The 245,000-nt window shown below is 37.2% G+C and overlaps 3 protein-coding genes across 6 annotated transcripts in view; 1 reads left to right on the top strand and 2 right to left on the bottom strand.

Annotated features, from left to right (window-relative positions):
* Window positions 1–81,795, bottom strand: part of xpo4 (exportin 4) — an 84,523-nt gene extending 2,728 nt beyond the window's left edge. Inside the window, exons 1-22 of the mRNA XM_055015423.1 lie at window positions 81,641–81,795; window positions 75,594–75,699; window positions 73,911–74,052; window positions 72,688–72,826; window positions 69,684–69,800; window positions 68,617–68,769; window positions 53,716–53,829; window positions 37,453–37,610; window positions 22,959–23,133; window positions 21,127–21,303; window positions 20,865–21,007; window positions 18,848–18,993; window positions 17,341–17,518; window positions 10,429–10,588; window positions 10,160–10,329; window positions 8,793–8,967; window positions 4,191–4,397; window positions 4,017–4,103; window positions 2,263–2,443; window positions 2,059–2,180; window positions 1,813–1,943; window positions 844–958 (exon numbers count right to left, since the gene is read on the bottom strand). Coding sequence (XP_054871398.1) covers window positions 844–958; window positions 1,813–1,943; window positions 2,059–2,180; window positions 2,263–2,443; window positions 4,017–4,103; window positions 4,191–4,397; window positions 8,793–8,967; window positions 10,160–10,329; window positions 10,429–10,588; window positions 17,341–17,518; window positions 18,848–18,993; window positions 20,865–21,007; window positions 21,127–21,303; window positions 22,959–23,133; window positions 37,453–37,610; window positions 53,716–53,829; window positions 68,617–68,769; window positions 69,684–69,800; window positions 72,688–72,826; window positions 73,911–74,052; window positions 75,594–75,699; window positions 81,641–81,730 — 3,186 coding nt within the window. The 5' untranslated portion in view covers window positions 81,731–81,795. The remainder of the gene's footprint in view (window positions 1–843; window positions 959–1,812; window positions 1,944–2,058; window positions 2,181–2,262; window positions 2,444–4,016; window positions 4,104–4,190; window positions 4,398–8,792; window positions 8,968–10,159; window positions 10,330–10,428; window positions 10,589–17,340; window positions 17,519–18,847; window positions 18,994–20,864; window positions 21,008–21,126; window positions 21,304–22,958; window positions 23,134–37,452; window positions 37,611–53,715; window positions 53,830–68,616; window positions 68,770–69,683; window positions 69,801–72,687; window positions 72,827–73,910; window positions 74,053–75,593; window positions 75,700–81,640) is intronic.
* Window positions 81,796–97,125: 15,330 nt separating this feature from the next.
* Window positions 97,126–219,260, top strand: plcl1 (phospholipase C like 1). Its single transcript, XM_055015182.1, has 12 exons — window positions 97,126–97,976; window positions 172,296–172,370; window positions 172,494–172,781; window positions 172,876–173,166; window positions 176,193–176,584; window positions 180,694–181,819; window positions 183,274–183,450; window positions 200,641–201,003; window positions 206,156–206,359; window positions 208,788–208,863; window positions 209,693–209,802; window positions 211,223–219,260. Exons 1-12 carry the CDS (start codon window positions 97,794–97,796, stop codon window positions 211,424–211,426), a joined length of 3,489 nt encoding a protein of 1,162 aa, XP_054871157.1. The 5' UTR covers window positions 97,126–97,793; the 3' UTR covers window positions 211,427–219,260.
* A 1,207-nt stretch (window positions 219,261–220,467) lies between these two features.
* LOC111563964 (interleukin-1 receptor type 1-like) lies at window positions 220,468–241,290 on the bottom strand. Of its 4 annotated transcripts, XM_035944936.2 has the most exons (13): window positions 241,139–241,289; window positions 238,229–240,742; window positions 236,564–236,639; window positions 231,311–231,515; window positions 229,780–229,948; window positions 227,420–227,594; window positions 225,619–225,684; window positions 223,934–224,060; window positions 223,463–223,602; window positions 223,232–223,366; window positions 222,906–223,070; window positions 222,279–222,467; window positions 220,468–221,619 (listed from the first exon to the last, which is right to left on the bottom strand). In XM_035944936.2, the coding sequence occupies exons 3-13, from the start codon at window positions 236,628–236,630 to the stop codon at window positions 221,426–221,428; spliced, it is 1,632 nt and encodes a 543-aa protein (XP_035800829.2). In that variant the 5' UTR covers window positions 236,631–236,639; window positions 238,229–240,742; window positions 241,139–241,289; the 3' UTR covers window positions 220,468–221,425. The 4 variants fall into 4 exon arrangements, with proteins under 4 accessions (XP_035800829.2, XP_023119018.2, XP_035800830.2 ...); XM_023263250.3 differs by having other exon boundaries at window positions 236,564–240,742; XM_055014893.1 differs by having other exon boundaries at window positions 221,479–221,619; window positions 222,279–222,388; window positions 236,564–240,742; window positions 241,139–241,290.
* Window positions 241,291–245,000: the final 3,710 nt, after the last annotated feature.

Raw genomic sequence — 245,000 nt, 5'->3', positions numbered from 1 at the left:
TTAAAATGGTAAAGCAGTTCTGCAGCATCTAACTTTACAGCCGTTGTTTCCATTCCAGCTTTCTAAAAACACATTCATAACAGGAGAAGTATGACATTTTTGACACAAAACTGGTCATTTGTTTTCTTACAAAGAGCTTGAAGAGACACCTCTCATGTCAAAGCTACAACAATAACCATTCAACAATTTAAAAAAAAAGAAAGATTGTACTCAACATTACAAAAGTGACTTTGCGCAAAAAATTCAATGTAAAAATGCACCTTAAAAGAGCATTTCCTATTTCAGTGACAGAAGTGTTGTACAATTATTGACCAAACTGTCAAAAATGAATACTGTTTAAGGACGTTGTTGTTCTCATTGTGATTTCAATGGGAACCCAGATTCTTCCTCATCTGACCCACAGAAAGCCTACCCAGGAATTACCCTGATTCTTAAACCCTGTGAGCATTTACAACCCCATCTTCATTCCAGATCTGGACCACATACAGCAGCACCAACCTTGTTCTCAACCTGCAGTGATTAAAGTCTATGGATTAACTTACTATGCAAGAACACCAAATCAGCCAACTGCACACAGTTTCTTCTAACTCAGTAGTTATTTATCTCCTTTTTCTAAGCCTAATCTGTATAGAAACCACAGTAGAGAACTGACACTATGCTGAAGTATTTCCTGGTCAGATGCAACAGTGGAAGAACAATAAATGTGTTTAATAAAATGTCAGAATGTAAGAATTCATTTCTTATTAAAGTTCCCTCCCCTTGCATGTATTTATTCATTTATACTGCTCTATTATTAATACTGCTCAGTTTATTCCGGTATAGTGTTTTGTTTGTGTGTTGTACCTTCAGGAAGTGACGAGTGGCGATGAATAAAGGTGAGTCCTTCTGGTTTTTAGCACACTGTTCAGCCAGAGGAGACAAAGCTTCCAAACACAGCTGACTGATTTCTGAACTCATCCTGAAAACAGGCGTTAAAGAGCAAAAACTACACAACAATTACCTTTTTTTTCTGTCGACAACCTCCTTTACAGCTGCAGCAGGAAAATAATGGATGGTGATGGATAAATGATGACTCTACATACTATAGAGATTTTCCTACTTAAGTTTGTAATTTCTTGCCACAATCATCTCCCCTCTGCTGTGTGTAAACACTGCCTGCAGTGCAGCCTGAGAGTAACTGAATTTTTGTCATGCACATGCTAGTGCACAGCTGAGTCACTTAGAGCTTCTCGGTTGCATCAAATAGGGCAAATTTTTTCATTTTTACAGAATCTGATTTTCAGCTTAGATTTGGTGACCTTTTCCGACCTCAGTTTGCATCACAAGTTATTAGTTTAATAACTGTCAGAAAAGTAAAAATTTGACATTTTTGCCTGTTTTTTCACAATTTGTTGTACTATTTTTTTTTTTTTAAAGATAATGTGCCTTTGAAATGTTTGGTGTGTTTTGGGGTTCAGAGGGTTCAAAGCTGCACAACAAAAATCAACAGCAGGGAAAAAAAATCTCTGTTGCAGCCTCATTTTGAGCTTTGAGCTAGTAGACACCAAAACATTTTGAGCATCTGTCTGTGGGGAATATTAGCATCTATTGTTTAACATAAGAAACCTAATATTACATTTCGATCAAGCAAGGTGCAATTAACCATGTTTTTCTGAATACAATTGTGGTTTAAATCTGAAAATGTCTGATCAGAGACAAGAAAACATTTGATGCCAACTTTCAGTGTTCTCACTACTAAGGCTAAATAAACAGTCAAAGCAGCTCATAGCTGAGAATATATATATGAAATCTGCTCTCATAAATCAAGGATACGAGGTCATTCCCAGCTCCAGAGAGAACATGAGGCTCTTGAAAAGGTCTTCAGGCAGCTGTGGGATTTTTTCTGGAAAGATCTCGCAGATGAAGGTGATGAGTTTGTAGTACTGATTACACAGAGACGGGAACTGGAAAACAAATAAAACACGATCAGCATGAGGTTAAATACACGTCACTGTCATGAATGTAGACTAATAAACCTTATTTACGGATGAAACACTAAAAAATCCTGTGTTGCTTTACTTTGAGCAGGTCCTGAGACATGAGTGGAAGAACGATGTTGACACCGTAGAGAACAACATCTGCGGCTGAAACTGTCCGACTGGACGCCGGCGTTCCCTGGTCCTGATTCCGAAACACCTCGTCTGGAAGAAACAGCAGTTCAGTCAAGATCAGCTTCAAGTATTTCTGTAGATTATAAAGACAGAAACCCTCCGGACGGCTCACCGGTGTCGCTGAAGTCGATGAATTCCTTGGAGAGCAGGTTTGTGAGCAGCTCCATGATGAGCAGCAGGTCCTGGTACTGGTCCTCCTCCGCCGTGGCGTCGCTCCGCTTCCGGCTCTGGTTGTTTTTGGAGTAAACCTGCAGCAGCGTCAAACACGCCTCGTACAGTTTCATGGACTTTGTCTGAATGAGGAGAACAGCGGTGAGATTATTTTTGTGCATAAACAACGTAAACATGTAAGAGATTTTCAGTTTGTTGAACTAGAATGAGACAAAATTAACAACACAGCTGACAACATCGATGCAGCAGAAGAAAAGAAATCCAGAATTTTAACCAATAGTCACTGGATCCTACATTACCCATAATGAACCTTGGTATAAACTTTACATTAGAGCCTTGCTGCCTGATAAAAGCCCTTGTAAATCAAACTTCACGTCCACGGGGTACTTAAATAACATAATTATTCTTGCTTGAGCAAAAAATGTTGCCACGGAAAGCCTACAACTGACGGCCAAACAGATGTTGATGAAGAGAATCAACTAACTCAGTAAATACATGAAACAGCTGCTGGTGTATCCTGTAAAGTGGCACATAAATGTTTATTCTCTTTTAGGAGTCTTTTATCTTAGTGTTTTGTCACTTTTACACACAATTTTAGAGCGATTCCACAAAGGATGTAGCAGGTTTTGCACTACAAACCTGACGTCTTGTAAAATTTGTCTCAGATTTTCGTTTCCCTTCAATAAATCATTTTTTTGCCTATAAATAATAAACCCCTCGTGGAAAATTGCGTCTTTTTCTTCAGCAAAAATTTATCGTGATCTTCGATTAATGCTGGCTCCTTATCTTTAAATCAAGACGAAGCAAAAATGCAACCAGAAAAAAGACAGAGGCACAATTTAAGCATCTAAATAAATGATTTTCAACACATCACAGTTCTTTTGTTTATCTTAAGCCCTATAATATGACCTTCAGCCCTCTAATAATTCATGATGGAGGTCAGATCTGTAATTTATAAAGTAAAATTCCACCATAACTGACCTCAATACAATTTCTGCCAAACACAGAGGTCCTGTGATATTATTAGTCCCATGGTGTTTATTTTTTAAAAGTTTTTTTTGTTTCCTCTTCACCTTCTTTCTGCATCTTTTCTGCTCAGGAATTATAGAGGCTGCAGTGAAAATTACAAATGATATTTTGGACAGTATTTTGGGTGATAGCATTGAGAACGATTCACCAAAATCAGAAAAGCAAAATCCAGAAGGATGATTCGATGCACAGCAGCATGCAGTAAGGACATTTTGCTGTCTTTCAAAATGCTCAACTGTTATTATGTGGCAGCTCGTTAATATATCCAGAGATTATGTCAAATAAATTCCAGTAAAATGCAGATTTAGCTTTTCTCGTGCAAATAATCTGCACAAAACAGTTGTGGGGGGATGGCTTCTAAATCACAAGGTTCTCAGGTAAAACTCCCATGCAAGTATTTATTCACACATTTTAAAGAATACAATTGAATTCTTTTACAGAGAAAAACTGAAAAATTGTTACCTATGTAGAGGGTATGTATGTAAATTAACTGCTATTGATATAAAAACCAGAGCTGAAAAAACCCACACAGAAACACAAAGTGTGCAGAAAAACGTGGTTGAAAATAGTTTTAACACACTGGCAGCTTGTCTGCACCTTGAATGTGCAGTTACAGTAAGTTTATAGAAGCAGAATCTAAAATCTAATATATTTCTAGACATTTACCTCTCCCAGGTAACAGATCTGCTTGTGAGCAACTTCCACAAAAACCTCAATGATGAGGTTGATTGTCTCGGGCGTGTTGCTGTAAACCTGAGCGACAAAAACACAAATCTTTCATCAGATTCAATTTTAATTTAAACTCGTTTAAGCTTTACAGACCTCCTTGAGGTCTCTTACCTCCATGAGGCCGATGCAGCTGGACAGGAAGTCCATGAGGAAGGAGAAGAGCGAAGCCACGTTGTCGATCTGCGTCGCTTCTGCGATGCCGCACAGCGCCTCCAATGTGGCGACAATTTCCTGTTTGACGGCTTCTTCCTGGCTGATCTGAGCGAAGTTCTCCTGATTGATGAGGTTCAGGAAACGCTGCTGGAGAGGATGAAGAACCTGGACGGAGAGAAACTGAGTTAGAGATGCAAAGCCAAGCAGCAAAGTCAGGATATTCTAAAGCCTTGCTTTGACTATGTAAACCAGTATATTTACTATATGTGACGCTTCCATAAGTCCTCTTTCAAAGAGGAGATACAGTTTTACATCCCATTAGAAGCTATAGGGAGTCCCAGTCAAATTAAACTTATTTATAAAGCACATTTAAAACCACAGGAGTTGAACCAAAGTGCTGTAAAACTACAAATAGTCACCCATAGAACGTCAAAGTTTTTAAAGGCAAACTCAAGACATACCTTGAAAGTCAGGCTTTCGACTGATTTGATAGATTTTATTTATTTACTCTTTGTAGAACTAACTACTTACTGACTTCTCTATTTATTCACTAATTTACATATTTTAATCTAACATACAGTTTATTATTTCATTTTTAGCAATTCTTATTCTTTTTTTAATAATTTCTTTGGACTTTTTAAAAATTGTATTTATCTATCTTATTTTATTCCATTTCCTCTCATCTGGTGTTTCCTCACTGCCTGTGTTATACAGGATGGCATTTCCTCAGTTCCTATATCCCCATGTTTTGGAGTCTTGTACTGATAACATCAATAAAGAATGTTATACCATTTAATTGCATTTTTATTTCTGTTATCTATAAAGCACTTTGTATTGTATCTCAGTGGTATGAAAGGTTCTATTTAAATAAAGTCTGATTGAGTGGTTGATTGATAAAAACAATGACTAAAAGACAAATCTGAATAAAAACACAATAAATTAAATTAAAATACAATACAAAAAACACGTCGTATTTGTACTAGTATGTTACTAAGTTGTGTTTTTTCCTTTTCATTCAGTTTTTTTTATTCTTATTATATTACTTGTTCTACATTTGTGTATGTATTTATCTCTATTTGTTCTATTCATTTTATTGTCCAATAATTTTATGTTAGCTATCTTTAATTTCTTTGTTTTCTACTCAATTTCTTATGCTATTGTTGCACTGCCTGCTCTATGTGACTTTTTAATTGCTCCTTGGGGACAAATGAAGTTTTCTGAATCTGATTTCAGAATGACACCTAGTGTAACTATTCCATTTTTAAAAATCAGCAGCAGCCTGCAATGAAAAATGACGTAAGCACTTGTAATTTTAATAAATACTATGCAGTCAAAGCATTGACTGTATAGCATACAGTCTAACCCTAACATTGATTTAATCCTTTTAACACTCTAAAAGCCAAGAAAGTTTCACTCCTGTCATGTTTTTACTCGCTGTGGGCTAATTTTCACTGCAATGTAAAGTCCTGTACCACTACGGAAACTCCACAGAGAACTCCAACAAGTCTTTTAGACAAGTTATAGTATCATAAATAATAACAACTACATAAATTCAAGTTGAATTTCTTTAATTATTTGTTATCTTATATTATTATCTGTGCTATATGACACAGTTAGAATGCAATAAATCATAAACAAAACAGAAGAAAGTTGAATTTCTTTAATTATTTCATTTACAAAAATTGAAAGGATATGGAATCAACGTGTAATATATTTGTGCTAACAAGTGCTATCAATGCTGGGAAAAAAATGCAACTCTACATACTTTAGATATTTAACTACACTCATGTTTAAATAGTTTCCATGCTTGTCTCCCGTCTGCTCTGTGTCAACACTGCCTGCAGTTCAGCTGAAAAGTCCCTGAATTTTTGCTACGTGACTGTTGCTCGTAGCTGAGTGGCTTCTTAGTTAGATTGAGAATCTCATAATTTTTTGTTCTGTACAGAAGTAAATGGTTTATTTTGGGTGATTTTTTAAAACAAGACATGTAGAAACATGGTGATTTGGAAGATCAAAGTTAAGTTTCAAGAGCAATGACCATCAGGAAGTTCAAAATCCAACAAATGCTTCTGTTTTTAAAGCTTCTGGCTCTGATGAATTGATTCATTTGGGTGATTTTGCAAAGACAACGAGCCTTTCAAACCCGCCGGCAGGTTTTTGGGGGTTCAGAAGGTTAACTGGGCCATTAGGAGTAAAGTATCAGACGAAATGTGAGTTAGGAGAGTAAACGGGATCAAAGCGATTTCTCGGTGCATGTCAGTGAGGAGCAGCGACGCAGAGATGAAACAAAGGAGTGTTTGATCAGTTGTCTTCCTTCTCACACGGCGGCGTCCAAGTTCAGATGGAACAGCTGTACAGACCGACAGCTGCCGTCTCACCCATCCTCCCTCCATAATTACTCTTGAGTCATTGTGGCTTTGCACCCCCGTTTACTACTGTCAGCCTATTAGGACTCAGACCTCCAGGATCAGGACGAGGATCAGGTTATACACCCGGGAGAAACACTCAACGGGGGACGTTTATCGAACGCATCCATCACTCCTAATCCTCGTATCTGACTGGAGACGGTGGAGATTTGTTTCTCAGAGTCCGGACTAACTGGTTTTTGAGTGTTTTTTTGTGCAAAGACGAGGCTCAAGAATCACAGTTAAATACAGTTTGGGTTTAGTTTTCACAGCTTTGGTCGTCATCTCCGTCTGTTATAACAACGCTGCACTTGTAATAGTCAAGACGTTGGAAAACAGCGATGCTACTACAAAAAAGTGTAAAACAAGAAGCAGTGAAATGATAAGACACAAAAATATACTTTGCAATAACTGCTTCTCTGCGCAACATCTCCATTATTATTTATTACATTTACATTTATAGTATTTTATATTTATAATTTTCCCAGTACAATGTGAAATTTTACATTTTCTGCTTATACTTTTCTACTTATGTTGACATCTATAGGACATTTTACTCATGCTATCTTTTTTCTACTGCTTGAGTAGTTTTGTTTTTGTCTACTGTCTGAAAAGTTTGAATGCGAGAAACTGTAATCAATTAGGGATCAGTAAAGTATTTCTGACTCAGATTTATGTGGAGGAACAACTAAGTGACTGCACCTTAATTGTTGGCAATAATCTCAGGGAAACTGTGCACATAAATACTTATACTATGACCAGTGCAGTAGTTTAAAGTGGAGTCATGAGGTCAGTCTGTAAATTTTGACTATAAGTATATTTTATTTTCCAGATAAGTCTGACAGAATTTAAGATATTATTTTAGCAAAGCTGCTACCTTCTCAGGGCTTCATTTTGTTGGGTATTAACCGAGCAAATCATTCAAAATGACAAAAGTAAGTCCCAAAATGTGTCAGAAAAATCATTTAAACACAACTACAGAAGAAAGCCTGGATGTTTTACTTGTTTCTGTATTTTATTTTATTTTTTGCTTTGTTTGCTTGGAAAAGGATTCAGATTTGCCAAAAATGTTCAGCTTTTTGTCTCACTGACAATGCAAAACCCAAATATATTAAACTTCTGCTTTTTCTTCCTAAATAGTCTGATAAACCTGGAGATTTGTCTACAGTCTGTCTGATTTCATTTGATTAAAGCGGCTGCCGTCCCAGGTCTATATTTTGCTGAGTAGTGACAGAACAGAACATCAAAATTACAAAAGGAAGTCCCAAAATGTGTCACAATAATTATTTAAATACAACTACAGAAGAAAGCCGGGACAATTTACTTGTTTTGTAATTCTCCTGCCATGTTTGTATAGACGAGGCTTGATGTTTGCCAAAATCTTTCAACTATTTGTCTCACTGACAATGCCAAACCCAAACATAGTCCTACTTTATTTTTTTCTTCCAAATAAGTCTGACTAAGCTGCAGATTCGTTTACAACACATCTGATCTGCTGGGTGTGTTTCTCAACTGGTCTGATTTAATTTCATCAAAAGGGCAGCCTTCCCACTTTATTTTACCCTTTAAATGTATTGGATTACATTTAGAGTATATTAAACTGTTCTGTATATCTGGGAATGAAGCAAAAGTGCTCGTAGTTGAACTGTGCGAAAAGGGAGATCAAGCATTTTTGAGGATTGTCTCATAGTACGCAATAAAGTTGAGAAACCTCAGTCTCTGAATTAAATGTTAAGCGTACGAAGCGTCAGAAAATGGTTTAAAATAGTACAATGCATTGTACATGTCTTGCGACACGTACAATGCATTGACAAAGGAACCCAGACAAGATTCAAGAGAAAATTAATGAAAAACTACAATAAGTCCCAAATTATATCAGAATGATTGTTTATACACAACTACAGAAAACAACCTGAACGCTTTACTTGTTTTTAATAATTCTTTTGCTCTGTTTGTTCAAAAGAGGCCTCAATGTTTCAGCTCTTTTTCTCATGAACAATGTGAAAACCAAAATATATTAGCCTCAAAAACACAATACAAGCTCAGAAATCTGAATAGTCAGAATTAGAGTGTTTGACATTTTTTTCTTGGTAAATGAATTTAGCAAATCATTTCAGCTCTTGTTTATTATCGTAACCTTCTATGTTCACATTACCTCGGCCCAGTACTGCTGTTTGGTATCAGAGTCCATGTGTGCGAAGCCTCCCAGCACCAGAGCTTTCATCAGAGATCTCTGCACCGAGCTGGACAGCAGGTGAAGAGGAGGACTTCGGCTGGCAAACTGCTTCGCCAGGTTCCACCAGCTCTCACACTGGACCACGATGTTCGCCCTGATCGGACAGAGTTTCTGTTACAGTCTATACTGTGGTAACAGCTCATAAGACCCCCATAAATCTGCAAAAACATCTGTAGTCATATACGTTTAACCCACAAAAATAAAGGTTATTCCATTTCAAACCATCAAGAGGCTTCTGCTCGACCATCTTTGATTTGCCTGAAATGCTTTTAACATTAACTCTGGATATTTATGAAATTTTAGCTTGATATATTAAATACTTTGTAAGATAAATAAAAAAAAAAAAAAGCTGCGCGGTGACTCACTTTCAGCATCTTTTGTCGCACATTGAATTTTCAGGCTTTATTTCAATGACAATATCTCAGGAACTATGAAAGACAAATTAATTGTTTTCATATTTCAACTCCTCATAATCAAACTATATAATGCACTTTTCCAGTGTGGCAGGTTGTGAATCAATGGTGTGAGAAATAACTGAGAAAATGTCAAGCTTTTATCTTTCATAATTTCTGCAATATTGTCGTTCAAACTGTCAAAAAAATAAAATGCTCAAAGTGGGTCAATGAGCAATTTTAATTTTAATTTTTTTTTTAGCTCGGATTGTATTTAATCAATACACTAAGCTACATTTTCTGAATGTCTTTAAAAACATCTATATTTCATTCAATAGAAATTTAAGGCAAATCAGAGACTGTAGAGCAGATTCTTTTCTAAAAAAAAGAAAGATGATTTGACATGAAATGAACACTGCATCAAAAATCTTTTTAGAAATCTTCAGCAAAATTCTAAAAACATGTCTTGATTATGCTGTTGTGAAACTCGGCTACATCTAGCTAACTGGGCTGATTCAGTGTCTTTATGGAAGCACTGACAACAAAAATCCATAATTTATTGATGTACATTTAAAGTCTGTAAAACTATTTAGTATATTTAAGAATCAAGTGAAAATGCTACTGGTAAAACTTTGGGAAAAGCCAGATTTTTGAAGATTTTCCCCTACTATGTAATAACAGTAAATAAATCTCAGTCTCTGAAGTAAATGTTAAGCATAAAAAATATTTGAAAAATGTTTTTCAAAAAGAAAGTACATTGCATCTTATATGTCTTCTAACCCAAATATGTTCAGTTTCGTTTTATAGAAGACTAAAGAAACCCGAAAAGATTCATATTTGAGGAGCTGGAACAAGAGCAAATTAATAAAAATGAAAACATGTTGCTGTCCTCACCTCTCCCTCTTCTCCACCAGCGTCACCAGCAGCTCCACGGTGTCATTGGCCAGTTCAGCCTCTGAGCTCCACACAGACAAGTTGTTGATCACCTTCTCCAGGAGATATCCCACAATCCACTGGGCTCCCTCGGTGTCGGCACCAAACGCTGTGCTCAGGGGCATGCTGATCTGAGGAGAGGTAAAGAAAAACATGAGGAAAATATCTACGACAAAGAAAACACTCAGTAATGATCATTTATGTGTATGACGCAGCTGAAAGCCTCGTACCTGCTCGTACAGCTTCTCGTCCACCAGCAGGTACGTCTTGGCCCATCGTCTGAGGAACCACACGATGTCTTTACCCATCTGTGGACTCAGCAGCTCCGTCAAACTCGCTCTGGTCGCTCTGGACTCGACCTCCGACGTCCTCAACACGGCCGACAGCAGTCTGAAACAGAAGAGACGAGAGGACGCAGATTTAGTGATGACATACAGTGCTATTTCATCATCCAATTCTGGGAGAGAGTGGATGAACGAATGGGGTTTCCTTTGTTACGGTACAGTGTCAGTCCTCAACTCACTCCTTGAGTATTGTACTTAAATGTACAAAGCTGAAACTTTCAGAGCTCTAATGTGCAGCTGTCACATCAGAAATAAGCGGTTACTAAAACGCATATCCAATTTATAATAATAACTTTATTTATATAGCACCTTCAAGGACCACCTTCACAAGGTGCTTTGACAGTCAAAACATGCAAACATAGAAACAATCAAGCAAGACATAAAGAGACAAGGCAGTCAATTAAAGTAAACAGTAAAAATGATAAGTTAAATGAATAAATAGCTAGATCAGCACACATATCAAAAAAATTGAGATGACATCACACCAAAGAACTACACAGCTAAAAATAAAACAAAACAAGAGAGAACATATAAAATAAACAGGACATAATACAGAATAGAACATTAAAACTAAATAAAGTTAAAAGTAAACTTCACATAACAGCAAGTCTATCAAAGTGGGTTTTAAGAAGTGCTTTAAAAGAAGTTACTGACTCTGGAATCCCTATCTCCTCAGCCAGGTCGTTCCAAAGTCGAGGAGTCCTGATGGAGAAAGCTCGGTCCCCCTTAGGTTTAAGCCTTGACTTTGGAACAACCAGAAAGGATCCACCTGAGAATCTACCGCTGCGAGGAGGCTAATAAAGGGTCAACAGATCATAAATGTAGCTTGGGGCAAGACCCTGGTGAACTTTAAAAGTGATCAGTAAAATCTTATAATCAATTCTAAAACGAACAGGAAGCCAGTGGAGGGAAGCCAGGTTAGGTGTGATGTGATGTTGTCTGTTAAAAGAGGTAAGAAGCCTAGCTGTTGTGTTTTGGACAAGTTGGAGGTGACGGAGGAGCTGTACAGGAATGTCAGAAAGGAGGGAGTTACAATAATCGAGATGGGAGAAGATGAGTTTTTCCAGGTCCGGGTATGAGAGCATCAGCTTAATCTAGGAGATCGTTCTGATTTGGAAGAAGCAAGACTGGATCATTTTTTTGATATGGGGAGCAAAACTGAAGTCTGGGTCAAATAAAACGTCTACGTTTCTTTTTTTAAAATTTATTTTTAAGAAAGGGACAATGTACATTAATCAACATTTTAACAAATGTAAATGCACCCGAGTTAGCAGAAAAGCTAGTTTACATCGGTAGTCCCTCCACCTGTTATTAATTGGCATCCTAAAATAAATAGCAACGAGTTTTACGTTGGTGGATAATGGATCGAGGTTATTGGTGGTGAGGCTGTTGTGTAGGTTTGGAGGGCTAAAAAGTAATACTTCAGATTTGTATTTGTTTAGTTGAAGAAGGTTTTGAGCCATCCAACGGTTAATGTCATTGAGACAGTTAAAAACAGCAGCTAGGCATCCTGGATCAGCAGGTCTCAGTGGAAGGTATATCTGTGCGTCATCTGCATAAAAATGAACAGATACATCGTGGCGTTGGATTAAATACAAGCTTCACAATTTTCTACCAGCATTCCTCTTTTGAATTGCCTGCAGTAACAATGCATTACACTGTAATAACGGTTTATATTCCTCTTAGCTCTTCATTATCTGGGACACATTGGTACATTTTGTGCAGAAAAAGTCACATAACGAGTGAAATTACCCTTTTACTTTTTGTCTTGAAGTAGAAAACTTGGTTAACTAATTAATTTGTGATATCAATTGTCTCTACGTGTCGTTTAAGGTTCTATTGCGCTGGCTTATGCAAAAAAAAAAAAAAAAGAAGTCCTGCTTTGTCAAACTTGATTCGTGTTGCAGCCCACAGACGTCTTTGTAGACTAGTACTGTCAAAAATAGCATTTTTTCAAAACATTATCGATCGATTGCTACAGGACTCATTGCAGTGTCGATACAAGCTCCTGACTCAAAGACATGATGAGAAATGGCAAAATAGCTACATTTCAGGCTTTTATCGTTAATAGTTCCTGAGACGTTGTTTAAACAGCCTCAATTTTCAATGCATGAAAAAAACTTGGTCAACAGGCAATTAAAAAAAAAAAATCTTTTAAAGTCTTAGCTAAAATTTCATACATATCTTTATAAACACCCGTATTTTACACAATAAAAATTTTCAAGCAAATCAGAGATGGTCTAAAAATAAGAAGGACGACTTGAGAAGGAATGATCTGTCAGGATAGTGCATCAAAATCCTAAAAATCATTAAAAATAAAAATAACTTGTGCTGTTGTAAAAACTTGGCTGGTTCATTGTTTCTGTGGTAGGACTGAGCAACAAATCCAGTATTTAACGGAGTACATTTAGAGTGTATAAAACTGCTCAGTATATTTAAACATCAAGCAAAAATGCTACTTGCCAAATTGTAGAAAAAGCAGGATTAAATGTTTTATCATGATCTGACACAAGCTGTAATGTCTAGTCCTTATTGATTGTGTGGACACTAAAATATCCACTCTGACGACGACACTTGTGTGTGCAGGTGTATTAAATACTGATATTATTGTGTTTACTGTTACGAAGGAAATACAGCTCAAAGCCTACGAGAAAACCATCAGATCTTAGCTTACAGTCATCATGCCTGTGTGGGTGAAAGTGAGCTTCACAATGTCAAGTCCGCCGACACACACACACAGCGAATAAAAGGACAAAGAGACAGAGGGCTTAAAGCAGCTTATGCGTCCGTCCCCCTCCGTCGAGGACAGCGCACAGTTTCACATTGTTTGCAGAAAACAAAACCACGCTGACATTTACGGGGCCGGGGTCGGCCGCCCGCTATTAGGAAACCCGATGCCATCAGCCGCTCGTCTCCGCAATCCTCTGTCGTGGCTGTCATCCCTCTGACACACACAAACACACACACATCTACATAATGAACAATCTAGAAAACACTGGAGCACAATGACCTTCAACAGACAATATCACCGGCTGCTGTGGCTTCCTATTGTCGTCACTGTGATTATCCACTCACACAAACACGACTGCCTTCACACAGACGAGCATCCAGCCCACAGCTAACTGTTGTTAAAAAATAAATCCTCTCAGGTGATCGCAACCAGAGACGCACTTTACATGCTTTGGCATATTTAATTATCTGCCGGTGTATTTTAAGCGATGCAGTTTTGCACTAATGTTCACCAATCGCACAATCGATGGCAGCGCAGTGCAGATATTTCCGCTCTTACAGAAGTTAATAAAGTGAGAAATGTCAGCTTCCCTGTCGTTTCTATTGATCAGCAACTCCTTCAGCTGCCCTGCAGATACAGTTAAGTCACTCTGAGCTGTGGCGCAGCAGCTGTGGTGATTATTGGTGATCAAGAAGGATAACCGATATTTAGAACAAATATACATTAAATGTAATGTTTTAACATCATGTGATAGCAGACAATCTGTCATTCATAACTAGGCTTCTTCATTAATAAGGGTGAATACAACTGAATATGCAAAATAGAAATAGGAGTGACTACGTTAGGACACTATTTGATTAATCAGTTTGTCTCTTGCTGTTAGATCTGTTGTTCTTCCCTATTTTTTATTATCAATTTTTCACTGTTCTATCAGTTTTATTGCCCACTAAGTTCCAGATTTTGCGTAAAGCATTAATAATTACTGTTTTCTAGACTGTTTCAGGTTAATCTGTGGCTGCCTTCTAACTTAGCCGCTAGCCAGTAGCATAGTCTTAGCCACCGTGAGAGAAGCTAATTTCTTGGTTTGTGTTTCTTGTTCAGTTTTTACTGCTTGAGAGACATTTCTGAGACCACAGAGTGACAACAGACAGAGAGAGGAGGTTGCATCAGACCTGAAGTAGAGCATTTAATTAATCAATAATGAGTCAATAAAAAAACAACACTGACAATCAGAAAAATGACAAATATCAGCTATTCTAATCAGTCTATCCATAGTTTACAGATGCCACTTAACACTCTAAAGAATTGTACCAGGTGTTTTTCTGACACCTGACACACTATATAAATGATCAAATCTTGCAAAACTGATAAACATACTGATAAAAAAACATGTAAATAATCGGCGTTTGCTTTCCTGGCTGGAAATGTCTGCTCATGAGAAGAGCCCAAATTCAGTTGTGTTAAACTGTCTAAATAGGTAATAACGTTGAGGAGCGTGAGATTGCTGCCTCCATGTCTCATCTTTAAACAGCTTATGTGTGTAATAGCAGTGACAGTTTTACGCCGCCGTCTTTTATCATATGTGTACATGAGCGATGGAGCTCAGCAGTTTGTCATCTTGACTCTAACGCATTTCAAGCTGCACTATTTAAACCAAGTGTTACTCTGTTTTACTAGCTGCACATTAAGAAGGTGTTCCCGTGTGAATGCGAAGGGACTAACCCACCTTCGGATTTATGAGACAATAACAGTGACAACACTTGGACGTCCACCTCGCTCCGGATAGCGAGGGAATCTATTCTGGGAGTGTTTTTATGGAGGCTGCTGGCCGGTTAAGTGAGACCAAGTGTCACAACAAAGGACTGCTGGACACAAAGCAGTGCCATCTCTTCCATTACGACAATCTATATGCCCGCAGCTTGATGGCTTCCTGACTTATTGGTATTATGAAGTGTCGAAAATACATTTCAAACCTGTGCGGCATTATCTTTAGAACAGATGGTCGCCTAAACGGTCCTTCCGTTACATAAATTCAAACCGGAGGACCTTCACAGTTCAATGACTGTCTTGTGTTGTTGATGGGGAAGCAGCTACTGTATGCGGCCAGCGAGGCTCGGACTCTTTCACCTTCCAAACACATACTTTCATAATTAGTTTGGGGACTCAAGCAGTCCACCTTCCAATTCTCAACACTCAGTGCCAGGAAGATTCAGGCCTGACTACATTTGAGTTGTGTAGCTTCAGTCCATTCAAATACATCAATTAAACACAATACTAACAGCTCACAACCTCTTGCAATCAGAAAAATATAATATAATGTCCAGAGAAGAAGCAGCGAGTGCATTTTTTTTTTTTTATTGCAAATGAAAATTTCTATCATTTGAGGCCTGGTCTTCTTACGTCAATTGCGCTCCTCGTAAACGCTTACATATACCTTGAGGCTTCAAATGTATTCTACAGAAACAGCAAACAGTTAGCTTTCTGAACTCCAAGCATTTTTATGTGGAAACAGCACAACCAGGATACAAGGAGAGAGAACTAAAAACTGCATTTTGTGCAGTTATGATGTAACACAGTTATAATGTCAGAAATCGCACAAAAACTAAATGGAATTCCTCTGAATATTCGTTTTACAAAACTGAGAAATCCTAGAATCAACATCTAAAACATTTTTCCAAGTGTCCACAGCAGTTACTAATACTGGGGGAAAAAGTTGTGACTCTTCATACTACAGATATTTTACTAGTTACATTTTAATTTTATTTTCTATGCTTGTCTCCTTTCTGCTTTGTGTAAATACAGCCTGCAGTTCAACCCAGTTCAACCAAAAAGTTGTTGAATTTTTTGCCACATGACTGTTGGTCACAGAGGAGTTATTCATAGTTGCACATTTTTGTTCAGGAGCATAAAATGTTTTTGTATTTTACAGAAACATGTTGGTGTGAAAGGTTTATTTTAGCTAAATTTCTAAGCGAAATACGTAGAATAATCTTTATTCTGGGTTGCATATGAAATCACAATGGGAGGGATACCCTCCTTAAACAGTATTCATTTTTGACAGTTTGGCCAATACGTGTGCAATACTACTGTCACTGTAATACAAAATTCTCTTTTAAAATGTATTTTTACATTGATTTTCTTGCACAAAGCTACTTTTGTAATGCTGAATACAATCCTTTGTTTATTAAATGTCAATTTTGATTCCCAAACTTTTTGCTGTGGTTGTTGTCTAGAATAAAAATCAATATTTTAAGCAACTAAATACACGTCACAGAAGAGTAATTTATGTATCATTGGACACCTGAATATCCAACAAGGCTTTCTATTTTACATTTTCCTTCTATAACAAATGGAATAGTTTATGTATTTAGAATCAGAACAGTTTTATTGCCAAGTAAATTTCCACATACAAGTGTTGGCAGTCAGTAAGTAGTAAGTCTTATTAGACAAATATGAAGGAGTGTCAAATTAGCAGCAAGTGTAATCAAGGGATTCACAAAAAGTAATAGAAATAATTTCAGCATGCAGGAATGTGCAAATTAATTGTCTGAGAATATGCAAGGCTACATCGTACAGTATGTAAAAAACTGTAATGTGCCAGAGGAAAATAATAATAATCCTATTTGAAAGCTGTGCGTTAATGTACCGTATAGAATCAGTGTCCCGCTGCTGGTTTTTGGGTTTCAGGTGCTTAAACGGCTCCACTTAAGTTGAGTTTTAAGATTCACTCTTTTGAGTTAACATGACAATTTACCAACAGGTTTAGGTGCCTATAAAAATATCTACAACTCTGTGACAACTGTGTGACTCCATCTGCCAAGGATGACACGACTGAAATCTCTAAACCAGCTGCTGAATGTACTTTTAGATGAGACTGTTCTATCAACTAGAGCCAAAGTGTTCAGACTGTCAGAAGACAAAAGAGCAGCATTTCACAGCAACATCTGACAGATTAACTGAACCACTGGACTCCTACGTGCACATCCTTGTTTTTTTTTTATCTGTCAAGGTCATGAAAGCTGTAACCACAAACATGATATCAAGCTGAGAGAGGACAGAAACGCTACCTGATGACGGAGTCTGTGCGGTTGCAGCCTGGTATGGACGAGGCCTTTTCCCCTGGCGAGCCGAGGATCTGCAGCGTCGTGTTAATGTCCACTTCTGTCGAGTGTTTTATGGAGAACTCCATCACCTCTGAGGGGATCAGCGGCGTTTCACCCTGAGGATCGTCTGCTAGTAGATAACCTGCAGAGTGCACATATAGATAGAGATGGTATGTTGCAGTATGCTGACTATTTACAACTTTAAACAAGAGAAATAGAGCCGAAAATCAATACAGAGGTTCTTAAGCAGAGATGAAGTCAGTTAACGATAAAATAATCTGCAAAAATCTGACTTAATCATCATTTTCTAAGCAAAAGCGCCCAAAATTTACTATTTCTAATTATTAAATTTTTTAATATCTATGATATACAGTGAGGGAAGTAAGTATTTTGGCCACATATAGGAAAAATGACAATTATAATATTAATAGTAGATTTATTCTAACTGTATAAGACAGAATATCAACAAAAAAAAATCCAGAAGAAGCACATTATCTAATGGTTACACATTAATTTCCAGTACTTCTGAATGTTTTTCGTTGATATTCTGTCTCTTACAGTTAAAATAAACCTACTATTAAATGTACAGACTGGTCGTTTTTTTTTTTTTTGTATGGGGACAAAATCACAAAATATGCATGGGATCAAATACTTCCATCACAGTATATGATAGTACATTTTATTTCTTTTAGGTTTTAGACTGCTGGTCAGTCAAATTTAAGCAATTTTGCTTTGAAACGATGCAAAGGACATTTATTACTACATATTTTCAAACATATAAGAGGATTAATTAAAAAAACACAATCAAGATAAATCAATAGTGAAGACACTAACTTGTTGCAGCTCTAAAATCCATGTTTCTATCAGAATAAAATATGAAAAATCTGGTACCTTTGTCAAAAACAGGTGCAACTCGACAACCAAACAACGCTTCTGAGCAGTAGCGTGCTAATGACTTTAACACCCAGCAGTTTTTTTTTTAATGTTTTATTGTTTTCCACCACAGAACCCAAACTTTTAAACAAATAAATAAAATAAAACTAAGTTTAGAAGAGCGGCCTAAATGGTGAGTTTATGGTGAGAAATCCACAAAGCTCCTTTGCACGTCTTTAATGACGCCGACTGAGACGATATTTCATCTTCTCAAACCCACAGCCTTGGGTGGAGTTTTGTTCCATGTAATATCAGTAAAGTGGAGTATTCTGCACTGGAAAAGTCATTTGTGAGCAAATAAAAGAGCCACTTTCTATTGTATTAGAACATCATCGGGCTTCTCGTAAACTTCGCCTTTGTCGTTAAACCCTGTGAAGCATTTGTGGAAACTGAAACTTTAGAATCTTTGCAGGGAAACTAGTCACAATGAGGTAATGCAGCAATTTTCATTAAATCTAAGAGGTCAAACAGGAGACGCTCTTTTGTTTATTGTCTTTTTTAAAAAGTCAAAGACATGTTTTTCTGCCGCACTGCTCACCGGAGACCAGTATGAGCCAGTGGATGTCCTCGTAGAGGTCGTCCAGGACTTTGCGGTCTACTGATCCGAGGTCAGACGAGGCCATGAGGTGCTGCTGGGTCCTCTGGAGTTGGCCGTGAAGTCGCGTCACTCGATCTTCGAGCAGGCTGCAGCAGGAGGTCAAAGGAGAAAAGTCAACACGGGAAACAGAATCCTCGCAGAATCACAAATCAAATCCAACCTACAAATCCAAAATGTTGACAAAACTTAAACCTACTGAGATGGAACTGATGAGCTGTTAGGGACAGACCTATTATCCTAATATCCGATCATAATAGCGGATATTTGGCATTTGATTATCTGTGTCATTATTTTTATTGCCCAATTATTGATAAATAAATGTTCTACTCGAGGTCAGATGCAGCCTCCTCTCTCTGTCTGTCACCACTCTGTGCTATCAGAAATATCTCTCAAGCAGCAAAAATTGAACAAGAAACACAAGTTGGAGCTAAAAACCAGGAAACTAGCTTCTCTCACAGTGGCTAAGGCTATGCTAACAGCTAAGCCAGAAAGCAGCCACAGATTAAGTTGAAACAGAGTAAGGAAAAAAATAATTAGAAATGCTTTGAGACCTGGACCTTAGTGGGCAATAAAAGTGATAGAACAGTGAAAGATTAAGAAAATAGAAGCACAGCAGACGTAACTGCAGGAGACAAACTGACCATCTTCCTAATTTAACCACTCCCATTTTTATTGAACATATTCAGTTACAGTTAACCTTCATAATGAAGAAGCCTAGTTATGAATGACAGATTCTCTGTCAAAACATTACATCTAATGTATATTGGTTCACAAATATTGGTGATCGGTCTTTCTTGATTGCCAACAATCGGTATTGGCCCTAAAATACCCATATTGGTCGAGCACTATTAGCTGTACTTATTGATTGCGACTTTGCGGTATGCATCAGTTACAGTTCAACCATGTCTATTAATAGGTTAAATACTTTTTTATGTCTGAAATTTGCCTTGAGTATGTTGGAATTTTTTTTACTTTTCAACTAAGCTAAATGAGCTACTTTGGTAATTATGCATTTACATTTACAGTTATAACATTAACTGAACAGTCTGTAAACTCATTATTTTTATGATAATAGTAAACTTCATTCATGTAGCAGTTTTCAAAACATGTCACAAAGTGCTTTATATCGTCAGCAAATGCATAGTTGAGGTTAAAGGCAGGGAAAAAACTGATTTCTATATTTATTTCTACATATACACACTATAGGTCAAAAGTTTGGAAGCAAGATCAAATTTGTACAAAAAAAGATAATAGTTTAGATTATTATATACATAAATTATTATATAAAGAGTCGCCCATCAAAATAAATTTTTACTAAAATTAATTATTAAAATAAATTATCAGGTATTTGTATCTGTACTCGTTTCTTTACTCAGCTGTTTATTTCTAGCTGTTTCTGTGGTAGGTATAGAGATATGGACACAGCTGAGATGTATTGGGATTTTAGTATGCAAACTCTCACAGCCAAAGAGCTCAAGAGAAAAATGCAAACTGTGATTTGTTTTTGACTTTTGCACTGAAGTTGTGACTCTAGTAAATCTTCTCAACTCTAAAGCTAAGCCCTTTGTTTCTTTTGTTAACATTTATTCAGCGATTGTCTGGTAACATCAATGTATACCTAAAGGTAAATTGAGGATAATGGTGCATATCAAAGAAAACAAAGTCTGATCATGCGGTAAATACATCCCAGAATCCATAGAATTCATACTGGTTTTGAAGAAGGCATTGTCAACAGAAATTTGAAGTTGCTTCCATATAAAAAAAACTTTTCCAACTTCCTGGCACACACTCCTTATTTCATCGCTAAAGTTTATATTTTTCAATGTATTCGAGGAGTTTCACAGACAGAGTTGAGATCCCGGTGGCTCCAAAAGAAATGAATGGAGTTACGGTTGATTCGTGCACAGAGGTTTGTGGAAACAAGGTTTAAGGATCTGGTTAGATGTGATGTGTTTACCTTGTGAGCAGGGGGATACAGTGGTCAGCGGCCACCCGTCCCAACATGCCGATGCTGGACAGCTGATCTGAGAACAGCTCTCTGTCGTCTTCCTGTAGCTCGTTGATCTCTTCCTCATCGTGAGACGAGATGCCGTTCACTGACTGAGAGGTCAAAGGAGAGCAAAGATTCAGGGATTTATGAAATGGAGGATAAAGGATTTAGTCGAGGGGAGAGGCTGGAGGATCCATACTGATGAGGATTTATGCTTCAAGAGTCTCACCAGGTTGCGGGTTCCGTCCGGAGCAGCCAGGTGACACTGGATGTACGAGTTGAAGACCTGGATTGCCGGCTGGACAAAGCAGCCGCGAGGAAAATGCTCCTCGTCCTGAACGAGCGTCAACCACGACTCCAGCAGTTTGTCGTAGGCATCCATGTAAACCATGTCGTCTTTATCCAGCTGAGACAATAAACAGATGTTAGGTCAGTGACTTTCATTATTACACAAAACACAGCTTTATGTGTTGGTGCTTTAAAGACAACAAAAACTGAAAAAGAAATTCAGTTGGACATGCAAACATTTCTCAGAATTTTCCCAGATTTTGGTCTGCAACTAACAATTATGTCTATAAAAGACAAGAAAACTGTGAAAAATGCTTATGATAATTCTCCACAGCCACGATGACACCTTCAGATATCTCACTTTAGCCAACCAAAACTACACAGACATTTAATTTAGTATAAAATGCAGCCTGAGACCCTCATGTAGACAGTGACTGACTATACTATCTCACACTTAGAGACTAAAGTGGACTGAGCTGCTGTTAGGGTTAAAGTCATTTTGTAACATCGTCTTTTAAACTGTTCTTGAAGATTTATGTATGTCAGAAAGATACATTGTATTTAAATTTTTCATCACTTTTGCCACTGAATGTTGTTTTTGACATTGCATTTGAGTCTTGCAGGGCTTTATATTAGATTTAAATTCACCCTTTGTTTTTTCTGTTATACCTGTTTTATTATCATCCATAGTTTTTAATTTGTATTCCTTTTCTTCCATTATTGTATTTTACTGTGTGCATGTTTGTTGTATAGCACTTAATAATGCTGTTTTTAATAAGAGCTATGCAAAAAACTTGTTCTATCTAATGAACTCCATTTTTATTGAATTGTGACAGAGAAAAGCATCGGATGCTCTCACATGAGAACCTAGAACCAGGAAATGTTCTTTTTTTTTTTAAACTGTCTAATGCCATTCATTAATTGATGCTCTGTCCACCAACTAATCGATTCAGCTACAGAAACATACATAATTCAGTATCAATTTGTCCCAGACATATTTAATATGAACTTAAAAGAATAACATTTTTAGGTCACATTGCTCTACTCTGGTCTTTTCATTGACTTAAACTCACACACCAGCTATTTTTATGTTACAATATCATGTGAAAAATAATTAGCAAGTTGAAAAATAATATGAGGGGTCACAAGATGATTAACTGGACAGACAAACAGAAAAAATATTTTTTTATCCACAATGTTTTGTGTATTTTTTCAGATGTAACTGATGCTTTTGAGTTAGCAACTTCACTTCTTCAAGACTCAGATATTTTTAAAAAATTAAGAAAAAATGTAATCTTTTTAAAATTCTATTTTCTTTGTAACCACAAAGTGTTTTAACATCTTGCAAGTCTTTGTCAGAATATAAACGTGTGATCACAGTTGGACCTGCAGATCTGCAAAACAGTGGAAATAAAGTCCGTAAAAGTGAGCTGACACTGCAGAATGTTTTGTTTACTCTTAAATCTCCATTTATGATGTAACACAGCTAGTTATAAGACTTTAGAACTGCATACAGTGCAGTCGAATGCTGACATTACTTCCATGTAACTGGTTTATAACTGGATTTAGAAATTTGAGATTTATTTTGTGATCTGAAAGCAAACCTGGTGAGTTACTTTAACGTTACGACTAAACATTTACAGCAACTTGTTTGGCTTGTAAAGATCTAATTAGACAGACTTGAAGTTAAAAACCTCTGGGTTCTGTAAACGTGACTGTATTCAGAGAAGCAGATGTGAGTTATAAGAGGTGTTTGAAGGCGTCATTACTCACCACCTCCTCCAGGGCGGCGCTGCGTCCAAACGAGCAGGTGAGCAGAGTGAGGCAGTTGATGAAGGAGGTGAAGAGTTCGCTGGGCAGCGCTGTCAAAACACTCCGCGGGAACATGGTGATCAGATTGGAGATGATGTTGGAGATGCCAACCGCCTCCGAGTCTTCGATCTCAATCCTGAGCAAACAGAAGAAAAATGTTACCGAAAAATCCGATTTTACAGATTCCTGATGTACGTAAACAGGGCTACAAAAATTCAATACAGTAAAAAACATTACTCAGTATGCAGTAAGTTCTGCAGCTTAGTGGTAAAAACTGATGTCTTATGAATTTTAGACTCCATTTTCCAGTGGTATTATGTCCAGCGGTAAAAATCAATATCTTTCTCTTGACAGAAAAAGGTTAACAAAGTTCAATCTGCCTCTTTTCCATTTTCAGTCCAAACCCCTGCTTTGGCCTGAGGAGGGACAGTTTCCACTCTCCAGGGTGAGGCTGAGACTGAACCAGGGTCACTTTCCAGTTTACCCGCCGGTGACGGAGGGTTGGAAACAGGCTAGAAAATTGATCCTAAACCAAAACTCGTGGGCAACTTGACCCCTGAGCAGTTTTCCACAGCTGCATCTGAGGTTATTTTTATGGTGTTTCTGCCTCATAGTGCAGCAGGCAGAGACGGAAAAAGAGATAATTCAGTTTCTTGTTCTGAAAGGGAGCTTTATCAATCTGATCAGACCGTGAAACTGCGAGTGACAAGTGTGGACACACTACATTTTAAAGCCAGATATAAAAATGGAATCTGAGTTTTGGACAAATTGGACAAGTTGGACAAATCTAGCTACACTACAATGATTGTACAGAAAATTACAGGAGATCGTAGTCTGTAAAAAAAAACACATACACTGCATTAAAATGTAATTTATAACAAGACTCATGACATTTGAAATTTGGTTGCACTATTAACAAGCATAAAAAACTCTGGTGATTATGAAGTGCTTTGAGAGGATCGTCCTAAAGCACATCAAGGACATCATCCCTGCTGGTCTGGATAAATTTCAGTTCGCCTACAGGGAGAACAGATCAATAGAGGATGCTGTCTCCATGGAACTTCACACAGCCTCGACCCACCTGCAGCTTCCTAACACCTATGTGAGGATGCTGTTTGTGGACTTCAGTTCAGCTTTCAATACGTTGTGCCCGAACAAATTGACACTGAAGCTCCATAACCTGTGACTGTCCACATCGCTGTGTCACTGGATCAGGGACTTCCTCACCAACAGGCCTCAGAGGGTGAGAATGGGAGACAGGACATCCTCCACACTGGTCCTGAGCACAGGAACACCACAGGGCTCCGTGCTCAGCCCAGCCCTCTTCACACTATTCACCAGCGGCTGTACTGCCATCCACTCCACAAACACGGTCGTGAACTTTGCCGACGACACCACCATAGTGGGTCTCATATCGGACAATGATGAGACCCGCTACAAAGAGGAGATCCAGCACCTTATTCAGTGGTGTTCAGATAACAACCTTGTTCTGAACACCAACAAGACCAAGGAGGTCATTGTGGGCTACAGGAGGTCCAGGAGGACAGAGCATGCTCCTCTCCTCATCAAAGGGGAAGCAGTGGAGCATGTTCACAATATCAAGTCCCTGGGCATCCGCATTACATCTGATCTGACCTGGTCTCTGAACACAGCTCACCTAGTGAAGAAGGCTTAACAACGACTCTTCTTCCTTAGGAAGCTGAAACGTGTTGGTCTCTCCCCTCAGCTTCTGGCAAATTTCTACAGGGCCACAATAGAAAGCATCCTCTGTCTTGGTGCAACAGTGTGGTATGGCAGCTGCACAGCTCAGGACAGAAAGAACTTATCCTGGGTGGTGAAAACAGCACAGGGGATTGTGGGAAGTCCTCTTCCAGACCTGGACTCAATATACGAGGGCCGGGTCCAGAGGAAGGCCCGACGTATCGCCGCCGACCCCAGCCACCCGGGAAATGGACCGTTTGTTCCGTTTCCCTCGGGGGAAACGGTACAGAAACGTAAGAACTCTGACCTCCAGACTCAAAAACAGTCTTTATCCAAGAGCTGTCCAGTCCATTTCCCCCCTACACACACAACAGACTCACTACGTGCAATAAAGAACTGAGTCTTGCACTGGACTGCACTTTACACTCATCCTACTGCTCATGTGCACTAACACTGTTTACATATTTATATCTTTTAAGTATTTTTTTTTATTTTATTCGTACATAGTGTGCCTTTTTCTATTTTTTATATATAGCTTGGAGTCACCAATTGTAATTTCGCTGTGTGGAAACACAATGACAATAAAGATTCTTGATTCTTGAAAATCCCAGTTTTTCCCAGCTCAGTTTGAACAATTTCTCAGTATTTGAAACAACAGGACTGTGTTGTAGACGACATGATGAACCTGCGTGCAGGCAGAAATGAAAAAAATAAAAACAAACCCAAAAATTCAAAGACTGAGAGAGATGGACAGGGAACAAATTGGGGGTAAAAAGCTCTGGATGAACAACAAAATCGACAACAGACAAGCCAGAATCAAAGAAACCAGACTGGAAATTTCTTGGATTTTCACCAAAAATGTGTGTGGAACTTTCCAAAACAGACTTTCAAAGCAATGAGTGAGTCTTGAATACGCTACAGAATCACCACAAAATGCATTGACTACACAATAACTACAAGACAGCTGCATCAAAACACCATCAAAGTCACAGGCAAAATGACATTACAGCGGTGATAGGGTTATTAGTGAAAAGACTTTTCTTCAAAGTTACAGAAAATCCTGATGTCGATTGTTGATTTAATGTTTAATTTTACAGCCTTGTCTGAAATCTGATATTTCAGAGTTTAAAAGAAACCTCAGTAATGTTAATTTTTCCACAAATACACAACATAAACCTTTTAATGGATGCCTAAAATTTGGACCAAAACGTGGACTGAGCAGAACATTTCACAGGAAAGTCAAATAAACTATGCTGCTTGGATTTTCACCAAAAATATGTGTGGAACTTTCCAAAACATACTTTACAAATTAATGTGTCTCTACTTCACAAGACCATCACAAAATATATTAAATACACAAAAACTACAATAAATTGCTCTTCCACACATCACCATCACAAAGACACAGTCAAAATAACAATACAGAAACAGTGTCAATTATGAAAAAAATGTTTTCTGATATTTCAGAGCTTAAAAAAATTGCCCAATACAGTAATGCATTTTTCCCCACAAATACACAATATAAAAAAAATTGTGACCGAAACACAGGCTGAGTAGAACATTTTAATGAAAATTTAAATAAACTGTGCTGCTTGGATTTTAATCAAAACACACTTTACAAAGCAATGTGTCTCTACTTTACTATGAGATCACCACAAAATTCACGAATTGCACAACTGCTGCAAGAAAATTGCTCTTCCCAAACATCTACAAATATAATACTAATTTTTACACAAAAACACAACAAACACTTATTTATGGATGTCTAAAATTTGGAAAGTCGTGACCAAAACATGAGCCGAGCACATCTATATAATATAATTATAAACTATGCTGCTTCCAACTTTCCAAAATATATTTTTCATTGTAAAAACTGTCTCTACTTCACAAGATCACCACAAGCACATTAACTGCTCAATAACTACAAACAAACTGCTTTTCCCAAACACCTACAAATGTAAGTGCATCATGATGTCACAAGCAAAACAACTTTACAAAAGCTATTATCACAGAAAATCCTGATGTCAGTTGTTGATCTAACGTGTATTTCAGTAGCCTTGTTTAAAAGAATATCAAATAATACTAATTTTTACACAAAACACAACAAATATTTGTGTAAGGATAGCTAAAATTTCAAAAGCGATATCTTTACTACAAATTTTGGAGTAACGATATTGTTTTTTAGTTTTCTTTATATATATTTATTTGTAGTACAAAATCTAAGCAAAATACATCAACTAAACAACTACAAGAAAATTGCTCTTCCATTGTGTTTTTAATGAAAAGACTCTTTTTAAAAATGTTATCACAGAGAATCCTGATGTTGATTGTTAATTTAATGTTTAATCCAGCAGCCTTGTTTCAATTCTGATATTTCAAAGTTAAAAAACTACTCAATAATCCTCCTTTTTACAGAAATACACAAACATTTTCTTATGTATGCCTAAAATCTGGGAGGTCAAGACCAAAACATGGACTGAGTAGAACATTTCAGAGGAAACTCAAATAAACTGTGCTGCTGGATTTTCACCAAACATGTGTGTGGAACTTTCCAAAAACTTTAGTAGAAAATCACGGCAACACACTAACTACACAATAACTACAAGAAAATCGCTCTTCCTAAACATCTGTAAGTGCATCACAACAACATTACAGAGGCGATTACCACACAAAATCCTGATTTAACATGTCATTCTGCAGTCTTGTTTGGAAAAAAAACACCTAACAATCCTTCTTTTTCCACAAATACGCAACATAAACATTTTTTATGAATTCCAAAAACTTGGAAATTAACAAGTTGCGACCAAAACAAACAGTAACAAATTTTTAAGATAACCATAAAACATTAACACACTCACTTCAAAATGAAATGACTGAATTTGCTAGACGAGAAATGTTGATATATTTGTGCTAAGCTAAAAAATAACCCATAGAATTATCAGTTTGCTCCATTTTTTTTGCTACGTTACAGGTCCTCCAAAGCTCTCTAAATGTTTCCAATTAGATAAATATGTGAGTATGTGAAAAGTTTTCAGTGCATTTCCACGTTTTTCATGTCGCCTTTGTGTTTGAACCGTCACGCCCATCTACAGCCGGAGAGGAACGCTGTTTGAGAGGCCTCGCTAACCCCTATCAGATGGAGTTAAATTGCGAGCAGAACTGTTCAATCACTGCGGATCGGCCGTCCCTCTCTGCATGGTTTTCCGATGAGGCAACTGGAAAAAAGCTCCAAGAATAGGTGATTACAGACGGAGCGGGAGAGAGGAGGGAGAGAAAAAAAAAGACAGAGACCCCTTCTAACTCAGTCACATGGTTTAACACAAGCTTGTGTGCACATTGTGTGTCTGTTATTTATACATGTGAGTTAGTGTGGCCCTTTAATTCAAATCAGAACCACGCTGATGGCAGTCGCACCCAGAAATGGACAGAAAGTACCCCTGCTGCACTTATTGGCTGTCGATAATCATCTCCCTGCTTCTCACATTCACACACTAATCCCATAAACACCATTACTTTTGTTTCTGCACCACTTTAAATGATGTTTACTGCTAAGATAAAGACCACAGCACGACTAAATAACTATATACAAGTATTAGTATTCAACCTCAGTGTTTATTTGGTACAAATGAGTCTGAAGCACCAACTATTGTGGCTTCTTAGATCAGGAAATCAAAGTTTTATACCTGCTGATTTAGGGAAAGTTCACATACAAGGAGCGCTGCATGGTTCTGAATATGCAACAGGTACTAGCAGTAACTCTTATTATTCATTGAGACCTGTTTTACATTTGTTTTTATGTAAATACTTACAACTTGTCATGTGCAAAATTTCATATTTTCATTTCCCAGGTGTAATATTTCAATTCCATGTGTAATATTTCAGTTTCATGTGCAGCGTACATTTCATTTTCATTTTATTTTTCAGGAAGGATATAATATTTCATTTCATTTTCTTCATTATTATGCGTGATATTACTTATTATCCTCGTATAACTGTTTAATTACTTTATACTGTTCTACTCTAGCCTTATTTTAGTTCACTAATGTACCATACTAATATAAACACTGCATTTCTTCTGTCACTTGTTTGTTCACAACGGTTTCTTTTGGGATTATCAAAGTTTTATCTTATTTGCAGGTATATGTTAGCAGTTTCACTGTGGACCAACAGCACCATGTCGATGGATTTCTGTCAAGAGGCCCATGATGATCAAACCTTCAAGTCGAGGATCATCGGTGCTGATGAGAGTTGGGCCTACAGTCGCAACCAAACATCAGCATTTCACATGGGAGTCCGAGCCCTCAGAGAACAGTGAAGTTCAAACTGAATTTGTTGAAGCCCAGTTCTACAGTAACATCTTGAGATTTCTTGAACTGTTGTGCAACGATAATTGGCCACACCAACCAAAATCGTCACTCTCCACCTACCCTACTCTCCAGATTTACCTCCTTGCGATTTTCTCCTCTTTCCCAAAATGAAATTAAAGTTGAAAAATCATTATTTTGACACAGTTGAAGAAATTAACGCAAGTTGGTGGTTGATGCGTCTATAGAATGTGGCTTCCAGGGAGTGTTCAAAGTGTGGCAGGAGCACTGGGAGCAGTGTATCGCTGCACAAGGTGACTAAGTTTGAATCAGGTGTAGTTTTTACTTTTTATAATCGCAGTCTCTGAAATTGTCTAATGTAGCTGCTTTTGTTTTGATAACATTTAACAGAAGAGAAATGTGGTTTCTTTTGCTAAACCTTCAATAACTTATTTTTTAGTCACCTGAGAGCAAAAGCAACAAGTTTGGCTTTGACATCCAGGTTGTTATCAAGCAACAATTGAAGCTGTCTTTCTGGCCACCTAATTCAATCTCTTTTAGCTCTATGTGGATCTCTATCAGTTTCAAAGGGAAGTAAATATACTAGTAAATAAGATAAGTGAGTACATAGTTGGCAGGTAGTGTGTGGTGCGTTTTCAGGGCTTTTTTCAGTGCTAAAAAAGCAAAACCTGCCTGTTATGGCAAAGAAAACACCCATTATGAGAGCTGTGAGGGTTAATTAAAGCAGAACCGTTCTGAATTGGACGGTTAAACAGCGAGCTGAAACTCACTAAGGTTTGTAAATCTGCAGATTAGGATGATAATTCTCTGTAGGTACATCACCTCTTTTCACATTGTTTTCACATCTCATACAGTCTTATAAAAATATCAATATAGATGCTTCAAAAAAAAAAAATTCTCAATTTAGGATTTCAAAGTATTTAATATTCGACTGGCTTTTTCGTTATGGGAAAGCCAAATAATACAGTTCAAGGAAAGTATTTAACCTGATAAACAGCAACATAACAGTTGTTTTGCTATTTGTACAGAGACAGGGATATCATAGCAGGACTTATATACAAGGTTTTATATTAAAACCTTGCCCCAAATTAAAAGAATTCCTAATATACACAATAAATTCAGCGCAGTGCATGCACCAAAGAAAAGACAGCAGTTTTAAGCCGGATGAAGGTTGCACTTGCTGGCAAATTAGGTCAAAAACAGAGGTTGAAGTCAACCCATGTCAGGCTTTATGCCCAAACAATAAAATCCTAAATTGTGTTTTCTAAGAGCAACTGGAAGCTAATGGAAAACAGGACTTTATGATTCTCTTCTCTTATTGTTAAAAGCACTGCATCCATATTTTCAACCTTCCTGTTTTTGTAAAACTGCACATGAAAGAATAAGACTAAAGCCAAAAGTAAATTGATGGCAAAAGATGAAACCCTGCCTTCACTTTTTTAAGGTTAAAATTTGGATCTTAAATTATTCCTGACAGAGGACTTAGTTTTGTTTTTCAAGAATTTTGTTTTTTAAAGATTTTATAAAAATCCTCCATGTAAGTTTTCCCTTTTTATTGGTTTTTCACACCGAGTCATGATCGATTTAATTTGGCATTTTTAACAAGAATTGTCCAAAAACAAACCTAAAAAAATCCTTCATGTCAAAGTGAAAACAGATTTCTAATAAATAATGTAAATTAATTAAAAACATAAAATGTAAAATATGTTTCTGGCACTTAAAATGATCATGCGCTCAACATTTAATTATCTCAAGCTGCTGGTACCTTGAATCAGACAGGAAGATAGAGTTCTATAGTATCATCAGCCTAAAAATGAAAACATTTGCAGACCTATAAACGTGATTTTTAGAGATTTATGTAGACCATTTTCAAAGGCATGATGTGTATAAAAGTTTGTCAAGTTATTAACGAGAGGCTAGTAAATCTTGCCAACACTCTTTCATACCCTGTTTGATATTCCAATCTGGAAAATCTCAAATTAACCAGAAGACATCTCCTCATAACCACATTTAAGAGCATAACAAACATTTATGTGATCATGAGAATTCTGTTTGAAATTAATTTTGTCCAGCTGTACAGCAGCTGATTTGACTGCACTTAACAGCTTTTCCTTTTACTCTGACAAGAGCAGTAATTGTTGTTTAATAGTCTTTAATGATCTGTTTGGAGGAGTCCGATAATTAATCATCTTCAGTCTTGTTTACAAGAACAGAAGTGAGGCTTGATAGAAAACATGAAAATTATCTCTGCAGCTCTCAGACAAAGTTCTCGGTAAAAAGGATGGATGTAAACCGTGAGCAAAGACACACCAGAAATTGATTTGACTGCAGCTATGATTAGATACAGAGGAATCATTGTTGGCCACTGTTGCTGTTGCTGAGAGGATGATGGCATTTCAACATTTGTGAGAAACAAAACAACTGTGTGGATGAAACAGTCATATAAGGTTGAATTTTTTAAAAATTACTATTAACTGTCCCAAAACATTTTAAAGGAATGGTAAAGAATGAAGTGTAATGCACAAGATTGAAATGCAGCTTTATTGCTCTCAGTAGTGTCTGAGAGTGATATTTAAAAAATCACGCAGGTTCCTCTGTAGTAGAGACAACTGTAAAATGTTATAGATGTTTTAAGGTTTTTTTTGTTTGTTTGTTTGTCTTCAACTTATAATAATATAACAATATAACTATCATTCTGCACAGAAGACAATTCTGGGGTTTTTTCTTCTTCTAGTCACGGTTGTGTTGTTTCCATAGAGGTGCAAAACTTTATACTGAAGTGAAAAATGAGCCAACAGTGAGGAAAAATGTGACATGAAACTCTCCAGAACTACTTCAGGTTAAACAAGACTTAAGTTAAATTGCATTTCACAGTTTTCCAAGATTTTATTAAACATAAAACAGCTTGTTTAACAGAACATACTGTAAGGATGTTATTCTGAGCAGAAATTGGATTTTATATATAGTACAGCTTGATATTGCAGTAACAACTCAGTCCAGGGTGAGTAAAATCCCAGAAACTGCTTGACGTTTAGAGGGTTTAGGTGCAATTTCAGTCAACCAAGATTTTGTTTGGGAGACCACAACCCTGAATAAATCACCTGGAAACACTTTCAATAATTATTTAGGCTGGTGTAGGACTCAAACTCTTCCAGTCTAAACCATATCTTCTTCTTATTGTTTCACTCTGCTGCTAAAAAAGACAGCAGCAATCTTCTTAATGCATCTTCTTCTAAACCAGAACACACTCGCTGGTTCACTGCAACAGTCAAAAGCCTCCAAACAGCCACCTGTGAGTCAAACCACAACTCATATCGCTGCTCGGCACAAGATCACAAGCTCTATTTCTTCACATGACCTCTGCTAACAAGATGGCAATACAGAAATCAGTTTAAAAAAAAGGACCTCTGGCTCAGTTTCCACACACCTGCCCACACCAGTTCAAATCTACAGCAGTAAAACAATGTCAGCCATGAAGACAGTGTAAGCTGTAACATACAGTGAAGCTACAGAGGCTCTTATGGTGTCTGATCTGATCTGAGGGTTAAAATATCAGCTGTAGGTTACTCTGGTAACGTTTCCTTGAGGCAAGATTGTCAGATTATTCCCGCTGGATGAAGGCTCAAGAGCAGAGCTGCATTACTTCTGATCGGGAGCTCTGATTACAGAGTCATGACTCAAACAAAATTACACCTCTGCAGGATGTGGCAGGGAACTGCTGCAGCAAAAAAAAAAAAATAAAAAATTCAGAAAAATTGTCAAGTATTGAGTAAATGCGGCTTCACAGATGAAACATCTATCTATCTATCTATCTATCTATCTATCTATCTATCTATCTATCTATCTATATATCTATATATCTATATATATATATATATATATATATATATATATATATATATATATATATATATAAAAAAACCTGCACTTATTTTTTTTGCTGAGAAAACCCAGATTTAAACTGGAGTAAATACGGTTTGTTCTAGTGGAGACTTAGAGGCGTTTTGATGCATCAGCTGCTTTATGAGTAATGACAGCAAGAGTCAAAAATAAATCGATCAGTCAGAGATCAGATCACTGACTGAGGCCGACCACAAAGCTTTTAGCAGAAGTTCTAATGCGAGTTCTCTTAGGTTTCGTTGTTTTTTGGGGGGTTTTGTAAGATTTGGTGCTCTCCTCCTTTATTTTAGATTACCAGGTGAATAAAAATGTGTTCTTTCACAAAAAATAAAAAAGGGGAAAAAAGCATTTTTCATAGCTATATGTTTAAATAATTACAGATTCTCAAATTTTGCATGTAATTACAGCTTTGTATTTTTGTGTCTGCATGTTTTGCTGTTTTTGTCTTTTATTGTTTAGTTTTCTTATTGACATTTATGTGTATAATCTATTTTCTTTATGTATTTTTCATTTGTATTTTAATCATCTGTTCATATTTTGAAGATAAAGTACTCTGGTTGACAATTTCTTTTTAAAAATGCTCTTTAAATAAACCATTTTGCTCTGATACCAAATACTGAGAGTGCAATATGGATTCAATATTTAATAACAATACATCAAAAAACTTAATTATCTGAAAAGTAAATTAGGAAATTACTAACAGATAACGAACATTAATCACAAGGATGCAAAAATTGCGCAAAAAATCCAGCATCACCATGAAACAGTTCATTGGATTTATTTGTTTTGCTACGATCCCAACAATGTTAAAAGGGATTTTCTGGATTTCTTACAACATGATGTCAATGCTCCAAGTGAAGGAAATGCAAGTTTATAGAAGATAATAATAATAAATTATGGAGCAAAACAGAAAATTCCAATTTTTATTATTTTTTCACATCTGCAATGAATATTAAACACCCCAACTATAGCCACAATAATAACTATAAAGCATAATTAGCATTTTTTTTGACAACCTCAACAAAAATGAAATATTCAACAGCTTTGTAAAAGTAGAATCTATAAGAGGGCTGTTCTATCAGACTGAATGGAATTTCATATGTGTACCTAATAAACTGGTTGATGAGTGAAGGCAGCACAGAGAAGGAAAATCTTTAAATATACATACTATAGATTCCTACAAAATAAAATCCATCAACGTCATATTAACAGTCTGCGAAAAGTTTGACAAATTTGCAATTTTCAAAAATATACGACATCTTAGATTTTTTTAAACATATTTTCCCATGAAGAAAAGTTTCAGTGCAGTTTGGAACATAATATACAGTTAAAATACCTTGCAAAGTGTTTTGTTAAGATTCCAAGATATTTAGCAGATTTTTATGCCGCATCAAAAAAATGTAAATAAGACACAGAATCAGATTTGGAAGCAAGAAAGTGAAAACTAGTGAAAATATTCATTTATGAACATTGAAGAGTCTTCTGTTATTTATTTGATAACTGTAAAACATTTAGCAGAAGCAGTTTAGACACAAATTATCCTTGCAGTTTGTGGATGTTTAACTTTAACCCATTCAAGTGAAAATTAAATTATAATGAGGCTCAGCAGGAATTGCGAAAATGAGGAAAGTTTGCTTCAGAGGCCAAATTTCAAAAATTGATACGTAAAAAAAAAAAGTGTCTGGAGTCAAGATTTAGGATTCTGCAAGATCCTTGACTTAATAGAAGTTTTAAGTTTTAAGAAACTAAATATGAATGACCCGGTTGTAAAATCTCACAGCAGAGAAATCTTAATATGCAACTGTGTTTCTCTCAACTCGTCCTAATAGTTTTGAAACAGCAATGGTGCTGTTGATGCTTCCTTGTAACTAATAAGAAGAACTCAAGGAGTATCCAGAGGGCAGGCTACTAAAATAAAAATAAAAGGATTAAATTTGTTGTGAAAGTTGATTTAAGTCAGAGCTTTTAGCTTGAATTGGGAAACGATCTTAACCAGTTTTATTACAGGGTCAAGCAGCTCTGCATTAGATTAGAGGACAACTGTAGGATTCATGCAAAAAAACACACCCATACTCAGTGTTTACCAGTGTTTGAATGGTCGCTAGTGTTGGTTTTTTGCCCTCTCTGCTTGAAAACAGTGTCTCTGTGAGAAGAAAAATGGGATAATTATAATAAATTTAGTTTTGGAGAAATATGGGAAACATAATTTACTGGTTACGTCTATTTGTAACTGAAGAGTGGAAGACAGCTTCCCGTAGAGTGTGCAGATACTAGAATCAGGGCCATTAAAACAGAGACTCAACAAGCAATTTCTTCCTGTAAATAAAGCAGAAATGGCACAGTATGAGTCACGCTGCTGCTGACATCGGCCTCCATCACTTGTTGAGTCTTTGAATTGAAGAAATCCTTGAGATACTGGAGATAGACAGTTACTGAGACTACAGCCAAGGGTAATGCAATATTAACTGTGCTTGCTGCTCTTTTTTTAATGTTCAAAACAATTTGCGCGAATGAAAAAAAAAAACAGCCGGAGTTTCAAAAAAGCGAAAAAAATTAAATTCAATGTGCAAAACTCATGAATGCAGCTTTTATTACACAATGCATTTCTCAGCTGTCTTGAAGACAAAAGGTATTATTTGACTAATCTGATCTACAACTCCATCACCTTCTGTGTATTTGATGTAGGTTTAAATAAAGAAATCCATAAAAGAAAATGTTGGGTTTTTTTAACCTCAAAATCACACCTCGTTACGACAGCAAGAGCCACAAATACTGTTTTTGAGTTCAGCCTCTTGGCATTCATTTCATTTTTATGCCCAGAATGTCTTTATAGTTCTAAAAATATCTGTGTGCAATAAGAATCTGTTAGTTAATTTAGTGCAGCTCATGTTGGGCGTGTAGCAGCCGCTGATCTGTGGAGGAGCTGCTTCCCATCGGCAGGTCTGACTTAGTCTCATCAGTTTGTTCCTAAAGCCTCAGCAGTCAGCGGAGTGAAAATAGTTTTATGGTATTACAGATCAAACATAAGTCTTGTTGAATTATCAAAGGAAAGCATGAAGCGATCAATGTGGCTGATTAAAACAGCTGAGTTACTGCTAGTATCAACTGGAAAAAAAAGTAATGCTTTTACACAGTATAATATCCTCTAGTGATCCCTGCTGGGACATTTTTGTTCCCTAATCTGTTTGATTTTGCAGTTGTTGATTGTGGGTTCTGTGTCACTGGGAGAGAATCTCTTCATGGGCAGAATGGACCAGAGGAAGGATTATAGTACTGTAATAAGACGAATGGTGTCACAAAACTTCACATTTGATTGTTAAATACTCTGTCTGACACTGTACTAGTCCGATCCTTAGAATTCAATGCAGAAAAAGACACAATGTTGGGGTTGGTGTTTACCATTCTGCAACGTCTCTGTTTAATCAGCAGGCAAGAACACATTATTGAGCTGGATGTCAGATTTCTTCGTACTTTGCTACTAAGTCCATTGGATTTGTGACGGTCAACTGTTTTGGCGCTGCAAGTGTGCATCAAGATTTACAGTATTATTCCTTGCTGAGGAATAATAGTCTTAGGTTAGCATGCTGTTCTAACATTCTCCAATTAGCAGTAAACACAAAGCAGATGAGGTTGACGGTGCAACTAGGAAAGTCAATCAATCACCAAAGTAGAAATATTTCATCCTGAGAGGGTCATGAATATGTCTAATATACTGTATAACTGATTTTGAACCTGCGTTCTTTCTAAGGACCAGCAGGGGGTGGCTCCTCTGGTCACAAAAAGAAGCCTGATTGTCTCCAAGTCTATGAGATAATGACCCAACATCTCACTTGATTTGCTAACTAAGTTAACATTTTCCGGACATGTTGATGGTGTCAATAGTTAGTTTCAAGTCTCCTTCAATACAGCATGATGGTTATTTTGCAAATTGTCATCGCACTTACATAAAAATAGATGACAAAGCAGGGTCCAGTTTCAAAAAAATCAACATGACAAGGGCCAAAATTGCAAATTTAAAGCTTCAAAACAGTAGTCCACAAATTAAAGGATGGTGGTGAAGTCAATCTTTTATGCACAGTATATGACGTGTGCAAAATTTCACAGCTATCCTTCCGATAACTGTACTCAAAACCACAAACGTCAACCAAATGTCCGGACCCAAGCTGTGAACTGATTGACATTGCCATCTCACAAGAAAAGCATCCAACCACTATCATGACGTCACAAAAAACAGAATTCCACATTGAATTTTGTTGAAGTACAACACTGAGAAACACTCAACCAGGGTGTCAAGAGGAAAATCCATCTACAGTCTATAAAGGAAAACGTTATTCTAATCTTGGCCAACTATTTTCACCCACTATATACTGCATGATTGATGGTGTATGAATAATACTTCCACAACTACATCCATTGTATCTCAACTACCACAAAGCAAGCACACAAGCTTCTACTACTAATACTGCAACTAGCATAAGTACTGTGATGAGAGTGAATGCAGGATTTTTCCAGCACAGTGACACACTCACCCGTTGATCATACTGAGCAGACCCTCCACCAGGTGGGCCAGGTAGGAGATTTGGGCGCTCTCGTCTGGGAAGATGGGCCCGTGCATGGAGGCCAGCTGAGCCAGGCACTGGAGGGAGTCCTGGGCCATGTCCGAGTCCTCCCGAATCTTCCTGTGTACCTGCAAGACAGAAGAAAACCTCAATCTCAGTCTGTCTTAAAGACACAAAATAGGAGTCCTACCATGTACAGGACAGAACTCGTGCAGAAAAACTCCTGTTGAAAAGCACAGATTGTCTCAGTTGTCTTTTCTGCCACACTAAAGAAAAATGGAGCTTTTGATTTTCACAATTTGTCTCTGAGGAAGTAATAGGGTGAGTCACTGCCTTGAAAACTCCCTGTCATGAGCACCTACATGACTGCAAGACATCATGCTGACATCCTCACACAAAAAGACTAAGATAAAAGACAACAGTAGAAGCTTAAAGCGCCTGTCAAACCACAGAAAGCTGAATAGAGATTCTGTTAGAAATACAGAATGCTAAGTACAAACATCAAGCAAGGTGACTTTTCTTTGCCACAGGGAGTGACAGTTGAAAATTAACGAGCAATTAACATACATTCACAGTGATGCTGATTAATATGAAACATAAAAACTGCAGAAATCTGAAAGCTCTACAGGTGGTCTGAGGAAAGGATTACCTGCAGGGCGCCAATCAGTTCTGCAACACTTGAACACACTTGACAATTAGGTCATTTAAACCTCTTAAAGCTTCTGAACTGTGCTACTTTCACCATTTTTCATTTTCAAAGATCTAAATCATTGTTGAATCACTTGTGGTTTGTTATGCTATCTGGGTCTACTAATTTTTTGTGATATGAATTTAAATTCTATGATCTCTATTTAATATGCGTTAACTTGATGTTTTAGATTTGCATACAATTTTCTGAATTTAATAATTTTTAATTTGAATTAATTAAGAAATGAAACACCTACTTTGTATAATCATAAGACCTCACTTTCCATTCAAATAGAGCAGTTTTATTGCCTGATTTCCTGGTAGCGTTCAAGCACACAGGCTAATCCCAAGTGTTTACAGTTTGTTACAGTATGTGCACACTTAGGTTTGGCAAATTAATGTACATTAAGTCAAAACAGCTTTCCTACGTAAATTAAAAATAATATAGATCGTGGAAATCATTCTTTATCATTTAACTCATAGGAGATCATACTTAGCCCTACACCAGTTAAAACAAAAGATCAATTATTTAATTTTATCCAACAACAACAACAACAACTGCAGATCAAAGTAATTCTGTGGTTTAAATCACTTTTATGACTTTTTAACACCATACGACATGCATTTAAATACAATTTAGTGCTTCTGCTGATCATTTCCTTTCCAATTCACTATAGCAGTAACTGCAAATAATATCAGAAATTTGCTTACAGGACTTGGACCTGAATAAGTTCTAGAAAACAGACGAATTAACCAAGTAACAAAACTGTTTTTGCTAAAACTGACACTTTTTTCTTCTGAATCAATGAGCTTTCTAGCTGCAGTAGCTAGTTGCTGTTGGTCTGTAAATGTTTAATGACAAAATGTCTACAAAAAAACTATTTAATAGTCTCTGGATACTTCTCATTTGCAGTTACAAAAAGAAAAAGTGTATTTAAATGATTTTTGGATTTCTACAGGTATCATTTATCTCCTTTATTTTATTTTTTCCAAAGCAGACACACTCATCCAGGTCACATCCCCTAAATACAGCATGCCAAGGTAATTTAATCTTCAAATGCTGAGTTTTCCCCAGTGCTCTGGTGACATTTTTATACTTTTTGTCAATGACACTTAAACTGCACTGTAAAGAATAGCACCTAGAAATAGAAAAGTCTTAGGTCAAGAATGAAAAGGTGAACCTGCCTCATCTTGCTGTCACCACTTTGAAAAAACAAAAAAAACTAAAAACGGCATCAGCTGATACCTTGCAGGATTAATACTCACTGGTGTAACCCACAACCCAGCAAACTGAAGTGTCAGGGGAAACGGTGAAATTGATTTTGATTGGTCTTCAGACACTGTGACCCCGGTCTTAAAACAAACAATCCCTGAGCTCGTCTGAGCCCCCAGACAGCCTCAATCAAACCCTGAGCGGAAACAATCCAACTCCTGATGGGAAAGAGCTGCTCCGCTCAGTCTCATCTCCGTTCTGAGCTGACGTTCAGTTGTGTGATGTTGGGGCTGATCCTTGCTGAGTTGTCACACTCCAAGACGAGAAGAATCATTGTCGGTTTCAACTGTGCACACAAACAGAGAGGTAGTAGCAGTAAAAGCACCGCGAGTCATCACAGCCTCCCAGCAACATGTGTTTTCACTGATGGCAATGTGCCGACGTCTTGAGCTCAAATGCTTTGTGGCCAGTCTGAGCTCTTTTTCTCATTCTTCTTCTTGAACTGTCATCCTCTTAAATCCAGAGTGAGTGCTTCTTTGCCGGCTCCAACGCATGGCCCCATCGCTGAAGCAATCAAACTTTCAACCTCCCTCTCCTCGTCGCTTCTTCTTCCTCCTCCTCCTCTGAATTCTTTCTCGCTGCCTCCTGCCCTCTCTTCTTCTCTCTGCTCTACAGCTGGTTAGTCGTCAGCCCACGCTGCTGGGAAGAGACCTCAGATGCTAACGTAGCATAGCCGCCACAGTCTTCTCTGCTGCTTGCTGCCCTCTTCCAGAGCGTGAAGTCATCCTCTGGAAGAGCTCGGCGAGAGGACGGGTGGAGGAGGAGGAGGAGGCGAGAGGGGCAACTGGTGAGTGAGCGAGGAAGGAAGAAAAGAGCGAGGGAGGGGTGGGAGAGGCAGCGCAAGGCCAAAGGACTGAACACTGTGAGCTCTGAAAAAAGCAGCTGCACCAGCGAATGAGCCATGCGATGCCAGTAATGTCAGTCGCCTTGAGTCTGACTATAGTTGGAGATACTCAATGAGTGTGTGTCTGTGTCAGTATGTGGGGAGTGGGATGGATGGAAGGAGGGAGAACACGATACAACAATACGAAACATTTTGGGCATGCAGGTCAGATGACGGCAGATTGTGTGCACTGATTAATCAATGGATTTGGTATCAGCAAAGCATTAGCTGCTGGTCTTTATGGCATCGTCATAGCTGCTAATTCAATACTTCGACTGGACTTCATACCAATAAAGATTGATTAAGGGGAAACAGATTCTGGCACCGAAATAACTTTTTTTTTTTTACTTTTAGGAATCAAAAAATACACTCAGCTGCCAGTTTATTAGGTACACCTGCCATGTTAAACTAGTCCAACGCTATAGTAATAATAGATAAATGTTCAGTTTTTCATGAAACAGCTTGGATTAGGGGTCAACAGTTAGCAGCCCGGCCAATTATTGTATTATCGGATTGGATATGCAGCTTTTTTTGCCATGATGTGTATCATAATGTCTTTGTTAATGAGTTCATTTATCAAGAATTTGTAAAGAAATACGATTTTTTAAAATAGTTTTTTTGCTCTGATGCAGCCACATCACAAAAAACAAAGAAACTAAATAAACACATTTTGACGATGCTTTGTGTTGGAGTTTGAATTGTTCAAAATGTTGACACCCTTATTGTTACTCTCACTGCAAATATATGCATACATAGGCTCTAAATATAGGTTATTGTTCTCCTCTACTACTATTAATCGGTATCTACAGGGGGAAAAAAAGCAAAAAACCACCCCATATCAGTCAGCCTCTAGATTAGAGAGGTGTTGTTTGAACAATGCGATCATTACAGAAGTATAGACTTAGCAGTGTGTAGTGCTGGTGAATTGTATAGTGTTAAACTAGCAGGTTTTCTTCCCTTTTGTCCACATGTACATGATGGGTGATCAAAAAGTTTCAGAACTGTTTTGGTACAAGTGCACAAAATGCAAATACTCAGGCAACTGCAACAACTCAGGCATGGCATCATCAACAGAAAAAGTGGTGTTCCGCATGTTTTTGTGACCACTGGAAGATGTGTATTTGCATTTTTGTCCATAAAGCATATAGCAAACATCCTATTCTGTATCAGTCAGCAGCTGGAGGATCCATCATTCACATCACAAATCATCACCGGAGATGCGAGGTGGGTCTGCGGCTACCATTAAGAAGAGAAACAACAGTTTTTAGAGTGAAAGAAGTTGCCAAGATCGGACAAGATGCACCAGGATCGTGCTCAGTGTTTTCTCCAGCATTCATATGTTTCTGCTCCGAGACTCAACCTTCCAGGGTCGAAATGTCAAGGCAGAGTTCTAATGTAACGTTCTGAGATGTCTGAGGAAGAATAATTAGCTCAAATAACCTGAGCTGTGGCACAATGTCATGTAGGAGCTCCAATGCACTGACAAGCCAATCATAGTTCACTTATTACACAGAATTTTTGGCTACAAAACAATCTCCATTTTCATTGCTAGATTTGTCTCCTTGTGACTTCTTCCTCTTTTAAAAAATGAAATTCAAATTGAAAGGACACACTTTGGGGGATTCAGTGCCCATTGCAGATAATGTTTTACATAATGCGACTACAAGGGAGCTTCACGAGTGTTGCAGAAGCACTACTTCAACAAATTTAAATCAAGAGCAATTTTGATTTTCATCGGCACCCTTGACACACCCCATGTATATACAAGAGTAAATTAAATAATAGAAACTTGCATTTATGACGAACTACAGTTCAAATACACCACAAACCACATCCTTCTGTACTCGACAGTTTATTTCAATACTGTTTCTTCTTTCAGTGCTAAATACTTGGTTCGAGTTCCAGTAGCCATGTCCTTATTTTCTGGCTGGCAAAATATGCAGAATCACTGAGCTCCAAGGTTAAAAGAATCTGTTATTGAATCTTTTATCTCTCCTCGCTCCTCACAGTCTTTGTTGGCAATAAGCAATGTACCAAACATATAAGAAGGAGGCTTGTAATTTTTTTCAGCCCACATTCGTCGGTTAAACAAACAGCTGGAAATTATATTCGCTATAGCTTTAACTTCACTTTGATTCTGTAAATGAACTCTCTGGAAAGTGGTAACTGTACTCGGCCAAAGATTGTTTGTTAGATTAGCAAACGCCACTCTGTAATACTGCTCTGTAATTGCAAGCAGACTATGTTTCTGCAGTTCAGTGAGACCAACAGAGTGCAGACTCTTCTCTGGTGAAGCAATCCGACTCACATCACTTGTCATTGCCATTTTCAATTTAAATTTTCTGCCTATCAGATAAATAATTTAAGCCTATCAACTTACTGCCTGTCAGATTTGAAAATTGAGTATTTAGCCAGTGAAAAAAGATTCCAGAGAAAACTATTCCTGTTATTTCCAGGTTTAATATTTGATCTCTTATGTGCTCGATTCGTTTTTTGTATGCTAGTGAATCAAATGAAAGCTGTAGTGTTTCTGTCTTCTTAGCAATGTCAAGCTGATTATAGGTTTTTAGTTTCATTCAATGAAAACTTTAATGTTTACAAATGTTGATCTCTAAATTTAATTGTATTACATAGGAGGATTGTAATTTAAAAGCCTGATTCAACTCAACAACCTGCACTATCACGGACAAATAACATAACTGGGGTGAGAGGAAAAGGTAGATAAATAAAAAAGGAGAGAACCAGCAAAAAGAAGAGAGAAAATGAAGGCGAAAGGCAAGTAGACAATGAGGTAAAAGAATGAGGATACAGAAGTGAAGCGTGAGGACGGAGAGAGAAAAGGGAGAATCAGAAAGGCGGCGAGAATGAGGAATGATATTTATAGAAGGAGACAAAGCCTGGTGTCTGTTGCCTTGAGGGGCTCGGAGGCTCATCTTTCTGTTTTTTCGAATCAACACTGATGCTTCCAACTTATTGTCTTTCGCTCACCCTTTTCCACCGCCAGCGCCCTCTCTCTCTCTCTCTCTCTCTCACAGATTGGGTTACTGTCTGCCTGCAGGCCTCTGCTGCAGCCTCATCAGTCGCTGCACTCCACACTGATTGTGTTTACTGGGCAAACACGTAATGCTTTAGTGTGCACGCTCATGTGCTTCTATCTTTATGAGGACTACGGGGCAAAGGTTTCTATCTCCATGAATGCAATTTTGTAAATATATATCATAACATCGCACATCTTTGCAAAAACAGTTTAGCAAAAACAATCACGATGGAGTGCCTGTTTTTCTGCAGCGAACACTTTATCACACCGACACAAAAATTGTACCCAAAATATGCTGATAAATCTGTCTAGCAAATTATCTCACAGCACATAATGTTTTGTTCATCAACCACCCCCAAATAATCAAGTGTTAGACCTTGACAGTGAGGATGTGTTAACTTCTTCACAGGATATTTTGAGCGTTCAGACTTGACTGTTTGGGTTAAAGATTGAATGAGGTACGTTCACTCAGGATTTAAACTTTATGGACAATTTAATAGGAATCATGCTGCAGTTAGGCTTAGATCTATAGTCCAATAACACATTTAATCCACTGATACCCCCTTACCAGAACAGATGCACATACTGTGATCAATACATCCTTACATGGTACATGCTTTAATCAGATTCCTCTTTTATTCACTTTGTGATATGAGTGAGTAGGTTTGTCTGGTATCATTCATAAACATGAGACTAATCATGCCAGTAAGTGGTGTTAATCATTAATTGTTGATGAGGGACATGCGTGCCAGAAAATGTATTGCTGATTTACTGTAGCACTCGATTTCGTCACCAGTTACATGTATGTTTGCTGACAAACAAGCGCACCTCCCTGTTGTCTAACTGCTAACAATGGCAGTCATGTTGATGAATTCTGAAGCTACAAGCTGAGAAAAGGAAGCTTTCCTGATTGGCTAGCTACCTGAGGCTCATGCTAAAGTAAAACTAGAATTTGTAAACACTAACATAGGCTAATGTTGCCAACTTTTTTAAGCCGAGTAGCTGCTTGAAGCAATTAGACGTCTATAACGTTACAGGTTATTTACTGTAGAAGCAGCTTATTTGCTGCATTTAATACTATACATTTTGTCAAGAAAATTGTTGAATAGCAACTTTAAATGATGTCTTTATTTTTTACATTCTCAATTTATAATTCAACTGGGTGTTCACCTTATCTGCATACGGAAAAGCATTCATTCTATTTCATTCATTTCAATAATTAGCTGATTATTGGTTGTTCATGTGGCCGATTATCAGTTGAGCAAATCATTTAAAATCAGCATTCCTACTTGCCATGTTAACAGTTCATGCATGATGATCGAGAACACAATTACAAGGAACAGGAGGTTTGCAGTGGAACTGTAAATGAGCAGTTATCCTTTTGTCAGTTTCTTTTAAGTCGTCCTTACTTTTAGCAGTCTCTAAACGCTTTAGAAAATTGCTGGTGCAACACCATCTAGTTAACATGCAGCTCTATGCACACATTTGTGACAGTTAAGATTAGGGGATACATTATGTTAATTTTGGTGCTAATTAATCACCTCATTTGACATCTAATCAAGAAAACATCAAAAAACTGTTCAAAATTCCCATCACTATTGGAACTGCCACAAAGAGTCAAAAAACTGTCAACTATTAAATGAATCACTAACGATTCTGAGACTTGCTTATATGATTGGAGTAATAAAAAGTTGAAATTATCCAATTCCAGCTTCATAAATTTTATTATTTCAGGTTTCTTTTCTCCTCTGAGACAAACTGAATGTTTTTGGGATGTGGACATTTGAGGATGTTATCTGTGGTTTCGGGAAACACTGATCAACATTTTTCACTATTTTCTGACATTTTACAGAAAACAAAATCAACAGATCAAGAAAATAATCAACAGAATTAACTGACAATAAAAATGACTTTTTGTTAACAGCAGGAAAAGATGCTTGGTTAATCAGTAGTACAAAACACAAATATATTCAACCAACTACAAAACAAAACTCAGAGAAAAAGCAATCGCAAACACCAAACTCTGGACTTAAACAGTTAGTTGTTCATCAGAATAGTTGTCAAATCATATTGTGTTGAACAACTGACAGCTCAAATGTCAAAAAATGTCCTCAGAAGTATGTATAAGCACAACTACAAACACGTGTGTGTTTACGTTTAGTGTCTGTTTACGTAAGACTGAAGCTCTGTGAGAGCCAATCAGCCATATCTCTGCATCAAAGGTAAGAGGGTTTGTGTTCAGGGATGAGTGTTTAACTTATGTACAGTGTGTAGCAGTGTGTGCACGTGTGTTTTAACTGTTACTGTAGTGTGTGAGTCCATTTGATGCGATGAAATAAACCAGAGGCATCTGGCCTACTGTATTTGTGTTTGTATGTGGGTATACACTCAATCACAATTTGATGCCGCTTTCTAATCGCTCAGAGCCAAACTGAAATGAAAAACCCAGACAAAAACACGCTGCTGAGGCCAACATTATAGATGCCTCAGTTTGTGTGTGCTCTTTTGTGCACTCTCCTTTTCTTCTTTGCTGTTTTTGGTCGGAGTGGCTGTGATCACGAGGTGTTAAATCGACAAAAGTGGAGTGGGTTTATTTTGGAGCAATCAATGGGGTCTTCTTCCTTTTCAATCTCCAACAACCCATTTGTCCCCAAACCTCTTCCACTCTCTTGAAAATTGCGTCCACAATTCACTCCCTCCCTCTAAATTGTACTTGTCTGTTCCATCTTGTTTCTTCATCTCCCCTGTAAGATTTTATACCTCCTTCCATTCCTAGAACCTTGCTTTCTCTTGTTTCATCGTTTTCTCATATCTTCTTCCCATCTCTTGTTTTTTCCCTCGTCCCTCCATCCATCATTCCTTCCCTGAATCTGAAAGCCATAACCGTCACCAGCCGAAGAGGGAAAAGAGATAAGTGCTTTGCTACAAAAAACCCTGGGGGCCAGAATGACACCGAGTATCTCTTCAGCGGCAAAATGGCTGCACTGCATAATTATTGAGCTGATTTCCCAGATATGTGCTCATCCTGTCAGTCAGAAACCTCAGGCCTGAGTGGGTCCGATCAATAATAATCTGCCTACAGTATTATCTCATTAGCTTGTAGACCAATTGTGATTATTGTCAATAAACTTGCAGTGTGATAAAAAAAAACTCTTCCGCTCATGGGCAAATTTGCATTTTTGTTAGCTGCAAACAAAAGAAAGCTTTACCATAAACACGATTTTAAGGACGACTTTCCTCTTAACAGAATTCAAATCTACTGAAAAAGTCAGAGAACCATTACAGCTGCTCTGTGGTTGTAAAATATCCACCATTCAATAAACAGCCTTGACGTTTTCCACTTTGTTAAAGCGTTTAATAGAAACTTGGAGTTGCGTTACTGACTTAAGTATAAAGCTTACTTTTTGGTTTATTTGTATTATGTACGGATTTCCAGTTCTACACTTTAATGTGTAAACTTTTTACATTTTGTACTGAGCTGCATTACACAATGAGCACCGTTGGCGTTGAGCTGAAGGACTGAGAGCGTGATTGAGCCTGCCTACTGACTGAACGACAGAGCTGCTGGCTTCCTTCTGTGGAACCTCCTGATAGAGGTGTTGAACCTGCACTGGCCTCCGGACAGAAGACATGCCCCCGTACCCACGGACTGCACCGACCAACTCCGGACCCGACTCACGCCGTCAGCGCTGACGGGTGCCTCTCTGCTGCCGAGCCCCCAGAGCCTGCCTTCCTTTCCCCCCTCCCTTCCACTCTTGTGAGTTTTCGGCCTTAGTGGCAGACTTTAGTTATAGAAATAAAGGAGTTTTGATCTCAACTACCTGTGTACCTGCCTGTGAATTCTCACTTTGGGTTCTAAAACCTCCCCATCCTGTGACATTTAGGGCGCCTCAGAAGTAGCTACAATGGAGAAACTACTTTATTCTTCCATGAAAACAGCTCTTAAAGAGGCTTTATTGGGTGGTTCTTGCAGTTGGAACATGCACAAATGTTAGGGCCGCCCTAAAGCAGCCTGCAGTGGAAAATGGCCCATTGTTCTCGCCTCTGTAATTGCTGATATATGGGAACATCCCTGATTTGTGTTCGGATGGGAAAGTCACTCCCGTCGCCATCTATTCTCTTTCTGTCTAGTAAAGGATTTCCCTCATTGCAGGCAGGTCACAGTTTAACCAGGAAGTCAGTCTGTAAAGTCTAATGGATGTTTATAAACAGACAGTAGGGATACTAATTTTACAGGTTTACATAAAACCCGTGTGATCTTGTGACACTTTGTGCTCAGCTTCCTTTTAATGATGCTGCTGCTTTCCCAGACTTTAGTATTTAACTTATTACTGATAATGAGCAAAGGTGGGACAAAGACGTAATAAACATGATTTAAACCTCTGAACCCCAAAATGTACCTGCGGGTTTGAAAGGGACGCTATATTCAAAAATAAATTGAGAATTATATCATTTATGAGAGCCAGTAACTGTAAAAGAGAAAGAATTATCGTATTTTCCACTCTTGGACAGTCCTTGAACTAATCCTGTGTGACTTTTGGGTTTTTTTCAGTTGAACTGCAGGCAGTGTTTAGCAGATAGATGACAAGTCTGAAAATAAAATGAAAGTATTGAAATATCTGTAGTATGCAGAATCGCGTTTTTTTTTTTCAGTTTTGATAGTACCTGTACATGCTGAATGCAGGATTTTGAATTTTTATTTTTTTTCAGAAAATCATTGGAGAAACTCATCTTTTTTTCTTTGGCTTTCATGATTTATGGTAGGGATAGACCGATTAACAGTCTGGATGAATATTGTGGACAATATTTGACATTTTTTTGATTATCGGCATCTGTATCTTTGTTGACCAATTATTGATAGATTAAATGCTCTACTTCAGGTCTAACGGCGCCGCCTCTCTCTGTCTGTCGTTATTATACGGTCTCAGAAATGTCTTGCAAGTAGAGACTGCAAAAATTGAACAAGGAACACAAACCAGGAAATTAGTTCATCTCACAGAAGCTAATCCTATGCTAACGGCTAGCCACTAAATTGGAAGGCAGCTACAGTTTAACCAGTCTGGAAAACAATAATTAATAAAACTTTAAAATCTAGACCTTAGTGGACAATAACAATGATAGAACCGTGAAATGTTAAGAAAATAGAGAAGAACAGCAGACGTAACTGCAGGAGACGCACTGATCAATCTCAGTCGATCCCATATAAACAGAGGAGATAATTTAATCACTGGTATTTCTACTTTACATATTCAGTTATAGCGACCTGCATTAACATATCGGTCAATCTGTAATTTATGGAATTAGAACTGTGCCATAGTGCATAAAAGACATTGTTGACTTCTCTGTAGCCAAGTTTTGCCGTTTCCATAGAGGTGTCAGAATTTGTATTGTAGTGGATCAAATAAGAAAATCAGAAAAAGCTCAGGGGTTCAGAGAGTTGAAGGACTAAAACATGGCATGGATATATGTGACATCTCTGATCACCCACCAAACCTCGTGTCTGCAGAAACAGCCTCCCGTTTGCTCATGATCACTGGAGCCATTTAATGGGAGGCTGACAGACACCACAGAAAAACGGAGGATCCCTAGAGCCACTCAACAGGGTGACGTTTGTGTATTATGGTTGGGTTGCTGTGGTTGTTAACAGGGGCCCCTAATCCTGGGGCCGGGCTCTAATCCTGCCACCGGTCTGCTGTGGACTGTGACCCTGATGGCGCGTGTCGACAAACAAACCCCCTGCACACAAACACACACAGCTGAGGAGGCACAGCAGCTGAGACAGCAAAGGACCCCATTAAAGTGAATAAACACACACCTCTTACATAGATCCATGCACAGGGGACACACAAAACATCCAACATACAAGTCAAACTGACACAGCCCCGCGGAGACCGATACGACAATAGACACAACGCAAAAAGGATGATGCTGCAACACAAACACACACACACACACACACACACACACACAAACACACACTGGCAGCTGACGGTGCCACAGCAGCCTTACAATAACAAACAGTTGAGCTACTAGAAATACCACAGCGAGAGATGATACCGGAGGCCTGAAAACTGAGACCAACACAAAACACATCCTGCAGATTCCAGCAGCAAAGAGAACCAACCGAAAAATGACAAACATTTTTATTCAAGCCCCGACTGCCGCGACGGGCTAATCAAACCCTTGATTGGGCCTTCGCTGTAATTTGTACAACAAATCTCTGATTATATTCCCTGCTCAGACCCAATTAGAGCTATCTGTAATTGCTTTGTGAACATAGTTGTCACAATCAGAGCGACAATTTTCAGCTACATGACTTAAATTTAGATCGTCGGAGAATGGTGATTATCAAGCACCGCAATTGAGCAGATTGTATGACAAAAGACAAAATTACTGTTTTACCACTTAACAGAACAAACAGCGATGTCAGTTTCCAGACACATTACAGTATTAAAAAAACTGAAAACTGCACAGAGAAATAGTCAAATCTGGGGCTGAATATGTTAGTTTTTACTGCAGTTTGGTTATTTTAACTGTTAAACAGATGAAAACACATAAAGCAAATAACAGTAACAATGTCAAACAAACGTATCCAATGAAAAACCAGAAAGGAAATATTCTTCCACAAGGAAACAGAATCAGCTGGGATTTTTCAAATAAACAGTAGGAACTAAGGAAACATAAATGTGCTTCCCAGCAAAATAAAACCATACCACCTCAAAAAAATACATATCTGGTTCAAAATGTCAATGTGATTGACTGATAAACAGGATCAAAAAAAAAAAAAAAAAAAAAAAAAAAATCTGTATTATTTTGGCTCAAAAGAAAAGCTCTCACCAAAGCTGGACCCCATATAATCCACACAAAAATCATATTATGGGATGTATTAAAAAACATTAGTTTTCCCTTTTTCAAAGGCAACAAGAGTAAACGGCCCCAACCTATCAGAACAAATGATCCACAAAGTATGAAATGCCAGGCTTCAAAAAAAAAGTTTAGAAACAGAATTCAAGCAGCAGTATTTGTCAGTGAACTTAGGTCCTACAGCAGCAGTGGAGCAATATTCAGCTAAAGGCAAACAGGTGAGCATTTATGTGGGGAAAACGTAGTATGCGGTATGTATTTCATTTGTAAGTTTTCTGTGAGATACATCAGCAGAGCATCCCATAGGTGATCTACAGGAATCAGAAATTCACTTTCAAATTCATGAAATCAGTTTTATTTTGCTTTGTGACGTGGAAGTAGCCGTTCAGAGGATGGAAAACTGTGACCATGAACGGATGTCTGCAACAATAGGCAGACAGGCTGTAGCATTAAGACATCCAAAGTGCAACAAGACAGCTATTAAAGGGAAATGCAAATAGTCTGGAGGTTTAAGGCAAAGAAATGATGGGAGACCAAAGGCAACACAAAGTCAGAAACACAGTGGAAAAAAATCAGAACTGTGATTTTTGGAGTTTATGTCACAAAAGTGGTGTATTTTTAGAGTGAACTAATTATGTCTATTTTTGTTCTTCTTGTATATTTCAAAGATTTCACTACAAGCAGCAGCCTGGACTGTTGAAAAAAGCAGGTTGAGTCCACAGACTCATGATGTTAGCACCAAATTCTGAGCCTTTTATCTGCAGAAATGTGCTCAACAAGATGTTTCGTTCCCAGAACTTAGACTCACTGGATGTTTTTTTTTGTTTGTTTTCGCAACACTGAGTAAACTGTTTTGGTGACAATCAGCTTTTTTAAAAACACTCCACCAACTATCAAAGTCATTGGGATGACATTTTAACCCCTTATTGTCATACACAATGTGAACAATAACCGAAGCATCTGATGAACTGAACTGCAGCCACTTGACTTGACTTCCTAATAAAGCGCTCAGTGAGTAAATTGCGAGTAAAGTAGAACAGAAACAGTAAAAAAAGCACAAATCACTGATTCACTGAGCTGAACAGCCTCTTTAAGCACACTGAATTGGTTTGATTAAGGATGATTAGTGCCAACAATGCCCAGTGTTGTTTGACTGGTGGTGTGTCAGGGCACAAAGGGCAACACGAGTGGATCAGTATTTTGCTATGTGGATGCGGTTTGCAAAGTGGGAAAACGAGCAAAGCGACATGTTGCAGCAGACAAACAAAAGGCTTTTGGGTGAATGAAAATCAAGAAAAAGTGAAGTTTTCAAACATGATCCACAACAGTAGGAGACAGGAAGAGGCTAAAGAGAGGGAGCACTATGAGGCAGCAGGCTGTTGAAAGGTCAAGCTGCAGAGCAGTATTTGGCAGCATGCAGCCAGCGGGTTTGGACGGACGCTGAACGGAAGAAGAGCTGACCGGTTTGTTCCACATGTCTCTTCCACACTGGTGTGCTTTAGCCAGCGTGGGCCGCCTCGTTAAACACACAAGTCACTGCACAAAAATACACATTTACTTCACTGGGCGGTCCTCTGGACAGTAACACAATAACATGACCCCACTGTAAAGCTCCCATAAATATACTCAATGATGCATCAGAGAAACTCATGAAAACTGGTGCAAATTTAAGATGTGCCAAAACTAGGGGTCAAACCGGAGTTCACTGCCTGATGTGAAAAAGCAAACTGTCTCAGTTTGTTTGCAATAAATAAACCATCATGTAGAAGTCAGGAAATAAAACTGAAGATAAAGAAAGGTGAAAGGAGGGCACAAGAAAACTAGGATGGAAGTGTGTCAGACGAAAATGGCTTAAATTGGGAGAAAAACGAAGATGTTGACACAAAGAAAAGAGAAGCACATTATCACAAAGTAAGACATCTGCACATTGCATCAAGCTAAATTAATATTACTTTTTGTAATGTAGTTTAAAAATGAAACAAAAATAATAAATAAATCACCATACAGGTGTCAGGAAAAAATGCAAAAAGAAGAGAGGTTAATAAAAAAAAAAAAAAAGACGAGACAATAAAACTAGGACGGAAAAGTGTGAGACAAAAATGGCTAAATTTGGAAGATTAATGACAGAAAGAGGTGGATGCAAAGAAAACAGAAGCATATTATCAGAAGGCCAGGCATCTGCAAGTTGCATCGACAATTACTATAAATTTTTGAGATGCTGCATGAAATAAATAAATAAAATACCATGAAAAACACCCAGAGAGTGCAGTACTCCACCAAGGCTGCTCAGTCGTTTCCAGTAGCTGAATCTTGAAAAAAACTTGTGGCAAAAATCATGGCAACATAAAATGTAGCTACTTAATATAGATGTACACACAAACAAAATGTTTTTGCGCTGAACACAAGTGTGTGGTACACATGTGTATGTTACATTCGGATACCAAATCGTGTGACCTAAATATGTAGCGGGCGGCGGGAAGTGATGGGACTCAGAAACACCCCCACAATTTAATCAATTGTTCTTTGTATCATTTCCAATGGATAAGTCCTGGTAAGTCTGCAGCGGTCAATTTGTAGTAGGATCATAATCACGTGATCGTCAGCAGGCAGCTGACATAGCGTTCAGTTGTTGTCACAGTTACAGAGATGTTGTGCCGCTATCTGGCAATGATACAGAAAATTTAACAAATCCATGGATCCAGACTATAAGCCACATATCTGCCAAAATCCAATCACTTGGTCCTTGTGCCATTTCTGACTTGTCCTGAAAATTTCATCCAAATCCGTTCGTCCATTTTTGAGTAATGTTGCAACCAGACAAATGGACAAATGTAAGCTGATCGTCACATAATTCTGCCGCTTTCCTTGGTGGAGCATTTAAACTAGCATGTAAAAGTTAAACAAAAAAAAAAACCTCAAAAGTGAAAGGATGCAAAAGACTAGGATGGAAATGTGAGACAAAAATAGCTTAAACTGGGAGAAAAACAAAGATCTGGATGCAAAGACAACAGAAGCACATTATCAGGAGGCAAGACATCTGTAAGCTTCATCAAACTAATTTAACATTAGCTTTTGCAACGCTGCTTACAATTCAACAAATATAATAATTAAACTAGCATGTAGGAGGTCAGGAAAAAAACTCAAAGGTGAAAGGACACAAGAAGACTAGGATGGAAATGTGAGACAAAAATGGCATAAATTGGGAGAAAAACCAATTTACAGATGCAGAATAGAAGGAATCAAGGCTTCTGCTAGGTTCGTCAAGCTAATGTAATATGACTTTGTGTGAACTCTGTTTGAAATGAAAATAAACACTAATTTGTAGGTGAAATGCAGGGAAAAATGCAAGCTGTTGTGGCAATTTCATGCTTGGAAAAAGTGTGCAACAGATGCTGACAACTGCAAAACCGAAGACCTCAAGGTGCAAATTAAGTAACACAACACATTCAAAACAACATTTTTGAGCGTAACTGAAGGATGGCTACTCACGGTGAAGAAGAGGTCCATGATGCGGGTGTCCAGCAGAGCTTCCCTCCAGGTCTCCGTAGGCTTCAACGTGACGTTCTGCGTGGCCTCGAACATGGCGATGTAGTGGCGCCCCAGTGATTCGCCGCCAGTTAAGGCCAACAAGAGCATGAAGAGGAGGAGGAGGAGGAGAAAACACCAGCTCCTGTCACTAAGCTCCCTCTCAATGGGGATATTTAGGTCTGTGTGAGTCTTTGGTTTGTGGCTGCAGAATCTCACTATTTAATTACCTCTTCCTTTCATTAACCCTGCCAATCATTACTCCACTAAAGGTTTTGTTTTTCTCACCCTCCCCTCCTTTGTTTCTTTCTCCCTCGTAAGCTTCTCTCCTTGCTTTTACCCACACAGCAGATCTCGCCTTCTCTACTCACCCTCTTGTCCACTACTTTTCCCCTCCCTTCCTCCTGTTTTCTCTGACTTTTTTCCAGCCTTCTACCCTCTGACTCTCCTGACACCTTCTTCACTACTTGTCCTCTCGTTCACCTCTTTTCTTCCTTCCAGCCCTCCCCTCCTTCTGTTCTCAGTTTTCTCTCCTCTGCTTCCTCAAGACGCTCTCTCGGTGCAGCCAATCGAGACTCTGCATAGCTTCGCCTCTTTGTCCACTCCTGTACAAGACGTCCTCGAGACTCCTCGCTGCTCTGAAACACTCCCTCCAACTCCTCAGCCAATCATTTCGTCCCTCTTTGCCCCAATAACACACACTTACTTAAAACTTGTGTCACACTCTTTCCTGTTTTGTCAATCTCTTTTCTGAAATGCCATTCCTTCCCTCTCCTTGCACACACTTTGTCCTCATCTCATCCCACAGCACAATCGCACTCTGTTCCAACATTAAAAACCTTTTCATCTTAATGTCCCTTCGCTCTCTTCTCCCAAACAAGCCTTTCTTTCTCCGTTCACCCCCCACAACACACACAGTCTCCTTATTTAAAACTTTCTCTACACCCACAAGCTTTTCACAAAAACCCACAACACACACTCTCTCTCTCTCTCTACACAACCGCAACACTTCCTGACCTCATTGAAAACTTCTAAAAACACACCCACGACGAGCTGAGCTCATCAACAAACGCTCCTCTTCACAACTCTCCTTTCCACTCTCACAAATGAGGCTTTTCTCACTCCCAGACACATTTTTACTCCACACAAATCAAGCCGTCTTGCTTCTCTTCATCCCAAAAAAAAACCTCTTTCTTCTCATTCTTACCAAAAACATCATCTGCAGATTTGTCTATTCATTATAAATAAATTCACCCCACAGACCAATGCAAGAAAACACCGCTCTCCTGACTTTGGTTTTCAGAAATGCAATTTTCACTTGAGAACAACTCATCAAAACCTTTCACAGCCTCTCTTCAGAGCATCCTTCTCAACAAAACAAACCTTTAGGACACTTTAAAAACCAGAGACACTCTTTACATATCAAATCAAGGCTGCAACTAATGATTATTGTAATATCAACCAACCTTCTGATTGATTTCTCAACTAATTTTACATTTAGAAGAAAAGGTGACATAACAAATTTCAACAATTCATAACCCAACTATGTGCAGTTTACAAAATAAATCAGAAAATCCTCACAATTAAGGAGAATTTTGAGCGTTTCTGTTAGAGCAAATGACTAATGATCACAGTTATAGCTGAATTATATTGAGTTTAATCATTAACATCGGGAAAACGTACTCAGGCGCATCGTGCACAACATAGTATTAATTATTAAGGGTTCTTGGATATGCAGCGTTTGTTTTTTTACTTCATTCACAAGTCATGGAGTATGTTGATATACATGCAAGTGAACTAAGAACAGAATGCTTGGTTGTTTTAAAAAAAAAGATGTATGGAAATATTTCAGCTACAGAAAGGATGATGCTGACCAAAAACTGGTGTACTACCTTTACTACAGGAGGCAACACAAATAATTAGTGTTATTTGTCATAGTTTGAGTATTTAGGGCACAAATTAAAAACAACTTTGGATGTCTTTGTCAGTGTTGCACCACATAAAACAGGTTCTAAACTGCTTTTTTTCACAGATTTTTTTTTGTTTTGTTTTCAATACAGATAAACTTTGCTACAAAACCACCTGAACCACTCAAGAATGATCATTTCTTTCCAAACAGTGTTATTTCAGTTTTCTGGTGAAAAGTTCTGTATTTTGTCTAGCTCAATGTACACTACCATTCTAAAGTTTGGGGTCACCCAGACAATTTCATGTTTTCCATGAAAACTCACACTATTATTCATGTGCTAACATAATTGCATAAGGGTTTGTAATTATCAATTAGCCTTTCAACATGATTAGCGAACACAATGTTCCATTAGAACACAGGAGTTACGGTTGCTGGAAATGTTCCTCTGTACTCCTTTGTAGATATTCCATTAAAAATCAGCTAGAATAGTCATTTACCACATTAACAATATCTAGACTATATTTCTGACTAACATAATGTGATCTTCATTGGAAAAAAAAATTTTTCTTTCAAAAATAAGCATATTTCTAAGTGACCCCAAACTTCTGAATAGTTGTGTATGTTGCTAACTGTTCCTGCTTGGAGTCTTCATGTCTCCATATTTCCACCCTACACATTTGTCTCTTTGTGTTTAACAAGATAAATACACTTTCTTTCCTTAGACACACTCTCCTACTCGTTTTTCTCCACACAAAACACATAAAAACACACACAAACTTGTATCCCGAGCCTGCGGCTTGGTGACAGCAGAAGGCGGAAACTTTGAGAGGAATGTCCGATCAAAGCCAAACAGCGGCAGAGGCCGGCAAGGTCGCGCATTCCTCCAACACCAGCCAGCCCACAGTCATTCCCCCTGCACACACCCCACCACAACACACCACACCACACTTTTCGGCACAAGAGTTGGCACCTGTTTAAGGGTCTATGTGTGTGTGTGTGTGTGTGTGTGTGTGTGTGTGTGTGTGTGTGTGTGTGTGTGTGTGCGTGCACGTCCAACGCTTGGCTTTCAGGCCTTGTTAAAAATAGTCGTGGTGAGGCTGAAGACCTCTGACTGAACCTTTCTAAAGACAGAGGGAATAAGGAAAGAGACTGGGTAAGTAAGGAGCGCTGCGATGACTCAGTTACAGTGTGTTTTTGAAATTTCAGGTCTTAATTATTATACAATTTCCTTCCATCATTTTTTTTTTCCAGTAAAAGCCTCCCTCTTGAACTTGATTTTAAGCACTACTTGTGTCCGACTTCAGTTTCTGTTTTGATGTTTTCAAGAAACTAACTGCTTTTTACCCTTCCTTTGACCATCTGAATCAAATCCCTGCACACTAATCATGAATAAAAAGACGCAAAAAGACACAAACAAGCAATAACATGTTAATACGTGGACCAGGCATAAAAGGGACAACATCGAAGTCCAGCAGCATGCAGACTGAGACAGTCTCCTGGGGAGGGACCACCTCAGCGATCGAGGCTGTACAAGCCTTCCTAAAGATCAGATGACTGAGACAAAACTCACCAGAGACCTCAGGAATGATAACTACATGGTTACTTCAGCTATTTCACACAGATGGACAGAGATGTAATATGGTCTGACAGCAGAAACGCTGCATGTGTGTTTGATCAGTAGAAGTTCCAGACTATTTTAAAAGAAGTGCTGAATATAAAAGGAGTTTGACTGATCAGAATACTTGAAATTTATCATGTGCAGGGTGTATTTTTACCACAAGTACTCAAAGTAGGGGTAAAACATTGATTCGGCAAAATATTCTATCACAGGGTTTTTGTTTTCCTCATCACCTTCTGCCTCTTTATAGGGCAATTAGAAATGAAAGTCTGAACTTTGAAGACAAATTCAGGGTACAATATATGAATACATACACTATTGATGCAACTGTGACTAATGTTAATATTTTAATTAAAAACATGCAGTCACTCTAGATGGATTTTCTACCAGATTCATACTAATGATTGTCTGTGGTGCTGCTGACCAAATAAATGACATTAAAGTGACGAAAGCCAATCAGAGAGATAATTAATGAAACTCAACTCGGAATAACTCACACTGAATCCACAATGCAGAGAGCAAATGTAAAAACCCTGCTTTTTTTTGGCCTTTTAGAGGTTATTTTTCTGTATCATCTTATAATGTCTCACAAAATTATTGTATTGCATTATTCCACTGGTATCAGGAGCACAGTATTATGATTCCCAAAACACACCAAAAATATTTATCATCTTCATGACTTCCAAACACCAATAAATAACAAAAAGTAAAATATTAGGACTTGGAAACAACCTGTTAAGAAGGAACAAAGTGCAGAATGTTTACTAGCAAGCCTTGCCTAAAGCCATATTCACACTGATCAAGTGTTTCCTGGTGATCTCTAGAAATTTATAATAACTGAGAGGTTCATCAGGAGAATCAACACATCCAGAATTTTTTGAAGTAGAAATTGTACAGCAATTTACCAAGCATATTTGGGACACACACAAAAGTGCTGATCTCTGCAACTTTTTTGCAAGGTTTGATCTGCCTCTTTCTTGCTCTAGAATACTGGAGGCTGCGTTGGCAAATATAAATAAAGGTTTGGGGCATTTTGGGTGCAAATTCTGGAAGCTAACATCACTACAGAGCACGGCGACAACCACAGAAAGCTCAAACCCATTAGAAATCTCAAAGAATGATTAGATGGAGGACATGAAGTACGAACATTTTGTCGTCTTTCAAAAGGCTCATCATGTTGAAGCCCGTTAATATCATATCTGTGACAATGTCAGTAAATTTGAGGAACACAGACTCTGAAGCGAATATGCTAAACAAAAAACAGATATGGGGAAGATATTTTTAAATACTAAATATAAATTAAATACTCGTTCTGTGCAAATATGGCTTAAGATGTCTTTTGTCATTAAAGCAGGAGCAGCGGTGGTTTTTCTGATAAACTGCTCTTTGCGATTCATAATTTCCATTGTGGCTCAACCTGAATTAGTGTGAGGATGGTTTCTGTATGACTGTAACTAATGGTTAAATTCAATACTGATTGCAAGAACACAAATTGCATATTTTATCAACAGGGCAAAGCTAGACAACCAAAACCAGAAATATTGACAGTTTGGGAAGGAGAACCAAATAACTAACAGCTGCATTAGACATGTAGGTATTAAGATCTATGCTGAGGGAACTTCTGCACCAGTTAAAACTTTAACGTAGCTCTTGTGTACTTTATTTGGTTTTAAATAAAGATATACGACACGCAACATCTATAAAGCGGCAAAGAAATCACCGCTGTGTTTTCTAAGTTCCCACTGAACCATCATAAAACATTTATGTGCCGTCCTGAAAACAACTTACATGACGTAAAATTAAACTGCTCCTTCTGATTAAGTGTTCGCTCGGCGCAAGTTCAGGCTCTTGAATTCAGCGGAAAATCTACTTGCTGAGTTGACAAGTGAATTTACAACCTCGACCGCGCTCGCCAACGAAAGAAAGATGGACGGTGTGTGAGTGTAGTGTACATGCCTGCAGGATGAGTAATGTACATGGAGTGACTAGGACATGTGGCTGTGGTTTGGTGGGTTTTTAAAAGACATCACCTGCTACTATCTCAACCGTTCCAGCAGGCTCAAGAATAACTAATGTGACACGTCAGTTTTCCACTGCAAAGATAAGATGTACTGACAAACACACACAACAAGCACACACAAACACATTCAGCCGACTCAGAACACAGTCAATGAGTGTAAACCGCCAACCGCAAGAGTTTAAATCAAACACGACTAAAGAGATTCACACACTCAAGAGTTCTCACATGCAGTTGTCAAATTTGCAGACACATAAACATATATTGTAATACCTTAATTAACACCAGACAACAGGCAAACACTTATAAAAGCATTGCTTGCAGATTTGTCTGGTTCGACAGTCACTTTGGCACAGACACAAGCAGCGTTTCAAGTTTAATTTCCTGCACTGATTCTGTTTATTGTGACCAAAACGAGCTTAATGTCTTCACTGACAAACGCCAGTCCAGTATTTATGGATTTGCATGTGAACCTTAGCCCAGGTACGGTGCATCAACGCACAGCTCTCCACTTCAAAGCACGACGGTACATAGCTGCAAAAAAAAGCTGTCACTCTTTCTGTAATTCAGCCGCTGTGCATAAACTACCGCTACAGAACAGCAAATGTAGGCTGAACATTTTGTGAGATGGTGAATTATGTGGAAACAAAACCGAATAACAAAATACTTTAACACTCAGAATACCCAGAATCTCAGAATTGTTGTGGGTTTGGCATTTCGCTACAGCATGTTACCCAAAGTGAACAAGCTGTAAATTAAATCCGACAGAACTCTCCAGAATACTTCAGTGCCTAAACAGATCTGTTAATAAACAAAATCAAGCATTTATAGCCACATGGGCGGTTCTGAAGGGTTATTATAGCACGCTAGCATACCAATTTTTGGTAACTGGCATAGACTAAAAGGAATATCATTAGTTTTTCATGTATTTGGTCATGAACTATAGTAGTGCACTTCTTTTTCTTTTTTAACGGTTGATGTCTTTGTCTCTGAGGATCAATAAAATGATTACACAGGCATAAATGCCTGCAGTAAATTTTGTGCAAATCCAGGTAATGTTGATATTTTACAAAATTAATTCTACCTTTGCTGTGAAAATTGGTGCAGACTCTGTTCCTTAATCTATGCAGTAGTTGCTGAGGAATTTTAGTTAAAATGTCAACTTTGTGGTGTTAGTAGGGATCATTCCTTCTTAAATTGGCTTTTTTTGGAAAAAATTCTCCTCTATCTCTGATGAGCCTGATTTTTTTTCCCAAAATGAAATAGGGACATTTACAAAGATGCTTGTGAAATTCTATCTTGATGTATGAAATTCTTTCTGAGAGAACTTTTTTTTAAATTATCCAATGACCCACTTTCAGCACATTTTTTCACACACTGAAACCCGAGGCTATCTTTGGATTACAACTAAAGACCACATCCATAATCAGAGACAATTTGAGTTACTTGTCCAATATTGTAGATTCTGAATCAATGCCATGATGAGAAATCAGTGAAAATTGTAGGCTATAAACTATTAAAGACAAAAATCTTTAACAGCTTCTGAGATATTGTCATTCAAACACAGCCTCGATTGTCAATGTGCGAAAAAATGTGCTGAAAGTGGGTCAGCACGGAATTCATAACAACAACGAACAAAGTACTTGTATGAATCTAAAATTTCACACTAGCTATTTTAAACATCCATCATTTATGATAAGAAAGTTCCCAGGAAACTGAAAACAGAGAGACAGAGAACAGCCTCAGTTGTTTTATGGAAACTGAATTTCTTCATGGTAATCCATGAAAACTGGAACAAAGTGTTGGACTGAACAACTGATGCACTGAATCTCTAAATTCTTGCTGCCAGCATGCTTAAAGAGACTGTGGTTGTGCTGAGCAGCTTCCAGATGTGAATGTGTTTAGGGCCTAACAATGACGAGAAGTTACTGCTTAGTGCCTTAAACATTTACCTTCTGTAGGTCAGTGTGACTGTTCAGTTCTCTATGCTTTTAATATGTAGGTGAGTATTAGTTTGTATTTTCTCTTCAATTTCTTGGAGCTTTTCAGAATTTTCTTGGTTCTGTAATCAGAGTCAAGTTTGCCAGTCTGTAATTAATTTCCAGATGTGGAATCACTGGGAAATAAAGGCTGCCTGCGTGATAGAGGGAAAATAAAGAAATTCAAATTGAAAAATAAGACAAAAAGCATGGTTTCCAAATGGTTACCTCGTGGAACATTTGTGCAATTGTGCTACCTCTAAGTAAGCACCTCCACAGCAAATACTATTTTGGTTTCAGATGTCAGATTCCCAGCTTCCTCACAACAATCAGCAGCATCAACTTGACAGTATCCTTTTATTAAGATGTTTGTAACGCACTTTTTGTAACAGGTTATTCAATCAAAACAGAGAAGCACTGTTGTTGGTTTGTTTGTGTATGTGGTAGTTATGAGTGTGTGTATTTTTTTTTTTTGTTTTGTTTTGTTTTTGTTGTTTTGTTTTTGAAAAATCCAATAAAAAACATTGTGGAAAAAAAACCCAAACTTGACAGTATTTCGGTGACTGTTTAAAATAGCCAAAAATCAGCTTATCTCAGCAATCTCAATATTTTGCAAGCCCAGACAACCTTGATGCTCGAGGATCATGGATTAGCAAGCTTCTCCTGTATCCTCTATTCATTACGGCTGATCCTCGCCGAGGATGAGCCGGCCGCACAGGAAGACTGAGCTGAGCGTCTGCCAGCGGCGGCGTGAAGACCGCAGCGCTATGCTAAGGCGCGTGGTGGGGTTTAAGTGATATATCCTGCCATAAGACTCCCCCACAGCCTCGCCATGTGAAATAACAGTCCAGGAATACCTCCTCGGCGACCCCACCCCTCCCTTTACTTTTCACATTTCCTTCTACTGTTTGGCCTTCTCCCCGTGTGTTTGGACAGCAGTTGTCATTAATTCTGCCTCTGCTGAGTTTAACCAATAATATATCAATTACAGCACTGTGCTCAATGTCTGCGTGTTCACTCAGAGTCAGAACATATGCATTAATGTAATTTAGAAGTGCCATATTTTTTAGGCGTTCTAAAACAGTACAATGAGGAAATCTTGGAGAGGAGGGGAATGTTTTTTCAGTCTAAAATGCCATGTTTAGAAATATAAAAATTAAGGCTTTTATTTTTAATGATACCTTAGATATTGTTATGCAAACATAGCATCACATTTCAAAAAAATGTGCCAAAAGTGACCCGATGGGTAATTTAAAAAAAAAAAAATCTCTGAAAATACTCTATATTGTTTTCAAAGAGCTGTCAGAGCAAGGCACTAAAAAAACACTACTTATATCCTCTTTTTCCTACCCTAAATCTCACACAGTTTTAGAAAATAGGTGCGCCGTCCATCAGCTTATGAAGCATCTGTAACACTCCCTCCCGCCTGTGTTTAGACAGTAGTCGTAACAAATTCTCTGTACAGGTCAGGGCCAAGGCAAACATCCAGCATCAACTTACACACTTCTAATCCTAACCTTAACCTGAAGGCCAAAACGCCTATAAACTAACCTTCGAACAGCTAATGAGAATACTGAGCTCGGCAGAGACAAGTGTTGGGCTGACAGTCGTCTCTTCGGAGCAAGAATAACTCCTCTTCAGGAGACGTTAATGCCACTTTTATTACATTAAACTAAGAACACACCGATTATCAGCCTGGCCGATATTTGCCATTTTTCCGATTGCCAGTATCAGTGTTTCTATCAGTCCATTATTGATAACTTAAATGCTCTACTTCAGGTCTGATGCAGTCTCCTCTCTCTGTCTGTTGTCACCCTGTGGTCTCAGAAATGACTGCAAAAACTGAGCAAGAAACACAAGCCGTTGCCACAGACCAAGAAATTTGCTTCTCTCACAATGGTAAAGGCTATGCTAACAGGTAGCGGTTAAGTTAGAAGGAAGCCACAGATTAACCTGAAACAGAGTCTGGAAAACAATTAATAACATTTTAAGATCTAAAGCTTTGTGGACAATGAAAGTGACAGAAAAATGAAAGATAAAGAAAACAAAAAAGAACAGCAGGAGCCAAAGTGATCAATCTCAGTCGATCCCATATAAACAGAGGAGAGCGTCCTAATCTAATGACTCCTATTTCCATATTACATATTCAGTTAGTCACACTTACTATTGAAGAAGCCTAGTTATGAATGGCACATTCTCTGGTATCACATGCTGGTAAAACATTATATCTAACGTTTACTGATTCCAAATATCAGTCTCTCATGATTACCGATAATCGGCGTCAGTATCGGCCCTGAAAAAAAATTCCCATATCAGTCGATCTCTATCCTAAACTATAATAAAGGAAAAAATCCAATCTTGGAGGTCTGCGAAACAAAAGTCTAGTAAGAAATTGAGACAACAGTGCCTCGGTAGAAGAGACAGGGACACCATGCTTTAATTTGAAACAACTTCACTTTAAGTGAGTTGATACACCATGAAATCTACACATTCCTGTCTCGTGAAGAAAGAAAACAGAGCAGATGGGAAAACCCTGCTACAGAACAAAGCCCCACTTAAACTGAATGAATTTGGAGATTTGTTCATAAACCAAGACATCTAAAAACAACAAAAAAAGGATCCATAAACACTAGTTAATGCAGGACCATCAAGGCAGCAGCGATGGAGGTCATCTACCAGCAAAGTACTTGATATATAAAAGAAAAATTTCAAATGCACCATTCTAAACATACATCATTTATAAGAAAGTTTCAAGCAATCAGTGCTAAGGAACAGAGAGAGGGAACAGCCTCAGTTGGTTTATGGATATTAAATTTCTGCACAAAAATTGATAATAATTCATAAAATTCATCAAAAAAGTGATGCACCAAACAACTGCTACAGGAACAATGCCCCACTCGAACTGAATGAATGTGGAGATTCCCTCACCTGCCAAAGACATATGAACAACATAAAAAGCTACCACATACGCTGGTTAATGCGGGAACATTAAGGCAGCAGGGACGGAGGGTTATCTATCTGTCAGCTCAGACACCCATTTACAGCACCTGACTGCCGCCACAGCCTCGAGGCCCGACCGCGACCCTGGCCAGAGTGAAGCCGAGTGCTGAGTGACACGGTGTCGTAGCCATGCCTGGGGAGCGTGTCTCCACCAGATGACACCAGAGCCGAAGGGCCGAGGTTCAGACGGCGGCGGCGGCGAGGACAGATGACAGGCATGCCGCTCGGTTCATCTGAGGGAGGGAGGCTGTTTGAAAAGGCCCTATTGAGGAGCGTGTGTGGTGTGTATTTGTGTGAAAGGTGGCCGCTGTCAGCTACGCAATTAAGGGGAGGCCCCCTGATACATACACTGGCATACGTTCACATCGCATCGCACCGGCGTGTTGTGACACTTGCAGACAGGCAGCTTGCACTCACTCAGGCCTCCCAGCGGTCTTCATCAATCCGTTCTCCTTTTCAACAACCACCCAGACACCCGAAGACTCCGCACACACTCACATGCACGCCGAATTTCAAGGAGAATGCCACTTGATTTAAGAATTCATATGCTATTTTTATGGCCCGAGATGGCGCATTCAACATTTATGACAACTCAACATCAAGACACCAGAGAACTACAGCTCTATCTACGTGCAACTAAAACCACGAGGAGATGTCTATTTATTTATAAATTACACAGCTATCTTTGCGGTTGTTAGAGTACTTAATTATTTTGTCATATACTTTAGGTGATGTCCACGCATAAAAACATTTAATGCTGGTGACCTGTTGAAATACCAGTGTCAGAAGTACTTACATTAAATGTGAAGTGTACAGTCTATTAAGTGTAAGTGCAAGTGGAAAATCTAGTTACTGCTAAGAGGGTTGAACTTCAGCTGCATTTCACAAGAGATTATTCTAACCTCTTCAGAACAAACTGAAGATTAAATGTGCAGTTAAGTGCAGGCAATGATGACTAAATCTTCCCTCATGATATATGTAGTTCTACAACATTTACTACTGTAAAGAGTAGATACTGATCAGTCAAAGCATTAATATATTGTAATATTCTGTTGATTCTCTGCCCACAATGGCACCCGTCAGTAGGTGGGATATCTTAGGCTGCAAGTGAATGCTCAGTTCTTGAAGTTGACGTGTTTAAATCAGGAAAAATTAGCAACATAAGGATGTGACTGGGACTGAAAACAGCAGGTCTTTTGGGGTGTTTACGGTATACAGTGGTCATCAAAAGTGGTCAAAGGAAGGACAACCAAGAAACTGGTGATGGCATCATAATCACCCATGAGTCACTGGTGTACATGGGGAACAAAGGTTGGCCCATGTGATCTGATCCCACAGAAGAACTACTGTCGCACAAACCTCAAAGCTAGCTATGATTGAAAGGTGTCAGAACACACAGAGTGTCATGTATGAAGCTAGCTGTACAGCAACATTTTAGACAGAGTTTTCAATGCTGAGTCATGTCCACCATTAAAGGCGTCTACAATGAGAATCAAAACTGGACTATGGAGCAATAAAAGAAGGTAGCCTGCTCTGATAAATCATGTTTTCTTTCTTAAAACATGTGGACAACCAGAGGGTTTAGTTAAGTGTACGTCAAGTCGACAAAAACTAAAACCCCAGTCAGAGATAGCAGGTCTCACAAAGGTGGTTATAAACTTTTTTTGTTAACCCAGGCATTTTGCTTCAGACTAAAAGGGGTCGTTTAACTCACCATGTGACTAATCTACACCAAAATGAAACGATCTTGTGTCATCTACTTTAGTGGACGGGTTGGCATAACGAACAACAATGACAAATATAAAAATGCATGATGTTAAAAAGTGCTGCTGTTGCAAATGATACAAAACAGGAATGCTGGTAGAAAGAAGATTGTTAATCGTGTCATAACATGTAATTTTACCAACCAGCAGTCACTTACTTCTAACTATTAAATTTTAAACTTCATTCATTTAAATGTGACATTGCATTGAAGTGCATTTAGGTCTGACACTGTCCCACACTGCAGGATATCACTTCAATTTTTCAATCAAAGTGAAGTTAATGCTACTGATTGAAAATTCTCTGTAATAAATACCTGTACAATAATCCATTTTATCACCTGCTGCAACATCAGAAGCATTACTGGACTTAGCAGTAAATCAGGATCAAACATAAAAACATATTTATGCAATTTCTGCATCACCACTTGAATACACGTCAGATTCCCACAGCCACACGATGAATACAGTGTGTGATACTGTAACTCCATGACTCGAGCCTGGTTTTAATTGGACTGATCGGTTTATACTTCTATATATATGTACGGGGGTATAATGACAGTATAGTGCATTGTCTGAGAATTTGGTTCAACATCCATTCATACGTGTAAATAACCTCTGGGGGAAAGTCTAGTTCTAGTTAATCCATTGAAGTAAATACCCAACAAATCCACGTATTTCATCATTAAAATCCTCAAGCATCAAGCCCAACATTTCAGACAACTGCTTAATACAGACATATTTATACCTTCATACAGGGGAAACAGTATACGTGTATAACAAAATTCAATCAATATGTAATAATGACTTATTTTATACCACTTTCAAGGCCATGGTCACCTGCTTTAACCTCAACCTTAAAGGTCCCCTACATGTCTGGCAACTGCTCTGGTGGCTTCGTATAGACACCCAACACTGCAACAAAATTAAACTGTTGTCTAAAAATTGCCTGCAAAAGCTCTAAGACTTAAAAGTGCATCTTTGAGAACACACACACATATGGAAGTGAGCGTGCCAGGCATACCAAGGGGAGCCTCAACAAGCCAAGGCAGGGGTGGTGTGCTGTTGGAATGATGCAGGGATGGACACACAGACACCTCTTTGAAAGTGATACATGGCCCTGGCTGGCAGCAAGCGCCACTCCAGATCCCCTCAGACAGCAGAGAGGATGCCAGGCTGTTGGGATTTAGGCCGTAATGAGCCCGGCTGCACACACACACACACTCACACACACACACACACTAAGTGCCTAAGATCGCTCAACAATGCGGCCAACTGCAAAGATAACACGGATGTGTGCACAAGAGATGAACTACAAAGTAAAACTGACGGACAGATACGCATTCCTGGGCATCACATACTTGTAGAGCCGCACACACCCAGACACACAGTGGAATAGCAAGGAGGATATACTGGTCATTATAGGGACAATGCATACTCATCTACACAACAAAGCCCTGTTTATGTCCGCCAAGACATACAAGTGTTCTCTCTTCTTTTAACCCTTTGAAAACCCAAAGCATGGTGCATGTAAAAGAAATGCCAAAATGACACCATTTATTACAGCCAGAAACTGTAAAAACAGAGACAACCATCAGATTTTCTACTTTGCGCACCACTCAGTCAGAAAATGTAACCAAATTTAAGCTAAAAATTGTGATATTTTATTCAAATCACTTTATCCTATATGTCTCATTTAAAAATTCACCTATAATAAATCGTTTGCAAAGACCGGATTGTGCAAAAACAAAAAATTCTGCACTCCTTGGCACAACCGTGTAACTATTACTGTCGCAGCTACAACTAACAGTCACTTAGCAAAAATTTAGGGACCTTTCAGCTAAACTGCAGGCTGTGTGTACACCAAGCACATAAGAGACAAGCACAAACTGTGTGTTTTATGGTCCTTGCCCCTTGGGGTTCAGAGGGCTAACCTAATACTGTACGCTATGAATTGTACAATCTAAAAAAAACATTTGTTACTGATATTTTAAAAATGTTCTACAGCAGCAACTTTGTGTCAGGTATCATTTCTGTAATTTTAGCGCTGAAACACTGGGCCAGGATGCTTTATGTCCACTAAAGCAAACTTGAAGTAGCAAGAAACCCATTAAAAAAGGCAAAAGCAATGAAGGGAAAACGTCTTCAAATCTGACAAAGAATACAAGAACACTTTGAGTAACACTTTTAATGCTTCCTTTAACATTCAAACAAATTTTATTAAATAATATGGTAAAATTGTTGAGCTAATCCAATCATCTAATTCCTTTTTGTCATTCACTGTGTTGTAAAGTTGTGTCTGATGTCACCAATTAAAATGCCATACAATGCAGAATAGCATCACAATCAATAGAAGCAATGACTAAAACTACAAACATAAAACCACTGCATCTTTCTAATACTATTTTATGCCCATCTATACCTGATCATTCTGTAGAATGACTGTTCTTCAAAACTGCACAAAAGTTTACGTTTTAAGGTAAGCTGTGTAGTAATGTAGGCGTGCGGGACTGACCTGGTTTTCAGAGTCATATTGTTCCAGACTTTATGCTGTTTAATCTAGAAATCACAAAAAGGATATGATTGGGAGGCAGGAAGTTCCAGCTGAGGACTTGGTTGGCCAAAGCCAAGTAGCGCTGGAAGACGCAGGACATCTGGGCGTTGAGGTTTTCTCGCCGGCTGAACTCCTGCAGCACCTCCATGGTCAACATGAAGATCTGTCGCAGGCCTTCCTCCTGGAGAACAGACAAACAGATGAACGCAGGAAATAAAGAGTAAAAAAAAAAGGAGTGTAGAGTAAAAAAAAAAAAAAAAACTGCAAGAATTTGTAAAGTAAGACACAGCAGGGTGCCAGATGTTGGCCACAAGTGGAGTTTTTTTATGTGTCAGCATCTGCACGCCTGTAGAGAGAAATCACCTTCAGAGTGTTTATTAGAAGTGTGTTTAGTAACAAGATGTTCCCTAAAACTTATGTAAAAGTGGCTTTTATGTCCAATGGAAAATGCTGAAGAAATTATCATATGTACTGAATGTATGTAGAAAAACTCAGATGTGAGACTAATTTTTAAAGAAACATTGCACATGGATGAGAGAAACTACTGATAGCAGAAAGATCTAGATGTCACTAAGTTTGTAGTAGCTTAAAAGAGCCTGAAAAGCATCCTCTGGTAGAAATAAAGTTAGTCTTAATGTTGATAAAAAAGAAAGAGGAGACTCTTCTCCATACAAGCAGGAGCATCAGGAGGATTGGACTCTGAATTCTTCAAGCCTACTTATCTTCTTCAAAATTGGGTGTTGATGAATATAATAACAACTGACAAGGCAGACAGAGAATGAAAATGATAGACGGACTGACATCATGGCTACACATGGAAAGAGCAACAGTCACAATTCAGAGAGCAAAAGATCGGAGGAAATGGAGAGAAATGATCGCCTACGTTGAATGGCATGGCACTTGATTGACTGATTGATTGACTGACTGACTGACTGATTGATTGATTGATTGATTGATTGAACAACTGACTGTTACAATGCAGTGAGTTGAGCATATTTTTGGATTAATTAAACATTGTAGGCATTTGGACACATTAGAGGCAGCTGACTAAAATAAGGAGAAAGTACAGGACAGAAGGTGAGGTGGGAAACAAACCTGGAACAGGCGCTTGCAATTTCCATGGAACTCCATGCTGAGGCCGATGCTGCTGGTCTTACTAGAGCTGGAGAACTCGCTGAGCAGAGCAGTGAGGATGGAGCAGGCCAGTGTTTGCTGCAGAACACAGTATGAAAGGTGATACAAAGAAAAAGTTACACTGAGATCAAACTCAAGCAAGAATCGTCAGGCAAGACCTGAAAAGAAGTAAGCCTGATTCACATGGAACAACCGTCACTCTGTTCCTTAATACAGACCAACTCTAAAGAGGTTTTCATTAAATGTGTGCTCCACTGGAAACACTACAATATTAAGCAAACTGAAATAAAGTCAGCACGCAACTTGATTTTTAAATCTGCTGTTGATGAACACTATTGTTCCAAAATGGACCATACACTGGAAATGGAGCAGCTGGAAAACAATAAAATATGTTGTGGTTCGTAGGAGGACAGCTCAGCAGAGATCCAAGGAAACAAAACCATGAATGAAGGCTTTGGAAAAACATTTGTTTTCTTGTGAGAAAGATTAATTGGCAGTTTTGTTACAAAGCCACATTGAAATATGACATCCGTCTGAATACATGTTGCATATATTCCTGCACAAGAGTAAAACAGGGCTCCACTGTGCAGCGACTTTATCTGCACATGCAAACAAAAATCTGTCAAATCTGACTAAACATTTTTATGGGTTGCACCGGAAAACTTGACATTTAGCAGATCTGTCAGTGTACGTGTGTCTCTAAAATCTAGGTAGATCTTGCATCAGAGCACCTTACTTCTGCAGCACTAACTAGGTGGGAACTAGACGTTTCTCTGTGCACAGCTGATGCATGTGAAGCATTTAAGGGACATCTATTCTTTTCAGTTCAGGTTTATTCATATAGTGCCAAATCAAAACGTATATCATCTCATAAAAAACCTCAGACAGAACCACGCTCAGGGAAGGCAGCCATCTGCCTCAACCAGTTGGGGTGAGAGTGGAGATCAGGGGGGAGGGAGACAGTAGGGGGCGTTGGGGTGGGGATAGCAGATCTGTAAATCATAGCATCTCAACCAACAAGGACAAGTAAATCAACCAGTAAAAAACATTAAGTATTGTATTCATAGCATGGCCACATTAAAAAAAAATGCCTCCAAGAAAACCCCCTGTGTCCGTAACTACAGCAATTCAGAGCCAGACAGCAATAAATCCAAGCAGTGAAAAATCAGAAATGGTAATAAAACATCACACTGCTTAAATCCAAACATCCAAATCCATCTTAAGAGGAGCTACATTTTACTCATTTTAAGTTCTAAATTGTCCTAATGAAAAAGAATGGGTGAAAGGCACATCGTACGAACATTTTCCTGCACATTTTTTTCTTGTTCATTATGATCATTCACATGTTAAACAATGAGCTACGTGTAAAATGTGCCATTCAGCATCAAGAGATGCACACAAATGTGCTGGTGCACCAGTGTAAAAACTAAATAGATTTTTGTTGTACATTAATTCCAAAACTGGTATGTAATATTTGGAAAAACTGCAACCTTTGCTACACACATGACTAGAGAAACTATTTTTCAAAAGAAATAGAACAGTAGTTACACTCTACAGGAGTAATTTCAGGGCTACAAGTAGTTATGATTTCAGTCCTTATTAATCCCTTTATTATTTTTGCAGCACAACATACTTAAGCTCCACAACATTCTTATTTACTTCCCAAAAGCCTTAAAAAAATCTCAAAAACGTAAAGCTTTTTAATGCACAGTGATGACAATTAGAGGACCAGTTTAAATATGACTTTTCCTTTTTATTACATTTATTGAAAAACTCTTAAAACCAAGAAGTGTTTTAGCATTTTTTTTCCTTTCAGCATCTGACACCAAATCAAAATTAGCCTTTAGGTCCAGATTTTGAAGGCTGAGGGATGATGGATGCTTTTAGGAGAAGGATATTTTAAGTATTTCAGTTCAGTTCAACAAACAAACAAATCTCTGTATAGGTCTGTGCATCAGTGACCTGTGACCACGTGTGGTTAAAATGAAACCACTTTTATCACTCCAAGATTACAGAGGACTTTTTCTGGTTTGGGAAAATAGATGAAATAGTGCCACCTACTGGATAAGGGTGGATGTGTTTCATAACGCAGAGCAGCATAGAGAAAGAATTTATGTTTAAAAATGGAAGCCAACAATTTACCTTCGTGTTTTATAAGTGTGCTGAGTCATACAAGTTCACATAGTCAGTCCTCATTTGTTTTGTATTATGACATAAAGTCAAACAGTCTGAAAGCTCCAAAAATATGCCATCAAATATCCTTTGAGTGCAGGAGCAAAGACAACAGGCCTTCATTCAACCATCATACTCTCATCTAACCACAGGAGTCTGGAGCTTCTTTCCCAGTTTGGCCTTTGTGCCATTTTTTATTTTCAGACTGAGTTCTCTGTAATCGGAGCCGGATCTCATGTCTGTAACCAGGACACAAATGAGGCAAAAATATGATAAATATGATCAAAGCTTTAACCCACTTTTGCTTTAAAAACATTAAAATGCCTTTCAGAAGTTTGGCCATTCATCTGCAGCCATATTGTTAGATTCTAAAAGGTCACGACACAATCACACGTATATTTCTTCCATTTTATGAAATCTAAAAAAAAATAGGAAATTTGATTTACTTCTTAAATTGTCGCATTTTGAGCAAATATCACATTTTGTAAAGCTGCATGAAAGTCACCAGCACATACGTACTTATTAATTTAATGCCAAAATAACTTCTGTTGATACCTCAGATGAAAGTGCACCATTAATTACTGATTATTAGTCTATTGCGTGAGCCTGACGGTCTGTGAATGTGAAATCTCACTTCAACAAGTATTAAAACATGTCACGTGTCTTGCTTATAGGATGAAAACAGAAGTCCCTGAATTAAAAATCTGATTTCTTCAATGTAAGTAACATTAAACAATAAAAATAATGTTCAACACTTAAAGCTCTGCATCTATAATGCAGGTGTGTCTCTCACCACTGTGGGGTTCCCGCTGCTAATGAGCTGTCCGACCTCATGAAAGATGCTTTTACAGCTGATGCTTTTGTCCAGAGAGCCTCTTTTCACGATGACCGCCACAGCCAGCAGGATCTGCTCACGGACGTATTTCTGCAGGCTGGATGGAAAAACAAAGAGACATTTTGTCAATGAGAGGTTTATTGTTCTGCTGAAGGATAAAAATCAACGCAGGGATTGAAAACAGTATGAAAAAAAGTTAAATATAAGTGTATATGACAATAATATAAGTATATGACAAATGATCTGGCCAGACTAAAATTTGTCATGTTGAACAAGTATGAGGAACTGCAGGCCATCAGATGCCACTGTGCAGTTTATTCCCTTATATTTAATGAACAAATCTGTGCAATATAGATCAAATCTGTGCAACATTCAGCATTTCTATCAATTAAATAATTTGTGTAATACCACTGATATTTGCAATATTGTTATCTCCACATCCAGAGGAAACTGAACTACTACTTGTGTATATTTTGTTTATTTTCATATTGATATTTCCTACATTTCCTTTGCTGCTGTTAACAATATGAATTTCCTCACAGTCGGCTTGATAAAGGTTTATTGTACTGCATCGTACAGAAAAGCTTAAGGACTTGAGGAACAAAGAAGAGCTTTTTGTGTTAGTTAAGTTAATTATATTATCATATCTTTATGTGTTCTGTGCAGCTTAATGATGTCCAGCTAGTGCACACGGGCCAAATCAGGCCAGGAACAATAGTGCTGCTATATCCCCATTTCATATATAACAGTCACTTGTATAGCCCATAACATGTCTCCTTGGCTCAAAACAGCAGAAAATTTGCATAATAGATTAATTGATTATGGATTGATAATGTGGAATTTAACCAGAAAATTATTCACATTTCCAAAATCAGTGGGGCAGAAGGGGTAAACAAAGGATCAGGTAAAAAATGGCCCTAATTGTCCCCGAGCCCGACTCTAAGATTGGAACATCACTAAATTAAAATGTTGTCTCAATTCTTATACTCAGCTTATCAAAATAATGTAACATTTCTAGGATTTGAAAGGTTTGTTGATAACCATTAAGGATTCTTGATTTAGTTTACTGCTCAGTTCTCAGAATTTAGACCTATAATCATCATGGTCATCCATTGAGGTCAATGACATATTTAATACACCTGTAAGACCGAGGTTTTTATAAAACGGCTGTTCTTCCTTACTTTGGCCTCTGTAAGACGTAGGTGAGGAGGAACGCCCGGAGCGACTCGATGCTCGTCTTCTCTAGCAGGATCCACTCCCGCACGACGGCCTCCATGATGGCAGTGGCTGCCTGGAACAGCACATAGTCAACCTTACTGGTCTCTGCAGAGGAAAACAGAAGACAAAAATATGAGTAGGGAGAACAATAAGGAAAATATACAGTGTTTAGAAGTTGTGAGTTAAAATAATTTGCAGGAAAACTCATGCTCTGCCTTAAATCAGACATGTAAACACACTTTAGTTAGAAGTAGATTAACACAGTTAGTTACATATAACATGAAAAATACAACAAATGTGTTAATATTTAGTCTTCCCTCACCGATGGAACGGCACGGTGGACCAAATATTACCTTTCTGAATGATGCAGTATGTGGTAGCTCAAAAGTACCATCAGCAAAATGATCATTACACTGAATTAGTGCCACTAACAAAACCAATCACTTTCAGGTGCAGCTTATTAGAACTTATTGGGAATGTTACCATGAAAATATAAACAATGTATTTGGAATAACTGTTCTTTTAAAATGTGAAATGATGTATTTGGGTAATATATTGTTTGAAAATTGGAATATTAATGACAAGAAATTACTCTGCATCAAGTAAAAGAGTACAAAAAGATAAGTTTTATCACATCTGGATTAAATAGACTGAGCATGTAAAACCCGTAACCTCTCATTTCACTTGACCTTTAAATTAGAGACAAGCAGCTCTCTTCATCTATTTTCCTTTTTACTTGTTTTTGTCTTGCATGATGTGAAGATAACTACATAGATTTAGTTTCATAGTTCAGCTGTTCTTATGCAATAACAAAAAAATGATTTAAAAAGTGAACATTTTGGAAAAGCAATATTAACAAGTACTTAATGATATAAATATGATATGCAATAGAAGTTGTAAAAAAAACGCTCTTAAAAGCTGTTAAAACATTCATGAATGTAGGCTTTACTGCAGGATTGCATTTTTTTGCGTTAATGTAGACTGAAGGAGACCAGACTCATGCATACAGTAAGTAAGTAAAAGGCTAAGAAAACATGAATGTCCTTAGTTTGCTTCTAAATGTGGACATGGTTGTGACAAATCTCCCTGCAACACGCTGCCTTGCATCTTATCTGAACCAGCAGCCTGGTGGAGCTGCAGTCATGCATCAGTGTCTGGACTGAATCTAATCAGCTACACAACTACTGCACACTGTAGGCACAAAATGCAGTGAAACAGATCTGAACCTAAAGATAAACGTTTCCTATAATGAAGAAAACACCGTTGTGCAGCTGCTGACTGATGTGCAGGACTAAAGTGTATCATTCTGTGATTGAAATATGTCCTGTGGGATGTGAATTTATTCTGGTTAAAGGTGACTGTAAAATTAGAGGCCGCACTGTTTATCTCCTTGAATCAAACGAGACTTGCAATCTGTCTGTATGGGGTATTAAAATGTTAACCCAGACATCACAAACTAAGGTTTGAAAGCATAACATCTGAACCTGAAGCTCAGATTAAATGAACAGCGATATTAAAACACTGTAAATGTGCCTCTGAGCAACACAACTCTGCAGTTTTCATTTGTATAGAAACAGAGCTGTCCTCCTTTGTTAAATTCGTCTTTATGAACATCGTACAAGCTGCACAATGAAGTCAACAGTTACCTAAGATGTGCTTGCAAATGGCAAAAGGGGATTTAGACTTCCTGAAGGAGAGGAACACATGTTCTGCATGCTGCCTCTGTTCTGTGCTGACCATGGAGGGCGGTGCCTGGAAAACACAAACACAATGAACACTTAGATGACAAGGATTAAACTTTTAAACACCAACACTACTATGACTATCAAATTCAGGTTTGTAAGTGTGATTTTCAACTATCTGTTTGGTAGAATTTGGTGTTACAGGAATTATAGCATTAGTGGTTAGACTTGTTATCACAGCATTGGTAGACATTCAGAAAAATACCATGACAAAGACGTGATTTGAAATGCAAATGTGCACAGTAAAAATACAGATTTTACAGTCAAAAAGAAACGCTATTTCAACAACCTTTGCCTACAGATTTTACCAGTATTCTCACTAATGTTGTGTTGGATTTCTTAAATATTTGAGATGCCATTTTCTTCATGGTGGCCTGTTACACAACAAACAAGTGCAGCTTTGTGACAATATACTTTTGGTTATGTTGTGTCACCGATAAATGGATAACAAAGTGTTTGGTAAATGTTTGTGTAATAGAGTAGTTGTCAGCTTATGTGTGAAACTGTGATTTATCGACAATTTTTTAATGAAAAAATTAGCCAAAATTTTGAGGTTTCCAGCTTAATAAATTTGAATATTTTCTTTTTTTCCTCCTCTATAAGAGTAAACTGAATATTGTAAACTGAACATCATTAAAGGATGATATCATGGGCTTTGGGAAACAGTGATCAACAATTTTTCACACTTTTCCTGCATTTTTTTTTGACATCTCCTTTATTGATAGAATCCAAGTGGCTCATGCTAACGACCACCATTAGCATACGAGGGCTCGGTGAAACTCGCATTTCACCAACCCCCTTTGTCACTCCCTGGCTCCCAACAACCATCGTTGAGGAGCCAGGTGGGCCTTGGCAATGGTCGTCGGAATGTGAATAACACTGACCACACCTCACAGAGGTTATAAGCTGAGGCAACATCAACCACCACCAGAACTGAAGAAGCCTCTTGGATGAGAGGTGAAACGTCTTCAAGGAACTTTCTTAAAGTCCAGTTGGAATGATTTAAACAACCTTTGATAACCATGACCTGGATGAATGAGAAACTACACAGACATTTACTGATAGAACTGAGACTAATTAATTAGCACTACAAATTTATTCACCTTTCTCAAACTTTATAATCTCTATGAATTTGGGATTCTATTTCAGGAGTGACTTTGATTTATTAATTTAAACATCGATTTTTAAAGAAAAAAATAGCCCCAATACTCAGATTCCAACTTCCTAAATTTTAATATTTTTGGCTTTCCCCCCTTCTCTATTACATTAAACTGAACACTGTAAACTGAACATCATTTAAGGATGATATCTTGGGCTTTGGAAAATAGTGATCAACATTGTTCACCATTTTCACACATTTAATTGACCAAAGATCAAGTCAATAAATCCAGAAAATAATCTACAAGATAACAGTTCTATTGTTCAGCAGTCAAATTGGTATTGTATGATTTTCAAAATGCTTTTTTGCCAACACAAATAATAGACAGACTTCCCCAACAGCATCAGAAATACTCCACTATAAAACAAATACAACTAAAAAGATTACAACTATCTGAAAACTTTATAATAAATATCCTCTTATTTCCTCAGCATTTTTTCCTGTTTTGTTTGAACTTCATTGAAGGACAAACCTCATTGAAGTACAAAAAAGACAGGCAATAATGACACAAACACCCCATAATAATAATAAAAAAAAGGCATTACAGCTCCAAATACAGCAGCGCAACACGCACACAGTTTTTATTGAGGACTGTCTCCATGACACAGCTCAGCAGGAAAGTCACATTCCAGGCCTAATTGCAGTAAAAGCAGCTCTGCGGCTGACGGCAGAGAAGAAAGAAAGACCTTTTTATCTGAGCGAACAGCACACGCACTCACTTCAACCCACATTATGAACTATGATGGGATGGCAGATGCATTACACCTAAAAGACTATTAGCATAAGTTCATGGGCTTAACATTACCAAAAAAATAAAAAATAGAAAGAAAAATAACAGTAGCATGGAATATTTAGCTTGATGGAAATACATGTATATTTTTTGAAACAGAAAAAATATTTAATGTGACCAACTTCATCTCATGAAGGTTAGAACATCTCATTTTGTGTTAAATAGTTGAAAAAAGGTGATTAAATTCATAGTGCTGTAACGAGTTCTATCAGTTATATCAATAAAGAAGATACATGGTCAATGCAGTGTCTGAAAATGGTGAAAAACGTGGATTGGTGTTTCTCGAAGTTCAAGATATCATCCTTAAATATCTTGTTTTGTCCACAACCTAAAGATATTCAGTTTACTGTCATAGAGGGGGAAAGCCACTAGAAAATATGCAAATTTAACAGGTTGAAATGTCAGAATTTGGGCTATTTTTTCTTTAAAAATTGCAGTGTAATAAATAATTACACTGATGCTGTCTGTACTAGTTTCATAAACACGTGTTGTCCTCCTTGTGTAACAGTCATGCTTTTGATGGTATCTCATGCAGTAAACCTTCATCACATGTTTTAAATCTATTTCAATGAATTTTGAACTGAAGCTTGACTTAAAAAAAAAGGTTATCGCAAGTCAAATCACAGGTACTTTCTCCAAATCATTCAGTCCTACAACTGGGTATGAAAATGTCTGTGATGATGAAAGTTGCACTGAAACTTCAGGACACGAGTCTCAGAGAAATACGACTGTACAATTATTTAGAAGTGTTATTTTATTCATATATCAATTTGCAAAATTCACGAAAAATTGTCTGCATATGCTTCAACTGAATTTAACTTCCCACTGAATAAATCTGAACGCAGCAGCCAGAAATCTCCTCCTATTCTGATAACATCTGTGTTTAAAATAGTTACTAAATACATTGCCAGTATTTGGGGATATTTGGTTATTTTTTTAAAGAATTCACTCCCTGATTTCAGCTATCTAAATCTAAACAGTTTCTTGTTTCTCACCTATGACAGTACAAAAGAAGACAGTTGAGGATGTCATCTTGGGCTTTGGAATCCAATTTTTCTAACACTGTTGGACATTTAACTGACAAACAACCAGCCGATTATTCAAAAAAAATATCAGAAGTGACAACAATCATTAGTTTAGCGTCCACTCTAGGTTTGCATTTTTGATTCTCTAATAAATTTATTACAGTTTTTTTAATACTCTTGTTGCTGTAAAATTCCAACATGATTTTGCACCTTTTCTCTTTTACCAGCCCATTTTGCACATTATTTTCCTTAAATCCTACATGTATGCGCTACTAATATACCTCGAGTGTCTTCAAGAGCACTAATAAAGCATCTTTCTTTATCTATCTAAATTCAAAAATAATCTAAAAAAAAAAAAATCAGAGCATCAGAGATTTAGATTCAGGATCAAACAGGGTTTAGCCTGTTTCCATGAGCTTATCAGCAGCATCTTTGATGAGAGAAGTCAGCCTCAAACTATAGCTGAACAGTTAATCAATTTGAAATTTAAATAACAATTTAAAAAAATCCAAATAATTAAAAAAAAAAAAAAAAAAAAACTCATACATCCAAATCACAAAGGCTGCAATTTAGGACACATTAGGTGTGGTCATTAAATAATGAAACTTATTCAATTTTATGTAATTCAAACAGACCCAAACTTGTTCTTGCTTGCCCAATGACCTACATGGTTCAGGTGTGAAGTCTAGTTATTTAATAGCCACACCCTGCACATTTTGCAGGGTTTAAACTGACATATTAATGGGTTTAAATTTTCATGCAATGCTTTTTGTGTGTGTGTTTTGATGCCATCAGGTTCAGGCTCTATCACATGTTGTTAAATCTATTACACAGTGGTTAATGAATTAAAGGTTAACTATATAAAAGTATACCGCATTATTTGTCAGAAAAATTTGCAATTTTCCCTACATCACTGACACCAACCTGCTGAATAAACTGCTAGATTCACTGTTTATAATGAATCAGTAGCTTTGTAATGGCTGGAACAGTGTGATTTAACATATTTCTACACCCATATGAGTGCATGTTATGAGTTACAATACAGAAAATAAAGGCTAGGCACCATCAGCCTTCTGGGTTAGGGTTAGGACAAACACACCAAAAAAACTGCTTCTGCTTGGATCTGAGTGCCTTCTAGCAACTCAACTCAAATTAAACTAAATTAAAATGTTAATTTAATGTTAACATACTCACTGTTAAATTTCTAATAATATCTACACCTTTGCTCCTTCTTTCCCTTATGTATCTTGTATGCATTTCCTAAACCTACACAGACATTTTTACATACAACCACATCCTATCACACAACTCACCATGTCATACCTGTAATTACCAATATATAAATGCATCATGTCATACACTTCAGTAATTCTGGTCCTGCTTCTTTCATGCCTCATCGGTATGTAGCTGCTGTAACGTAAATTTCCCCAGTGAGGGATCAGTAAAGTTTATCTTATCTGGTATGTATTTATTTACTTTACTTTTTTGCACTACTTTAAGTTATTACATTTTGTATTCGTTCTGCAATCCAAAATATCAGAAGTGCAATATCAGTTCTGCTACTGTTTCTACAGTTCTTTATACACCTACAAAAAAGCTATTCCATGCTTTTATACACACAAACGAAAGATTTTTGTACTAGATTTGTATGTTTCTTAATTGCACATTTCCTTCCGTACTTGAGTTTAAACAATAAAGTAAGTAAGACACCTGCTGCTACTTCAATGTGAAGTTAAAACACTAATTTATTTCATTTACATATCCTTATGAGTATGTATCAGGTTAAATATGGCGCTTTTAGTTTAAAAACAAGATGGCAGAAAGCATGATCAGGCTGCTATAGCTAATTTGACCAACACACTGACCCATGACATGCACATGGTTTAGCTAGTTGCCCCTAGCAGGGGTATCTAGTCTTGTTTCTCTTTATCTAGGAGGCCTCAGAGGGGTAAGAAGGCAAGTAACTGGCGGAAAGACCAGTTTGCATACAACTGTACCTTGTACACAATGCTAAATTCTTTTTTGCACTACTTCAAGCCATTACTTTATTTGTTCTGTAATTTGCAAGATCCAGAGGTGCAACATCAGTTACATTACTGTTTCTATAGTTCTTATAGACCTATAAATAAGCTATTCCACTGTTTTTATAAAAACACTTGTACTTCTACTGGATTTTTATCTTTCATAATTGCACATCATCTGTACTTGTGCTTCAACAATAGAGTTCTATTGTGTTCTATTCAAAACCATTCATACAGTAGGACACCTGCTGCTGACCTTCATATGAAGTTGAAGCACTAATGGACTTTATTTTAATATATTTATGGGTCTTTTTAGGTTAAACAGACTGTTTTAGTTTAAAAACAAGACGGCAGAAAGCAAGATCAGGCTGCAACAGCTAATTTGACCAACACACTGACCCATGACATGCACATGGTTAGCTAGTTGCCCCTAGCAGTGGTATTTAGCCTGTTTTTTCTTCATCTAGGAGGCTTCACAGAGGGAAAGAAGGCAAATACTGAGTGTAAATGAGTGTTTTGGGAGGGAAGAGACGAGCTAAAGCTATAAATCGACTGAAATAACAGCGAAAACCGACAACACCGAGATGCTGCAGGAGTCTACAGAGAGCAGAAAAAACTTGATGTAACGGCTGAACGGGAGGAGTTTCTGGAAAACCGGAGATAAACCGAGTTATATTTTAGAGATGTTGGTCTTGAAGGTGGAGGGAAATGGTAGGAGGATTTATTTTATTATTATTGTTAACGGGATGGAGACAGACGAGCATCTGCGCCACGCATCGCTCAACATACAACCGTCTCTCCGGCACAGACAGAGAAAAAAAGCTGAACACATTTTAGAAACAGAGAAGAAGAAGAAACGGGAGCCGCGAACCGCTCGAGCTCCAGCCGAGGCTAAAGCTAACGGAGCCGGTACCGAGCACCTGGCGGGCTACGAAAACAAAGCGGGAATTTCTCACCATTAAAACTTTGGCAGCGCTTTCCAGCTGTGTGATCACTTCTGGTGCACCGACCGCCGCCATCATCGTCCCTCTCCAATGACGCGCCATCCGCTCTGCATTGTGGGATTACAGCCGCTGCTAGCCGGTAAACCTCCCATAAAACCTCCACACGGTTACGTAACACAGAGTACCGCCAAACTGGGCCTTAAAGTAGCCATGGCTTCTGAAAAATATGAAATTAATAGAAAAAAAAAATTAGTGCAGAGCTGAGACTGAAATAAGTATTAATTATGACTGTAGCGAGTAGTTAATCAGTTACTTTGTGTCTTTATGGCGTTCTTTGTGGTTGTTTTATATCTTTAAAGCCCCTTTTAGATGGATAAAGGCAAAACATAAGATGATGACAGAAAGAGACACCAACCACAGAACAATGCAATACAACCGCAAAAAGTCACAAAACAACCATAAGAAGTCACAAAATGTCTACCAAGAGACAAAACAACCACAAAGACAGGCAAAACAGCCATAAAAATACACAAAACAACCATAAGAAGTCACAAAATGTCTGCAAACAGACACAAAGCAGCCATAAAAAGACACAAAACACCAATAAGTCAAAAAATGTTGACAAAGAGACAAAACTACCACAAAACAGCCACAAAAGACTCAAAACAACCTTAAGAAGTCACATGTCCGTTAAGAGACAACACAACCACAAAAAGACACAACCATAGGAAGCCACAAAATGTCTGCAACAAGACAATGACGCACCATCCGCTATGCATTCTGGGATTACACATTAATCACAAAATGTCCATAAAGATACTACACAACCACAAAAAGACACAAAACAACCATAAGAAGTCACAAAATGTGTACCAAGAGATACAATGAGCAAGACACACAAAACAACCATAAGAAGTCACAAAATGTCTGCAAAGAGACAAAACTACCACAAAGAGACACAAAAAGCCTCAAAAAGGCACAAAACAACTATAAGAAGTAAAAAAAAATCTACAAAGAGACTAAACTACCAAAAAGAGACACAAAAAGACTCAAAACAACCATAAGAAGTCACGAAATAGCCACAAACAGAGAAAACACAACCACAGAAAGTCTCAGTACAACCACAAACAGTCACAAAATGTGTACCAAGAGATAAAACAAGTGCAAAGAGACACAAAACAACCATAAGTCACAAAATGTCTGCAGAAACAGAACTACTACGAAGAGGCACAAAGTACACTAAACAACCGTAAGAAGTCAAAAAAATGTCTGCAAAGAGACAAAACTACTACAAAGAGACACAAAACAACCATAAGTAGTCACAAAATATCAACAGACAAAACAACCACAATACATCCACAAAAGACTCAAAACAGCCACAAAAAAGACACAAAACAACTATAAGAAGTCACAAAATGTCCACAAAAATGCATGGGAAATGTACTCACTCAACTAAAGTGCAGGTTGTGTAACTACTCTCATGGTTTCCACTTGTGAGGCTCTGTGCTGATTTGTTTGCTGATGGCGCCATCTAGTGTTGGAAATGCATCCAGTCTGCTGCTGAGCTGCCCTCGTACACAATGTTTTTACAGGCATCCAATGGAGGGGTGTGCTTTCGTCAGTACTTTACCGTAGATTTTTTTTTTCATCTGTAGAATTATTTATTTTCATAATAAACAGCAGCAAACGTGCACCCCTGTACACACAAAAAGATGCATAAAATAATTGTTGCCGAAATAAAAAAAATATACAAATACAGAAACAGAGAAAAATTAAACTGGTGTTTATTTTGATGGACAGGAATCCATATCTTTTAAAAACAAATCTTGAAACTAAAAAGGAGTTCTTTTAAATGTATTTGTTTTTTTTATTCATCTCAATGTATATTTATTCTGATTTATATTTGTGTCATGAGGTGCATTAGAATTTCGGCATTTACAAAACTAATGTTCATCAGTATTTGTTGATTTTTACTTTAATAATGCTCTTTTAAATTAAATAACTGTAACTTAACATCTTCTCAAAATGTTATTTAAGCCTATGAACGTTAAAAGCCTCTCTGTAAGCTTTGACACTTGTTTTCTTTTTCTTAAAAAATCACCAAATTTACACCATTCATCTGCCAGAAACTGCAGAAACAAAAAGAATTGTTGGATTTTTAAATTTGTGACAGTCCTTGAATTAATCCTATGTGAGAAAACGTAATCAAATCTTAGCATAATATTGTGAAACTTAATCATACTCACTTTATTCTACATGTCGTGTAAAAAAAAGTCAAAAATAAACCCATTAAATTTTGTGAAAAAACAAAAAATCCACAGTCTTTAATAAAAGGGGAGCAGCGAGTTGTTGGAAGATACATTCAGCATGGTAAAACATCTCTCTAGCAGAGTGATAAACACAAGTTTGCAGAGTTTGTAAAATAAACAGTCAGACAAATTCAATCTTTGTGTTTTCTTTTTAATTTTTTATGGGATTCCAACTGTGTTGTACTGAACAGCAGGCAGTTCACTCGTCTTCAAGTCATGGTTGTGCTGTTTCCATAGAGGTGCACAACTTTATATTGCAGTGAAACGGTGAGGAAAAACTTGACAGGATTAAAAATTAAAAAATAAAACACCCAGAAACTGCTGCTCAGGGTTCAGATAGTTAACATATTGAACACAAGCTGATTTATAAACCTTCAGTTTCTCCTGTAAATTCTCTGACGAGCAGGATGTCAAAAGGTTTAACAGTCTTTTGTTAATCTGATCTGCATTAATTATTTCACCGTGTGGCTGCTTTTACAAAGCTGCAGATATTTAAATAGATATTTCCCAAAGCTCTGTATAAGACACCATGATACCAGAGTTTGGTGGATGCAGATCCTGAATCTCTAAGCTTTTAAGAAGCTCAGCGTTTAATTGGAGCATCTGCTCTGACTGATAATTACTGCATACTGTGCTGCAGATATTTCATTGCTGTAGTTACTCACACTGGTGGAGTGTAACCAAATATATTTAGTCAAGTACTTAAGTACAAAATGAGTCAAAATGGAGTCTATCCCAGCTGACTCAGGTGAAGGCAGGGGACACCCTAGACAGGTCACCAGTCTGTCGCAGGGCTACATATAGAGACAAACAAGCACTCTCACATTCACACCTACGGGCAATTTAGAATAATCAATTAACCTCAGCATATTTTTGGACTGTGGGAGGAAGCCGGAGTACCTGGAGAAAACCCACGCATGCACAGGGAGAACATGCAAACTCCATACAGAAAGATCCCGGGAAAGCCGGGACGCGAACCAGGGATCTTCTCACTGCAAGGCGAAAGTGCTAACCACTACACCACTGTGCAGCCTCTTTAACATTAATGCATAATTATTATTAATTCATAATAATCCAAAGATATAATATATAATAATACATATAAAACTTTATGTAATTAGAATGCCTAATTATACATACATACTTAAGTAACATATTCAGTGCAGGATTTGTGCATGTCTTAGCGCTTTTCCTGAAATAAAGGATGTGAATACTTCTTTTACTTGTACATTTAACCCATGAAACTCATGATTAGTGTGCAAAGAACTAACACTATTACTTATTAATAAAAGCATAAATCATATACTTAAGTACTGATTAACTAATGCATGACTTGGGATTTTTAAATGCATGAATCAGTGCAGCATATATCATAAATTCCTGTTGGTCACTATTAAAAAATGATGTGATTGCTTCATGTGTATATCATCAGAAATGTGAATGTATGATTTATATGTGAACCTACCAGGAAAATATCTAAAATGACTTGAGTCATTTAATATTTAATAACTGCTGATACTGAGTCCCAATCATTAAGAGAATTAAAGTTATTAAAATCAATACAATGTATATGTTTGACAACTGGATACATTAATATAAAACATTCTGCATCCAAGCTGTTTCTTTATGTTCCATAGGTGATCAGGAACATTATTGAAAATCTCCAGTTGCACACCAAAATCCTGTTTTCTCTACACTCATGTTGTTGTGGATTAGCTGTAGTAGCTGGTTGTGCCACCAGGTGGAGCTTCTTACTGTTTAATCCTGTAGCGAAAGAGGAAACTTGGACTTCATGCTGGCAAGCAGAGAGCATTGTGGGAGTTTAGCTAGCAAAGGGCCACTATGACAAAGACTTCTGTGGTTTTTAATGACGTCCAGCCATAGTTCATGTCTGTGACAAGTTAGGATTGACTAGAACAAATGTTTTTATACCATAGTGGTGTCTGTAATAGAGCCCATGTTTTGTTTTTGTGTGTCAGTTGATTAAAACAACAGCTCAGGACAGAATCACCTTTTTATTAAATTGTATTATTGGTTATCCATCATTGATTGGAAACGCTGTGTATTGTTAATTTAAAAAACTATGCAAGCTTTGCATCTCCAGCATCCTGCCGCAAATTGTGTTTCAATTTCATGACATCTATATAATAGCAAAATGCATTGATTGGCTCTGATTCTGATCTTTTACATCATTATAATAACTTTAGTAATCTGAGTTTTAAGTTCTTCATTTAGTTTTAATTTACATTTGTGTTGAAGCTGCTTTTCTGTCTCTTAGTGAACAAAGCTTCACGTATTGATCTTCTGATGGTGAGTTCACTTTGTACTTTGGATTGAGCTGATTGAGTTTGCACAAAGTGTTGTAGAGCTCAATGTACTTCGCCCTTAGAAACTTCCAGTCAAGCTGCGATTTGAAGCTGAAAAAGCTCCTCTTTGCTCAGAATAACAATTGGACACCTGATGCTGTTTCCTTCTATCACAGTAACTGTGGGTTCCTTCCCCAAGCAAAGGAGTTCAAGTATCTTGGGATCTTGTTCACGAGCGATGGGAAAATGGAGCGTGAGATGGACAGGCAGATTGGTGCAGCGTCAGCAGTAATGCGAGCGTTGTATCGGACTGTTACCAGTCAATCTACGCTCCAACCCTCACCTATGGTCATGAGCTCTGGGTAGTGACCGAAAGAACAAGATCGCGGATACAAGCAACCGAAATGAGCTTCCTCTGTAGGGTGGCTGGGCTCAGCCTTAGAGATAGGGTGAGAAGCTCAGACATCCGGAAGGAGCTCGGAGTAGAGCCGCTGCTCTTTCACGTCGAAAGGAGCCAGTTGAGGTGGTTTGGCCATCTGATTCGGATGCCTCCAGGGAGACTTCGTCTGGAGGTTTTCCGAACACGTCCGCCTGGGAGGAGACCCCGGGGTAGACCCAGAACCTGCTGGAGGGATTATATATCTCATCTGGCCTGGGAACGCCTCGGGATCCCCCAGGAAGAGCTGGAAAGTGTCGCTGGGGGGAGGGACGTCTGGAGTGACCTGCTTCGCCTGCTGCCTCCGTGACCCGACCCCGGATAAGCGGAAGTCAATGGATGGATGGATGGACAATAATTCAAGGGACCACTATTCCCATTAATTAAATAAATGTGTAATTGCAAGATAGACATTCTAATTTTAAAGATTTTAGTAACTGATTTAAAGTTGCAAACATTTTTTTGATGGCTTGGTTTGGCATAATAGTGTTGTATCAAATTAATATTATGTATTTAAACTCACATTTCAGCGTTACTTGATTTAAAACAGAATTAAAATTGAGGTAACTTAATTAAATTGGCTTGATAACCTTCATTTTACTTCACTTTGAGTTCAGTATGTCATAAAACTATGACAGATTTTGGCACTAAAAAAAATCAGTAATTTTATGTAATTTTAGCTTTTTATTTCACAGATTTCTTTTTTTGATTTACAAAAGTATCAGTTACATTATAAGTCTCTGACATAAAGATTGCTAAAATGCTTTCATAAATTTATTGTAATTCCACAAATAAGTCCTTAAGTTTGATAAATGAAACTGTTAAATTCAAATTTCATAATGTAAACATTTGTGTGTAATTTTTGAAGTGATTAGTGTTTTTTTCATCAGTGTTTAATATGTGTAAGTATTAATAATCTGTCAAAATATCATTTTTTATCATCATAATCTCATGCAAAAATCATAGCAACCCTGTGAAATTTTTCAACAAATTTTAACTGTAATTCTTTGAACAATTTACTGTTATTTTACAGATTTTCCTTGTTTTGTTAATTACAGATTTTAACTAGTAAAATCACATTAAAAAGATTTTATTATATATTTTTGATGTTAAAGAACCTGGTCCACATCAAACATCTATGTTTTTACAAATAATAATAAATGTTTTTCCAGCGTGTGCTCGTAAAAATAGAAAATTTTTACTTTCAGCTAAAAATATATAATTATTTGCCAGATATTTGCAGTTAATTGTTTTTACAGTTTTTGAACATTGTAGTAGTCCTTAATTTAATAACAATACTACTACTACTACTAATACTACTACTACTAATAATAATAGTAATAATAATGATAATAATAATAAAATTCTTGCACATTTGCTAGCAGATATTTTTTTATAGTGTAAAATATGTATGTTATGATTGTATTTTCATGAGATGGTCTCTTCTGTTATATTTATATTTAATATTTTATGTGCAGCCTATCTGCCTGAATATTGCTGGGAGTTTTTTTGCAGTTTTTTCAATTTTTTTTATGGAGCAACGTGTCTTCAGACTTTAGATGCTGTTTACCTCAAACACGTCGGCTCTCTTCTTGACCTTCGAATCAATGGGGAAATATTGTGTGCAATAAGGACTAAACAGAGGCTGATGTGTGTTTGGTCCGGTTTGGTGAACAGACAGTGTTTCAGAGTGCAGGTGTGAGCAACTGCTGTCACTTTGACCCAGCAGACACCAATGGAGACACATTTACAAAACACTGTGGGACGTGGAGAAGTTCACAACACCTGTTCTGATTTACATGCAGTCAGTCCCCACAGAGATGCTGACCTCTGTAACACTCTGATACTCCCACACACTGAACAACAGGGAAAATACAGCAAATCTGGAATTAAAGGGCTCAGACTGTGAGTTTATCCAAATTAAAATGTTTGTTTTGTAATCACATTTGTTTGTGGTTTCCATCTAATGTATTTAGCTGCTGTTTCTGGGCTTCACATTCACAGTCAGACTTGATGTGATGCTTTCTACTTGCACATAAATTTACTGTTTAACAGAAAAGCCTGTGCTGCAGGTGTAAAAAAGGCAAATTGTAAATTGGCACCCCGAATGAATTATTGTGTACACTGTAAAAAAAAAATATATATATATATAAATAAATCCAGCAAAAAAAAACCCCCAAAAAACTGTAACTATATGTTTAAAAAAAAGTGGAATATTGTAACATTCAAAAAATATAAAAATGTAGAAAAATAATACAAATATCTATAAAATAATGATATCTTTCAGCTGATTTCATTCCAGTAAAGCTGTAATTTTACAGCCACACACTGTAAAAGAACAAATACACATACAAAATACAGATTTCTGATGTGGACATTTTGTACAATTTTGGCCACTTTTGTTGTTGTTTTTATAAATTTAGACTTTTTTCTGTCAATATAGTGTCTGTAATTCAATAAAACTGGGAAAATCTGTAAAATAAAGATTAAATACATTTTGTTTCAACTTTGATATAATTAATGAATAATTTTGCTTGAAAGTAACCACAAATATCTATGAAATAATGATGTTTTGTGGTGAATTAAATACCATAAAACAGTACGATTTTACTGCCACACATTGTAAAGGAACAAATAACTATTAAAATACAAATTTTTGATGTGGACACTGTACAGTTTCGGCCTGCTGTTGTTTTTTAAGGTTGTTTGACTTTTCTTCAACATGTACATCACTATTTTGTTCTATTAAGCATTGTCTGTAATTTCACAGAACAGGGAATATCTGTAAAATAAGAGCTGAAAAAGTTATGGACCTTTTTTCTACTTTGATGTAATTAAATAATAATTTTACTGAAAAGTAACAGTAAATATCTATGAAATAATGATATTTTTGGTGATTTAAATACAGTAAAATAGTGTGATTCTACTGCCACATATTGTAAAGGAACAAATCACTATTGGTTAAAAAAAAAAAAAAAAAAAATAATAATTCATGTGGACATTTTGTACAGTTTTGGTTTGGTTTTGTTGTTGTTTTTTTCTATCTACAATTATCTGTAATTTAACAAAACAGGGATAATCTGTACAATAACAGTTTTAAAAAGTAAGCACCTTTTTCAACCTTTTATATACAGAATATTTTTTGAAAATAACTGCAAATATTTGTAAAATAATATTTTTTGCTGATTTAAATACAGATAAATACTGTAATTTTACAATCAATTATGTAAAAGAAAAAATACTATTTGTAAAAAATACAGGGTTTTTTTATGTTGTTGTTTTTGAAAATTAGTGCTTTTTTCTATGATTTTAGTAAATATTATCTGTAATTTAACAAAGCAGGGAAAATTGCAAAAAAAAACATGTTTTTAAAAAATCTTTCATGTACATATTTTTTGTTGAAAATAACTATCTGTTTGCTGATTTAAATACAATAAAAATAGTATAATTTCACACTTAAACTATGTAAAAGAATACATTTTTTATGTGGACATTATTTACAGTTTTGGCCTGTTTTATTTCTGTGAATTTACTATTACACCTATATTATCTATAATTTTAATGGAGCTTTATGTCCACCTCAAAAACACAACAATTATTTCCAGTTTTTAAAAAAAGTATGAATTTAGTGGAAGACCCTAAGTACAAGTTGCTCTAGAGAACCAGTTGTTGCCTGGCTGTTTCCTTTTGCATCAATTGTTCACACATGAAGATGTTTTTATCTGCTGACTCTGCTCTTAGAGCAAGAGGGCAGCATGACAATGGCAGAACAACAGATAAATAAATCAAGTACAGCAGTGAGAGAAAAGAAGCCACACAGGACAGACAACAACTGCAGCTGATGACAGAAAATCCTTTGAGCCGTGAAGAAGAATCCCAGAACAACAGACGGAAACATGAGGGTCAGTCAAGAGCGAAGACGACAGCAGAATCAGAGAAACTGCAAGCTGTAAATCTGTGAGCAGCAGCAAGAGTCCAGAGGCTAAAACAACACAAGGCAAAATGACCGTTTAGTAAAACGTCTTACATTAATACAGCGCTTTGTATCCTATTTAAAGGGAAGTAAACTCCCTGAGGCTTCCCTGTAGTTTGGACCTTGTGTAAAATAAAATCTAAGTCAGCGTGATGCTAAAGATTCAGAGAAAAACAAACCTCATACTTCAAAATAAAATAATTCACAGAAAAAGCAGCAAATCACCAAATTTAAGAAGCTGGAAATGATTAAAATAATAAATTTTCTACATTAATTTTGTAATTTTACTAATAATATTTGTAATTTAACAAAACAGAAAAAATCAGTAAAATAAGATTTGACGAAATGACGAACAAATTTTCAATCTTTGACATACATCTTTTTATTTTTGAATAACTGCAAATGTCTGTAAAATAACTATATTTTTTGCTGATTTAAATACAGCAAAACAGTGTTACTTTACTGTCACAAATTCTAAAAGAACAAATCACTGTGAAAATAGAGCTGTTTTTTGTTGTCTTTTACTGGCAATATGTACATTAATGCATTTTTCGTCTGATTTTACTAAGTTTTATGTGTATTCTCACAAATCCAGGGAAATCTGTAAAAATCTGTTTAACATAGCGCTTTGTATCTTATTAAAAGGAGGCAAGATCCCCCAGTAGTTTACACCTTACGTAAAATAAACCTTTTTCGAAACCTAAAACCAAATGAGACTGCTAAATATTCAGAAAAAAAACAAGAATACTTCTAGCATAAATAAAAATAATTCAAAGAAAAAGCAGTTAATCACCAAATTTGAAAAGATGGAAGATGGAAATGATCAAAATGATTAATTTTGAGTTGGTAATTTTGTTGGTAAAAGGACAAATTGTTTCAGCTCTGCTTTTAATTTATAACAGCACATCACATCTGCATGTGGAGTCTTAAGGAAATGTACTTACTGCTGCAAAAAACTAATAACAATCCCAACCTGGAGAGATTATTTTGCAGGAAATTTAAAAGTATGGCTTCTGGACAAAGTGTTGCTAATCACCAACATGCTGACTGTAATATAGTTGGGCTTAACATCCACTCAGCTTCTGTAAATGTATAAGAAACAGAAGGATTAAGGCTGATTAACCACCCAGGTAGTGGATTACTGCAGCAGCATGTTTATAGAGCTGAGTACTGATAGAGTAAACAGAGAGAGGAGCTGCACACGAGACGTTTAATGCAGTAAATAAGATAAAAGCAAAATGAGACATGGGAGAGTCTGAAGTTTACAGAGGGGAGGAAGAGGATGAGCCGTTCCTCTTCATCAGCACTTTGTTTTTCAAGGCCCTGGTGACAGCTGAGAACAGCATGAACACACTGACTGACCGACATTTTACACATCTGCTGGAAGGCCTTTAACTCGTATTTTCTCACACCGTCGTGGCAGCGTCGCACAAAGGCAAGACTTTCAGCACCGAGACACTTGGAGGTGAAGTCACATTCCTCCTTTCACCCTTCGCTGCATGTCAGTTTGGGACCAAAATACAATTAATTCCTGAAACCTTCTGTCAAGTCGCAGCATCAGCGAGTGAACCGGCAATAAACATCACTACTAAAACTCCGTGTTTAAACTAGAAGCTGAGTGAATCTACACTTTGAATAGAAGCAGCTTAACTTAAAGTTGAACAAAGAAAAGAAGATTCTTCAATAATTTAATCATCAATTTACCAAATGTCCTACACCCGACCATCTCCAATGTGATGGCTTCTCAGAGATTCTTTTCTCTGCTCTTGTGCTGAGCAAACAGTCCTGAACAAATTGTTTGAAATCTGCACCACTTACAGATGATTTTCTTCACAATAGAAGGAATATTTCAGATGGTTTGGGGATTTTACCATACTTCAGTGGCATCCACAACCTTTCCTCTGAAAGACTTTAGATCTCAGCTTGATGACACCACAGAGAGACAAGCAGAACCTCGATGTCAGAGGTTAAAATAAGGTTCTAACTGTCACTCCAAAAGACGGTTCTAATCATGAGGCAGCTTTCCACTGCAGGAATTCAAGGCAGGACCACAACATTATCTGAGGGGGTGAGAAGCAGAATGGTCTAACCCACAAAAAATCCGAATTGAATTTTATATAATTTCTGCAACATTTTATGGTCTAGATTTTAGTGGCAAAGTGGTCAAACCCACAACACAAATACAGCGTTACAGTGGTGCTTCGAATATTAGACCATTCTTGAAAACACAAAACTTTGATCTCATTTTTGTCAAGAACTAAGAAAGTGGGATAGACCACTCTGCTTCCAAACCCTTCAACTATGAGTGCACCAAAACAACAACAAATACTAGCTGTATCTCCAGTGTTATAAGCATGCAGCAAAAAGACAACCCTGTCTTCAAAAAACTGTGTTCCCATTCAAATAAATCGCAGCTTAATTTACACTTTTTAGATTTGCAGGTAATTTTACACACTGTATATTTTCTACATTATAGACTTTCTACATTTTTGCACACTGCACATTTTCTATACTTTACATTTTGCACACTGCATATTACAAATATTCACCAAAATATTATGGAAAGATATCTCTGTTGCCAGCATTTTATGGTGACATACATGTAAAAAAACAAACAAACAAAAAAATAACAACAAAACAATTTCCCGATCATTTTTTTCTTCATATAAAGGCATATATGTATAAAAAAATCATATTAAATCATATAAAATGATGACAGATCTGGATAGTGTCAGCTATTCTGTAGAAACCAAGATAAGGCATCTATGGTTATCCCTTATTTTGATTTTAAAAAGGGGCTTAAAAGTAAAGATAGTGGCATTATCCTGAACTGTAAATGGCCTTGAGCTCTTGAAAGTCTTTAAAAACGTTGGGAAAAGTTTCTTTTCCTGATATATAAAGGCTAATTTCCATAAAATGCAAGTATTATCATATCAAATGATTGAAGATGTAGAAAGATCTGACTGGGAAAAAAAATCAAGATATGTCATGAGTTGTTAACGCTATAATGATTAAGATAAGAGCTTAAAAGTAGAGATAATAAAATGATCCTGAATTATAAATGCCTTTTAATAGTGTTCAATTATGTTGAAAAAAAATCGTATTCTTATATATAAAGGCTAGTATCAACAAATTGCAAATATTATGTCAAATGACGGATGATTTATGATGATGATGATGATGATCTAGTCCTTACAATGTACAAGATAAGAGTTCAACTGAAAAGGTCCTCAGGTCCATAATAGATGGTCGAATAAGTTTAAAAAGTTTAATATTCTTACACATAAAGACTATAATAATTTTTTTTAAATGCAAGTATTATACTATCAAATGGGGGGAAATCTGGATAACTTTGACTGTCCTGAAAAAACCAAGATACAGCATGTGTGGTTAGTCTGTATAGTCATGAAGATAAGAGCCTAAAAGCAAAGGTACTAAAAATATCCTAAACTGGAAATGGCCTCGTTCTCCTGATAGGATTCAATTAGATTGAATAAGTTCCCATACATAAAGGCGAATATCAAAAAAATCCAAGTATTATTACATCCAGTGATGGAAAAACTGGATACTTCATAATAGATGTTCAGATATGTTGAAAAAGTTTCTTATTCTTTCCACTTGACTGTAAATGTACAAAATATTGCAGCAATCTTTACGTTCTCTACTTGATTTTTCTGTCATTGCAGTAAAATGTGAACCCGGCAGATTCCTCCACTGCGATGCCTCCACACATACTGACGTCTGGGTGCGAGCGTCGAGCTTCATCTGCTAATAGGCCTCACCAGCCGACCACATTCCTCAGCTGTGTGGCTCAAGGTCCAAACACACTCACACATTCATATCTGCTTAGCCGGGAACACCTTCAAATAATAACTCGGAGCCAAATCTCCTTCAAAGTGCATGAAAAAGCTGCACAGAGTTCAGCGGGGATTTAGGACACTTTCATCCCAGCTTTGTGGGATAAAAAAGTCTTTTATTTCTCATAGATATAATAAGTATTTTCTCTCTACTGGGTCCTAAACTGCAGGACACTTCGCATGATGGTGCATTTAGAGGAATGGTTCAACTCCAGAGCACTGTGAGTGGAGCTAATTCAACATAAAAATGGATGTTTTTAGGTTTGCATGGTCCAGATGTAAACAGCAGCTGAGTTTGGTTGAACTGAAGCACAACAGACAACATTAAAAACACAGTAACTCCCCCTGCCCTTGTTTAGTGGTTCAAATTAAAATTTCCAGCATCTCTGAATGTTCCTCGGTGTTACAGTTTCCACAGAGTTCTTGACATGTGGCCGTACCATCAAAGCTAATTTGCACAGCATGCAAACAGTTAGGATTTTCCTTTTTTGGGGGGAACGTTTCCCTAAAAACAATTGCAATCCACTGGATGTTCAGTTCTTCAGATGCTGGGAGTGCATGAAGACTCTTGTGTTCACTCTTGCAGCCGCAAACATGTGGTGAGCTTTGAGACATGTTAGAGTTAGCAGAAGCAGCTCTAACAAGTAAATAAACCTGGTAAATTTTGAGGCAGATGCTCATTTGAAACGATTCACCTGGAAGCAGTGAGGAGGCATGTTTGTACGAAATCTTAGCTTGATGACAATAAGTTTTTCAATTTGTATACATAAACTGTAAAGTTGAGGAGGTGCCGGAGGAATGGCAGCAGTAAGTTCCATCATACTTCAATAGCTTTTATTTTTCATTTTCAAGTTTATGAAACATATAAAATACACCAAACCTGGATTTTCACCATGTGAGACCTTCAAGACTTCCACTAAGAACAAAGGATTTCTCATTTTTGCAGTTTGAACTCGATCATCCTCCAGCACTTTGCACTTTGTTATTATGAGTTATTGTGTTTAGATTTTATTTGAAAAAGTTGATTTTATCCACTTAAACTGTGAGTGAAGGAAGTCTGAACACTTCCTGAAGTGACTGTTATGACTTATTGTTGATGATGACCAGTATCTTTTTAACAAATCACCCATATTGTTCAGTTTCTCCCTAAATCCCTCCAGGAAGAAGGCGGTATAATTGGACACTGCTTGTTACCAGGACGACTAGACAGTGTTTATAAGTCCACCCTGCTAATGTGTCCTTGAGTAAAATCCCTGCAGCTCTGAGGTGCTGCCTTGCTGACCCTGATCTCTGACCTCAGACAGAAAAGCCACTTCTGTTGCCACGCTGATGAATAATGTATCGCACTTTTATTACAGCTCTGCTCCATCATTGCTGGTCTGTCTGTCACTGTGAACCAGCACCGGACAGACAATAATCAGAGGTCAGGGGTCAAGTGGCCACTTGGACGTCTCAATTTTCAGATATTTGAAGAACAAACAAAGATTTGGGTTTGTGCTTCACAGCCAGCATTGTTCCTGAAGAGCTTGATAGTTTATAGCATAGTTCCAGACAGGAGAAGGCTTTAGTGTATGTAATTTTATGTAAAGATATGGCTTTGACTTGAAGAAAGAAATCTAAATTACAACTGCTTTTGCCGACAATAACTCTTCATTTCTGAAGAGATCATGAATAACCTTGTATAAACAACTTTCTAATACTGTTTGAGAATGGTTTAAAAATAACAACAATAAACAGACACAACATGACCACAAAAAAACAGACAATGACGACAGACTCAAAAAGACCACAAAGACACACAAACCACAACAAAGACACAGAAAGTGACAATAAAGAGACACAAAACAAAAAACAAAAATACAGCAAATGAAAACAAAGAGAGAAATAACAACTGCAAAAAGACTCAAAATGTCCACAAAGAGACACACAACAACCACAAACAGATACAAAACAACCACAAATAAATTACAGGGACACAAAATTATCTCAAAAAGACACAAACAACCACAAACAGATACACATAAACAGAAATAAACTCCAGACAAACTACAAACAGACAATAACAACAGCAAAGAGACTCAAAACAACAATGAACAGACAAATAACAACCACAAAGACACTCAAAATGACAACAAACAATGACAGAACAACCACAGACACAAAACACCCACAAATACACACAAAACAACCACAAATGAACACAAAACAACCACAAACAAATACAAAATAACCACAAATAAACTCAAAACAACCACAAATGGACAAATAACAACTGCAGACACAAAACGCAAAATTACCAAAAAGAAATAGCGCAAACAGATGCAACAAATAAGATAAAACGAAAACAAAACAAAAAAATACACATGCAAGAATGCAAAACACTATGTCAAAATGAATAAATTCAAGTAAAATGATCATTCAGGTGAAGAGTAGTTTGTTTTGTTAAATCTATGAATTACCACAGACTGTAGTACACTGGCCCCGCCCCGGACTCGACTCTCCACCAATCACAGACTCGCTGTACCTCCAACTCTCCCAGCGCCGCTGCTCATTGGCCGCGCCGCCCGTCAGTCATGCGCGCTGGGCGGACCTGGGTGGAAGCGGCGGAGGGGCGGACGGCGGGCTGAGAGGCGGCGCGACTGTCAATTGTTCCCCAGTCCTCGTCAAAAGTCGGCTGTTGTTGCCCGGAGTACAACCGAGACGACCTGAACGGCTGCGTTCAGTCCACACGACGCCTACCGAGGCGACACATGAGCGGATCCAGTGTTTCCTGGACGCCCACAACGCCGCGCAAGTTCGCTCCGCTTCGCACTTTGACATCGAGCTGTCTGGGGCGCAAACCTGTGGGGTTGCTTCTGTAGCCGGATTGTTGGCAAACATTTCCTCCACAACCAGCAGCTTCTCACCGCACACCGGGGCTCTGATTGGTGGTCCTGAGCGGCTCCAAGAGCAGCCAGACTGGGAAGACTTGTTGCGCGTCTCCGGGGAGCGCACCGGTTCGGTTTGCGTGTGATGCTTTGATTTGACTGTGGGGCAGCGTGGAGTGGACCGGAGCTTAGAGACTATGAAAACCCGCTCATAATTAAGGAAATTAGGGTGATTATTTTCCTGCAGGCTGACCGAGCTGCTGCTGCTGCTGCTGAGGCTCCGGGGAAGCACCAACCCGTTTCTGCTTTAAATGGCATCCAGGCACCGCCGAGGAAAACTTTATTCGGGTCAGATCAGTTGATTCATTTTAACCCTCCGCGCTTCTTTTCAAACCTCTTTTCTTCCTCCTCGTCGACATGTCAGAACGCGATGAATGTGGAGACGGGCTGTGCAGCGACGGAGCGCCGGACTACATCCCGACCAGAGCGTCCCGCGGCCGGCGTAGCGGTGTCATCCTCCCCGGTGGCGGCAGTCAGGACACGGACACCATCCTGCTGGAGTCTGTGAAGGCGGCACCGCGTCGGAGCAGCATCATCAAGGTAAAACCCCACCTGGTATTGGTTTATTTACCACTTGCCTTGGCACAGTCCACCCCTGTGCCCCCTCACCTCATGGGGATAAATGTGAATATTAAAGCTCACTGGATCCATTTTACGCTCAAATAATGGAAAACCTCAGCTTTACGCGCAGATGTTTGTGATGTAAAATGTTTCAATAAGTGACACATTCCTTCCTGCGTCCTCCAAGGCCAGATGCGTAATTTTTCTGATACGCATGTGTGCGGCACCGACGCGTCTCTATCACTTTTTGCGCCCTTTCAGGTGCGTCACGCGTGCGTAATGTGAAATTCCACGCTCTCCGTGTTTGTCCTGTGACTCTGTTTCAAAGCGGCCATACCACATTCTCAGATTGAAGGATAGCTGAGCGAGATGGAGATGGTTTCGATGCAGCAGCGGGAAGAGAAACTGGGTTCATTTTAATTTGCTATATTTATATTTATCTATGGAAATAAAATGGGACACTGACTCTGAGTTCTGTCGCTGTGGATGAATCTGATCAGGGGGTGCTGTCCTCTTTAAACTGTAGCTGGTCTTTGGTTCCGCTCCAAAGACCCCTCACCTAATGACCCACTGACATCACGGTGACATCACGCCTCCCCTGGCTCACCTGTGCTCAGGTGTCAGGTCACCGGCTCCTGCGGGGTAGGGAGGATCATGTTTGAAGGATCATTACCCTTCATGTCTAACATATCTGCTGTACAGGAGCCTCTCACCCCAGCTTATGTGTCACCTGTAGCAGTGCTGGAATGTAAATAAGTATACATTAACTCTACAGAAGTAGGTCTACAGTATGAAGCTACCTGTAGCCCTACTCCTATGTGCTTTAATTTTCTACTGCTTACTGTACTGTATTTGACAGCTATAGTTACTTTTCAGATTTAAATATGACATAAAGAACATAATTTATGACATGCAACACATTCTTATACTCTAGATTTAACCTGATTAAATATTAGAATTAATACAATAAAATAAATTAGTCACATTAATGTATTTCAACAGTCTTTCATTAAAGTTACAAAACTGCTACACACATGCAATTTTATATTTTGACAGTGTGAAATGTAATGACAGTAGCGTGCTAATGGTATCAGCAGCACCCAGCTCACGTTATAAGCTATCGCTACGTTATCTTACACAATATGAAAGTTAGCTGATATCTTAGCCTTAAAAATTATAACATCAGCTGATACAATAATGTTAAAAAAAAAAATGTTAGCTTGTTCGTTAGCATAAGCAAGTTTGTCTTGGTGCGTTTGCCTAAACTACATCACACTAGCCTGAAAAAGGTAACACTGGCTGATACAAAAGTGTTTGCTGATTCTTTAGCCTAAATAATGTTAGTGTAACATAAGATACAGCTAGCCTAAAGAAGATAACATTAGTGTAAACAAAATAACTGGTGTAAGCAAGATAACATTAGCCAAAAACGATAATACTTGCCTAAATAAGATAACCTTAGCCAAACAAGATAATATTAGCTGATCCGTTAGCCTAAATAAAGCAATGTTAGGCATTGCATTAGCCTAAACAAGAAAATGCTTACCTAAACAAGATAATGTTATCCTAAACAAAATAATAGTCTAACAAGATGATAGCTTGTTAGGCTATCGGTAGTCTTTATTTAGTGGGAATAAAGCAATGCCATTCACTGCATTAGCCTAAACAAGATAATGCTAACCAAAAAAAACATTAGCCTAAACAAGTTAACATTATCCAAACAAAATAATGTTTTCTGATACGTTAGCCTAAATAAAGCACTGTCAATCACTGTGTTAGCCTATACAGGATAATGTTAGTCAAATAGATAATGTTATTCTAATAAAGATAACTCATACATTAATCTAAACAAGCCAATATTAGTTCCCAAATAAGCCTAAACAAGAAAAATGTTGTCAATACAGGATAATGTTAGTTGCAATGTTGGCCAAACAAGATTATATTTGCTGCTATGTTAGCCAAAAGAAGATAATGTTAGCTGATGGATTAGCTGATGTTATTGACTTGGTAGCTGAATATTGGTTCTCATCATGTCTCTAACCAGGAGCACCAACGTTTCTGAAGGTGACACGGTGTGAAAAATAACAAAAACCAAAAAATAAAGATGGTTACAGTATAGTTAGTTTCAGGAACAGACAGTTTGAGACCAGTGAAACCAGCATTAGTGTTAACAACTGTTTTCAGTTCACTGTGACTCCTTACTCCACTAAAGACAATAACTTATGATTTAATTTAAGCTATAAGCTGCATCATTTGAAAGGACACGCACCTGTATAGAGTTCAGACAAATGAAGCAGAGTGTAGGTCAGAAGTACGCTGTTCATCACGGTGAAAAAAGCCTCCCAGCAGTAAATAGCAACAAATTAAGTTCTGTTATTACTAGAATACAGTGGACATTCAAAGGGTGTCCTGCACATGACTGAACATTATTTTAAAAAGCTGCTTTGAGGAATAAGTAATTGCCAAAACATGCATTTTATCTTTAATTTGCCAAATAGAAGCTAAATTAAAATCAGCTGAGATGCATTTTATCGTATAGTTAAAAACTGATCTTTTTTTTGGATTGAATTGCACTGAAATGTGCAAAATCCTTATATCAGTATTGGAGGCTGATAATCTGCAAAATGAGTACAAGTACTTTTAATTCTCCTTTTTTTCTTTTTCTCATTATGATCGCTGCATACTATGCTGCGTAAAAGATGTGCATACTTCACTGAGCAGAAATCATGCAGGAGGAGGATTTTTGAGATGTTTAATGCTGCTGAAGGGGCAACAGATTGAAGCTTTATTTGCCACTGAGGTTTATGATCTTGCGAGCCCCTTTCACATCTGACGCTATCAGGCCAGCCTCCATATATCATGTCAGCGGTCACGGGGGAAGGCGATGGCTCTGTTGTGTGCAGGCCAAGAGTCAGCCCCATCTGGAAGAGCCAGCTGAACACTGAGGCCATTGACTGCTGCTGGGGAGGAAGTGGATGAAAGGATGGACAGATGAGAGGAGGGATGTCGGTGACGGGCACCGTGATGCCTCCCAGATCAATGGAAACCTGTCAGACTATCAGTTACTGCCAAAGGCTGAGAGCTGGCAGCAAACACTTGAGATTAGTTCACATTAGAGCTGCAGTGATCATTAAGTGTTTTGGTGATTGATTTACGATTTCATTCAAAGTTTGTGTGGTTGTAGCGTGAAAATGTGAGGACGTGCTGCTTGTCATTAGTTTATATAATTGAATATATTTAGTTTTGGTATTCTTTGTCCCAGTAGTATGAAGGGAAGATTTTGGAAAAAATGATGATTAATTAGGAAAATAATAATCAGAAATATTGATTGTGGAAATTAGGTGTTAGTTGCAGCCCTACGTAAATTTAGTGACATATTCCTCATTTTTGTTTAGAAAAATATTCTCTGTATAACTACATAGATATGATAATAGTTGTGATAAAATCTGATTCCCCTAAGCCGAATCCCTCAGAGATTTGATACAAGATGACCCCAAAAAAACTAAAAGCAATCACAAAGAGAAAAAATTACCAAAAATAGGCTAAAAACAACCATAAAGAGACCCAAAATGGCCATATAAAGAAGTAAAACAACTCAAACCAACCACAAAGAGACTCAAAATGGCCATGAAGAGAAATAAAATGACCTTTAAACAACTCAAAACAACCACAGAAAGACTCAAAATGGCATCAGAGAGAAAAAATTATCAAACACAAGACTACAAATGACCACAGAGACTCAAAATGACTACGAAGAGGGATGAAACAACCCCACAGAGAATCCAAATGTTCACAAAATATACAAAACAACAACAAAGAGACTCAAAACAAACACAAGACATAAAACAACCACAAAAATACACAAAGCAACCACAGGGAAACAAAAAGCGACCTCAAGTGCACAAAAAATAACACGAGACACAAATTGACTACAAAGAGACAAAACAACTGCAGTGTTTAAAAACAACCAGAAAGACACACAAAATGAACGAAAAGAGACAACCATAAAGAGACGAAAAATAACCATAAGGAGATGCTAAACGACTACGAAAAGTTCAAAAATGAGCACGAAGTGATTAAGATGACCACAATTCAATAAAACACAACCACAAACAGAGTCAAAATGACCACAAAGAAACTTAAAATGACCATAAAGAGACTCCAAATTACAGCAGACTCACAGACACAAATCACAAAATGACGACTAAGAAACACTACAAAGAGCTGCAGACATGCAGACACTACTTCTGTACTTGTGACCAGATGGCAGCAGTGTGAATTGTGGATTGAAGGATAATTTGGTGTTATGACTGCCAGGCCTGTGGTTCATGTCTGCTCATGTCTGAGAGACTGACTGTAGGGAGGCTGTGGATTTCTGATAAGTTTGCTTTTATTTGATGTTTAACTCCTTTCTAAAGTCTCTTAAGGATGTGTAAGCATGAATAAATTTTTATTGAATTTATTCCTGGTGTTTCTAAATACTTACGGTGCACTCAGAACGGATACAGTGGCACCTATAAACTTCTAATTTCATACATCTGTAGCTTCTAAGTTGCTGATGATTTGGAGAATCACATTTGTATGATTCAGAGCTCAATGCTGTTAAAAAGCAACCTGTTTCACATGTAATCAGCAGCATCATGATTACAGATAGTGCTTTGGCTGTGTAGTTGTCCACTGTCCTGCTGAATGAAATTTCATTCGACTTTCATTTTATGAACACAAAGCCCAGGTGACTGTGTTCAAGGTGATACTGTTAAAAGCTAAGAGGTAGGGAGTCAGTTTTTATATTTCCCCTCCACAAGTTCACTTGTCTCTTAGGATTAAAGAGCTCCTCCTTGGCATTTATTTTCTTACCTTCAGTTAAAGTGAAGTTAAAGGGTGAGGCTGCCTCCGGCTCAGCTCACATTACCACGACAACACGCATCACCCCCACACTTAACATGTCACTTTCTGCAGACACACAACCCTGTTTGTTCAGCACACCCCATCAAAACACACACATATGCAGGTAATTAAAGCAGACTCTGACCTGCTGCATGGCTGCAGGAATTGCATCTTTAGCACTAGTGGCATCCGATGTTGATTCAGTTCTAGTCATTTGATAAAAAAAGAGGTTTAGTTTTAGACATTTTCACCTAGTTTGTCTGGGGGTTTCTTCGTTACAAGTGTTGTGAGCTATTGCTACATTAGCTTAAATAAAATGGTGCTAGTGGCTATGTTAGCCAAATAAAGTAATGATAGCCAATACATTAAACTTTACAAGATATGTTAGCCTGGCTAACAATGTATAAACATACTTCATATTTTGACAGTATGAAAAATAATGGCATTAGCTTGCAAACATTTTGAGCACCTCCCAGCACGCATTCTGAGATAGTTACAGTAGCTTCAACAACATATTTTTAGCCACTGCATTAGCCTCAACAAATTTATTTTAGCTGATAAGTTAGCTTAAACAAAATAACATTAGCTGATATATCAGCTCAAAAAAGGTAGTGCTAGCCACTATGTTAGCTGATACAGTAATGTTAGCTGATATGTTACCCTAAACAATACAACGATAGCTAATGGATAAGCCCAAATAAGATAACACTGGCATCTGTGTTAGCTGATACAATAATGTTAGCTGATGCATTAGTCTAAATAAGGCAGTATTTGTCACAGTAAGCAAGAAAATGTTGTGTTAGCAAATGTCACGTTATGTTATCCTGGCTAAGACAATAAACATATATAATGTGCTAACAGAAATACAATGTTATATTTTGACAGCTTGAAGGTAATAAAAGGTAATTAGCCTGCTGATGATTAGCAGCACCTAGCTCATGTGACAAGCCATGGATACATTTGCTTAAACAAAGTAATGTTAGCTAATATGTTAGCTTAAGCAAAACAACAGCCTCTATGTTCGCTGAAACAATAATGTTAACTTATATGTTATATAAAAACAAGAGGATGTTAGCCCAAAACATATTTTTAGCTGATATGTTAGAATGAATATGATGATGTTAGCTTACATGTTAGCTTACATAAGATAACAGTCTCTATGTTAGCTGAAACAATAATATAAGCTCATATATTAGCCGACAAGATGATATTAGGCCAAAACATATTTTTAGCTGATATGTTGGCCTGAACATGATGTTAGCTTATATGTTAGCTTAAGCAAGATAGCAGCCTCAGTGTTAGCTTAAATAATGTTAGCACATATGTTAGCCGACAAGATAATGTTAGCCCAAAACATATTTTTAGCTGATATGTTAGCCTGAACATGGTAATGTTAATATGTTAGCTTAAGCAAGATAACAGCCTCGATGTTAGCTGAAACAATAATTTAAACTCATACGTTAGCCGGCAAGATAATGTTAGCACAAAAACATATTTGTAGCTGATCTGTTAGCCAAAACTACATTACGTTAGCCGATACAAGGTAACTGCTACATTAGCTTAAACAAGACAATGTTACTTACTTTGTCTGCTTAAATGTGAGCTAGCTGGTACGTTGATCTAACAAATAACTTTAGCTGTCATGTTAGCTGGTGACCAGCACCAACACTTGTGAAGGCAACACTGTGTGTGAACAAGAAAAATACAGGTGGCTGCAATAAGGTTAGCTTCAGGAGCAGACAGCTTGAGACCAGTAACACCAGTACGAGTGTTAGCAGCTGTTTTCAGAGCACATGACTGATTGCTCATAACATGCCACCTCCTGCAAACACACAACCCCGTTTGTTCAAGTCACCCCATCAAAACACACACATGCAGGTAGTTAAAGCAGACTCTGACCTGTTTGCATGACTGCAGCAAGCACATCTTTAGCTTGGGAGCTTGTATGTTGCTAATGACAGTTATGGTTAGGGTTTCCCTCTTTCAGAAATGAAAATAAAGGACGGCCACCACGGCTCCTTGGGGCCACAGTTCAGTGAAATCAGACAATGTGCTACAAGCCCAGTTTTATCAAAAGTCGCTGTCTTTCAAGCTGCAGGAATAACATTGGTGTCAGTAGGAACCAGTTGATGGCTGTGGGGATTTTGGTGACAGTACAGTACATAAGAGTTAAGTTATTGAATATTTGTGTCTCTCTTCGCTGTTGCAGCGGTTTTGCAATTTGCAGACGGTCCCTGTTCACTGGGTTGCACAGCCGGCTGTGCATAGACACCAACGTTATTTGTGCAGCTTGAAAGACAGCCTCTTTTGATAACACTGGGCTTGTCGCACATTGTCTACCTTACAACGATGGGAAAGAGGCATTGTTTATGTTTTGACAACCTATATCTAACGAGTTATTGATGTCAGAAGTCTGAATCTGTGAATATCTCTCCAACTTTTATGAACTCGGGGCCACTATCACCCAGAGGTCCATATATTTTTGAAAAAAGCACTTAGCCATACTTAATGCTTTAAGTGCTATATTAACACGAAACTAAGAATTTTGTATTGTTTTGTGATCACAGGTTCTGCCTGAACAGAAGTGGCATCATTTTAAACAGTGAAACCAAACTAATGAAATAAAATGTAATGACCAACCAGTGTGCAATACTGGATTCTGCAAAAACATAAACAACTGAATGCAGAATACTGGACAAAGAAATTCTCTACAGACATTTTTTTCATCTAAATGTAAATCTTATCTTAACACAATAAATGTATTAACATATTTGTGTGTATGCATGTATTGATTGATTGATTGATTTAGTACTGTTAACATATCAGAATTCTGAGTGAGTTTTTCTATAGATAGGCAAAGGCCATTTATTGTTTATATAGAGGCTATTAAATAAATGTGTATTAAAAACTGTAAAGCATTAAAAAATAACGAACAACTTAGGCATTTATTGAGTCACTAAAATACTGTAGAGTCTATGGCCACATCAGCATGATTATAAGCATCTTCCACCAGATACTGATGTCCCTTACCATATAGACTTCAGGAGATGATTAGATGATAAACTGTGACCTGCTGGTTGGGTTCTCTCTATTCCCATGTTTCTTACATGTTGGTCTCCTGATGCTGCCTTACTTCAGTCAGTCCATTAGCACCAGAAAACACAGTTTGCCTTGTACCCATTGCCAGGGGTTCCACTCTTCCCACTCATGTCTGTACATTTGCAGACGTTTTTGCTTCTGTGGACGTGGTGGAGTTTCAGGTGTAGACATTTTTAAACGCGCTGGCGCAGCAGCGTCTGTAACCAGGCAACTCGCGAAGGACCGGGCAGGACCGGGCAGGACCGGGCAGGACCGGACACACAGAGAAGGTCTATCTGCTCCGCTGGACCTCGCATCGGGTCCTCGCTACAAAGGTCCCACAAAGATGAAATTGGCTGCCCTTAATATTTCCTGTGTTTTATTTTGTTCATTCTACAGTTTGGATGAGTGTGTGACAGACGTGTACGGGACATTTATGAAAATACGGAACAAATTGCGTCCCGTATTGATTCAACACGGGACACAACAATTAATTGTCAAATAAAGGACGATTCCATATTTTAAGGGACGGGTGGCAACCCTAGTTATGGTAGTTTTAAAGTTGTTAAATTCCCGATTTTCAAAGAAGCCTAAAAGCTGATGAATTTTTATAGCTGCGCCATTGCAGCACATGTTTTCTGTCAATTTTTCTCCAAAATTCAACCTGTCACATTTGATATGTTTGGGAACTCTGGACTCTCCACTGGAATTCAAAGCAATGCTCTGGGGCTTTCAGCAGTATTTGGCTGCAAAGCAAGAGTTTATGGGCGTATGAGCGAATACCACCGAGTGCAGACGAGAAGTGAGGGGAGATGGAGACGAGCAGTGGCACCTGATACTGATTTAGTCTGACAGAAATGTGGTTTGGTTTTAGACAATTTAAATATAATTGTGAGCATTTTATGGCTGTATAACTGGTGCCATCTTTGTGTATGGTTACCATGGTTGCAGGCGTTATTTTGGTGGCAGTGAGGTTAATGGAAACGGTTCAAGCTGCCAACTGAGGTGGTTCATCTGATTAGGATGCTTCCTCCGTGTCTTACTTTGGAGGTTTTCCAGGCACGTCCAGCTAGGAGGAGACCCTGGCTTAGATCCACAACTTACTAGGGGGATTGCATATCTCATCTGGCCTGACAACATGCCGGGATCCCCCAGGAGGAACTGGAAAACATTGCTTGGTAGAGGAATGTAGGGAATGACCTGCTTAGCCTCCTGCTACTGAGACCTGATAAGTGGAAGAAAACGGACGGATGGAAGTCTGGATTCACATGTAGAACATGAAAGCAGTGACATTTCTTTAGATTTAAATGCAGTCAGGCAGCATTAATCCTGGACTTGACTTATTCCTTTTGACACTGGCATGAAAAATATCCGACTGAGAGTGACGTTAAATCCACATCACCTGATAATAGGGCTCCAGATTATGATTGAAAGGTTACTGTTTCGGCCATTGTGGTTGAAAGTAGTATTTTGTCTTCTTTACTGGCTCACACTGCTCTCCTGGAGGTACTGCAGGTATCACTATCATTAATGCAGTACTAGGGCTGCAAATTTAGACACATATTGTTGTAGAAAAGAGCCCGTGTCGATAAAATCACTTGGTTTCAGCTGGGATGCATCTGACATTAGAACTCCTTAATTCACTTTTTTCCAAAGTGTTTTTTTGAGTCACATCTGTACAACCTGTTGGAGACTAGAGGCTTCTCTGTGTACAGCCACCTAGCTTAGCTTGATTGTGAAGCATTTAGGGAACATCGTAAATTGTTGTTGTTGTCAGTAATGTGTTTAGCCTCTGCCAGTTTATTGGAGTGATGTTAGACAATCTCATAGAATGCAACTTGAGACAAAATTAATATATTTTCAGATTTAGATATGTTGCAAATATGCAAAACTAGGGTATGCTATATAACTATTCATCAGCATGCAAGGTTCATTAATATCTTCATATTAATTTTTACAAAAATTAAAAAAAAAAAAACCTGGACTCTGCATGTACAACTTTTCTCCAAGTGTATATTGGTGGTACAATACTAGAACAAAATGGTGGCTCTATATACTGTACATAGTTTGCTACTTGTAAACACTGCCTGCAGTTCAATTGAAAAGTTCCTAAATTTAAATCATGTGAACATTAGTCTCAGCTGAAACAGTATTGGCTTCAAGGTTGCATTGAGAAGTGTAGAATTTTTTATTTTTACCAAATCCTGTTTTGGCAAATTTTTAAAATGGGACATGTAAATACAATAAAACGATTCTGATGAAGTATAGCGATTTTTAGCTTCGATTTGGTTGTTTGCTCAGACGAAACTGAAAGTTGTCCATGAATAGTACAATACGAGGACCACTGGAAAATTGAAACTCTGCTGATTTTTATTTTTTTTTTTTTCAGTTTCTGGCTCTGATAAACGGTGTAATTTTGGCAATTAAAAAAAAAAACATCTTTTGGAGGATTAATGGCAGCACAATCAGTCAAACTGCTCTACTGAAGAACAAGAGGAAACTTTCACTGATAAGGAGCTGCAGTGTGATTTCACACATGCCAGTTTTCCTAGCTTTTATTTTGAAATATTTTTATTTAGGTTTACTTTTGTTGCACGAAATAGGTTGTCAATGAGTAGCTTTCAGCACACGCTCATGATTGCATGATACACACCCCAATTATTTGACTCAAATGTGCTGCTTTTCTTAGTTCAGGAGAAGTTTTGAAGATACTTGGACTTGTACATTACACACAGCAACACGAGTCTCCTTCATGTTTAGCAACACTATAGAATGATGTGGCACTAAATAGTTTCCGAGGTTTCATGCCTGATTGCAACAACAATGTTCTCTGAAGGAATGAATTTCTGTGGTCTGTGTTTCTTCACACCACAAAGGTCTTCTGCAGTTGTGACAGTTCTGTATCTAGACCATGTATGTTATCAGAGTTTGTTGCTGCATCTTTTGTTCTCAGGATCCATCCCGGGAAAGCTTCATGTCCATCTAAGCCTTGAAAAAGCTCCGGCAAGCCAGTCACCTCTTGACCCTCGATGCCAAAAATAACTCTTCCTCTTTCTCCAGTTTAATAATAAGAAAATAATTGGATGTGCTGGGCCTCAGGGAAAAGCCCTCTGTTTCCCCTTAAGGATGCAGGAGCTGGGAGTCGAGTGGAGCGATGCAGAATGGTGCAAAATGCAAAAGCTAGTGTGTGGCTGTCTCTTCAAACTTTAATTTACTCTGCAGCTAATACAGATGAAGTTGAGAAATTAAGAAAGTGGTGCTTTCAGAACTCAGCAGAAAGAAATCTGCAGCAGATCTGTAAGTGTTTGTCGGCTCCTCGATCATTGTTCAGCCTCGATTTCACTCATTCATGTGTTGTTATTCAGGCCACAGTCTCTGGAGCTGTGGCTGCCAGACGCCGCTTCATCACGTTTAAAGAGTTAACGGGACGTTAATCTCAATCAAGTTAAACACATTACCCTCAGGCCAGTATATTAATTTTCCCCAGTAAATCGGCAGCAGTTAGCTTACAGCATTATTGTGTAACCGGCTAGAAGGCGAACACTCGGTGGTAGACAGTGGGATTAAGAGTGAATGAAAACACACACTCTGACACACACAGGTTTCCAGGATGAGGCTCAGGGGACGGTTTGGTTGGACGTCTCTCTGACAGGCCAGCGTTGGCTGACTGCTTGCCGGCGGAGCGCTGAAGGACGCCGTCTCTCTCCATCTCTGTTGTGTTTGGATCGCAAAGCCTTGATGTCTCGTGGGTTGACCGCCAGACTGTGTTTAGCATTACTGCAGGGTTTCCAAGGGCCTTCAGCTCCTTCAGTGTCATGGATGTTTGAGAAGTGAGATGAATTATCTCCTGTTACTCTAAATCCTCTTCACAAGTATCCAGTCAGGATGAATGTTATGCAAAATAAAATCATATTGTGATTATTTTGACAGATATGAGTCAAGATTATAGTGTGAATGGTGTTTTTTCATTTTCCTCACTCGATAAAATATAAAAATGAGAAAGAATATGTTTTGCAGTCCTGATCATCTCAGCACCACAGACCTTCATTTATAATAATATGTTGTGACACGTCTTGTCTCTATCTAAAAATTGCAGCCCCAATGATTTGGACATTGCTCTTGGACACTTGTTGAATTTGGACATTTCAATTATATTTAGATTAACTATTGAGCTCAGTTAGTCAATCAGTTTCTCATCATTATTTAGTTGTTTTCTTTACTTAATCATCAGTTATCGTTTCTCATGATAATTGACAGGAGTTGAGCCATCTAAAAATATGTTTTTCTGTAAAATGCTGCACATTGAATTGTGCGATTTTTCACAGAAAGTACATAAATGGACAAAAAGTTTGGTCTACATCGTGCACTTTATTTTGTAGTAAATGGGAAGTGATGTCAGATACCGGGAAAAAAAGTCTAAGTTCTTTGATTGCTGTTTACTTCTGCAATGTTTTCTGGTTTCTTTCCTCCTCTGTGACTGTAAACTATATATTTGTCATCTTGGGTTTTGGGAAATACTGATTGTTTTTGACCATTTTCTAACCATTGTAGAGAATCGACTAATCAGGAAAGTAATTGACAGCATCAACAATGAAACTATTCGTTACCTGCAGCCCTAATTAATCTGCTAACATGAGCTAATTAGCACTAAACACAGTGCAGCATAGTGTAATGGGAATGTTTGAAAGTGGGCATTTCTGCAAGTAGCTTAGTATATATTAGTTTTTTGTAACAGTGCCATTAGAATAGTTATTGGAGAACAGATGAAGTGAGGTGATGTAGTTAAAGAGTTGGGAGGAGGTCGGGGTGGATGGATGGGTTGACAAAACATCCAACTTGAATTTAGGACAACAGTGTAACTGTGTTGTTGTTTTTTTTTTTTAAGGACAGTTTCTTTTGTGTTTATGTTGTTTGTACTCATTGTTGCCATTGCTTGTGTGCGTTGGCCAGGGCATGCTTGCAGTCTTCCTGGTTTAATACATAGGTTTTTAAAAATGTTTTACTCTTTAGGTCGTTTAAATGTTCAATTTGGAAATCCAGCAGATGCAGAGATATTTCACTGAATGAATTTAATGTTTTGATGGTGCTGAATAAACAGGCGGGATTACTAAAGTCATCAGGGTTCATCCATTGTGGATCATAAACGTCTGTACTAAATGTCATGGTGGTCCAGACAATATTTGCTGAGATATTTGAACCAAAGCAGTGAACAGACTGAACAAATGTGCTGCTAGTCTGAATAAAGAGTATTTTACAACTCCTGGTGGCTCCTTTTAAAAGTCATTATGAGCTGAGAAGTATCAAACTTTAAAGTGCAAAGATGTGCTTCCCATCCATTATGGCAAGTCATGGAAAAGTCATGGAATTTCATATGAAGGCCTCGGTGAGAGCCGTGTTTATGTTGAGTTTATTTTGGTCGTTTCTCAGACAGAGTGCCATGTGGTCTCCTGATCCCACTTCTCCTCTCCCATCTGTACTCTCAGCTCTGATGTTAACCGACCTCGGCTTGTTCCTCTCCTTCGACTTCACTTCAGTCCTCGCCGTCTTCGCTGTTTCTCACTTTGCTCTAATTGTCTGTTGGCCTCCTGCAGTGCCGAGAAGTGAACAATGATTTGTTTCTCCTGGAAGCAGTTCAGCATCAGATGACAATGTCTTCGCTGTGATTGTGAGAGTTTGTGTTCAGGCGGTTATTACCACTGAGGGCCCTCTGTCTCCCAGTATCATTCAGCTACTGGTGCCACATCTGTCGGGGAACAGACCTCATCACAGCTGCTGGTCAGGAGCACATGCAGCTCCGGACACACTTTCCTTATTGTCATCGTTGCCCAACATGTGTCCATCTCTCAGCCTGGGAGGGTTTTAAAACAGAGAGATGCTGAAAATGACGTCTCCTCAACTGACAGTATAAACAGTTTTTGCAGCAAATGATCAAACTGCTAGTAAAATGTATTTATAAAGTACTGTCTGTGAAAAAAGACATGCACAATTTTCAGTCAATCAGTTATCAGCTATAAAATTAATTAGCTTTAATCAACTAATTGACTTAAGTAATTTTTAAAAAAGTGTAAATTCTGATTGCAACTTCTAAATGTGATTATTTTCTGATTTCTTTCCTCGTCTGCACTCTAAAAAGTCATTCAGAGCACCTGTTACTGCTGCTTTATTAAATTCACGGTTGCGAGATTAGAATCTCAAATTTTATGATTTAGATAAACCTTGTTTTGATAATTTGTGTTGATCCCAACGTAAAACTGAAATTTCTGTATTAAATTAAGTTTCATTAACTTAATTTTTCTCCCTTATGAGTTCAGGCTTTAAAGTTCCTAGGACCTGAAAAACTTCTGGTTGTTACCAAATATTAATATTTCCGGTTATTGAGTAATCTGTAATTTAAAGTGCCACTGATTTTTTAATTGTAGAGGAAAGACTATTTCCCTCTTCCTCAATGTAGTTTGTTTGTTGAAAATAGTTGTCATGACTCAAAAAGATTGTTGTGTTAAGTTTTTTTGTTAAGCTTTTAGAGTGTATGACAGCAAACTAAATATCTAAACAAGGCATTTGTCATCTTGAACTTAGAGAAGTACAGATTTTTCACCATTTTCTGACATTTTATAGACCAAACAGCTAATCGATTTATCCAGAAAATAATCAACAAATTAATCGACAGTGGAAATAAAAGTTAGTTGCAGCCATAGCACAAATAATCACTTAATCTCAGCCTTAAGGGAAGATTTACTTCAACCTGCCGTATTTCCCATTGATAAGTTTACGTTTACGTAAGTTTAAGTGTGACAACATATATTGGGCCAGACGGTGCCAGTTGCTGCTGAGAAAACACACCTACAAACCAAACATGTTCAACTTTCATACTCCTAAAAAAAGCCCTTTTCAGATTTGAGATATGTAACACTGCTGCTGCTTCATCAGTGTGGTAAAATAACAGCATTTTATCACTCAGACATGGGTCACTTTTACATTCTTGTTGGTCACGACTTTATTCAGACACCACGGTGATGAAGAGAGACATGGTGCAATATTTGTCAGTAAAGTATAATACAAAATAACACACAAATGAAAAAAGACTGAAGCAAAATCCACTCTGTAACTCATGGTTTACCTGCAGCTGATCAACTGTAATGTGTCTGAGATGAAGAAAAGTCCATATTGTGATCTTCTATTAGATCCTGATCCATCCTGTCTCCATGTCGGTGATAATTTAAGAAATTAATGAAGTTACTGCTTTTAAATGTGCAGCAGTTTTCTCCCTCTGTGGAGATATGGATCCTGCTGCTGTCTGAGGCTGCAGGTATTTAATAAACTCAGAGGAAAAACTCCTACAAAGAGCTGGAAGCAACAAGCTACACTCCTGTTAGTCAAAACCTGGATTACATTTGTTATTTTTACAGACTGCAGTTTGTAATAGATGTAAAATTGTACTGCAAAGTGAACAAGAAAAATGTTTTGTGATTCTCAAACTGTCTTTTTTTCTGATGTTTTTGAATCAGTATTGGTGCTGAAATGTGGATAAATCCTTCCGCATATCGCTTCAAACAACCAGTGATCTTGTGCGTGCCTTTCTGTAAATGCCATGACCTGCAGTTCAGGTTTATGCTGTAATGAAAATGAAATGTTACCTGGCCCAAACTAGTAAAACTTTGGTGGAAAAGTGAGCATGGTGCTCATTCAGACATGAAGCCGACACGTTCAGACACTGCTGAAAGGCGGGCATGTCTGAAAAGGGCTTAAGTTGGATTTTAACAGTTTAAGCAAATGAGAAGCAGCCCTTTTGTGTCGGACTTTTATTTCTTACAGATACAGAACAGAATAGCAGAATGAGGTGGAAGGACACACTCGCTCAATACGTGTGAGAGTCTGTTATTGGAGTTAATACCACTGATATGGGATTTAAACTGTGACCTTCACTCTAGAAGTAGCAAGGTCTCCAGAGTTGGAGTTAAAACACCAGAGCGTACAGAGGACTGTAGGTTTGAATGACTAAAAGTAGTTTGAGGTGAAGTGGCTGCATGCAGGAGAGAACATCTACAGATCACTCCCTGTTTCAACACACATGAGCACATCTCTGAGCTGCACGGCTGTCTTGCCTTTCTGTCACTGTCAGTCCTTTCTGAGTTTTCTCTGTGCAAAAGCAGGAAACGGGGAAGGAGATGAAATGTCAAGAAGCGAGGAGGGAGCTTCTCCAGAGCAGACAGATAAAGAGGAGCGCTCAATGTGTTTCGACGGCTTGAAGAGGGGGAAGCGCCAAGGACTAAACGTGAGGGGAAATACTGAAAAAGGAGCAGGGAAGGGAAAAAGAGTCATCCAGGCTGATTCAGTTTGTGTGTCTGTTCAGCAGTGCGTGGTGGTAACCTCAGGGTGGATGGATCGGGGAAAACTCCAGAGACTGCACGTCGGCTTGTTTTGCTGTGTTGGGCTTCAGCCTGGAGGACAACGTAAAAACACAAACACAAACCCTAAATCATGTAACACACTGCATTGGTAGTTTGAATCCCGCTTCCCAGAACACCAGCAGTCTGTTTTCTAGAGATGTCACAATTGCAGGAATTAAGTCTTCGCGAAAACGAAATTGCACAAAAAATAAGCCACCCCAGTGTTAATCTGGTGCATGCTATGAAATTAGCAATCGCTCTGTTAACCCAAATACGATAACATTAACCACATTTACCCTAGTCTGACTCACCATATGTAGATTACGGATATACTTTCAACTTTCTGTTCCCCTTCTGTAATCTATGTGTTATCAAACTCCCTGTAATTACTGGAAACAACAACTGCCAAGCAGCAAGCTAGACACGGAAAATTTCAAGTTTTGCTAAAGATTTTGATTGTGCAGTAATGGTACATGTCCACCTGATCCATCAATTTCCTGCACTCCATTCATTGTCTATGTGAAACGCACCATGTTGCACGCAGGTTCCGTTGCGGTGCGTTTCGAGCTGCGATCCGGTGCATCTCCCTGGAGCTCATTTGCACAAAGTAGACTCGACTTCTACTTTATGCAACTTCAATGCACCGTGCGGAGGTCTGACGCATCGCAAAACTTTCATCAAAGATCTAAACTAGCAATCGTTGAACTAGAACGAGGGCAGATTCAGCAACTGCACAAGTTATTTCTCGCCTTAAATGCTTTCAGAAATACTTTTCGCTGAAGTGTCTTCAAAATAAAAGAGAAAGCTTGCGGTCGAGCCACCATGTTGGTCCGACGCATCTACTGGACTGAAGCTGAAAGTGCTGTCGTGACCACGTATTGGCTCGCTAGAGACCCGTCCACCAAGCGGGCAATTTTCTGTTTGCGGTTCATTTACATGCGGGAAAAAAGGACCTAGTGGGCGTGTACCTTAAGGCAGAGCTCCATGCTAATGTTTCACCATAGCGATCCCCTTGTTATGACGTTGAGGAGACATCACTGCTGCATTCTGGGCTGAGCACCACCCAATACGGTTATGATTGGTTTTAAGAAATGCAAACAAGCCAGAGCTTTTTTAACCTCTCATAGCAGACTGATAATGAGATACAGTCAGACTATTCTATAGCACACAATGGTCAGACCATTCTGTGCTACTGCATTTGCCTAAACAGGATAACATTGGGTACGACGCTCACTATGTTACTACAGCGCATTTGGCATGAGCCATTCTGTGCTACACAATGGCCAGACCATTCTATGACACAGAATGGTCTGGGGATGCAAGACTACATTTATCTAAACAGGGTAACACAGGGTACTACGCTCATTCAAACACCAAACCATGTAGCTGTGTGGTGATAGTTCTACCCACTGCAAAATTTACCATCCAACTTAAAGTGAGAAAAGTAGTTATCCGTTTCCCACCTCCTGTTCCCTGCTTTAATGCTAAACTAAGCTAATCTGCTGTTGGCTGTAGCTTCATGTATATTGTGTGCAGGTGGTCTAACTTCGCCAAAAAAGCAAAACTTTACTATTCCCTTCGTAGCAGTAGTCGCATAGGAAAATGCAGTATATTAATCCCTAAGTACCTGATTTTATTTTTTTCCAAATAGGAAATGGCTGCAACTCATTTTTATTTTGTCAGTTTAATCTACATTTAGACCATAAAATGTGAGAAAATGGTAAAAATGATTACCACAAGTTACCATTACTAGAGTGGAAATGCTCGTTTTGTCTGGCAACAACTTGAAAGCCAAAACAAGATGCTTGAAAATTTACCTTTGAGCAGCTACAACAGGAACATTTGGAGCATTTTTACCTCCTGTTGTCTTTTGCCAGCAGTGCAGGAATGTCACAAACGATGTTATCATGATGCACAGTCATTAACTCTCTTCTTATGAACCACAGTCAAACTGATCTCAGCTTCTCAAAGTGGACTCGGTTTGGCACCAGTGTTCAAATAACCATATTTTTAGTTGAGCGGCTCCTCTGTAGCAGTTTCAGACATTTTTTGTGAAGCCTCCGCTGCTCTTATCATCATGTTTTCTGCACCACCACTCTGTTGTGAGTGTGTTCATTCCAGCTGACATGATGCCTGAAGCCGGTAGGTGTGTCCCGGTTTACCAGAGTCTGGTTGTGTTTGTTGTTACTGCAATGTGTTAGAATAAACAGACTTCAGGTGGTTGTGAGCTCGCGTCTGTTGGAGTGTGTGTTGTTTCAGAGGGGAGGAATGTTGTGCAGCTGCCAGACTCGGCCGCCGTGACTTCACTGGGACCGGCGGAGATCCCTGGCACCGCACACACCTGCTGCCATGGCAACCACATATGGGACCCATGACAAACTCCCTCCCCTAATCCCGACTCACCCGCCTCCCCCCACTACGCCCCTAAAGTGTGTGTGTGAGCTGGAATTACGCACGTTATGGGGACATTAATTTGTTTAAACAGGCACATGTGAGGACTAGACTTCACTTTATTGGGATGTAAAGCAAAATCCTTTCTTTGGAATTCATTACTGTAAAAGCATTTCTCCAAAATATGGTTAAAAACTGTAACATCTGATCTTTCTTGGTCCATAAGCAAGAATCCTTCTGTAAAAACTCGCTGTGTGAATTGAGAAAAATTTTCCCCAACAGCTCACAAAGCACAGAGTAGCAGTTTGATTTAGGCAGGTCAGAATGTTACATGAGATAAGATAAAACTTTATTAATCCTGAAGGAAATTCTTGTGTCAGATATTGAACAGAAACAAATGACACAACACAAGAAACACAGTGCCTAAAAGTAGAAAAGCAGTAAGATATAAGTGTGATACATTACTAAGCAAAAATAACAGCAGACCAGTAAAAAGCAATGCTGGCAATTATACTGAGGTAATAAGTGATATCATACATAATAATGTAATATTGCACATGAAAACTGAAATGAAAATGAAATACTGCACTTTACATTGACAATGTTATGAGCTGGGATAGGCAATTTTTTACTTTTCTTAAGCCATGCAGTCTACAGCGCCACCTTCTGACAACACTTAAGTGCGCCAACGCATTTAATCTAAGCAAATTTAGTTAACTATTTTTTTTTTCAACATTTCAAAAGTTCACTTCATATTTGCTTGACAGTTATATTGAAACAACAATTATAATACATTTGGAGTCATGTTTGTGTCCACTTGATGCATTTAAGTCCAATATTTGCTCTCTTTTTGCTCCATTTTTGGTCTCCTCCAGTCTTTATGTAAACATCTAGTTCTTTCGGTGTAAAATGCTCCATTAACTTAAAAGTGGTAACCCAAAACAATGAGCCGAAAGACCCCAAAACATGTATAGAATTGCTGTTAATATAGTTTTCGTATATCTCTGGTATTAAAAAGCACTACTTGTGCAAGATTACCCAGTGCATTCAATGAAGTTACCACCTAGTTGCAAAAAAGGACAGAATTTGGGAATATTATTTTATATCATCTAAAAAACATGATGATTTCAATAGTTCAAGGCTTGTTTTTGTTTTGTTTTTTCAAAATTATCATCTCTATCTGCTCTCCACATACTCCACATGCATTCACATTTTAATTGAGTTTCAGATATAAGAAATGCCACAAATTGTATTATGCAACCTTTTTGTCCTTGATCATTTATTAGGAATTAAATCGTAGCAAGCAAAACTGAAATTAAAACAGCAAGTTCAGTTTCCTTGCTACTTAGTCTATTTAAATACATTATTTACTTCAAAAATACTATAACTTGTACTAGGTGTTATGTGAAAGCCTGGTGTCTTCATATGTGCATAGTATGAAGAGACATAAACTTTTAATTCAATAGCTAATGCATAAAAGACACATCTGTCTGGCACTTGATTTAAAAGCTTTTATTTTTTTCTTGGCTTTCAGATTGTGGTTATTTCAATCGGTTCCTCACTGAAATGATTTTTTTGTCACATCAGTGCTCCCTCTGTTATTCCATCCTCACGGTCTGTCTCCTGTCACCAGCTTTACTCAGCCTTGCAGAACAAATTGTTGGAGAGCGAGAGAAGACGGGAAAATGATAATGACATGGAGGATGGTGGATTCGAAGTGCACAAGTGGAGAAGGACAGTCAGGTGCTTTTGAAGGCACAAATCGCTGTGAATCATCATGTGGAGGTAGCAAACAGAAAAAGGCAAGAGCAGGAGAAGTGGAATAAAAAGGCAGACTGAAAATGTACAAACAAAAGAAGCAAAGCATCATCCCACAGCAATATATTGTCAGTGTATTGCTGTATTTCTGTATAAAACACCATCCTGCTGATGCTGAAAGGCGTTTTTTTTTTTTTTACCTAAAATTATCACATTTCTTCTTCGCTGTTTGTTTTTTCCAGGTGTTGATATTATCTCGAGTTGATAATCCTTATTTTTCTCTCCACACAGTCTGTTTTCCACCTTATAAACTCCTCATCCCTCTGTGTTCTAGTTTGAAACTGAGCTTTTGAATTTTTTTCCTGGTGCAAAATTTACCTGCTATATGCTGCACTCCATACCAGAAAGGTAGTAGGTATTTAGTAGGTTTAAAATAATGTCTTTTACTTAAAAACAAAAACAAAAATCTATTGCCATCACAATTATTTTACGTTCACCAACAGTAACCACAATAGCAGCTGACACTGAGCATTACCCAGCTCATTTTATGACTTTTCGCTATTTTAGCCAGAATAAGTTAATGTCAGTCGCTATGTTAGCCTAAACAATATAGCATTATTCACAATGATGGCTTAAATATGTACTAAGTGTTGAATGCAGTAGCCTACTAGCCTAAATAGCAAAACATTAGCTGCTACATTAGCCAAAAGAGGAAAACAGTAACTGTTATGTCCTACTTTTACAAGATAGTGTTAGCCGGTATGATAGCTTAAACAAGCTTGAATTAGCTGTTACACTAGCCTAAGTAAGATAACATTAGCTGCTACATTACCCAAAAGAGGATAATGTTGACTAGCTAGTTAGCTAGCTAGGTTTAAATTAGCTGCTACACTAACCTAAGCAATGTAATGTTAGCTTCTGCATTGGCCTAAAGAAGATGAGGTAATTTGTTATGTTAGCCTAAACAAGAAATACATTACTTGCTATGGTAGTTTTAACAAGATGAAATGAGTGGCTACAGTAGCTTAAACAAATTTAAATTAGCTGCTACACGATTTTTAACAAGATTACATTAGTTTCTTAGATTGTGTAGGCAAGATAACATTAGCTGCTACGTCCTGCCTTAACAAGACAATGTTAGTCGCTATGTTAGTTCTGACATCACTACAATAGTACGAACAAGTTTACATTAGCTGCTACATTAGCGTAAACAAGATAACATTACTTGCTATAATTGCTAAAGCAAGATAATATTAGCTTGCTCATTCTACTCTAAAAATATATTTTTAGCTGCTATGTTAGCTTCACCAAGAAAACAGAATAGCGTAAACAAAATAACATTAACTGCTATGTTCTAAGTCCTCTTAAGTGAACAGCCTTAGTCGCTACATTAGCTTTAACAAGATATCTTAGTTCTTAAAATAGTTTCATTAAATTTAACTTTGCCTACATTAGTCTAAACAAGACCATGTTAGCTGCTACAATAGCTTAAAAAGTTTAAATTAGCCACAACATTAGCCAAAACAAGATATTAGTCACAACAAAAGCTTTAACAAGTCTAAATTAGCTGCTACACTATTCTAAAAAAGATAGTATTAGTTGCTACAGTAGCTTAAACAAATTAACATTAGCTACTATGTTATTTTAAACAAGCTAACATTAGCTGTTACATTAGCCAAAAAAAAGATGACTTCAGCTAGTACGTTCCAGTAAGATCACGTTAACCACAAAGTTAGCCTACCTAGGAGAATGTTAGATATGATTACTTTAATAAATTTATACTTAATTACATAGCCTACACACTAATGTGTGATTTAACTGAAGTCAATCCACAGTTTCATTAGGCACAAATTAGTTAATTATCTGGTGAAATAATAAATGTTGTTTTTACATCTTTGTAATGTTAATGTTTAATTAGCTTACATTTTGTTAAGCTTTATTTTGGTCTGCCACAGAAAACAATCCACAAATCTTAGTTGGCATTTGTTGAAAAGTGCTGTAATCAAACAGTTTGAGGATGTTGGTTTAGGTCATTTCATGGCTTTTCGTGCCCCGATGGGAGGAGATTCACATGTTTTGCACTTGTGAGCAGATTCAGGAACATTTTGGGTTTTGTTTTGGGTACAGTTTGTTGTAGATTTGATGGATAGCAAGTGTTCGGTGTAATGAGCTGGAAGCCGATCCTCAGCCTGCCGTTCTGTCCTCTAACTTGCTGCTCTTGACATCCCCGTACAAGAATTCCCCATTTCAACCGGAGCTAATGTTGCATGATTTATAATTTCTATATAAAACCTCAGACCACAACCTCCGCTGGATTCCTCTCCACATGGTATGCAGCTGTGTACATAGCTGGGCAGGACAAACACAGGGCAGTAGCAGTAACAGCTGCTGCATCACTTACCAGCCAGTTCCAAACATGCAAATGCAGTTTATCCCAGAATATGTTGCTCTGTGTTCGATCTAAAGCTTCTCATCTGCTGACCTGATTAAAAAGTAGAAGGTCAGACGGTCTTTTGATGTTCCATCCAGCTGTTTTTAAGCTCATTGTTTGGTTTTGTGTTATTTTATTTTAGTTTATCAACCATCACAACGAGTGATAATATGCCTTCTTGCTCTGCAGGAAGGAGCTTTTTGGTGATATCTATAGATGTGAAAACAACTAAAAAGGTTTGAAAGGCATGTTGTCTTCTAAAAATCACAAAAAATACACATTTTATCAGACCAAAAAAGTGTATAATACAGGAAGAGTAATCAGATTTTCAACTTTCTGACAGTCTTTCAAATCATATGACATTGTAATCGTTTGGAAAAGTTCAAAATTGTGATATTTTACCAAAATTGCTAAAGAAAAAAAATAGCCAGATTTTAAATAACTATAAAATTTTAGATATCCAGATTCTGTAAAAACCCATGAACTTCTACCTATTTCTACATCTATCTAACTATTGATACAAATGTGAGAAATTGAGAGGAAAATATAACAAATCGAGTCAATAAAGTAAATGTGGCATGGCTCAAAAACAGTAAACAGAGCAGCATGCTGTTCCATGCTGAATGGAAGATACATTCAGCATAGTGAAACATCTTTCTACAGCTGGATGTGCAGAATAGTGTGAAAAATGGCAAGTTTATAGGAGTTGTAAACATGTAAATAGCAAAGAAGATACAACATGCAGAACTACCATTTTTTAAAATCAGTATTTGGAACACTTGAGGGAATTCTAAGAAATGTTGTACATGTGGATTCCATTGCTTTTTCACTTTTTGTTAAAAACTTAAGGAAATTCAACTGTAATTTGTTAGGGTTTTTGGTATGATTTTATGCCATTTTTTTGGTAATAGAGCCTGGAATATCTAGTTATTATAGTTTCAAACCTTATAAGTTCTTTTGACTTCCCACTGGAGGACAAAGTGTTAAAATCAGAAGAAAAGCAAAACATCCAATAAAAAATGTTTCTCCTGTTACATATGCCGTGTCGGAGCATTGTGTTGAATCGCTTCCAGTCACAAGAGCAGGTCAGAGGTCAGTTCATGAGTAAACTTTCTGAAACAGCACCATTTATACATACACATAAGGCAGTTTATTTATATTTATTTTAAGAAATAACATAAACTTGGACAAATGGACAAATCCGGAGGCGTCACGGTAACCAAAGAGAGCATTTGAAACACAAACAGCAGCATCTATTTCTAGAAAGAATGACTCAGGATAATGTACAGACCTCACTGTGGAAGATTCTTTTTTAATTTGGACTTTCTTAACCAGAAAATAGTTCTAATGAGGACAGTCCACAGTGAGGATACCGTCATTTTAAAAATGTCATTATTGATGCTTTAGGCAGCATGAACCACACAAACACCGTCTTAATAAAGGTGCAGCTAATGATCGTTTATGTTGTGGATTGCTAGTTGTTTTACTGATTAATCAATTATTGGTTTAGTCCATGAAATGAGGAAACATGGAGTCCAAAATGATTTTAACCAAAGATAAGATTAACCAAAGCTTTTTATGATATAAATAAACTAATTCTCACACTGTAGATTCTGGATGAAGGGAAAGTTTGGTGCTTTTGCTCAATTAATTAATCAACCAGTTAATTTTCTGGTGTTTCAGTAGAAAAATACTCATGTTGGTATCAAATTAGAGAATTAAAACGGTGCTTCAGCTGCATACATTGCGAAAATCCTGTAAGTTATATTTCTTGTTTTCCTATTTGTCTATTGAATGAGAAGAAATTGTGAGAAAATGAACATCACAGTTTAGTCCACTGTGAAGTCTTCAAATGTGTTGTTTTGTCCAAATAGCATCCAAAAATCTATTCAGTTTATTATCATAAAAAGCAGAGAAAGGCAACAAATCCTCCCACCAGAAAGACAGGGAGAGTCGAAGTTTGATGCATTGCTTGAAAAATGAATAGGACACTTAATTTCCTAGTGTTTCAGTAGTTTTTGTCTTTGAACATAATATTTTTGTTTTACTATTTTTGTTTTTATCAAACAGTGGATGACAAGAAATAGTGAGAAAATAAACATAACAGTTTCACAGAGTCCACTGTGATGTCTTCATATGTGTTGTTTTGTCCAACTAACAGTCCAAAAATCCAAAATATACATTCAGTCATTCAATTTTGCATTTTTTTGTGTTATGTGTTAAATATTTATCCATTTAGATGCAAGGTAATAAAAGTCAAAAAATAGTGCAGACATGTACAATGAGATGTCTTCAAATTGTCCAACCGACAGCCCAAAACTCCCAAAGATATTCAGTTTGTTATGATAATAAATGGAGGACAGAAGCAAATGGACCAAGAGGGGGCACTAAAACAAAAAATGTTACCAAATTTTTTATTGTCGCTGTGAAAAAAAGTTAGAAATGTCTAAGATAATGTCTTTAGCAGTCCCCAAACCTTAAGTTTATATTGCTATAAATCAGAGAACAATCTCAAATGTGCTGCTGAACCAACAGGGGGCGCTAAAAACAGTTTTCCAAAAAATTTTACTGAGTTTTTTTATTACAGTTGTGTCAAGTCTGATCTGGGTCAAAAAATAGTCTTAAATGAAGCTTACAATGACTTCCTTGAATAATGATGAATTCATTGTCGGTCATAAAGTAATAAAATTAAAAAAATAGTGAATAAATGTCCAAGATATTGTCTCTAACAGCCCAAAAATCCAAAGATATTTAGTTTATAATGACACGAAACAGAGAACAACCCCAAGTCTGTACCAGGAACAACAGGAGGCGCTATAGAAAAGTCCTATTACTAAAAATTTTACATATTTTTTTATTACGTCCATCTATTATAGTATGAATATGGGTCCAAATAAAGAGGTTGAAATAAGTTTCTCGATTGATGATAAATTGTTCAGACACAAAATAGTGTATAAATGTCTAAAGCGATGTCTTCAGCAGTCCAAAGTCCGAAGATGTTTAGTTGATAATGACATGAAATGAAGAATAGAAGATCTGCTGCTGGACCAACAAGGAGCACCAAAAATACTGTTTTCCAAAAACATTATTGATTATTGTTGAATTCATCGTCGATCATAAAGTAATAAAAGCCAAAAAATAGTTAATAAATGTCCAATATATTGCCTTCAACAGCCCAAAAACCCAAATATATTCAGTTTATAATGATATTAAATCAATAACAGTCCCAAATCTGCAGCTGGAGCAACAGGAGGGGCTTAAGTCAAATCTTTTTGCTAAGAATTTAATTTTTTTTGCAATTACCGTACATCCAGCTATTACAGTCTGGAAGTGGATCAAAAAATTATCAAAATAGAGGTTACAGTTTGTTTCTCGATTATTGATAATTTCTTAAAAGTGCCTCTGCTTAAAGTCATGAAAGTAAGAAATTTTTTAAAATGGTGCAGAAATCGTCTAATTGATGACCCATAAACATCCAAAATATTCACTTGATAATGATGGGGGCGCTAAAGTAAAATCTCTCTGTTGAAAATTTTAAAATAAAAGAAATACAATAAAATCAGCAATTGCAGTCTAGATCTGTATCCAGAAATGGTAAAAAAAAGAGGTTACAGTTAGTTTCTCAATTAATGATCAATTGTTCAGACATAAAATCCAGTCCAGTTCAAAAACCCAAACGTATAGTTTTACAGTGAAATCTGCTGCAGGAACCCATAAATGTTTCTATTAAAGAGTCAAATGATATACCAGAATAACAGCAGATTAATTTCCTGTCGGCCTCAGAACATGACTTGGTAACATAAGTGGCAAAAGTGTTTTGTTTTTTTTTTTGTTTTTTTTGACCTTTTTGAGTTGATCTGGATCCAAAACAGACCAAAGAAAAAAATTCAGACGTATTTTTCGGAGCTGCTGTGTGGATGCTGAGGTAGCTGTGCTCCCAGACACATTTGAAAGCTCCTCATTAGGACGTCCAGCCTCCCGTCTTTGTCTCCAGCCTTAATGGTAAACTCCCGTCTCTCTCTCCGGCAGCCATTTCCTGTTCTGCAACCTGTGACCTCCAATGAGGACGTCTCTGGTCGGTTTCCTTGGCTACCGAGAGCAGAAAAACATTCTGGCTTCATCCTTGTGGCTCTTTTTTTTTTTTTTTTTTTTTTTTTTTGTACAGACAAACACCTTTTCAGATTTTTGGAGGTGAAACTGTTGGTCAGTTTCCATCTGCTGGTTTTAAGCATAATGTTAGTTCGAAACACTGGAAATATTAATCTTATCTGAGGCAGAGAAGTTGATCTATTGATAACATCTTTGCATGAATCATTCTCAAAAGATTGATTTCAAACTGGTTCATTTGCCATTAATGTGTCTGTTGTGTCTCGATTGGGTCGTTTTACTGCTACACTTTACACCCCTGCTGAAATTCATTCATCAAAACAGGACAAAGACAAAAGTAGAGACTGGGGTGAAGATGAAAGTGTCGTTTCAATCGATATCAATGATTTCCGATCATTCTAATAGCCTGTACCAGAAGTGAAAGGTCTAATTTGAATTTAAGAACTTTAGTCTGTTTATTAAAGCACACAGTTAATCATTTCAAAGTGAACAGAAGGAGTAGGTCACTAAGGTAGACATGGATAAGGCATGTTATCTTTTGAATCTTGCCATTTATCAGATTCAGAAACTGCAAAAGCAAAAAGAATAGTTGGATTTTCTTCCTTTGAGACAGTCCTCAAATGTATCATGAGTGAAAAAAATATCCAAATCTATACTTAAAATCATCATATTTCATCAAAATTACTTGATTCTGCATGTCCAATATGAAATTTCCAGTGAATAAACTGTAAAAACCAAACGTGAAAAAAAAAATCTGAGGCAGTGTCTCCCCAGAGCCGAGATTAGACGACAAGAGAGGAGAGGAAACATCTGGTCTTTAAACACTGAAACATTTATTTTTTTTATGATATTATGGCATAACTGCTATACTGCACAGAAAATGTGACCGGAGCAAAAAACGTCCAGAAACTGTTTGAAGTTCAGAAGGTTAAACTAAAACACTCCTATGGGCATCTAATATTGATGTTGAGTAATATTGAATATTATTGGCACAGTGACTTTGTCTCTGAAACGCCAGTGGCTTTATTGAAACAGAACTGTTTGATGCATTGGAGATGAGAAGAGGTTAATTTAACACTGTTGACTTTATATATTGAGTGTATACTGTGACGTCGCCTACTGGCTTCTTGAGCTGCAGTTCTGAAGTTCAGTGTGGCGACTCTGGTCCATGTTTGACTCATAGTTCCTCACTGCTAATCCAAAATGAGGAAACAGGTAGATTGTGACTGGAGCTGAGGAGGCAACATTCTTAACCTTGCAGAACTTTGAACCCTTGATACAATTTAAACAGGTGAGTTATATAAAAATTCACCTCTTGTGCAGTTGCATGAACAGAGAAATTAGCTGTAGAGACCTAAATCATTTTTTGTCCCAGACCATAAACATGTTTATTTCTGCTGTAAAGTTGGACATTTTAACATGGAGGTTTCTGTGGGGACTGACTCACGTTTGGAGACTCTAGTGGCCATTTGAGGAACTGCAGTTTTTGCCATTGGCTTCTTGAATAACACTTATTGAATAATGTATAAGAAGAAAAATAAAGAACAATTATTCAGTGTGGCTGGCTTGGTTAACAGGTGGATTTTGCATAGAGCTAAAGCGCTAATTTTGCTGAACTTTAAGCCTTGATGCAATTTATACAGATGAGTTATTTAAAAATTCACCTTTTGTAAAGTTGCATGAACAGAGAAATTAGCTGTAGAGACTAAAACTATTTGTGTACCAGGCTGTAAACATGTTTATTTCTGCTGTAAAGTTGGACATTTTAACACGGAGGTTTCTGTTGGGACCAACTCACTTTTGGAGCCGATAGTGACCATTCGAGGAACTGCAGTTTTTGCCACAGGCCTCATTAATAACACATCAATTTATGTATAATAACAAAAGTAAAGAAAAATCCTTCAGTGTTGCCAGGGTTTGGGTTCGGCATCTTGTCTTTGTTTGGCTCCTCCTAATTCCCAGCCTCAACCAGAATTCTGCAGAAATTTAAGCCTTAATAAAATTTAAATGGATGAGTTATATAAAAATTCATCCCATAAACAGTTGTCATGAACAGAGAAATTATCTTAAGAGACCAGAACTGATTTTGCAAGGTACTCTCAACGTGTTTGTTTCTGCTGTGAAGTGGGATTGACTCTGTGGGGACTGAATCACTTTTGGGACCTCTAGTGGGCATTCAGGGGACTGTAGTTTTTGCCACAAGCCTCTTGAATGACACTCCTTAACTTATGGCTAATCCAGAAATGAGTAAACCCTTAACGAATGAATGGGGCGAAAGTGGCCACATCCCTAATCTTGCAGAACTGTAAGCCCTAATACAATTTAAACAGGTGAGTTATATTAAAAATACAGTTGCATCAACAGAGAAATTAGCTGTAGAGACCAAAATAGTTTATCGTACACGGCTGTAAACATGTTTATCTCTGCTGTAAATTTAGAATTTTTAACATGGGGAACTCTAAGGCGATTCAGTTACTTTTGGAGCCTCTAGTGGCCATTGGACGAAGTGCAATTTTTGCCATAAGCCTCAAAAATCAAGAATAAAAATAGAAGAATCCTGTAGTGTGCTGTCCTCTGACATTCATATGTAGACTTGCACATTCACAGATTGATGATCCATGACTGCACCTGTAGACGTTGTTTTCTTATCTCTGTGTCTCGATTGCGACATTTCTGCAGCGGCCGATCGGAACTTGTTAGCGGGCAGATGCTGCTGGTGCACACAGTCAGGCGTAAACACATTTTTGCAGAGCAGTGATTCCACTGGAAGACGGTCAGACACTCAGGACACATACACTGCATGCACACAGCTCTGGGCCTCCATTCAGATTTAAACAAGGGCTAATTAAAATAATTACCGCTCTTCTCCCATGAAGAGACGTCCCCCACTTCACCTCCACCAACACCGTGCTTCCCCCTCTGCATTTTTTTTGTTGCTGCTGCAGGAACGTAGGCATCATTAGGAGTCTATTCGCTCCTGAAATAGTCTCGTATGAAAATCTCCTGCCTTCGTCTCCTCTCCTTCAGCTGCCAGCCTTTTCTTTTCACTCATAATTGCTAACGTTGCCTTTGTCAAACAAATTTTCTGTCATTATTCCTGTAAGGTGCAGGTATTTTTTTTTCTAACTTGACACTGTTACCTACATGAAAAAGCCTCTTTCAAATAATCTTTTATGTAACCAGTCGTCACACAGCTCCGTAGAGTTCTGCTCAGCACACATGGCAGAAATGACTTTTTAGTTATTTTTCTGAGCGTTTGGCCTTCAGCTCAATCTGCAATTGAAGCTGTCAACATGCAAATGCTGCCTGCGTGAATACATGAGGTGGAGCTCTGTGAATAGTTTGAATTACAGCTGAGAGACAAGAAAAATTCACAAAATGCTCATGTCGGAAGGTCGCATGCCCAAATAAATGGGAGCATATAATTAATAAGAAAAACAACAAAAAATCTGGCAGCGTGTGTGTCAGAAAAAAAAGCCATTATAACAGTACTGTATACTGTATAATACTGGAAAGCTCTAAAATGGTCAGCAAACAAAGGTGAAAATAACAGCACAAATCTGTACAATAAGGATTTGTTTTAGTTACAAATATTGTAAAAAACAACAAATTGCTATTCAACTGGAAATTATGTACAGCTTTCGCCAGTTTTTTAAGGTTGGCTAGTAAATACATTTTTTTGTGATTTTACGAGAAATATAATTCAACAAAGCAAATAATTGGTTGAATAACCGTTAAGTTATTTACAATTTTCCCTTCGTAATCTACAAATTATTTTTGTTTTTTTTTCCTGTTGTGTTAAATTACATATAATTAAATATATGTCATTATTTAGTATGTCATATTAATTTTCCTTATTTTTAAAGAAAAAGGGTCTATTTAAAGGATTGAATAATGGTACACAGATGTTTCCCTATTTTGTTAAATGACAGATAATATCGAATGATGACTTAAAACAGACCAAAAAAAACAGCAGGTCCAAACTGAAAAACACGTCCACATCAAAAATATATGTTTTGACAAATTGTACATCATTCTTTTTCAATACTTGCATGATATTCCACTATTTTTTACTGTGTTTAAATCCACTGAAACTATCAGTATTTACTGATATTTGTGTTACTTCAAAGAAAAATTGGAATAAATTAAACAGAATGAATGACACAGAATACACTCTTATACAGTAAAATATGGGATAAAAGACAAAATCAGCAGCACTCATTACTGTTACAAGTAAAATTTAATTTACTGTAAGTTTTATGGGGAATTTCTGCCTGGACCTTAGCATTTGCTTTAATTTCTGGCAATTTTTAAAGAACAAATGAGTAGTTCATAATTTATACTGTTAATTGTCAAGTAAAAGACCTTCATATGTCGTGGCACAAACTGTTTTTTATACAGCATTTTCATGTAAACTTTCAAGTAAAATAATATCTTAATAAAGGTTAAAACTTTTTTTTAACAATAAAATATGGAATGTAGCACCTTTTTTGTCCATAAAATCAACAATATCAATACACTTCTTTACCATAAATGAAGAAACGTTGTACCTGCCATGTTCTGGCAACCACAGCTGCCGGAATTTTAGTGTAAAAACATTTTTTTTTTACAGTGTATTGATCCTGAGGGAAATACAAGAAACCAGTAGCAAATTAAACATACATAATATATACAGAAATAAGAGGTAAGAGCAGAACACACAGGAGATATAGAGATATAAAAATATATATAAAGGTATAATTATGAACAGAATGCACACTACCGATCAAAAGTTTCTGGTCACCTCGAAATGTCCTTATTTTTGAAAGAAAAGCAGTAAGGCAGGTTAACTTATTTTGTCAGTCACTGAGTCATTTTAATAACAGAATATAATTTTTCCACCAAAGCAATTCCTCCGTCACTGTTTTGCTGGGGCACCATCACTGCATCCTGGGCTGAGGTCAACATATGATGACTGTTGTTGGTGATTGGCCAAAGGGTTTTTTCCTCTCTATAGCAGAATGATTATGAGATGCAGTTAGACCATTCTACAGCACCAGCACTGTGCTATGGAGATAAGTCTAGTGATGTGAAACTAGATCTAGGAAACTAGCACAATTTAGGTTAAAATACAACCCTTTTATTACCAGGTTGTTGAATCCGTCTACTATACGCTACCGATCAAAAGTTTGGGGTCACTTAGAAATGTCCTTATTTTTGAAAGAAAAGCATTTTTTGTCCATGAAGATCACATTAAATTAATCAGAAATACAGTCTAGATATTGTTAATATGGTAAATGACTAGTCTAGCTGGAAACGGCTGATTTTTAATGGAATATCTATATAGGGTTACAGAGGAACATTTCCAGCAACCATCACCGTGGTGTTCTAATGCTACATTGTGTTAGCTAATGGTGTTTAAAGGCTAATTGATGATTAGGAAACCCTTGTGCAGTTATGTTAGCACATGAATAAAAGTGTGAGTTTTCACTGAAACATGAAATTGTCTGGGTGACCCCAAACTTTTGAGCCGTAGTGTATATACTAAAGCTAAAACTGTGTAGATGAGGAAGTGAATGTGAGAAAATTTCCTTACAGGTTCAACAAATGTGTCAAAAAAAACACATTGAGCAGCATAACAGCATATGTTTTATCAAATTTTGCCATTTTCATTAACTTTATCGAACATTTAACTTTAAAACATGCTTAAAATGCATCATAGAAACACATCTGGCATCTGTTTCTGGTCGACTGGTCATTGAAAAACCATCAGAAGCACTCGTATAATATTTATATGTATATGAATACATATGTGTGCGACAGACTGACAGACATAAGGACTCATCCATCGGTGAAATCCATCTGACAGACGTATTGCTTGAAGAATCCTTCAGCCAGGACAGATTTCAGACACTGAGCAGCTCTGTTGCTGTAACAGACTGACTTCTGAGCTTCTATATCAGTGAAGCTTCCTGCTATGTTGGTCTGTCAGAACAGTCTGCGACTCTGAAATCCTCTTAGGCTTCTTCCCCTCTGACTCCTCGACCTGAGCAGTGATTATTGATGATTTGTCGTGGTATTGTAGAGATAATCTGCTGCGGGCAGCTTTGACAGGATAACTGGGAGGCTGCTTTAACTGGTGGCTCTGTTCAGGATGTGCTGATTATTATTCTTATCCAGGGAGGCCAGACTTGTACAGGAAAAGCTTATTAGTGTGCACTAAAAAAGAAGAGATGTGGCTTTTCAAGGAACCTACAGTAGGTTGAGTAAATTATGCAAAAAAAAAAGCACAAGATACCTCACAGTCAGTCACTTACTTTATATATAATTTTCCACAATTTTCTTTGAGATTTCAGATTAAATAATAAAAAATAATAATGCACACAAACAAAAGCAAACTTACACCTATGACAATGTGTTTTTTTTAATCAATGAGAGTTCAAAAGTGAGAAATATGAAACCAAGCAAATACTTGAGAGGTTTATATCAAAATCCTTCTTCTTCTTGAAGTCAAATATGAACATAAACACAATGCACTTACTTTTAGATTCAGTTCCACTTAGAGTTCCTGAGGATATCACTGTGAATAAATGTCAGTAAATCTGCTCAGAAATCAGAGAAAAAGAGCAGAAGTTGCCTGAGAATCATGAAGTTTTTAGGTTTCCTGCAGCATTCCAGCAATCCAGTGGTGTTTGTCTGTACATCCATTAGTACACTGCAAACAGGAATAAAAACAGAAACAAAATGAAATAATCAGAGAAAGCACAATCATTTTTCACATATCTAACATGTAGATTTCAAAAAGTTCAGGAGCCAACAGACAAAATTCGATAAAAGATGATGGAATTGAATTGTAAAAACTGGGAAAATAACAGGAATTAACTATATAATATAATAATAATAATAATAATAATAATAATAATAATAATAATAATAATAATAATAATAATAATAATAATAATAATAATAATAATAATAAAAATAACAATAATAATGAATAATGATTTAAATACAACAAAACAGTATAACTCTGCAGTCAAGTATTGTAAAAGGAAAAATTAATATTTGTAAAAATAAATGTACATTACCACAGTTTGTGTACTGTTATTTAGTTTTACTATTTTATTATTATTTTATTTTAATTATAGTTTAATATAACCTATTTTTCATACATTTAAGATTTAAATGTGTAATTTAATTAATTTATTTTTTAAATTCACCGATTCTCAATCCTTAATTTATATTACTTTTCTTTTAAATAACAGCAAGCATCTGTAAAATAACAGTATATTTTTTTCTGATTGTACTAGTTGTTATGTGTAATTAAACAAAACAAGGAAAATTGTAACGTCATACTTATTTTTTTTTTCCAAATAATGGCAATTATCTGTAAAATATCAGTATTTTGGGTTAATTTAAATACACAACTAAACATTGTAAATGAACAAATTACCATTTATAAAGCTACAGATTTTTGATGTGTGTATTATTTACATTTTTTTCGTGTTTTTTTAATGGATTACACTTAAATTGATACTTTTTTGGGGGGATATTATGAGTTATTATTATATTTTTGTCTGTAATTTAACGAAACAAGGAAAATGTGTAAAATAAAGGTTTACAAGATTATTTAACCTTTTTCAATTTGTAATATACATCATTTTTTTTTCAAATAATGGCCAGAGTGTGTAAAATAACCATATTTATAGCTAAATTAAATACAGTAAAAAATTACATATTGCCTATTTTTTTTAAAACTGTTAATTTCATTAATTTATTATTTATTTATATATTTTTTTTAATTGTACTAGTTATTACATTACATTTTTGGCTTGTTTAATAACATCTAACATGTAAAATAATACTGTTTTCAGTTATCTTGTTATTTGGAATTTAGCAAAACGGGGAATATAAAAGTACAATAACAGAAAATTTACAGTTAAAAACAGTTTTTAAAAAAAAAAACACAAATTTTTGACAGTGAACATAGAAGCTCAGTGTTGACGGAGCCTGTTGAACTCCCAGCTGTGGTTTAAGCAGATAATATGAGCTCTGAGCTTCTTCTACTTGAACTCTTCAGGGATATGAGACGCTAATGGGGATAAATTTAAACATCACGCAGAGTTAAGGTCACTGTTGGCAGATTAAACACAACTCTGAGAGACAAACTGTCGCCAATTAGCAGTAATTAGTGTTTGTGACTGTTCACCTTCACGCTTAAGGCCACGTTAACGCTGCATCTTATTTCCTGCCTGCAGAGATGAAGTCAAGGTGGCTTTCAGGAGGGTTGATGTTCACAGAACGAGCTGCTTTTAGTCAATTAAATCCGGTAATGCTGCTTCCATCGAGTCACTTTAAGGGTTTTTATTTAAAGACACACAAAACAGCTCAATTCTAAACATCCAGACCTTCCAGTGAACTACACATTGTAAAATAATTTTTAAAAAAGGAAGTACTTTTAGAGAATTTTACCTTATCTTTAATATTTATAAATTAAATTTTTGAAAATCTCTTTTTTATTCACTTGTTTTCCAATTTCCACATCCATTTAGTACAGATCTGATAAAACTTCATTTTTGTGCTCTTAGTAGAAATATCAGAACTCTACTTTTTTATTTCACAGATTATTTTCCAGCATTTAAAAAAATACCCCAAAATATCAATATAATTCTGATGATAGGCTATAAATTTGCAGGTCTATTGTTAAATAACCTGAAAAAAGTTTATCTAGCCCAGATTTTCAGGCAAATTCTTGTATGAGATATTGCTCAGAAAACATGCAATAACGAGAATAAATGCAGAAATGTAAAATCTGAGTACATGTGTATTTATAGGAACTGCTGAAAGCTTTATCTTAAGCATCTCTTCTAGTAAGTAAATTAATTCACGAGTATAATCGGTCGCAGATCACTCTTTTTCCAGAGTGGGGTCTGAAAATGAAAACTGCTGTTCAATCAGTTATGACTATTGTGTTTAAAAAAAGTGTTTTATATGTTTTATTGTGTATTGTTGTGGCAAGCAGCGACACATAATTCTGAAAATATCACTAGTGGATGCCTGCATTATCTGATTTTTTGTGAATTTGCACTCAAAGATGATACTTCACATTTTTGTCTTTTTTGTCACCCATAATCAGAGAGTATTTGATCTACTTGTCCAATATTGTAGATTATGATTCACTTATATGATTAGAAATAACAGTGAAAGAATCAGGCTTTTATTTGTAATGGTTCCCAAGATATTGTCGTTCAAACTGCCTCAAAATACAAAAAAACTTACTGGAAGTGGGTTGATAGGAAAGCATTTATTCTGTCCTGCATGCTTGTTATTATTTCTATTTTTAGAGACTTTTTGATACTCTTTTATTATAAATACAAACAATTTTTGCACCTTTATTCTAAATACAAACAATTTTTGCACCTTTTTTTAAAATAAATAGCAGCTATTTTTGCACCTTTATTATAAATAGCAGTAACTTTTGCACCTTTATTGTAAATACCAGAAATTTTTGCACATTTATTATAAATAGCAGCAATTTTTGCACCTTTATTCTCAATACAAAATTTTTTTGCACATTTATTATAAATAGCAGCAATTTTTGCACCTTTATTATGAATACCAGCATTTTTTGTACCTTTTTTGTAAATGCCAGAATTTTTTCCACCTTTATTGTAAATAGCAGCAAATTTTTACACTTTATTATGAATAGCTACAATTATTGTACTTTTATTGTAAATAGTGGCTACCAGCACAATGTGTGCCTTAATGTCATGTTCTTCTTTTCATTTCCTTATTTTTCTTCCAAATAACGTATGTGAGCTACTGGATACCTATCTATCTATCTATCTATCTATCTATCTGTCTGTCTGTCCATCCGTCCGTCCGTCCGTCCGTCCGTCCGTCTGTTTTCACAGATACATTTTTAAATATACGTGACAAAAAAAAGTTTCAAGTATGTCAGAGCTGGTTGAGCAAAAGACCCCTGATGATTTCAGATGGAACAACCAATTATCTAATGTGATTTCAGGATAGTTTTTCCTTTTAAGCAACTTATTCCCCAGATTTGTTCAGGTTACTTCTGATCACCTGTCGACTATTTATAGAAAATAACATTTGTCCCTGCACCATTTTAAGCTCCACCTGCTTTCCTTCCAGTTTTAACGGGCTTCCTTTCTGTCTCCATCTCCGTCTGTCCGTCCACTTCCCGCCGTATCGTAAACATTTCAGTCACACTTAGTTGCAGCACCGGCTGATTTATTTAGCACCGCCTGAGCACAAAGCTGTCCTCTCCATCTCTGTCGAAGGTACAAACCCAGTCTCCTCCTCCGTCTTCAGTCCATCTGTCTCCATGTCCTCCTCATTGTGTCCTCCTTCCTGTTTAGTCTTATCAGGAGCTCCGTCAGTCACACTCAGCTGTCTGGACTCACTGATGGATGCTGGTTTTTATATCCACATGTTGGGTTCTGTTTCAGCTTCTTCACATATTCAGGGTTGTGGAGATTAATCTTCACAACACTGACACTTTTCAGCTAAAGCTGATAAAAGCATTGGTTTAGCCCGTAGCCACACACAACTCCTTTATGTAAAATATCAGTTTATCCACCAGACAGTAAATCATCCTCCAGCAAAGTCTGTGAAGCAGGTTAAAAATCTTTTCTATTCTCCAGCAGACTGAATATTTTTGCCTCCAGATGGCTCCAGGAAATGATCTAGTGGAGGAACTGTTTTAGCATCTGTGATTCTAATAAGCACTAATTACTGTGCAGCACAAACTGTCTGTTTGGTAAATTTAAATTTCAAGTTTTTCTTATTCATTTATTTGCAATTACATCATTTTTATTTTTCTACTCTATTTTAAATTCTATTTTGTTACAGATTTTTACGTATGTATTAATAAATTGCTGAAGGTTATTGTTTTTTGCAGTATTTTTTAAAGATTTTTTTAGCATTGATTATTGCCATTTTTTGTTTTATTCTATTTTTTATATATATTTTGATTAAAACATTTTCCATTTTAAATTTACATTTTTAAATAATTTACTATATATTTGTAATTATGCTATCATTTAATTTCATTTATAGTGTTAGTTTTTTTCATTTTTTGTAAATTTGATTTAGTTTTAAATTTGTAGTTTATTTTGTATTTATTGTTATTTTGTGTTTTCACTTTCAATGTTTTTCCAAACAATTTTTTATCATATTTATTTTCTCAGCAGTGTGATCAGTTCATTACAATATTTTGTGTTGTGATTTTTAATTACATTTTTCAAATTGTTTTTCAAAATTGATTTATTTTATTATTGCTTTTTATTATTTTATTATTATCATTTCATATGTTTTATATTTATGTGTGTGATTTTTTGAAGACACGTGTTTTTGTTTGTTTGATCACCTGCTGCAGAAAAAGATTTTACTGATCAAAATGTTGCATTTCAAATATCGGTCAAACTCTGATCCTGCTGCAGATGTTTCTGGGTCTAAACCACACATACAACAGGAAATTAAAGTCTATCTGTTGGCCAGAAACTCCTTAGATTTGTAGTTTTTGGACGCGTTCTGCATATTAAACTGTCAGAGTCTTTGAGAAATGAAGCTGAAGACGTGCCTTTCAGTGGCTGCAGATGTGGTGATGCTTTTCTTGATGACTTTTTAAAAAAATTTACAGCCACCTGCTCTGTTTAGTTTCTTTTTTTAAAAGCACAAACACTGTACAGGCCTGTTTTTATGCAACAATGAGTTTTTGTCTCCGCTGCTGGTGCCGAGGCTGCCTGAAGCCAACATCAACCCACAGAGATGACAAAATATTCATGTCACGACTAATAACTCTTTATGGCAGCAGAGATGTGATGAAAATAAAGCCGTTGTTGCTTTCAGTTAGGACTGAGATTGTTTTTAAGATTAGACTAATAAGTTTAAATAAATTGTACAAAAAAAACCAACCCAAAAATGTTGTGAAGTTGCAGGTAACACTGTTATTTTGGAGGTTTGAAACGGAGCTGATTTGTCTGTTTCTGTCTCCTTCCCTTCATGCTTGAAGATGTCTAGACATCTTATTAAAGTCAATAACATGGAGCGACCTGGAGGGAGTGAAACGGAGATGCCTCGGGGCGACTCTTCCTCCTTTGTGCGCAGAAATGTGTGAATGTGTGGGCACTCCTGTGTTTGTGTTGGATCCTTTTTGGGGTTTTTTTTGGTGAACTGTTTTGAGCAATTACTCAGTGAGGGAAGTCGGGTGTTATCGGAGAGAGAGAGCCACCGGTGAAGCATGAAACTGGACTGAATGCTGGAGCTGCACACCTGAGAGCCACATGAGGCCGATACAGTGTGTGTGTTTGTGTGTTTCTCACCTGATGTAATTGAAATTCGGAGCGGCGTGACCCACAACATCGACATACTGAACCATTAGCTGTGCAGCAGCTCGTGACAGACCCACATTCTGCACTTTACTTGTGACAGAAACTAACTTTGACTGAGCTGCAGGAGCAAATCTCACTGTTTTTTTGTTGTTGTTTATTGTTTAATTCTCTTCTGGAATAATGACATTCATCAGCAACCGTGTAAAATATTCGCCTAAAGGGTGAACTTCCACTCTTGTTGCTCTGACAATATTTTATTAATAATTGATTTAATAATTGATCCGTTTTTAGCTTGTTTGTAGCTGATAAATGGTATATTTTAGCAATTTTGTAAAGAAAACATCCCTTCCAAACCTGCTAGTGTGGTTTGAAGTTCGTTCATTTGTTGCACATGTATGTTTGTGTGCATCACCCATAATAATCGTCATGTTGTGTGTATTTTAGATACACGCTGCATATATTTGTGAGGTGACCTCCACACTATCTGTGTCTGGTTTATTGATGCCGTCTTTGCTCCTCAAAGCTTTGTTATCATTACATTTTGGTTGTGCAAAATTCAGTTTTTTACAGAATCTGGCCACAGGAAGCAATTTATTTTGAGCAAATTTTTTGAAATTAGTGTCAAGTAAAGTGACTGTGATAAAATATCATAATTTTAAGCTTGGATTTGGTGAAGTTTCCCAACTGAACGCCACAGATGAGCAGTTTTCATGATTCTGGTTTTTTTTTTTTTTTTTACAGTTTGTAGCTGATAAATGGTGTAATTTTAGAGATTTTGTGAAGAAACATCCCTTTCAAACCTGCTGGTGGGGTTTAAGTTCAGAGTTTCAACCCCTCTGCCACCAGGACTTCCAGTATTTAACCTCTATAGCTTGTTGCCCACATTTTCCACATGTATGTTTGTGTGCATCACCCATAATAAATGTCTTTTTGTGTGTATTTTAGACGCACACTGCATATGTTTGTGAGGTGACCTCCACACTGTATCTGTGTTGGGTTTATTGATGGCGTCTTGGTTCCTCAAGACTTTGTTAACATGACTTTTTGGTTGCGCTGAGGAACACAAAATTCCTTGTTTTTTACAAGATCTGGTCATAGAAAACAGTTTGTTTTGAGTGAATTTTAAAATGAGACCTGTAAAGTGATTTTGATAAAATATCCTGATTTTAAGCTTAGATTCAGTGACGTTTCCCGACTGAACGCCAAACATAAGTAGTTTTCATGATCCTTTCTGGGTTTTTTTTTTTTTTTTTTGTAGCTGATAAATGGTGTAATTTCAGTAATTTTGTGAAGAAAACATCCCTTTCAAACCTGCTAGTTGGGCTTGAGTTCAGAGTTTCAACCCCTCTGCCACCAGGACTTCCAGTACTTAACCTTTATTGCTTGTTGACCACTTGTTACACATGTGTGTTTATTGGCATGACCTGTAATAAAGGTTATTTTATGTCTATTTTGGATCTGTGTCTGCAAACAGTTTACTTTGATGGACTTTTTCAAAATGAGACATGTAAACTGATTGTGATAAAATATCATGATTGTAAGCTTAGATTTGGTAAAGTTTCCTGATTGAACGCCAAAGATGAGTAGTTTTCATGATCCTTTGTTTTTCTTTGTTGTTGTTTTTTACAGTTTATAGCTGATAAATCGTGTAACTTTAGCAATTTTGTGAAGAAAACAACCCCTTTAACCTGCTAGTGGGGTCTGAGTTCAGACTTTCAACCTCTCTGCCACTGGGACTTCAAGTATTCAACCTTTATAGCTTGTAGCCCACTTGTTGCACATGTATGTTTATTGGTGTCAGCTAGAATAAACATCAATTTGTATCTGTAGCTGTGTCTGCAAACGGTTTACTGTGATGGAATTTTTAAAAAATGAGACATGCAAAGTAAAGTGATTTTGATAAAATACCCTGATTTTAAGCTTAGATCTGGTAAAGTTACCCAACTGAATGCTAAAGATGAGCAGTTTACATGATCCTCTCTGTTTTCTTTTTACAGTTTGTAGCTGATAAATGGTGTAGTTTTAGCGATTTTGTGAAGAAAACATCCCTTTCAAACCTGCTAGTGTGGTTTGGGTTTCGTCCACTAGTTGGACATGTATGTTTATCTGCATCACCTATAATAAACATCATTTTGTGTGGATTTTAGATGCATGCTGTATATGTTTGTGAGGTGACCTCCACATTGTGTCTGTGTTGGGTTAATTGATGCTGTCTTTCTCCCTGAAGGCGCTGTTGTGTAGTCGGGGGTCCGAGCTGCTCCGCTGTAGTGTCAAACTGCTCAGAGTAAAGATTTTTTTTTCAGAATGAATGCGTTTGTTGTGTGAGGAGTCGAGAGCACCACATCTGTGCGAGAGAGTGTGTCGCCACAGTGGCACTTATTTCCATGGTGACGGTGATGCAGGAAGGCCTATGAAAGCGTGCCTCCTGCAGACATTGTTGTGTGCTCTCATTACCGCCCTGTGTGAGTCCTCTCCAGCCAAGAGGAGGTCGGGGGGGAGCGACGCCACAATGTGGAGCTTGTGGGGGAAAAAGATGTATGAACGGGAGGATAAACGCAGCGAAAAGTGGAGCGAAGACGAGCTGAAAACACCGCTGTAGGGCTTCTGATGAGAGACACTCAACACCACCACAGAGACTCAGACTTATGCTGAGACATGAAGAAAATGTGACAATTTGGTGATTCAGATTAACTTTAAAGCTTCACAGTGTTGAAGTATTTTCCTTACAAAGGCAGAGAACTCTGGGGATTGGAAGACTGAAGCTGTATTAATTATTACAGTAATTGTACCCTAGGACTGCAACTCATGACTATTTTCATTTTAAACTATTCTGTCTGTTCCCTTGATCAATCAATTAGTTGTTTGGGCCCTAAAATGCCATAAAATGGAGAAAAATTTTGATTGGTATATATACATATATACACACATATATATATATATATTTTTTTTTTCTTCTTTTTTTTACTCTAATTAGCTTAGCAATATTAACTTTAGCCAAGGTACCTGACCAACTAGTTTAGCTAGTTGGAGTGCAATCACTTACTTCGGTTGATACATCTGTTTCATAGATAATGAAATATTTCTGTGATCAGCTACTATGATTTTTTTCAGTTTTAAATTTGATTTTTATCATTCCAAGAAACAGAGCAAATTTGTAAGCAAATTGTAATTAGCTTTAGCACAGGCTATCTCGCCAGCTACCTTTTCTAGCTTAAGTGCAATTACTGCAGTTTGGTGTATACTGGTTGTTTTTTATGAGAAATTTCTGTGCTGTTTTTGTGCTCAAATATTTAGATTTTGTAGCATCAAAACAATTTTTTTAATTCCAAGAAACTAAGCAAAGTGAATAAATTAGCTTAGCTTAGGCTAGCTTCAGTAGCTTGAGTATAATCAAGCTATCACTGCAATTTGGTTTATATCTCTGTTTAATAGTTCTTGCGAAATGCCTGTACTTATTCTATGCTCAAGTGAGTAAATTAGCATTAGTTAAGGCTATCTCATCAGATAGCTTTACTCACTTGAGTGTAACCACTGCAGTTTAGGTTTGGTCTGTTTTCCAAACCAAAAGTTAAACATTTATTGGTATAATCATTCCTGTGCTAACAAGTAAGAAAGTTGGATTCTTGTTTTAACTCGGCTTTGACCTAATTACTTCATTTTTCCCTTTTAAGGATGATAGTCGCCATATTATAATCTGGAACATTTGAGAATTTTGATATGGGCGTTGTTTTTTCTCATTATTTTTCCATGAAGCCAAAACGTTACAAAAGCCCTTCACAATGCCACTCAGCTGTATTTGTTAGTGTTTAGTCAGACGGTGACTTTGATCAGCGCTCACATAAGCTGAACTGCCATTTGTTTCACAATGCAGTGGGATAAAAACATAACTAAATCCTTCCTGTTATTAGTGCTCATCACACTGAAGTAAGAGGCTGAGAATGATGCCACTAAAAGCTGCATATTGTGTGAGTCATGTAAGGCTCCTGGAGATTATTAAATCCTAAATGCACGCAAACCGTTGCCTCCATTGTGGATCTGCTCTGCTTGAATACGTTTGTCCTCTTTAGCAGCTACACATGACTGCACTGTGTGGCTCAGAGGTTTCTGTCAGACTGTCACTGAACAAGGACAAACTTGAGTTTAAACCACGTTATCTATGATATGTGAAATGTCCCACTTCGCAATAACAAATTCAATACCAGAAAACAAATTAAAATGACTGTTTTTCAGTTTACATATTTTAAGGTGCAAACAGAGTGTAATGTTTTGAAAGACTGTGAAGTAATGACTGTAGTAGCTAATGCTAAGCCCAACTAATGTTATGAGCTATCGCTATGTTAGCCTAAACATGACAAAATTAGCCACCACATTGGTGTCAACAAGATAACATAGAAGTCTAAACAAGCTAAAGTTAGACATAATATTACCCTAAACAACACAACTTTAGACACTATGTAAGCTCAAGCAACATAATGTTAGCCACTTTGTTAGCCCAAGATAACGTTAGCCATCTGTGTGTGCATCGAAATGTTCCATGAAGACAATTCTTCCATCAGTATTTTGAGTTAAGAACAATATTTAGTTACTTAGCACTGCCAAAGACGATTGTGATTAATTTAAAGTAATACAAACACACCAGAGCTTTTTCCCCCAACTAAAGCAGAATGATAGCCATTCTACACAGCGTTGCGTTAGCACTGGAAATGGTCTGGCTTGCGTAAACAAGACATCATTAGCTTATACGGTAGCTTAAACAAGTTGTTTTAGTGACATCAATAAGTAATATTTATTGCTATGTTACAAAATTCCATTGACAAAGTTAATTTTAGCTGCTATGTTACCCTAAACGAGGTAAAATTAGCTGATCCATTAGCTGACACAAGCTAATGTTTGTTGCTGTATTACCCAAGACAACATAATGTTGGTCACCATGTTAATTCTAACATAATAATGTTAGCCACTACCTTAGCCCAGACAATATAATGTTAACTGCTATGTAGGGCTAAACAGGATATTAGCTGGTTTGTTGGCCTAAAAAATGAACACTAGCTGCTTCATTAGTATAAACAAGGTCATTTTTAACACTCTGTTAGACTAAACAAGATGCTGCGAGTCTCCATTTTACTCTAAACAAGATATTTTTAGTTGCTATGTTAGCCTAAACAAGAAAACGTTGGGTACCATTAGCGTAAGCAAGACATCTTTAGCTGATACTGTAGCCTAAACATGCTGATAATGTTTATTGCTGTGTTAGCATGAACAACATTATGTTAACTAATATTTTAGTTTAAAAAGATATCATTTGTAGTATGCTAGCCCAAATAACAATAATGTTAATCACAGCATTAGCCTAAATGAAATAATGTTATCCGTCATGCTAGCCCTAACAAACTAACTCTAGCCAACATGTTAATCTAAACAAGATAATGTTTGCTGCTTTGTTTGCATAAACTGTAGTGTAATATTTTTTGGGTAAGATGTGCTAAAAATAAGACATGATATAATTATGGCAAATGCTATTAGAGTAAAGACCAGAAGTAAAACATATGTATTCAAAACATAATGGTGTAAACTTAACGTATTAGAACTTTTAACATATATTTGAATAATATGCACGAAATCTATCACAAAATAATAAGGGTAAGATGTGGAGCAAAAAATCTGAACACATCTGGGCATGTTCTCTGTAAAAGATGACCTAATGATAACTTAATGTGCATGTCTTCTGTAAAGTGATCTGGGATTCAATTTCAATTCAATTCAATTCAATTCAATTTTATTTATATAGCGCCAATTACAGTCAAATTGTCTCGAGACGCTTTACAGAACCCATATGCCTGACCCCCAGAGCAAGCCAAAAGGTGACAGTGGCAAGGAAAACACCCTTTTAACAGGGAAAAAAACCATGAGCAGAACCCGGCTCTTTATGTGGGGGGACCCATCTGCCTGCTGGCCGGGCGGGTTGAGAGGGACAGAAGAGGTAGAAGGGGGGTTGGGGGAGTACGACAAGGACCATAAAACACACAAGTTGATACATGCATGATAAGACAGATGATACATGCAAAGTACAGTTAACATGGAAACTGATTATAGTTTACTGCTATGGTGTACGGCTCTGGCATTAAATATACTACATATATAGCTGGTGGTAAATTCAAAAATATGTAGATGAGCATATCAAGTATAGTAAGGGCAATGCAGAGTAGATTGGTGGAAATGGGCAGCTGGAAGTAGTGGGCTGGAGGAAGGTCAGCAGCAGCATCCCACAGATGGAGACTAGGCCAGTTGGTGGGACAGCAACCACAGATCTGAAGCATCAGCTCTGGGACCAGGGACACTCGGAGAAAGGACACAGGGAGAAACAGAGTGAGTGTAATGCAATAATGGTATATATAGTAAATACATAGGTAGTTAGAGAAGGGCTCAGTGCATCCAGAGAGGTCCCCCAGCAGCCTAGGCCTATAGCAGCATAACTAGGGGCAAACTAAAGGGACGTCAAGAGGGGAAGTCAGTTGTGCAAATGAAGACACCAGCTGACCCCCTCAGGGTCCCCCAGTCAGCCCTAACTATATGCTTTGGGATGAAATATATATAAAATACCTGACGTCATGATCTGACCAATAGATTGAGAAAAGTATAATGGTGTCAAAACTGTCACTCCTATCATACGCCCTATAGGCTTGGAAAAATGACCAACGCTCACAGCATAAAAGACGGTGCACAGCTCAGTATCTTCAGTTCTTCTTGGGGTTTTAAACATTGCTAAGAATTACTCCTGGATTTTTGGCGACAAATAAATCCTGCTGCCCTCCGAATACTGACTTCTCTTGGTGATTTTTTAAAGATCTGAACACGGTCAAGTCATAGACTCTGGCCTTGATTTGTAACTTATTTTACACTTCATCAAAACAAGACAATATATATTGCTATATTAGACTAAAAGAGCAATTATTAGCCATATTACCCTAAACAGAATACCATTTATACTTTGTGAACACCAACAGTAACAGTTTGAAACGCGAATATTGTGTTGAGGTTTTTAATGTAATTTGTTATTGTGCTTCTTTGCCGTTTTATAAAATTTGATAGTTTCAGTTCTGTCTTTTTATGAAATAGTTAAAGAAAAGCGTTCATGTCTCACTCTAGAAATTGTTCTTTTTGGCCTCACTATTGTGGAGCTGTTTAAAGTGGTAGATGGGAATTTCCAATTACCAGTCTTGGGGCTAAAGAGGTTAAGCCACTTGTTGATCCTGCTGCCTAGTTCACAGCTTTTGTTCTCTTAATCTATCAAAATACAGCTTAACTGTAGAGTGAAATGTAAAGCTGTGGAAACTTAATCCCATATATTACTGTTCAAAGAATGACTTCTGCTTCACTACATAAAATGTCAGGGCAAGAGACCAATGTTCTTTTAAAATGCTATTTTTGATTTGGTCGTCTGTCTTTTGTCATTGTTTTTGTTCATGAAACTAACCCTAAAAATCCAGAGATCTGGCAGGTGTCTATTCAGAAAACTGTAACAGATTTTTGACCCCAAATCCCAGAAAACTCATGATCTCAACTTCCTGCTATTTACCAGCCAAGCTGATATAGACCAGACTGCAAAGTTATAATCGCACACAGCATATCAGTCAGTGTTATAACTTTGCATCCGGACATTAGCTGACCTACTGTTTTTATTACAGCTTCCTTCATCCCCATAAGCGAACAGAACTTGTTTTTTAGCCTGTGTGCTTTCCTGAAAACATTGACCTTCAAATATACGACCTATAAATACTGACTCTGGAGACAATATGTTGATATTAAAGAAATAGGGACTGGTAGTCTCCATGGAGATAGTTATGTGAACACTCCTAACCCCTCGATACAAAACTGAAAGATTCACGCTGTTAGATAAGGAGACCTGGCAGAGGATCCTGACATTAAATCATCTTATTAAGGAGCCTCTTCCTCTAAATATGCCAACACATTTTTGTTTATAGATTCAAGACGCTGTGAATAGACTCCCAGTGTAGAAGGAGATGGCCCAGATATAGAATTATCTATGAGTGTGTTGCATATAGATGGACAAAATATGTGCAGTTAATGAGCTGGAGGCTGATAGGAGGTCATTGCCGTGACGAATAGTGCTGATGTGGGGATGTATGTAGGGCGACCTGATAAGTAGTGTCTGCTGTGATGCTGTATTGGAACATGTTGCATTTGTGTGTGTGTTTGGTTGCAAATGTTTGTGTTGGTAAACTTGTGACAGCTGTAATAGCAGCCTGGATTGTGAGAACCGGAAGCTTCTGTAATTTGTCAGAGTTCAAATTTTTCTGCTGCTGACTGTAAAATATGGATATATATATATGGTTTTTCTTTCTCCTTCTACTTTTTCTTCTGTGGAAGAAAATTGAAAACGGTCCAGCAAATTGATAGGAGGGGTTTTAATTGATTTTTTTTTTAGCCTTTAAGGAACTGTGTGGCCAGATTTCTGCACCCACATGAGTTTCCTTTGATTTCTATTCTCCAAGTCCCCTCACATGTGAAATGAGATGAACAGCAGAACTCAGTCGGATGATAGAATGTGAAGAGCTTCAATAAAAGTACAGTATATTACAGTACTGTGCAGAGCTTTAAGACACTATGGGTACACTGAGGACAATGAAGCAATAATCCCATTAACAGTTTTTATTCATGAATAAGACCAGACATGGACTTGTTTTAAACTGGTTTTAAACTTGATTTTAAACTGGTTTTGGATTTATTGCAGACTTGGTTCCAGACATGTTTTGACCTTCTGTTGTATTTAGTTTTGGATTACTTTGGAGTGGTTTCAAAATTTGCTTTAACCTGTTTTTGGACAAGCTCTCAGACTCGTTTTTGACTGGTTTAGACTGGTTTGACTTTTTGCGACCTTGTTGTAGAATGATTGCGGACTTAATTAAGTCTTGACTGTTTTTGAGCTGGTTTTAGTTTATGTTCAAACTTCCTTTTAGACTGATTGTTACACTTGGTTTATCCGTGTCTTGGACTGATTTTGAACTTTTTATAGATTTTGTTTTGAACTGGTTTTAGATTGGTATTGGACTTTGTTTTTGAGTGGTTTGGTCTCTGTTTTTAGGTCTCGGACTGGCTTGGGATTTGTTTTGAACTCTTTGGACTGTTTATTGCTCTTTGTCCTGGACTAATTTTGTTTAACTTTGTTTCATGCAGATTTTGGACTTTGGTTTTACACTTAGTTTTGGACTGGTTTCTATCTGGTTTTGGACTGGTATTTGCCTTGGGCTTACACTGGTTTTGAACTTGTTACAGACATTGTATTGGAAGAAATGTATCCAGAATGGGCCGATCAGTTCGTCAGTATCAATGAAAAACGGAGCATTCCAGGGCATCGAACCCCTCCTCATGCAGAAAGTTTCTGCAACACGTTCTGTTCAGGACTTATTTCATGACAGTGCAGTTTACTGGATTTTATTTAGAGGGAAGCAATGCTAATTATGCAGATACCAGTTAATCATCTTTACAGCTAATCTCCCCTAAGCCTTTGTTTAGGATTGGTTTTGGACTTATAGAACAGTTTTATACTTGAGTTTGAACTGGTTTTTGACTTGCTGTAGACTGGTTTTGGACTTGTTAGAGATTTTGTATTAGGCTAATTTTGGATTGGTAACAGCCTTTGCTTGGACTTGTTTTGAACTTGTAGACTAGTTTTAGACTTGGATTTGAACTGGTTTTAGACTTAGTTTTGGACTGGTATCGGCCTTTGGCTTGGACTTGTTTTGGACTTGTTGCACATTTTGTATTGTACTGGTTTTCAATCTGTCAAGATTAAACAAATATGGAGAATTTAGGGACATCTACGCATGCAGGAAGTTTTGGTTTCTGAGGGATGTTCTTTTCAGGACTTAACGCATGACAAGTGCAGTTTGCTGGATTTCATCTAGAGGGAAGCAATGCTAATCACACAGATACCAGTTAATCATCTTTACAGTTAATCTCCCCTGTTGGAGGCTGCAGGGATCCTCAAACCACCACAGCGTCTGAAAAGAGAAGAGTCAGGATGGATAGATGGATGTACGGTTGGACAGCTGGGTGAATGGACGGATGGATGGACAGATGGATGAATGGATGGGTGGATGGATGGACGGACGGACGGATGGATGGATGGATGGATGGATGGATGGATGGATGGATGGATGGATGGATGGATGGATGGATGGATGGATGAGACATGGGGAGGCAGGAGAGTTGGTGGTGGTGATGGAAGTAGAATAGATGGGTGGCGAAGCTGAGACAAGAGAGCGGGAGGCAGCGACACAGTGAGCAAGAAACAGATTATGATAAATGTCATTCTATTATTGCCTGAACAGAATTTAGGACAGCAGAGGGAGGGTGAGACGGAGAGAGATGGAGTGGCTGAAGCGAGAGGAGGTGTGTTGGAGGTTAGTAGAGCGGTAAGTCCAGAAGTGTGTCATGAACCACTACAACACACTGTGACACACTGGAGACTCTGCGAAGGTGCAGACAGGACTGTTGGTGTGTTGACGTCTCGGCAGGTCGACTGTCGCTGATACACAAAGGATTGTCACATTGCTTACATACCACAGCTGAAACTATTTTTCTCTGTTTTTATGGTGACCCACTATTTATTTTTTTCTGCAAAATCAGGTTATAAAACATGGGGGCAGGACAAGAGAATTACATGTTGTCAGTAATCAATGTTTCCATGCTGTGACTCAGTGGACGTCACTGTTGTTGCTTCGTTCTCCGAGTGCTGAGAATAATCGTTGGGAAATATCATACAACAGAGACAATCAGGACTTTCACACCGTGTTGGCTTATATGTTGTTTGTAGGTTTGTCGGTTGTAAACATGCAGAATTTTAAGACCACATACAATTTAAATGGGTGAGTTAGATACAAATTCACCTCCAGTGCAGTTGTTCTGGATGCAGAAATTAGCTATAGAGACCAAAACTGTTATTTGTACCAGGATGTAAAGGTGTTCATTTTAGTATGTGGTTGGTTGTCTTGGACTGGTTTCTGTCTGGTTTGGAGCAGTATTGACCTTTAACTTAGACTAGTATTTGTGTTTGCCTTTGACTTGTTTTGGACTGGTATTAATCTTTGTTTTAGACTTGTTTACCAGTTTTAGTATTGGAATTTATTTTGGACTGGTTTCTGCCTGGTTTCGCACTGGTGTTGTTTGTTTTGGTTTTGGGTTGCAGTTTTAGACTTGGGTTTGACTTGATTTTGGACTTGCTTTAGACTGGTTTTGGATTTGTTGTGGACTTTGTATTGGACCGGTATTAGTCTTCATTTTGGATTGTTTTGGTCTAGTATTTGATTTTGTCTTGGACTGGTTTTGGACTTGTAGATGGATTTTAGACTTGTGTTTGATCTGGTTTTAGAATTTGTTCTGAACTGGTTTTGGACTGGTTCATGTCTGCCTTTGACCTGATATTAGTTGTCATTTTCTACTAATTTTGAACTTTTAGATTAGACTGTCAGTCTTGAACTGGTTATGGACTTTGTTTGAGAATGGTTTTGGACTTGTCGTAGAGTTTGCATTTGGCTAGTTTTGGGCTGGTATTAGCCTTTGTTTTGAACTGGTTTTAGACTTTGTTTGGGACTGGTTTCTGTCTGGCTTTAGACTGGTATTGGTTTTTGTTAAGACATGATTTTGGACTTGGCTTTTTGACTTGTTGCAGACTTATGTTGGACTGGTTTTGCACATGTTTTAGACTGGTTTTGGACATTGTTTTGAATTAGTTTTGGACTTTGTTTTGAACTAGTTTAGATTTCGTGTTATCACATTGTCTCAATCTGTCAATTATTTTTTGAATTCACTGATTAATTGTGTACCTATAAAATATCAGAAAATGGTCGACAATGAATTGAAAAATAGTTGCTGCTATAAGAAAAGGAAAAATCTGAATCTAAATAAAAAACTAGTTTGACGGAAGATGTGTTGCTGCAGGTCCCTCTGCAGACATGTAACGTAACCTAGATAGAGATCAGAGATGCAAATTTGAGTAAAAAGGGGAAGTATGGCACAGGGTGTGTGATGATTGGAACAAAGACTCCAGGAGATAAAAATAGAGAATGAAAATAAGAGCAGAGGAAGACGGTGGCAATATCCAGCTGTGAGCTCCTCACCTTGCTCCCAGCATGTGCTAACAGCAGGACGGAGTGTGTGTGTGTGTGTGTGTGTGTGTGTGTGTGTGTGTGTGTGTGTGTGTGTGTGTGTGTGTGTGTACCTGGCTATAAACTGGGATATGGAAGCAGTGAAAAAACAGCCAGGGGTTGCAGGTGGATGCTGGGTGAGTCGATGCTACGCTAACACACATATACTAATACTACTGTTCGTTTGCTGTCCTTGGGGGGGAAAAAAAAAAAAATTACATAATATAATCTCCTTATGTAACAAATCGAAGCCACTACACATAGAAATGTATATGCAGACACACACACAGACACACAATTACAAAGACAAATACACATGAGAGACAAACGCAGGGTACAAGGTCACAAAAAGCAGAGATAAACATACACACTGAGGGGGACGTTAACAATAAACAGCTGCTGCTAATGTGCAGCACTCTAAACATTGGCATTATTCATTTATATCATTTATACAACAATCAGCAGGCCTGCGCGCACACACACACACACACAAACACACACACGCACACACACACACACACACACACACACACACACACACACACACACACACACACACACACACACACACACACATTGTGACCCCAGCAGCCCACCGGATGTCTGTGTGTGTTTGTGTTGCTTTGCAGAGCAACATGGGAACATGGTTTGGTTGCTCTAATTCCCACACACACACTCACAGACACTGCAAGTTAATTAATGACAACGATTGGAACTCGACAGCTCTCGCTCAGGTTTCTGGAGAAGAGTTTCCTCGAGAGGAAGCTTCAGAAAGGGTCATATTGACAGTATTTACCTCCTCTGGGAGCATCTTGTCCTCTGTGTGGAGGACAGTCCTGGATGCTGAGGAGCTTCAGCCGATGCACCATCAGTCCTTGAAGATCTTTGATTGTGCGGCTGTCTGCAAACACACCGTAAAGAAAACATTCTATAATGAAAGCAGTGAAAATCTGGCTGCAAGGGCACCAGAAAAACATGTTTTAAAAAACTGCGTGGAAAACAGGACTATTGAAAAAATGAAAATAACAGCAAATCTAATATGTAAAATAATTGTACACAGAATAAAACATCATGAAGTAGAACAGGATAGTATATTTGCAACGAAAGTGTCAATCTTTTCGTACATGATAAATGAAATACAAAGTGCATCTAAAATGAATTAACAATTTGTAGGTACTCGTTTTCAGTGTTTCACAGAGTTCAGTTCTCTTATGACTCAAAAATATGTTTTTTTCCTGTTTATTAAATAAAAAAGTATAACTTTAATGTCAACTGCTGTACAATAACATATTACCATATGTAAAAATACAGATTGTTGATGTTATTTAGAGTTTTTAAGGGTTAAAAACTCTAAATAACAGTATAAATCCGTAAAAGTATTAGTATTGTAAATTCTTATACTCTTGGATTTTACTACTTAACTGTAATTTAACAAAACAGAAAATGTCTGTAAACAGTAAAATTGTTCAAAAACTGTGCAATCCCTCCAGTACTGTATCTTGCACTAGTATTTGCTCTCATATTTTGACTTTAAAAAGCTTCTAGTATTTAGTACAGTGCCATTAATGGAGCCTAGAAAAACTATACAGCAATTTCTAAATATAAATATATAAGTAAACTACCGGAATTGTTTATATGGCCACCGAATAACTGTGAATAATATAATAAATATAAAGAATTAATCATGCCAGAATGATTGAGGTGACTTTGCAGAGGAGTTCATCTGCATAGAAAATAAACTACTTATGATCTATGAACAAAACAAAAACATTTTCTTCTTGGGTTTTCGGAAAAAAAATTACATTTGGTCATTAGTTTCAGCCTTATCAGACGCCAAACATGGGAATCATTGACTGTTCTGGTGTTCATGTTTAACTGGTTACTATTTAGGGTTTTGAAGTTCAAGCATAACAAGGATATTTGTGGTGAGAGATTAAAGGAAAATACATGAATTTCTAAAAAATAGAGTAACGCAGACTGATCACGTGTATCATTCTGAGGAGTAAAACTGAATTTGAAGCGGAACAACCTCCACAGGCTCTTTTAAAGCTGCTAAACTTCCCCAGATTGAACCAGAAACAGCTGCACAGCTGTGAGGCCAAACTGAACAACCTTGAGCTGTTGGGATCAGAGACACCTGGTAGAATTTAGAAACAATAAATCTGTGGCCTCCACCACCAGGACAGAGTGAGATGAAAAGTGTGACAAACAATTACATTTTAAAGTTCACCTTGTCAAAAGTGTATATTAGAGAGTAAATGACAGCCTCACTAAGCTGCATTTATTTAATTTAATTTAATGAAACAGGGAAAATCTGTAACAATTACTGTTAAAAATAAATATATTTTTAAAAATACTAAATATACATATTTTTTTCTAATAATAGCAGATGTCTCTAAAATTGTTTATTTTTTTGCTGACTGAAATACAGTTTTTGAGAAAAAAAAGTGTAATTTATGGCGACGTAAAAGAATGAATCACTGTTTGTAAAACTGTCATTTTTACAGTGCATTAGTACCACAATGTCGGAAAATATATATGCCATTTTTAAAATACAGGAAAATATCAATAAAATTACAGACATAGACAATGAAATTACATGTCTAATATAAAATTTCATTAAAGATGCCTTTATTATTGCACTTATAATAATAATGTAGTATAATACACATGGCTTTACATTTCTTTAAAGGTAAATTAATAGTTTTATAGGTAGAAATACATTTTTAACATTAAAGATATGTTAAATGAGCAAGATTTTAATTCATGTGTAAAAACTCATTCTACACTTTATATTATTGAAAATTAACAGAAATTCTTTGCAATCTGAAAATGAATCTCTCGTTTTACAACAGTATTTAGATTTTTTAAATAATATTTTAATACTGTCATTTTTATGCAGCATAAAGCCTGATTATTTGTTTTCTAACATTATTCAACCCTATTTATCGATAATTTAATTATTTTTAGACATGTAAATATCCCTCACTAAACATTAAAAAGCCAAAATAGGAATATAAATGTAGAATTGGGATTAGAAACTGTATTTTGAGTATGGACACTTTTTATGAGATGGTTATTTTCCTCTTCTTTGGTGCCAAGATGCCTGAATATCACCATATGTTGTGTATTTTTACAGTTTTTTGTTTACAGCGCAGTCTTTATTGAGCACGTCACCTTCTTCAAATGCTGTCAGGTTGTGTTTTAATAAAATTGTGGTCCTCCAAGGTGGAAAAGGGTTAAATATTTTCCACGTTTACACTCAAAATGACACCTGAAAGTGACCTGCCTTCGTACTTACATGTCGTATTTGTGTTTTCAGAGTAAAACGGTGTTTCTTGGTTTCCTCCTGAGGCCTTCATCCGTCTTGTTATGTTGTTTATCAGTCCAGCTGCTCTACTGTTTCTCTTCAGCTATCTCAAGGCCGCTTCCTCCTATTTTTGGTTGTTTTTTTTGTTTTTTTTTTTACTCCACTCCTCAGCCTCTCCTGCCTCTATTTACAGCTTGTTTAGCTTCATCTTAGTTTTACTGTTAATATTAAAAACGTGAGAAATTGTCCCCTCTGCACCGTTTGTTTAACGTTATGATGTAGATTTTATGAAATGCTGTCATTTATTGTAAGCTTTGCTCACTTCGTACATAATTTCTATACATCTGCCTCACTTCACTGGAACAATCTGATCTCCAAGCAGCAGTTTCTGGTTGTTATTTTCAGCTTCTTCCACATTTTTACTCACTGTGAGCCCATTTTGCAATGTAATATAAAGTCCTGCACCTTCTTTATGGTTATGTTTCTTCAGTCAGTCCGGATTAAGTTCAATGGTCTGATTTCCCACACTATAAACTGCAGCTTGTTTAATATTGCTATTATACGGAAACCTAACTTTATTTGCAACTGTATTTTCACTGATTTTCTCAGTTCTCTCTGTTTTGGTCTGTTTTTTGGTCAAAATGAGACATTCAAGACATCAAATTTAACTCTCTGAACTGCAGGCAGCAGTTTCTGGTTATTGTTTTCAGTTTCTTTCACATATTTACTCACTGTGGGCTCATTTTTCACTGCAATATGAAGTGCTGCACCTCCCTTATGGCTGTATTTCTTCAGTCAGGCAAGATTAAGTTTCATGGTCTGATTGCAGCTTGTTCACTATTACTATTTTACACAAACTGGACTTTATCTGCATCTGTATTTTCACTGATTTCCTCTGTTTTGTATCGGTGAGTGTTTCTTTGTTTTGGTCTGTTTGTTGGACAAAATGAGACATTCAAGACGTCACATTTAACTCCCAAACTCCAAGCAGCAGTTTCTGGTTGTTTTTTTCTGTTCCTGTCACATTTTTTTTTTCACTGTGGGCTCATTTTTCACTGTAATGTAAAATCCTGCACCTTTATGGAAACAGGACAACCATGACTAGAAGCAGAGAGAACTCATAAATGTCTTCTGTGCAGTGTGACACAGTTAGAATGCCATAAATCATAAAAACTAAATGAATGCTAAATTTTTTTTTTTTACTTATTTTACAAAAATTGAAAAAACCTGGAATCAGCATGTCGAACGTTTTCCCAACTGCCCACAAGTGTAACTAATACTTGAAAAAAAATAAAGGCTCTACATACTATAGATATTTATCTACTTTATATTTTGGATTTGTTTCCATGCTTTTCACCTTTCTGTTTTTTGTAAACAGCCTGTAGTGTCCGTAAATGTTGGTCACAGCTGAGTTACTTTTAGCTTCTTGGGTACGACAAGAGGTGCAGTTTTTTTTTTTTTTTTTTTTTACAGAATCTGGTTATTCTAGTCCTAAACCTATATTATTGGTGAATTTTGAAATGTACACTTAAGTGATTTGGATTAGATTTGACACAGAAGAGCAAGTCCAATTCCACCACAGCTAAAGGAAAGTTGATAATTCATAGATTCTTTCAGTTTTTTACAATTTCTCACTGATAAATAGTTTATTTTGGCAATTTTTTTCAGATATAATGCACCTTTCAAGTCTGCTGGTGGGTTTTCGTGGTTGCGAGGGTCAAACCTTCACATACTTGTTTCACTTGACAGACAGAACTGAAGCTGTTCACAGCCTTTTCACAAACATGACACTCTTCTCTGTGCACATTCAGTCCTGAAGCTGCATCACACTGTGTACTGAGTGCAGCTGGCTCCGTGTTTGACCTTGTGCTGTTATTTTTTTTCAAAGCAACATAAATCCCTGAGCTGTTTGTGCCGCGCTGAACCGCACATCGCACGACTGTAATGATTGGCAAAGCTGTGCAGTGTTTAGATCTATAGACAGGATTAGTTATTAATATTTGCTCTAATGTATAGATGGACAAAAAGCTCGCTGACACCGACACCAGGGGAGGATTCCAGCTCTTCTGTTGACATCTGATGCTTCATTTCAACAGATATCTGACCAGTTTAATACCAACACATGCAGGACTGACAGAGCTGAATAACAGACACTTGTGTTGAGACATGAACAGGGCAGGGTTTCAAAGCTCAGGGGAATATTTTATCAGATGTGTGTATTTTTATGTGAAACGCACCCACAGCTGCACGTAGCCATGACGTCCTCGACTCTGGGAACCCTGGAAAGATGACATAATGAGGTCACGGAGCTGATGTGGTGATTTCACTGTTTTTTTTCTTTTTTTTTTCTTGCTGCTTTTAGTGCTGGTTTGTTTTGCACAAAATGCACATGTTTGGTTGCGGAAATCCTCTCAGGCTCTGGTGTTCACACAGGAAATGGGTGTGACGCTGGGTTGCACGGCTGAAACGCACGCTCGAGTTTGTAGTTGCACATTCACAAATGCAGCGGCTGGAATCATATTTAACCATCTGAACCCCGAATACTTGCTGAGTGTTTACAAGCTCCTTCTTTATTCACGGTGGACTCATTTTTCACTGCAATATAAAGTCACACATCACACATGATTAGTTCAAGGTTTGTTGAAAATCCAACTATTTTTTTCAGTTTTTGCAGCTGAGATATTATGTAATTTAGGGATTTTTTTTAAAAAATTACTGCACATCTTTTAAATCTGCCATCAGGATTTTGAATTCAGAGGGTTAAGTTGTTTCGATGCTCTGTGCAAACAATACCTACAGTTCAGCTGAAAACTTTAAAAAATTTTTTATAATGTGACTGTTGGTCAAAGCCAAGTCACTATCGGTTTCACGGCTGTACTGTAATACAGATTTGTGGGTTTTTTTGTTTTTGCTTTTTACAGAATCTGGTTACTGTGAAAAGTGCATTTTGGGCAATTTTGTAAATGAGCAACTAGAATAAAGTCATTTTGGTGAAATATCACAATTTTCAGCTTAGATTTAATTTTCCAGACAGAACTGCACATCACATGATTAGTTCAAGTATTGCTCAAAAGTTGAAACTTTTTTTTCTATTTTTATAGTTTCTGGCTGATAAACAGTGTCATTTTTTGAATTTTTTAAAATCATCACATACTTTTCAAATCCATTGTTTGCATCCTTATCTCCTCTCTGCTCTGTGTAAACACTGCCTGAAGATCAGCTGAAAAGTCTCTGAATTTTTTCCCCTCAACTGTTGGTCACACCTGAGTCACTAATGGCTTCTCAGTTGCACCAAAAAATGCATAATTTTTTGCTTTTTACAGAATCTGGTTACTGTGAAAAGTACATTTTTGGCAACTGTAAAAATAAGGCAAGTAGAATAAAGTGATCTGGATAAAATTGTGTGTATTTGCTGATGGAGCAGGATGTCACAGATGAGTATGATCAACAGAAAATTTAATTTCTTTCTGTTTTCTGCTTTCTAACCCTAGCCCTTTAAATAAATGGTGCATTTTTGGCGATTTTACAAACATAACATGCCTTACAAACCTGCTTGGCTTTGGTGTTCAGCGAGTGGAGCTTTTTCAATACTTGTTCCCTATCTGCTCTGGGTAAACAGCTCATTTTAGCCAAAAAAGTTTCAGAATTCTTGTGAGATGACTATTGGTCACAGCTCAGTCACTAATGGCTTCTCCGCTCTGCCAAGAAGTAGAGAATTTATTTATTTTTTTACAGAATCTGGTTTGTATAAAATGTGTGTATAGAGTGTGTTTTTGGTGATTTTTTAAAAATGAGACATGCACAATAAAGGGATTTTGATGACGTATCACAATATTAAGCTTAGATTTGGTTAATTTTCTAGCCAGAACCAGATGTGACATATGATTAATTAAAGTATTTTTGAAAAGTTGAAACAATTTTTTCTACATCTGCTGATATATGGTGTGATTTAGGGATTTTAAAAAAAATTACCACACACCTTTTATATTCGCCAGAAGGATTTTGAGTTCAGAGGGTTAAGTTGTTTCCATACTTGTCTCCTCTCTGCTCTGGATAAACACAGCTCGTTTTAACCAAAAAAGTCTCTGAATCCTTGTCAAATGACTGCTGGTCATAGCTCAGTCACTAATAGCATCTCGGCTGTGCCAAGGAGTGAAGAATTTTTTATCTTTTACAGAATCGGCTTCCTGTTAAGGCATTTTGAAATGAGACATGTAGAATAAAGTGATTTTGTGATGAAATGTCACAAGCTCTGGTTGAGTTTACCGACATCATGTGCATCACCGATCAGTAGGAATGTCGGAAAGCTGAGAGTCCAGTGATTCTTTGTGTTTCTGCAGTTACTGGCACTGATAAAAGCTGTTGTTTGTGTGATTCTTTGAATGATAACATGATTTTCAAACCTGCTATCAGGTTATGGGGTTCTGAGGGTGAAGACAGGAGTGCAATAACGCAAGCAGACAGCGTGTAAGTGTGTGTTTGTGTGTTCTTGTGCAGCCCGGTTGCTGCTCTGGCACGTCTCAGTGACTACGTTGGTTTTCGGGGGTCGTTGCATAACTGCTGTCTCGGCCGGAGCAGCTTGTCTGACATTTGACTGTCTGCTGGAGACATTTCTGCTGCTTTAGGAGTTTCCTCCAGCATGCACACACACACACACACACACACACACACACACACACACACACACACACACACACACACACACACACACACACACACACACACACACACAAACTGCCTCGCATCACATTCATCATCCATGACCCACATGTGCACACATATTGTTTAGATTTATTATGCACCAGGATAAACCACCTGAGATGTACTATCTTGGTTTAATAGCTTTTATGGCTCAATTATTCAAAGTGAGCTCCTCCTCCTCCTCATCCTACTCCTCCTCCTCCTCGTCTTCATTCTTCTCCCTCCAGTGTTTCTCTGAAAGATTCATCAAGCCACTTACTAAACATCTCCTTTCCAGAGAAGCCTACCCTCCCTCTGCTCCTTCGTCTGTATTTTCATGCCTCCTTCCCACAGTTAAATCAGCAGCTCAGCTCTCAGACTGCTTCTGTTTTTTCACTGCGAGCTGATTGTGTTTTTAAGATACCTGCCTGACCTTTTCCTCATCTTCCTCTCCTTCCAGTAATTTATTTTTTCCCCCTATAAGGCTCGACTTGACTTTTCTTTCCCTCCTCCTCGTCTTTTATTTCTCTCGTCTCGATCTGAGCTCCAGCTTAATCTCTCTCCGTCTCTCCATATATATATATGTGTGTGTGTGTGTGTATATATATATATATATACACACACACACACAATATTTGTTGAAAAAATCATTTGCCATTTTTCAATCCTGAATGTGCAAAAAATTCTCCTTCATATAACCACAAATATAAGTAGAATTACTATATTTTTTGCTGCTTTAAACAGTTTTTTTATTGTTAGATTTTGTGAATATTTGTGAAAATACAGATTTTTAATTTTGGCTTTATGTATACTTTTAGCCTTTGTTTAACAGTCAACATAATAGTTTTTTTTCTGTGATTTTACTGTAAATTAATTTAACAAAACAGGGAAAACCTGTAAAATAACAGTTAAAAATATATTTATCATTTTTTGATCCTTAATACACACAATGGTCCTTTCATATAATGACAAATCTGTAAAATAACTAGATTTTTGTTGCTTTAAACACAGTAAATAAAAAATAAAAAAGTGAATTTAACGGCCAGACTCTGTAAAAGAATATATTACTATTGTGAAAATATAGATTTTTCATATGGACATTTATAGTTTTAGCTTGTTTTTTGCAGTTAAAATGTGAATGAATTTTTTTAAAAGTTTTACTAAGTATTATCTGTTATTTCACAAAATAGAGAAAATCTCTAAAATAATGGTTCAAAAGTTTATTTACCATTTTTCAGTGCTTTACCTCCTAAGACCCATGCTTTGGTTGGGCTTGCATTTTAGACTTCTTCTAGTTATTTGGAATAAGGAATAACCAATAAATACAATAATCGGATAATATCTAATATCTGAGCATTATATTTATTATTATTATTATTATTATTATTATTATTATTATTATTATTATTATTATTATTATTATTATTATTATTATGAACAGTTTGCTCTTTTTGAAAAACAAAATTATGGCTACTATACATATTTTTTCTGTCAAATAATGGCAAATATCTGTACAATCATTACATTTTTGTTTGATTTGAATACATTAAAATAGTGTAATTTTATAGTCAAATCTTGTAAAACAATGAATTGGCATTTCTAAAAATACTGATCTTAGTTTTTTTTTCACAGTTAACATGTAAATTAATATTTTTTTCCTGTGATTTTACTAGTTGTTATTATCTGTAATAAAAAAGGGGAATTTGCAAACTATCAGTTTAAAAAATGTTTTTTTCAATCCTTAATATACCTAATTTTTCTTTCAAACTATGATAAGTATCTGTAAAGTTTATGTATTTATGCCCATTTAAACACAGTTAAAATATATAGTGTAATTTTACAGCCCAATTGTTTGTGCATGTGGATATCTATCAGACATTATCTACAATTTAACAACCCTGAGGAAATCTGGGGGAAATAGCAGCAAATCAATCAAAATAACACAGCTGACAACCCTCATTTTTTACAGTGTGTGCATGCATGTGCACGTTTTCAGCTCTCAGCCAGCTGTGAGGCCCACCACAGAAGCTTTAAGCTGTTACATAACAAATGTCCTCTTGACTTGAAAGTGTGTCATTGCTTTGGATAAGGGCCCCTTGTGGCCATCGCTTAAAGACCTTCCAGGCCTCTCTTGTTGGCACTATGCTGCCTTATTATGCTGCCTGGAGGAAGAGGAGGGAAGGGTCGCGATGAAGAGCAGAAAGTAGAGAATGAATAGGAGGGAAGATGGAGAGGATGAAACGACAAGAAGCAGTAGAAATGAGGGTCAAACGGTGTGGGATTCAGGAGAAACTGAAGGAGTGCAGATGAAGCTGGGTGGAAAGAGACGGCAGATTTAGAGGTGAAGCTGGCGAGTTGTCTAGACATGAAGGAGAGGCCGTGTTGCTTTCTGTCTGGCTGCTTCAGTTTGTCCTCTGGTGCCACAACAGTTTAATTTATGTGCCGAGTGTTGCAGAAGGCAGTGGGCATTAGCGGCTGTAAGAGGGACGGCAAGTGTGTCGGCACCTGTAATGTAAATGTGATGGCGGTTCAACATGTTTGTTGCTCTCATGTTCATCAGTCTAACAGAGGAAAGTGCAGTCAGTAACCTCATCCAAGCATCACAGTATTAACTGTCTGAACACCCAACCTTGCTGGCCAATTTGAGAAGCTCATTGTTTTTTAAAAAATCGTTATAATTACACCTTTCATCTGAGACAGCAACCGTTAAAACAATGAAAAATGGCTGGATTTTCATATTTGTGGTGCTTCTTGAAATAATTATGTTGCTTTATCAGGCACATTAATGAAGTTTGCACTCAAAATCAAATTATTCTACATTTCTATAACTGTATCCACATTATTAGCTTAAAGAAGACATTAGCCACTATTTTTGCCTGAACGGCATGCTGTAACATTAGCTGTCACATTAACTAAAACGAGATGCTAAGCCAACACATTATTCTAAACAAGACAACAGTAGGTGTTACATCAAATTGAACAACTGCAGCCACTACATTAGCCTAGAGAAGATAACTCTAGCCGCAACATTAGCCTAAATGTCATCATCTGACCTATTAGATTAGTCTAAACAGCATAATTTTAGCTATTTATTTTCCTAAGAATCAGCATGTACAGCATTCTTGTCCAAAGGTGTTACGAGTACTGGAAAACTACTATTAACTGTACATTTTTGACTTGTTTCCATACTCGTCTCCAAACAGCCAAAATGTTCACACATTGTGAACACTTGCCCGGGCATTGTTACAAACACATTATTTACAGATGACTTGATGGTTGGGTCACTGCAGAGACTTGAAGCTTTGTCTGAGGCCTGCTGTTGTGATTGACACCGTTGGTTGCATCAAGCGACACATAATACCACACACTGTAGGAATCAGAGTTATGACACCTTCTACCGAATGACTCACGCAAATGTAATCAGTGCACTGAAATATCTGCACACTCTCTCCTCCACCCACAGACACGGATGTACACGCTGCCGGTCACGGATATCAATTAATCATTCTGCTTTTTGCACGACTCCCTCAAAGTGTTAAGTGATTTTTATCGTCTTTCGGCTGCTTCACGCTGACTTCATTTCTGTTCTCAGAACACTGTGTCCATCTCGTGTTTCAATAAGTTCCCTCAGTTCACTGTGTCTGTGAGAAATTGACCAAAAAGAGATGGTAATTCACTGTGAAGCTGTGTGCAGCCGAGAGGAGCTGCAGGTCCCTTTGTATGTTCATCAATACGAGCACCTTTAATGTACGTTTGGTCATTTTGACTGGACGCAACTAATAACGTTAACTGTGACTGCATCGGTCGTGATTATGTTCACGTTGACTCACTGACATGACATTACAGGGATGTTTCAGTGATACTGAGCAGAGATGTCAGCATAGGTCCCACCATTATGTAAATTATCGTGTCATGGTTCTTGATAATAAATTCAACACTAAAAATTGTTTTAAAAAGTCAATCAAGCTGTCAAATCTTTCATTCAAGCTACACCTAGCATTTCAAGCAGCACTTAGTTCGATATGAGCTATTGTTACATTAGTGTATACAAAAAAACTGCATTCTACATTATTATAAACAAAACAATTTAGCTGCTATATCAGTCTAAGCATAACACTGACCATAAACCAGATAATGTTAGCAGCTCTGCTAATCTGAACAAATTGTAGCCTAAGCATCATAAGTTAGCTACTATGTTAACATCAACAAGCTAACATTTGCCACTACATTGGCCTCCGTAAGATGATATTAGTTAAAAACAGAATGTTAGTTGCTTTGTTAAACTACACAAGATATTGTTAGCTGTTATTTTAGCCTAAACACCATATAATCAGCCTTATCACCATAATTGTTAGCACCTTTGTTAACCTAAACACAATGTTAGGATAAGCACGATAGTAGATGCTACGTTGACCTAAGCATAATAACTTTACCCACTACGCTTGCCTATGCTAGATCCAGAGGTGGGTAGAGTATCCAAAAATTGTACCCAAGTAAGAGTAACATTACTTCAAAATAATGTCACTCAAGTAGAAGTAAAAAGTAGTCACCCAAAAAATTACTCAAGTAAGAGTAAAAAGTTTTTGGTGAAAAGACTACTCAAGTATTGAGTAACTGTTTGATTGTAATGTCTGATTTATTTTTAAAAAATGATGTGATCAAACAGACAAAAATGTAATGTGCAAATTCTGGTATTTCCAAATAATAAAATTAAAAATAGCAAAAATAAATAACATTTTTACAAAATGATAAGTTAAGGAACAAGAAACACAAATTTCCAAATCTTTTTTTTTTCCACAACATAAAGCTTTTGAAACAAATACCTGTAGTTAGGTAATGTTTTTATGTTTGAACAGTGTAAACTAATTCCAGTGACAAGATATACTGTTTACTGCATTTCACTTCCCTCCAAATGGCATAGGCTCAGTAGGTAGAAAATAACAATACAACTCGGGCTGGACTCGAATATCCTTATATTCAGTGGTTGCGTCCAAATCACGTGGACCTAGACATTTGCTTAAACAGAATGGTAGCAACAATATTAACTGAAACAAGATGCTAGTCAATAAATTTGCCTAAAAAACACAATTTTAGCCACTATGTTATTCTAAACAAGACAGCTGTAGCCACTATATTAGCCTAAACAAGAAAACATTAGCAACTATAGTAGCTTAAGCCATTGTTTTAGCCTAAACTGCATGTTCTAAGCTATTAGCTAGCTGTAGCATTAGCTGCCTAAATTTCATATTAGTTGCTACGTTAAGCTAAACAAAATAATGTTAGCTGCAACATTAGCCTAAATATCATAATTGTACTTGCTGTGTTAACCTAAAAAAATACTAGTAGCTATTACATTTGTCCAAATAACATAATGTTAGCTGCTTTGTTATCATAAGCAGAACATTAGCTGTTACATTTGCCTAAACATCATAACATTAGCTGCTACATTACCCTAACAAGTCAACATTAGCCACTGTATTACACAAAACAAGCTAATGTTGCCTTTGTGAATGCTGCGTCTTTAGCATTGCTATAGCAGATGCTTCCGAAGATGTTCACAAACAATAACAGTAACATTTCAATGTGTAAAATTGTATATTTTGCATTATATTGTATTTTTGATTTTTATTTATCATTGACTGAAATGTTAAATACCTCCATACACAACTGTTGCTGTATTTTTTCAACGGCAGAATTAATAGACAGCACAGAGCAACTATTAATGATATTATGAAAAACTATGTGGGGGAAAATAGTCTTTTCTATTTCTCCTAACTTCATATGACCCATAACAAATTTGTTTTTCTTCTAACAGTATTTTTTCAAAACTTTCTTTTCCTATATTTTACAGACTACAGGCTACATTCTTAAAGAGGGACTGATTTGTAAAACATTTTTTCAACTAAAGTCCTTAGAGAGCACCGCATGTATAATGTGAACCAAATCTATAATGCTGGCAAATGTGTAATGTATGTTACAATTTTAAGAGCTCAGCATCAGGTTCGTTCTCCTATTCAAAGAGCTCTTCTATCTTAATTTGAACCGAAGGTGTTGCAGGCATCCTCTGATTGGATGAATTTTGCTGGATGAAGGTCTGAGGAGCTGAACGTTGTGTTCAGATCAAGTGTGCAGGTTTTTTAATCCATCAGTTGCATATGGATCCCTGATTAAAAGTAAAGTGTGTCTGACTTTGTGCTATTAGTACTGCTTGTTCCGAACCCTGAATGCGTGTGTCGGCAGTTGTGGCTCGTCCTTTGCCGTGGATTAGCGACTGTAAGACTGTGGATGCAAGCGGCAGCACGCTAATCTATTATGGTAATCTACCGCCAGTGTGCCGGGGGATCATTAGCCAGATCATAGGATCAGATCGGAGCTGGATTTATGCAACTGCCAGGTGTTGCTCAGCTGTGTGTGTGTGTCACAGAGGTTTATATACAAGGTTAACAAGCTGGTCAATGGATGGAAACAGTGAGCCGGGCGCGGGCATTGATGAATGGTAGCGCATGTGCAGTATTTGAGTGTTTTAAATGGATTTTCACATTATCGTCCCAGTTTATCCAGCAGAGTCTGCTGCAGCTGGTGAAGGTCACGGTGACGGAAACGGGCCTCATGTTTGCTTCACTGGTTTGTAAAATTGCAAGGTTGAATGCATCCCATTACTCCCACCCCTTCACCTCCATCTTTATTTGGTTTATACGGAGTTATAAAGTCATAACCTGCAGGATATACGAGAAGTAGTGAAATGAAAAGAGCATAAATGTTTCGACAAAAATTGTAATATCAGTATTACTGTTCATAGTCACAAATTTGTAGGACCACAATCCACTGTTACAGCCGAAATTATTTTAGTTTGTATTGTTGTAAAGTTGTGTTTTATTAACCCGTGGAGCTACAAGCAGCTTTTGGACACTTTGTTTTCTCACTGTAGGATCATTTTTCCACAGCATAACCATGAATAGAACAAGAGAGACCTCAGAAATGTCTTTTGTGCTATATGACACAGCATGAACGGTATAAATCATTTAAAAAATATATTTTTTTATATGTTTTACAAAAATTGAAAACATCTGGAATCACCTTGTCCAACATTTTTCCAAGTTTCCACAGGTGTTACCAATACTACAATACTGTTACAATAAAATGAGGCTCCCCATTGAGTTTATAGAGGTTCCCCAGCCTCTATAAACTGAACTTATTTCATATAAGAGCTAAAATAACCCTTCATTAATCCCACAGTGGGGAAATTTGCATTGTTACAGCGGCAAAGCCGGCGCAAACATTTAAGGAATGTAGTACAAAAATGAAAATAAATCAACATATACATAAGTAGCAGTTACAGAAATAACGACTACTTAGTTATTTGCAATACCACTTACACATATAAGTGGTACTGCAAATAGGGACCCCTTACTGAATCTCCACCCGTGGTAGAAAACGTTGGGAAAAAAATAAAATATTCAGCACAAACTGGGCAAATTTAGTGTCCAAGGTGCTCTGCTTGCTAAAAAAAAAACAACCTCCTATGCTCCTCTGTTTACCAATATTGAGCCATGTTGCATTTATGTTATTGATCCAGTTTGTTTTACTTTCCTATCCGTCTCACTTCACTTCACTTCAGCTTTTCTCTGCTCTGTGGAAACATTGCCTGCAGTTCAGCCAAAAACTCAGAATTTTTGTATTTTTCATATAATGAAGAGATTCTGATGGATTTCAGCAAGGATTTGAGGTTGCACCAGGGAGTGTGAAATTTTTTATTAAACTGGCATTTCAATAAGATTTAATTTGATAGCATGACTTCCTTTAGTATTTTATGCATATAGTGATTCAAATGAAGTATGTACTGCTACATTCAGCTGAACAGTCATTACATTAAACAAAACAACACCAATAACAATAGCCACTATTTTAGCCTACATTGCATAACTACGAGCTAGCAGTAACGTTAGCTGCTACCCTAACGTTTGATGTTACCATAAACATTATAAAGTCAGTTGCTTTGTAAACCAAGTGTTAGCTGCAACATTACATTACCTAAATGTGTTACTGCATACCACTAATGCAGTATGTACTTTCCAGATACTTTGTTACACTTTTGGGCCCTTTCTGGTTTCAGCATGACAGTGGCCCCTGTGTGCGAAACCAGCTCCATACAGGAACTTTTACACCAAACAACAATGCATAGTCTTTTGTAAGATGTAACTTAAAATAACACCACTTTTGCACCTGGCCTTTGCATTGCTGCATCTTCTTGGCCCCAAAACCTCAGATTATTTTCCCTCACTGTTCCCGTCTCTTGTACGGGTGCACTTCAACCACACTTACAATAACAGCTCTTCCAATAACCTTTTGTATTGCCGTACACGTGGCTTTTGTGCCGCTCTGTGCATCATCCCGAGTGAAGAGCCAGCTGCCGTAACCACTTCACCCTCCGTCCATGGCTTTCCAATACAATGACCTATTGTTGTGCATCCACATATTGTACTTGTGCTGCTCTCCTCTCGGCTTCCTGGGCCCACACTTGTTGCATCTCTTTTCATCTCCTGCCTGTCAATTTGCTCCCTTTTGCGCTGTACATTACGTTTCTAAGCCATCTGCCCAGATTTGTTTGCCTTCTTGCGTGTCCACTTAAGGACAAGCTTTCATTTTCAACCCATTCTCTTAATTTGCCTGACCTTTCCTGCATCTCCTCTCCCCTCCAGCTTTTGATCCCATTTCTCTTTTACCATCTTTTTTGTTGTTGTTTTTTTTTGCCCCCCTCCCCACCCCCCGCCTGCTGGCTGCAGCTCAGCGATGGAGAGAGTTATCAAATCTGAGTTAAAGAGAGGAGGCAGAAGTAAAACAAACCACAGAGCTTCATGCAGGCTGCGGATTATAACTGATAGATGCCCTTTTTTAGGCCGAGCAGAACTCTGCATTAAAGGCTTTACAGTTTTCCTGGATGGCATGCAGCGAAATGTCAAAGTGACAGTGGAAACATGCACACAGTGGATTAGTAACGACAGCCACCGCAACATCAATGTTCCCGAGCGTCCACGCCGGCCAGAGCATAACGAACGCAGCCAGAGAGACGTCCACGGCCTGATCTGTCCACCTAAATACTCGCTGACCTGCTTTCTCTAAGCTCCGACCTCCCCGCTGACCAACTTAATAAAAAAGATATTTTGTGGGACAGTTACGTGAATAAAGACAAACAGATCTTATTGGAAGCTCTGACCTCGCCTCTCTGTGTGTCTGCTGTGCGCTGGGAGGTGTGGGAATATTGGAATTGGAAAATCGATGGGTGTTTGTGTAGTGATGGGACGAGGCAACGATTCTCAGCTCTTTATCTTTTTCAGACTTGTTCCCTTCCTTTTCTCAGAAGTAATCACTGCTGTGTTTGTTCTCATCTGGCCTCATTCCTTTTTATTTTCCTCTTCACCCGAAAAAAATATGCAGAATTTGTGAATCTAAATATTTGTCTGGAAAATTGTAATCCATTCAATGTGCTGTTATTTGTGTATTCCAATAAGAGCGAAAACATTATAACAGTTAATATTTCAACCGTCATTCTATTCTAATCAAATCCTGAACAGTAGAGCTGCAATAAATCAGCAGCTTTTTTCAATAATCAATTGATTTGAATAATTTTTTAAGAAAGAAGCCTAAATTCTCTGATTCCAGCTACTTAAATGTGATTATTTGCTGGTTTCTTTCCTCTCCTGCGACAATACATTTTAGGGACGTCATCTCAGGCTTTGGGAAACACAGATCGGCCTTTTTTTTTTGCAATTTTTCGGACATTTTATAGTCCAAATAGTCAATTACCTGCCAACTATTAAATGAAACATCATCTATTTTGATAATTAATTAATCAGTTTGAGTAATTAAAAAAAAAAAAAAAAGCCTAAATTCTCTAATTTCAACTACTTAGATGTGAATATTTGCTGGTTTCTTTCCTCTTCTGTGACAATAAACTGAATATCTTTGGGTTGTAGACGAAACAAGACATTTTAGGGACGTCATCTCAGGCTTTGAGAAACACAGATCAGCCTTTTTTTTGCAATTTTCTGACATTTTATAGACCAAGCAGTTGATTAGTTGTCAACTATTAAATTAATTTCCAACTATTTTGATAGTCAATTAACTGATTTTTTTTAAACATAAAAAGTCTAAATTCTCTGCTTTCAGCTTCCTAAATGTGAATTTTTTCAGATCTATTTCCTCTTCTTGACATTAAACTGATTTTCTTTACGTTGTGAACAAAATAAGACATTTTAGGACCTCATCTCAGGGAAACACTGATCAATTTTCTGACATTTTAAACTCCAAGCAGCCAATTACTTGTCAACTATTAAATTAATCACCATCTATTTTGATAATTAATCAATTTCAGTAATTTTATTTTTTTTTTTTAAAAAGGCTAAAATTATCTGATTCTAGCTACTTAAATGTGAATGTTTTCTAGTTTAATTCCTCCTCTATGACAGTAAACTGAATATCTTTGAGTGGTGAACTTCATCTTGGGCTTTGGGAAACTCCAATGAACTTTTTCATGATTTTCTGCATTTTAAAGACCAAATGTTAGCTATTAAATTCATTACCCACAATTTTGATAATCAATCACACACAACTGTAGATAACCCGGCTCTTAATAAATAAGAGCCGGGTTCTGCTCGAGGTTTTTTTCCCTGTTAAAAGGGTGTTTTCCTTGCCACTGTCGCCTTTTGGCTTGCTCTGGGGGTCAGGCATATGGGTTCTGTAAAGCGTCTTGAGACAATTTGACTGTAATTGCCGCTATATAAATAAAATTGAATTGAATTGAATTGAATTGAATTGATTTGAATTGAATTGAATTGAATTGAATTGAATTGAATTGAATTGAATTGAATTGAATTGAATTGAATTGAATTGAATTGAATTGAATTGAATTGAATTGAATTGAATTGAATTGAATTGAATTGGGGCGCTTCGGCAGACATTTTCCGAGTTTTTTTCCATTTGTCATTCTCATCCCTGAATCTGAGTCAAAAAAAGTCAAAATTCTCTGATTCCAGCTTCTTTAATTCTAAATATTTCAGTTTTCTTCCTCCTTTATGACAGTATGCTTAATATCTTTGGGTTGTGACCTTCATGTTTGGCTTTGGGAGACACTAATCAACTTTTTTTTCATGACTTTCTGACATTTTAGAGAGCAAATTACAGCTATTAAATAGATTACTCACGATTTTTATAATCAAAAATCAATGTTTTTTAATGGGAAAAAAGCCCAATTTCTCTAAATCCAGCTTCTTCAACTGAAATATTTTCTGGCTTCTTGCATCCTCTGTGACAATATGCTTGATATCTGTGAGTTGTACACAAAACAAGAAGATTTTCTGAGATTTTACAGACCTTTAATGGAGAAATAATTAACAGATTAATCTACATTGATCAGTAGTTGCATTATCAATTGACCTGAGATCAGCAAACCATCAACCTTTTATATATAATTTGCATAAAACTAGGGCTGCAACTAACCATTATTTCCATTATTGATTCATATGCAGATTATTTTCTTGATTAGTCAGTGAATTGGTTGGTCTACAACACAAGAAACATTTGCAAATGTCTTTTTCAGTCTAAGAAAAAACATAGTAAAACCCCAAGATATTGAAAGTAAAGGTGATATCTTTTAAATTTACCTCACTATGACCCCCTCTGCGTGCTCCTTGGAGTTTACATAGAGACGTAATGAAGTCACAAGCATACAGGCTCACTGGATGTGCGACAGCTTAGTTGTGTGTTTGTGATTTAATTTGCTGTGTGCGTTGTCAGTGTGTAGGAGGTAAAGTTTTCAGATTTAAGTCAGAACAGAGTTGATGTTGTTTATTCGCGTTCTGTGGACAATAGATCAGCTGTGAGCAACAGGAGGTTTTCACATGGCTCTCCTGGGAGCCAGCAGGCTGCTGCAGCTTGTTAAACTCGGAATAACTGTGTACATTTGCCTTTCACATAAAAATTATAACAGTTCATTTAATGGTTGGCGAACACGCACAGATTGCTGGTAGTGAAGCAGCTGAGGGAAGCTGCAAAATAGATCCTCTGGGAGTCTGGTTCTGCAGAAATAAATTCAGGTCGACTTTCAGGTTCATTACTAATGATGATGCTGATGATTTTTGGGTACAAATTACCACACAGGAAATTATTTTAAACATTACAGACACATCATGCAAACATCCTTTAGTCCTAGTTTTTATTCTGAAAACAACTCGCATATTCATCTCAAATTCAAGCAAAATTAAAGAAAAATTTTCTGTTACTTAAAAATTTGAGAATTTGTATCATTTCTAGTATTTAGCATTAAGCCTAAAAGTAATGCTAAACAGTTTCAGAATTCATCAATTTATTAAAGCATTTATCCATCGTTTTTAATTGTTCGACAAACTAACTAAAATATTTTCTAAGCTATTGTAACGGTAGCCTAATCGAAATTAGGTTATCTGCCATATTAGCCAAAACAGGATAACATTAGATAAAGTTAGCCTAATGTTAGTCTAAACAATACAATGCTTGACTCAACAAGATAATATAGCTTAGACAAACTAACATTAGCAGCTATGTTAGCTTAAACAAGAAAATTTTAGCTGTTTCATTAGTTGGCATAAGACAATGTTAATGTAAAGAAGATAACATTAATATTAACAAGATAATGTAGTTTAAAAAAGTGCTTACACACAAGCAGCTATGATAGCTGAAGCAAGATAATAATAGCCGCTATGTTCACCTAAACCTAAACAAGATAATGTAAGCTGCTACTTTAACTTAAATAAGATATCATTAGCTGCTACATTAGTTTAAACAACATGATATTAGCTGCTACACTGACTGATAAGATTTTTTTTCATAGCCTAAGCAAAATAATCTTCTGTTAAGCCATTGGTTTGAAATACTTGACTATAAATTAGTAATACTTCTGAAACGCAGCAGTTTTACTTGTAATCGAGTACTTTTACATTGTGATATAGGTACTTTAATTGAAGTAGAGGACCTTTCACCACTGCTGACAGCACACTGTTTTATTTCACCAGGAACTGAGTGGATTTCTGTGGTTGGTTTGTCGGTATTTTTATCGCCTCCACTTCATCAGCAGTGTTTTTTCTTCCACGTTCAAGGCCATTTAAGCTGTGCTGAAGCTATTTCAGATTTTGAACGGAAATGGCCTTTACTGCAAATACACCTACAGTCATTTTATCAGTACATATATATATATATATATATATATATATATATATATATATATATATATATATATATATATATATATATATGTATAAACCAAACACTGCTGGCTGACGGAGGTACCAAGGGAATGGACTGTACCAGGAGACATGGCCACTTCTACCCTTAGCCCCACATGCAATTACTGCTGTCTGCTCAGCTACGACGGTCCCACCTCATTACTAATCAGTGAAGAGCTATTATTGGGGCCCTCTGTGAAAATCCAACGTTGGAACGCCAATGAAAGTTAACTTAACATTGACATTGGGTCCCTGAGTAGAGATGGAGGTGCCAATCAATCTGTCACTGTAAGTGCAGGTAGCCAGAGGGGGGAAGCAGAGTTCCTAGCAGGGTTCAAAGTAGATGTAACCTATAGGTGTGTGTGTATGTGAAGTACATATTAATATTTCCCCCTAAACTTAAATGGAAATAAATAAAATATGAGAAAAGACACATAAATTCCTCCAGATTTCACTATAAAGGTTAGTTACTTTCTTTATATGTTTACATCTGTTTACAATACCTGTTTTGTATAGAAATTATCATACAAGAGAAAGAAAACAAGCAATTATTTGAAATGTTTTAAGCAGAATCAACAGCAGTGACATTATTGCTAAAAAAAAAAAAAGCATTTCATTTAATACAAATACAAGCCTCAAAAAATGTCCAAATCCAAACCAGACCTCAGTTATTGGGTTTCTACCTTCCACACATGATTATAAGAATGTTAATATAATATATGATAACATAAAAACAACCTATTTTTTTGTACTTTTTCTTTAAAATATGACCTTCAAGTGGACAAATTTCCATCACAGTTTTACATTGCCCAGATATTTTTATGTTATAAATTGTAAAGTGCTGAAACATAAGATTTTCTTTTACAGTGATTTACAAAACGTAGAAATTCAAGTATGGCTGTTAATCCCGCTGTTTTTGATTGAAACATCAAATCTCGTGTTTGTTTCTTCGTTGCCCATCAAGGTGATCAACCCGCTAAACACCAAATCCTGCCATCAGGTTTGGATGGCAATGTTACTTTAAAAGGTCGACATTTTTACACCATTTATCAGAACCTTAAACTGTAACAAGAATAATCAACTATTCAACTTTTCGAGGATTCATGAATGTGAATGTGACAGTTCTGTGGGGATAAATGACCAAAAATAAAGTTAAAAATGTTAAATTTCATTGAACAAACTTTGCATGTCCCATTCAAAAATTCAACAAAAATAAACCGTTTGCACCAGATTCTGTAAAACACAAAAAACGAGGGGATCCTTAGCACGACTGAAAATCCATAACTGACTTAGCTGTGACCAACAGTCACATGACAAACTGCGACATGACACAAATTCTGAGTTTTAGGCTGAACTGCAGGCAGTGTTTTCACAGAGCTGAATAGACGACGAGAGACTGAGAAAACAATAAAACATACTGGATTAATAAAATACATTTTTTTAGACTGTTACTTAACATGTGGAAACTTCTGGTTTTGACCTTCAGGACGTCTGTCTTTGTCTTTTCCCAGGATCACTCAGTGCAGAAGGTGGGCGGAGGTCGGAAGAAGACGGTGTCCTTTAGCAGCATACCATCTGAGAAGAAGGTAGGTTGGAATAAAAAAGATCGACCAATTTAAAGTATAAATTCTCCCCTACCTTAAAAAAAACAGGACTTTGTTGCTCTTTAGCAGCTGGACAGAAAAGTTTTCCGTGTTTTTCTGTTCCAGGTTAGCAGTGCTGCTGACTGCTTGGCGTTCATGCAAGGTGGGTGTGAACTGAAGAAGATTCGGCCAAACTCGAGGGTTTACTGCCGGTTTTACACCCTAGACCAGGACCTGAGCTGCATACGCTGGGAACCGTCCAAGAAGGATGGGGACCGGGCTCGGCTGGACATCTCCAGCATACGGGAGGTCCGAACTGGGAAGAGCACCGAGACCTTCCTCCATAACGGCCCTCTCTCTGAGCACCTGGCTGAGGAAGCAGCCTTTTCTGTCATCCATGGAGAAGACTACCAGGTATAAAGAAAAGAAGAAGAAGAAATGATGCTTGTAGTAGTAGTTACAAGATGACTCTCTGTAACCTTTATTATCTATGTTTCACTACCCACAGTCTCTGGACTTGGTTGCCTTGTCGGCAGATGTGGCCAACATCTGGGTGACAGGCCTTCGCTACCTTTTGGCCCACCCTTCGATCGTTGGAGGGGGAGGAGGCGGAGGTGGTGGAGGAGGCCCAGGTGAAGGAGGAGGTCTGGTGGTGGACGGCAGCCTGGGAAGCAAGATGAGGAGCGAGTGGCTGGCGGCAGAGTTCGGTCAGGTGGACGAAGACGGCTACGGCATCGTGTCGGAGGATGTCGCCGTAGCTACCATCTGTAAACTGTGTCCTGGCATCAAGGAGGCCAAGGTGGGTCGAACTCTTATTCTACCTGCCAACAGGATCCTATCACTGTCTACGTAAGTGACCATGGAAAGCATCCTGGTAGTGGTGTGATGTGTTTCTAGAGACGGGATGTTATGTTGTTGTCATAAAGTTGGAGTTTCAGCTTGTTTTTGTAAATCTTGAGCATCCAGCTGCCACTTGGCATCTCTGGAAAAACACTAGAAAAACCTTTAAACTAAGCATTGTTAATGTAAAGTGAAGACAGTTTTATTTCTTGCCTGATATGTTTTCAGAAACAGATTTTGTTGAACTGAGTCATCATGCTGGTCTTGTTTGAAATCTCGGAGCCAATGTGTGAAGCCTTCGCCCAATCAGGTTCAGCTAGTACTTGTCTAGTTGTTTAATAGGTGCAGGAAGAAGTCAAGGTGGGTCCAAATCTTATTCCACCTGCCAACAGGATCCTATTTAATGTCTAAGTAAGCAGCCCCGCAAAACATTCTGGTGGTGTTCCAATATGATTCTAGAGACAGGATGTTACATTGTCCATTCGTCCTTTACACGAAGTTGGAGTCTCAGCTGCTTTCTGCAAATCAAGGACATCCAGACGCCACTTAACGCCTCTGGAAACTCTAGAAAAACCTTAAAACTAACCATTGTTTATGTAAAAGGAAAGGATGTTGGCGTGGCCACCATCTGTAAACTTCGTCCTGGCATCAAGGAGGCCAAGCTGGGTCAAAATCTAGCTGTCCAAGAATCGTATTCATTGACTACATAAGCAACTGTGGAAAGCATTCTGGTAGCACTGCAATTCATTTCAAGAGACAGGATGTTATGTTGTCCCGCTCCTCCTTTATATAAAGTTGAAGTCTCAGCTGCTTTCTGCAAATCAAAGGCATCCAGCTGCCAGTCAATACCTCTTAAAACTCTAGAAAAACTTTGAAACTGACCACTGTGTATGTAAGATAAATGTGCATTCGCCAAGACCTGTAAAGTGTGTCCCGGCATCATGGGGGCTGAGATGGTCCAAATCTCATTCTACCTGCCAACACAATCCTATTCACTGTCTATGTGCGTCTTGTGATGCATTTTAAGAGATGGGATGTTACATTGTCCGGCCCTTCTTTCTATAAAGTTGGAGTCTTGGCTGCTTTCTGCAAATCAAGGGTGTGTAGACACCACTGGACACCTCTGGAAACTCTGGAAAACCTTTGAAACTAAGCCTTGTAGATGTAAAATGAAGACAATTTAGGCAGTTTTCAAAAACACATTGTGTTGAACGGAGTCATCATGTTGGTCTGGTTTGAAATCTATGAGCCTATGAGTGAAGCATTCATCCAAGGAAGGAGCACTTTATCTTTGAAGTAGAGTTCACTTTGACCCTGGATAATGGAGCAGATTTGAGTTAACACTTTGCAGATTTGTCGCAATAAAGTTTGGTTCTTTTCCATCTTTGTCAGTAACGAGGGGAAATTTATCCACATGTCAGACTTACTTTGCTTTTATATTATAAAAACCTGCTTTAATCTTCTTTTCAGCTTAATTTGTTGACTCCATCCCTCTGGTTGTGGCAAATCCTGGGACTCAGAGTTTATGTTTTGAGCAGCAAAGTTAAAACCGCCTTCTTTCATGAGATTTGATGTGGATCTCGTGGGACCCCAATGTTGTCTTTAACACAACATGATTAAAATTACACAAAATTAACTTACCAGCCACTCAAAAATTAACTTCTGTTGCATCCACAACTTCTTTAAAGGTCAGCAAACACGTAACAACTCATGAACTTTCAGAAGACTTCCACTCACAAGCTCATGAATACCAGAAGAGTGAGCGGTCGTACAAAGTTTTCGCATGACCCCATTTGAAGCAATCGGTGTGCTTCATCCAAACATGAATGCTGCACAGAATTATGTGATGGTGGAGGTAAAAATGAGTTTTGCTGGTTGTATTTGAGAATCTGCAGAGAATTATCACCTGAATCTGCAGCTGCGTTCAGCTCTGTGAAGATTTACTGTGAGAATTATTTGGTAACAATGATGTAATGCACTTTTTTGGGACCTTTAAGGTCTCCAGACATTCTTTTCTTTAAGGAAAACATCAAAAACCCCAATATACTCCAGACAATCAAAAGACTATTTCGGATAGCAGGGCTGCAACCAATAAATATTTATTTTGTCAGTTGCTCTGTCGATTATTTTCTCAATTAATTGATGTAGTTGTTTGGTTCATAAGATGTCAGAAAAATCTGAAAAATATCAACCAGTGTTTCCACAACCCAAAGATATTCAGTTTACTATAAAAGAGGTGGAACACTATAAGAAAATATTCACATTAAATAGCTGCAATTAGACAATTTCGACTTTTTTCTTGAAAAGTTGGTTCATAGATGATCAAAATAGCGATTTATTTAATACATGACAATGTATCCATTAATTATTGCAGCTCCCTAGGTTTTCGACTCATAAAGCTTCTCTCTTGCATCAACAAACCTCAGATATTGTTGTGTAAAGAGCAAGGAAAAACAGCGACATGTGCTGCAGGAATCGTGGCTGAATAATGTCTGAACTGCAGACGACATTAAGTCTCCGTTTACTTCACTCTCAGCAGCAGTGGTCTGTTTTCAATTGGTCTTTTTGGAGCAGCGGAACATTAAATCCCTCATGACAAGGGATTTGTTGCTTTCCTGCTTTTGTCAGACAAAAACAGGTTGATTACTTCTCCCACTTTCTGCCTCCTGCTTCACCCCTTTACCGACAGACTGGCTAACTGTGCAGACACAGAGGAAGAAATGTGTCAGACAGGCGTGAGGACGACCTGCGAGGACATATTTGAACCCAGGTGATATCAGGAGAGAAGCTGGGGCAGCAAAGAAAGAGATAAAAGAAAGAAACTCACTTATTTAACTCAACGTGGGCCTCTTTAAAATCCTTATTGGAATAAGATAACTAAATCAGATTTGCTAGCTTCTTTGCATTAATAAGTTTGACCTAATTAAGCTTTTGCTCAATTAACTGTCCACATTTGTCTCTCCTCTGATTCATGTCTTTCCTAAGGTGCGTCTTCGTTTCAAAGAGATCCAGCGTAGCAAAGAGAAGCTCACCTCCCACGTGACTCGTGAGGAGTTCCAGGAGGCCTACTGCGAGCTGTGCACCCGGCCCGACGTCTACTTCCTACTGGTGCAGCTGTCCAAGGACCGCGAGTGTCTGGACCCTCAGGACCTTCGCCTCTTCTTGGAGACTGAGCAGGGTTTGTCCCTGGCGACCACCGAGGGCTGCTGGGAGCTGTTGAAGCGCTACGAGCCATCGGTACAGGGCAAGGAGCGAGGCCTGTTGGGTCTGGATGGCTTCGCCCGCTACCTGCAGTCACCGGAGTGCCAGCTGCTCGACCCGGAGCACCAGGGGATTTGTCAGGACATGAACATGCCGCTGTCCCACTATTACATCAGGTGAGCTGGATGTAAAAATAAAAATACAATTTGTACTGTACACAACCAGCTTCTGTCACATTTTTATTCACTGTAATATAAAGTCCTGCATCACTATGAGAGCAACACAAACATGCCTATAAGGAGAGAGAACTCAGGAATGTATTTTGTGCAGTATGACGCAGTTATAATGTTTGAAAAAAAATTACACTACTGTTCAAAAGTTTGATGTCACCCAGGCAATTTCATGTTTTCCATGAAAACTCCCACTTTTATTCATGTGCTAACATAATTGCACAAAGGTTTCCTAATCATCAATTAGCCTTTCAATACCATTAGCTAACACAATGTAGCATTAGAACACAGGAGTGATGGTTGCTGGAAATGTTCCTCTGTACCCCTATGGAGATATTCCATTAAAAATCAGCTGTTTCCAACTAGAATAATCATTTACAACATTATAAATTTCTAGACTGTATTTCTGATTAATTTGATGTTATCTTCATCAAAAAAAAACATTTCCTCCAAAAATAAGGACATTTCTAAGTGACCCCAAACTTTTGAATGGTAGTGTGTATATACATATATGCAAAAACTGAAAAACCTGGAAGCAACATATCTAACATTCGAACAACAGATGTTACCAATGCTGGGAACATTTTGGCCCTATATGCCCTAGATAATTATTTGCTTCCATTTTGTTATTTGTTTCCATACTTATCTCCCCTGTGCTCCATGTTAATGCAGCCTGCAGTTCAGCTGGAAAATACCAGATTTCTTATCACATGAATGTTGGTTCCAGCTGAGTTACTAATAGCATCTTGGTTGTGACAAGAAGAGCAGAATTTATTTATTTATTTATTTATTTTACAGAATCTGTTTAGAATTTTTGAATGACAGTCACTACTCTGCACATAAACTCTCGACAGATGTTTGACCATGCAAAATGTATCTTCCAATGACTTGCTCTGCATTATTTTATCGATTAAGTACTCTACCAGTCAAAAGCTTGGACACACCTTCTCATTCAATGGTTTTTATTTAGATATTTTGTACATTGTATATTAATACTAAAGGCATCAAAACTATAAAAGAATACATATGGAATTATGTTGTAAACAAAAAAGTTTGAATCTTCAGTATTAATCTACAATGTAGAAAATAATACAAATAAATAAAAAGCATTGAATGAGAAGGTGTGTCCAAACTTTTGACTGGTAGTGTATGTTTTATTTTTCCCTCAGTTACTCTACAAATAGAGCGATTTGACTGAATGTCACAATTTTAAACTTATATTTGGTTCATTTTCCCAATAGAACCACACATCACGCATGATTCAAAGTAAACACATTCTGCAGTTCAGCTGAAAAGTCACAGAATTTTTGTTAACTTGGCTTTCAGTTGCTGTTGAGTCACTATGGGCTTTACGTTGTGATGAGAAGTGCAGAATTTTGTGTTTTTTACTAAATCTGTTTGTTTCAAATGGTTTAGTTTTTGGAAAATCTCGGAATAAAACATGTAGAATAAAATGATATATCATTAGATTCTGTTAATTTTCCTGATAACACATGACATGATTAGTTAAAGGACCGTCTGAATGTTGAAAGTCTGATGAACAGTGCTGTTTTTACAGTTTCTGGCTCTGATAAATGGTGCAATTCAAGTGATCTTTTTTTAAAAAACCTGCCTTTCAAACCTGCTGGGAGGTTTTCATGTTCAGAGGATTAAAATAAAAATGCCTTCTGTATTGTCCACATGTGGGGTTGGCTACACTTGAAAGCCTCGGAGGCACTGCTGTAGAAGAATTGCTCAGTGTTTGTGGTCAGAGTTTATATTTATCATGCGGGCAATTTGAGATCATCACTGCTGATTATGAATGTTGCCCACAAACTACTTCACAACAGCGCAAATCAAACAAACAGGAATCAAAACCTGGAAAAAAAGCCTCCTCTGCAATCAGCAACTGCTCATCAGCCAGGACTTCTTTAACCAAACAAAAGAAGGCCTCGAAGTATTCATAGTCACGCCAAATTTAGATTTAGACTGAATTTTATTTGACCAAACTTCATAGTGCAGACACAGAAAGACTGTTGGCAAATATAAGAACTGTTTGAATCAGCAAACAGCAAAGAAAGGATCTGACACTAATTCTAAATCTAAACATAAGGCAAATATTTACAGTAATTTATTTTGTTGTGGGACCCCAAAAGTGTTTTAGTGTTTCACTTTAAACAGGATTTTGGCCAACCTTTCATTAGATACCCCTAAAAAGAAGGTGAAACTCCGCTGACATTCATAACTGACAAACATACGGCAAGTTACTCTCACAGAAGCTTTTCCATATCACTGTAAAGCAACAGTTAATTAAAAGGTTTACAGTTTTTCAATTTAATTCAATTCAATTTTATTTATATAGCGCCAATTACAGTCAAATCGTCTCGAGACGCTTTACAGAACCCTTAACCCTCACTCCTTAATTTTCAGATTTTTTTCTTTCATAAAACAACTGTAAAATGTAATTTTTGGCTTAACAAAATACAGTAAAAATAGTGTAATTTTAGGGTCCAACATAAAATCAGGAAATGTAATTTGGAAAAATACAAATTTTTAGCATTATTTGCTGTTTTGAACTGTTATCTGCAATATGACAAAACAGATAAAATGTGTGAAATAACACTAAATCAAGTTTTATTTTTTTACAGTGCTGTATAATAATAATACTAATAATAATAACAATAATAATAATTTTATATACACACACACACACACACACACACACACACATATATATATATATATATATATATTAATTAGGTTTAATTAGGTAATTAGGTAATTTTTAACCTGCGTCTGTACATTTGCTAAAATGGAAAGTGCCAATATGTTCTTTTATTTTTTACATTTATACAGACACTGTAAAAAATGTTATTTAAGTTTTAAAGTGTATTTATCTAGCAATTTACAATTTATTATTTTTTTTACAGGTTTTTCCTGTTTTGTTAAATAATAGATAATAGCTAATAAAATCTAACAAAATGTGTTAATTTTCATTAACCCTAAACAACAGGCCAAAACGTCCACATCAAAGAGCTGTATTTTTTATAAATGGTAGATCATTCTATTACAATGTTTGACAATAAAAATACACTATTTTTTGTACTGTATTTATGTCAGCAAAAAAATCATTATTTTGCAGATATTTGCTGTTATTTTCTTTTTTCATTTTTTGTCAAGCATTTTTGTCTGGCACCCTTCCTGCCATTTTTTTTTGTGTAGTTTGTTTGTAGTTTATTAGTTTTTTATGTTTTTTTTTAGGTGTATACAGAAGGTAGACATAGCTCCCTGGTCTAAAAAGAGAAGAAAGCCAAAAGGCACTCATTGAAATACTATGAAATTCAAAATTTTGAAACTAGAGTGTTATTGGAGGACATAAGGCTTTTTTACTTTTGTGACATTTTTCAAAATTTTTAATTTTCATGTTGAAATTCAAGGTCAATGAAGTTACCATATGTGGTTCCTTGCCTTTTAGTGGTCAAAAAAAAAAGAAGTTGTGCATATCATCACTTAGCACAACTACTCAACCGTAAAATGTGTGTGTTTCGTCAACTAACCATGGTTAGTTTTGATGTTTTGACCGCAAATATGGAAGAAGACCGAGCCACACATCTGTCTTTTTCCAACTTTGGACAAAAAAGAAAGTTTGATACATTCCAGGCCTCTGCTGATTGGTCAAACGCCACAATGTAGTGTACTGTAACCTAGAGTGATCTTCGCTGATTGGCTGGGTGAAAACCACTCGTCAGTGACCTTAGTGAGAGATGGGAGCAACACCATATTTAATGTGTGCAGAAGCTACCAAATATGATCACTTGCCCGATGAAGTGGTAAGGCTGCTTAAACTTGTATTCTGTCTAAAAGCCAGCAGGGGGTGACTCCTCTGGTTACAAAAATAAATCAGATTGCATAGAAGTCTCAGTGAAAATGATTCTTCTTGTCACTCGATCTGTTACCTCACCAAATATTTTCCTAAGGAGTTAATGTTTTTATTTAAGGGATTTTTATTTTCCTGTGTGACATTTTGATGTTTCCAGCTGTCATTAAATGTCATTAAATGCTGATTTTCTCCACAGCACCTCATACCGCTCCTACCTGTTGGATGACCAGGTCCATGGCCGGGCCGACCTTGGAGGGCTCATCAAAGCGCTGCAGTCCGGCTGCCGCTGCTTGGAGCTGGGGGTCACTGACGGACCAGAGGGGGAGCCTCTGCTGGGGGTGGACTATGGGCCTGATATCCCCCGACACCATCACCACCACCACCATCATCACCACCACCACACCCCGGTCACCATCCGCTCTGCTCTGGAGGTGGTGAATAAATACGCCTTCCTGACCTCCCAGTACCCCCTGCTGGTCTACCTGTGTCAGCGCTGCTCTCCGGGTCAGCAGCGCACCATGGCTCAGCACCTGAAGAAGGTTTTTGGGTCACGACTCTACACCCCCGAGGCCCTGCCAGTAAGCCTGGGAGGCCGAGCCACCACTTTACCCTCACCGGAGCAGCTGAAGGGACGCATCCTGATCGTGGGGAAGAAGCTGCCTCCAGAGCAGGAGGGCTCTGACGGGGAGGTGTCCGAGGAGGACGAGGAAATCGGAGGAGGCGGCCCCCTGGCAGGGAGGAGGATGACCATCCCCGGGGAGGAGGAGCTGGGTGTGGTGCTGGTGGTGCCGCCACCCTCTCAGCCCAGGAAGCTCCGTCTGCACAAAGAGCTGTCCGACCTGGTGGCCATCGCCCGGATTGGGAGCCGCAGCTTCTACGCCCAGAGAGCCAGTCAGAGACAGGCGCAACAGCAGTCGCCCACCAGCAGCCCGTCCTCCCCCGAGACGCCAACGCCGCCGGAGCCGCCCTACTGGACGCTGTGCTCGCTGGGCGAAGGCGAGGCCGGACGGCTGACCAGCGAGAGCCCAGAGGACCTGGTCATGTTCACCAAGCGGACCCTGACCAGAGTGCGACCCAGCTCGGTACGTCTGGACTCCAGCAACCCAAACCCTCAGGGCTACTGGAAGGGAGGCGTCCAGCTGGTGGCCTTGAACCAGCAGACCCCCGGCGCCATGCTGGACCTCCACCGAGGTCGCTTCTCTCAGAACGGAGGGTGCGGTTACGTTCTTCGACCTGCCGTCATGAGGGACGAGGTGTCGTATTTCAGCGCCCACACTCAGGGCTGCGTACCGGGAGTCCCAGCTCAAACTCTACGCATCAAGGTCCGGTTCTGGTTTTCAACATTCAACATTTCTGTCTTAAAACTTGTACACCCATTGTCATCTTTCACCTTGCTCTTTGCACACTTAAATCATTTAAATATTCCCTTTTATTTCGTTTATTGTAAAATGATTCCATCTCAAATCCTTAGTGGCCTTCTGCTTGATCACCTCTGATTTTCTTGAAATTTTTTAATCAGAAAATATGTGTTTAATATTATATCTGTGAAATTTTAAACTGAAATTTCAAATACTTTCTAGGATATTTTTTCAAAATAAACTGCTCATTAACCACTTTCAGCGTTTTTTTTTTTTTTTAACACATTGAATTTAAGGTTATGTTCGAATGACTATAGCTCAGGAGCTAATAAAGCTAAAAGTCGGTTATTTCTCATCATGTAATTGATTCAGAATCTTTAACACTGCCCAAGTAGATCAAGGAGTCTCTTGATATGGGTGAATTGAAATCTGAAAAAAATTAAGCAGCCATGGAAAGTCACATTTTTTACAAATTAACAACAAAATTGTTGATATAGAAGTCAATTAGTGATATTTTCTGAGAAATAGTAGTAAAAAAAAATCAGCTTTTGAGTTATTGTTAAAGCAGCATCAAACTTTAATATGCAAAAAAATCTGTTGAAAGTGGGTTGCATTTTTTCCCCGACATATCTCTGAAAATACTTGTTACATCAGAGTGAAGTTTCACAGAATTTTTAAAAATAAATATCCATAATTTATACTAACATTTTCAGCCAATCAGAGATGGTCGAGCAGAAATAATTTTAAAGATTTGATGATTTGAGATGGATTTGAGGTGGAATGATCCAAAAACTTCAGTTTAATTGGCAGTCTTACTTTCTGACTTACTTTTCTATTCTATTTTTATTTTTGCTCATTTATTGTATGTGCACTAATGCATCACACTGTTATATTTTTGCTACCTATAAGGTTCTGCATTTATTCTCATCTTCCTCTAGTTTTTTTCTGAGTAATATCTGGCACAAGAATTTCTTTTCCAAGAAGCATTTAAAACATATTTTATCTGAAATTGTCAAATATGAGGAGAAATACTACACGGAGAAAGAGAAAATCTGTGGTTCGTTACAGGGAGAATATGAGGACAATATAAACTAAATGAACAAAACTATGTAGCTCCATTTTTTAATGTCTGAAATGTAGTTGTAGTTAAAATGAAACTTTAACAGTCAAATCTGTCAAATTCAGTTTCACTCTTTCTCTCTCAAAAAGAGACTAATGTATGGAAGAAAAGTGATTAATTTGGCTGAAATTTAAAATACATTTTGCACAGAATGATAGGAAAAGTCTTTTTCTAACATTCTGAACACAACAAGAGAAAATATATGAAGTTATCCTTTGTTAAGTTTAATTCTTCAAAATAAAACCCCCACATTTGTGAAAAATCGTGGAAAACTGAAGCTTTTTTTGTGTTTGTTCAGGTGATTAGCGCCCACAACCTGCCGAAGCCTCAGGGTTCGGGGGCTAAAGGAGAAGTCATCGATCCGTACGTGGTTCTGGAGCTGCACGGTGTCCCGGCTGACTGCGCCGAGCAGAGAACTCGAACCGCCGCTCAGAACCAGGACGACCCGCTTTTTGACGAAACCTTTGAGTTTCAAGTAAGACGTTGCTGCTTCTGTAAATCTGACACGAGTTTCAGCTGCAGGTCTGACTATTTACTGCAGTTTTTGGAAAATAAAGGTGTTGCCACCTCATTTTGACAATTAATATTTAAATTATTACAACTTTATTTAGATAGCAACTTTCGAAAACGAGTTTTTGAAAGGCAGAACAAGCAAAGGAAAGAAAAATTAATTTACAGAGATTTAAAAGAGACTTTCACCTCAGCTGTCAGGCGTGTACAGTTTGGGATTAACATAGCACAGATAGAATCAGGGGACTTAAAGATAATCAATAACATTTTAGGATCGATTCTAAATGGTAACCAGAGTGTCAAGTTTCTGTTTCTGTAAATCTGACATAAGTTTCAGCTGCCAATCTGACTTTCTGGTGCAGTTTTTAGAAAATAAAAGTGCTGCCACCTGATATTAGCAATTAATATTAAAATAATGCTAACTTTATTTAGATGGAAATCTTAAAACTATTTTTTTCTAGAGACTTTACAGAAACAAGAAGGGAAAAAAATTAACAGAGGTTTAAAAGAAGCTTTGACCTCCCCTGCTAGACAGTCTGTGATTAACGTAGCAGAGATAAAATCAGGTGATTTAAAGGTAATCAATAACATTTTAGGATTTTAATAGGTAACCAAAATTTCTGTTTCTGTAAATCTGACGTGAGATTCAGCTGCCAGTCTGACAGTTAACTGCAGTTTTTTTGGAAATGAAAATTAAGCTTCAAAGTTTTAAGAATTTATTTTAAAATATTGATAATTTTGTTTAGATAGCACCTCCCAAAACTAGTTTTGGCTTTACAAAAACAAGCAAAAGAAGGCAAACCTCTGCTGTCAGGCTTGTACACTCAGGGATTAGCATAAAATAAGTTATAATCAGAGGAATGGAAGGTAATCAAGAACATTTTTAGACTGAGTCTGAAAGTTTACCAGTGTTGAATAGTAAAATTAACCGTATATGGATTCTGTTATTAGAGTCAGTGTTAAAAGTAACCTAACCACAGATTTCTTTACTTCTTTACAAATAAAAGAAGCAAATTTGTGACATATTGTGAACATCCAAGAAACAGGACTGAAGACAAATTTATTTAGTTTTTTTTTTGTGAATTTTCTGTCAAAAATAACAGTTGTATATTCCTGCTCTGGCTTTTCATCAGTTTCAACCAGAAAATCCCTAAAATCAGTAGCTGCTGATCAATTTTCTTCAAATCGTCTAATTGTTGCATCTCCAATATGAACCCTGAGCTTATAAAACCTCGTATGTTCCATCAGAAACCTTCTCAGTGCATGAGAGTAAACATTTTTTCTGACGTTTTGAATTACCTGTCAGCTGTTCTGATAAACTATTACCGGTAATCAATTTGAGTCACTTTTTAATTAAAAAACAATGTAAATCCTCTGATAGCAGCTTCTTAGATGGGAATATATTGTGTTTTTTTTTTTACTCCTCTATAACAGTAAACCGATTTTTTTTAACTTTATGATCGAATATATGTCTAATATATCACTCAAATATCCTTATAACGCCAAAAAAATCATGTTTTGTGAGAAGAGCTGCAACAATTAATCATTTAGTTGTCAGCTATTAAATTAATTGCCTTCTAAATCCTCTGATTGCAGCTTCTTCCATGTGAATATTTTCAGTTCCTTTCCTCCTCTATGACAGTAAACTGAGTATCTTTGGAGACATTTGTCATCTTGGATTTTGGCAAACACAGATCGACATTTTTCACCATTTTGTTGCATCTATAGACCAAATAGCTAATAAAATTATTGAAAAAATAATTGAAATCTTAATTAATGATAAAATGAATTTGCAGCCCTCTTTGTAACACAGTGAATTCCTGCTGATCGAGTGTGTGAAACGAATTCAGCTGGTTATTTTGGTGTATGTTTTCATGAGCGCACTGAGGCCCATATAGCGAATGCTGCAGCCTGTTTAAGCCATTTATATAACTGCATAATCCTGTTTACAGGCTGCAAATCATCTTTTCATTCTTGAGAGAGTATTGTTTTTTGTTATTTTTTTTCTGGAGACCCCAAAGCTCCCCCAAAAAAGTAGATTATTGGAATTTTCCACTGATCTAAAACAACAAACTTTGCTTTTATTCCATCAAAAAGCATTTTTATAAGTGTGCTAGATCAGATGTTTACAGGAAAGTGAAAGAGGAAAATGTCAGCAACATAAAAGAGGCTTATGTGATTTTGAGGGGAGGTTTGTGCCTGCTCTTCTTGCACCTGCAGGAAAATAAAGCCCAGACTGCTTAATTGAATTGGGGTCAAGACCATCCAGATTTAAATTAGATGCTCCATGAATACACTTATGCATGCAGTGAATCTGAGATGACTGGCTGATTGGACTTTCTGTAATGAAAAGCTGTGTCGCTGTGCAGCTCCACAAAGACCTCAGTAATGCTTGGAATCTACACTCTGTAATTGCTCTGACTGGTTGGCAGGTGACGGACATGAAGATAGATTTGAATGGATGATTTGCTCTGTCGACACATTTCCATGTGTGGAGCCGAGTGACAGATGCAACCGCTGTGGAGTTTCACTGCAGCTGAGCGAATTCAATTTCAGCCACTTCTGCTGCTCTGTGAGAAAAAAAAAATCTAACAAAACATATTTTAAAAAACATATGTTAAAAGAAACTGTAAAAAACTGTGAAAGTATCAACGCATACGTGTAAAATAATATTTTTAGTGGATTTAAATACATTAAAACAGTAATTTTGAGGTCTCAAACCGTAAAAGAACTAATTTGTAATTTATGAAAATAGAGATTGCATGTAGACACTATTTACAGTTTTGGTTTTGGCTTTTACAGTACACTCAACATATAAATGAATACTATTTGTCTATGATTTTACTAGATGTTAAATTACAATTTACCAATATGGAACATAGTTAAAATAAAGGTTGACAAAATTATTTGCCATTTTCCAGTTATTAATATACATAACCTTTCATTTAAATAATGTCAAATATCAGTAAAACAATGAATTAAAAAAACAACTAATTTAATCCACTAAAACAGTGTACTTTTATAGGTAAACATAGTGAAAGAACAAATTACAGTCTCTGAAAAAATGTGTGAACTTTCTGAACAGTTTGGGCCTTTTTTTCTTTTTAACAGTCAACATATAAATTAAATTAACTTTTTGTGATTTTACCATATATTATCTGTAATGTAACGAACGGATAAAGTGTGTAAAATAATTATAAAAAAATAAAAAGATTTGCTATTTTTCCATCCCTAATTTATATAGTTTATCTTTCAAATAATGGCAAATATCTGTTACAAAAAAAAGTAGAATATAGTGGCATTTTATAGTCAAAGGTTTTAAAAGAACAAATTATCATTTGTAAAAATACAAATTTGGCCTTTATTTTTACTGTCAGTGTGTATAAGAATATATATTTTTTTACATTATTTTAGTAGCTATTATCTACAATTTAACAAAACTGAGAAAAACTGTAAATTATTTAAAAATTACAGTTAAAAACTAAAAAAATTAATAATATAAATATAAATAAAATTCAAATTTTTGTGTTTAAAAAACAGTTTCTGAAAACTTCTTTCTGTTTTTCTCTGGGAGATGGACAAAGCTTTGCTTGTGTCTTGGTCTTTTTCAAGATGTTTTATTGGTTGGTCGAACAACTGGTTTTGCTTACCGCTTCTTCTTCTTTTATTTCAGCCATGTAGCCTGTAAAGCTCATACACAGATTAGTTTATTCACTCCCAAACAGTTAATAGAAACTAATTTTATTTTATTACATTTTTTGGTGAAATTTCAAAAATTTTCTTCAAATTCACTTGACTGTTATGTGGAAACACAACTTGTTAGAATAATACCAAACTTCTGTATCATTGTGTCTGACTTCAGGCATCATAACAGTGAGGCAACACTGCCACCATCAGGTCAGACTGCAGATTACAACATTGTCCTTCAGAATCTTAATCCAGCCGACTGAAAACACTCAATTTTATTATGTTCTAGCTGCTAAACAGGAGTGGACTTTGTAGGTTTTCAGACCATTTACATGCCCCAAAAAGCAGCTTTATAGCATAATTAAGAGGAAAGAAAAGCAGAATATGGGTGTTTTAAAATGACTCACCCATTTTTTATGTCATTAAGCAAACAACCAAATTACATTAAATGTTATAATTCTGTTAGTTTGACAGTTTCTGCTCAGACTGAAGTTAATTCTGGTGACTGACAGGTAAGTCCTGCTGCTCTCCCTGACTCCTAATGACTCTATTTTTCTTCTCGGCTGCTCAGAAAGACACATTTGTCAAGGCCACTGCTCGACCTCATCTGTCACAAATATTGACAGGCATCCTGTATGACAGAGAAAATATAGTGTGATCACGACTGCTTTTATTGCACTGGAGAGACCCGAACACGAGATATCTTTTTACACCTTGAGTGTTGATGAAAACACAATCACAGTCCGACTTGTTTAATAATACCTTAGTTACCAGCCGATCCTAGATGACACAGATTTTCTCAATGTAACAGCTTCTAGGTTTGTTTTGTTACCAGTTAAACTACTTTAATTTAGTTTCTCATGAATTGTGAACATTGCAGGCCAATTAAAAATGCTTTCTTATTGCAGCTGTTAACAAAATGTGCCACCAAACTCCCTGAATTTACCCAAAATTTACCCAGAATTCCAAAAGTGAATCAACTTAAGCTGCAGAATAAGGCTGAGATGCCACAAAACACTAAAGTCTCTCAAGCAAACCTTAATTTTATGCCTTTTAATAATTTAACATAAATTAATTCATAAATTAATTAATGAATTTATGAATCGCATACCTTACAAAACATCACATTTAAAATGCACAAAGAAAAACAGCATTTACAAATAAAACGTGTTTTTGTTTCTTTCTCTTGTCCATTTGTACATAATTTCATGGTTTACTTTTTAAACTGTGTTATAAAGTGGTGTTGTTTTTTTTTTTTTTTAAAAAAAAACTAACTTCAAGATAGCATACATTTTCATCAGGCTTCACAATTTAATTCATTAAGTCATTTCTAGCGAACTATATTGCTCATTTACGTGATAAGTCACGGAGACATTTTCCTCTAATAACCACAGTAACACCTACAGAGACACAGCTTATTGATAATTGTCATTTTCAGCATCTTGCTGAGACATGAATGCTTACATGTGGATTGTGGGTGGGTGGGAGCATTTGGATGAGCGGCTGGGAGAACAATTAAAGGACTATAAAAATAAAAACACACGATTAAATCTGGTCGCCACCCTCGTTGAAGTAGTCTTCTTGTGCTGCTCCTAGTGCTCCTGCAATGTTTGTACGCTGCCATGTCAAGCAGCATCTGTGATGGACACTGAATTTCCAAAACCTGGTTGAACTGTGACCCTTTAACTTGAATCTATGAGGGACAAATTAACGTAAATGCTAAAGAAAACGGCAAGTTTCCTCCTGTAGCTCTTTTTTAAATCTTAAAGCCTCCAACCCTTTCAAGGTGAAAACTGCTGTTTCTTCTTTGTTTGGTAGCTGCAGACCCACCCCTGGTCACCTGTGCTGATCGTGAGATTTAATCAAAATGACCATTCTGCACGTCTCATTTAAAAAATTGCCAAAAATACAGACTTTGTTCTAACCAGATTCGGTAAAAAACTAAAAATTTTGCGCTTTTCAGCTGAACTGTAGACAGTGTTTACAAAGAGCAGGAATGATGGAGATATGGTACAAATTAGAGAGATCAGGAAGAAAAATAAAACATCTTTGATCAATAAAATAAATGCAGCATGGCTCAAAAATGGAACACAGAGGAGCAAACTGTTGGAACATACACTCAGCATGGTGAAACAACTTTATAGAGTTGATGTGAAGAGTTTGTAGAGGTTGTCAAAACTGTTAAAACAATGACCCTTCAACTTGGATTTCTGGGGAACAAATTCATGTCATATAACCACATGAATATTAAAGGAAGCAGCAAGCTTACTCTTGTGGCTCCTGACCTGAACTTCTTTCTCCGGTCTTAAAGGCTGCAGCTCTTCTAATGTGAAAACTGGTGTTTCTTCTCTTTTTAGTAGCTACAGACCCACTCTGGTTTGGGCTCCAAGGTAAAGTCATAAATGGTTTTAATGGTGTGATGTTGCATGAATGTGACTATGATGCACTCCACAACCAGTCCTGGAACTTATTGATCACACCACACATCCTGAAGAGGTGCTAAAATGACTTAAATCCATGTGACTTCAGACAGGTGTCATATATATTTCCTAACACACAGTCCTGATAGTCGATCACAGCAGCCTGAAACAAACTGATTTAAACTGATATACATCATAACCTTATCTGTAACCACGATAAGACTTTCATCTGTTACCTTCTTGCACATTGTACGACTGTTACTGTTGATAAGATGCAGCACTAGTGCTTAAACTTGTGCTGCATCCAATTTTTGTTCAGTTTCTCTGCGTAATCATCATAAAATTTAATTATATGGTTTTAAGCAAGCTGATGCTGTCAGTATCAACAAAAGAGGTTAAACTATTGACAGTGTTGAGAATAATCCTTGTTTTAACCTAAGATGTTTTAATAATCTCAGATGTTTTGATCACTAATCTGACTGTTGGTCTGCTGCAGTTTGAGTAGTTTTGGATTTTCCACTTTGGTGCAGTCAAAATATCTGCTATAAAGTGCAGTGAGCTAATTGTAATGTAACCAGAGGAGTGATTTTTCTTTCTTCTTCTATTCTCAGTAGTATTTTACACATCAACATTGGCTTTTCTCTTGTTCTGTATCATCTGGGACTTTATTGGATTTGTCAGCGGACAAACCTGACCAGAGGTTGTGCACTTACAATGTAGAGGATTAATAAAGAGGCCCAGTGCTGGTGAGGAGCAGATCTCTGGCTCTACTCGTCTCATTAGCTGTAACCCAAGGCCGAGCTGGGAACTGGAGGGCAGCGTGCCACGAAACACACACTTATAAAAAGAAACACTAGCTGGCATTCAAACACAGCGGCTCACATTCGGACTCGCAGCCACAGTCGGGGTCTTGCCGTTTGGTTAAATGTGCGTATTGGCCTTTTGAAGTGTGCTCTTATACGTCTTAATCGTTTGTCCTCCGACCTCGAACACACATCCTGAACATTAAGAGAGCAGAGATGGCAACCGCTGCCTTGGCTTAACAACCCAGAATCACAACACATGCTTTTAAAAGTGTTTACAAATGTATTAAAAAATATAAAAGTCAAAACTTTCATTTTTAAAAGTCTTCAGACTCTAAGCTCTGTTCGACTACATCCTGTTTGCTGTAACCTGGTAGGTCTGAATGTTTTTCTCCTAACAATAGCAGAAAGTTATACAATTTATCAGAGGCAGAAACTGTAAAAAGCTATTTCTTTTCTGAACTTCCTCAAATGTTACTGTCTCAAATGAACTTCAATTGGGGAAATTAATCAAATTTAGCTTAAAATTGTGATATTCCATCAATGCTAAGGCATCTAAAAACTCTGGTCTTAAATAAGTTGTTACCAAACATGTAGTAAGTGTGTTTTGTCAAAGTGGTGCTTGTGACAAGATTTCAAGCTCACTTATATCATAGTTCTTGCAAATATGCACTTTGAGATTTGTAAAGTCCTCCTTAAGACTTGTTGCTTGCAGTTGTTAATCGTAATCAAAAATTCTGCGACTTTGCCTATAAAAATCAAAAACTAATTTACCAGTCTCTTTGTGCAGTGCTACTCTGTTCCCAGTGCTCCTGCAACATATGTAACACTCCCTGCAAGTCCTTATTATGTAAATATGTAATTTTTTGTACAAGAAATAAGTTGACAGTTTGACTTTCAGAATCTGTAGTTTCACCCAGGCTTATTAAATAATCATCTGTAGCCACTGGAGCTTTAGAGTGTGTAAACACTACATACAGTATTGATGGAAGAGTTGAGGTGTAGACTTAAAAAATTAAGCCTGAAAATTATGAGATTTAATCTAAATTGTTTCATTTTAGAGCAGTTTGCGCTAACTAGATTCGGCAAAAAACTAAAAAAAAAATTGTGCTCTTCACCATAACTGAGAAGCCTTGATTGACTCAACTGTGACCAACAGTCACATGATGAAAATTCTTAGATTTTTCAGATGAAGTGCAGGCAGTGCTTACAAAGAGAACAAATGTGACAGATATAGAGTAAATAAGAGAGATCGTGAGGAAAAATGAATAATCTTTAATCAATAAAATAAATGCAGCATGGCACAGAAATGGTAAACAGAGGAGCAAGTTGCTGGTGAGACGTCGTTCAAGAGTTGATATGAAGAGTCTGTAGAGGTTGTGAAAATGCATGAAGTTGAATATCTCCAGCATGTCCTGTGGAAACACCTGAGAACACTTGGAAGAGTGTTGTATGTATAAACTAAATAATTCAACTTTCATTTTTTATGATTTATGAAGACATTTCTGAATTCTCTCTATTTTCTAGCCATTGTTATGCTATTTCCTTTAGAGGTGCAGGACTTTATATTGCAATGAAAAATGAGCCCATAGTGAGGAAAGATGCAACAGGAGCAAAAAAAAATGTCCAAGAACGGGTTCAGGTTAAACCATAATAGTAAAATGTGCACAAAGTCAGCTGGTCTGAATACTTTCTGATGTGACTGTAATTCACAAACGGCTCTGTTGTTCTAGTTTATTTACAGTAAAACACTCGTTATACATGAAACTATTTCCCCACATAAAGGTTTGAGATAGAAATAAGCCTGCAGGCTGCATTTACACAACACATCTGAAGTATATGACTGATCTGTTGAGGTGCATTGTGGGTAATGTTGTCACAAGGCTTTGACAAGGAAGAAGAGTGCCTTTATGGTCGGCAGCATCAATTAAAATCCTTTTGTTTTTAAAGCTTTTGTTAAATCAGAGCTCTCTTTTCAAATGCCAGAAGGCTCCACTTAAATAACAAAACATTTTTTTAACTTTCTCTGGTGTCAGTGTGGGCCAGAAATATGAAATCAGTGTTTCTGTGTCTAGACATGCGCTCCTTATCCTAACGGGGACGGCCTCATGTAGATGTTTGTTTTCTTCAACATTGTATTATGTAAATCCACTCACGAAAAAGAGCTTCTATTTATTTTAAGAGATTCTCTTATTTGCATTTTGCATAAAACATTAAGGCCTGAAAACAAACTTTAATGCAGTGGAAGGCGATAATAAAGAAGCCATGATGTTTCCTTTAGCGAGCGCTCGGAGCTGTGAGCACATTATCATCTGTCAGGCCAGACTGCAGATGTGGGGATGAAGAAAGAACAGAGATAATGTCCTGAGCTTCGGCGTCTGTCTTAGCAGGAGAGCATTTTGGTTTCAAACTGATTGAATTAGGTGTCACCACTTGCTGCTGAAAAATGGTTGAAAGAGAGTCGAGACCAGAGTGATTGTAGTCATCATCTCTTACAGACACTCAGTCTGTTGGATGACTGTACGCCTGGTCGGCTTGTCCGTGCATGAAGCCTCGGCTTTTCTTCCCACTGCTAAGTCCTTGCTGGCAGCTTGTGGGAGAACGGGAACAATAAAACCCAGACTCGACGCCAAAAGGCGTTATTCTCTCCCACAGAAATGCTGCTTCTTACCTGTCCAGGCGTTTCTTCTGTCCACGTCACCATGAAATATATTTACAGAACAGCTTGTTTGGCCCTCAAACAAAAAAAGAAAATAAGTGGCTGCCTCTCAGTCTGACTTTATTTCCTCACTACAGCTGCTTCTGCAGAGGTACATCCTTACAACCACAGATCTGCACTGCAAAAAAAACAAAACACCGTATTTAAAAAAAACTGTTAACATGTGCTACAAAAAATACGATAAAAAACATGGAATACTGTAACATTCAGAAACTGGGTAAGGAGCTACAAATGCCTGTAAAATCATATTTTTTTTAAAAACAGTAAACATCTGGCAACATCTGTTTTATTAAAGTCAACATGTAAATTGATGCATTTTTCTTTAACAGTTTCTGTGATTTTTTTTTACTTGATTAGCTGTAATTCAACAAAACAGATAAAATAACAGTTATAAAAAATTCTAATAAAATATGGCAAATATTTTAATGAGAACATTTTGTGCTGATTTAAATACAATAAAAACAGTCAAATTTAATGGCCAAACATTGTAAAAGAATAATCATTTGTAACAATACAGATGTTCCATGATTATTTTTTTCCCTGATTTTGTTACTGATTTTCTGCAATTTATCAAAACAAAGAAAATCTATAAAATTACATTTTTCTTTTTAGAATGGTTTTTTATAATAATTATTTTAACCATTATTTACAATTTTCCAGTCCTTAATATAAGATTTTTGTCTCTCAAATACTGGCAAATATCTGTAAAATCAGGATGTTTTTTCAGATTTAAAATAAAGTAAAAGATTTTGTATTTTTGTAGTCGCACATTATAAAAGATCTAATTCTATTTGTGAAAATACAGATTTCTAATGTGAACATTATGTACAGTTTTGTCCCTTTTCTTGTACAGTCAACATGTATTTCTTTAAATGATCTACAATTGAGAAATGCTGTAAAATTTAATTTTATACATTTTTTTGGCCAATAACAAAAAAGGTTTTGTTATAAAAAGCTCTTATCATTGTACCTGTAGATGGGACTACATTATTTTAAGTCTATTTGAAGTCTTAATTTTTATGATGTTGATCATTTCATATCATTAGGGTAATTGGTTCCTTATCTTTTTGCACTTATGTCTCATTCAGGTTTATTTTCCAGCTCAGAATTGGCCTTTGGGGAGTGACAAAGCAAGACAGGAGCAAAAATCCATATTTTTTTCTGGTATTTCTGACCATTTGACAAACAATAATGTTTATAATATTTGAGTAAATTAAACCACAATTTAAAAACTGCCTCAAAAACATGCTATTTTCCCTCTGAATTTTGCTGAATAAATCATATTTGATGAATTTAAAGCTTAAATGTCTTTAAAAGTCCTGATTTCCAGTTTTAAAACCAATTCTTCAGGCTCTAACAGCACTTTGAAGCCCAGTCCCAAAGTTTCCAAAGATGTCCTCACTCCTGAAGACTAGAAATGATATTTTTACTCTCTGAGATAGAAGTGGAAGGGCACACCCACGGACAGGAAGTATATTCTTGACAAGAGTTCAGGCCTGAGGAGGCAGCGAGTGACATGTTTCTGCTCCTTCGTCCATCAGCAGCCTCCCCCTCAAACCAGAACACAGATCTGTGAATTATTCACATTAACGCCACTCTGCATGTCATTAAACGTGTATATTTGTGAGTAAATGCTTGTTTTTTTTGGCTGACACTTCTACCTCAGAGTCAAACCTTCAGCCCTCCCAATTATGAAGCTACTTCCTTTGAAGTTTCAAGACCAAAAACATCATTACAGGTCGACAAGGCCAACTCTCAAGAGTTCTAGAGACACATCTTCTGTCTGAGAGAATGTTTGGGCTCGTTGTCTTGCTGCAGAGAGACTCCCTGAATATACTGTAATGTAATAAAACTAATAGAACACATCAGCAATATAATTATGTTTTTTGATTATTTAAATACAGGTCACAGTCTGTTCTCATGGTCACACATTGTAGCTGAATGAATCATTATTTCATGTTATTTTAGCCATTTTTTAAACAGTTTACATGTAAATTAATACTTCTTTGCTGCAATTTTCCTACTTATTAACTGTAATTAAACAAAACAGTGAAAACCTGTAAAATACAAGTTTAAAAAAATGGTTTAGTATTTTTCAGTCCGCAACATACATCATTTTTCTTTCAAATAATTGCAAATATCTGGACAATATTGATATTTTGTGCTTATTTAAACACCAAACTCCTAATTATTGTCTTGGGAAAATATGTAAAACTCAATAATTAAAGAAAAAAAAAACACAACTCCATTTCCCAAAAACTACGTTTCTATTCAACTCAACTGCATCTCATTTATATTTTGCATAATTATGCAAGGTTTAGAAAATTTTCTTAGCTGAGAGTCAGCTGTCTTATCAATCAGTAATCAATAATGATGAAAATGAATAGTACTCCATATGCTGATAAAGCATTTTCTGACTCGCCAAATACAGACTTCCAAAAATGTCAAGTTTTGAAGAAGTTTTGGGTCATCCAAGAAGGCAATTCTACTTATTTTGTTGGCCACTGAGTCATTTTAATAACAGAATATAAATGTTCCACCAAAACAATTCCCCCGTCACTGTTTTGCTGGGACACCATCACTGCATCCTGGGCTGAGCTCAACATATGATGACTGTTTGACTGGTGATTGGCCAAAGGATTTTCCCCCCTCTATAGCAGAATGATTATGAGGTACAGTCAAACCATTCTACAGCACCAACACTGTGCTGTGGAGATAAGTCTGGCAATGTGAAACTAGATTTAGGAAACTAGCACAGTTTAGGTTAAAATACAACCCTTTTAGGTTGATGAGTCCATCCAATATACACTATCGCTCACAAATTTGGGGTCACTTAGAAATGTCCTTATTTTTGAAAGAAAAGCATTTTTTCAATGAAGATAACATTAAATTGATCAGAAATACAGTCTAGACATTGTTAATGTGGTAAATGACTATTCTAGCTGGAAACAATTGATTTTTAATGTAATATCTCCATAGGGGTACAGAGGAACATTTCCAGCAACCATCACTCCTGTGTTCTAATGCTACATTGTGTTAGCTAATCATGTTGAAAGGCTAATTGATGATTAGAAAATCCTTGTGCAATTATGTTAGCACATGAATAAAAGTGTGAGTTTTCATGGAAAACATGAAATTGTCTGGATGACCCCAAACTTTTGAATTGTAGTCTATGATTGGTTGGCTGACAGGGACTGGCAGTTGAAACATATTTGTGATAAGTCATTAACAGAAATCATAACTAAAAATGCAATTTAGTTATTTAGGAACCCATGTTTTAGAAGACTGGACTGGTAATACAGACACTGCCCTGCACACCTGTATGAATAGGACTGGACACAATTATTGGGCTAATAGCTGCTAATCACCCAATGTATAAATGAGCCACTAATTCTGAAGTATTACACCCTTTTAGACATTAAATGGTTCATCAGTATCAGTTGATGCTCCTCTGAATGCCGAATCTTTATACGATGTGTCCTTCAAATGCAGCTGCCTCTGAATTGGGTTGAAGCTAATGAAAATGAATCTGAGCTGAATGAATAACTGACCTGCTGGTTTTGTTGTTGTGTGGAACAAAAGAGTGTCCTCACCGCTGCGCCTGTACAACGTTCACAACGACAGAGTTTTAAATTATACTGAACATGCTACAGAACACAAATTCAGACTCACGCAAAGTGTGATCTCAATATTCATGATGGAAGCAGCGTGTCGGCTGTGCTACTGAGGTTTGTTTACCTCCGGGCCTGAAGACTTCATCTGGTTTTACGCTTGTTTTTTGGTGTCGACACAAATACAGACTTAAACACTCTGACTTGAGGCAAGTTTGTTCTCCTTCTCCATTGGAAATGATGGATTGATGCTGCTTCCTGCCACAAACATGACACAGATATCTGTCCAGTTTCTGTGTCAGGTCTGGATGTGTCTCACTGAATAAACTTTGATTTAAAACCGTCCTCGTGGGGACACTTCTGTGTCAGGAGGATATTTTGGGTGGCCATCGCAGCTTCAAAGGGCCGTTTGAGGTTTTTTAAGGTTAGAAAAAGGTGTCTGTTGAAGTGAGAGGGTTTGGAAAAGCAGAATTAGACACAATTTTTATGACTTTTTCAGATATTTCTTGGAAAGGTGCAGGTAGCTAGCCAGTAATTATCTCTATTCTCCTAAACAGTATTATTATTATTTGTGATTGAGCAGTTAAATGAGAAAAAAACACACAAATAAATTCATTCATTCCACCATTATTTACACTATAGAAACTCTGAATTTTCTCAATCACATGACTGTTGGTCACAGCCAAGTCAGTCGAGACTCACTCAGTTTGCGTGGAAGAACTGAGATTTTTTTTGTTTTTACTGAATCTGGCGCTTTATTTTTGATGATTTTTTAAATTTAGATGCAAAAAATGACAGTGATTTTGTTGAAATATCATGATTTTAGTGTTGAGCAGAATCCCTCTGTTGTCATTGCACAGTATATAATGAAATTAAGCAGCAATCCTGTCAGTGCATTCACACAATCTGACATTTTTAAAGGTACTATAAGAAATGTGCATATAGAAAATATACAATCAAGTAAAAAAATAATATGTGCAAGCGTGTCTTTGAAAGCAATGGGATAGCTTATTCTTTTAAAGATAGCTTATTTTGATTATTAGGAATTATTAAAACCATAGTTTTATTATGGAACTTTTACATTCATACGTTTTACCCTTAGATGTGGTTATTTTTTCCTACAGAACTGCATGTCAAACATAGTTAGGTCTAGGAGCATCTGAAAGTTGAAAATGAGAATTTTTCCTGTTTTTACAGTTTCTTGCTCTAATAAATGGTGTATTTTTTTTGGCATTTTTAAAAATTATAACCTGCCTTTTAAACCCATTGGCAGGTTTTGGGGTTCAGATGGTTAAGTCCTGATTTACAGTCACCTATAGATAGATTATTGTCAGCGACTGTCCTCACAAACATAAAATTAGTTTCTTTGTGTGAGACTTCAGCTGATAACGTCGTATTGTGAAATGTGTTTTCCCTCCTCACAGAATGAGAACACACTCCCAGTTTAATTTGTCCATTTGTGTTGGAGATAATCTGTGCTTACATGTGTCAGTGGCCTCATTAGAGGAGATGAAGGTAAAGTCCTCTGAAGCTGAAATGTAATATTTCACACGGCTGATGCTCTTTCATTATGCCAGATAATTAACCCCAAAGCTGCTGTGAGTGACACTCGACAGAGAACAGTCTTCAGATGAGTGCTGTGATCGTGTTTCGCTGTTGTAAACATCTAATGAAATGAATGTTTTCCCGCTAATATGAGCCGGCTTCATACTTTCAACGCAGGAGCAGATAAACAATGTACAGATGCATTTCAATGTGGTCTGACAAAACATTCAGCTTCTCAAAGATCAGATGATCAATTAGATGAGCTGGTTCAGGCTGAAATGTAAGCAACGAGTTTGATTCCCTCTCAGAAGGAGAGACAAGTGTTTTGAGGACAGAAATGAGCTGAGTGTGTCTCTGAGCAGGTAATTAAAGCTGCACTCATTGATTTTTACACTCATTTGTCATTAAAGCATCAGTGTTTTCAAAATAAGGGTTGTGTATGCATTCGAATGCGCTTTCAGAATGAGAATCACAATACACTGAATTACATAAGCCTCATTTACAATACAGTTAATTAAAGAAAAAAGATATTAAAACAGAAAATTAAGAATACGGTAATTAGAGAATTTAAAATTTTACAACAAATAAATCAAATTAAACAAGAATTCCTGGAGGTGAAAGAAGTTGCTACTGGCACATTTTTCCTCACTATTTAATTTTTTTTTTTACTGCAATATAAAGTCCTGCACCTCTATGGAAACAGTACATCCATGATTAGAAATAGAGAGAACTTAGTAATAGCCTGTGTTTAATAATTACATTATTATTGCCACTTGAACTCCGTGTTTTTACATAACTCTGCACATCAGCCGTAGAAAGATCTTTGACCATCCTGAATGTATCTTCCATCAACTTGCTCCTCTGTTTGCCATTTTTCAGCCATGCTGCATTTACTTTTTTGATCTGGTGTGTTTGATTTATAATGCCATAGATCATAAATGCTAAAAAGTTGGATTTCTTTAATTATTTATGTTTAAAACAATTTAAAAAAAACTGTGATGCCCATCATTTTTCCAAGAACCCATAGATTTTACAGTTCAGTTTACAGTTGAAATTCTTAATTTAAAAAAAAAAAAAAAAAAATATATATATATATATATATATATATATATATATATATATATATATATATATTTTTTTTTTTTTTTATTTTATTTTTTTTTTTTTGCTTTACAGAAATTGGAAAATCCTGAAATCAACATGTGTAACCTTTTCCCTACAGGCACCAATAATGTAAAGATATGGGATGCGAACCTCCAAACATCAGACATAAATGCCAAATGCTTCACCTTTGGAATAGACAGGTGAAGATGTCCAATCAGAGAATCACAAAAAAGATATTTAATTGAGGCATATCCAATCATCACCTTTGGGCAAATGAGCTAAAATCTTTGTTTCATTTGAACAACTCATCATTTATTTTTCATAATAGGTTATTCTGTGATATTCAGGAGATGAAGAGTAATATGTTTCTTAGGTTTAGAGGAAAATGGTCTATTTGGTAAAGACCAAAATTACCACCCTATTGTCTTATAAAGGATAGATACAGTGTGGAACCTTATGTGAAGTATAATTTTAATCAGAATGCAGAGATCCCTGTGTGCACAGTTAGGCTCAGGAACATTACCATTAGCTTTAGAGAATGGAAGGCTGAATGCTACTCTAGAGAAGCACAGACTTGTTTGCTGTGTAATTTAGGTGAAGTTGAGAATGAAGATCATTTTATGTTTTACTGTCCTGTATACAAAGATATCAGGGAGGTACTTTTTAGAAAGATGTCTTCTGTTTGTTTAGATTTCTTTTGGTTGGATGACCAGGAAAAACTTGGGTTATGTTTGTGAAGGGAAACTGTTTTTATGGCAGAGTTTCTTTGCCAGACCTGGGATAAAAGGCAACATATTTTGTTTGAGAACTGAGCAGCAAAATAATGTGTGTTTTAGATGTATTGCTGCAATGCTGGTATACTGGTGTCTTGTAAACCCATGAGGGTTGGGCTCGTTTGTGTGCATGACACAAAAATAAAGAAATCAATCACGTATAAAACGTGGTAACTCTACATACTGTAAGTATTTAACTACTGACAGTTTTACAGCCTCTGTTTGTAATATTATTCTGTACATTACATGTTCTACAAAGATGTGTCACCGTGTTGACTGTATCTTCCAGCAACCTCTGTATACCTTTTCTGAGCCATACTGTGCCGTATGACACAGTTATATCTACATATTATAGAATTTAGAGTAGTAATTAGTTGTTATCAGTTTAAAAACACTAACCAATTAAGTACTTTTATTTCATTGAGTCAGGCCATAGATAAAGTTTTTTTTAAAAGCCTTTATTTCATCTCTTGTGTTTGTTTTCTGTTTGCAGGTCAACATGCCGGAGCTGGCCTTGCTGCGCTTCGTCGTTCTGGATGACGACTACATTGGAGACGACTTCATCGGCCAGTACAGCGTGGCCTTCGAGTGCCTTCAGCCCGGCTACCGCAACGTGCCCCTGCTGGGTCTGGCAGGAGACCCCTTACCTCACACCAGCCTGTTCGTCCACGTGGCCGTCACCAACCGACGGGGAGGCGGGAAGGCCCACCGGAGAGGCCTGTCAGTGAGGAGGGTGGGCAGGCGAGGGAGGGAGTACGTGACGCTGAGGCACACTGGCATCAAGGTGGTGGACGAGACCTTCAAACCAGCCAGCGGACCCCTGAAGGAGGCCACGGACCTGCGGGAGGATGCCCAGGTGAATAATGATTGAGTTGATTATGTGTAAAATCCGGATCCATACGTATCATTAGTTCCTGAGTTAGGAATTCTTAAAAAGTGGATTTTTGCATTGTTTTCTTCATGCCAATCTGTGGATGAATGTTTGAAGAGCCACAACTTGAGAAGTTATGTAGCTGGAATCCTGAAATACTGCAGGTTTACTGATATGTTCAGATGGTCTTCAATGGTGCAACCCTGCTTTGGTAGAATAATACAAACCAGTTATATGATGGTGCAAATTTGGTAAAAATGTCAATATTTCAGTCTGCTCTGATATTCTACCAACCATGAAACCTTTATTTTTAAACCAAAGAGGCAGATTTTTTTTTCCCTGTGATTGGCACCATTTGGAGCTTCAGTAATGTAGAATCTGCTGCCAGTCAGAGACACACTTCATGAGAAAAAAATATTAACATTACGTTTTTTGGCCAATATTTAAATATGTATAATTCAGCAGGGATGATGGTAAAACCACTTTGATAGTGTCACAAGTGGAAGAGTTATGTAAGATTGTTGACCATGTGTACAATCTGGATCCATAGGTAGCAATAGTTTTTGAGTTCAAAATTCGTAAAGAAGGTGGAGTCATGTAGGTTTTTGCATCATTTTCTTCGTGCCAATCTGTGGATCAATGTTTGAAGAGCAGTAACTTGAGAAATGATGTACCTGGAGTCCTGAAATTTAGCAGGTCCATTGATATGTACTGAGGATCTTCAATGGTTCAACCCTGCTTTAATAGAATAAGGCAAACTAGTTAAATGATGGTGCAAATGTGGTGAAAATTTCAATATTTCTGTCTACTCCAATATTCCACTGACCATTAAACCTTTATTTTCACCCTAAGAAAATGATTTTTCTCCCTGTGATTGGCACCAATATGAGCTTTAAGAAGGTGTAGTATGGTGCCAGTCAAAATTTATGAGGAAAAAAATTATTGAAATTACATTTCTTGCAATTATGGCCAATATTGCCCAATAATATGGGTCAGCGTTTGAAGTGCCATAACTTGGGAAATGTAGTACCTGCGGTCCTGAAAATCTGCAGGCTCATTGATTTGTATATCTGGCTGGAATTGCTTAAGGTACCACTTTCCATAAAATTCTTAAAAGCACTATGAGTTCGAAATCCATGATTTTTCTTTTAGCCCAGTAACAATATTATATAACTCCATTCATAGAGTGGTTTCACCATCATACCTACTTGATGCATGTTCAAATATTAGCTATGAATGCAAAAAAACTCATACAGTAAGCTGCTAACTGGCAACATACTCTGCATATTTAAAGCTCCTAATGGTGCCAATGACAGGGGAAAAAAAATCTGCCTTATAGGGTGAAAAATAAAGGTTTTATGCTTGGTGGGATATCAGAGTAGAAAAAAAACGTGAACATCTTTGACCAAATTTTCACCATCGTAGAACTGATTTGTATTATTCTATCAAAGCAGGGTTGCACCTTGAAGACCAAATGTACATGTCAATATACCTGCCAAATTTCTGGACTATATATACATTATTTCTAAAGTTATAGCACTTTAAACATTGATACACAGATTGGTGCAAAGAAAAGATTCAAAAAGCACCACGACCCTACCTTCTTTAAGAATTTTTTACTAAAAAATTGCAACATATGTAACCAAAAATTCTACATATGTTCTACTTAATAGCATACACAGGGAGAAATCAGACACATATGAGATGATCAGGCATTAACTGTCATTTAAAATTTGGAGAATTTAGGTGGATTGACCCAGTATACACAGTGCTACTGTTGATGGTTTCATGTGCAGAAGTTGTTTTGTTTTGTTTTTTTTTTTAAGTCAAACAATATGTTTGGGTTGTTGTAGATTTATTTATCTATGGTTTTCTGTGGCTATGAGAGTCCCGGTACACAAGAAAAGTGTGTACCCTCCTGTGTAATATCACATAAATGTCAGCTGATTCAAATCTGTGTCATGTTACAGTAATTGCATTACCTCTAGAACAGTTTAGATTCACTTCATTAAAGATACACAGGAGGACATGAGGTTCAATTATATTTATTTTATCTATTTAGCTCTTTAGCTGTTATATTAGGTAAAAGTCTGGCTACATACTTGTCCAGGGCGTAATTTTCTTGTCAGTACTGTTAATTAGAAGAATGCAATTTGGATTTACGTCACATTTAGCAGATACTGCTCTGCAATGTACTCACTCCTGATGTGTATTGTAATTGTTTTGGTAAAAAAAAAAAAAAAAAAGTTAAAGTCGCTGGTTTTAAGATAGAAATGTTGTAATAGCAAGACTCAGATTGACCCATAAAAGGCAGCAGAGCACTTCATTGTTAGCTAACCTGCAGATAACATCTCTGCAGACATGTTCCACAAGTGCAAAATCTAAATTTGCTTTTGGAAAGAGAGCACGAGCACAGTTCCATTCATATTCATTGTGTTTGGGAACAAAACCTGGACAAACACAGAAAAACTATTTCCACTGGACACCCAGAGACGGGAGTTGGTTTGACCCAGTGTCGATACAATGTCTGGTTTTCAGTAGGAGTTTCTTACATGATGGTGCTGAAATTAGACTCTACCTGAGACTCTCAGTGGGCTGAATAGGAGGAGGAGGAGGAGGAGGAGGAAGGCAGTGACAACAGAAGAGTCAGTGAGAAGAGTGGAGGAGGATTATACAGCTTCTATAAATACCAGCGAAAATAGAACCTGGTCACACAGCACCCTCCAGCTTATCATTGAATACCAACATGTACGGGTGGGCAGGGTGAAAAGAAGCTCTTTGCTGTGGATCTGATGTTATATTGTTATTAGATATGTGTATGTGTGTGTGTGTGTCTATATATATATATATATATATATATATATATATATATATATATATATATATATATATATATATATATATATATATATATATATATATATGTATGTGCATATATATGTATATATGTATATGTATATATATACATATACATATATATATATATATATATGTGTGTCTGTTTTACAGTGTTTGACCATAAAACTAAAGACCTTTTTTCTAAAAATACCCCCCCTTTTTTATTTTACAGAATTTTCCTATTTTGTTTTACTGCAGATGGTAACTAGTAAAATCATAGCAAAAAGTATTTATTTGCATGTCAACCATTTAAAAAATCCCAAACTGTAAATAATATCCATATTAAAAATGTGTATTTATAAATCAAATTGTTACCTGTTTTAACATATAAATACATTAAAAAAAAAACTTTTTTTTACTTTACTAGATATTGTCCCCAAGTGAAAGACAAAAAAAACAAGGGAAATCTGTAAAATTGCAGTTAAAAAAAAATGATTTACCACATTTCAGTCTTTTTCATATAGAACTATTCTTTCAAATAATGGCAAATATTTAAATACTGTAGAAAATAGACGGGGCTGCACAGTGGTGTAGTGGTTAGCACTTTCGCCCTGCAGCAAGAAGGTCCCTGGTTCGCGTCCCGGCTTTCCCGGGATCTTTCTGCATGGAGTTTGCATGTTCTCCCTGTGCATGCGTGGGTTTTCTCCGGGTACTCCGGCTTCCTCCCACAGTCCAAAAATATGCTGAGGTTAATTGATTATTCTAAATTGCCCGTAGGTGTGAATGTGAGAGTGCTTGTTTGTCTATATGTGTAGCCCTGCGACAGACTGGTGACCTGTCTAGGGTGTCCCCTGCCTTCGCCCAAGTCAGCTGGGATAGACTCCAGCCCCCCCCATGACCCTAGTGAGGATTAAGCGGTGTATAGATAATGGATGGATGGATGGATGGATGTAGAAAATAGCGTATTAAGGTCAAATGTTGTAACAGAACATATTACTATTTGTAAAAATGCAGATTTTTGATGTGGACATTATTTAGCTTTAGCCTGTTTTTGTTTGTTTGTTTGTTTACAGTCAACATCTAAATTAATACCATTTTCTTTCATTATTATTTATAATTTAACAAAATAAGGAAATCTGTAAGATAACCATTAAAAATATTTATTATTTAATTTTTAAAATACATTATTTTCTTTCAAAAAAAAGCACATAATAGCAAGATATTTTTAAAATTTTATTAAAGTATAAATTGGTGGATTTTATGGTCAAACATTGTAATGTTTAAAATAATTTCTGTTTGTAAAAAAAATACTGATTTTTGACACTACAAATCAAATAACAACAATCTTAAGAAATTGTGATTATTTTGCTGATTTAGAAAAAGAAAATGTAATTTTGCAGTCAACAGTTGTAAACGAACAAATGATCATTTATGAAAATACAGATTTTTTTTATCGTGTAATTTAATAATTTTTGTTCTGATTAACAAAAGGGAGGAATCTGTACAATGACAGTAAGAAACATTTAAACGTAAAAAACTGTTGATTTTTTTTTTTATTGTGCACATTTGATGGATCAAATAACTGACATTGAGTCTCTGGTTTTGGTGAAATCACCTGAAAAATCAACGCATTACATGACACTGATGCGGCAATCCTGTAAATCCCCATCGTCTCGTGTATCAGCGAATCCCACCGATCGGTCTGTCACTCCCCCCCACACCCACTCTCACACTAATTCCCACTCAATCACACTACTCATTCACAAACGGCCTCTAATCCGGAGCTTCGGTCTCATTGTCCCGTCATCTGCCTCGAGTCCAGCTGTGGCCTCATCTGCCACAGTCGCTCATCGTCCATCACGTCGCCTCCATACAGGTGGGCTGTGATAATCAGACACTCCAGGCTCTGCCAGCTGGAAAATAGTGTTTTTGTACTCTCATGTGCAAAAAAAAACCCAAACCTTTTATTATGAGGTGACCCAGAACGGCAGCTATTTTTTGTCAGACGTATGCACCTGCAGCGGCTTTAAAAAAACACCCTAAATTCTGTGATTTTTCCACATTCATGCCATATTGTCTCCTCTGTTGCCAAATGCGCTTAAGCTAAGGCTGATTTCACCGGATTAAACGCTGCAATGACTGCCATATTGATTTAATTCACAGGAGAGACAGCAGTCGACGGAGGGGAAGTGACTGTGAACGCAGCCTTTTTTGACCTTTCCCAGCTTAGTATTACAGCCGGAACTGTACATCTGATCTAATACCGTCCCCCCTCTTCTCCTCTTCTTCCTCCTCTCAGAGCACCACGGCCAGTTTCAAAGAGCAGTGTGGGCTCCCCACTGTGGCCAAGCTGAAGCAGTGCATCCAGAGCCTGGCCACCAGGCTGCAGAGCCCTGAGGGCTCCATGGGGGCCTCCATGGTGCTGAAGGAGGGCTACCCGAGTTTAGAGCCGCTGGTCAGCCTGTCGGAGCCAACCAGGAAGCTGCTGGCCGCATACGACACGGTGAGAGACACAAAAACATGCTGGGAGATAAGATAAGCCTTCATTAATCCCACAGCAGGACGGTGCAAACATGTAGAGAACATAAAAATAAACTAAAAACACACATAAGTACTGAGATGGGGAATGCAGCCCGACCTCCCTCCAGTATTCAATCAAAAAGAAACCAAAAAAAGAGTGTTTGCATGGGGCTGCACAGTGGCTTGGTGGCTAGCACTGTTGTCTCACAGCTAGAACATCCCTTCTCCTTTAATCTCCTTTAATTTCCTTCAAGATCACAAATCACCCCAAGAAATCTACGTTCGGAACTTAAAAGTGGCAAATCATTAAATCATAATCATAAATTACTGTTAATGTCTACTAAAGATCCTGAAAAAAGAACTATTTTGTAGATTAGGATTAGAAAAATACTCAAGTAAAAAAAAATACAGATTTTCTCTTTTTTGTTAAATTACAAATAATATCTAGTCAAAATAATGTATTAAGTAGTAATTTAAGTAATTTAGTTTACATGTTGCAGCATGGATGCTCAATAAAGGGGTAAACAATAAGACAACACAGAATATCATGGTAAAAAGTGAAGGTAAAATAAAATACAATAAAAAAAATTAAAGAAAATATAATATAGAAAAAAATCTACAGAATTTACAAGAGTGACAGTATTTTTTTATTTAAGAGTACACTAAAAAATAACTGTGATACTTGCCATGTTTTTCCTTTATCATAAAATGAACCAATACATTACAGTGAAAATATCAGAACGTACGTAATTCCAACAAAACTAAGTTATAAAGATAAAATAAATAGAACTACATGTAAATCCAGATGTAAAGTGTCCTACTCTATAAAAAATCCTCCTATTTTAATATGGTTCTTCCAGTGAACATGCAAATTAATACTTTTTACTTAATACTTTTTAATACTTTTGTAAATATTGTCCACATCAAATATCTGTTTTCTCAAACAGTCATTTGTTTTGTTATGCTTGACGGTAAAATGATGCAATTTTACTGTATTTAATTTTTTAAAAATATTTTTGACCAATATTTGCCATTGTTTGAAAGGAAAAAAAATTGAGATAAAGGTTTGAAAAATGCAAAAAAAAACACAAAACAGAAAGTGTCTACTAAAATTACAGAAAAAAAGTGTTAGTTTATAAGTGGACTATAAAAAAAACTAAACAAAACAAAAACAAAAATGTAAATATGAAGTTAATTCTTTTATGTTCCACTATAAATGTAAACTGTTTTACTATATTGAAGTCAGTTAAAATATCATTATTTTGCAGATATTTGCTCTTATTTTCTCCATTTACTTGTTCCAATAACTTTTTTCCAGTGCATTTGTGATGCACATAATGTTCATATTCATTATCTCTTTTTATTTATTTCCTTCATTTGAACAGGAGGATTTTAATTCTGTCCTCTGAGACTGAACACTGTGTACACACCTGCCCACATACAATTACACAGTCCTCAGGTATTAAATATGCAGGGAGACTCTCGGAGGTGACGTCCATGAAACAGTCGACCAAACACCTCCTCAGACACACTTTATGGCTGCTTCTCCTCTAACATCAGTACAGGACCAAACCTGTTTCACTTATTTACACCTACAAACCTCACAGTGATTGTCTTTCTAACAGCGTGTTGACATATCAGTGTAGTTGAACCCAGCAGGTCCATGTCAGGAAGACACACTGTAGGAAAATCAACAGTTTATTTATTTACAGTTTACTGATATTTTACAGCTTGTCCCTGTTTTGTTAAATTACAGATAATATCTAGTAAAATAACTGAGAAAAGATATTCATTTATATGTTGACTGTAAAGAAAAACAACAATAAATATATATATACTCATAAATTTACAATGTTTGACCACAAAATTACACCATTTTTTAAAAAGCTGTATTTAAATCAGCCAAAGTATCTTAGTTTATCTTAGTTTTACCCACATTTGCTTTTAAAGATTAAATGGTGAATATTTTTTAAATAAAATGTGATTTTCCAAATTTTCCCTATTTTGTTAAATAGCAGATAATATCTAGTAAAATCACAGAAAAATAGAATTGATTTACCTGTTGACTGTAAAAAAAAATCTTAAAATTATCTTAACTTATTTAATCTTTTAAAATTTCTTGATCTGATAAATTATGACATTTGGGCTTTTTTTTTTTTTAAGATAACATGATCTTCAAAGCTAAAACAACAAAAAGCGGCACGTGTACATCACAAAAGCTAAAATGTCCTTGAGAATGTATTGAAATGATAAATTATGTCACCAGTTTGTCCCTTTATTCAACTAAACCTTCCAGCTCAGTATTATCCAGTTGCACTGAAATGAATCCTTCCACACATTTGACATCTCTGGTTATTTTTTGGATGTTTTTTGTGCAGACTTTGAACACAAACTGTCCCCTGGTTTTCCAGATGATCGGCGCCCAGAAGCAGCTGATTGAGAACGCAGATGGCGTCCAGGAGAGGATCGCTCAGGTGCAGAGAGAAGGTAAAGATGGGTGACACGAGGTGAACTCAGGCTGTTTGGATCGTGAGCAAAACGCCAGATATTCCTAAAAACACGAGCGTCTGAACATCTAACAGGTGATCCTCAATGAGGGCATCTCCTCGGAGAGCGACTTCGTCAGTATACAGCTTCACAAGTCCTCGTTCTAATTAGAAAAAAAGTCAAAAGATGCTCTGATTTTCACACAATCTCACAATCTCACATATTCATCAAAGTATCTCTGCTTGAGACGCTGTTTGCAGTAAATCCTAGCTTCTGTCTTACATTTTCCTCGCTGAGGGATCGATAAAGGTATTTATCTTATCATTAATGTTGGATTTCCCGAACAGTGTGACAGCTGTGCAGCCGAACGGTGTATTTTTAGCTCCTCCAGCCACCTTAGATAACTGCTGACCTTTAGCTGCCAACGTAAATGTCAGGAGGCACTTTGCTTCTCCGTGAATATGTCAATCCAGGAAGTGACAGCTCTCCCATCAAGACATGCTGTTGACACTCGCCTGCAGACATTTCCTGTCAGTCAACAGAAATAGTTCGGGAACATCATGATGGTTATTTTTCACCTGAATGTAAAAACAACCAAACAATCAAAACCTTTTTATTTTAATCCTCGTGGCAATTCAGGCTAACAAATCCATCTTAAAACACCTCCAGATGTCCTTGTGTTCGATTTCAGTTTCTCTATTTCTTGTTCATTTTGCTTTTTTGACATTTTTATCATTGGTTTCATCTGTATTTGTCTGCCTACGTCTTCTGTTATTATTGTAAATGCATATGCAGCTCCGAGGTTGAATGAAAACTGATGGTTTTGCAGGAATGGACTTCCATGAGGAACTGTCTCGGCTCGGGGAGAAGGAAGGACTGAAGGGACGCAAACTGAACAAAGCTGTGGAAAGTTTCACCTGGAACATCACAGTACTCAAGGTATGAAAGGAAGAGCAGAGCATAAAGATATGAACACAGAAAATTGATAAATCAGGCTATAAATTTGCAGTAAATGGACACAAGGTGAATGCAGTACCTCCCGTTGGTAACCCAAAGTTGTTTAAATCAATCTAAATTTAAACAACTTTGGATAACCATGACCTGGATGAATGAGAAACTACAGACATCTCCCATTGGTAACATGAATAACATTACTGTTGGTTAATTGGTTAATTTTCATTAATAAACCAAGTATTTTAAAATGTTTTAAAAGTGCATGTAGTTCTATTCATACTGCAGTATTTATAGCAGCTGCTTACAGATTTGACTGTAGCAAGTCAGTGATCATTTCTCAGGTGTTTAAACCATGTGGGAAGAAATTTGTGCCACGGGAAATTGAATTTGAATCATTCATGTTTATATTTTATTTTTTTGTGATCAAATGTTTATTGATTTTTAACAGACAGCAGTTAAGACAGATGAAAAAGGAAAAGGAAAAAAATAAACCTGTCGATAGGGTTAGCATAATAGATTACTGCCTTTGTTGTCTTAGTTTTCACCCCATTAACTCCCTTCCCCCTACCCTACTCCCAGTTAGCATTTTAAATGCACAAAATTGTTCAAACAACAAAAAAATATTTTTGAAGGTTTATTCCAACAAAAAACACCTTCGACCTAACAAATTATGGTTTTAAAGCATTATTCCAACCCAAATACTACTTTCTAACTAGCAAATGATTGTCTTAAAGGTTTATGTCACCCAAAAAACTATTTTCTAACTAACAAGTCATAGTTTTGAAGGTTTATTACACCAAAATACTACTCTGTAATTAACAAGTTATGGTTTTAAAGGTCTATTTTGCCCAAAATACAACTTCCTAATTAATAACTTGTGATTTTGGTGGTTTATCTCATCAAAATTACCATTTTCAAACTTACAAGTTATGGTTTTAAAGATTTATTTCACCAAAACTGCTACTTTATTACAACAAAATGCTACTTTTTTATTGAAAAAAATCAATTAATGAACCTAATATGATAAAATAAGAATTCTTGCCTTTACAGATACTTGAGAGGTTGGAAAGACATGGACTCTCTTTGCCAAGCTAACTTTGCTGTCCAACTTAATTGTGTTTAATGTGAAATACTTTCTTCACATTTGGCATTCACACAGTAATGGTTGTTTATCTTTGGCCAGAAATGTGGTTCTTGCTTTAATAGGTGACCTGTTCCTCTTAATGTAGTAGATGTCACAAACACAGGGGTCTTTAAAAAGTGGTCGTACAGCTTCTGACTAGTGGAATAACTAAACTAAACTGAATCAAATACTGGAGTTTAAATGCTAAACTTCCACCTTTTTGCTTCACTTGAAGTTCATTTCGATGCAAATCCAGCCCATGTATCTGTGTTTGTGCTGCAGGGGCAGAGCGATCTGTTGCGAGGAGCTAAGCTGGATTCCCTGGATGCTCTGAGGCAGCTGGCTCTGGCCTGTGAAGCCTGCGGACTCACCTCCTCCTCTTCCTCCAACTCCTCATCCTCCTCCTTCTCCACTGCCGAGCTGCACTACTCCTCCCACCCTCTGTCCGGCCGCCGAAGCAGCACTCACGGCAACGGACGCATCTGACAGCCGCCGCCGGGTCCAGACGCCTGCCGGAGATGAGGAGGGAGTAATTAGAGAGGATGGCGGAGATGAGGAGGAGGCAGAGTTTGTCCCTTTATCAGAGCAGTGGGTGTCTAGACTATCCAACACCACAGCACTCTAACTGCTCAAGCCTTACGGTGAGTTCATCCATTATCGCTGAAGGTCCGGCTTGCAGAGTCTCTTCATGAATGTCTGTGGTGGGGATGCGAAGAGAGAGAGAGACAGAGAGAGACGCTTCACATGGGAAATTTTGACGGCTCCTGCTTTTTTTTCCTGAGGTTTGACACTGTAACTCAGCTGTTTTTTCCCCCTCATTAGCGAGGAAACCGAAGACACCTTTGTGACAACGCGGCCGTAATGATGTTTACGGCCCTGCTGGGGTTTGGTTTCAGAGGAAAGTCGAGGTGAATGTAGAGCCGCCTCAGTGTTTCAGTTTGTCTCCTGGGATGGCGACACCTGTGTGTGCTTATAAAGCTGCAAGTAGCCTTTTTAAAACTCACAAAAGTTTTATCCTGCTTTTATTTTTTAGTGTTTCACAGCAGATTGAGCCTCTGAACCCCAAAACCGATCGGCACGCTTGGAAGCCATCTTATCTTTAAATAAATCACCAAAATTTATCTGTCAAAAACCATAAAAAAACAGACAGAATTGTTGGATTTTCAGCTTTCAGATGATCTTTAAACTATTTATCTGTGATATGGGCTTTAGTTTGGAAAACTAATTAAATCTAGGGTGGGTCTAAAACTGTGAATATTCATCTAAAGCACTTTTCAAAATTCACAAAAAATAAATAGTTTGCACCAGACACCACAAACAAAAAATTCTACATTTGCAGTTGAAAAGCCATGATTGAAAAATAACTATTTCTCAGCCAGAAACTGTAAAAAAAAAAAAAAAAAAAAAAAAAGCAATCTGTGGATTTTCGACTTTCCTTTAACTGTGTTGGAATTTGATGTGCTGTTCTGTGAAGAAGACTAATCAAATCAAAGCCTAAAATCGTGATATTTCATCAATTCATTTTATTTCACATTTAAAAATTCACATAACATAAAAGTTTATAACTAGATTCTGTAAAAAAATTTTAAAAAATTCTGCACCTCCTGTCACAACCAAGAAGCCATTAGTGACTCAGCTTTGACCAACAGTCATGTTACAAAAAGGTTGAAACTTCTCAGTTGAACTGCAGGCTGTGTTTACATAGAGGAGACAAGTACTGAAATAATTTTAAAACAGAATAGAATATCTAAAATAATTAAGATAAGAATATCTAAAATATCTATAGTATGTAGGATTACCATTATTTTTGCATTAGTAACACCCGTGGCCACTTAAAAATATGTTGTACATGCTGATTGCAGGTTTTTTTCAGTGTTTGTAAAAGAAATAGTCAAAGAAATATAACTTTCCTTTTTTGCGATTTATGATATATCTGTGTCATGTTGCACAGAAGACATTTCTGTGTTCTCCCTCCTTCTAGTCATGGTTGAGCTGTTTCCATAGAGGTGTAGGACTTAATATTACAGTAAAATATGAGCCCCCAGTGAGTAAAATTGTGACAGGAGCAAAGAAACACCCAGAAACTGTTAAGAATTTAGAGGGCTAAGATACTGAGGAGATCCACAGATAAAGTTGGGCCTTAACCCTAAATTTACTGACAGTTAATAGTCATGATTGTTTGAAATGTTGCAGGAAAATTGACAAAACAAAAACTGAATTATGCATGTTTCCATTAACTGCTTTGGAGTGAATAAACTCAGTAGTGTTGTCAGAAAGTAGCACCAAAAAGCACAGAAGAAGAAGAAGAGAACACGAAAAACTTGTCCATCCACCGGGGAAAATTTAGAGAAGTCTTCAGGAATAACTTTTTATCAGAAAAATTAGAATTATTCTTTCATAGATTCCATAGCTGCCATGTTTGATGCTGTCCAGAGAAAGAAACAGCTGATCAGTCCTGTGGCTTAAATGTTCGCTACATCAGAATGTATTCAGAAATGGTGTTTCTACCTCACATGAAGCTCATTAACACTTCTTAGGAAAAGTCAAAAACCATGTCAGTCAGCTATTTATGTAACATTTAGAACATTTTTTTTTTCCAAATTTTGCCAGTTCCATTTACTTTTATAACACAATGCTTTAAAACACAACATGGAAATAAGGCTAGTTGCATCACCATTAACCTTCTTCACACCTAAATAGCTGCAGTCACCCCTCACTGTCCTATTTTTGGTCTGCCAACTTGAAAAACATGGCAGCAGACATCGAATTCCTCCAAAGTTATTGAACAAAAGGGGTTTCAGATGGAAAAAAAATCAACTTTATCTGAAATATGAGAATTTATTAATGGAGTATGGGAGATTTAGAGGGATGACATCTCAAATCTAGACCCTCCATTGCAGCTCTGAGCACATTTTCAATCAAGCAGCATTTGTACGCTCACACAGGTTCTGCTCACATCTGGCCGATGATGTTTGAACCTTTGTCCAGCAAAAGGAGGGGACTGAAACACGAGAAGCGAGGCGCAGTAATCGAAGAGGTTGTGGATGTTGATACTGTAGTACTACATGTCTGCTCTGTGTAGTCTGATGAGTCTGTACATGTTTGCAGGAAGAGCAGATTCCTGCACCATTGATGATGTAGCAATAATACTGAGGCTGCATGACTCAACCATTGAATTAACTCCAGAACTCATGTGTGAAACTACAAAAATGGCGTCTGGTGGGTATTACTGATCACGGCTCATATGCTGCCTTCACATGGGGTTGTGGTCTTTCCTTCATGCCTTTACATTTCATACAAATGGTTAGCCTTGGTGGCTTCTAGACATCAATGGTTGCGTCCATGTTGTTCACGACTTTCCACAAGTTCCATTTGAAGGCAGCATGGGTTGTGTTCACCTGCCAGTGACAGTGTTCTTCTCGGCATTTGAGTGTATACACGTGCTTCTTCTTCTTAACGCAGGGAAACATCTGCTCTTTAAACTCTGCTTTTTGTATTCTTGAAATGCTGTCTTTTGACAAAACTCGACAGAAATGAAGCTCAGCACAGGACCAAACTAACTGGATTAGAAAATACCTCCTCACTGTTCTTCTGGTGGACAAAAAATCTACAACTACAGCTTTTTCTAACAAGCCGTGATGGTAACATATTTGAAACGATGCTCCTTAATCCCCCCCCCCGGTGGTTTTTGAGATCAATGGTTTTCACTGGATAGGAATGATGCTGTTTAAAAGACCAAAAAAGTTTGTATTTAGTTCAGCTGATTTGATCTCAGCTGACCACTGAACAAAGCAGGCGTGAGGCTAACAGGCACCATGAGGAAGCTTTTGAATTAAAGACATTTTGAATGTTTATTCTGCCCTTTTGGAGGCAGATAGGTGGAACCACAGCAGCACAAGAACCCGATGTGGACGTTGTCATCGCAGATTATTCATGTTCATATGAGCCAACAGGAACTTCCTTCACCTTCTAGTAGCTTAGTAGAGACATTGTCGTCTATTTTGATCTTTGATAAACAGAAACTGATCATGATAATGTTGGAAACATCTTGTGGTGGTGTGAATAACTGCATTTAAGATGATGCGAGATGTAAAAACATACAAAATGGAGCTTAAACCAAGTAGTTTTGGTGGTGTAACTTAATTAATTAGCTTTGGTACCGAAACTTAACCATAAAGTTTTGGTGCCAAATGTGCACCAATGCTCAATCAAGTACCATAGATTTGGTGCCTAAACTTAATCGAAAGTAAACACTGAGTGAAAAACCATTCATGAAAATGAAAGTCAGAATGAGACTTGAGTGAAAAATAAACTATAAAATGCACCAAGATGGGATTTAAACTCACATCTCTTGGGGAAACTGACTTCACAAACCCAATCGACATCTAAATGAAGACTTTTGTTCCTCTTTAGTAGTGTAAAGTTGCTGCTTCTTCACCATTAAATGTGGTGATGGAGGTCCAACCAGGAGGTGAAGGAAGCTCCTATAAAAGCTGTCTGTGATGTTATCGACCATTTAATGGGCTGAAAACGTGAAACATGAGGCTGAATGTTGTAACAGCTCTCCAGCTGATCGACCCAGCTGGTGGCTTCAGCGGTGTTTCCTCATGTATTCAGTCGCTCTGCTGAAGTGCTGCTGTATTTTCTGAACCATCCTTTTGTAATAACCTCTTTCATAAATTCCCTCCACTCTCCTGTTGCTGCTGCTCTGCCGGAGGCTCCAGGTGAGGAGAGACTGAGCTGATGCACTGCCGTAGGAGGAAGATGACCTGATAACATTTTCCATGCGAGTGTTTTTTATTCTGAGACTGGGGGGGCTTCTAAAAGTAGAAAACACATAATGGAGGGAGAGAGCAAAGGTTGAAGGATGGGAGAAGGAGAAGGGGCTCGTATCGGAGTGGGTTTTTGTTGTTGGTTGGGTAGGAAACACCTGCAGAGCTTCGTAATTGGCTGTACGCAGTCGACACTTTGGCAGCACCTGCTGTTTCGATCTATTAATAACTCCGACTCACCGGAGGCCTTTGGATGTGTGTTCATGTCTGTCACGATACCACGGTGCCCTGATTCCTGACCCGACCACGCAGCTCCGGAGGATCTCCACCGCCCCCGAGAGGCTGGTATCTGAACATAGCATCATAGGAGCTCTGCATACTGCAGGAAGGAGGAACTCTACATTAATGATGCAGCAGTAAAACAAACCACAGTATTAGTTTTCTGTGTTCCGGTGCCTGTTCACAGAAGACATACAACTGGGTCAGAGAGCAAATACCTGATGGGATTTATTTTACCTACGAAGATGGAGGTCAATGGGTTTACCTTGGAAACGAGTCCGGTTTCAGTAATTAGGTCCATACAGCTCAGAATAATTCATCAGGTAGATGCTGTATTGACAGTAGATACAACACCTGAGCTGCTCATCTGATCCAAAACAACCATATCTATGTTTTTCACTGACTTGCTTCAAATTATTTACCTGCAACAGCGAATCACACCATAGTGTTAGTGGGTTGATTGTGCTTTTATATCTTCCAGGCAGCTACTGCTTTCAGTTTCACATCGGTGTGATGTGAAAGTCAGCTCGCAAAGACCAATTCATCCTGCTTGGGTTTAATTTTGTCAGCTATGTAATTTTTTTCCATAGGTGCAAAAACACAGATGAATTTGCAGCTATGTTCTGGTTTGGTTCTTTCCTGACATCTGTTTTACTTCTGTACATTTGTGCTCATCTGGGTTTTAAATTCAAAACTCTGCAATCACCAGCTCTCTAAAAGTGGATATTGGAGCTTCAATTTCCCCCAAAAAGTGCAGATTTTTGTGAAACTGATTCATTGTGCGCAATGATGATGAAAGCTTCAAGAGACAAGTCGCATTCGTGAAGGTTTGCAGTAAACAAATTAAACTTTTAGAAACAGTGGTACGATCCCTCAGCCTCTCTCCTTCGTGTGTTGCTGCTTTCACTTCTTCAACACACCCGACCAGATGATATGTTCATGTTGCAGTATTGAAAAACGAGTGTTTACCTCTGCAGAAGGCACTGCGGTCAGCCACTCGCTACAGTGCTTTACTACGACGTTCAGTATCTCATTTGTTCCTCGCTGCTGCACCCTGATCCCCGACAGTGTGGCCTGCTTCCCTTTAATAACCAAGAAGTGAAACAACTCGTTCATCTTAAAGGAGAATCTGGTTTATATCAATTATTGTCTGTATTGTGTCTGTGAGTCATGCTAAGGCTGCAATCGCCAACTCAACAGGCAGCCTATATCAGTGCAGAAAATGCAAGTTCCCTGTCATTTTCAAAACAGATTTTTACATGAGTCACTTTTTGTTTTCAGTCAGACTGAAAGAAAACACAAAAATTAGGCATAGGAAATGGACAGTGTGCTAACTCCAGTATGGATCTAGGTGAGCGAATCGCCTGCCTGCTTATCCACCAGTTTGTTTCCATGTGTTTTGGTGCTGCAGAAGTTAAACCAAACCAGATATCCAGCTGATTAAACAATGACTGAGAGTATGGAGAGCTGAGCTTCTAATTCTTTTCTTCCAGTTGATGTTGTGGAGGTGAAACGTCATCTTCAGGATGTTAGTCAAAGCTGCAGATTGACTAGTTGTAGTTCTACAGCTGGGATTCCTCTCATCCGTAGACAAATGGAGATTTTTCCCAAATCTTCCATCAACAGGTCCCACTCTTTGCAGCAACAGTTTTCCTGCCCAGCACATGACTTGGACATTGTTGTTGCAGATTATTTCAATAGGAACCTTACATACCTTCTAGTAGCTCAGTCGGATGCATTAACTTCTATTTTGATAATTCAGAAACAGAAAACTAACCATGATAACTTCTTGCAGTTGTGTGAATAAGTTCATGTAAAACAGCCGATGGAGTCGTCACCATGGTAACATCCAAAATGGAGCTTTGTAACATGTAGTAAACACAACAAACGGGTATTTTTAAACCCCAACTATGATCCTTTTTAAAACTTGATCAAACAGTTTTGGTTATTAACCTTAAACGAATAATTTTGGCACCTAAACTTAGCAAAGTAGTTTGCACATTTGTATTTAGTTGTAGTTTTGTTGCCTAAAACACAACAAAACAGCAAGAAAAAAGCAGTGAATGAAGAAAAGCAAGTAAAAACAAAAGTCAAAATAAGATTTGAGTTAAAAAATGAGAAGAAAAGTCAAAAATTAAGGTTAAAAACAGGACTTTAATCCATGTCTTCTGAGTAAAATTCAACTCCTCCAACCTATAAATGTGAATCTTTTGTGAATGCAAAGCTGTAGCTCCACCACCATTGAATGTGGTGATAACCTCCTACTGAGCTACTAGAAGGTGGAGGATGTTCGACTGGACCATATATTTGGGAATGAGGCAATTAATCAGCCAACAGGTTCCAGAGGTTTGGTGTCTTTCAGGAAGTCTGGTTGTCTTTCTGCCTCCATCCTTTGAGTCTTCCTTTGATTCATTTCCTCTTTAGTGGACCTGCAGCCGTCTTCGTAATGATCCATATGATGTTCCACCATTACATTTACCTGCGGAAACAAACCAGTAGATCAATATGTTGTGGATCTGGCTTGACAACAACTATCCTTAATGTAGAACCTTAAAGTAGTTAGCAAAATGGCAGTTTTGGGCTGTTCATTTCTGTTTAACTTCAGTCAGACTGCTAACAAAAGAAATGATTCATGTAAAAATGAGGTTTCTGGAAAAGCTGAAGGGATCTCCACAACATAAGTGGAGTGTGCAAAGTTAGCATGACCCATGGAGCCACAATAGACACATTAATGCTAAATACATCAGGCTGTGGTTCTTCTTAAAGCTGTGATAGTGACGGACAGCAGCAGACTGATAGATGCTGAAGATCAGGTGCTGCAGTGAATCTGTTACCCACATGTCTTAACCCAGAGCTGCTCTGTGTGCTCTTCAGTGTGTGATGCTACCTAACTTTGCAGGCCGCTGGTCAAATAGCGCTTTAACATTCGTTTGAGTAATCGGAGAGTTGTTTGTACCTGCCATAGTGATGTGGACAAACTTGTGTAAATCACTTGTTATTTTAGGTTGTGTGTTGCCGTGTCTCCACCGCTGACCTTTAATCCAGCGTTGTTCCCCCAAAACGTCGACTGTATGTTTTTGTAAAACCGAAAAAAAGGAAGAAAAATATTTATTGAAGTGTGTTTTACTTAAAAAACTCTAAATAAATATAATTAACTAAATGGACCTTGCTTTTATTTTGAAAAGCTACTGTGTTTTCTATTTGACAAGTAATCGAATATAACAAGAGTATGTATCCCAGACTAAATAAAGTTATCTTTTCCTGACCAAGCCTGCCTGTTGCCTCGACTTTGTGCTTTGCTGTGTGTTTGTGCTGCATTTGTTCTGTTATAATAAACAATGAGCAGGTTATGAATGGACGTTGGTCCAGATGTCCTGCTGTCCTTTCCAGAGGCGGCCAAACAGGTAATTGCATGAATGAATGAATTAAAGAGCCAAAAAGACAAGCAAGGTGTTTCACAATCTGCCAGCCCAAAAGTTGTTCACATGAAACATTCATCTTTGAAGCTTTAACAAATCTGTAAACCCTGTTTTGGTGCTTTATCAGAAAGTGGTGCTACCTTGTCTCTTAGCTTTAGTTAAAAATCAGACATTTGTCATCAGATTTTGTTATCTGAGAAGCCGAAACAACTCAACTTTTTACTGGCAATCTAATACACTTTTTCTATTAAATACATTTTGAAGAGTTAAAGTAGAAAAACCCTGAATGGCTTCATTAATGTGCTTTTACTGACCTGTTAAGAATCCCAACCTGCAGATACAAACAACATGCATGCACCTAATACTGAACGTAATAATAGATATTTCTTCCATGTTTGTTATGTACACATAGCAAAAACTAATGCAGTCTACTGTGTGGTTTTGACTCTATGATCATCATTTTCTACAATGTACAATTTTTGTTATTATTTTGTCATCCACCCCATTTGTATCAGTGATTCTAAATAAGAGAAACTCTGTATGATTGCAATTGTATTAGATGGCATTGTTAGGTGCAGATGATTCTGGCTGCAGCTCCTAACAGCTGCTTTGTAATGGAGGCTTTGAACGTGGCTCGCTCGGATTCTATGTCCCAACTTCCCTCAGGATGCAGGAGAAACTCTTCCGGAGGTGGGAGTTAAAAACCCCTCGGACAGGGGCCTCTTCCAGACATTCCCAGTTCACCTTACTACATGTTTGGGTTTACCAGGTCTGTCCGGCAGCCTTCCCTGCCATTGGATCCAACTCACCACCAGGTTGACAGCTCGGCTCTTCTCTTCATCTGAGTGTCCGAAACATACAGCCACAGATCTGACGACAGGACTACAAAGTCAATCATCAGCATTTAGCCTAAGGTGCTCTGGGACTAAATGTGTTTGTTCCCGGAGCACCTTGGTACTAGCAGAATTTGAAATAATTGGAATCTCAGTTTAAATATTGTTCTTCTTTACAAGATGAGTGCATTTCACTCGGTCACAAAGACTCAGACAACAGAAAATAAGATCACGTGTTAAGGTTGATATTCACAGAATATAACAGTACATCAAAAAGGCAATGTAAATACAAGCTTATATCAGTTTCTAGTTTTAAAAAAAAGAAACGTTTAGTACTATGTGTACAAATCTACAGCAATCTTGTCAATATAAAAATAAGTATTCCTTCAAATACTACAGAACACTCCATATTGTCACACAATAAACACATACATTAGCTTCTGTTTCTTAAGCATCAAAAACATCTCTGGTGATTGATGCAACAATCAGGTAATCAGATAATATTGGTGTCCTCGGTCTAAAATCCAAGAACCGAGGAATAATCTGTTGAACACAGCTGTATCATTCCTGTTTTGCTCCAGTAAGAATTATAGTAAATATTTTTTCCATCCTTATTGTAAAGATTATGAAAATCACTGTGCAGGTGCTCAGTCCAGTTAGTTTACAATGGTCCTTCGGTTAGGCTGCACAGTGGCGTAGTGGTTAGCACTTTCACCTTGTAGCTAGAACATCCCTGGTTTGCGTCCGGCCTTCCGGGGATCTTTCTGCATGGAGTCTGCATGTTCTTCCTGTACATGCGTGGCTTTTTTTTGGGTACTCCGGCTTCTTCCCACAGTCCAAAAATATGCTGAGGTTAATTGGTGATTCTAAATTGTCTGTAGGTGTGAATGTGAGTGTGATTGTTTGTCTCTATATGTAGCCATGTGATAAACTGGTGACCTGTCCAGGGAGTCCCCTGCCTTCACCCTAAGTCAGCTGGGACAGACTCCAGCCCCCCAGCGACCCTAATGAGGATTAAGCAGTGCATAGATAATGGATGGATGAATGGATGTCCTTGTGTTACTGAATTAAGATGAGGATGAATGATGGATGAAGAACTGAAGAATTAGTGAGTTCCAGGAAACAGGCCTGAATGTCTTCATGTAAACAAAACATCTCTGTTTCTCAAGTTTTTCACTTGGTTTAGACAACAGACTGGAGTCTTCTTCCTGGCACTGGGGGCATGTGGTATCTGAGGTTCTTCCAGAAGTTTCTGTTGGAGTATAATTTGGTGAGTTTCTGTGTTCCAAGGAAATCTTTCTTCCATTTCAGAGCTCCTTGTTTCCTCTTTATATAGCACAGAGACTCTGGCAGATGACTGTAATCCACAGGACCATCTGAATAGGAAAAAAAAACATGTTAAATATTTTCACATTTTTATGTGACTGAACCTTCCATGTTTGAAGAATTATTGGTCATTGTAGTTGTTACTGTGATGCTCTGCTTTGAGTCAATGACAGAGGTTTACATTGTCACTTACAGCCCAGTGTGACTTGTTATTAGAGAATAAAATTGATGAATGGACTGAAAAATGCACTTACCTGAAGAAACTAATACCACTTTCTTGTCTGCACATTAAGGTATTGTAAGCACTCTATTAGCTTATTTTAGCATCAAGACTGGAAGTCGAGTAAGCATCTAACTTTCTTGGTTCCAACCAATGAAAGTTCAGAACGTTATTGGTCCCAGCCATAAATTATTCTTTGAACAACCATTTATAAAACTCAAACCTGTCATTTTTGATAACAAATTAAAGTGTTTGTATGTTTATAATTAAATCCAAAAATCAGATCTGTGAAGACCTGTGTAAGTGACACATTCATGACTGCATTGGACTGGTTTATTAAGTTGTACAGCTTCTGAGACTTAACAAAATCAGTCTCTTCACTTGTGAAGCAGAGGAGAGTTGCTGGAGACGTGACATCACTTTGCAAAAAGTAACTTAATGAGCGGTCAGATATGCCAAAAACACTGAAGAAGTACAATCTGTTCTCACCGATTTCCACCAGAATCACTCGGGGATCATTCTGTAACAAAGCGTCATGAAGGCCAACTTTCTGCTCATAGCACAGGTGGTTTTGGTTCTCATGTAAGGGCGAAGTCTCCCTTGTTTTGGTATCAGAAGACAGGATTATTATCAGTCTGCGGCACTGATGCACTGTAGCAGCAATGGCATCATGCATTGCTGTGAGAGATGAAAAGCAAAACCAGTTATCACTGTAGGGTAAAACCTTATCTATGCAAGTGGAAAAAGAAACTGTTTGCAAAGCACAATGTAAACTTTTTGACAACTTCTCCTAAGCAGCTATTTCATCTAGTTCCAGGTATCATATCATTTTAATCTCACAAATGTGTAAAAAGTAATTTTTGACAATAAACAACAAGTCACCTTTGTTTATGTAGTCACTGTTAAAGGCTAGTTCACTCAACTTACAGTAAATCATTTCATCTTTTGGGGATTGTGGAATATTCTGAGCAACAATAACACTCCTTCCAGAAAGACTAGCCTAAGAACCTGCATCGATCCATGTATTTTCATTCAAAGTTCTTCCTGCTAGTGACTTTCGTTATTGTTTGTCTTTATTACAGGTTTAAATGCGATCCAGATGAGTCGGTTCCTCACCTTCTCCAGGACAGTCGTCCCGTCCTCTGATGTACAGCGAGTAGCCATGTTGGTCCTCCAGCTCCTCAGGCAGGATGTTCAGGGTGAAGCTCGCTGTCACATCTGCACTCAGGTTGTCAGGATGGAGGAAGCTCACGTAGGCGTCGTAGAGTTTCCCATCTAGAACTGCAGAGAGGTCAGAAGGTTTATGTTCATTCTATGCTGCTGATGTCTTTTGAGTTGCTTATTTTATCCTTACTTCATGTTAAACAGCTAATGGTTGTGGTAGAATTATGTTCCACATGCGATTCCACAGAAAAGCACAACATGTACTGATGATAACTTACCTTGTTGTTTAGGAAAATGTCTCAATAGTTTCCTGTAGTACAAAACTAGGTCGACTTTAAGGAAGTAGAAGGAAGCAGCCAGGACCAGAGTAACCAGGAAGGCGGAGACACTCATGTAAAGGGCACTGTGGTCAGCTGGAGACAAAGTCATGATTTAAGAACACATGCAAACAGAACTCGAATAAACACAGAAGTAATTTTCTTGGGAAAATAGCAAAGAAAGGACATTACCTTCTTGAAGAAAGGCCACGCCTTCATCTTTTCCAAGTGGGTTCCATATAATGCATTTAATGGGAACATTGAGGAACTGACGACGGACTTTAGAGATGGTCAGAGTGGACTGAGCATACACGTTGCCTCTTTCGTGAAAACTAAAAGAAACATGACCAGGAATCGATCGATCAGTTCCACAGTCCAGGACCACTAATAATCAGCAGTTAGAAGGCAGAAAGATTTATTTTTACATTGCATTTTGGTTGAGTTATACTAAAATCCATTCAGAAATCACATGGCTGCTGTGCAGTTCTGCTATTAGCCTCCTGTTTTTTTTTTCTTCTTTTACTCAGATATGAAGTGCTGATTGTCAGACTTATCTAACACCTGGCAAATTCAGTCCAGTGCAGTGTTTGCTGTATTACTATTAGGCAACTTTGAAGTTTTACTTTATTCTTAGAACCAGCATGACTGGAAGCAGAAACTCACTATTTCAAGGACTCGGTGAGCTCCTCGTGATCTTCAGTGAAAGAATCATCAACAGTCCAGTACATTGAAGTCTCATTATCCTCAGCGAAGCCTGTGTAGGCCGAACACTTCAGCTCCACTCTCTCACCTGCAGCAATGAGTAAATAAAAACAGCTGTCACTCTACACATCCTAGTGCTTTGAGAAAATTGTCAGTTGAAAAACCCTTTAAACATCAGTCTTGTGAAAACTTTTAACACTGACAGAAATCCAAAATGCATCTACAAATCAAAGGAAAAAACAACTTAAAGTGTCTTAATACGGTGATGAGCCACCACAACAGCAGATTTTATTGTCCTTCAATTTGTCAGTGAACCCTCATGCCCTGTAGAGGGAGGCATTGTCATCCTGAAGGGGCCACTACCATCGTCAAAGAGGTGATCATTCAGAACAGCTCTAAATTCATTTCAATTCAATTCAATTCAATTTTATTTATATAGCGCCAATTACAGTCAAATTGTCTCGAGACGCTTTACAGAACCCATATGCCTGACCCCCAGAGCAAGCCAAAAGGCGACAGTGGCAAGGAAAACACCCTTTTAACAGGGAAAAAAAACCTCGAGCAGAACCCGGCTCTAATGTGGGGGGACCCATCTGCCTGCTGGCCGGGCGGGTTGAGAGGGACAGAAGAGGTAGAGAGGTAGAGATAGAGGGGTAGAGGTAGAGATAGAGAGGTGGGGGGTGGGACACAAGGACCATAAAACACAGCCACACATCTGAAGCATCCAGCTCTGGGACCAGGGACACTCGGAGAAAGGACACAGAAAGAAACAGAGTGAATGTAATGCAATAATGGTATATATAGTAAATACATAGGTAGTTAGAGAAGGGCTCAGTGCATCAAGAGAGGTTCCCCAGCAGCCTAGGCCTATAGCAGCATAACTAGGGGCAAACTAAAGGGACGTCAAGAGGGGAAGTCAGTTGTGCAAATGAAAACACCAGCTCACCCCGTCAGGGTCCCCCAGTCAGCCCTAACTATAAGCTTTGTCGAAAAGGAAGGTTTTAAGCCTGTGACTCAGGCCAAGCCAACCGCACTGTCGCAGGATTTATACGTCACGACTTCCGACGCACGTTGCTAGTTAGTTGTTTGGACATTAACAGTTAGCACTGAATTCAACACATCTTCACATGGCGAATGGATGCAAAGACGTGCTGTTTACACGTGGAACTGGGCAGAGTGACGATTCGGATATATGGGATGACACAGCACTGATAAAGGCTTATGACAAGGCCACAATTTGCTGTGACTCTTTATGTTTTTCCTTTAATTTGTCACTCATCTGTATCTCAGATCTTTCATAGCTCTTAAATGGTTGACTCCTGACTAAAGCAAACCTAACTGATCAATGACAAACCTCCATTTCAAAACCAGAAATTTATCATGATAAATGTTTTACCATTTGTCTGTTAGTCTTTTATTTAACTTATTAACTTAACATAACTACAAATCAACAAACATTGCTGAGATTTAAGGTACCCAAGGTTAAGTTGCAGATAGTTAGAAAAAAAAGCAAACAATTTTTGAACTACAATACCCAGAATTCCTCCAAACAGTGTCAGATTTTTTCCATGCACACAGAACACAGAAATATCTATAAAGTATATGTGTCACTATGAGGTTATAATCTGTGACTTTGCGATACTTACCGACTTTAACCATGACAACTTGTTGTTGAGGTTCCCTCACCTGGACAGTACCAATAATCATAGGGTCTGAAAAACACAAAAGACGCATTATTAGTGTGGGCTCAAGAAGCGATGTTCAATATAACACAATCTACTGACTTATGACAGGAGAAGCTGAATAAACGAAAATGGTCTGTGTGTGGTTGTTACTGTAGCTGGGAGAACGCAACAAACCACTGCATGTAAACTAGACAATAATCAGACTCCATAATAATAATCTGGACTCCATGGAGGTGGTGGGAGAGAGGAGGGCTCTGGCCAAACTGTCTTCTATCATCAGAAACTCCTCCCACCCTCTGCATCAGACTGTGAACTCCTTAAGAAGCGCCTTCAGCAACAGACTGGTACACCATAGGTGTAAGAAGGAACGTTTCCGCAGGTCGTTTATTCCAGCATCTGTTAGATTGTACAATGCCACACTATAAACTCCAACGTGTACTGTTTACTGCTGCACTTTTTCTCTTCCCCCATTTTAGACACGCATCCTCCTACTTATGTGCAATAACCGATACCTCATCAGTGCAATAACTGATACCTCATCCTCTTGGACATAATCTTCTACATGATATTTATAAGAAAAATAAAGAATCATCTGTATATAATGTTTTTTTTCTGCAACTTTTGCACTGTGTTTCTTTTTTCTTATCTATTCCTGCACTGCCTTTATACTTTTTCTTTGGAGCTGCTGTAACAGTGAACTTTCCCCACTGTGGGATCAATAAAGTTTATCCTTATCCTATTGGCCACAGCTAATTAAAAGTTTCTACAGTAAAAATAAAATCAATTCAAAAAAACAAAGGACATTTTCTCTGTTTCAGTCGTGACTGCAAAGTTTAAAAAACAAGACATCTAGTTTTTAATGGTTTGTTTATATACATGTTTTTGCTTTTACTGGTTAACCAAAAGTTCAAAAAAATAACAGGACATCTTCTTGTTATTTAATGGTAAATCTATCATTTGGAAAATTGACATTTGTCTTTATTTAATGGAGTATCTACAGTATAAAAATTACAAATATTATATGAATCAATAAAATAACAAAACTTGTGCTGGCAGCTCATTACCCAGATTTTGTCCTGTAATTGCCAAATTAGATATTTTAAAATTTATTTATTTATTTATTTATTGTTAATTTATGATTCACCTACTGTAAATTTTCAAAATTAACCATTTTTGTCAATATTATACCTACAGCAATAAATTTAAATATAACTTTTCCATTAGTTATGATTTAAATACAATGATAATAAAACTTTTTTTTCAAACAAATCTGCAAAAATAACTTTTTTAAAAATGCACTTATATACAACAAACTTATGCTGTTGTTTTTTTAAATTTCTAAACTGTTCGAAGTTTTCTAATCAACTGCAGTTTCTCCTAATGTTACAAATATGGTAATTGCTTCAACTAATAACAACATAAGTCTAAAATGTAAAAAAAATGAAAATACACCTGTGAATCACATATTATGGACCAATTTTGTTAAAAAAATATTCAGTGAAACCACTGTAAATACATAGATATTTCTTAGATTGTAGATGTTAAATTAACCATTAAAACAATAATAAAACAACAACATTCATAGTTAGTACAGGAAAATGAATATATCCAATTTTAATTGCAGAGGTATTTTAAAAAACACAGTAATGATGCAAAACAGGAAGAGTCAATTGAAAAATCATAATAAAATACGAAACAATTGTCCATCAGTTGTTCTGCTTACATCTGAGGAGTCTTCAGGGATGTTGAGTAGTTTACATACCAGTAGTAATAGTGAGCTGGACGCTGCGAGAAGCCGTGTACGTTCTTCCATTTAAAGTAATGTCCACCAGGCAGGTGTATTTTCCAGCGTCGCTCTCTGAGGCCTCCGGCAGCATCATGTCGCCTCGTTCGTCCACAGAGATGGACTCTCCTTCCCGCTGCACCGGTTGGCATTCCTACTCACAAACAAAAAGATGGTAGATACTTTAACAACAAATTAAAAGCCAAAAACAACCAAATAATTAAAGGAAACAAACATTAAATTGGACCATTTTAAAATTAAATGCACAAAAAAGCAGTTAAAGTATGTACGTGTTTACATATATATATATATATATATATATATAATTTTAAAAAAATTTATTTACATTTTTTTTTCCTAGTATCATTGTTGATGTTGGGAATACGATTCCCCTGTTCGTTGTTCCTTTAACAAAAATGTTATAAATAAAAAGTTTAAAAAAAAAAAAAAAAAAGCAGTTAAAAAAACACTTAATAGACAATTCAACTACAAACAAGTAAGTTAGGATAAGCTCTCTAGATAGATAGATAGATAGATAGATAGATAGATAGATAGATAGATAGATAGATAGATAGATAGATAGATAGATAGATAGATAGATAGATAGATAGATAGATAGATAGATAGATAGATAGATTAAGAAAAGCAATAAGACATGAGTATGATACATTACTGAAATGTAAAAATAAAATAAGCAAACTAAAATAAGACTGTAGAATAGAAAGTAAGAAGTAATACGGAGGTAAGGAAGTTATATTACACATGAGAATGAAATGTTGCACATGAAAAAAGAAATACCGCACATTACATTGACATGTTTGAAGTAAAATATTGCACGCGATGCTGAAACTGGTATTGCTCAACCTACTGAGAAAAGTAATTTTGAAAATAATGTTGATATTATTGTGCATATGTGAGTGTTTGATGTTTTTGCTGTCTTTCTGCAGAAGAGGAATTAATCACACAGTTTGATGGCCCACACCGAGTGATAAAACATCTGCTGCATGGCTCTGCAGATTCTGAAAAACCTCAGTTTCCGGAAAAAACACGGTCGACTTTGACCTTTCTTGTACAGGAGTGGGAATTTCCATACCATTATTCTTCTTAAAAGCCAGTTGCAATGACTGAAATACTCCACTATTACAACTTGTGCAACGTTAAATAGATGAGCAGCGTCTGAGCAGAGTTGGGGGTGAGCTGGTGTGCTTGAGTTGGGGTTAAATCAACGACAAGCGGAGGACTTTAAAGGACTATTTCTCAAAATAGATCCAGCATGAAACTTCCCATAAAACCACACCACGACATTTTCACTGGTTGGTTTTAGTATTAATTAAACCAACAGAATATAACAGGTCAACTCGACTGTTAGAATTTCTGCAGGTTGCAGTTTTACAGGCTAAACGTGTTGCTCTGCTTCCAATCTCTATAGTTATCAAAGCTAGTCAGATGACAGATATGATTGTGGGTCTGATCTTCTCGCCACAAGAAAGCAAACAGGCCAAGAAAAATACTTAGCTTTTACAGATTTTTTTGTCTTCTTGTTAAATTAAATATACAATCACACCAGTCTCATCCTTAAAGTCAAACAAGTGTGGAGCACAGTGTTCTCTGTGACTTTCAAAAATTAAAGAACAATACAAATGCAACTATTCATCAGACACTTTAATGATTTAATAATGTCATCATAAACAACCAGGAAGTGTAATTTTTCTGAATAGTTAAATAGTGCGTGTGTTGGTAGTGCTGCATGGCGGGGGGATGGATCAGCAGTAAACTTTTTATTATGCACTGTATGGACATCTTCCATTCAATCAGATGTGTACTGTAGCAACAGCAGAACTATAGAAACCAGTGTCATTGGCAAATTTGGCATTTTTTTAAAATATAAGCTTCATTTAGATGTCAGCACACATACATGTCCCTGATATGTGCAGGAGGAGGAAGCAGTGTTGTTCTTATCAAGCCAGAAAGTACAAGTAATAATGCAAAAATCATACAATTAAAAATCAGTTTTTACCCATAAACAAAGAATATATTGGCCATCCAAAAAATTCCTTGCTTGGATTTATGTCTCGCCAAATGTCTCTTTCAAACTTCTTGATACATTATTTTCCATTAGCTGGGTTTACACAGATTTTACAGCTGATTACAGAACCAACGCATTACTCATTGAATGTTTGAGTGATGACAACAATACTAGAGTAACGATCAGCTTTTAAAAGCGCAAACTGGTGTCACTGGTGAACAACATGCTTTTCTACTTAAATCCAACCAAATAAGGCATGAAGACAAGTAAATGAAGTGAAAGCAACATGTGAGTGTGACGGAGCTGCTTTTACCTTCATCCATCGTACGTTCCTCACGTTGTTCAATCTGAAGATTTCATCCTGTTTACAATAAAGACTTCCACTGACTCCGTTTTGGATGTACCTGACCTCAGGAGCATCAGGACAGTTTTCACTGGAGACCAACACCTCAAAGGTCATCCTCCGTGATCTGGTCTCATCCCTGAAGAAAAGGAGATAAAAACTGAGAAAACTGCAGAACAACCTGAGCTGCAGTAATATATGTGGCCTTTCCATTATTTCACTATTTTTAAAATATTAAATGAACAGAAAATGCGCCAGCAATTCATTAATTTGACTCGGAAAATGGAAAGTTTCTGTTAATTTATGGTTCGCCTACTGTAATTTTTTAAAAAATGCACTTTTTGTCAATAATATACCTACAATTAATTGAAATAGATTTTTTCTGTTAGATAATAATGTACTTAGAATGACTGTAACTAACATCTGCGATAAAAACTTTTTTGTCTTTATGAACATTTACATTTACTTCTAAACTGTTCCAAATTTGCTAATTATTACTTCTGAGAAATCTTGCTGAGAACATGGCATTTTTTTAAATTACAGAATTACTTAGCATCTGTAGCACTTGAAGCAAATCACACGACTTAGTTCCTACAAACAAACAGACGAACAACAAACAAACCAAAAACAACTATTGTACTAGCAGTATTTAAGGCAGTATTTCACAGACCTTACTGAGGCTTTCACTGTTATCTTCATAAGCCTGCTGTAACACTGTCTCCTCCAAAAATCTACGACAAAGTAGTATCATTACTTATAATTTATTCCAATGTAATACAGGTTTTACTTGTAAGAACTTTAAATTAGTCATTTCTGTAAAGTTTACCACTTACCCAGCTGTAAAGTTTATGTCATGGTGAAAAAAACTATTTAAAATTCCCCAGATGACTTTTATAAATACCCTTTATAAAATATTCATCCAAAGAGTGAAAAGTTTAAGTCTAACATGAATCCCTGCAGGTTATTTTCAGTTTTTCTGCAATTGTAGCTATGAAGCCTCTGTTCTTTAATTACATAGGCATGCTAAAAGTTATCTGTCTTTACATATTCTCTTTTAAAAAATAGTCTGGAAAGTCTTGTTGAATCTTAATTTGCTTATTTTACTGGATATGTATTATATCTGAATGTAGAAGTGAGCAAACAGAAGTCATTGAAAAGCAATCTGTAATAATGTAGTAATTTTAACTTTTTTTTGCTCCTCAACACTACATTTCCCATCAACCCTTTTGCCTTTTGTCCAACTTCCCCTCTAAACGGTCTCCTTGTGCCAAAGGATTTATAATTGTTTAAATTCACTTTAAACTTATGCAGTCCAGTTCATAAAATCTGCAATACATTCTACATCTGTGATGGTTATAATATTCAGATTAGGTTTAAATTACTTTAAATGGAGTTTATTTAATTTTGTGAAATGATCAATAACTTTGTTCTTTGTTGACGTGTTTCTGTTTTTAAGATCATTGATTTAAATACCAGCTAAGTCATTGAGGTGTCTTTATACCTTTGCTCACAGGTGTAGGTTCCATTATGGGATGTCTGCACTGGTAGAAACCACAGTAACCCGTCCCTGAGCTCCACTCCACTGGGCAGACTGCTGTTGTCTCCTCGGCTCCAGATCACCTCAGAGTGAACATCAGCGCTGTAGCACTTCAGCAGGAACAAGTGGCCCACGTTCACATGGAAGGACTCTGTCTCCCCACTGTGGTCTGAATGAGGCAGTGCAAAGTCATTTAGCATTTAGCATCGTTAGCACAGCAGCAGACAAGGCTGCTCTGCTGCAGCTGCATGTTCATCACTTCTGGAGTAAACAGAGAAGAATGAAAGGCCTCAGATTTTAAAGTGTCCTCTGGCACAAAGATGTGATTTTAATCCAACAGGTTTTTCACTGATTTTTAAATGGAGATGTTCAATTGTGCAGAAAACCTCAGAGTTTTGTAAAAGTTGTCAGAAAGTTCACAGACAACATGACAGTGAGCTCAAATAGAAAGAAAGATCTTCACGGTGTAGCTCTCTGATGGCTTTCATATGCAATAATACACATGCTACTTCAATATATATATATTAAAAAAAGCTAATTGACGTTTTAATTTATTAAATTAATAATCAGCAGCATTAACTGAAAGAAAAAGCTGCTGATGTTTTTTTTTTGTTTGTTTTGTTTTTTTTTTTTTTACCACTGAGTGGCTTCCACAATATGGACATTAATGACAAGAAAAGCAGTTTCAAAAATTAGTCATCAAGCTCAGAACAAGTGCAAGTACATCAACACTTGAAGTGAAAAAAAACCCAAAATCATGACAACAAAACATCACAGCCGAGGCAGGGAATGTAGGATTGAAACAGAACGTTAACTACCCACGTATAAGGAGTCGAGAAAACAGAAGTGACTGTTCAGGAGCAGTTTAGTACGGCTGTGTTAACCAAAATTTCAACTGTAAAATGATTTACGGCACAGACCTCCTACAGATAACAACTAGCAGAATGAAAGTAGCACCTAGCTGGTTTTGAAGGATGAGAAAAAACACAGGATGAAGTTATTTAATCAGAAATGTTTGTGTACTTTTCTGCCTGTAGGTGAAGATTTCCCTCAAATATCCTTCAATATATAGAATACAAGCATTTGTGCATTCCCCGAAATAACTTTCAAGGAGGGTGAATACTTTTTTATAGCCACTTTAGGTGTTACTTTTGATTTTGAGTTGTCTTTTCTCATAAGTTTAATAAAATCTCATACATTTAATAAATTTGCAATGAGGATTAAATAAGAGTAAGAGTAAGAAAAGAAAAAGCAAAACCAAAACAATAATTTCAAAAAGTGAAGCAACTACAAACTCTTCTTATCCCATTTTCGTACTATTGCAATTAAAAACCAAACATGACATTATTTGTGGTGACACTTGAAAGAAGCATGAGACCATTGATTTCAGTTGATGTGTTGCTAGCTAGCTAGCCGCTAGCTTAAATAACATTACATACAGTACTATACAGTATGAAAGTGGGTATCTGAGGAAATACCATTATAGTCACAAATATGAGATTTATTTATTTTTAAAACTTTCATAAATGATCTATCATAATTTCAGGCAAATCTGAGTTGGTTTAGCAGAAAAATGTGGCAGGTGGTGGCAGGTTTGTGGATTTTGATTAGAAATCACAACATAATATGGTTTATCATTGGAAGTCAGTATGGCGAGAGATTAGGCTGCTGCGTCTCCATTTGTATTTTCTTGCACCTGATTAAGTACACTGAATTTCTTGTTAATGTAATTTAAATGTTTTATTTTTTGTTGGTGTTGCCAAATTTTGTGATTTTCATGTAGTCTACTTATAGTGAAGAGTAGGTTGTGTGCATATTCTGCCCTTATTGTCAACCTTATTCCTTACTGTGTATTCGGCTAGTGGTCCATAATAAGGTTTTCACAAATTGACACACTAAAATACTCACACACTTGCAATTGATTTGTCAGGCTTTGAAGACGAAATATTTAAGATGCTGTGCTTCCTGTCTAAGGGTTGTTCAGACAATGTAGATAGATACATTACTAGTAGAACACATCATAAAACATGACTATATGACACTAAACAGAAATTGCACTGCCGCCTGAATAGGAACACAGTGTCATCCACTGATTGAGCCACTTTATTGCCATAAGCAGCAGACCGAAAAGCCAAAGCTGAGCTTAAATAAACACATAAAACTGATTGTAAAATGTTTATCAAAAACATCAGACAAGATGGATTACTAAAGTTGAATTGCAAAATAAAATGTACCACTGACTGCCAGATTTTGCCTCACAGGATGCTAATTCAGAGACATTAGAGTTTGAGTGGACTTTCTGTACAAAACTTGTGAAACCCTGGAAACATCTTGCTGCAAATACCTCCCTCCTCTGACAAAATCTTGTACTTGTTTGATGAAACGAGATTTTAAAGAATTGTTCATTTCTACATGTTTTATCCTAAATGCACATTACTTTACTGGTCGTTAGTTCAGAAAACACACATTTTATGGCTAATATTCTCTTGTTCGGGGCATTGTTTTCCCTTCATTTTATGATAGAATGAAAATGATCTTTTACATTTTCCAGGAGATAGAAAATCATATTTGTCACACTTAACGACTTGTCGAGTTTATGACTTTTTTTCTCAATGGACAGCTTTTTTGTAGCATGGTGCCGTAATGCAGGATCTAATGCTTATTTTTTGTTTGTTTGTTTTTTATTGACTCATGTCAGGTATGTCGAAGAATCCTTGGCAGCTGCCTTAAAGCTAACCCTGTAGCACCATGTAGTAAATAGAGCTTCTCCCCTTTCACTGGAAGAAAACCCTACAAATCTGAAGTACAGTTGCTTGTAAATGCAACCCTGAGGACTTTCACAGACTTGAATAGATCCAGCCTTTCATGCAAAGCCAACTTTTTTGGGTGTAACTTCACTCTGTCAACAGTTTCCTTTTTAATGCAGTGCTGACGTCTTTCAGGTGAAGAGCTTCCTGGAGACGTAGTCATAAAAGGATGAGAGTAAGCATCTGCTCTCACTGACCTACTTTTTTAGCAGTGGAGGCAGATTGAGAGAAACCACAGTATACATTTTCAAATGTTAAAAACCACTGTACGTAAACACCGGTGATAATTCTGGTTGCCAGAGAGAGTAACAAGTGGAAGGTGTAACTAACATACAAGCTGTGGGTGAAAAAACTCATTGATGTCAACCCAGTCCTCACAAAATTATGTTCCTATACAACTAAACTATTGTCATTTCTGTTTTGAAAGACACATAATTTTGTTTTGAAATAAATGCAATTTTTGACCTGTGACATAGTGGGAAAAGAAGTTTGAAAATAGCGACAAAGTCTGCATTATGGTGGCAAAATCTAGTGACTTTGCTGCCTACAGACTTTCACCCAGTAGACCGGGGTTTGTGAACCCGTGACAGATGGGAGATCATCAGTCTCAGAAGAAAGTTATTTTTTCTGTCGTTGTTTGCTTTCAGTGTTCATTTGCTCTCTGGTTAGGTTTAGGAACCAAAACTATGTATGTGCTTCAGTTCAGAAAAATAGCACACTTTGTATACATGTGTACATGTTAGTAGCTTGGTTAGGGAAAAATATCCTGTTTTGGGTTAAAATACGACCCTTTCACTACATTTTCTGGGCAACCAAGCTGACAATCCCCTAATAAATGATTAGTGGCTAAAAAAAAAAAAAAAGAGCGTAAAAAAAGAGCAACAGTAAGGCAGTAAAATACTTTTTTTTACCCACCTGAACAATGAATAAATAACTGATTAACATCTAGCTACTGTAGCTGGCTGTGAGAGAAGACTGAACAATTTATAGAGTCTAATATGTTAGACCTTCTGGACAGCTAATACTGCTAGCATCCTCCTCTGACAGTCTGTAGATGGACATGTGAGCCTGTACTTTTTGTGTATGTGCACAAACACAAAAAGCACAAACGGTGTATGACCATGACAATCTGAAGATATAGTTATATTGCTTAAATCTGTCACACATGAACTCAGTCATAATTTAGGCAGTGATGCAATGTTTATGTTTATTTTATTTATAAAATGGGACAGCTCGTATTAATGAACTTTTACACGTAAATATGGGAGATTATAGCCATACTGCTAATTTCCGTCTCAAGTCCCATTACCAGGTCAAAAATAAATTACAAATAACATATTACCATAAATGAACAAAGACATACAAAAAAGAAGCAACAAACTATAACACATAGTGCACATAACAGACAAAAGTTGTGGGACCAAGGCAAGCTACCAAGCAGTAATTAATTAGCTAATGTCAGATTAAGTTTTAATCCATTTTTGTGTGGACTTGCTGAAGCAGCCACAATCTATTTTGCAGTGTGGTTTGTACAGTACTTACAATAAAAGCTTTGTCTGTTTGATATGAGACCTCATCTTCCTGATCTCACTCTTATCAGTGACTTGTGTGAGATTACTGTGAACCACACAGCTGTCCTACCTCCTTCTGCCACCACAATGCATCATATTGTGAAAAAATCTGCGGAAATAATCTCTCATATCTCATCTTTAGTTAACAAAATACCTAAACCGCTACAGTAGCTTTTAGGTATCACAATAATAAGGTTTTTTTTAATATGAATATTACATTTATCCTACATTTTATATTTATTATATTTGTGTTATGTTATATGCCATTTTTGTTTTTATGGGTTGTTTAGTCTTTCAGGGTGTTTGTATTTGATTGTGTCTTTTGGGTTAAGATATATTAAAAATCTGTTGTAAATACTGTGCTGTTACCTATGTTTGGAGGCTCAGTCACGTACAAACAGTTTATCTCATCTGTTATGGAAAGTGCTGGTTGAGCACTTTCCATAACAGATGTGCCTTTTTACAAGCACTGCAAACAATGTTACAACACAAGCTTGAAGTTGTAGCTTTCAGATAATGATTCAACAAATCTCCAGTTTGAAGTCTTCTTTGCCGGAGCTTCATCATTCGTTGTTTCAACCGTCACTTTTATATAATTCTCTCTGTATCCAGCAGGGATTCAGGTGGTTTTTCCCAACCCATAACCTACTGTGTTTACACTCAAACATAAGAGTAAACATGATCTAAAATCGACTATTGGACAACAGCTTATTGTCCTAAATTACCAGTAAAGTAGCAACATCTTGTTTTGTTTTTTTTTTTTTACAAATGATCCCTAACAGCAGAAGCTTTTCTTAGTCTGTGAAGCGCACATAAAACTTGCGACTATCAGTACTCACTGTGTACTGCAACGAATTCCAAAGACAGCAGAGCATAAAGAAAGCAGATCCAACCTGCTGCCACCATTGTTCTTATCTGTAGGATCAGACAGGTTACGTTTCATTAAAATCGTGTGTGGTTTCCCCGACATGGCTCATATTCTCAGCCAAACTGGTTCTCTGCAATAGCGTTTCTTGACACATTTCCTGAGCCACTTCCCTTAAAGAGAAGTGAGAGATGCACTTTGCATAGCTGACACAAGGAAGTCAGGTTCAAAACACTCCCAATAAAGTCCCAGGAAGTTCCACAGATGGGTGTTTTCTTGAGAAAAGTTCAAATCATATCCAGGAATTTTCTTCGGGAATAATAAAGTTATATCTTATGTTACCTTAAATAATTAACGGAGCTATTTCATTGTGTGTCTTAATCTCTTACTATCTCTCTGTTGGTCTCGATAGTAGTTTCACTCTAAGTTTGCACTATAGTGGGCTGAGCTTTAGATATTTACGAGCAATAATAAAGCACTGGCATGGAAGCAGCAAATTGTGCTGACACCAGTATCCTCAAGAAAAAGTGCAGCCAGAGTTTATAAAATGAAAAAAGATTGCAAATTAGACTAGAAAGGGTGCAGCTCCTACAATAGTCAAAAAGTAATATATTAATACTTTATAGATTTTTTAAAAGAAAATATTTTGTAATTTGTAGTTTAAATATATTGAGTGGACTGACTAAGGCATTTATAGACAAGTTCATTTCAGGCACTTCAGGCAAAATGTTCACCTCTTGTAGGCTAAAAGTAATTAATTAGGTGTTAAAAGCGGTTATAATTGCAAATTGTAACTTGAACAAGGTTTTGGTTTTACAGTTTGTCACCATGTCGGTTGTTATTAATGCTGATAAGGATTTACTGCGCCAAATTATATTAAATCAAAGATGTCGTCCTCCTTAATATGTATGTTAAATCTGGCAACCTAAACGTTTTTAGATTCTTACCCAAGATGCCATGAACTTTTATATCTTTGACAATTCTCTCAAATATTTTTTTTTTTTAAATTTGGGAAATGTGGGATTTCCAACACCAAACAGCACAATTAGGGGATGGAAAATGACAGTCACAATTGCACAGCTTAAAGAAATTAAATAAAATTGAGGTTTAATTCAATAAATTTTAATTAAAACTGCAGTGACTGATTAGTTCTCATCGCTTAAATTATTCGCCAGCTATTATTTTATATTTGATTAATCTGTTTGAGTAATTTTTGAAGAAAAAAACTCATAATGATCTGATTCCATCTCTTTAAATTTTTATATTTTCATGGGTTTTGACTTCTTCACAGTAAACTCATAATCTAATTGTCATCTGTCAGATGATCAACATTTTTGACCATTTTCTGACATTTTATAGACCAAACAACTAATCAAGTAACTGAGAAAACAATCACATTATTAATCTACAATGAAAATAATCATTAGTTGCTGTTCTTATATTGTATAACTTAGTGGATTTAAAAACTGTTGGCTATAAATTCTGTACTGACTACCAGAAAGCTTAAGATCTACAGTAATAACATATGATTAAAAAAAAAAAAAAAACAGTTGCTATGAAACCAATACAAAAATCAGCCATAGAAAAAAAGACACTTCAGGTATATTGTAGCAGTGAAAAACATGAACTAGTATCTTACCTCACCATGAACTATGACATGCAAGTAACAGGTTTTTAAAGGGTTACTCCAGGAAAGAACAGACTGTAGCTGTAGTTTTGGTGGTAATTTGAATTTACCATGCTGAGCGTTGAGGCTTAAGACAGTCGCTTGTTGCCTACACTGAACTTCTGATAAGCTGCTAGGTTTTTCCTCCTCGTCTCTGCAGCTTCCTCTACTGACTCCTCCATCAACTTTCCGCTTAAGAGGTAAAAAAAGACTTACCACTTGCTTTGCATAGTAGGTGGAGTTCAGTGACTCATGTACATGTAACAAAGGCTACTTCAAACGTAGGCCAACAGACCTCAGAGATCAAAGTGACAAATCTTTTATCAATGCAATAAAGACTTTATGAGTGTACATTTTATTACACATTTAGGTAGAAATTCCCCAAAAAACCTGAGATACTTCTGTTTTTGAGATGAACTTTTACCCGGAAACGTTATGACTTCATACAGTGTGTATTGAATATACCCTCTAACCCAGTGTTTATCTTTTTGAGTGTGACCTCCCATATGATGTTTAAAAAAATAGGGAAGGCTGCATTGTTTACAGGCAGAGCAGCCAAACTGTCACATATTCTGCAAGATTATGTTTCGTTTGCATTGGTTTACTGCATTGTTGACTTAAGTCAAATACAATTTTAAGTCAGTTTCACTCAGTTTTCACCTTGTGTGAAGTGACTTGTGACATTTCACGTGTTTTTCTTGAAGAACTTTTCAAAAACTTTTCTTTTTCTTTTTTATTTTAGCATTCTTCACGTGAACCTGCTTGGCTCTTAGACGTTAACAGCTGTTCCTCTAGCCAGTTTAACATCTCCACACCTGATCAAACTGCCTTCTTTGCTGGTTGTGAAATCACATTCACCTTTTTGTCTCTGAATAGCAGTGCTTCCATATAATTGTCAAGCAATTTTAAAGCAACTTTAGCCTATTAGTTTTGCCTCCATAATATACTGTGTTGTTCAGGTTACATTATAAATGGCTGTAGTAAACAGAGCAGAAGAAACTGGAAACAAAACCACTTTTTTGCCAATTGATCAAAAACCTAAAAGAATGTATAGGTGTATGCTGAAGATTCCATGCTCCCTCATTGGTTGAAACTAAACATTCCATCTTTCCTCATTGGTAGACACGGCCGTAAGAAATATTTTTGAAAGTCTACAAAAGTTTAACTATAATATCTTATTTTGAATACTTAGGACCTTATTTAGCTGTTTGATTTTAATTAGTTGTTTTATAGTAAAGCACTTTGTAACTTGTTCTATACAAATAAAGATAGGAAAGGAAAAATATAGGGAATTGTTCTCTTGTAAATAAGCAAATATAAAATCTTTAAAAAAAAACAAAAATAAATAAACAAATATCAGTTATTGGTGTCCCAGATAACTAACAATCGGTCCCTAATTTTTTTATTCATATATCCTTTTAAACAACCGGGCCTTTATGAATAAAACGTTAGGAATTTAAATGTGATACACAGTATCAGATTTGCAAAGATTGTACCTTTATTGTGAAGAGCTCTACCTGGATGTGTTATTTTCTTGTTGCTAGGGAAACACAGGCTGAAGGTGAGCAGGTAAAGCTACTGAATGAACCCTTAAATCACTGCTGTCACAGTCTACTGTCTGTGAATTCGACAGATGCTGCACAGTAAACACAGTAAACCCCAAAGTGGCTTCACGTTAGCCTGTTAGCTTGCTTGCTAACTGAGTAGCAAATCTCATTCAGGTGAACAACATTCTTAAATAATGTCACAAAAATAATATTTGCCACGCAATACATGAGAACGTACCAGGGTTAAAAAGTGTTATTAAATCGAAAAGAGTTAATTAGAGACGGCACCTAGCGTGCTAGTTTAGCCCTCCGCTCCACAGTGCTAGCTTAGTAAGCCTAGCCGAGCCTAGCCTAGCCTCTTCTCGCCCTCCGCTCCACAGTGCTAGCTTAGTTAGCTTAGCTTAGCCTAGCCTCTTCTCGCCCTCCGCTCCACAGTGTTAGCTCAGTTAGCTTAGCTTAGCCTAGCCTCTTCTCGCCCTCCGCTCCACAGTGCTAGCTTAGTTAGCTTAGCCTAGCCTAGCTTATCGGATACCAACAGGGCAGACAGCCGCGGCTCGGTGCTTGCAGGTACCGTGACAGCTCGCCAGCACAGCCAGGAGGGAGAGGACGAGGACAGGGCCGAGGGGGAACCGGGACACGGACGGCTTGCCATCCCCGTTCAGCCTCGGCTCCATCCTCCGACCTGCCCGACGAGCGGGGCTCGGCAGCCCGACGTCAACAGAACCTCCGCCGGTCTCGGTCCGGTCTCCTCGGCGCTCGTTTCACTCATCGCTTGCGGGGAAAATCACAACATGTCAGCATTCCGCAAAAAGGAGCGACGCGTAGCTGGTTGAATGTGCAGTCAGGAGGCAGCGGTGGTGGCTGTAAGCCGGTGTTCCAGTTTAACTGGCGATAGTTTCCGTCTCCAGATGTTTCGTCCGCAGATTCGTCACGATCAGACCTGGATTTACGTGAAATAAAGATACCAGATAAAGAAGACCTCGCCGAAAAACGTCGGCATCACTACTTAACAAAGTCTATATCCATGTAAATATCATCTACAGACAGTAAAAAGAAATGTGCGGGCCGAAATAAAAAACACGTATTTTTCAAGTACGGTGAGAGGATTCGAACCCACGTAATCCAGCGATAAAATTACGAAACCACCGTTTTACTCATTGTGCTACCGATCAGCTCTACAAACATTCTGCTTCATCTACATAGATCATTGCCATACTGCCAGGTGTTTAACACCTGGTGATTGTTCAGGAAACACATCCATGTCAACTGGGGATAATCACAACTTAACACAGGCTGCCTGGTTAAGAACGAGTCAGAAAACTATTTATTGTCTCACCAATAAAACCCACAACATAGAAGCACGTCCACTGCTGTGTTGTGTGTTAGTTTGTGTGTTCAGTGGAACAGATCCAGAGCAGAACTTCAGGTTTAACTCGGGTTTGTTCTCAGAAACACTCAGACCCTCAGCAGCCTCCCATCAGAACATGCAGCACATCAGCTTGATTTGCTAAAATACATCGGAACAAACTGAGACCACGTTGTTTAAACTAGTCACTCAGAAAACTGTAAAAACTCGTTCAGTCATCCACGTCCTAACCGTCATTCAGAGCACTTTAACCACTGACAATATTTATAAAAAAAAAAAAAAAAAAAGGGAAGTAAAGGGATTTGATCTGGTCAAAACAAACAATGGTTTATTCGTTCTACACAGGGAGCCATGAGCACTTATTGCATGTATTGAAGTGACTACAGTCATATATGAATGTTACAGCTACAGATATTCCTGTTGGACTCTGAAGATATTGTGCTGCCATATTTATATATTTAGCCTACATGTACTGAAAGGTGGATTAGGAACATGTCATTAAATCAGATACTGTCAAACACCACAATTCACATTAGTCTTCCTCTGCGACATCATTAAAAGTATCTTCTGCCATTTCTAAACCAGCCAGGGTGTTTGGGAAGACACAAATCACACAAATATATTGTTTGTTTTGACCAGGTCGGATCCCGTTACTTCCTTTAAAAAAAAAAATATTGTCAGTGGTTAACGTGCTTTGAAATGATACCCCCTGGCTCTTCTAAAAAAAAAAAAAAAACAAAACAACTGGCTTAAACGTTTAATATATCACTTAGTCATTTATGCTACAAAATGTTATCAAAAAAAAATCTCACAGGTGTAAATGTCTCACTCTCCTAACCTACACTCCCCACTGGAGAACCCCCTCCTCCTTCTACATTTCTCTCTGTCCCTCTCTATATGTCTCCCTTTAGCCCTCTCCCCCTCTCACACACTCACCCCCCACACTCTCACTCACACTCTATGTACCCCCCATGTTTATTGTGCTTGTATGTTTTATAATGTGTTTGTTGATAGTTTTCCAGGCAATGATGTGCTATTATATAATGTATATATAGATCCTGACCTGCTGTATACATCTCTCTCCAACACCCACAGCTCACAGACAGCAACAGACAGCTCACAAGGACACACACAGATGTTATATTATATTGCTACATACTCAGTGACAGAACATCTTCTCTCTCTATGTTCAAGTTTAATATCGTAGCCTGGAATGTTCATGGCATACGCTCACAAACAAAAAGAGTTAAAATCATGGACTATGTCTCTAAATTAAAAGCAGATATTTTGCTCCTCCAAGAAACGCATTTACTACAGTCGGAAGAAAAATGTTTATCAGACTCGAATTATAGTATTATCTTTTCATCTTGTTATAACAGCAGACAAAGAGGGGTCTCCATTCTAGTCCATAAGAGAATTCCATTCACTTTAAACAGTACAGTAACGGACTCAGAGGGCAGATATATTATTATCCAGGCAACAATCTGTAATAAATTATATTCTATTGTAAACCTCTATGCTCCGAATAATGACGATCCAGCCTTCTTTCACACTGTTTTCTCTCACTTAGCAGACTTATCTGCTAACTCAACAACTATTATCAGTGGTGACTTCAACATAGTTTTAAACCCTTCAGTAGATCGATCTAATAGTCCAATACATGTAAAATAATCACAATCAGTTAAAGTCATACATGATTATATGAAAGATTTTGGACTAAACGACGTCTGGAGACTCAAAAACCCAACAAAGAGGGACTATCCGTTTTTCTCTCCGGTACACAAAACATTTTCAAGAATTGACTTTTTCCTCTTAAATAACTCTATCGCACATAAAGTTACTACTAAAATCCACCCAATCATTATCAGCGACCATGCACCAATATCTCTCAGCCTGCAGATTCCATCCCTAAACCTCCTCAGACTTGGCGCCTCAACATCTCTCTACTCAAAGACCCAGAATTTGATCGAGTAATAAGGAGTGAGTGGGCAGACTTTCTAAAAAACAATGACTCTAATGACTTATCTCCATCTTTGCTTTGGGAAACTGGAAAGGCCGTAATCAGAGGTAAAATAATATCGTACTCCTCATACAAGAAAAAAAAAGATCTACAAACAGAGAAAGAAATTGAAGAAAAAATTAAACAACTTACAGAGAATTATGCAATAAACCCAAGTGATCAAATATGGTCCGAACTACAAAATGCAAAACTAAACCTCGATAATATCCTATCCAAGAAAACAGAGTTTTTATTACAACTAAGATATAATGATTTCGAACACAATAATAAATCAGGAAAATTTCTGGCGAACCAACTCCAGCGCAATAAAGAAAAATCCTTCATAACAGCAATTCAGGATCCCTCAGGAAAATATACTCAGTCACCTCAGGAAATTAACCAGACCTTCTATAATTATCTCATTTATCAGGTAGAGATTCATCCTGAAACCTGCATGAAGACGTTAAATTTAGAGGAAAAACTGAGAAATTACACCAAAACCTGCAGGAAGACATCAAGTTGAGAGGAAAAACATCAGAATTATAACATTTATCAGGTAGAGATTCACCCTGAGAGCCCTGAAACCTGCAGGAAGGTGCTAAATATAGAGGAAAAATTGAGAAATTACACAAAAACCTGCAGGAAGAAATCAAGTTTAGAGGAAAAACATCAAAATAACGTTTATCAGGCAGAGATTCATCCTGAGAGCCCTGAAACCTGCAGGAAGATGCTAAATTTAGAGTAAAAACTGACAAATTAAACCAAAACCTGAAGGAAGATCCTAAATTTAGAGGAAAAACATCAGAATTATAACATTTATCAGGTAGAGATTCACCCTGAGAGCCTTGAAACCTGCAGGAAAACGTTAAATTTAGAGGAAAAACATCAAATTTATAACATTTATAAGGTAGAGATTCATCCTGAAACCTGCAGGAAGATGCTAAATTTAGAGGAAAAACTGAGAAATTACACATCAACCTGCAGGAAGACATCAAGTTTAGAGGAAAAAAATCAGAATTATGACATTTATCAGGTAGAGATTCATCCTGAGAGACTGGAAACCTGCAGAAAGATGTTAAATTTATTAGAAAAATATCAGAATTATAACATTTATCAGGTAGAGATTAATCCCAAGTGGCCCGAAAGCTGCAGGAAAACGTTAAATTTAGAGGAAAAACATCAACATTATAACATTTATAAGGTGGAGATTCATCCTGAGAGCCCTGAAACCTACAGGAAGATGCAAAATTTAGAGGAAAAATATCAGAATTACACCAAAACCTGCAGGAAGATGCTAAATTTACAGGACAAACATCAAAATAACAAATTTTATCAGGTAGAGATTCATCCTGAGAGCCCTGAAACCTGAAGGAAGATGCTAAATTTCGATGAAAAATTGAGAAATTACACCAAAACCTGCAGGAAGACATCAAGTTTAGAGTAAAAACATCAAAATAACAACTTTTATAAGGTAGAGATTCATCCTGAGAGCCCTGAAAGCTGCAGAAAGATGCTAAATTTAGAGGAAAAACATCAAAATAACAACTTTTATCAGGTAGAGATTCATCCTGAAACCTGCAGGAAGATGCTAAATTTAGAGGAAAAACTGAGAAATTACACATAAACCTGCAGGAAGACATCAAGTTTAGAGGAAAAAAATCAGAATTATGACATTTATCAGGTAGAGATTCATCCTGAGAGACTGGAAACCTGCAGAAAGATGTTAAATTTATTAGAAAAATATCAGAATTATAACATTTATCAGGTAGAGATTAATCCCAAGTGGCCCGAAAGCTGCAGGAAAACGTTAAATTTAGAGGAAAAACATCAACA

This window comes from Amphiprion ocellaris, chromosome 11 (assembly GCF_022539595.1).
Source record: "Amphiprion ocellaris isolate individual 3 ecotype Okinawa chromosome 11, ASM2253959v1, whole genome shotgun sequence".
Classification (NCBI taxonomy): Eukaryota; Metazoa; Chordata; class Actinopteri; family Pomacentridae; genus Amphiprion; species Amphiprion ocellaris.
Note: the sequence above shows the minus strand (reverse complement) of the source record. Positions and strands in the feature narration are given on the sequence as shown.

Excerpts from the sequence above, each read along its gene's own strand:
- plcl1 (XM_055015182.1), top strand. The coding sequence starts at position 97,794 with ATGTCAGAACGCGATGAATGTGGAGACGGGCTGTGCAGCGACGGAGCG. Across the intron at positions 173,167-176,192 it reads CTGGCATCAAGGAGGCCAAG|GTGCGTCTTCGTTTCAAAGA; the intron begins GTGGGTCGAACT and ends GTCTTTCCTAAG. Across the intron at positions 201,004-206,155 it reads ACCTGCGGGAGGATGCCCAG|AGCACCACGGCCAGTTTCAA; the intron begins GTGAATAATGAT and ends TCCTCCTCTCAG.
- LOC111563964 (XM_023263250.3), bottom strand. The coding sequence starts at position 236,630 with ATGGTGGCAGCAGGTTGGATCTGCTTTCTTTATGCTCTGCTGTCTTTG. Across the intron at positions 231,516-236,563 it reads GGAATTCGTTGCAGTACACA|ACCACAGTGGGGAGACAGAG; the intron begins GTGAGTACTGAT and ends TGCCTCATTCAG. Across the intron at positions 229,949-231,310 it reads ACCTACACCTGTGAGCAAAG|GGATGAGACCAGATCACGGA; the intron begins GTATAAAGACAC and ends CCTTTTCTTCAG.